The following is a 288358-nucleotide window of genomic DNA, read 5'->3' on the forward strand; positions in this document are numbered from 1 at the left end:
CAAGGTGAGGTGCTTGGTATGATGGTTGCTTTCAAGTTTTGGCAGTAACTGTTGCCCTCCTCACCTTGCCCATGCCCTTCCAAGCAGCAGATCATACTGCTCGAGACCCCCACTTCATCTCAGATCCACTCATCCTTCTCTTGTGGGGACCACCAGCCCAGCCCCAGTCACCGGTCTCACATCCTCCAGGATTCAGGAGAAGGAGTAAATCCTGCTTTTGCTTCTAGGAAGATTTGAGCTGGCCCTGTCTGCAACGCCTGCAATTTCCCATGCCACTTCAGGACCAATATCCAGCAAACAATAAACTTCCCTGCCTGCCATATCGGCAGACAAGTCCCATATCTAGCACAGAATGAGCTTGAATTAGCTGTGTGTTATGGCATCACTGACATTATAGCACAGCTGTGCAGGAGGTCATACTTCTTTGGATCCAAGCTGCACAGCAGCAGAGACGATCATCAGGCAGTTATTCTCAAACTTAGATCCTGTTTTATCCTGTTTTCAGCTATAATTCAATTCTGCATGTAAAGAACTAATACAAAGGCCCATGTCTCTAAACAGTTATTTAATTTCTGAAAGCTGAGTTTTGATGGAACTTCAAACAGGTGTGCATCTTTTGCCCTGCCATACACACCAAAATGGCTTTTAGCTACAAGGGCATAGCATGCACAGCAGCTGGACACTGACAGTAGGTTATCTAGGCAATTCAGATGTGTTTTGAAATAGTTCCATGGAGACTGAAAACATGGATGGCAAGAATTCAACATACTTTTCAGGTGATTTATGAGCTTTATACAATAATCCATGATATTAGAGATATACCATGTTTAAGGTTGTCATCCAAAGGCATGAAAAGAGAATCCATAATACCCACACCACTCACATCACCCGAGAAAACTCATGTTTTATCATAGGATACACAACATAACTATGTTTCAATCACTGTCATTCTCATTTGTATTCATGTTTCAGCCAAGATGACTCTGAAAACAAGTAACTACTACAGCTTTAGATATCCCATTTCAAAGCTCCCAATTAAATAAAAGCAGTTTCAAGTTACCTTAAATGCTATTGTTCATCGCAGAACACGAAATCAAAAAGCTGCACATGGAATCCAAATAACTGCAATGATCTTCTAGGCTGGCAAAGTAACTATTCACTTGTGTTAGTATGATTTGGGTGCTTCAAGAACAGAGGACCCCAAAGGATTCTTGAACAATTCACAGGTGTATGATTTTTGTATATTTTAAACAAAGTTAGATACTGGGTGGTACCCTCAAAGCTAAAGGAGTCTGCTTCCTCCCAGAGCTCAATAGCATCTGGTCAAGTCAGATCAACTTAACTGTCTAAAGGCCATATAAAAGTTCCTTGGAAAAGACTCAGCTTTACAGTTCTTCCCTTTTCCAGTGCCTGTGGAGCCTTTCTGCCTTTTCTTGGGCAAAGTATATGCCAATTTGCAGATTATTCCTAAAATAGCAAGACATTGTCCCCTAGAATTCTCTAAATCAGCTCAGGTTTTACAGCTACAAGCAAATGTGTGGCAGAATACACAGGATGTAGAGAATTACACTCCATCTTGAGATTGAGAGTATTCGGTTGCTTACACCCTTCTCATTTTTTCTTGTAGGCTGAGAAAATTGCATTAACATCAGTAATGTAATTGTTTCAACCGTGCTTCAGAGCAGTACCTGTGGTTATTAGGAATTTTAGTGGAAAACACAATTTTAACTGTAGCAAAGATCTCTTGAACTGCTTATACCCAGGGGAAGGCAAGCGATGTTCGGGAAGCCTTCCTTGCATTCTTGTGTTACTCACGCATTCACACAATTCTCAACATCTGTCACCTGTAATTAAAAATAATGCTATTATCCAATCTCTGTGTGAAAAATGTGACAAGCTGGAATGTTGGCGGGCATCTGGTTTTCCTTAACATTACTCACAAACATTCTGTAGCACTTCAGTGCACAATAGAACGGACAAAGAGGATCAGAAGTTCCCAACTACAGAAGAAATTCGACCTCCAGGAGTTTAAGATTGTTTTGAATCACTGGGTTGGATCAAACTTACATCTCCTAAGATCTTTGTAAGGTGATGTTTTTTACTTGTAGCCAGAAAGGCTGGGTCCTATAGGTTCTGTTTTTTCTCACACTTATCCAGATTTCTTTTACTACCACCACATTATTTTTTTCTTTTTTCCTTCTGTGGTTTTGCGTTCATCATCACTTAAGCAAGATAATCTCAATCTAAAAGCTTTCTGATTTACACCAGAGTTCTTGTCGTCTTACGGCTGACAGACAATCTGACCAAAGGAATGCAGAGATGTATTTTGTTGAATTATTATTCATTTTAAGTATTAGTAGGTAGAATGGATATTCACATCTGCCATGCAAGTAGCCCAGTGCAGTTGTATCCCAACATTTAATCATGTGGGAAAAAGCAATGGAAATCACTTACCTCATCCCAAAGCAAGAGAGTTCTTCAAGGACTGCTTTGAAGGAAAAGAGCAGCAGTTGGAATCAAACACTGATAAGCCATAGATAGGGATTGCATTCATTAGCACCAAATTTTTGAAATACTATGTCTTAAGAAACAGACATCCTGCCAATTCTATATAAAGGCATGGGCCGTTACGTAAAGGGAGAAGAGAACTGGTTCAACTGACACAAGGGAAGTGAGAGCCACACATTCATGGGCTTCATCACTGATAGAAACATTCTTTAAAATGCTATAACAGTTCAACGTTGTGCTCCGCAAAGAGAACACTAATGAAGTATTACAGTTATAAAACATAGTTAGAGAATCATGGAACCATTTGAACTGGAAGGGACCCTTTGAGGCCACGTAGTCCAACACCATGCAATGAACAGGGACACCTACAGCTCCATCAGGTTACTCAGGTAGGAGCCTTTGAAAAAGTCATTGCCACAGTTATAAATTGTGGTACTTTCCAGGTAAACTGGTAATGCAGATACAGGTTTGTAACACGAAACGTGGAAGCTAAGATTTGCAGCTTTAGTATTCATGTGTTTTAAATACATATAACTTGGGAAACCTTATGCTTCCAGAAGTATATATTTGTTCAGACTTGTATCTTCATGCTGCACAGTAACACAGGAGGAACTATCTGTAGCAAACACAATTCCTGATTTTTCAGTTAATTAGCAAACACATTCCAGAGTCTCACATGATCCGTTTTTTCCATAAATAATGTGCTGAACTGATTAACTGATAAATGTCTTCATCTGCTGTCAGCATCTGCAGGCTGGGGGAACAGGTTTCTCTGGCATCCCATACCTCTCTCCAAGTGACAGCGTTTCTACGGCAACATTCACATTTATTAAGGCTGGATATAGGATCACTGCTGAACTTGTATGCCTGAAGTGTAAGTGAGAACAGGCGTAGGAAAAAAACACCTGTTCTGACTTACAGAGTAGGCATACAGACCCTGCAATAATTATATCCCCTGTTAAAGATGGATTAACATAGCATCACACACTAAAATTCAAGCACGGAAGCACTGACAGGCCAAACACCTCAAGGTTTGACTAGCTCATTTTCTAGCATCCTTCCACACTGCTATCAGATCTCCTCATAACACCTCACAAATGAAGTGTGCTGTTCCAAATGGCAGTTTTCAGGTATTTTCTAAGCAAACAAAGGCATTGCTTAAGATCTGCCTGGAAAATAGTTCCCATCTGGCACAACAAGCTGCCTTACATTGAGTAGCATCCTACAGACAGGCCTAAAAGAGTGGGATAACGCCCAGAGCGAGCACTGAACAGGACAGAAATGACACAGTTAGTGTTTAGAATGAAGCTCAGGCACTGACTTGGAGATCCAAAAAGAAAGGACTACTCATTGGTATGCACTTCTGCACACAACAACTCTTCACGTGTTTCAGCACAGCTGAAATTTGGTTCACTAACTCCATGGAACTCAATAGATATTGAGAAGGATGACAGATTTAATCCAAAAAACAATCAAAAGCAGGGATGTAGATGCCCATGCAACACAACATGTTGGTTTCGGATAGCGCATGAGAGCTGCAGACACTGCTGACATTAAATATTTAAATTGAAAAGAGAAAACCATGAAGGTCATGGGGAGTCTCATTTAGAGTGAAGTTTCTTCATGCTATTAAAATATTTATGTATTCTCCTGTAATAAGTGTATGGCTTAAGGACAAGTCTGCAGCCATTGCTCTTTACTCCCATGTCTGAAGATGAGTGGCAGTGAAGTTATCCTGAAGGATCAGAATAAGAACTCATCAATGCGTTCTGAAATTCAAATCATTTCCACATAACAGAATGGCTCTCTAACCTTGCTGAATACACAAAGTAGACAGGATTTGCAAAGCTCAGATACAATTAACAAACATAGTATTCTTGCAACTCTTGCATGGTATTACAAGGCCTTAGGAAAAGAGGGGATTTTTAATGGAAAAATACCAATATGGCCAAGCTGGGTAAAGCACCAGAGCTGTGAGCAGATGCTGTAAGGAGGACCTGAAACATCAAACTGGAACCATAGCGTGAATGAGACGTGGGAGCAGAGAGGCCCACTAACTCTGCTATTGCATTAGGATAGGGACAGCAACACACTGCTGTGCTTCCCCTAAACAAAACTCCAGTGAAAGAAAGAACAAAACAGGGACATGCAAGGTACAGATACTGTGCATCATATACATATGTGAAAAAGTGGATCGTTCTGATGAAACATGCTGCACTAATACAGACCAAAATGATGGGCAGGGTGGAACAGATTAAGATGGCAAGCTGTAAAATATGCTGGGAGAAATGAAAACAGAGCAATATCAGAAATACCTCTTCTTGAACTGCGCTGAATATTTGTGGCCTCAAACAATAAGTTGCCTAGATCAGTATTATAAATGTACGGGCAAAGGCACGGTTAGAATTCTGTGTGTTTTGTCAGTATCCCTCTCCTGATGAACTCATCGCCCTGACTTTCAGACAGGAGACCCTCCCTAGGCCAGCTGTATGCAGCCAATCCGTCCTGTTGTGCTTCAGTAAAGCACAATCTCTAGAGACAAGCCAGCAGTGAAACAGATGCAGCGCGTTAGTAAGAGGAGCTGCCAGCATCAGAGCGCATCGGTTATGCATCGCTAGGCAACCCAAAAACACACACACAAACCCACCCCCTTGGAAGAAACCACGAGGGTAGGCCAAAGCTACAGAACATCTTTTTTTATGACAAAACCTGCACATCTCCATTACTTCCCAAGTCCCTACTAATGATTTTCAACCAACAGTGTTTCTTATCACTTGTGAGACAGCACCCTCTGCTGTAACAACACGTGAAGACCTGGTGAACCATATAAATACCTTACCCGGTGTCTGGGTGCAGCTGACAGCGTCACCCTGGGGATTGCCCAAGCTGCAGACCAACTCACTTTCGACTCAGTGGAGCAAACGACCCCTATGTAAGGACTCTCATTTACCCTACAGTACCCATTCAACAGCAGTAATAAAGTATATTCTCCTATGGCCTATTTCGCTCTATTCTAAATAGAGATGCTCTTTACTTCTGAGGAATATGGTAGGTGAATGGTTGGACTAGATGATCTTAGAGATTTTTTCCAACCTTAATGATTCTATGGACCAAAACCAATCTCTAATTTGAGTAACTGAGTCAAATCTCAGCTGATGCACAATTGGATATATCAAAAAAGGAGTTCCGTTCTAAAGCACAGATGGGAAGCAACCATCTAACTTTAAAAATGGTATTCAAGCTACTGAAAAAAACCATGCACACCACACTGTACAAGACCCATTCTGCGAGGGAGCCACTGAAACACATGACAGAAGGAAAAGGAATCCTGATGTCTCCACAGCTTGTGCTGAACAGGTGTTTTCTTGTCCTTGTGTAAAGTCCTGATGGCACAATACATCCTAATCCAGGTTATATTGTTTGATTCTTTTGGTAGATATGAGTCATATGTAAATATGGTTTTCTGTTCTCCAAACAGGGCTGTGGATTATGAAGCAGGACTTAGATAACAGATACTGGAAATCACTCATCTTCAAAAACATCCTTCTTTGGCTGTGGTCAGCAACCCTATCTCACCACGCCAGGCTAAAGCAGCTGTTATTACCATGCCTGCTATTGTACTGCTCACTGCAACCTTTTGCAGAGATGAAATCATTCCTTACAGTCCCAGGACTTTCTTCTGTTTTGGTTTGGCTTTAAATAGTTGGCAAATAAAATCTTCCTCTTTCCCTGCCGATGAAAAGCAGCTTGCCCACACATGCAGAACTTCCCAGGACAGCACACACAACATACTGCTGTACTTGATTTCCCCCCTCTGTCCCCCTAATAACTAAGCAAGTAAGATCATACTCTGATTATCCCTACTATTTCCTCTTGATTCTGGCACAACATCACAGGAGGCAACACAACCACTCAGAGTTCCCACTACTGTGGGATCATGCAGAGACACAACCTCATTAGCAAGGCAGATCTGCATATTCGAGCTTCAGCTCTTGCTGGTACCACGTGACACATGAGTTGGAGCTTTCATTAAAAAACATAACATCAGAACCAAAAAGGCATTTCAAAACAGGCAAAACTCACCCAGGTCACTCCATTAAACCATACTGTGTAACCTTGCTGACTCACTCACTCACTTTATCTAACATCTACTAGAGCTGGATAGTGCCTGTTAGGGCAGATTAAGTTCTTAGAAGTCACATCACCATGGCAGTCAATGGCAACAGTATCTACTACTTTTATCTGACATATACTACTGCGGTTGTAGGTTTTGTGATGAGCATATTCAGTGCTCACAGAACTGCACAAGGAAGTCAAGAGTCTTCTCAAACGACTTTCAAGTGTTTCCTTTGTTCAGGGATTAAGTCATGGCAACAATCTCTTATCTATACAGATCTTTATCTTACTGCATACACTAAGTGTGCACCCATAAGAAAACAGTAAAATAAGCCATAGCTTCTGGAAGTCACGTATTTCAAAATCAGCCCTAAGAGGTACAGACTTGTTGCTATCATTAGTATGTACACCGTGGTCCACCAATGCAAACTTCAGTACTGACTACTGGACACAGAATTATTTCCACGGCTTGAAAACAACCACTGGCAGCTGACTTCCATTATTTTATGATTTTTAAGTCCTAAGAATCCAGAAGCGTGCAGCTGCGTCAGTGCTTATATGTACAGATGAAAACTAGATGGCAAAAAACACTGTGAAGAGCAAACAATGAATCAGTTATATAAGCATTACTCATTAGCATTTTGGCACTGCACAACAGCACTGAGTATGTTATTTTACTTGTGATGATAATCATTCCAAAGAATTTCAGAAACTAAGCAAGTTGAAGGTTCTACTGCTTGCTGGAAATAGCTACATTTTGACACTGTCCTTTTCTGATGTTATATAAGCTCGTCTGTGCCAAGCGATCACGTTATTAAACCAGCCACCTAGAACATACAGTCAGATGAATATTCTCACAGACACACCAGAGTATTAATTGTCATAATCACATTCACACAATTCAGGCCTACTTGTTATATTAAATACCCACAAAAAGCAAGAAGCACTTTCTTATGGCATTAGAGCACCCGTCAAAAATTAAGCACTAAGCAAATAGAAAATTTATCACTGAGAGGCAAAGCACTAGAGGCGTAATTTCTTTATTGTACTGTGAGCATCGGTTTATATTAGAGACAAAGAAAACACAATTGCCAGGATAAGGAAAAAAAACCTGGAGATTTAAAGTTTTGCTCAGTAACAATCATGGAGAACCTGTAAGTTATCTGCTGGAATGTTTTCAGCTCAAAAGCTTGGCTTCTACAATTACAGAACACTGAAGAATACATGATGTTCTGGATCCCAAAAGCCACTTATCTAAAGTTTAATTGTTAAAGACCTGAAAAGATAGTATGTAAAATTTATAAACTTGTTTTCTTCTGGGACAGATTGATCTTATCTCCAAGACTCAGGGCCATTCCCTGTAAGGAAAAAAAAGAAGACGTTTACAACACTGGTACTTCAATAAAATCACTTCATCCATACTGAAAGGAAATTCCATATACAGGACACTAAGTAGTGGCAAAGGAAACAAAGTACATCCAACTGTTCACCTATTTACATAAACTCTAGAGCACACCAACTTAACTCCAAGTAAAGGCCACATCGATTCATATCACTGAAGCAGTGAAAGTTCCCTGAGCTAGCAGCTAGTAAACCTGTCTTCAAAATAAGAAGGAAAATTAACTGTGAGCTTTTTGACCTTCCACCAATTGGAAGTAGGTGCCCACTAGAGAAATTACATCTGTCAATCCAGTTGCTGAAATCTACCTGTTGAAAACTCAGTGCCAATAGAAGCGCTCAATACATCAAGGCTATGGAAAATGATTTCATCACAGAACTACGTTACTATTGCACGGAAACTGAAGGAGAAATGTCAAAAGAAACTGCTCAAATAAATCCACCTAATGTACAGAATGATCTCAAGGTGAGAACAAGCTGACATATGTAACTGAATGCCATCTATGTCAAAATGTCACTGTAAAGAGTATCAGAAACATTAAATCACTCAAAAATTCTCATAATGACATCACAAACTAAATGCTTTATTTGACTGTAATAACTTCAACACAATTCTTCGTTGCATGCTGTTTAAAATACTTCTATTATTACAGCAGCTGTTTCCTTATTTGCTTTGTTACCAAACTATTGTAAATCTTGTGGTTTTTAGTCAGAAGGTAAAAGTGCTAAAATTCGAAGACGTGGTTATACCTTTAGAAAACTGTTTTACTAAGAGACTTCAGTTTTTGCTTTTTCTTTCTTGTAAAACTGAAGCATCTAATTTGGTAGAAATAAGAACATGAAAGCTCAGGGAGCAGCTGAACTTTATTTAAACACAAATGAAATGTAATATCCTACTACCAGTGCTAAGGTTAAAGACTAAGAAATCTTGTCCCGAACACCTATTTTATGGTAACACACTGGGAGAGGAGATGTTTTAGTGCATCTTACCCTCAAACTTTACCTGATTTAATTAATACCCCCCAAAGCTGCAAGTTTTTAAGGAGTGCCTGTTACATTTCCTTACAAACCAGAAGAAATGATGCTCTGAATGGAAGCTGCATTACCTGGCTCTTTGCACGGATTCGTATGTGACCAGTGACAGGAGCCTCCGGTCCAAGATGAATTGGCTTTTCAATGCTGACATTTGCAAGTGCATCTTCTCCAAATATGGAACGTGCATAAAGATTGGCTGCCATAAAGCCACAATAACCAGAAAGTGCCTACAGAAACAACATGTGAACCCATGAGAAAGGCCAAAACCCTATAAGCACACTCCTGTTCATCTTAGGTATAGTTTTAGCTACAGTTATTAGTTGTAATACATAATACACCTTAATAACTAATAGCTACTTTATATATTTCACTTTACAACAGGAAGGATACATTGCCAAAAGGAAAGTTAATTTTGATACAGAAGAAAGGATCTTTGAGCTACTGCATAAGGAGAGATAGTCCCATCAAAGCTACTACACATTACAACAAACATTATAGTTTTCTTCTCACTGAAGGAGAAATAGCTCAAGAGATGAAGTGACAAGATTTGTTAACAATTAGTTTTTTACTCATTTCAGAGCATTAACAACTTTATATATAATTTTGTACTTTTGACAAGCATATCTAATAACATACATAACAGATGCTGGCCAAATTACACAGAAAGAGCACATGAACAAAAAAGTTTGTCATAAAAGAGTCTACAGGCAAAGAGCTCACCTTCTCTGGAGTGAGGCATTTCATATTGGTTGACTTCAGTATGTGCTGCAAGTATTCATTCAGATCAATGATATTTGTATTCACTGTAACCTGTACAAAGAAAAAAAAGAACAATTACTTTAATTAGCATATCAGGCACTTCCAAAACCAGCCCTTCTGCAGTGCTGTACAAAAAGCATTGCCACCACATTTCTCTTTGAGGAGCAACACACTGGAAGAGCGATCGGCATGCCACATTATGTGCTGGAATAATACATAAGCTACCTTCTGCCATCCACTCACTTGGGGTAGAAACTCCCATTTTATTACTATAGTCCCTAAAACACATATGTATACATATGTACACATGGTACTCAGTTAAGCACACAGACAGGGCCAACATCCAATGCAAACATCTAATCTTTAAAAAACCCAGACCACTAGGTATGTTTGAAGACAACCAGAGGCACCTATTTCTACATAGACACATAGACAAATACAGCTAGTGCTACCTGGTGTTAACGTAAGGAAGAATCACTTGTATCACAGAAGTATCTGGGGTGTGTTAAAAAGAACGCGGCCAGCAGGTTGAGGGAGGTGATCCTCCCCCTCTACTCTGCCCTGGTAAGGCCTCATCTGGAATACTGTGTCCAGTTCTGGGCTCCCCAGTACAAAAAAGACAGGGATCTCTTGGAAAGAGTCCAGCAGACGGCTACAAAAATGGTGAAGGGCCTGGAGCTTCTTCCGTATGAAGAAAGGCTAAGCGAACTGGGTCTGTTTAGCCTTGAGAAAAGAAAAGTGAGAGGAGACTGAGGTGTAGAGGGGCAAAGTGGTGAGGTCGGACTCTTTTCAGCAGTGTGTGGAGATAGGACAAGGGGAAACGGACAGAAACTGGATATAGGAAGTTCCACACGAATGTGCGCAAGAACTTCTTTACGGTGAGGGTGACGGAGCACTGGAACAGGCTGCCGAGGGGGGTTGTGGAGTCTCCTTCTCTGGAGATATTCAAGACCCGCCTGGACGCCCACCTGTGAGACCTGGTGTAGGGAACCTGCTTTGGCAGGGGGGTTGGACTCAATGATCTCTGGAGGTCCCTTCCAACCCCTATGATTCTGTGATCTGAATGTGGTTTGTATCACATGAGATAATGTTGATATAATGAGTTAGTGTGGAATAGGAAAGAGAATGACAAGTCGTCCAACAAGAACCCCAAATAACATACAGAAAGTAAAACTAACTTTGTTTTCCCACTCAAATTCTGCCCACATCTGTCTGAACTCTGCATCCGTACAAGAGGCTGGCTGGATATAATCCATAATGTCAATGTGAATATCACTGAGAACCACACAGTTTCTGTCGCTGGCAGCTCCAGAGACATCATACACTGCAACAAGAAATACAAACCACATGAATGCTTAGAAAAATGACTCTGTAATAAGTAAGAGTATCCAGTTACCATTTGTCAGCTAACAGCTCGGCCCTGTGTTGATCTCTACCCTTTTCATGCTCAAGTTGCCACAGAACTCTGAGACAGGTGTATTGTTTTTTCAGGCCATACTGCCTAAGGTCGTTATCAGTTCAGAGACTTGGGTTTGATTATTAGGCTGACAATCACTCTGAAGGTAGTGTGCTCCACCAGGATTTTTAATTAAAACACAAATTTTCAGAAAGATCATCATTAAATATTCCTACATTGCATATCATTTCATTTCCTTTTCCAGTATAAAGTGTATTATTTATTAATTCCTGAGCCCACTGAGCACTTAAGAAATAACCCGCACAGTAATCTGCAAACACGACTGTCTACTTACCGATATTGCCAAAAATGATTCCATTTTCTGTTGAGGCAACTTTGACGTTAGCTTTAATGTTTGCAAAGTCATGTGGAGCGAGAGTCAAAGGAGATGGTTTTTCTACAAGCTTCAAGTCACCTGTTTAAATAAATTTGGGGAAGGGCATCAGAGAATGTTACCACTACAAAACAGTTCCACTTTTGGAACATTTACTGCCTTGTGATTCAATTACAGTGCCTACAGAGCTGCACTGCATTACTTTGTTAATTTTACATTAAAAACGTCAGTTGAAATACTAGTGTACTCACCCAAAGGATACTGAAAACAAATTGAAACACTGACTTAAATGGGCTTCAGATTGAGTTTGGTATTAATTTTAACAAGCAGAAAACTGTCACTTCTGCCTTGCATTTTAATCACTGCCAACATCATAACACCTAACACTACTGTCCAGTGCCTTAAAAACAAAGTTCAATGTTTGAATTGCATGCACTGAGCTATCTGAGAACAGGTCAAAGTACCATCTTGATTTTGAATCTTATTGCTGCTTTCCCTACTGCACTAGGAAGAAACTGAAAGGGACTGAAATTGACCAATATGGCCAAGCATGCGCGGTCCAGACAATTCTTGCAGTGTATTGAAGATAACTTTCTAATGCAGATGGTCGAGGTACCGACGCGGGGCGGGGTGCTGCTGGACCTTATTCTCACCAACAAGGAAGGACTCGTTAAGGAAGTAAAAGTCGGGGGTAACTTGGGTTGTAGCGACCATGAGATGGTGGAGTTCGAGATCCTGAGCGGAGGAAGCAAAACAAAAAGTAGGATTGCTACCCTGGACTTCAGGAGAGCCAACTTTGATCTCCTCCGGGACTTACTTGGGGCCATCCCGTGGGCCAGGGTGCTAGAAGGCAAGGGGGCCTGTGAGAGCTGGCTAGCATTCAAACGGCTCCTCTTCCAGGTTCAGGATCGGTGCGTCCCTGTAACTAAGAAGTCAGGAAAAGGTGCCAGGAGACCTGCGTGGATGAGTAAGGAACTCATGTGCAAGCTCCGCAGAAAGAAGAAAGTACACGATATGTGGAAAAAGGGTCTGGCCACTTGGGAACAATATAAGAATGTAGTCAGGGACTGCCGAGATGCGACCAGGAAGGCTAAAGCCCACCTGGAGCTGAATCTAGCTAAGGAGATAAAGGATAATAAAAAAGGGTTTTTTAAGTACATTAACAGCAAAAGGAAGGCTAGGGAGAATGTGGGCCCCATACTAAGTGAGGGGGGTGTTCTGGTAACGGGGGATGCTGAGAAGGCGGAAATACTGAACGCCTTCTTTGCCTCTGTCTTTAGTGAAAGGGCTCTCCCCCAGGAATCCCAGTCCCCGGTGGTTGATGAGAGAATCTGGGGAATGGGAGATTTCCCTTTAGTCAGGGAAGAGGTGGTCCGTGAGTGCTTAGGAAACATTAATGTCCATAAATCCATGGGACCTGATGGGGTGCACCCGCGGGTGCTGAGAGAGCTGGCGGAGGTTATTGCTAAGCCGCTCTCTGTAATTTTTCAAAGGTCTTGGAGAACTGGGGAGGTGCCTGAAGACTGGAGGATGGCCAATGTCACCCCAGTCTTCAAAAAGGGCAAGAAGGATGACCCGGGTAATTATAGGCCAGTCAGCCTCACCTCTGTCCCAGGGAAGGTGATGGAACAGCTTGTGCTGGATGCCATCTCCAGACAACTGGGAGAAAAGGAGGTTATCAGGAGTACTCAGCATGGGTTCACCAAGGGGAGGTCGTGCTCGACCAACCTGGTGGCCTTTTATGAAGATGTCACTAGCTGGGTGGACGGGGGGAGAGCGGTAGATGTAGTCTACCTTGATTTCAGTAAGGCTTTTGATACGGTCCCCCATGACATCCTTATAACAAAGCTGAGGAAGTATGGGATAGATGAGTGGACGGTGAAGTGGATCGAGAATTGGCTGACTGGCAGAGTGCAGAGGGTTGTCATTGGCGGTGCGGTGTCTGGCTGGCGGCCTGTGACTAGCGGTGTCCCCCAGGGGTCTGTGCTGGGTCCAGTCTTGTTCAACATCTTCATCAACGACCTTGATGAGGGGATAGTGGCCACCCTCAGCAAGTTTGCTGATGACACGAAGCTGGGAGGATTGGCTGACACGCCTGAAGGCTGTGCAGCCATTCAGAGAGACCTGGACAGACTGGAGAGCTGGGCAGTAAGAAACCGGATGAGGTTTAACATAAGCAAGTGTAGAGTCTTGCATCTCGGTAGAAATAATTGCATACACCAGTACAGGTTGGGGGAAGACCTGCTGGAGAGGAGCTCTGCTGAGAGGGACCTGGGCGTCCTGGTGGACGACAGGTTGGCCATGAGCCAGCAGTGTGCCCTTGTAGCCAAAAAGGCCAATGGCATTCTGGGGTGCATTAAAAAGAGCGTAGCCAGCAGGTCAAGGGAGGTGATCCTCCCCCTCTACTCTGCCCTGGTGAGGCCTCATCTGGAATACTGTGTCCAGTTCTGGGCTCCCCAGTACAAAAAAGACAGGGATCTCTTGGAAAGAGTCCAGCGGAGGGCCACAAAGATGGTGAAGGGCCTGGACCATCTCCCCTACGAGGAGAGACTTAGGGAACTGGGTCTGTTTAGCCTTGAGAAAAGAAGGCTGAGAGGGGACTTGATCCAGGTTTATAAATACCTGAGGTGTGGGAGCTATAGTGGCGAGGCTGGTCTCTTTTCAGTAGTGCGTGGGGACAGGACTAGGGGCAATGGGCTGAAACTCCAGCATAGGAAGTTCCGCACGAATGTGCGCAAGAACTTCTTTACAGTGAGGGTGACGGAGCACTGGAACAGGCTGCCCAGGGAGGTGGTGGAGTCTCCTTCTCTGGAGATATTCAAGACTCGCCTGGACGCCTACCTGTGCGACGTGGTGTAGGGAGCCTGCTTTGGCAGGGGGGTTGGACTCGATGATCTCTAGAGGTCCCTTCCAACCCCTATAATTCTGTGATTCTGTGATTCTGTGATTCTGTGACTCCCTAGTTCTATCAAACCAGTGCCAGTGCCAGTGCCAGTGCCCAGCAGTTCTCCTCACCCAGTGTGGCCAGCTCCAGTGTGCAGTTCTGCAGAGTATCACTGGTCTGGTTTACCACAAGCACATCCAGCACAATGTCATACTGGTTGACGTGGACATAGGCTTCTGCATAAACAGGGTCTGAGAAACCCGTCAGCTGTGTAACCTGCAAAGGAAAAGAATTTAAGGTATTTTTCTCATAAGCCATTTCTAATAGGAAATCACAATAAACAATGCCAAATAATAAACTACAATTGAATTAACTGCCCTTTGATGTGAGCCCTCAAATCAGACAGAAAAGGTGTGTACAGAAGTTTAAACTTCACATAACTACCTTCTCAGAAAGAGAAAAAAAACAAACACTTCAGCCAAATATCACAAACTTAGTCTAGGAAATATTTAAACGACATTCTGGAAAACCAAAGTCTGTACTTCTTGCATAAGCTTTCCAAAATCAACAAGCTCTGATGACTTATAACTAAATTGCAGTGATCCTCTGTGTTATTTACACAAATGCATATTTAAACCCATCCTTTGCTCAGCTGTCCCTTTGCACACATACTACAATTTATAAAATCTTTACAGACAGAATGTTTTCTGAACTGAATTCATCTAAGATTCCAAAACATTAACTAAAATGCTGCATTATACTTAAAAAGATTTGAATGAAAAATAGCGGCTTCAAATTGAAAGGTAACTTTAAACAATAACAAGAATTTACGCAGACTTTGAAAATAAAAGTCTGTTTTCATAACTGGAGTTCAAGAAGTGTTTGGACAACACTCTCAGACAGGGTTTGATTTTGAGGTGCTTCTCTGCAGAGCCAGAGGTTTGGCTCCATGATCTTCATGGGTCCCCTTCCAACTTGGTATATTCTGTGGTTTTATGAAGCTCTTGGGACATTCTCTGCCAGTTTTAATAACAAGCAGAAAAAAAAGACAAATTGAAATAAGATGCACTGCACTTGTCAACAGGATATGGCAGAAAAGAAGAGGTCCTTAACTTGTGACATCCCTGCTCTTCTCATAGAAAACCTTATTGGGCTCTTCAAAGCACCACACAATTTCAATTTCTTTTCTTCATGCCACCAGCTTAGCACTCTCAGTCTCCATACCACTTTTCTTTCCTCATGATAAAGGAATAATAAAGCACAGTAAAGGTTTTTCTCTCTTTCTTTCCCCCGTCAACAAACATATGGGTCCTCTTAATCGACCAGCATAGCCTGATTGATTAGTTCCAGTATGCGTCTCCCATAGTTGATTCAGCACATAAGCAGAATGAAGAGTATATAACTAAAAGACTGTTTGATTACCTTATTAAGTTTGGATGCAAGAGGATCAGCCGCCTCTTTCCTCTGCGTGTTTCCCATTGCTGCGAGAAGGCTGAGCTGAAACTGGTCTTCTTTTGAGCTCATTTCATTTTTAGCAGTAAGCTGCATGAAGGAAATGGGATCATCCGGCTGAACCGTCACGTTCCTTTTCTCTGATTCTTTCTGCAGAAAAAGAAATCACAGTTAATTCTCTCACTTAGCACAGAACACATAATGACCGAATCAGACATAGTCAAATGGAGACATTTCTAGGACCTGCTTGGATGTGAACAACACTAAAAAAATTCCAAGGGTTTATGACTACACATCCATAATATCTCACCTTCTGAGAAAGTTTCTCTTCTTCTAGCTTGGCTGACAGCATATGAGAGAGGGACTGTCTGCATTCTTTGTTGAAAATATCATTCATGAGTGGAGAACATTCTGACAAAACTTTCAGACACAGGGAAATACGATCCACATCGTCATCTGTAATGGGCTTCTTGGGAAGAGAAGACTTTCCCAAATGGAGAATAGTGGCCATCACCAGCATAGCTTCAGCAATAAAGGACTGAGAAGGAAGACAAAGAAACTCAATGAAAGGAGGTTACTGCATTTCTAAAAAGCTTCAAAGAAATGCCTATTACTGGGGCAAATTCATCAAATTCATAGAAATCTCTGGACGTTTTTCTTTTATGTCAAGTAACAAAGAACCAAGAATTAAGAGTGTTCTGATTTGGTGGCTGAAAAGCAGCAAGCCCTATTTGTGACCCAAATTATTATTAAACAGCCCTATAACTGGCATTCGACTCAGGACTGAATCCATTTTGTATCTGCTTAAAAACCCACTGAACAAAGACAAAAGCAAACCCCACTAACAAACAAAAACACACAGCCCACCAACCAGCTCTTCTTCGCAACTACAGTGAAAGCACGGAGATGACTTACGTTTTGCTTCTTCTTTTCCTGAACTAGTGACACATATCGTAAAGCAATCTTTGTTAAAGTGGTAGCAAGGGAAGCTGCGACAAAGAAATCCCCATCAAGCAGGAATCCTCGCAATGGAGGTCTACAAGAACAGACAGTCATCAGAAACCTGGTTCAGAAGATACTTTAAAAACAGTACATTGACCACTCAACTCTCCATGAGAGAGAATGTCACTTCAAAAATAAACATTTACTAGGTCTAGTATGAAATCTTAAATACCTGTCCTCTTCCTTTTTGGTGGGCCGGGAACTACTCAGAGCACTCTGGGTTGCATAAGTACCCATCTCTGTCACCAGTTTCTGGACTGGGCCCACAGTCACCTCTTCTTCAGGTTTTAGCTCACCAGCTTCCTTCTTGATTTCAGATTCTACAATTGGGATCTAAACACAAACACGCGGATGTTCAGGTACATACAGAAACTTCCTACAGCTGGGCATAAAACTCATGACAGTGTCTTAGAGCTCCCAAGACTTAAAGCACTCTTCATTTGTAGCTGATATAGCTATGGTAATCATATGTTCAAGTCGCCACAGTTTTCTGAAACAAGCAATTTTTCACCCACTCTCCTAAATCTGAAGCATTCTAATATTTATTCTCAGTACATGCCACTTTCTACTTAAAAATAATTCAGTACTGAATGCAAAACCTATTTTTTGCTTCTGGCTTCTTGCACACACAACATTACAACTGTTCAAAACTCCATATTGCATTTTAATTGTTTTAAATCCTTTCTTTAGCACAATGTACGTAGTGAGATAAACCAGGAGAAGTTAGAATAACAAAATAAACACACCTCTCCAAGTGATCTGCGAACTTCTGTCATTACACTTTGTATATCCTCCTTTGTGCTGCAGTACTCCCCAAGGATCCATAAAGCTCCTCGATAAATCCTAAAATAAGAAGAGGAATTTAACCATGCTTTAATGATAAACTAGCATTAAGGGTAGCTATTCATGGACAAATTCAATGGGATGTGATGGGCAGGAAGTAGGTTTGATCTAGAACATTTGTCCTTTCAGCCTCAATAAACTAATGAACAAGTATATAAAATAACAATTTTTCCCCAGCTACTGTTTTATTCCACCTGTACTAAGCTTGGTATTTATAAAATTATATTTCATTACCATCACAACCAACACCACTGCATGTTACAAAGACAGCTGTAATTTCCGCAGCTCCCTGAGACAAACTAACTTCTCCTTCATATGGGAGAAATGAAAAAAAAGAAGGCTGAATGAAGATTAAAGGAAAAAAGAATAGCAGTGCTTTTCAGGGTTGGGCTTATTTATCACTTAATGACATACTGACAGAGCCAAGAACTTAGGATATCCAGAAAGAGGCATCTTCAAGCAGAAAATTTCCCCAAATACAACTGATCCATCAGAATGCCAAGCTTTGAGCACTTTGCAAGTACTAAAGATGCTCTACAGATTCTTATTTTAGGACTTTTTTTTTCCTGACAGACGTCTAACTTTTTCCAGTTCCCCAGAACTGCAAATTCCCACTGCAATACTCCCTTAGTAATTCTGTTTTAACAAATGTATCACTTTGGTGTTGGTCTTCAACATCATCCTCTAACAAACAGAAACATAATTAACAATAGCATCAAGAAAACAAATTTGAACTCATCTGTGTTCAACATAAACAGCACCCACTCTATCATATACAAAGAGGAGAGATGGAAACCATCTCCCTGTGATCATCTACCTCCTGTACCTTCTGTGTGCGTGGGCTGCAAGGCTATTGGTTCATACTTAATGACAATACACATTCAATGTAAATGAGCCACACACTGCTCCAGTTCTGATATAATATCGTATCTGAGACTCACTTGACAGATTTAATTGCATGAAAGACTTCAAGCATCTTCTCAACAATAAGAGGTCTGAGGTTATCAAATCGCTGGATTGCTTCCCGCACAAATTCCAGTACGTCAGCAGCAGCAGCTTCATTATTATCACTGAGGAACTCCATCAGCTAGCACAGCGTGGGGAGCATTAACACAAAGAACAAAACAGTTACATTTCTATCACTGTACTATGTTCAGATGCAGATATTTCTTTAGCCATGAGAATTGGTCTGTCTTACTGTAAACCCACTTTTAGAAAAATCTTAGCTTCACTTATTCTTTTACACAGGTGGGTAGTAAGGACTTTGGTACAGCAGGATATAACTGAATGACAATATAATTAAACATTTCCATACCACTGGAATAACATTCGCAGCCATATCTGGAAACCGAACACTACAGGAATGCAATGTACGAACAAGCAGCTGTCTGTATTTGTCAGTATCTTCATGCTCTGTCACATTATTAGTCTTAATCACTTCTTTCTTCAGAACAATCACAAGCTGTAGAAAAGATTAAAAAAAAAATTGAGGAAAGTCACATATTTTTCTGGAGAATAAAAACATGTTATGAGACACGTGTAGTAGATCTTTTACCTCCTCCACATTTCTTGAAGAAACCAGATCCAGAGCCAGCTGAAGGGTTTTTTTGCGCACTTCCAGATCTGGGGTACTCAACACTCTGAGGATGTCCATGACTAGATCCTGAAACAGTTAAAAAATTAATAAATAACTGCTTTGTTGCTTCAAATTACTCCATCCCCATTTCTACTTTTCAGTGCTCAGTAATTTTCAAAGATGTTGTGGACACAGAATATATAATATAATGACAAACATGCAACATATCCTAGAGATTATGAAATTCAGTGCTCATTTCATCCACTCTGACACTTCTCAGGCAAGCTACTAAGCCTTACAATCACGGCAACATTTACCATAGTTACTGCAGGCAATAGATACAGCAAGCCGAAACGTAAAAGACCATTCAGCTGTTTTCAACAGATGTATGAACAGCAGGATTAAATTTCAGAAGGGCATTTTGTACCACAACACCTGAAAATTTATAGGGAAGAAAAAGCATTCAGATGGCTGGCAAGAGAAGAGCTCACATACCTGTAACACTCGCTCATGGGAGGGATGCTCCTTTAACTCAACCAACCGATCCAAAACAATCAATTTCACATTATTATCACTTTCTTTAATAATCAAATCTATGTAGCATTGGGCAGCTGCCTACATTAAAAAGGAACAAAAATATGTAAGTAACAAAGAAGGAAACTGGGCAAATCTTGAAGACAACTTCAGGAAAAGACAGCTTTTACTTAACTACTAGAGCAACAACTCTATGAGTTGTCACTGAAATTAACTTGAGAACTGTTTAAACTTTCTAATGAACCACAAAGATGGTTCCATTAGTTTGTTATAATAATGCCATAGGAAAGGACAGAAAAATGAATTTAAAAGTTGACAGTGTTAGCATATCTAGATATGGTTTTAATGACAACTTCTCCGTATGATACTAGTACTCAAGGAAAATGACCGCATTAAAGCAAGAACGTAAGAATTAATACACCTGATCTTTTGAAGCTACTATTTACAATGTTTTTACTCTTATTCTAGACTGGTATATTCTATTTTTCATTAGAATTTAGAATTCCCTTATGTTCTCAAGTAATCAACGCCACAAAGATAAATAGGAATGTGAGGTCAAGCAGTAATCAATGCAAATCTTCAAAGCTGTGCGTTTCCACTTTGAAAAAGAAAAACATTTCAGAGTAAAGAAAGTAATTCAATCTCTGGAAATCTTCAATACTGGAAAACAGCAGGTTGATACCAACTACTGTGATAAATTGCACAGTTGCACAAGCCTGACCATCAGCAAGTGGCATGAGGTCCACCAGCCACAAATCTGCAACATACAGTCCTAGTCTCTTCTGACCAATTTTAAGAGACGTTTTAAGACAGTTTTACACACAAACTGTCAAAACCGACATTTTCCCGAAGCCTTCAGATTTCAAAAGTACAAGGTATAACACACAGCACTACAGTGCACCAGCAGGTACTGGGATGCCTGGAAATAGCACTTCTATACCTTGATTGCAGTCGGTGCACTGGAGAGCGTAACTAGTGTTCCTGCTGCTTCATATTTCACTGCAGGACTCGATGACTGCAGCAGGTTGTAGATGCAGCGAATAAAGCGAGCTCTCTCCGATGGATTGGCATGACAGACCTACATACAAAGAAAATGAAGCAAAAGGTGACAACCTTTTCTGGGCATAAGAAGCATCACTCACAGTTGCAAAAATCTACTTTAAAAAGCTATTAAAATACTTTAACTGAAAACAGTATGCAATACTGGAATGACATGCACAAGTGGCTAAAATGCCTTTTCCAGCTGTGTTCTAACTGTTCTGCTAAGGGCTCTAATAGAACCTGTATTTTTTAAATATATCACAGTATATTTCCCTTTTACCTTATAAATCAGCTCAACAATAACCAACTGTAGAATGTCACCGAATGTCTGGACTTGGTCAATGCAGGTACTCAAATAGTCCAGCGCTCGATCCTAAACAAATAAAAGGCAAATCATTCTAAGTTATTTCAGAGTTCTCAGCTACATTTTAAAGCAAAGCACATTTTAAAAATCATAGAGTCATAGGATCACCAGGGTTGAAAGAGACCTCTGAGACCTCTCACCCATATCAGCAATCAAAACAAAACTACAGTCAACCTTTCAACCGAAAGCTCAGAAGACTTGATGGAGAAATATTAAATGTGAAGACCAAATTAATAAACTCTGGCTACACATAGCAAAAACTGAGACATGCTTAAAGTGTAATCAGGCACAAGATCAATTGCCAGTATAGCAAATGAACAGAACTTGCCATTTCTTTCTCATAAAACTACAAAAGCTATAAAATGATAGGTAATGGAAGTCTTCTCAGTCCAGTAAGGCTCACATGACAAAACTGATTAGTTTTCAGCAACAACATACATCTTCCTCGAATGCAGCAACTGTCCTTAGGACTGCACTAAAGATCTAAGTTAATTTAACTGAAGTTAATGAATAGCCCACAGCTCATGTACAGCTGTCGCATACATGCTTTTTTTGTTTGTTTTTTTATGAATATGTTCATACTTCTAACAACTTACTGGCTGGTTACCCAGGGCATTTTCGGATACTTACTCAAAATAAATTTGGGGGCAAGTATCCTTACCTGATCTGCATGAATTAACATCATAAATGCATTTCTTTTGCAGCTCGCATCCTTTTCATTCACTAGGAAATCATGGATCAATTCAGGAGCATCAGGTATAAGATGTTCAAAATTTCTTAAAAAAAACCAAACACGCCATAATTCAAAAACTATCGATAAGGGGGAGAACATGCAGCTTAATTGAATATAAAAAGCATGAAACAGCAACGTAAAGCTTTTGTGCAGTCATTCAAAACTAGACAGGCTCAGTGAGCAAAAAAATTGTCTGCTATTATGACAGCTAAAAATATTACTCCATATATAATTTCAGCTTAATAGCAACACTTGGTTATAGTGTTTAGGTAAGGAAAAAAAGCAATAGCATTCAGTATGTAAGTGGAGTAGAGGAAGAATGTCTTACTTCAAATAAATTTATATGCTTATACTCCTGTAAAGATTCTTCTCTGTTTATATTAGTGGATAACAATTACTGTTTATGATAACTAAGAAAGGCATTTGTCCTTACAAATTAGTCTGCAATATAAGAATCTCAGCGACAGCTACAAAAGCAAGAACAGCACCTTCCACTTTTCTAAACTGGTTCTTTACAGAGGAAAAAGTAAACAAAAAAAACCACACCCCATGCCAACCTTCTCTTCCTCCCAGCTCCCAGAAATTAATTAGTGATTGATACATATTTATTAGGTCTCCCAAACCACCCAGGCCACCAAACATAGCCTTGGTCTGCTGCACCCACTTGAAACAGTTTCTGGCATTTACCTATAAATGGTGTAAATTGCAAGGACTGCATTTCTGCGCACATAGCTGTGACGATGCTCTAGGCACGCACGGATGGCTGGCATCAGAGGCTCCAGCAGTTCTGCTTCTTTCAGCTTACAAAGAAAACGAAGAGTAGAGCCTCGGATAAACTCATTTGGATGCTGAAGATCCTACAATCAAGAAGCATATTTGAAATGTCAGACCCTACAGTTTAATTGCTAAGCTCAGGTGAACACACTTGCTAGCCTCTTCCCAAGTTAAGCTTTTCGATGCAGCAAGTTCCAAAAGTCTGAGGATGCTTCATTACTTTTTTATTAAAAGAATATTCTTAAAATACTGAAGTTCGATGAAATTTAAAATGAGCAAATCTGTGTAATAAAACTTGCAAGTCCTAAGCTTTTTCTGCTGCACTGCACATAGTTTGCGACTCCTAAGCCTGTGAAAGCTCACCCTGTAGGCATTCCAGCACAGTGGCTACTAGCCTCTACTGCATATTAGTTCATCTGCTTGCAGTCTATTCCCACAGAAAATGAAGAAATATCTTTGTGAAGGAGTATCCCAAATACACTGCAATGAAAATATGCCAAATACAGCATCTACTCTTATTGATCCACTGTGTGTCCAAGGACACTATGGAGGTGGTAATGAGGTCACCCCCCCATCTTCAAGACTCCGACTTGAAAAGATCAAGCATTTAACCTTTAATTGTAACAGGCAACGTGAAGATTCCTTAGTAGTTGGTTTGCTGGTTACCTACAATTCAGCCAGCTATGAAGCACTAAGGATAAAATGGTTTGCAAGGAAATGCAGAGCATAAGACATTTTCATACATTTTATAACAGAAAATGATACACTTTCTAAAAAGTACAGTATGTGAGCACAGGTAATAAAATAAACAAGGAGCTACCTTTCTGTATGCATCACAGACAAGGATCATTTCCTGCAGAAGCCTGCCATCCGGAGTGGTCTTTGGCACTATCTCCCAGAAGACAAGCAGCAGCTTTTTGATGGTGTGATCTTGGAGAGGCAGCACAAAACGTATAATGGTCATCAGAAGCCCAGGTAGTTTTTCACCATTCAGAATCATAATAATCACTTTCTTCAAGGCCTCTGTCTTCAACTTGACATCTCCTTTTTCTAGAGTGGATAGAAAAGTCAAGAAAGTGAATCACTGTAATTGTATACTTAGGAAGACTAACATGACAGTTTGATAGGACCGGCTGTTTTCTGGTCAGAAGATACAACTTCTCCCTGACGGAGTGCAATTTAACATCTCAATAAAATCCACACCCTCACTTCTAAGAGCATAAAGAGGAAGCAAGAGGTATTTAAAGAATAAGCCTAGAGTTTAGACTTATTTCTGGGATCAATGTATTGGAATTAAATGAATTCAACAGATTGCATCACTGCTTCAATGCTTTCAAACAGCATTTCAAATCAGAATACTCCAATGCACTGTGATGTTATAATCATTTTACTCCTGTTTTACTGCTTTAAGCCATCTTTCTTATACACCAGGATACTATGACTCACTTTGGTGTCATACTAAATACTGACAATGCCACTTCTGCAAGATACAACTGTGTACAGAACAGTGACTGACATACTTTCATTAGCTAAGCCCATCCAGACCTCAACATGTATTGCTTTGCACAAAGACTGAAACAGACGTCAAAGTTCTGCTCAGAATTTGGACAAAAAGTCACATAAGATAAACATCACAAGCTTCTCAAACAGTAAGCAGAAGAATTCACACATTTCAAACATCAACATAACAAAATAAACACTCATTTGCCTGAGTTTATGAAATGCAAACAATGTTGCAGCTGAAGCGTAAGGACACTATGCAAGAGTAATTCAGGAATGATGGATGATCCTCCTAATAATCAGGGTCCATTACTTGCCTAGGTCATTTTTTAAGCTGATTTCAGAAGGTGGTTCCGAATCCATTGGGACATTGATTAACGTGTAGCACACATTCTCAGCAGCAGTCATGGCTCCTGGTTACTAATGTTTTCTCAGCAGGAGATTTATTTTGACACAAGTATCAGACAACCTAAAAAACAAGCAAATAAAGCCGTCCCAAAGTTAACAGATTTTACTAATAAACAACATAAAAATGATCTTCCAGCTGACTTAATCATTTATAGACACTTGGATTTCTTGAGAAGCCACATTTGAAATACCTTTCCATTTTACAAAAAAAAAAAAAACAAAACCAAAAAAACAAAACCCTAAAACCCAAAAGTATGATGTTTCCCTAAGGAAAAAACAACCCAGAAATGAACAATCTTTCCAATACAACAGGGTATGGCTACAGATGATGGAAGTACACAGATATTTGGCTGCCACTGAAAGGATGCAGCAGCTTTTCCCTTGCCTTTTTCGTTCCTCTGATCCCCACTATATTCTCACCATCTTCCTTGTGCTCTTGTGCCTCTCCAGGTGAAATGGCCCAAACTACCAAGCCAGCTGAAAGCATCCAAGCAAAAGAAAAGGGGAAAGGAAGAGTTTTCTTCCAGTTTAACAAGCTGAATCAACCTATGAGGAAGCTATGACAGTGGGCACAAGATCTAAGAGTGGAAACTGAGGATGGCAGAACAGAACAGTGATGTGGAAAGGAAAACAGGACCCCACTCTTTTACATACCAAGAACAACCAGACCTGTTGAACTCTACTTGTTAACTGCCCCTATTGACTTTATGAGGAAAGTCATCATTCACAGAGGAAAAACTACCTGAGAGTTACAGATCCAAAGCTGCAATTCAGATAAAAAAAACCAAGTTCAATCCTAATTTTTCTGTTTGTTTCTTCCTAATGTAATTGATGCCTACAATCAAACCAAACTTACTACTCTGTCTCCTAATGGAAAAATGCTCCAGTTTCAGTTGGCTCAGCTAATGCTATGATACCATACTGACGAGCACAGAAAACTGTTAGCTTCTATGACATGTCCAAAACTGCGTTTTCTGAACGCGTGCAGAAAAATGACTGTGCTCTCACTGCAACGACTTTTCTTGAAGTCTTACACTGAACTTAACCAATCTTTCATAGGAGATGCTTCTTCAAAACACGATGCTATCAGCAGCCTGCTAATACACACTGTAAAAGCATACAGTTGTTTCACGTTCCAACACCCCACCTCCAAGACAATAGTCAGCAACACACCAAGTGAAAAAGTTACTGTCTGGGGATACCAGTTGTGATCTCGCCTCCAGACCTGCACTGACACAGCTTTTGAGATGCAAACCCTGTAAACCCTCCACTCCCAATTTATTTTCAAAGCAGTAATTTGAGCAAACAACATTCAAAAAGAAACAAACATTCATTTCCAGCTCAGTGAGCCTGGGAAGCAGCGCTGCTCCACACAGAGCTCTGACAGGTAACACAGGAAAGAGATAACACAGAGCTGCGGCACTGGAATGAATGAGTGAAACTGTCTGTGGATCCAAAGTCCCTTTTTTTTCAGTCAAACAGGCACCTGAAGAACCTTAGTCTGAGCAGGAAGTAGTGCTGTTTTGGGCTGTATCCTCCTGCTACATAAGAAAACAACAAAACATGAGCAGCACTGGAAAAGACAGTTGAAAGAAAAACTGCAATATAACACCAGTTACTTTTTGTAATTAAATTTCTGTATTTTTATGCCTTCAGTTCTTCAAGTTGACCGTTTGCAGGAAAAAAAAAAGGGAAACAAGACCTGTTCTCTTGCCTTGGAAACAGCTTCTGGGCAAGAGGGTGGGACAGACAGCAGACCTCGATGGCGTGCAGCCAGCACCTTCGGCAACTCTCCGTAACACGGCAATGCGGCCTGAGCTCAAGCAGCAGCGAAGCGCCCCGCCGGCCGCCGCTCCCCGCACAGTCCCCTCCGCCCAGCTACCCCACAGCCCTCGGGCACCATTTTGTCTCTGGGCACTCAGCTAATTTCAGTCCGGCCCGCTACCAGCCGGCCCACAGAGCTTCCCTTCAGCCCGGCGTATAGTTCAGCTGCGGCCGCCAGGCCACGGCCAGGAGGAGGCCGCCGGCGGCCCCACTACGCCCCCCCACTCCCGCTCCCCGCCCCAGGTCCGCCCGGGGTACAGCGGGAAAGCGGGGTCCCCCGCGGGGTGTGGCGGCGCGGAGCTGCGCACCGTGACGCGGCGGTGCTGCGAGCAGCAGCCCGCTCGGGTCGGACGCGGTGGGTCGGGGCCGGGCCCGCTGAGCTCTGCCTGCGGCGCTTCGCTCCCGCTTCGGCGATGGCTGACGTGGAGCCTCTCTCCCTCCCGGCACCTCGGCGCTACGGCGGCCGCGGTGGGACACGCCTCCTCCGTGCAGAAGAACGCGAAAGAGGCGGTGCCCACGAACAGCTCTGCCGCGTGGCCGACAGGGGCGGAGCGCCATGAGGAAGGAGTCACGTGAGCCGCAGAGGCGGGTCTTCCGGCTCGGACGTCATAGCCCCGGTGGTAACCGAAGGGGGGGGTTGTGTTTCTTCCACCACCCCCACCTCGATCCCAAAGCCACAGTAGGTTCCAAAAACGTGATTGACTCCCACTTGTCCTTACACGCTAAAGACGGCAGGCATCCATCAAAAAACAGCATCGTCTGCTATTTAGAAAATGACAACCCCTTCCTTGACAGAAAAAAAACCCACACAGCGCTGCTGAGCTCTTTAAGGATAGGTGAGTTGGTTTATTTCGTTTTTAAAAGCAATCCTCAGAACGTATCAGTGTAAGAGGCATACAGGTGAGGATAAAGTTACCACCGGTGGATAAAAGCTCCGGTACAGCAACACGTATGGTAGTACAGAGGAACCCGTCCACCAACTAGTGCTCCATGGGCTCTTCTGCCTTCTCCGCAGGCTCATCAGCAGGCAGAGCAGGCTTAAAGAGAGGGAAAAGATGCGTTATGGGATTATCCAAAGTAAACACAAAGGACAAAGCTGTTAATTAGAAGATCTGAGGATGCACTTTGCCATGTGCACAAGAAACATGCTGTTAAAGAAAGTGCAAAACACTACCACAGACGAAGAAAGAAGCCTGACAGTAGCAGGAAGGGCCTGCCACTAATTCAGCCTAAATTGACTTAAACAAGCCCATCAGTCTCCAGCTAAGGGTATGGTGGTGTATCCAATTTTCATGTAGTAACTTCTAGCTTTAAAAATCACATTCCTAAAATTATAGTTTACTAGCAGAATTGAATGCCAAACAAAAACAATACATCGTACGGTGCTGTCTTTCAATAAAGCCTGCTTCTCTTTAACACATACCTTTCTCTGTGGTCTCTCCTCAAGGCCTTCTAGGAACGGTGCTACATCATCATCATCATAAATGGTGAACTCCATGTCTTTGCCAACAATCCCAATGGAAACATTCTGTTCAGCAAAGATTTGACAGAAGTGAGAAGCTTTTTTCTGCAAAATCACTTTCACTTGTCAAACAGACAAAAGCTTCCCACTGTACAAGAGAGGGTCACTGTGCTATTTGTGCCCGCTTAAGGAAGAAAGGCAATTGGGACAAACTCCCTTTAGCAGATTGTTCTCAAGAAGGAAAGGGAGGGACATTTATTCCCTACAAAAGGTAGCATGTCTCAAAAATCTTAACAGGAAAACCATTCAAGGGTTTTTGCTTCCTTTCCCCCCTCCCCTTCCTTTCCCCCCCCTTTTTCTTTTTAGTAACAAATACCTGACTTTTCAAAACTGATTTTCATCTGACTTTGCACTGTTGTTATTGTGAGAGTTCTAGAAAACAGCAAGGCAGGCTCAGAACGAAAAATTTAGATCAAACATAGATAAGGGCAAGACCAGCCACAAAGAGAACACCAGAATATGGTAACAAAGCTGCTTAAAAGCTTCTCGCTCAACAGTTGCTCACTTCATTTCCTGTCTAGGGTTTCTGTAACTTTGTGATGCTGGATACTCAAACAGCTTGTGTATTACATTCCCTTACCACCCCAATTAGTGACTGTGCTTACAGTGCAAAGATGACAATTCCAGTTGTTCACTATGCACTTTGAACACTGTTTCAAGTTTAAAATATAATGAAGCAGCTAGGGAAACAATCCCTTAACTAAATAAAGCATCCCTCCCATAAAGAAAAATAAATCTCAGATAGTGAAGGTATGTAAATCAGCAACAAATGAAATGAAATGATACTATCTAGAAAGTTTTTAGCTCCCAAGTTTCAGTGCCAGCCATACTTTACATCAGCTTTGCTGCATTACTGAGAACAATGGCAGTGAAATTTCTCATTAAGAAAAAACTAGCATTTACCTTGGTGGTCAGATCCTGTTCAGCAGGAAGAGTCTCTCTCAGGGCACGCAGTCCATGTTTAACTAGCTCGTTTAGATTACCTTAAAAATGAAGCCAGAAAAGTATTTATGAAATATGGCACTTATCCTCGGACTCATTTTCCCTTTTTCCCATTCTCAGCTGACAACTAGAAAATTAACTTGCACAGCTTGACTTTCATGTCTTCTCCTTCGGTATTTGTGAGACTGAAGACACAGCTGTTAAAAAAGTACATCATCAGGAACCAGCTCTTCCCTACATCTGAGGTTGAAAGCACCTGGTTTGGGCACCTGTACTGTCTTCAGTGCAGCAAAAATCAAGCTATTTTCCCCTTTCACATTGTTGTTTCATATAAATTCACCACCTAAATATTCGCCATGTCATACTGTACCTGCTCTGACACACAAAAAAATCTTCCTGTTCTTTAAATGGAACAGAGGTTTGTTACTTTTCACTTTGCTTTTCTGAGCACAGCTTCTCTTTTGATTAGATCTAATAAACATGCAGATGTTAGACATGAAGATCCGTAATATTTTCTCTATAGTTTTCCCCTTCATGCAGACTTACACTTATGCCAAACTCAGCTCTCAACATTTTCTTGTCTTACTAAATGCAGAATGGAACAGAGGCAGAAAATAAGCTGTGTAAGTGATAAAGATCATTAGATAGCCAGGTTCATTACTCACAATCAGTAAATTCAGTCATGTGTCTTTCCAAGTAAGTTCGTGCTGACTGCGAACGAGCACCAATGGACATGGCTTTACAGTCAAAATAGTTTGCTGAGGGACAAGTTTGGAAGATGTGAGGGCCCATATCCTACAGGAAGAAAAGACATAAAACAAACATATAAACTCTTTCCAAGCTTGCTGTAGGAACACAAGATATTTTATAAAACACAGTTTTGCTCATGATACATTACATAATTTATATGCATGCACATAAGCATCCTATATTGCTTACTATATCACCATTCTTACCCAGCTCTTTCAAAGATATTGTTAAAAAAAAATAAAAACAAATGCAGTGTTTGTAAAGAAAAGTTTCTGGTACTGCATTTTTCATACAAGGAATACAGCTGGCACCAAAACGTTTCCTCCAGTATTCCACAAACTATCTTGTGCTTATGCATGCGTCTCATTTCCTAGCTTGCAAATGATGTTTTACACCCATTTTGAATTACCTGCACAAGCAAGAAAACCTACTGCAGAATTAACCCTGCCATCAATAATTTCAGGCAAGTTGATGATTTCCTTCTACCTTCCTTGTGCCAAAAACCTTCAGGGCAGACATTCTGTGTGTGTTGCAGGAAGCAAATTGTTGTTTCTGAACACGTAAAGCAGAGCCCATTAGTTGGTTTTTTTTCCCACATCCATTTTTTATTTAAAAAAATGTTAAAAAAAAAATAAAATTGTTCATCTCATTGTGTACCTAAAAATAATCAGTTCTTCATTTCTGCCTAAGTACACCTCGTAAGCATAGACTGGATTAGCTGTTACTTCATATTTACAGAAGTTATGTCTCAGTATGATCCAGAAAATGATTGCCTTATTCTGAGAATTTGGATGAGTCTGCCTCCTCCTTCCACCTTCTCCTCTTTAATGTGTACTTGTACAGAATTGCATTTAAGTATGTTCTCTTCTAGACCAATTGCAGTTCACACAGCTTACTTACATCATAACCTGCAATGAGCAGTCCTACGCCATATGGTCTTCTGCCATAGCGCTGCGTTGGTATCTGCGTTTCTAAAGTAAGCTAAAGAAGCAATCTCAAAGGCACGTGTTAATCACACTGAAAACATTTTCCTGAGCAATGCACAAACACTCCAAAATTGTTGCGTAGCCTTTACAAAGCTTTCTGTATTATCAAAGGCTGTGTTTGAAGAAATAGTTCTCAGGACTTATTTGAAACACCAGCACTGGCTCTTTTTCACCAAAACAACATTTAGGAGCTGGCTTTCCCAGAAGAACTGAGGAGCAGTGCATTCAACCAAGTAATACAAACAGTTCAGTTAATGCAGCCTTATTTCATTTCTTAGCCCTTTAACTTTACCTAGGCGCCTGATAACAGAATACAAGGCCTCCTCTGTGCTCCAAGAGCAGAGAACATTAATTACCACAAAAAAAAAAAAAAGTAAGCAAGCAGCTGCAGTCCAGCAAATGATCGTGTTTTGTGCAGTGCAGTCATATTTCCACCTCCAAAAACACGGTGCTATGTGAAATGGTGCATAGCATTTTACTGCTTTTCTACCAGGTCAGAGTTCTGGGATGTCCTCTGAAAGAATGAACACACAATGTGAATAAAGAAAAATCACTTCTGAATTAACTTTGTCAGTTTAGCATTACTTTTAAATTATTATATATATATATATATATATTGTATGTAATATATATATATTAATATATATATATTTCTTTTCAAAGGATACTGCTTCCAATTAGTGACACCAAACGAGATACTGGAAGAGGTCTATCAAACACAAATCTAGAATCCAGACACTCCTGACGCATAAAATTGCTAGAAGGAAAAGGAAGAAAAATCAAATCAGTGCATAGACGAAAGCCACACTGAGTTTTCCTCAGTATTTGTCTGTTAAGTGTATTCTTGTTCTAGCTCCACTTGTTGAGAAAAGCAGCCGAGGGCATTACACAATTTCATTTCATTGTGACTTATAACTGTTATTTAGGAAGTTGACCACAGGCTTGAAAGAGTCTCAGTGCATTTCATCCATACCAACCAAGGGAAGGTGGAAGTGCACCAGGCCACGAGTAACATATCTTTGTAACCTCTTTGTAACCTTACAGCAATTAAATTTTACTTTAAAAATTCTTCCTATACCATCTTTGTGTTTTCCTGAGTAACCAGGGAATCATCCTCTTTTAGTATATATTTCCTTCTTTGATCAAGCCATGTGGTCTGCAGGTAAAAGGGAAATCTGTCTGAAGCTGACATGTTCAGCAGTGTATGTTTTTCATAACAGAAGCAGCTACTAGAGGGAAATAGGTAATGCACTTGTCCAGACTGCTTGGAAACCCCACCACACCAAGGAAACCAGACAGTTACAGTCTCACAAGAAACAAAAGCAAAGAGCAAATTTTGGGGCCAAACAAAGGAGTTTTCTGCCAGCAACTTAAAATCCTTCCAGAATTTCACATTGAGGTCTTTGGCAAAGCACAACAGACCAAGGCCAAACTTTAGATGAACATAAAATTTTGTTTGCAGTAGTCTACATGTGAACTTTCACTTCTTGCAGAACCGTGTGTGTCAACAGCTCAGATACTCACCACAAGAGTCTTGCATCAGCTGTAAGTCCAGCAATTGAGATACCGATATGGTTGTCAACATACAGGATTTTCTTCTGATGAGCTGCCAGCTCAGACTGTGCTCGCTACACATAAAAGGAGAGAGCTATGTGGCAGACTGACCACTTTGCCAAGCACTGTGGAGCAATCTGCTAACATTTATTGCAAGAACTGAATATGATCACAAAACAGTCAAAACAACAGCAATAGACAACAAACAAACAAAGAACAATCTGTAAACTTGCAACAGAAGACAAGAAAAAAAAATAATTCCACTTCAGTGAGAGACTGCCAGGAACAATGATCAGATGCCCAAGGTTTGGAAAAGGAAGTGAATAGTTTTGCTGCTTTATAACAAAAAAATACAAGAACTCCATCTTTTAAAGTGAAAATCTTTCACTCATTTCCTTCACCAATTTGAGAAAATCTGCTTAGCATGGGTACTGAAAATGCTTATATTTCTTTACTGACACTAATGGAAAAGGAAACTGATACTGCGTTTATTTTATATACAGGTAAGAGTTCAGGACTGTGCTGAACTAGTTTGCCAAACTCAAACTTCTCCACTAACATTGGTGTTTGCAGAACAGAGTTTTAACCTTACCTTTAGAGCAACCAGAACAGCATGTGTTTTCGACTTCAGCCCCACAGTGGCTGAGCCTTGCTTCACAGCTTCCATGGCATATTCTATTTGATGAATTCGCCCCTACAGAATAAAATCAAAGGTAGTCATGCTGAAAAATAGTACAAATGATTAATTTCAACAGCTCTTCATGTACAGACTTCTGATTTCCATCACCCTGACAGGCACACTGACTGCCTAACAGAAATAGACTTCCTCTATTATCATTTGCAGACCATAGAATCATAGAATAGCCTTGAAAAAGTTTGAAAAAGGGTTGAAAAGGACCACAATGATCATTCAGTTTCAACCCCCCCCTCTAAGTGCAGGGTCACTAACCACTAGACCAGGCTGCGCAGAGCCACAACTAGCCTGGCCTTCAATGCTTCCAGGGATGGGGCATCCACATCTTCCTTGGGCAACCTGTTCCAATGTGTGACGGCCCTCTGTGTGAAAAACTTCCTCCTAATATCTAAACTAAACATACCCTGTCTCAATTTAAAACCATTCCTCCTTGTCCTATCACTATCCACCCTCATAAACAACCGTTCCCCCTCCTGTTTATATGCTCCCTTCAAGTACTGCAAGGCCACAAGGAGCTCTCCCTGGAGCCTTTTCTCTCCAAGCTAAACAAGCCCAAGTTCCCGCAACCTTTCCTCACAGGAAAGGTGCTCCAGTCCTCTGATCATCTCAGTAGCAATAACTTCAGCAGATCACTGAGATTATTTGTATTGCTGCTCAAAGGAACTTCCAGCTGAAGTTGGATGTGTAACTTTTAATCGAGTTTCCTAAAGAAATGAGTCTTAAGCAATTGTTGTGTCTCATCATCCATCCCCCAATAACTTTTGAACATGTTATTAGTCAACTGCAGTAAAGTCTGAAAGAGAAGTAGAGGTCTTAAAGACAAGCAAGCCCATACAAGTTCTGAAAAGCAAGCCAGCAGCATTGCAGGAAAATAAGACAACATCCTTTCAGTGCTACAGCTGAGGGTAAAGTAGCTAATTTTCTGATCTCTCACTGACCGACCTATTTCAAACAGTCAGTATATTTACTGTTACTTTGCAAAGCTGGAATTACTGAAACTAGCACAGTTGTCTCCTACCAGATGAAATGAATTTAAAACACGACACGTTGCTACAATTATTACAACGGGAACATTCAGGGGATAATCCATAGGAAACCATCTTATATAAGTTTACATATCAATTCCAAGATACATATACACACACATGCTTTGTGTGTAAAGGGTTTTTGATTTCATTTACCTAGAGCAACACAAAGTCTGCTGGATGCCTACTGTGCCCTACACGCAGCTATTTCCTGCCTGAGAGCAGCAAGGAATCATGTATTTATCAACTGCCAAGAACAAGCTGTGAGGCTGTAAAACCATTAAGCCCTTTCAAGCCTTTAAGCTTCAATCTCATTTTATTTACAACAGTATTTGAAAATGTCCTCCCCAGTGGAGTAACTATTCATTGCTCCCACACTGATGCCCAGAGCTTTCATAGAATCATACCAGGGCTACTGTGACCCAACCACCTGTGGGAATGCATGCAGTAGAGATTGCAGCAGATCAGCCATTACATGTCTTCCATGAGTCATCGGTGCTATTCAGATTTTCAAGACAATTTATGAACAATAACTACAACCCAGCATTGTTGATGACTTCATGGTAGCTACTAAAAGTCACAATAAATAACAGCACTGCTGAAGCTTATAAATGTGTGTGACCAGAATGACAATGAACACCAAATGTAAGTTGTTCTCCATAGCCACTGAGGAATTTTCAAAGCTCTGTGATTCTTCGGGCACCAGCACAGCAAGGGAATAAACACGCTGTGTTTACTGCAGACCCAGAGCTTAAAGGCACCAGATTGGCACGGGTTGCCCAGGGGAGTGGTGGGGTCACCATCCCCGGAAGCTGACAACAAACATGTAGCTGTGACACCACCGAGGGATGTGATTAGTGAGAACGGTGGTGGTGCTGGGCTGATGGCTGGACACATACTTATGACCTTCGAGGTAACGATTCGATGATTTCCTAGCCTGCGTCCATGTAAGAGATGAATCGGTGCCCGTGGAGAAACACACAGCATCAGACAGCAAGGAAAGGGCGGCGGACGGGACTTACCTGGGGGCTCCACACCGTCACGTCGTTATCGTACTGGTTGCGGAACTGGAAGAGACGGAGCAACACCCGTAAGCGCGGGGACAGGCCCTGACCGCCTCCCTCATACCCCCCACCCGTGGGGCCGGGGCCGCGGGCAGGCGCGGCTGCTGGGCCCGGGGGTGCTGGTGGAGCTCCCGCCGCGGGCCCCGCCAGGCCCGGCGCCGCCAAGTGCTTACTCACGGCCCCGCTGCTCCTTCCTTTTTTTCCCCTCGTCCCTTCTAACCCTCCTTCCTCCCCTCCCCCCAGCCCGCCCGGCGCCGTGGGCCCGCCGTGCCGCTCACCATGCTTCCTGCCGGCAGCGACGCTTGCTGAGGGGCAACGAGGGGGCCGCGCTCCGGCAGCGCTCGCTCTGGCCTGGAGCGATCAGACAGCGGCAGCCGCAGCCCGAGACATCGAGCGGGCGCGCCCCGGGGATCAGCGCATGCGCAGTCGGGCCGGGCCTCTGCCCGCTGTTCTTTCTTCTCTCCGTTAGTTGTTCTGCTCAGTAAATGCAATTACATTTCCAAATGCGTCTTTTTTACTCTCAAAAGTAGAAAGCTAAAGTAGTTAATATAAATGAAGCGGTCACCAGAGCTCTTATTTTGGATAATTACGAACATTTGTATGTAGCTTTTAATCAGCAAAGCGAATAGAAGACTGCAGTGACTTAGTACAAAAGGCCTGCAGGAGCACATGACTCGAACACGAGAGAATCAGATCATACCGTTTTATTTTTAAACCAGCATTCAGCTGCTGGACTCACAGTCATTCAAATGAGAGCCGTATTCCATCACCCTCCGGGCTGATTACATTTCCCTTAGCACAGGAGAACATCCTCTCGTCCCTCTTTTGTCACCGGAGGGGACTACATTACTGCCTGGAAAACAAAACCCAAACAAACTGATTTCTGTTGTCTGACTTACTGCTTTTCAGCTTGAGCTGAAATAACTTCCTCTCTTCAGCAGTGCTTGACACGCATTGCAACAGGATATATAAACGCTTTATTAAGTGAGCTTGAAGCTGAGCAGCTTTCCAGTTTCAGAGCACTCAGTAAATATTGCTGTAGTCCCTGCTACGAGGCCATTCTGTAATAACTTCCTACAGCAATAAGTGACTCCCTGCAAGTCCATTTACTCCACCTACAGTCAGAACAATAGACAGATATTTCCTCTAGTTTGGAAAAAGTATATTAGGTTTCGTGGGATGCTAAACTGTGCCAAGACTCTGTTGTTGTGCATATACTGATAAGTGGAGGAAGTGATGTTAGGAGGCACTTTTTTGGCCACAAAGAGAGGGGGGATTTCTTTAAAACTCCATGCAAGAAAATTAGATGAAATATATGAACATGAAGAACTTCCAGAAGTTAAATGAATTGTTACATAAGTATATTAAGTGACAAGAAATCTTTTTTTTTCCCTACAATAAAAAACAAAATAACTTGAAGTCTAGCTATTAAATTTCTTCTACACCAAACTGATTTCAAGTAATCATAAAATCATAGAATGGCCAGGGTTGAAAAGGACCACAATGATCATCCAGTTTTGATGCCCCTGCCACATGCAGGGTCGCCAGCCACCAGACCAGGCAGCCCAGAGCCACATCCAGCCTGGCCTTGAATGCCCCCAGGGATGGGGCATCCACAGCCTCCTTGGGCAGCCTGTTCCAATGCGTGACCACACTCTGTGAAAGACTTCCTCCTAACATCTAACATAAATTTCCCATCTTAGTTTAAAACCATTCCCCCTTGTCATATCACTGTCCACCCTCGTAATGCAAAGGGCTGCACAGAAGCTTCTCCCCACCTTTATAGATAAGCTAGGGAAAGCACTGGATGGAGTTTTATCGCTCTCCAAGTGCTTCGGTGTCATTGCTACCATATTCCCAAAGCAGCAGCACAGGAGCATTAGAGACAGGAAAAATCTTTACAAACAAGGAAAAGCTTACAATGGAAGGAAGTCATTCACTTCCTTCTGAATACTCCAGTGTGCTGCCTCTTAGGCTCAGTCTGAGCCCTTTACAGGTAGGGGGTCAACAGTTTCACAATATATTTCTATTCAAATCTTAATGCATCGGTCTTCAAAAGTACCAAACATTGACATATGTGAAACACAATAGTTAAATACAAAATGACAAAGCAAAAAAATCATATAGCTCTTTTTCAGTTTAAAAAGAGGCATTTTCCTTACTGTCAGTTTCACGATTAGCAGCCTGATAATCTGGATCACTTCTGAGAAATACACAATTGACTGTTCTATGAAAATGTATGTTAGATTCTCAGCAGTGGTCAAACCAAATGTGTGGAATTATTAGGAAAGAACAAACTATAAAGTATTATTATGCCACTGTATAAATCCACACTGCTTCTACAGCCACTCAGACTTGAATAGTGGGTGCAGTTCTTGCTTCCCACCTTAAAATTATCTGACATACTGGAGAAGGTACTGGAGAAAGGGAAAGGATGAATCAAATGATGGAAACAGCTTCATGTAAGGAATGGCCATTAAGAACAGGAGTCTTCAGTTTAAATAACAGATAAACAAGGCAAGGTGATCAACACATCTCAAATCACAGCTGGCATTTGGTCACAGATTCAAAGAGAAACTAGGCAAATTCATAGACAGAAAAGACTTTTCAAGCTACCTTACAAAACTACTGATACAACACTTGAATTAAGTGCAGTATTGATAAAACAGGTAACTTAATGTGCATGAAGTCTCAAGAGAAATTAATGATACTGTTTTCTTCTGTTATGTTTCCAGCATAGTTATAAACAGCATCTGACACCTGAGCTATGGCAAGCTTGCTCTGATGAGATTAACATACAGGAACTAAAAGGGAAGGGCATTATGCCTTCTCTTCTGCTGACTCATTAGAGAAAACGACATTCCACCAAGCTCACTTTCAGAATACCACCCATTAAACTACATGAAAGCATTGTGTTCTTGTGTAGTATAATCTGACAGATTTATGTGTTTTTTTCGGTAAAAGACTGGCTTCATTGTGGTGAGTGGTATTACTCTCAGTGACCACATATTCCATGCTACTTAGACATAGCAGACTGCAAAAGAAGAAATAAAACTGTTGTGCCAGCATAAGAGAGAATTAAAGCAGCATCTCCATCCCCTTGGAAAAGCACAAGGACAGCTCCTGTGAAGCTGCCCCCGTCAGATGGGTAAGTTACTACTTGCAAACAGCAGCGCTGTTACTGTTGAGCAAGCTGGAATTGGTGTACCTTTATAATGCTCAAATATGTTGATTTTTTTTTAGCTTGCATTTAATGACTCGTAGTATAGTTTACTCTTAACCATAAGCATACTTTCTGGAGAAAAAGTGTTATTAATTCCAATCTTCCTCAAATAAAAAACAAAAAACAAACAAACAAAACAACAACAACAAAAAAAAAACCAACAACAAAAAAAACCCCAAAACGTTGTTTAATATCTAGTAAGCATTGGGAATTTGACTGCTGGGGGTTCGTTCTCCATACTCTTTAGCCTTGGAAAAGGTTCAGGTTCTCTGCTGCTTAGAAGATATAAAGGCTGAGTAAGATGTTAAAAATAATGACAATCACATTCAGGGAAGCTGATGATATGGTCATTGTCTGGACAGGCTGAAAAAAGTTCCCAGAAATGGAGAGAGAGGTAATGAAAAATTAAGTTCAATGTTTTCCATCCCATAGAATTATTAGCACTCTCTGGAATGTCACCTGTTGGGCTCAAATTAGACACCATCATATCCAGGTATCACCTAGGCACACTTATCAGCAAGCTTAACTTTTTGAATACCCATGCAAACCCAAAAAACATCAAAATTATCTTCAAAAGGAACTAACAGAAAGAAGTGATCAGTAATAGCATCAAGAGACTTGAAAGGTCACAAGCCAGGCAAAGCTGTAGGCTGTTCCTAGGACAGGTAACATAGCCAAGAACATGTAATAGAAAGTGAGCTGAATTAGGCTATGAAATAACATCGATGCTATACAGTAATAATGTTACCTTGCATATCAATAAAAGCTACAAAATACCAGTATTAGAAACGCTGCCTTTCAGTTTTGCCAATGCAAATTTAAATCATAAGGAAGTCATTAAACAACAAAGACAAACACCACCCACACCTACGATTACCAATAAAATAAAAGGGTTTTTTTCTGTGACTTTACATGTCTAGTTTGCTATTTTTGTATCCTAAGGTTAAAGCTCCTTTGATGATCAATCACTGAAGTCAATATGAGAAAGGGAGGATATATTCTTCCTGAAAAAGAATACAAGATTCTCTAAGAAATGATAATTAGGAGAATGAACTACAGAAGACAGGCCTCCAAAAGTAGTTTTTTTTCACTCCCTTTAAGGGAAAAAAAAAAAACAACCACAAAAACACAAAAAAACACAAAAAAACCCACCAAAAACAAACCAAAAACCCAATAACAACAAAATCCCATCCATTGTAGTCTACAAATACTGGCGGGCAGAAATAGCTGTCACATTTGTTCCAGAAGACCCTTCAAGTTACAGGCCCTATTTAGTTAACTCCCTTTAAACCTAATGTAGTCTCAAGTCACCATGGTTGACCATCACTCCACATTAAATGCCCCATATGATTCACCAGGCATCATATTTAAAATAAAGCTGGAATTGATAATCCATATTCAGATCAACACATGAAGCCAACAGTCTGTTTCCATATACACTTTTTATCAAAAAAGCTGTGTAAGTGAATATTGGTCGTTATCATTCAGGATTGCACGTTTGGACTATTGCTGATGTTTTAGGGATTATATGTTTTATTTTTTGAGAACTGTCTTACTTGATGTAAACAGTTGATATTTGGGGGTAACGCAGCTAAACAATTACTCCTTTCTGAGTGGCCATTTTATAATGTAAGCATTTTTAGTAGTTATACGAGTGCTGAAATTTTTCACAATCTCTGCCTGTGAAAGAATTAAACTTAATTGTCAGCAAAGGTTGGAAATTACACACCCAGTGGTAAAGAGACACCGAGAGAAAGCCTTTGCAATCCACCAGACCATTAATGGATCCTACTTCCTTACAGCAGATAATGCTGTCATATTAAATTAAGGGCAAGATGAAGTATTATGTTCTTAGTTTTGTATTTATATTCCATAAATATTTTACAGTGAGTACTTATACATGGATCACACAATAAAAGGCTGGCAGAACGGTTTTGCCCTATCTAGTATTGCCTAATTCCCTTCTTGAAAAATGGAAACACAGCCACATACACAAATTTGCCGGAGTCCATTAAACGAAGGCTCTTGGTTTGTTTTGTTTAAAATAGAAGACCTAGGAACTATTTCACATTCCTAGCATGACACTAAGAATGTGTGACACTTCTATTTACAGGCATATTAAGCGCTATGCGAGTACTGAATTTACTGTACTATTTAATCACTATTTAGGCAATAATTCTGGTATTCCTGAAGCACGCTTTTCAAAAAGTGACCTAAACTATTCATAGCATCAATTCAGTTTGTGATTAGGACAGACTGCAATACAGGATTACTACACAGGAAAAAAATACATGTTTGATTATGCTGTAGTCTGACAGCCTTGCTGTCATCAGCCTTTCCCCCAAGCATTTGCCAAGTCCCTAATTTTGCTACATGGATTTTAACAGCTTTGCTGTCACTCACATCCCTGTTTCCACAGTACGAATTTTATTTGGCACTGCCACCTTTACTGCATATATTCCAGAACTAACAACAACGAAAGTAGAAACCAAGGCCTGTCCTGACAAACGTCAAGAGAGCTTTTGGTAGTGTAAAGTCCATTGTCTGCATTTGGCCTGACACATGACTGAGCTCAGACAGTGCATCATACACACACACTTAAACTGTGAACAAATCCCATTGATGTTAGGCTTTTTCTAAATCTCAAGTATTGGGTGCAGCCTTTGGCTTTTAAGCTCAGTTTATGGAAGGATTCAGTAAAAGGCCTGAAGGGCTCTAAATTAATTCCAGACAGGCCTGTTACAACCCTGCCACAAACCACAGAGTACCTAAAAATCTCTGTAATAGTTATTAGCATATCACTATGCAGTCAACACATCCGCACAGCTGTTTCTTGCTTCATGAAGTATATATAAAATACATATGACTATGTAATTCTTGTGCACGACAGATCCCTTAGCACTAAAACATTTGAGATGTGTTTACTGCACTATTATATCACCAGAAACCATTCTTCAGATGAATATGTGATTGTGTACTTGGAATAGAGAAAATAATTAGAAAAAAATAAAGAGATAATAATCAGAAAATCTTTGCATACGTATAAACAGACAGAACACTTAACTTTGTTATGAACACATGCATTTTTACAAAAAATTTGAACACAACAATGCACAAATGATGCATACAAGCAAAAATGACAGCAGTGCTTCATCATTCAGGAGTGATTTCTCTCTCCCAGAATAGACTTTTGAGCATTGCTAACAAACTGACTGACTTTCTCTGGATACTAGCCTGGGATTAATGCAGTATTCTATCACTTCTACCTAACCTAGTCAGTGTGCATTTATAGAATGTTTCTCAGATCAGAATAGTCATTTTTAAGTAGCGCTGCAGCACATGCATATCTTCATTTTACAGTCTTTTCTTTAAAACGTTCATAATTTTTAATACATCTATCTAGCTTTGTGTATATTCTTCTTCCATACTTACTTTTAATCCCTATCTCTTTCCAAGGTCTCGGTAGCATAAATGGTGTGGGACCTGTGATGAACATTCAACAAGTACATGAAAGCTTAAGTACCATTTCTGACCACTCAAAAAGTGTTCAGAAACAGAGGAAACAGCCATAACATCCAGACTGTACTTGAAAACTACTTCATGAAGGAGACAAAAATATTAACAAGCACTTCAGTATACAATTACTGTAGTATCGACAAAAACAAAGAATCTGTGCAGTGCTGAAACAGCTGTCAAATAGATTGAGCTGCCAGAAGAACCCAGCTCCATCCTGGAAACAAAGCAGAATTCCAGACAATGAGGCCAAGGAAAGGGAAACTGACTTCTCTGTGTATCACTTGGCAAATGAAATATATCTGGACAAATAAATTTGCCTCTTTTTGTTCTATTAATCGGGGTATTTCTCTAAGGAATAATTGAAGAGTCTGTGAGCATTAAAAAAAAAAACAAACAACAATTTCAATAACGAACTTGAATAGAAAATTCAATAGAGCAGTTGAAATCTTGATGTCAAGTCCACCTTACATTAATACTTAAGAGAACTTGATGTAAAAGCAATGGCTTGAGGCACTGTACAAAAAGACCCAGCAGATTTTGGCAAGAATATAGATTCCGAAATAAGTCTTGTTTGAACCAGTCAGCTTTAGCTATTAAAATGATCATAATTATCCTGGTTTATCCTCCAAACAATTCTCAAGATTGGAAAATGCATATATGGTTAAAACATCCCTTTTAATAGCTGATGAAAAGCAGGTCTGGACATTCTGGAATGAAAAGTGTGGCATGTTGTATTCCCAACCAAAGGAAAAGTCCGTGTGGTTAACTGTGTTCTTGAAGACAAATCTTTAGAGAACAGTCTCGGAGTTCCTGCATACAATACGGATGCTTCAAAATACTGAATCTATTATTCAGCTCATGCAAGAACCCAGGCAAACTGCTAGCAGAAACATTTACTGCTCAGAAGGACAGCATAGCCCCACTAATCTCAAGGCACCAAAAGGACAACTTCAAGCCAAGAAATCAAGCACCTGTTTCAACAACCTTAAAGCAAGTGTTATTAGAAAAGCATTCCAGTAATGATATTGCTCACACCCAGTCACAAGCCTGCAGTCTACAACCAGTAGAACAGCTAGCCTTGCTAATTCAGCTTGATACAGGTAAGATATTCCAACCCATACCTTTTTCAGTATGTGATGCCTCTTTGGAACAGATGCTAAACAACCATTCTTTATAGTTGTTTTATTCTCTCTGGAAATGCAGAAGCCAAGAAAATTGCATAAGAAATAAAGAGTAGGTGAGAACACAGACAGCTGTCCCTGCTGCGTCAATTGAGGCTTGCAGGATTGTTCTAGATAACATATCACTCTCAATAATTGGAGTGTCAAGCTTCTGGCAAAAATCTTTAGGCAGTAATCTGATAAAGGTCAACAGATGGTCAAAGATCTTATGAAAATAGCTTGGAAAGAACACGGGGTAGTTCCAAACGTGGAACTGAAGTGAGGCTGAAGGCTTTTATGAAGCACAAGTAACTCAGGAATCCTCAGAAAAGTAGCCTTGCATAGTAGTTCAGCAGTAAAGATTTAGAACGCAGGGAGAACTCTTCCTTAAGGATGAGATAATATGCCTATATTAGAGGTCTGTCTGGGAAATAGGTAGCATGATGCCGCAGGTCTGACAAGCTTCCCTAATTGCTCCAGATGTCACATAGTTGTCTGGCACTGAAATCTTGATTGGGAATTGGAAGGAGAACAGGAAAAAGACATTGCATTTTCTCTTCTGAAAAAATAGGCTTGCTCGTCATGGAACATATTGTTTGCATCTCGTGTCTAAATAATTTAGATTTGTATTTGTGAACTATGTCCAAGGACTAAGTAGTTCCAGTATACAGAATGTACCTGATTCTACATTGACATTACACTTATGTTAAGTTTCCACAGGTTACTTTGTCATAAGACTAAGTTTCCAAGCAAACAGTAAAACACAGTATAACACAGCCTAAATTCAAAAATACCTTGCAAAGACTCCTTAAATAAGTCATGCCCACTTATAAAAGTAGTTTATAAGTCATTCACTTATAAAAATACAGAATTTAATTAGGCAAACTAGTCCAGCAACTGGAATCTTGTTACCTAACATACAAGAAATAAATGATTATACACTCATTTTAGGTCCCACACTAATATATTTTCATATCTTCTATAAAAATGCCTCTATCTAGACCTCTCAGAAGCACAATTTTGCTTAAAGCAGCATTTCTACCTATCCCCTCTGAATCTCTTCTGCTTTGTTGAGCAGTACGAAGAATCAGGCCTCACCCCAACACCTGAGTTGTCTTGGGTATTTTAAGTTGCATGCCAAATTAATGTATTTTACACCAATTAGAAGTCATCGTATTCAGAAATACATTAGTTGCACATTAGATCTGGTGAAAATCCACTTACGTAGGAGGTCTGGCTGGGGAGGTAACTGAAACAAATAAACTAAATCAAATTTTAAAATCATAAATCCAGTCTTTAATGCTACCTGACATTTGATCTTGTAAATGTGAAACTCCTTTTATATAAGCAATCACCACAGGAATCATTATGGAATGACAAACGATACTGCAATAAGAAATCAGTGATATAAACCTAAGCGTTTGAGTTTGGTATATTAAGCATCAATCAGAGCTAACTAGTTACTACTAATTGAACATTAGTGCAAAGCTATCGTAATGTAAACTACTGGATTTCATCGATCAACTCTGGTAAAACTATTGCTGTGTCCAATTCACTCTCTTTCAATGTCTTTTCCTCTCAGATTGTTGTTAATTCAAACAAAAAACCTCTGAGCAACAAAAGGACCATTCTAAATGTGATGCCTTTGTGTTTGCAAGGCAATTATTATTCTTCCATTGCATGAAAGATCAAACAGGTGTACATGACTGATTGCTTCTACATCATTACTTTGTACCCAAGTATGCCAGATACATTTTAGCTATAAATAAGCACATAAAGTCTAATCAACTGGAAGTTAATACACACATATTACCAACTCGTATCAGATACAAAGTTTCTATCATTTCCATAGCATACCTTTATTTTCTTTTTTTACCTAGTGAATTCAGATGTGTTTTTAGAAATAGGAAAGAGCCTCCTTTTTTTTAATATTAAAAGTCTTCATTGTTTGGGTAAACCTCTTAGGGATTTACAGTGTTTCCTTACAGCTTCTATTCACTCTTTCAAACAGTTTCACTGGAGAAAAATGAGCAGCTTGGAAACATTTAAGTACACCTTCCCATCCAGCTGTTCTTCTTCCTCTTAACATAACATCACTCCTAAAGGCAATAAGCACTACTTTTGAGCAATAAAATTGTTGAATTTAATCAAGAGATTCATCTGTTAATGTTGTGAAACTGCTGCCTGCTTTACCTTCGTATGTTCACCCTTGCAAGCTAAACACAATTTGACAATGTTCAGAAATAATCATGATGCACCATTATACTGTATGTGTAGGGAAAAAGCAGCAAGCCCAAAGTTACAGAAGTATTTCAAGTCCTCACCTACAGTTTCTGATGTGGCAAATTTGGACACTGAGTTTTGTCAAGCCCAAGGTAAGTAACAGACACTGTGTTCAACTAAGTGTCAATGCTGAAAAAGGAGCAGGAGCTGAAGTTAAGATACTAAGAACAGGCTGATAAATGATTCTAAGTGTATGCAGTATTGAGTATGAATGTTAAAACAGCCCTATTGGATTAAACAAAGGAGAAAGGTAACTTTGAACTAAATATGGAAGCAAGATTACTAAGACAAGTTGCTCGAAATAAAAGCACTTATACTGAATGTCATCACTTCCTGGACACTGTGTATGTTTCAGGTTATAACTGATAAACAACTTGGTCTTAACCATTAATCAAAATAAAACTAACCTAAGAAATGCTGGTGGCATGCTTACCTTTTCAGGAACAGACAGAAATCACAAATCTATCATTTTAAAACCAGACAATTTACTCCTGTTTGCTGTTTTACATATCCGAATTCCCTCTGAAGCTAGAAGGACAAAATACTTCCACACAGATGAGCTAATGATCTTAATTGCATAATCTTCCTTTTCTTATTTTTCTCTTTATCTCAAATTCAATCTCCATGAACATTTTAAGTTTAATGAAATATAACAGTTTATGATAAGTCCTGAATGCTTAATGTTCTGGTCAATATCTCTTACTGCATTCAAGAAGCAAGATCTGGTACAACTTATTAAATGCTTTCTGTCAGGGCACTATTATACAGGCACCATTCTTCAAGGCAAAGGTTACATTTTTATTTATTTACAAACAAAACAAATACTGAATGTTAGCAACATTGTATTCTTAGTCCAAGCTCTTACAATATATCTGCTGCAAGGTTAGAAGCGTTGAGTATGATGAACTTCTGAGTACATTAATGACTATGAAGGCTTCATAAACTTAACTAAATGGCAAAACACCACCTAACAGTTGAGATGCTACTCAAACACGTGCTGAAACACAGGCCAGACCCTCAAGAGGTGTAAGTCAACACAATCTCTTTATTGGTTTATATTAGGCCTGCTGACAATATGTAATTACAGCAATTTAACAGAACTCAAATGAATGTTAATTAACAAGGACCTGTCTCAGTAATTTAGGGTCAGTAAAATGGCTGTCCAAAAGACATGGAAATGAGCCAAACTAATTAATTCAGCTCCCTAACCCCAACCCCCAACCTCCTCTCCAATAAATGATCACACTTGAACCAATTTTGATCTTTTTGAGAATGCATTTATGCATCTGATGCTCATGTGTTACAACAGAGATCTCTGAAAAACCAAACCAGCTGCCTAGTTAGGTTTTATCTTTAGCAGCATTAACGAGCAGAGTCCAAGAAATGCCTACATTTCAATTTCAGACAGAAATTTCAATTAGCATGTTAGGGAATGAATTGACAAAGAAATATTAGCACGTATTGTTAAGTTTCATGTTATTTCATTGAATGTGCAGATTTTATGATAAAATATGATTTGGTCTAAGTTCTACTTTTTATAGGAATTTTACATAGGAAGAAAGTAATCTTTTCATTATAAGTCTTTAATTATACCATGGGATGAAAAATTGTGCTTAATTAATTTTGAGGAAGTGAAACCTGGCAGAAGTTTCATAATTGAAAAAACTCTGCATTCTTATTATTAAGAAAATTGAACTAACTCACTGTTCTCCAAATAAGCTCATGTAAAAGAGCAATATAGTATAAATTCATGCAGTCCTCTGGTGTCTTAAAGGCAGAGTTTTGACAGCTATTTATTGAATTTGATAGCCCGTTTCTTTATTAAGAAATGATCCCTTCAGGGAGAAAAAAAACAAACAAACAACAAAAAAAAAAACCAACCACATTTGTATGCCACATATTGGCTAGAAATTATGTTCTAAAATGTTACAGAATCTCATGAAGTTTTCTCATAAAGCTAGTGTGAAGTGTTGGACTACTAACGTTATTTGGAGTAATACACAGATTACGTACATTGTGACAGCAATAATTGCAACAACAAAGGATTCTACTTGTAAATACACTTAAATTCATCACCTACTGATAATTTCACCTTTAAAAAGTAGGATTTGGATATTATCAAAATACATTTCAGCTGTAAAGATACACATAAATACATGCTTATCTGGAGATGCATGTGCTGGTTCATATGAGAAGCGTCTATATTTCTTCAGTCAGGAGAGTGCTTAAATTAAAAATCTGAAGAAGTATGAGCATCTGGATATGGTAACAGTAAGCCAGCATGCACAAAACCAGAAACATTGGCACCAGAAAAGTTATTGGCACCAAACAAAGCTTTGTGTTATCCTAGTTTTTATTAAGACTCAGAGCACTGATGTGATATTTTTTCTATTCAATGACTGATCCTCAGGTTTGCCTCTACTGAGCTACAGCTTGGAAGCTGCCATCACCCCGATGTTCTCTCTGATACCTTCCATCTTCAGAAATAGGAAATCTCATCTCACAAATCCATATCATACCACCTCCATGTCTCCAGCACTGTACCCATGCTTGTTAAACTGACTACTGCTATATCCACAACAGACATCTTACAAAAAAGTGTGGTTTTTTTTCCCCCACATATCTCTTTTAAAGAAATTAAACAGTTGTCATTTATTGTAACTTGGTCTTTGCTGTCATACAAAGATCATAATGTTGTGACTTACCTTTGAAACTGCTTTGCTTCACATGGAATGCAATTGGATCTCTTCTCACCCTTGGACTTAACAAATATAATGCCTTCCTGCAGCAAGAACAGTCACACTGTACATAGTAAATCTCCTGAAGAAGACTGTTTTCCCTGTATTTTTTTCCCTTCACTTAGTGCTGCATCTGAGTATCCTTCAATCACTAATTTCCATTATATTGGCTGCCTATGAACCACTGCAGATCTCTCTAGTCCTTTTGCACTCAAGACCATGAGTATCTTAGCAGCTGGTATCATATTCTGTTTTTAAAGACAGGACAAATTATACACAAGTAAGTTAGGGATCATCCAGGCAGCACAGTTGCATCCCTGAGCCTTCAAGTTGTGTGCTTCAGCTTGCTGAGTGCTTGCATCTTTACAGTTTACCAAGCAGAGCATTTTCAGTGCTTGGCTCAGTATAAACTTAGAATGGTAATACCTAATGCTGGCATTTCTCCAAGCATTCATTTAAGTTTGGTTAAGCCTTTAGACGTGCCTAAGAGAACAGCAATTGCATGGGTATACATGTGTCTTCTAAAAGTATAATACTTATTTTGTATATTTTGCTGAATTATTATGGAGGTAATAATATCATTTATTTATTTAAGCATCTAAAGTAAACAGAATCCAGTAATAAAACTGAGGTATCCCCAATTACTGCTTCTACCACCTTACCTGTCTTTATATTGCTTTACAATTTCTTAACAAAACTTCAATATTCAAATAAATAATGAAGCATCTGCATTTCCACAAAGTCTTCCAAGACTACATTTACAAAACAGCAGGAATTCATCCAAATGCTTTGGTTGCTCACAATTTAAAAAGGGTTTTCTAAATGTCCTCTGAGTACTACAACCTACAGGCAGCTGCATACCCATGTATATGAATAAAAAACATCCTATGGAACTTCCTAAACAACTTACTAACTCAGAGCTCCAAAGCAAGAGATCCTCTTTACCCACCTTCTTTTCACCCACGCTCTACATCAGTAGGCAGGTGGTAGAAACTTGTTCCTTGAACAAGACATCAACATCCTCATCAATTGTACACAAAAATTAATAAGCAAATGATGCCAGATTACAGCTAGAAAGGTACACTATTCAGGCCATACAGCTGGTTTAAGTTTTTGTTGTTTCTAGTTTCAAAGCACGTTTTGCCTAAAAACCTTAATACATCTAAGTCTAGCAAAAAAAAAAAAAAAAAAAAAAAGAGCAGTAGAAACAAAAGGGAATGATTACCATTCAGAAACATTCCAGAGGATGCAGCAAGGTTTAGACAAGGTTCTGGACAAATGAATTAAAGAAACAGGTTGCAGTGCTCTAATGAGACAAAAAGTACTGCAATAAGAGCAGGGTAAAAAAGCCTTTGACTAAAGCAAATGAGAAGAAGTCCAAATGCAGCAGAGCCACAGATGTGAAGGAAAAGAGCTGCTTACTTTTAGAAGGCCTCAAGTAGGCAGAGACCTCCATTGAGAGGTCCTCACCTCCACTGCCAAACCCTTAAATGAGGTTTGGGAAGGAGGGCATTTGTTTATATATACATGCTCTAGGATTGATATGCACTATTGCACAGGTGCCAGTATTATGCCATACAATACCTTAACAATAAACCAGCTTCACTAAAGTACCTATTCCATCAGTGAAACTAGAAAATGACAAAGAACAAACAAACAAAAACCAACCAAACTAAAAATTATGAAACTATTGCCTTCAATACAACTTAAATACTTGCTACCATTTACAGTAGTGTGTTCTGTATCAAAGTAATGTTGACTTACCAGTGGCAAATGAAAGGTACTTTCTTAATCCTGTAGCAGAAATGCTGAGTGATGGCTTGAAGCATTGAGCACCTGGTGGGAAAGTAGGGCCAACCCAGGGGAGCTCAGCTGCATGTAATGCACCTAAGTGACTGGATGGGATAGAGCCAGAATCCACCCCTTCCAGACACCATTTAAGGGTTGGCAGTCCTACCTGAGACCTTCTAAAAGTAAGCAGCTCTTTTCCTTCATTTCTATGCTTGTGTCTGCTGCATTTGCGCTTATTCTCATTTGTTGCAGCCAAAGACTTTGCCACCCTACTATTATCATCCTATTATAGTATTACAACTCCTAAAATTATTCTGTCACAATCAATTTAGTTAATGCTCTTAATGGTAGATGTTGTCTTACTGAAATCAAGTTTTCCTTACATTGAAATCCTTCATAATTAGCTTGTAAACTATCCAGGAATCTATTCATAGTTATATCCTTTCACAAAAGAGTATGCTAGGAATAGTACTGTTAGGCAGCAGAGAAGCTGTGAAAGAACTATACTTGCATAGAACGAGCTGTGAATACATTTCTTCAGGGTGTTTTTGCACAGACATACCACTGAATTAAAAGCTAATTATTGAGTGATAAGTGATCTGAAAACAAACAAACAGTAAGGTGGTGAAGTGCATCGCTGATGCAAAGTTATTGAGAGTAGGAAAAAATAAGCTCAGCTGAGCAGATCTGCATACAACCTCACAACCCTGAGGTCATGTGCAGGTTTTGTTTAATGTAAACAACCATAAAATATGCATGGAAAAGAACTCCAAGCCTGAACCTCTGATTAATCAGCTGAGGCAAGTGTCAGGTCAGCTGTGGGAGCACAGGTGAGAGTAATTTAGCTGTGCTCCAGAAGGGGTGGAGCTTGACTCCACCTCCTCTAGATCTCATTTATGGGCTGACCACCACTAAGGCAGCATCTCTTGGAGATTGCTCCCTGGTGGAGATTGCCTCAGCATTTCCCAGTGAAGGCATCCATATTGGTGAGTCTTTCCTTTTAAATAACCTTCTGAATATTTGTTACCATCTTTATATCATTCCACCTAACACCTGTAAAACTATTTAGATGTTAACACTAAAAGGTATTCTGTGATCCATGAAGCTATTGTTATGAAAGCATCTTTCAATGTTTCTTCAGCGCTGAGCTGAACAACATTCAACAGTACTCAGTTTGATGGCTTGCTTTCGTCTCTAACCAAAACAAACAAACAGTAGAAGGTAAACAGGAGATAGGAACTGTAAGGGAAGAATTAGACTGGGACATGGAAACCAATGTTTTTGGCCCAGCATAAATCCATCTGCAATACTTCTGACTCAGAAAGTGTTAATGTCACAGAGAGCTGCACTCAGGGTGAGAAGGGATCATATAATGTCCTGTCTCAGTACTCTTCTTCAGGCACTTTCCTGTATAGGTTTGCACATGATCTTTCTATGCAGATCTCAATGTCTAGTTATTTCTGGAACACGTTTACAGATGAATTCAATGGAACAGAAAAATGAAGAAGCTGTGATAATAGCAAGGTACATCTCAGCAAAGAAAACATTTATATTCATGAGCCCACGTGGTTGTGGATGAAATGATGCCATTAACGTGGGAATAAAAGTAAAGGCAGGACTATCATCACAGAATCACAGAATTATAGGGGTTGGAAGGGACCTCTAGAGATCATCGAGTCCAACCCCCCTGCCAAAGCAGGCTCCCTACACCACGTCGCACAGGTAGGCGTCCAGGCGGGTCTTGAATATCTCCAGAGAAGGAGACTCCACCACCTCCCTGGGCAGCCTGTTCCAGTGCTCCGTCACCCTCACCGTAAAGAAGTTCTTGCGCACATTCGTGCGGAACTTCCTATGCTGGAGTTTCAGCCCATTGCCCCTAGTCCTGTCCCCACGCACTACTGAAAAGAGACCAGCCTCGCCACTATAGCTCCCACACCTCAGGTATTTATAAACCTGGATCAAGTCCCCTCTCAGCCTTCTTTTCTCAAGGCTAAACAGACCCAGTTCCCTAAGTCTCTCCTCGTAGGGGAGATGGTCCAGGCCCTTCACCATCTTTGTGGCCCTCCGCTGGACTCTTTCCAAGAGATCCCTGTCTTTTTTGTACTGGGGAGCCCAGAACTGGACACAGTATTCCAGATGAGGCCTCACCAGGGCAGAGTAGAGGGGGAGGATCACCTCCCTTGACCTGCTGGCTACGCTCTTTTTAATGCACCCCAGAATGCCATTGGCCTTTTTGGCTACAAGGGCACACTGCTGGCTCATGGCCAACCTGTCGTCCACCAGGACGCCCAGGTCCCTCTCAGCAGAGCTCCTCTCCAGCAGGTCTTCCCCCAACCTGTACTGGTGTATGCAATTATTTCTACCAAGATGCAAGACTCTACACTTGCTTATGTTAAACCTCATCCGGTTTCTTACTGCCCAGCTCTCCAGCCTGTCCAGGTCTCTCTGAATGGCCGCACAGCCTTCAGGCGTGTCAGCCAATCCTCCCAGCTTCGTGTCATCAGCAAACTTGCTGAGGGTGGCCACTATCCCCTCATCAAGGTCGTTGATGAAGATGTTGAACAAGACTGGACCCAGCACAGACCCCTGGGGGACACCACTAGTCACAGGCCTCCAGCCAGACACCGCACCGCCAACGACAACCCTCTGCACTCTGCCAGTCAGCCAATTCTCGATCCACTTCACCGTCCACTCATCTATCCCATACTTCCTCAGCTTTGTTATAAGGATGTCATGGGGGACCGTATCAAAAGCCTTACTGAAATCAAGGTAGACTACATCTACCGCTCTCCCCCCGTCCACCCAGCTAGTGACATCTTCATAAAAGGCCACCAGGTTGGTCGAGCACGACCTCCCCTTGGTGAACCCATGCTGAGTACTCCTGATAACCTCCTTTTCTCCCAGTTGTCTGGAGATGGCATCCAGCACAAGCTGTTCCATCACCTTCCCTGGGACAGAGGTGAGGCTGACTGGCCTATAATTACCCGGGTCATCCTTCATCCCCAAAGGAAATCCACGTTCTCTCTTTCAGAATACTGTTCTCTGCCATTTTCTGCACTGGGAGAGACCGAAGCAAAGAGCAAAAACTTATTCTACTCCATACTTCACGTGTTTAAAAACAATGGTTCGTATAACAGCGCTACTCTTTGCAACACGTACAAGCAACTCTCCTTCACTGTCTGAAAGTAAACAAACAAAGGCGAGAAGAAAAGCCCACACGCTCATAGCCCAGCTCCCGTTTCCGCACGGCTCGCCCGCCCCGTCCTACGCCGCGCCCGGGAGACGCGCGGCGCTCTCGCAGCCGCCGAAGCCGCGCGGCGCGCCGCAGCCCCGACGCCGCCGGACCGCACCGCCCGCTCCGAGAGCCGCTACCCGCCCGGCCGGCCCGTCACCTCGCGGCAGACGGACGCCGCCGCACGGCTCGGGGCGGGCACGCGAGAGAGGCTTCCCACCCCCCCAACCCCGCCTCCCCCTCCTTCCCTCCCTCCCCGCTTCCCGCTCGGCCGTTACCGCGTGGCAGTTCGCGCGCAGCCGCTCGCGGGGCGCGTGCCGCCGCAGAAGCTTCCGCGCGCGCCGTGTGCAGCGTGTGAAGGGAGGCGGGCGGGGGCCGCTCCCCGCCGCCCTCCCGCCCCCGCCGCCGGCCGCTCCTCCGGTGAGCGCTGGGAGGCGACAGCGAGCTCCTCCCGCCGGATCCGTTCGGGGCAGAGCGAGCCGAGCGGCGAGACTTTTACCTTTTCTCTTTCTTTTTTTTTTTCCCTCGTCGCTCCCCACCATGCTCCGGACGCCGCCGCCCGCGGGGCAGAAGCCGCGGCTCGGCCCGGCGCCCCTCTCCTGAGGCGATGCGGGAGGCGCCGGCGGGACGGAGTTAGCGAGACCCCCCGACCACCATGCGGGAAGAGAGAGAAGCGGCCGCCTCCGTCTCCCGCCGCGACCCCGTCAAGCCGCCGCCGCACCGACCGCAGCCGGACGGCGCGGGGCCGCCGCCCCCCCCGGCGCTGCCTGAGAGCCTCCGGAACGGCTACGTGCGGGGCTGCGCGACCCCGCTGCGGCGGGATCCCCCGGAGAGCTTCCCGTCCCCGCCGCTCTGCCCCAGCGCCGCCACCGCCGCCTCCTCCCGCCGAGCGCTGCTCAGCCTGGGCGCCCTGGCCGCCGTCGCCCTCTCGCTGCTGGCCTTTCCCGGCCGGGGCAGCGCCGGCCCGCAGGACGGAGGCGGCTGGAGGAGCCCCCGGGCGCTGCACGCCTTGCTGAGCCTCTCCCGCTGCCTCAGCCCGCTCTTCAGCATCGCCTGCGCCTTCTTCTTCCTCACCTGCCGCCTGGCCCGCGGGGAGCGCGGCGCGACGCGCTGGTGGCTGCTGGCGCTGCCCGTCTGCTGCTACTCGGGGGACTTGGTGGCGCTGCGGTGGCTGCCGCCCGCACAGGGGCGCGGAGAGGAGCCCCTCGCCCCCGGCGAGCCGCGGCTGGCGGCGGGCAGACTGCTGGCCGCGCTGGGCTCGGTGGCGGCGCTCACCCTGCTGCAGAGCTCCGCGGGGCTCCGCCGCAGCCTGCTCGTCCTGCTCTTCTCCGGCGCGGCGTGGCTGGTGTCGCTGACCGGTCTCCAGCCGCTGCCCCCGGCCCTCCGGCCGCTGCTGGCGGGCTCGGTGGGGGTGGCGGGTTGCCTGCTGGCTCTCTGCGGCGCCGAGCGCGGCATCTTCCAGGAGCGGGGCCGGGCGGAGCCCCAGCGGCACCACCCGCAGCCCCGGCTGCCCGGCGCGGAGGACAAAGTGCCTGCGATCAGACCCCGGCGGAGGTCGAGCTGCGTGTCCCTGGGGGAAGCTTCGGGCAGCTACTACGGCAGCAGCAAGATGTTCAGGAGACCCTCTTTGCCTTGCATCTCCAGAGAGCAGGTAGGTGGCTCCGGGACTGCGGGGAGAAACTTTGAGAGCGGCGAGCGCTGCTCGCTCTTTCAGCTCCTGTAGGTGTGTGTGCGGGCTGTCTGCTGTCACACTTACGAACAGAGGGAAACGCACGCTCGTTAGCGTCTGTTGACTCCTCAGCTCGGTTCTGCGGGATCGGTGCAATCCTTGCAGTACCGGTGCGTGACACAGGACAGGAGGCTCGCTCGCGTTTCAGACGATTAAATGCTAAAATCTAACCTTTGTTGCTATCAGCTACATTGTTTCTTTCCAAAGCCCATTTCCTCTGCTTCTGGCAAACTTCATGCCACGAAGCCGTGCAGGCTGGCTGTTCTCACCTCTGCTGCTTCTCGCGTTCTATCGACGAAAAGACTGCTAAGTTCTAAAGGAGAACTCGGATTTGGAGGGATATTATTTACCAGTTTGGGGCAGGCTTCTTCAGCCTTGCAGATTACCATCTCTGGTCTCTTCTTCAACCATCTCTCCCTCGCTCCAAATAAATTACCATTAGGTTTGAGCCGATTGAACTTAAGAAACTTCTCTTTTACTGAAGAGAGAGCTGTTCAGTAGAGTCTGGAAAGATGCCCGAAACATTCAGTTTTCTTGAATGGAACTCTGTTGGTTTCTGCCTCCTGGAAAACTTGTCAATGAGTCCCGTTTTGGTTTTTTTTTTGCAGGGCAACCCCCATGGGGGGCAGTTGGTTTATATTTGGTAGGTGACATATGAGCAACAGGAGCTGGGGCTGTGCTGGGTGCAAGTGGCCCAGCTCTGCTGGACTGGACAGTTGACCCTGTGCTGGTAGAGCATGGGGGGGCATTGGCAATGAATGGCAAGTGCCCGGCTACTGTGAAGGGATTGTTGCCGCAGAACCCCCCATCTGTTGCTGTGGTGGCTGAAATTCATGAATGCCAAATGAAATGGTGTAACTTTGCGTTGTCGCTGGTTCCATAATGCTCTTCTTGTGATGTGAAATAGGTCGGAGGAAATAGGAGGCGAATCTGAAACAGTGCAGCGGTTCGCGAGCGTTTCTTTCTCTGCATTTACGCAATAGAATAATACAGCAGTAATTGTTCTGTGCGTGAAAGGTTAAAATGCCAGCCTGCTGGAGCAGGCGTCAGAAGGTTGAAATTATCAAGTGCAGACAATGGGGCAAACGTTAGAATACTGTAACAGCAGTTAAGATACGTGGGGAATGTTGTATAATAGTTTATTTTCTCTGTGCTGCTCCCTTCCAGATAGAAAATGATCTCTGTGTTGAGTTTGTCTGCAATATAAGAAACACAGAAAATGCAGTAACAGCTTTCATTAACTTTTCTAGATGATAAAAGATATTTGTTTTCATTCAGCTGATTGAGTTCTTCCTTTGATATTCAGTTCACTGTCCATAAAATGTGTATGTGTTTCAAGTTAAGACACTTAGTATTCTTTAGGTAACATCGTAAACATCAACCTAACTAAATACTTGGAATTTATTGGCAGTACTTATATCATACGCGCTCATAGTAAAATGCAACTGGTTGGTAGACTTCCAGAATTTGATATCTTCATTATCACTGGAAGTGAACAGAAACAACAAAGAGATCTGAAGCTCTTTATTTTCCTCATAACTTTACAATAAATATTTGTGCTTTATTAGCCATGATTTAAATTGCATTCATAGATACATCTTCTAGGCGGTGCGGTATGAGTGATTTTTATGAGGACAGTGCAGGTGAAATATTCCGCTCTTGTGTTTGACTTGGTGAGATATCAGACATTGCAGAGCTGATAAAGTGTCAGCTGCTGGGGCTGGGGGTGACACGGGGAAGGAAGCCTATGGTCTGTGACTGTATTTGAGCGAACACTGTGAGGTCTTTGTATTGTTTCCTTGAAACACAAGGAATATATGCACTTCATGGTCTTCAGAGGAGCATTTATTATGTGAACGTTCTTGAAAGATTGATTGCGTGCTTTGTAGATGTTTAGACAATATTGCAAGGCTTCTTTTTCAGTGTTAATATTTGAAGATAGTGAATTTAATAAGGACTGCTGGGAAAGTCAGTGGAGTATAAGGAATGTGCTGGTGGAAGTTCGCTGTGTCAGTAATGCTTATAATGACAACATAAGTTTAGCTGTCATTCAGTTTGATGCATTTTATATGGTTATGAATGCACATTGCACCCCTACAAGCAGGTATGTGTAAGAACAAAAAAAGGCAGATGTAGATTTTAGTTTGTGGGGAGAAAAAGGGATTGCTGATATTGACATCAAGTTTTCAGTTACTTGTTGAGTTGAAATTATGCCTGACTCTGTCTAAATACCATGAGAAAAATAGTATAGTGGGTTAACTCATTTTCTTTTTCCACAAATAAGCTTAAGCCAATAATTCTAAGGGATCTTTCTGCATGGAGAATAGAGGGAGAGGGGGGGCAGTTCCAGGTGTGCATGACCAGTAGTGTTCATGCAGTGGTGTCAAGTGGAGCTGTCACTGTTTTCTGAGGGTAGAGGTAGGTAGAGGCCCTGTGAGCATGATCCTACAAGTGCTTTCTGATTTAGGGAATATGATTCTCAAATTTGGATTTCTGCTTTTTGTTTGTCAACAGATAGCAACTATAATACCGAACAGTCGATAATTATCTTTGTTCTTACCTTTACTATGAACATCCATGGCAAAATCAATGCCATGTATACTTCTTTCTGCACTATGTGTGGCTAGTGATGTAGTTTGGTGGGTGGAGGAAAAGTCATGAATAGGTTATATCCTTAAAATTTCATAATAGTATACTTAAATGCCATTTGCAAACATACAGATAGAAATACACATAGTACAAAAGAAAGTAAATTAAGGCTAAAAATTATGCAAGCACAATGTCTTTTTGAGTTATATTAACAAGAAAAGTTAATGAAAATCCATATCATCTTAGCAGTAAACTACTGGCTTTTTGTTTCCCTTTTCCAGTATTTATCTTGGGCCTATTGATGAATCATTTAGCAGTACAATTCCAGTATTGATTGGTATTACAAATGTGTGGACAGTGTTTTGATTATGTATTTAATTACTTGCTAATGTTAGCTGTACATACTGCTAACAAAGAGATTGCCTGCATTGGCTGTTCAATATTTACTATACCAATTCTTAATGTTCTTTTTTGTTGTTGTTGCTTCTTGAAGGCCAGATCAGTATTGATTGGGATTCTAAATGATGTTGGTCAGATCTTATAAATAATCTTTGTCTTGAAAAAGACTGTAGTGTAAAGCATTCTTTTTACATCCTTGTGAATGTGTATATGACAGCATGTATCTGTATGTATGATATGTGATTCTGTGATGTCTGATTGTCTTTACTAAACAAATAGGCCTTTCAAATGATGTGCATGGGACATATGTCCAAAACAGCCTGCAAATAGAGCAAGGTTTTCTGATTGTTTATTTTGTTTTTAAAAATTTCCTAGCTGTCTGATTAGCTTCAAACAAGTAGTAAAGCTGGGGTGTTTAATGGATAAAAACTGCCGCGTTGTGCTCTGCCAGTTAAAGGAAGATTTGTCTTGTATTTAGATTGATAGATTGACCAGCATGTTGTGCCCATTTCCATTTGTAGCTATCTTACACCTTTTATCTTGTACCCCCTGAGGATCAAATCTTATCTTGCAACGTAGGAAGATCGAGACTTGATTTAGAGAGTCTAAAATGTAGATTTAGCTTTAAATTAACACAATTTACTTAGACATAAAAACTGTCTATTTCCTGTTTGTAAAACAAATTATATTTTTCCTTAACTACTGAGACTATTAGTTTTCTAGGTCAGAAGATACCTCCTAGTAGTATTTTACATTGCCTTAAGTTTTTAAGCTCTAGGTTTCCAGCCTAGAAAGGTGAAATGTATCTCTCCTTCTCTGCATTTGAGGTGATGAGCTCTTTGCAGTGTTCATCTTTTCCTGTAGAGGTGGTTGTGGTGACTCTTACCACAAGTGTCTGCAGGCAAAGCTTTGTTTCTGTTGTTCTTTGTATCTCTTGGGTTTTTATTGGTCATCTCTTGGGGTGGGGGGTGGAAATCAAGGTAGAAATGAGTCTGTGTTTAGCTGTGAATGCAGTCAACCTCATTGGGATGCTACCCAGTGTTGGAAATACAATAAGAATGAGTGAACAATGAAGTGACAGTCCTGGGAAGCTATTTTTGCAACTACTATTTTGGATGAGTAAGATTATTTCTGTCTGGCTCTCCTTGGCCTTGACAAAATGTTTTGTGCTGGGCAAAATGAGAAGACTTGATAGGAGTTGCATCCTTTCATCCTTTCCCCCCAACCCCACTCCACCCCCCCTTTTTTTTTTTCTTTCCCTTCTCCATTCTGAAGTTTCTTAGAGTGTCTTCAAGTTTCTTGTAGCATCGTACCAGAAAGAAAGGATGATTTGAGCGCAGTCTGCCTGTAGAGACCTAGAGAGAGACTGGAGCTTAAGATGCCATCCCTTTGGCAGTGATCACCAGAACAGTAATGGGGTTCACAGTGGCTAACAAAGAATGCTGAGAGTGCAGTTGAGGAGCCTGATAGGGCTGTTAAGAGCTCTGTTAGCTAACTGTAGGATGAGCTGGTTTTTAGATATCTGAAATTGAATGGCAGTTTGTTTTGGACAGAAGTAGCGCACTAAAAGCAGGTAAATGTGTTTGTAACTTGTCAGTGTAGTGAATCATGTGGCTGCTTCTGCACGTGTGATTTCCTGTGGACAAGATGTAAAGAGGGAAACAAATGAAGGTGAAGACATCTGCTGAGAAAACACTGGAGAAATTTTGGGGAAGTATTTCAGGTGGTGCGTTATAGGAATGACCAAAATGTAAGTGGGAAAGGAGTTGAAGAAACTGGGAGAGAAGTTCATAAGAACTGAGTGATCAACTGTGTGAGAGGGAACTAACAGGGTACATTGATAAAACACTGGTTTTCAGCTTTGACAAGAAAGCTGTTTTAAACTTCTGCATGAAAATGGTAGAGATGTGCAATAATAAGCTCTCAGAAGAGTCTCTAGAATGGAAAAGGTTAAATATGAATGGAGTGAGAATTACAAGGTGTCAGGTATATTTAACAGAGGAAAAGACAACTTCTGTTGAGTTGCACACTCCTATTTGTGCGTGTATGTGCCTAGCAGTACCATTCTAATGAAGGAGTGTGACCAGTCAAACTGATTAAATGCTATGGCCTTAGAAATTTCAAAGATATGAAATTCCACCAAGCTTCATGAAAAAAGGTGAGTGGGCAGACTCAATGGGATATGCTGTGACATACAGCATGTCTATAGTGTGAGCTGGTGCTCCATGTTAAGATCTCACCTGTTTTTCTAGAATAAAACTGCAGAGAGAACTGAAAGAACATGTTGAGGTGAGAACTGGGGGAAAGAAAGAAAAAGTTGGTAAAGCCAACTCTTAGCAAGATGAAAAAACACATCAGAATAAATTGTAATGGGGGAAAACAGTAATGGGACTTATAATTGCGATTCAGTAGAAGTAATGAAAGTTTGAATGGTAAGTGAGGTATTGGACTGGATAAGGAAGACTTTTCAATAAATGAGTGAAAGATATGGACAATTAAATGCATTGATCGCTTTGAGGATGCATTGGAATTTAAGGAATGCTAGAGTCTTCCAAACAAACAGGAATCAATAATACTAATAGATTAGAAGTGATATGATACCATGATCTATCAATTTGTTATTTGGCAAGGGCAAGAGTGATAAAAACAGATTGGAGAGACCTGTCCTTAAGCAAGAGTGAGTTAAATGAGTGGTCATTGGGTGAGGAAGAGAAAAAAGTGTTCTAGGAACAAGGTGCTCCATAAAACAAATGGCTGCCGATACCAAATTGTAGCTTACAGATTGATAAAAGATCAGTTGTTTTGTGAAAGGATACACAGAAGGTGATCCAAAAGTAATGCTTCCTGCTTATTTCCTTGGAAACTACAACAGCTAAGAAGAGTGCAATAGCACTATATGATAGAGCAGACTCTCTACAAAGCATTAGTTTTTTTTTTTTACATGGTTATCAGCATTAGCTATGCTTATTCACCAGTGATGAACAAGAGCCTTCATGCTGTGCTCATAAAAATCTGCACCAGTGGAAGTGACCCACTGTCATCCCTGCTGAAATGCATCACTCACCACCTCACTGTGCTGGCATCCATTGTTTGGTCTCCATAAACATTCAACAAATCTCAGTGGGTGCGGATTTCTTCTGCATGGAGGAATTCACTGGTATACCTTTGCTTCATTTGTGCTTCCACGACAGATGTCATTTTGTCAGAGTGCCCCTTTGCTGCCATCTGTTATGCAGCAACATGTAACAGAATGTGGGTGGGAAGGTTCAGCCCCTACTGTCATACCACCAACATCTGCCTCTGACAACATAGGCCAACATAATAAAATAGGAGGCATTACTTTCAGAGCAACCCTCATAATTCCAATAGAGGCAGCTGCTGTCTAGAAGTTAGCATTGATATGTCTGGCTTTCTTTTCATTAACTATCCCTACTTTTTGCAGCTTTTCCATGTAGCTTCTTCCTTTGAAATGAGCAAATCCACAGGTGGAGGAACAGCAGAAGGCACAGCCAGCTAAACAATTTTTGTACAAGCTTTCATTTATTTGATACTTCAGCATTTATGAAATGAAGTGCTGCTATGTGGAGCATTTGTGTGTGTGTGTGCCAGTGCTAACCTTGTTTTTTACAAAAGGCGTGGAAAAAACTGACAAACTTCCAATTAAATGACCTTGAATGTTAATCTTGTCAAGTTTAGTTACCCAGTTCTGATCTACCAGCCTTAACATTCCTGTCTTCAAATCTAAATACCTGAATTAAGTTAAAGGATATTGGCAGCAGGTGTTTATTTGTTGTTCACTTGATAAACAGAAGGCTGTTTGATTGATTGTTAAAAGATTCTTTTCCTTACATAGCTTCCTTTAAGATATTCTAGACACCATAGAAAATATACCACGTGAAGCTGTATTAGGGTGCTACAGATTTGTTTTTGAGAGATTGTCCCTATTTTATGAGGAGCGGCATGAATTAGCAAAATAGGTACCTTGCTTTTTTTTATATCCATGTTGGTAATGCTAATTGGAAAAATATGCAGGTGGTTTAATTTGGGTTGAGTACTTTCAGTGTGCCCTGACCACACAGCACCGCTCCCACCCCAGTGGAGTCGTACTGCAATCCTGTGCCACACCTGCCTGTTTACATCTGTTGTCATTATAGTTTCATCTGCAGAAGTGTGCAATATCAGGTCCTCTGAAAGTGAGTGAGATGTCAGTTTGTGGAGAGGATTATTATCAGTTTTACTGAAATAATGGCATCACTGGTTGGATGGGGACCTGGACAACCTGATCTAGTAAATGTGGAAGTTTGGTGGCCCTGTCAGGCAGGGGGATTGGAGCTTCTTGATCCTTGAGGTCCCTTCCAACCTGGGTCATTCTGTGATTCTGTGATCATGGTATTAGAGCATCTCTTTTAACCTTTGTTATTGGTCATGTTATGTTTTCCTTTTGATTAGATTAAATTCTTTTAAAATGATGGCAGGCAAAATAAAGACTTTTAAAAGGCATTTTGCAGTACATTCCCTGGCTGTATCTTTAGTATGATTTTTCTTCCTATGAGGCCTTAAATTATATACATGTTTATATACATATATATTTGTATACAGGCTTATATACATGTTTGGGAATTCTATTTTTCTTAGTTTAAAATTATAAATTAAATTACGTGTTCATTCTTATAATTTTATTTTATTTTTTTCTAAGTACTGGTGGGTGACACCTGGTTACCACATCAGGAATGCAGCTTTTTTCTGTCTGGTGGATGCTTTTAAAGGAATTATACATTTCTGAGTACTCTAGTACTGTGTACTCTAATTTCTGACTAGTTATACTTTTGGCTCTTTGGAAGAGTTTATATCCTTTTTTGTGACTTGCTACTACTGATAAGGTTTTTAAATGTTGGTGATAAGCACTGATCTTATTTCATGCAGGAAATAACCTGTGTGGTGGCCAAGGACCCTCACAATGGGCACACCTTACAGAAGCGGACGGCTTTTGAGCTGAGTCTGTAGCTTGGAGGGGATGTGAACTAAATTCTTGTGAGCTTTCTCTGGGGCAGAGACTAATCTCTGTATTTATAGGACATCATTAGCACCTAATGAAATTCAATGTCATATGTCTAGTTTATAGATTCTAACTTTATAAGAAAAAGAAAGTGTATTTGAGAAATCTTAAGTAACTGTTTTGAACAATGGCCGTAGTGGCCTCTATTTCATTTGGTTTGCCATCTAAGCAGTGCAGTCTACTCACAGTATTTTTGATATCCATTCTTGTAGTTCTGTAACCCTACATGTTACCAGTCCAAAAGAGTTATTCTCATTGCATAGCCTGAACTTCAATTTCAGTTCATTTAGGCTGCTTTGTCTTACATACAAGCAGTTAAGGTCCCATGTGTAAAAGCAGGAAATTTGTGTTAGAACCTGAAGGTGTGACTAGCACGCTAAAAAAAGTTAAAATCCTGCTGTGCCTGTGAAATACTGCCTGCTCTGCGTTGCCCTGCATGCATTGGCTTGGGCTGAAGGAAGTAAAGGCACACGAGCACAGCTTTGCCCTTAATTAGTTGGGACATATGAGAAGCAGTCTTTACTTTCCAGGGAAAGAAACGCATTGATGTGGGTTACATTGCTCCCATTGAGATTGTCCGTACAATAATGCTATGAAACAAAGATGCATCCACTGTGTATTGTTTGTAGCCTGGGGTAAACGCACAAACCTTAATGATTTGAGGGCTTTTGTTCATTCTAACCTATCAATTTAGGATAGAGCTGTGTATTTCATATCCTCACTAGTAAACATGAACAACTTTGTTATTCGTTCCCTGTGCTGCTCTCTTTCTGTCCTTGTACCAGCTAGCTGCATAGCATCCATTTGGGAATTACTGAGGCGTGCTTTGAAAGGAAATTTCAAATGAAAAAATAGAATTGCAATGACAGAGTTTCAATTAATTGTACACAGAGGTGTTTGTCTAGGCATCTTCTAGTAGTTGGATGTTTTTGTAATAATGAAAAAGCTAAGCGATGTTACTTAGGATCTTTCCAGTGATTAAAGAAATGCAGTGTGCGTGTCTATGTGAAGTTAAAATGAGTGATTACCATGATGTTATAATAAGTAACTTTGTGATGCTAAGACAAAACACAGTTGAAGGTATGTTAAAGACAGTTATTTGTGAATGTATTTTATGTAGCTCCTAGAAAAGTATTCAGTAGAATCTACCTATGAGTTTCTTGTTTGTTTGTTTGTTTTATTCATCATAGAAGAATGTTTCCATGCAATGGTAATACTGAAAACCTAATTTTTCTTTCTATTTGGAGCGTCTGGTTGGACAAATTTGGTTAAGTAAGGAGATTTCGGTACAGCTGTTCTGTTAACGACCAATATTTTTGTTGGTTTTAATTTCATTTATTGTATCTGGCAGCACTTTTGCTAGGTGACGAATAACTTTGTGAAGAGCTTGAAAGTAAGAAGTTTGTGTGTAACTTAATGAAATGTATGTAACTTATGGAAATAAGGAGACAGGCACTGGCTATTGCTTGTGAGTGTAGCATAGGTTTTCAGACCCTCTGAGATGAAGGCTTTTGTATCAAAGACATCTGTAGAATAATTTGAAGGAGAAAATAGTACTTCTGTCTCTGTGCAGGGCAAAAATTCTTGTGGGGAGTAAAAAGCAAAGCTAAGATATGTAGGTTTGAAAGCTGTTTTGTTAAAACCAAGTAAAAATCTATTTACATATGAAATTTATTTATGAGTTGTGCCTGTTATTAAGAACATGGAGGATAAAATTTCAAGACAAATTCATTTGGAATCTCGTGTTATATCTGGAAATATGAAATTGGTATCCAGTTTTAATTAGTGCTCAGGAAAGTGTTAGAGCTTTGGAAAATGTTCAAGCTGTGTTTCACATAATAAAGTGATGCAATTTCAGAACTAACTACGAGTCAGTAAAACTTCAAACTTCTTCATTGAATAATAAAGAATATAATATAAATGATAAAGTATATAATTAATAATATATAATGTAATACAGAAAGTTAGCTTTATGTCATTTTCTCGCATGAGACTAGCTGCTGTTAAAATTTCGTTTCTAAAGGTTTCTGAGTCTTTTATACTTGCCTTAGCATTTATTCTGTTAGGAAACTCCCTAGAGTTAGCAGAGCATTTGAGCTTTCAAGTGGAAAAGAACATGTGTTTTACATATATACGTATAGTCTTTACTGGCTAAAAATGCACAGGCTTTAATATAATTTATAACTTTGACTCTCTGGTAGTAGGTGTTAACAATCTCAAATGAATGCATTCTTAAACACTTATGTTTCTTCCACCTGTCTGGTACTGGGCAGGCATAGTGTGCCTTTAGACACTACATCTGTATTTTAAATTCATTTTGCTTGAATATACAAGAAAATTTCCTAGAAAGTAAATGATCAATTGGAAATTGCTTACTTGCTTGTCTCTTTCTCATAATGCCATTTTTCTTCCTGTTTCCCTGTCTGTAACTGTTTTTACTCTTAAAGTCATTTTAACACCTCTTCTTACCAGTGTGTTCTTTGTTCACTTTCTATGTATTACAAGAGCAGTAACATAATTCTATACAAAATTACAGATATCATTCAGCAAAGACAGAAGTATCCTGACTTGAAAATATTTTTACTTCTTTGGAAACCTTTCAACCAAATTATAATATTATTATTATTTTTTATAGTCTAGAACATTTGATAATGCAATTAATTAAACACTATTAAATGTTTATTTGCATTTACAACGGTATTTCCACAATCCCTTATGAGAGTACTATATTAAGTCTATAACTGAAAAATGATGCATGTGTAGGCTGTGTTTAAAAGGGCATGTATGTTTATTTCTGATGTACTCATACCAGCTCTACACTTCATGTTAATATCTTGCAGTATTGAAAAGATATTTGATTTTTTGTTCCTTTGTTTCTGCGAATTAGCTGCAGTGTTTGTTTACCTGCTTCGTTTTCTACAAACATAATTGCAGATTTGCCAGATCTGAGCTGTTCACATGTAGGTTTTTTAAATATGAGCTTATTCTTTTACACTTAAGAAGAATCTGTACATCTTCATCAGTGTAGATAGGGTGGAACGAGGTTCTATAAGTTTCTTTTGGAGAACAGTAAGCATTTAGCCATCTTGCTAATGTTTTGCCTAACTCTACTGTGAGTGAGTGAGGAGAGCAAAGTAGGAGTAGCTTTGGCTCCAGTGCTGTGTCTGTGGCAAGAATAGCTGGCTGATTAGTGACAATAGGGAATGAACTGTGCCTCAACAAATTATTTCTGAACAACCCTTTGTTTTTCTTCCATTCAAAAGCAAGGGGAAAGAATTAGAGGGTTTGTATCCTTCAAACTATCTTCCTGTAATGTTTTCCCTGACCTTTCTAATACTGACGTTTATATATTAATTTGATTTGTTTCATTCAGATTACCATTTGTGTAGAGCTCTATTTGCCATGTATAGAACTCTATGGCAGACTTTGCAGAATATTTTTCTAAAAGGAAATTCTGAACTTTATTTCTTTCTGAGTAACACCTTGGCTCAGCATGTCTTCTAGACTCCCAGCTGTGTCTCAGGTCTGTCTTTTAGTTCCCATCAGCTCTGCTTCATTCTTTGAGATGTTCTGCAGTAGTACCCCTGCAGATTTCAGGAAAAGGGGTAAGCCAAGAAAAGCTGGAGTCAAGAGCTGTGACTTCCCTATGTTTGCCTCTTCTCAAGTGTCATCTGGGAGGTTATTCAGCTCAGTGGACAGAGCTGTATTTTTTTCTTGTGTCTCAGTCAAAGTATAGCAGGAGACAGAGCTGGAGTGTATCTCCATTCTGTATCTACGTTCTGTAGCTGGGAGACTGTTATAAAGCACATAATGGTTCTGACTGTTGCAGAAGTGTGTTTGATCTTTGGTATTTGGATAAACTCCCAAACATATCACAAGGCTCATGGAGGCTAACCGTCCCTGCAGGATGGCCTTGTTATATATCAAATAACTAAATTATTTGGTGCCTGTTTAGGTATGAGTGACTTTTGATGCCTTTTGAGAGAACTTTCTGTGGATGTTTCTTTGCTGTCTAATTCAGATTGCTAAAAATTCACTTTCTCCAAGTTATCCTGAGCAGCCATTAGTTACTTTTGTACAATCTTCTTGAGCCTTGAATCCCATAACCTAAAACCATCGTGTGGCCACCACAAAAACTGTACCTTAAAGGACCAAGGAAAGGAAATTGCTGTCCAGTTCTCAGTCTGGAGATGAGAATTTTTCCAGGTGCCCCTGGTCCATCTTTGAATAGAACTGGAATCTTTTGGATCCCAGGGTAATGTTATTCTCACTGGTAGCAGCTGACCTGTATCCTTCTCTAGCTGCTTTTCTAATCAGTTGAAGAAAACTGTCTCTTGGTGGAAAAAAAAATAAATTTCTTTCCTTATAGTCATAAATTTACTTCTGCCTTCCTTCATACTATAGTGGTGCTGGAAAATCAGAGTGAGGAGGAGTGCAGGAGTATGGGAAGAATCTAAGAAGAGATACAGTGGAAAACTATATTAACACAGCAGAAAATCCTGCTGTCTAAAACATCTCCATTTAGAGAAACACATCACTGAGAGGCTAGAAAGTAGTTAATTGCTAACTAAGAGCACTGATTATATCGTGTAAACATGGTAGCCCTTTTTGCTTCTTGTTTTCTAGGTAAGTATAGTTGCTAGTACTACGTTGGGACACTAGATTTGAGCAAGAAGGCCTCCCAAGAAACTGGAAAAGCCATGATACATTTGAAAGATTTAGACTATCTCCTTTCATTGGAAAACCAGGACTAGAGTTCTTGTTAGAGCAGTGAGCAGTTCTAACTTGATATGAACCTGGCCTTTGTTGGGGGTTAAGGGGGAGGGTAGCAAAATAGTCTCTAGCATTGTCTTCTTCCTGCACCTTCACCTTTTTGATATCTTCCTGACCACTGCAGAGAACTAGATGTTATGATAGGTTATTTTATTGGCTATAATATGTTTCAGAATGTGTTGGGGGATTTCACACTTAAAATTGCACTGGGTAGATCAATTGGTGAAGGTAAGAGACTTTTTAAACAATAAACTTCATGTGCATTTTGCCTTTGTGAAGCACTGCCCAGAGGTTTTTGTTTGTTTGTTTGTGTTTGTTTTTTCTAACAAGATGACCTTTATCTTTCCTTTTTGCTTCCTTTGTGTCCTGTGATTATTCCATACTACTGAAAAACTAGTTCAGTTTTGCACCAGATAAACACTTATGTCAGCACGTAACAGTTCTGTGTTGGAAATAGTCTGTTGTGTGTTTATTCCTGTCACCAAATAGCCAGATCCTAGAATTATCCTTATTAGAATCCAGTTCCTCTGAAAGAGATGATCAGTAAAATTCTGCAGTTGTGAAATTAACATTGGAGGTACAGGTAATTGGATGTTTTATGTAAAATCTGCAGGTGTTTAAGCTTTTTACATTTGAATGGGCAGAGGCTCTCAGTAGTGTTCCTGTATTTTTGTTTTAAATGCAAATTAAAAGATAAATTACAAACTTTTATTTAGGACTGTTCTCTTTTTCATTTTTTTATTTATTTTTTCCTCAATTGAAAAGAGAATGCAGCTTAGGTAGCCTGTGCAAAAGTGTGAGAAAGTTGAGAGTGCATTTATAAAACATTTCTGTACGAGTTGATTTCCAGATACGATAGGTTAACCATAAGGCTGTTAATCAAGGGTTAAGCTCAGTATGTTTCGCTGGCTGCGGACTGAAACAGGATGCAGTGACTACATTGTCAGACTGCTGGTGTGAGTGCAAACAGATGAGGAAATGCTGGATCAGGCACTTCAGCAACTTGGGCTGTTACCGAGGAAACCGTTTGCGTCATACTTGCCAGCAATTAGCTTACAGTTCTTTTATTTTTGATAGTGTTGCAAGCTGAACTTGACTGTTACAAAGGAAAAGGCTGCCTTCATCTCCAACTGTTAGGTTGTGGCTGGGCTGTGGCTGGCGCTTATGAGAATTTGCAAGTGTAACTTGGGATAAATTGCAGTTATTTCAGCTCTCCAGTCTGCTTCTGCAAATAATGCTGAGTTCTGGATGATGTGCAGTCACAGTTTTTTCTTTTCTGAGAGACTGATCATCCCTTGTTAATGAAATCAAGTGCTGCACGAGTTTCACCAATGCTTCAGATTTCCCCACCTTGTCTAGCAATTGTTTCAGAGTATTCTTGCATGTACAGAAATATTATGTATCCATTTTGAAAACTGTTGTTTTCATATTACTTGAGTCTTAACCTCTGAAATAAGACATTCTCTTCCTTATATGTACGTATATATTTTTTACTGTATTGGTTAAACTTTGGCAACTTTCAGTGTTACCTAATCACTGATTTAAACCAGTGAATGTTGAAAACAGTATGTGTTTTGGCTCAGAAAATCATAATTCCTTCTGCATTTTGCTTATACTGTGCGCAGTTACAGCATCTGGTTTAATACTGATGTATGTTGTTAATATGGGAACTGCCTTATGGCTGCCTATGGGAAGTTATTTTTTAGAGGAAAATTGTGCAGTGAAAAGCAGGTTAAACCAATAATATTTGTAGCTGTCTTTACCTTTCTGTTTTTGTGTGAATAAACAAACTGCTGTTAATAGCATGTAGTTGCAGACTAGACCTGTTCAGATGTCTAGTACACACTTTTCTGTGCTTGTATTAAGCTTAATAAGTTATTATCTTTTCCATCTTTGAGTACTAAGATTTTAGATTTACTTTGGAAGAAGCTGTCCAATTTTTTATTATTATTATTATTTTAATAATACTGACAGACGATCACCCAGAGCCGTATCTGAAGTCTATAGGCAAAGCTACTTTAAAAACAAACAAGTAAATGAACTTAAATAAGAGATGTGGAAAGATTGACGTGGGTACCTGTGGTTCTGCACAGTTGTGGTAGGTTCATTTGTCTGCAAAAGTCAAGCAGCCCGTGTTTTGGGGGGCCTTTTTTTACACTGTATACAAATGTTGTCTATACTTAGCTGGCAATTTGGATTGCATTCCACACTGGTACTGCTGTCTACCTGGACTGAGATCTTTCTGTGGGATTATTTTGTTCTTGTTAATAATAAAAAATTAAAATGTTTGGCTTGGGCGGAGTTGGCTGAAGCACTGAGATGCTGTTTCACAGGAAGAATGACTGCTTTTGCTACTAGTTTGAAATGGTTTGACTGACTTGTCCAGCCTCACTAACATATGTCACTGTGTGTGGCCATTGCTTGATATGTGTTTTATTTGGTGTGCAGTCCTCATATCTCCACCTCAAGTTAGAAAGTTTTACCATCCAAGGCAGTGAGTACTGGGGTTTAAATATGTAGTTAACAAATGGTTAATAGAGGTGTTAATAAAACAGGACATGAATATCTGAAGTTTATGTGAATTTTGTTGTTAATTTTATTTATTGCTGACAGTAAAGTGGAAGTTATGGTGCTGACAGATCACAGTTGGATTCTGTGAGTGTATGTCTAGGAACTTTGCCATTTATTTAGGCAAATGCCTGCAAGTTATGCAGTGCATGAAATGTATGGAATATTTTGTTTTATCCTCATTTAGTCATTTTGCCCCATAATCCTTGTCATCATCATCAGTGATGGAGGTGGGAGTTATTACTCAGTTATAATACTCAGTTATTTTCTTTCCAAAATTTCATGTAATCAGCCTGACTGTTCAGTATATACATGTTTCAAAAGATTAATTGGCAGTAGGAGTATCTGGTGTATAATCTTTCACGCAGTATGATAGGGGACCATGTTTTCAGCAAAGTCTGTAAAGTTCCACGTGATTTCTGGAGAAGTATTTGTTGTGTATGGATTATAGATATGTCTGTTGTAGTCTTCTGAGTATGTAAGTCAGCTCATCTTACACTGTGCATTCTGTAACTTTCGGAACCTGTCATATAGGAGAGTGCTATGAAAGAGAAAATGGTCTCTTCCATCTTCCAGTGTTTGTGATTCTTACTGAGGTTAGCAAATCTGTAAATTGTTCTTTGCAACTCTTATACTGTGCAGTACTATATAGAAAACAGCAAGGAAGTGACGGATAGTCCATTGTTTCTTTGGGTGTATAGCTAAAATAGCCAGCAGAAAGATCACCTATTGTAGAAAGTTTTGTGTCAGGAATATTTTCATGTTTTTGAGCATTATTATAGCATTATTATAGTATTTTTCATCCATGCTTTCTTTTCTCATATCGTGGTTATGAGCCTAAATGATCATTAGGATCACCTATGATGGTTTTTAAAATTCTTTTTCCCACTGTCTCATTTGAATAATGTTCTTCCAGACCTTTCTATTTTAAAGCCATCTTTGCTAGCTACCCTTTTGTTCCAATTCAGTCATTAAGAGCAATACAATCAGTGATGTCAGTTTACTTCTGTTCATCAGCTCCTTTCTCCTGATAGTAAAATTTCTCTGTTTACTCTGAGTAGGAAACTTCTCTTCAGCTCCACCCTGAAATCCCAAGTTGAGGCAGTAGTAAACCTGTCAGTGGGCTGCTTTGTTTATTTTGGAGTTTTTGAGAATGAAAGCTATGAAGAATTACTGAGAGACATGACTTAGCTACCACTAAGAACTTCCAGCCATGTCACATGTTTTCCTTTTGTGATTTTCATGTTCATATATTGTCTGTGTCCAAATAAATAGTTATTTTGCAATTTTTTCAGTGTTAATTTTCATCTCTATCAGTTTGGTATCCACACAGAATCTGAGTCCTTTATTCAGTATGATTTAACAGTTTACTTAAATCCTGTGGAATGGAGAGCTCTTTTCTCATTGCCTTAAGTGTCAGTTGCAGGTGATCTTTCTGGGTCATCAAATTTTACTATAATTTTCTCTGGGGATGCTAATTTTAATTAAATAAATTGTTTTAAAATGTCTTCTGTGTGCAGCAGCTGTTTAGAGAAGGTGTTTGCTAAGATGCACTCTGGAGACAGGGACTTCAGAGGTCTCTAAGGTCAAATGATATTAGTAACTCTTCCCTACCTCCCTCTAATTTTGGGATGCAGAACCCTTGGAATATGTCTCTGATATCTTCTACGTATGGTACCCTCCCTACCACCTCTCCAGCCTTACTCATCGTTCCTTCATGCTTTGATTTTAATGAGTACTTGGTGATAATTCTTTTGATGCATAGATCTATGTTCAATTTAGATCAATCCCTATGTAGTCATTACAAATGTTAAAAAGTACTTGTTTGACCTTAAGACATATTCTTTCTAATCTGACCATCTCTTCTTCAGTATTCCAGTTCCCTGAGCACTTTGTGGCACTTGCAGTGATGGAAATGGTCCTTCGCGGTTCCATCTGCTCATTCCTGCTTTGGCTCTGTCCCTCTTTGTGCTGACACAAGCATTCATGAGACTGCGCAGTGATCTTAACTGTGGAACTAATCCATGTTAAATTTAATCATCTCTTTTTTGTAGTTCCTTGCCATGTGTCTGCAGGAATACTTCTGCTGCATAAGGGAAGGAGTGACACAGGGATGGGAATAAGCAGCTGGAGGAGGACAGAACTGCTCCTTTTTTGTGGCAATGCTAACTTGTGCTGGTCTAAGAGAAATAATGGCAGTGCAGTTTAAAGAATGGACATGTTAGAACTTCCCACCAAATCATCTGGAATAGCATCCCCTCAGCCCCCCAAGATCCCTGTGTGTTCTCTGTTTCTTGGGTGTACTTCATGTTCTATGTTTATCGTCTTGAAATACAAGGAACCAAAAATGTACACATTTAGCCTTGTGCACTAAGTGGGGCAGAGAGTTCCTTTGAAAATCAGTTTAGGATTCTGTGGTAATAGATGGTATCCTACTACATTCATACTTAAGGACGGATTGAGCTGATAAAGAACACATGTGGAATCAAATTCTTTCTTATACCTGGGTATTTAACTCTTTTAAAATGGTGCTTTAATGCTATCGTGGTTACGTGAAAGGCCTTCACTATTTCAGAATGAAGTAAATTGAAAACATAAAATCAGAACAATACAGGGTCATCTAATGTGTCACTTAGTCGTTTCATAATAACTATGAATCTATGTTATGTTCACCATAAAGAGTTGTTTGTCCATTTGTTCTTTCTGCCATCCCAGTAAAATATCTAATGTAAAAGCCATCAGCTACTATTGACATTCTTTGGCTCGATGAGTTGGGAATGGAGAAATGCAAATAGGTGCACTATGCTTCTGACTTCACTTTTTGAATAATTCATCTGTTAAGGAGTATATGCAAATGACTCCATCTGGAGTACTCTGTCCAGGCATGGGGTTCCTAGCACAGAAAGGGTACATAGCTGTTGGACTGTGTCCAGAGGAGGGCCATGAAGATGATCAGAGGACTGGAGTACCTCTCTTACCAAGAAAGGCTGAGGGAGTTGGGCTTGTTCAGCCTGAAGAAGAGAAGGCTCTGGGGAGACCTTATTGTGGCCTTCTAGTACTTGAGGGGAGCATGTAGATAGGAGGGGGACCGACTTTATATATAGTTTTGTAGTGATAGGATTAGGAGTAATGGCTTTAAACTAAAAGAGGGGAGATTTAGGTTACTAGTTAGGAAGAAATTCTTTATTCAGAAGGTGGTAAGGTACTGGCACAACTGCCCAGAGAAGCTGTGGATGCCCCATCCTTGGAGGCATTCAAGGCCAGGTTGGATGAAGTCCTGGGCAGCCTGAGCTGATGGGCGGGCAGCCCTGCCTATGTGACACTATGGCAGGTGGATTGGAACTATTTTTGAGGTCCTTTCCTACCTAAATCTTTTTATGTTCTGCTTCTATTGTGAATTTCTTGAGATGAAGATTTATTCTCCAAGAGAAGCAATCGGAGTTCTTCCACTTTGAAATGTTGTATTTTTACATTTTTATGAAGTCTGAAATATTATATCTAGTACTATGCAACTAACAATCATTTTCTAACTCAAGGACTGGTCACCTAATTTAACGTAGGGTGGTTTTCTTGTTTGCTTTTTTTTAAATAATGCTAGGGAAGATAAAGTAGAAATTTGCACTAAAGTTGATATTTAAAAAAAAAAAAAAAGTTGATTAAATCAATGATTGTTGAAGATTAAATTCAAGTATGGGAAAAGTGAGAGGAAAAACATGAAAAGAACAATAACCTGGAGAGAATATGTTAATCGTATAAAGAAGAAATATGATTATAGGTAGAAGAAGAATAAAACTTGCTACTGTTGTTTTATTTGATCAAGTTTTAGTTTAGTTTAATTTGAAATAACAAACTAAAGCTTGATGAGTTTGATAAGTCTTGATAGTTTATCTTCTATGCCGCTTATTCCTAGCCAGGAGATGGATTTAGAATACTTTTAAAAATATTATGTAGCACTAAGGATTTAGCAGTACTTGGGATACTACACAATGCTTTGTGGAGTATGAAGAGCGTGCAAGGTTCTATGTTACTGCTCTGTGAGATTTTGAAATAAATATGCCCAGATGGCAGAAATATACTGGACAATACAAAGATATTTTAACTAAGAATATTGTTAGAAACATTGCAAGAAATAGGTGAGAGCACTTCTTCATTGACTAAGAGTTAGGCAACCACTTTTGAAGAGCGCAGAAGTGTTTATCAGCCATGCATTATGATGACTACAAAAACAGATAATGACACTACAGCATTTTAAGAAAAGAAGTACAGTGACTACAGTTTGTAATATCTGTATCTAATGCTGCTCACAGTACAACCGAGGTAATTTGCAGCATACTCTGAAGCCTTCTGAGAAAAGTGGGTGGATTTTTTGCCTTGAATTCCATTCTGCCATTAATCTTTCTGACTAGTTGAACATTTGGAAACGTAGCCTATAGTGCTTTGCCAGTGCTCCTTTTGAAGTTGACGAACTGTCAGAAGCTAAATATTTTATGAAAATTACTGTGTTTTTGTAAGTGGTTGGTTATGATAGGGATCTAAAATAAGGCCAGAATAGGCAATTCCAGTTTGGTCTCCCTTCCTTATTTTTGGTACTATGTGGCGTCTCCAGTCAAAAATCTCTCTTCCTTGTATCATAAAAGCTTTATTCTACATGAAAATATACTGTGTGTTGATTAAATCTATTAGTTAATTAGCTGAGTTTCAGCCTCGTGTCATTTGAGGAAAATTCTTTCATCTTTTGGTCAGAAACATGCATTGAATAAGTGATTTCACAGTGCTCTTAAGTGTTTTGCTGTATTGGTATTTAATATAGCTTCAATTAACAATAAGGTTATAGATAGATGGTTATAGATATTATTTGTAATAGATTTATACTTATTAGGCTTCATTAAATAAAATTAAGCTTGATTCCTTCTTGTCTTGGGACACGTGTATAGCAAAGGACTCTTACTTTGCCAAAATGCTTCAAGACAACATTTCTGAAAGATAATATTTTGTGAAAAAAACCTTAAAAGTTTCAAAACATTTTGCATTTACAGTAGAAAAAAATGGGAGTATTGAAATTATTATCAATATTGGGTATTGATTGGATGTTTTTTTGTTTTTTTTTACTTCATAACCTTTTAAAGTGGTTTTGTGTAGCTCTTTGGTTTTATTTAATTGAAAGTTTGCTGTGTTTTGCTTCCGTAGTTATTAAAAAATGATTGTTAAAATGCGTACATTGATGTACCCCCAAATTCTAAAACTTATTGAAAGAAAATACCTAGGATTGATAAAGCATTTGTGCTCTTCCCAATCCATTTCTGGATCAATGTATGTAAAATCTGACTTGTTATGTCTAAATATTAAAAAATGTCCCTTAGGTTCACACTGAAGTCTTGTAACTTAAAAAACAAACAAAAAAAAACCAACCAAACATCTTCGCAACCTACTTTTATATTAACAAAGCTATTTTCAGTGTCAAAAATAGTGTCTAAAACCTCGAAGTGAACAGTTTAAACTTAAATTGCACCTTGTTTTTTAAATATTAAAACTCATACTTCATATTCTGGCTAGTCTCAAAACTTACATAAAACTTACAATACGCCTGTTTTATTTAACTAGTTCTTTTTAATTACCAATTTTACACACTGAGCAACTTACTGTTCTAGTTTTAAAGTAGTGGCTCATTTTCCTTTTCCTGAGGCAATTAATTAAAACTGTGTGATAGCAAGAGTTAACATTGTTTAAGTGTAATAGTCTGAGTCAGTCTTATGGTGTTTGTAATAACAAGTTTCCACACCACTTTTTTAAAGCATTGATACAATTTTCTTTTTTTCATTGAAGCATTAATCAATTTAACTGTTCCGTTCTGTAAATTAGTCATCATTTCTTTTCTGTGTAGCTTTTTCTGGTCTTAGCCAGTTCATTTTTTGTAGACTCCAGGCTGATTTTCCTCTAAATAATGCTTTTTCTTCTTGTTAAAGCTTTAATCCTAAGCTTGAAAATACAGTCTTTCCAAGAAGAGAAAACATCTTTAGCTATGATCTCCAGAGTTCATTTTCAAGAAATAATTTCCTGTTTTTTGTTTCGCCTTCCTGTGAAATACAAATAAATGACATTATCCCCATACTGTCTTCTGCATTTGGAAAGAAATGTTTGTTCCCTTCCCACAGGCATTGTCCTTTCTTTTAAGTTGGAGGTGCTTCCACAATTTACAGTTAATATAACCCCGTATTAACTTACAACTTAATATTTTGTAAATGTGAATAGGTATCACTTCAAGAGTTTTATCACCACTAAAATGTATACTAAGTAGCGTATGTGCACATACGTGTGTGCGTGCAGTTCCCTTCATAGGTGGTGTCATCTCAGTACCTTTTTTCATGCTCGTACATCCCTGGTACCTTTGCATCAGTTAAATTTGACAGAGAAGAATCAACTTGAATAATAGAATTCCTGTATATTTCCTGATAATCAGTAGCCAGCAAGTACTCTTGGTAGCCTACTAATACTTTAATTACAAAGAATACTGAATTTGGAGTAAGTACTCTAAGTAAGGGAAAACAAGGCATTTAAGTCTTGCAACTCCAAGGTGCCAAGTCATCTAGTCATAATGCAAAAGTTCTTAGGAGTTCATCACTTCTGTTCGTCACAGAACTACTTACTCCTTTTTCTGGAACAAAGTGTGCTTATTGTTGAGTTGTTCTATTCAAGTTGTGGGAAGATGATATTCTATGTACTGCAACACAACAGTGTATTTTTTGTCACATTATAGGATTTTTACTATTCTTCAGTCATTACCTGTTGCTGAAACAAGCTGTCTAGTGATGGCAACTTAACAATAAATTAAATACTGTCTTATTTATCGGTCAGTTTACTTATGCTCCGAGCCTTTCTCATAGTAGACTGCAGCTTGTTTGTTTGTAACTGTTAGACTGCAGGATGGCAATGACAATGGCTGCTCTTCAAAGGAAGTACTTGAACAGTTTTGCTACAGCATGAGGTATGCTTTACCACTGTTGCTGGAATGTGAAAGCAAACTGTTGCACTGGTATTCTCTCATTTAGAAGCTGGAGAGTACGCCACAACTTATTTTTGTGCAGCCCTTAATTGTGAAATGGAGAACAGGTATGTTTCACATTGATAGCAGCTAGGATTATATGTATGTTTAGATTCAGAATGTCTATTTCAGCAGGGAGGTGATTTCTGGGAAGAGAAGGATGAAGAAGGGAAGAGAGTGTCATTATTTAAATCTTGACTGTTGCCTAAGATCAACAACAAAACTGACCTTCTAGTAAGTCTTACCTCTATTGGATATGAAGTTGGGACTGTGGGAGCACACTTCTAACTTTAGGATTCTGCAAGTGTGAGCTTAATGCATTGGCTTCATTTTCAGTAACAATCTAGAACTTTGCTTCTGGGTCTTTGCTTCCTATTGCAAGTCACATTTAAAATGTTATCTGAGTATGTTCTGAATGTTTATGTATGAGAAGCTTACAAGCAATGAGTCTTAGACAACAGAGTCTCCTGCTGGTGCTGTCTGTTGAAGCACTGTTAAACTGTCTTGTAGCCCCTTGAAGTAGAGAACAGTTGGAACAGCTGGCTGCTCCCTTGATTGTTTCCAGACACAGCAACAGAAAAACGATGCTTTGTTTCCCGAGGGTGTTTGAAAGCTGGCAACTCAGTTCTCAGCTGTCATGGTGGGAGATGCCATGGAAAGTGAATTTAGAATCCTGGAAAAGCAAGTTGAAGCAATTTCTGAACTATCACAGAGTAAATGAAGAGGGCTTATGTGAAGTTAGTAGAGCTGATTTTTGTCCATAAGTTTGCTTGACTTTCAGATAAACTGCTTTTGGGCCAAATGATCTTTGAGGATCCCTTTCACTGAACTATTCTGTTTGCTTAGACCTTTGGCTAGTGTCAGAACATTTCGGTTTGGGATCAAAAAGCTACTGTTGGCCCACATTACTTCTGGACATCATCCAGTTACAGTACTGCTTAGAGATGAGTTGAATTTGCAGGTACAGCTTTGTTCCAGTTTGACAAAAACTGAAACAGAACAGGAAAAAACCTGAGATGAATGAAAGAACAAGTTATTTTCTTCAGATCAATTTGATCGCACTTGCTGCTTTTCTTAGTCTTTGTTTAAGAGAATTTGGGGATAAATTGAGACTCTCTGCATGTCTTGAAATTAATATCTCAAAAATGGGGTTTATTCCCATTTGCAGTCCTTTACGTAGTTTTTCCACTTTGTCTATGAATGGTGAATTTCTGTTGGTGGGAAATAAGCAGGAAGTATTTCTAATTTTGACTACTTTTGTTTGAAGTAGTGTCTGTTCTAGTAATGCTTTCCAAATTCATAATATTTCTTATGTTAGCTTGAAGGAAGAGGGCGATTGCATTCTCTTTCTGTGCATTTTTTTCAGCTGGAGGTGTGTATGACAAAAGCTGATTACACAAGATTAGGCCCAGCTCTTATGAGAACTCCTTAAATTCCATAACCTAAAACTGGAGAATACCTGTTAGGTGTGTAATACAGGGATTTAGCATTTCAATAGTATTTTTTAAGACTGTGCAAACCACACATTTTTTTTCTTTTTTTTTTCTTCAATAGATTTCAACAAGTATCACAAAAACACAAAACATGCTTCATATATGTACCTTAGTATCAGTTTTCAAGATGGTGTGACAAAGCACGATGCCACAGTATACATTTTGTAAAATTTAATTCCTTTTAAAAGAATTGTTTTTAAAAAGGCACTTCTTTTTGTGGAAATTAAAAAGAAATTGGTGGGGACAGAGATTAAAAACGATGCTGAGCACCTTGCACTTAAAATTAAGTGTTTTACTATGTGGACATTTAACAATTTAGTAATGGCTCATAACCATTCAGCAGTAGTTTCAAATTCTACAATCTATTGTTATAGAATTGAAAGTGTCAGGCTGTTCAGAACTGCTCATTGTAAGTTGCAATGGACTGATAAATGAAACTGCATATACAGCTTTCACACACATTCTTTCTAAGTTAAAATTCTATAACTGTAAAATTAAGTTAGGGAAGCTGTCCCAGTTCACTTTTTCAGCTCTACGGTTTTATGGTTTTATTCTTCAAAGCCTTGAAAACAATTTTCCTGTGATGTGATTTAAAGTACAGCACTTCTAAATTCCTTAAATGTCAGGCTTTGTAAACTTTTCTACAATAATGGTAGGCCGATTATTTCTATTGCTGCAGGTTGTTCTATGAGATCTTCTGGGTTGTTTTTTTTTTTTTTGCTGCGGGAACAACGGGTCTTTGTCCCTGTAAACAGTTACCCAATGAAGTCGTTACTGGATTTGAATTTTTGTTTACAGATTAAACAGAAGCGAAAGAAGCTGAAAGCTTGCATTCCAAAACCGGTGACTTCTGGGGAAGGGGGGAATTATACCATGTAAAATATGAAAAAATAAATCTATTACTCTTAGTGAGGTTACACTCACTGTAAAGTATTTATGCAGATCGCTGTTCTTGGAAATTACAATGAAGCTTTTAGAAATTTTTGCACAGTTTTAAATGATCTGTAAGCCTTTTCCTGAAACTATGGTGAGTCCTGCATACTGTCATTCTCTTTTCAATTGTAAACATAGTTTCAGTACTACCACTTTTGCACCAAACGCTGTTCCTAAGCGACTGCTGACGTCAGTTGGTGCTGCACAAGAAGGTTTGTGTGTTTATCTGCTGTGGGCAGACTCTTAGAAAATACGAAAGTATGTAACTAGATTAGGCCAAAGAGGTTGCCGCTTTAAATAAGCGTACGTTCTGTTTGCGGTGTCATACTTCATTTTTTCTCTATTTTATTTTGATTAGCAATTTTATCTTCTTTTACATATGCATGGTATCTACTTTGCGGGAGACAATCAGGAGGGGTGTATGTTCCCTTTGCAGTTGCTTTAAAGGGGCAGCCTTTTAAATTTTTTCTGTAGTATAGCTAGAATAATTTAAAAGGAGCATAAAGCTTTTGCGTATTTGATTGCAATGCTAGAAGTGAAAGCAGGCATACAATTTCCAGTTCAGATGAAACGTATTTACTTAGTGATTTTTGGCTAGAGCCTATACGTTTGGAATGATACTCTTGGAGTACTTTGCTGCCTGCTTTTGTATTAAACAAAATCTGTGTGTAACTGGTTTAGTTATGAATTTTAATTTCTTTTTGGTTATAATTGCAATGCACCCACACTAAATAAAAATTACCTGTAGGAAAAAGTCCTCATCATTATATGAAAGTAAAGGACATAGTAGTGAGACTGCAGTTACAACAGTACAAAGAAGAGTTTATAGGAAGTAGTATTACCAGATGATTTATTATGGCAGGAAGAAAAATGGCAATTTTTTTCTTCAGTTTGAAGACTAGAAGCAGTGTTTTTCAGAACTAGGTTGAAGTTGAGAACAGTTGTTCCAAATTAATTTAAATTGGATGCCAGATTACCCTGAATTAGACAAAAAAATCTGAAAATGCCTATAGGACTTAGGAATTCATTGGCAAGCATAAAAGTGAAAAGCTAAGCAAGGTTCAGACTGAATATAGCTGTTACTGTGGCCTCACTGATCTTGAAGTCAATTTAAGTATTTTATCATTTCCTGCACTGGTGTAATGTGTTATCCAATATCGATTTAAAAATCTGAGGATGAAGGCTGCATAGCCTCTTCAGCCACTTTGCTTCACCGTGTCCCACTGCTTGTCTGTCCTCACAGTGAGAAACTTTTTCCTTATGTCTAGTCTGAACCTATCTTGGTTCAGTGTTGGCTCTTCTCCTCCCACTACGTACAGTTAACTGGGTACCATCATTTTCTATGTGAATATGCCCTTATTCCCCAATCTCTCCTCCCAGAGAATGGCTCCAGTCCTCTGGTCATCTCAGTGGATCTCTGCGGAAATCACTTCATTGCAGTAATGACAGTATTTGAGAGCCCAAAACTGGATCTAGCCTTCTAGGTATGGTCTCGCGCTAAGAAGAATTGGCTGTGCTCCTGTTAATACAATGCAGGACACTGTTGTCTGCCTTTGCTGCTAGGGAGTACTGCTGGGTTATGTTTAATCCCTAGCTCCCCTACTTTTATCTTTCCAGGTGCAGATCTTCATGCCTGTCCCCACTGAATTCCATGGCTGCTGTTGACTCATTCCTCCAGCCTGTCTAGGTCCCTCTGTGTGGCAGCCTTTTACATATAGGTCAATTCTCCCAGTCTGATATCATCTGTAAGCATATTTTGTAAACTATTATTTAACAGAAGAACATAGTTCTTCTCTTGCATTTAAGAAAAAATAGATAAACAGCTGCCAAGTGCTATTACTTGTTTACCTGTAGAGATGCTTTTTCTAGGTCTTCATTGAATGTTCATCCTTCTTAGCCATATTTCCTGATTTAAAAATCTCTTCTCTATCTTCGTATAGCAAAGGATGAGTTTGAGAATGATATCTAATTCAGTAAGTTGTTCCCAAACAAATACTGAAATTGTGTGTTTTCTTACTATCAAAGTGTAAAATTCACTCAGACCAAGAGTCTGTTTAGTGTAATATTTTATCCTTTTGTCTGAGATGAGATTTAGAATTCAACTAGTTAAGTTGAATTGTTTACTTGAAGATTTAGACTAAACTGGCTTTTAGGACTGAAATGTGAGTTAGCACTTTTTTCAGTCTTCTTGTGCATCTGTCTATTATTGCAGCATCTCCAGGAGCAAGCACAGCAATGGAAAATCAATACGAACAGTAATCTTAAGTAGCTGCTTATCATCTTCCCACCTATTACAAGAGCTAATGTGCAATTAAGTACATTAAAGATCACGGAGGAAAAAAGAAATAAAAATCAGCCTCTGATTATGGCTTTTAGGAGATATGAAATGTGATTCTTTTCCTTTTGTACAATCGTCCTATGCTTCCATCTGTTCTCAGTTCAGGGAACTTGCTGGTTTTAGCTAGTTAGTGACAAGTCCCTCCCTTTCAACTTATAAGAACTTCCAGTTTTGCCTGGACGGCCCTGTTTTGGATGTGGCTTATTCTAGCCCTTTCTGATGGCCTTTGATTCTTGTGCTATGAATTAGTAGTCTTTTTGTTCAACTTGTTACTGATCAGTTCCTCGGATGGAGTTTGCAACAATCATGTGTTCAGCATAGCAATAAGCTTGACATATAGCAGTGAAAATGACTAGTTGGATTAAGAGATTTCAATGTTACTTAGACACCAGTTTATGTGGAACTTAATCACCTTTGTATACTTCATGAATGAATGTATTGCAGTACTACGTAACTATCCTGTTTCCTGGCAATAACTGCCTGCTAGGAATTTTTGCTGCAGGATGTGCCACTGAAAGTTCTGCCCAGTGATGTCAGATGGACTTATGCAAAACACCTGGAGATGAATGAATAGCAGAAAAATATGTTCACTGAGAAACTGCACCATTCTATTATGTTGATTTCCTTTTGCAGGAAAGAAATTTGTTGGTTCTGCATTGTGTGAGATCAGCTGCAATTAGTCTAACAGTCTTTGCATGACCATGGAGAAATGGCTGCATCGTGAATGTAAGGTTTGGGCCTTTTGCAAATATTCACACTGCAGGTTCTGCTCTTGTTCAGAGAGCAAACTTGGTACATTTTTGTAAATAACTAAATTATGCCAAAAATAATCCACTCGTTGTCACTGACTTCAAAAGGCAGCCACAGCAGAGATCCCAAAATATGGCTGTATAAACTGACAAGAGGTCACTCTTTCCTTGTCAGATCATGTTAAGAGTATAAACAAGTAAGCAAACAAAACAAGAACAGTGAAGAAACTCCTTGTTTTATGATATATGATCTTATAACAATTCTATTTCAATTTTTAAAAGCATTTACTCTGAAATACCAGTAAAAATATATTCAGTGTCTAAAACTTTTTAAAATAAGCATTTCTGACCTGCTAGACACTTTAAAGTTATTGTAATCTCTCCTTGAATTAAGTGAATAAAATACTGAAATGATTTTTACTTTAAGAACACCTGTGGTATTAACTATAATTAACTTAAATTGAGATAAATCAAAAAGGCCTTTATTATTGTTCCTAATTGTAGTGTGACCTATAGTAACCATTCTGGTCTCAGGTTTCTTAGTTACCATCCTGTATGTTCTGCTAGTTTGTGAAACTATAACTGGGCTCAAATCCAAAACCTTCTCTCTGGAAATTTATAGTAGTCAAAGTAAGATGCATTTCTCCATAGACTTACAAAGAATCAGGATATTTTTTATAACTTAGGAAAAAGTAGTGTATTGTATTATTGTTTTTAATGCTCCACAGTTAGTTTTCAAAAAGTGATATCTCCAGTGCATCTGAATTTTCTTAGCTAGGCATTTTTCTTTGGTTTTCAATACATCTTAAGCTGGCAACTGCAGTTCTAAAACCATGAAACACAGCTTAGAGTCAACAGAACCATAATTACGTGTGAATAGTAAATTTTAATAATGAAATGGAATTAACTGAGGAAATGTGTTATGCTAATATGAGATATACTGGAAATAGAATAGTCCTTCATTGATGATTTACTGATAACAGGCTTTTGTTGTTCTTCCCATTGCTCTTACAGAGCTTGAAAAAATACATATTTGACTTGATTTTGGACCTGTAAAATTTCTTCTTCCCACTTCTCCTTTTGATTTTTGCTTTTATTCTAGATATGTAGTTAAAAAAGAATAAAGACCGTTTCTTCAGAAAAGTCCAGAAAAGCCAGATTTGTTCAACAGGTATAGATTAATTTTGTTTAATGTGTTACAACAATTGACAGGACAGTTGGCCAATTAGATGCGTTTACAAAGTCACAGGTGAGGTGTGCTTGGATGTAAGTGGTGAAGATGCTTTTTGTGTCTGTAGGTCAGAGTAGACAATTCAGTGAGGTAATGTTCACATATGTCTGTCAAGAAAATAGAGATCTATAGATAAACTAGGGACGAAATCTGAAAGAATTAGTTTTAGCTCAAATTTAGTAGTTCTTAACATAATCTTTTGTGGATATAAGTTGAACACATTAGCTTTATTTTATGATTTGTTCAGTTGTTCTCTATTGGAGGCAACCACTTTGGCGTGTGGTACCTAGATTGGATTCACAGCGTATTTTGCACAGGAATCCTAGTCATTCTTTGTTTGCTTTAGGTAGCATTGTCTCTTTGCCTTATTTCAGAAACTTGCCATTGTTTTTGGACAAAACCTAACTCCTTGTTAGCATCTGGAGTTTTCATCCTGGCAGGATTATCACAACATGCGAAATAAAATTGCCAACTACTGCTTTTGGTATAAAGGTAAGGTGGGGGCACAGGATATTTATTCTTCAGAAAACATTTATTGATCTCTTAAGGTTCCTTTCAAATTGAGTTATCCTGGAAGACTTCGTACCAGTTAGTGTAAAATTTTGTGAAGGCATACCTAGCTAGTTCAGGCACTGCTGAGGGCATGTTTGCAGTAGCATGTAGTTCTTCTCAGGCTGTGAATTATGGGAAAGGAACTGAGCAAATATTTAAGTATTGAGTTGATGTTGAACTCCGGCCATTGTGGGTACTGAGCTAGTACTAACTAAGCTATCTAGCTTGTAGTTTGCTAGAATTTTTCTAACATAATTCTTGTTAGTTTGTATGAATGAATTAGAAGCATCTCAGTACCTTCAGCTATTATTCATAGCTCTTGTGTAGTAGTCAAAATAGGCCCTACAACTTTACATATTCTGTCATTGTTTTCTTGGGTTTTAAACTTGGAAAAATACACTTCAAGATCTACCTGACTGAATTTATCTGGTACTTCAAACAATCTGTTAGCTTACTGAGTTAATATAAGCTTATCAATGTCTATTAAATCTACATTTCAAAAGTGGTGGGAGTGGATGAAATATTTACTGTTCTTAAATATGCTTTCTAGACTGCCTTTAATATGCTCAGTGTATAGCACAGGAGTCATGTATGTTAGTATTTTTATGTATGTTAGTAGCACTGAAATTCCGCTGTGTTATACATCTGAACTTACAGTGATGTTTTAAGTAGTACTCTGCTTATATTTTATGAACTTGGGAGGATAGCATTCACATACTTTAACAATATCCTGCAATCTCTGATTGCAGCTTTATGACTTTTAAAGTCAGTGACCCATCTCTTTAATATCATTTGTTTACTTCTCTTGTCCTTACGCTGGCCTTAAAACTTATGCTGATTTTGGATGTTATTCTTTAACGCTGCTGAAGTAATTTGTGATAGAATTAATATTCAAATGTATTTTGCTTAAAAGAATGAATCCATCTCATCTTTTAAATAAGTGTGTTCTACACAGGAGAATCATTAGGAATTTTTACCTCTTAAATTGAGGAAAGAAGTGGTATAATATAGTTCTTGGACTTTAATAGATTGCATCAGCAAAGTATGTGTAGTAAAAAATGTGCAAAATACATCTATGATTAACATCATAGTAATACATTATTTTACTCTAATTCTCAGTTTCTGAATCCTACCTATGATTTGTTTTCCATAAGCAGATTAAAGGTAGGTTTGAACCCATTTTTATTTAGTACCATTGCTATTACTTGAGCTAAAGAAATAATGCTGATATTCCTCTGTAGACCTGTTCCTGAAGAAAAATCTGATGCTTTTTTTACTCAGTTATTACTGAAACTTTGTCAATGTAGAGGTTTTCTTGTTTGCTTTTTTATTTGTGTGTTTCATGAGTCAAGAGCCATGCAGCACCTGGTATAAGAAAGGTGCTGGATCACATTGCAGGCTGAGCTTTCAGTGCTTAATCAAGTCAGCATCTGACAGGGCCTTGCTAGATGCCACTCTGTTCTGTTGGATTAAAATCCTACAATAACTTTTGAGATTGATTTTTAAACCTTGCTAATAGCTTCAAAAACTATTAAAAGTGTTAAAGCTACAAGTCCTTAGTAAATAAGGTAAATACAGCATCAGCTGTTGTTAGGAATTCATAGTGGAACAATGAAAGTGAGAAGGTCTGCTGCAGTTGTGCTTAGATCTCAATTGCATCAGTTAGGATAAAACTGTTAAACTTTTTAGTTTAACAATTGAAAGTAAATAAAGTAAAATCCCTGCAGATAGCCTAGAAAATCTTCAAAGACATCATACTGGAAACTGAAGGCAAATGCATGTCATTTATCATTAAAGAGATGAAGATGAAAAGAAACATTATCATGATAAAACAAGATTGTAAAGGAGGCTTATTGGAAAAATAATCATTCTTCAGAAAAGTTGAGCTCGTCTCTAGATAAGACATTAAATGTAATAGTTCAAGACTTGGAGAGCAAATTGTAGAAAACGCAAAAATCAGTGGTAATATTTCTTCAAATTCATTAGAAGATTGAAGTCTCAAAGACTAACTCTTGAACTTATAGGCTCTCGGAAATAGAGGGAGAGTCTTTATAAGATGAGGCTGTAGCAGGAAAAAAAAGGGTTATTCATATGTTCGCTGCTGGAGAACCTGCAGAAAATTCCTGAGCTGGAAGTTTACTGGCAGTTTTTCAGAGGATATTAACAAAAACAGTAAAATGTCAAGACGAGGTAGTGCATGCCCAAGGTACTCAAGATGCTTGAGAAGGAGCTAACGCAATTGCTGATGGTAATGTGCATTTTTTTTTACTTAGCTTTTTACTTAAAACTGGTAAGGGCTGCAAATGGAAGATGGCTGAAGTCAGGCTAAGTGACAGATTTTGCTCTACCTTCATTCTTAAAATGTCATTTCTCCCTGGAATGCAATCGGGTTTGATGGGTATGGCCAGATATTGCTTATTCTTTGTATTCATTGGCTTTGTCTTTCATGTGTCTGGAAATTTCTTCCAGGCGGACTTACTCTTAAGTTGTCCCAGAGTCTGAACATCATCCAATAGCCTGTAGTTCCCTATTTCCTTCTGCTTGATTTTAAAATTTGGGTAATGATCCTCTGCCTGCTCTGAGCTTTCTAAGGCACTACCCATCCCATGGAGACATCCCACCTAGTCAAGTCCAGCATGGTCTGTCTCTGCTGTGAATTGTATTTGGGTAGTACTCTAAGCTCTGTAAGCAGGCAGTACTTGAGAGCTCGCTTTGGTGGTAAAAGCTGATGGTAAGAAAACAGAGCGTGTTGACCTTCTCCTTTGTCACTTGGTCATCCTCTCTGTTCTTTGGAATTCTGAGGTTGTCTTATGCTCTTTTTCTGTAGGATAGGACTTGAAGTTGAAGAGGAATGGCCTTTGTGCCAAGGAGGTTAGTAATATTGTGAAGATCTGCCCATTCAACTATGTTTTTAAAATGGTATATGCTCAATAGAACTTTTTTGTTGTTGTTGTTTATGTCTGTTGTCTTTTTTTGTTTGTCTGTTGCACTGTACCTGAAAATTTCAGCATAATGTGTACGATCCGATCTGTAGTGGTCTTGGCCTGTAACTTGAGCTTGGGCTGTGTCACAGGACTGAACAGGAGGATGATTTCTTCTGTGCTTTGTCTCTCCCTTGTCTTGTCTTGCCTGATACAGTTGGAGAAGGGATAAGAACTGGAGAGAAAATAAGATAAAATGTTTTGGTAAGCACAAGGGAAGAAGCTGCAGTTGAAGGAGAGCAGTTCCAAGTGGTGGTTTGAACTTGAATGAGATAGCAGTAGTGAGACTGACATGTCAGACAAGAATGTTTTATGAGAAGGTTGAGAAGTAAGCATAGCTGGAGGAAGATGAAGAATGAATCTGGAAAAAGGGGGTAAGAGATGAGTCTGCTTTAATGCTGGGATGAGAAAGGCTGTATGTCTTGTTTTCAAGAGAACACACAGATGTGAAAGTTTGTAAATATTCATCTGTTATCATGGTAAGCAGTATACTAAAGCCAGAGGAAGTAAATTTGCTGAGTGGTTTTGAACTGCATTCAGCAAGGATGGGGCTATACAGTGAATAAAGAAGCACTGTGCTCATTCTGTGGACCTGTTGGGTTTTTTTCAGCGTCGCAACTCACATTTTGCCGTGTTCCTAGTTGACAGGCAAAGTTCCTATTTCAATAACCCATCTGTAAATCCCTCCTAATTAAATCCTCTTAGTATTTTGAAATACCATGCCAATGTCTAAAAAACATAATAATTACGTTAGATGAGGCTGACTTATGAGATGGAGGATTTCACAGGCATGTTTTCTACACTGAACTTTGAGAAGTGTATTCCATTTGATTGATTCAGTGATTGTGAACACAGAAAGTAATGTGACAGCTAATTAAACGATTGTTATTCTACAGTAGAACAAGTTCTGTCATTCAATAATTGATATTATCGTTTCAAATACATCAGCATGTGGCAGTAGTGTTGTAATTCTAAAACATTAACTGCAGTATTTTTAATGCCTAGAACAACGTAAGCATTGCTTGTTTATTATACATCTCTGTTACAAATATGTAAATTATACATTACATATGTTTCAGTTTGAATGTCAGAAAGCACTATAGTGCTTTCAAAAAACTGCATTTATGCTTTGCAGTTTCACTAGAACAATTACAATACTAATGTCTGTGAAGTGACCTTAAATGTACAGGCTGCCCAGGGAAGGTAGTTGTATCGCCATCCCTGGAGGTGTTCAAGAAACATTTAGATGTTGTGCTGAAGGACATGGTTTAGTGGGAAATATTGGTGCTAGGTTGACAATTGGACTGGATGATCTTGGAGGTCTTTACCAGCCTTGGTGGTTCTGTGAATCTATAATTATGGTGAAGCCTTTCTTTTTCCAGCATTTATCTTTTCTCCTTGTGCAGGCTGGATGTATTTGGAAAAGTTAATCAGTGTAGAGGATATGAAACATGCAATTAATTACATAGTTAATAAGAGTTTAAGGGCAATATTTTATCTCAGGGTTGAAAGTATGATGAGAAAGTATTATTTTGTTGTAATACCTGAATGACAAAGCATCTTTGTCTGCTATAATGCTGTTATGCTGATTATCAGTCCATTCCAGTTGTCTTTCTAACTTGGTCTCTAAAAAATTTATCATGGCAGCCCTAACCAATTTGGGAGGTGTTTTTTATTGTTGTCAAAAATTCATCTTTATTCCATTCACAATTTGGAAGTTTTACATTGAGGAACGTATGAGATCGCACTAAATATGGGGAAAAGGAATACAGAATCGATTCCTTACGGTGCTCTAAGATAACTTCTTATGCCATAATCATTTAGACCTGTGGGTATGCTGCCGTGCCATGGATAGCTTATGATACATCAGCTATTCTGCAGTAATTGCTGATAGATTTCCTTTTATTCCCTGTATAATAATTCATTTCCAGTGTTTTTCTCTGGGGAGTGATAACTTGAAGTATTTTAGGTTTTTTTGTTGTTGTTGTTTTGTTTTTTTTTTTTAAACAGTGATTTCACATACAGCAGCTGACAAGGAACAGCTTGCACCACGTTGATTTACTAATGGATGGCTCTGAGAGGGCCTAATGCTAACAGAAACATCTCACTTTTCTAGGATGCATTGAGCTCTATGTGAAACTGCAGCAATTCTCATGTCTTGAGTCATGATTATCAGCTGATCTCAGCCTGTTGAGAAAACAGGTAATTGACATTTCCTAGAGTTACGAAGCATCCATATTGAGAATTTAGAATTTATCAGATTTTCAAAAGATGCTAATTGTAGTGCTTGCATTATTTTATTCATTACATATAGAAGGTTTCATTGTAGCGCTTTAAAGGAAGTACGAAGTAGTTTGGGCTGCTGCTTGCACAGAAGAGAGAATAAGGTTAGAATAATGTTAAATGACTTAATTTTATTACAAAAGTAATATTAGGGATCTCAGTGTTTATTGTTGATTTGAGTATGGGTTTAGTTAAAATAATTCTACTGTCTTGATTTGACCCTATAGTTTTGTAGGCTGACCTACAGTTTTAAACTCATGGTGAAACTCTCTTGAGCTGTTAATCCAACCCATTTCTTATTGGAGACTTCTCTCCAATGCTCTGGCAGGCAACTTCTGTCCAGTGTCATCCAAGTTATTCTAAACTGAGCTGGAGAACAAGTCTCCCAGACTTTCATTGTCTATACTGTTACATAAAAGTGCTGTTCAGTATGACAGATTTTGTCTTCATATTTTATAGTATACTGATTTCTCGGCAGTTTAACTTCTTTTTATTTCCCACCAGCATTTGCATGTTAATAGTATAAAAAAAAAAGTCACATTTGCATCTTTTACCACCAGTAGTCTTTAAACAGATTGATGATGCAGTAATGAACCAGTTATGAGGGCAACTCATGAATATAAATAGTCCCATTTAACAAGTATTTTGCCGAGGTCAGTGGGAGAGAGGAGGGAGGTCAGAAGCAGCTCCTTAGTCACAATCACCTCTGGAGCTGAAACAATCTCCTTCTTTGTCTGTAGAAATTTGGCAGCATTTTAGGGTTGCCAGAGTTTAGATGCTGAAATCTGGGACAATGGCAGAGAACTAAACTGTGCGTACAAAGATTAACTGTGCATGGGAACTACAGTTTATCTGCATAATAACCACTTTTCCAGATGCCCATAGCCTAGATTTTTGCATGTTTGGAAAAAAAGCTGATTCCACAGAAATACTGGAAAAGCTGTATTCTGTGTGCCGTACATAAAGCGGCACATTTGATCATTAGATCACACTGTCTTGACTACACAGGATACCTGGCAATCCTCTGGGGCTCAGACTGTGTTTTCCCCTAATCACAGAAGAAATATTAGTGCATCAGCAGAAGCATTCTTAGATACAGTGATTATTGTTCAAGATGGCACTGCTGGCACTTGTTTTTGACCCCTCAACTTGTTTCTGCCTGGCAGTGGCTTTCAGTATTGTTCAAGTGCAGACTGGTGTCTTCTCAAAGTAAAAATATTTTTATTTTCTCTTGTCTGTCAATCTGTCCACTTAAGCTGCCTCTAATCATAATTTAACAAAATAAACCTCAGAAATTGCCTTTGAGTGGGGGGAAAATGCATGTTCTGAAAAAAATAGTGCTTGTGTGATTCTTTTCAGTTTAATGTTGGAGTTTAAGTGAACTGCCTTGGTAGTTTAAGATTTTCAGGAAAAAGATGACAAATGCTATTATAAAATTAATTACATAAATAGTAACTCAAGGACAAAATGTTTGTATTATTGCCATAAGGTATTCAAGAGCCAAGGAAACGTGGTGGCAGGTGCTTTCTAGAAGTATTTTCCAGCTAAAGTAGTCACCTTCTTTTGTATACAGCAGTTATTTTTCCTTTGTATCAGTCGTGATGAACTGATGGGGGAATGCATGAACCTTCTCTATAATTACTGACCAATGTTGTAGTTTCACTGAATGAATACTTTCTGTTTGACAATCACTGTGCTTCTTCAGTCTAGATTTGTGGTAAACACAAATCACTGAATATAAGCTTCTGGAATGAGATCATAGACTCTTAGCTGTCAGCTGATGATGCACCAAGCCTTGTATCCTTGTTTCCCCAAAAACACCCCTGGAGGTTCACAACACTGTTTGAAGATGATTTTTACAGTCAAAGCCTTTTAAGTTACAAATCTGTGTTGCCAGACAGATTTAGAAATCTTGAAAAAGTACTTTTAAATTACCCTTTGAGAGACTGCATTCACCTTCTTCTGACTGTTTTTTAAAATATATCTGTGACACTGATAACATCAGTTCTACTGATTTGTGTAGAAGCGTGATAGAGAGGCTTAAAGTGTGCCACTGTGAAATGTATTTCTGTTGCAGTACTTTTGTCCTTCCTCAGTTCTGCCTTGCAGGTAGAAAGGTTCAGGACAGTGTGCTATCTTTATCTACCTGTACATCTCTCACCTCTTGCCTGCTACCTTTTGAACCTGTTGCATCACTTTAAAACAAACAAACAAAACAAACAAAACCAACAACAAAAGCACAATGTTTGATACAGGAGTTGTTATTTTAATTACAATCCAGTTTCCTAAAGGTTTGTGATTCTAGTTATGAAAGATTTAACTGTAGGCTTCTGTGTGAGCTCTGCTACTTGGTAGAGATAGTGAGATCTCTCCCACAGGTTATTTTAAGTGCATGGCAATTCCTTTCACTTCTAAATGTTTATTTTCTTTTGTTGTTCCTTTCTTTTTATTTATTTTTTTCTCCATACAGTATTTTATTAAATGAGGTTTTAGGACTTTTTTTTTTTTTTTTTTTTTTTTTTTTTTTTTTTTTTTAAATCTTTCTCATTTAATCTTTCCAAAAGATCTACTTAAATTATTAGGAGTGGGTTTCCCTTCTGTAAATCTTTACCTGTGTAACCAGAAACCACTAATCAAGCAGGAGTTTCCCTTCTGCCTTGTTATAATGGACTTTCCAAAGACGTGTACTTCTTCATGGTTCTATCTTACTCCAGTGGCTCCTTCTCTATTCTAAGCTTGTCTTGTTGAGCCATACAGCTTGTCTAAATATGTGTATGAGAGTTATGTAACTCTTCAAAATTGTTCACGTTTTTTTTTAAATCAAAATTTATCAAGGTAATTTTGTTCTTATGATTTCTAATGTGCCATTATGTAACGTACCAGTTTATTAAGCTGTAATAAACTGTTTTTATTCACTGTAAGTGACAAGAAATTAGAATTTTGGCAGAGAGGGAGAAAGGAATAGAGATGACTGAGTTAGGAATCTCCTTAGTTTTATTAGCTTTGAAGCCAAATTTATTGTCAACTTAATGCCTCTTATTTATTTCCATGGAAACTACAAAAGATACAGGGAGCACACTGTGACGCCATTTGAAGTAGCAAATTCTCAGCTACAGAACACTATTTTTCAACATGAAAATTGGCTAATAGCAGTGACTATGTATGAGCTGATCAAGAAGCTGCTCATTTTGTGGTGTGACAGCTGTGCATGACCATCCAGCACTGGACTCGTCTCTCATGTTGTGTTGCAACCGCTGAAACACAGAACTCACCATCTCCTTATGCTCACATCCACTGTTTGGTCCTCAGAAACATTCAGCAATCATCAATCAGTGTCAGCGCTTGCCATTTTTCTTCTGCAAGGAGAAATTCAGTGACACACCTGTACTTCATTTGCATTTCCATATCAGACACCATTTTGTCAGACTGCTGCTCTGCAGCCATCTGTTTCACGGCAACAACATGTAACAGGATAGTGGTAGCAAGGCTCAACCTGTACTGCCCTACCACCAACATCCACCTCTGATGTCATGGACCATAATAATAAAATAGGAGGCATTACTTTCAGAGCAGCCTTTTTACTTGAGGCAGTAGTGTTGGGTTGGGGACTGTAACCGAAGTCTTCTTGCCAGGTGGTGATACTGTGGAATCATTTTGGCAAACAACTTATATTTCTATTTTATAAGATAAGACAAAATTTACTACTAAAAAGGCTTACTCACATGTTTAATAACTATTCAGATTTGATTTTTTATGCATGTGGATTACTGTTCAGTTTCTTTATAAAGCTACAGATGGTCTCGTAAAGTCCAGTTCTTGTTAATGTCAGAATACAAAATGTGAGCTAATGTATTGTGTGTACTAATGTTTTAAGTTCTAGCATAACTTGCCTTTCATAAAGATAGAAGCAGATGCAGACCTTAGTTCCCATGTATTTTGACAATTAATGAAAAACTTGCTGTGAACAAAATTATTGGAAACAATCAATTTGGTATGATACAACTATCAGAACTTACTCAGATGTGCTCACCTTCAATCTTGTTACTTACCATAAAACCAACCATAGCTGCTTTGAATTAACTGATAGAAGATTTCGGATTTCCTTATTACCTTCTTTTTTATAAGACTAAAATATATGAAACCTAGATGGTAATACTTGAAAAAAGACCATAGAAATAACGTTTGGTTTAATTTTCTTAAATAAGTAGGGCAAGATAATGCCACCAGTGTAAATATTCAGCTTTTTTTTTCTTGAATCAAATACACCCTACATTTTGAATGAAAGGTAGCATTGCACGAGTCTTGGGACCAGTTTATATAAGCTATCTTCCTACAATTTAATAATTGGTTTAATATTTTTAATGCATCTTTCCAGCTTTTAGTTGAAAGTTAATTTCCCGCTTGGTCTTGTGCAAAAGCTGCTAGAAAGGAAAAATCAGGTGGTAAAGCAGCATCTGTACACTGTAGCTGAGTGCTTAGAGTTCCTTCAGGCTCTCTTACTCTCTCAGCCCTGTTCTGAGCCCCAAGATTCAAAAATGCTTGCATAATTGGGTACTGTTTTGTGACTTATTAATTGCTCTCTTGGGTATATATAGTTGCATGTGAGCCAGCTTGGCTACTTTCCCAGCTTGCATCACTAGCAGCTGTTTTGCTTGAGGCAGATGGCTTGTAAGAGAAGCACCCATAAATTAGGGCATTGCTGCTTTTCTCAAACCATTCTGTGAGGGAGAACCTAATAAGATGATGTTTCACAGTGTTTTCTTGTATAGTCTTCTAGACTTCATGTCTAAACAGTATCTGTTACAGTTTACTTTGATTACTTCTTAATAATTTTAGAGAAATATTGATACTCCATTGGAGTCAATATGAAAATGCTAAGTTGAGAGTCACTGGTGATGTTTTCTACGTAAAAGATAATTCTGAAAAAAGAAATGAATTAATGTTAGAAAGAGGGAAACCTTTATACTGAAAGCAAGAACTTTTCTAAGGGCAGTAGCTAGAAAAGAAGTGGAACTGCGTGTGTTAGGAAATCTATATCCTCTACAAATACATGTAAAACCCTTGAGTAGAGTGTTATTTTTCTGAAATAAATACTGACATTTCTCTTATACTTCACATACTCATGTTCATACATCTGATGTACAGTAATAGCTGTATTTCTACAGAACTGTCCCTGAGGATTGGTATACGATTTGAGTATTCCTTGCAGTCTAGCCTTAAAATGCTTTTCCATCCATACATTCATTCTGTAGTTGTACACATCACTGCTCTAGAAGCTGTGAAGCATGTTGCATGAATATCATCCATGAGCATGCACATAAACCTTGTCTTTCTTTATATCTCCAGACTAGCGTAAGTAGAAACTCTTATGTTCTCCATTTCATAAAATTACATAGCAAATTTAATCTTTGTTTTCTGCCTCTGTATGGGACTGCTGTTAAGTCTCTGTGCTTTGTTGCCTTGCCTTAGCTTGAAGAAGTACTTGGAACCACCCCTGCTCACAAACTGGCCGTGTAACTGATCTCTGTCTTTATCATGTTGTTTATAAATCACTTTTTAATCACAGAACCATAGAAGGGCTTGGGTTGCTAGGGAACTTAAAGATCATCTAATTCCAACACCCTGCCATGGGCAAGGCTGCCACCCTCTAGACCAGGCTGCCAAGATTCCTATCCAACCTGGCCTTGAACGCCTCCAGGGATGGGGCATCCACAGCTTCTCTGGGCAGCTGTGCCAGTGCTTCACTGCCCTCTGAGTAAAAAAAATTCTTCTTAACATCTAATCTAAATCTCCTTTGTTCAGTATAAAACCATTCTCCTTTGCCCTATTACTATCAGACCATGCAAAAAGTCAGGCTCCAGTCTCCCTCTTGGTTATAAGTTCCCTTTGAGGTACTGGAAGGCTGCAATAAGATCTCTCCAGAGTCTTCCCTTCTGTATACTGAAAAAGCCCAGCTCCCTCAGCCTTTCCTCATAGGACAGATGCTCCACTGCTCTGGTCATCTTTGTGGTTTCTGGACTCACTCCAACAGTTCCACATCGTTCTTGTGCTGTGGGCTCCAGACCTGGATGCTGAAGTTCTCACAAGGGCGAAGCAGAGTGGGATGATCCCCTTTCTCTCCCTGCTGGCCATCCCACTTTCACTGCAGCTCAGGATACTGTTGGCCTTCTGGGTTGCAAGTGCACACTGTTGGCTCATACGGGCCAGCTTTTTGTCTAGCAGAATCCCCAAGTTTTTCTTTGCAGGGCTGCTCTCAATGAATTCTTCAGATCTGTTCACACATTTCAGTTGTTTAAACGTCTAAGTGGTTCAGGTTTTGTGGTCATGACAAGTGTTTGGTTTTTTATATTTTTGATTTTCACTAGATGCCAGACTTTCTCATTTCACATCTCAGAGTGAAATGAAATGTGATGGTGGTCTTTCTGCTATACTAAACTTGTTACATAAGTCTTCTTTGTATGTGTAAAAGACATCAGAGTTGTTTATATATTCTTTTGGAGGTGAGAAGGAAGTTGGAATCTGGAGAATAGGTATAAATTATCTCTTGCTTTCAGTGTTCAAATCATTTATGTATATATTTATGTATATTTCAAATTGCAGTAATTTGAGGAGGCTGGCTTTCACTGTTTGCATAGTGTGTAGAGGTTGGGTGATTTACAACCCTCAAATTAGGCTATGTATGACATAATGTAGTGGAAATATTTCAAATGTTCATTCACACATACTCTTGCAACTGGAATTAGCTTATGTGAAAAGACCCAGCCTAAAAAATAGGCTCTAAATAAACCTGTCAGCTGGGTTAGAAGTTACTACAATCTATGTCATATGTAAGAAAGGAATAAAAACAGTCGCTTTGGGCCCAATATTTCATAGCTTCAAATGTCTCCACTCTTTTTTATCTTACTCTCTTAAAGCTTGACTACATTTGCTTCTTCAGTGTTAAAAGATACTATTCATCATTTGGTGGCATAATTGAAACATGGGCTACTGTGACTGTAGAGGTCAAAACAGGAATATTCCTCATATTTATATTAAACTGGAGTCAGTAACAGGTCTTTAAGGAGTGTCATTTCTCATACCTACACACCTGTCTTCACTAAACAGGAGAGCACCACTGTGCACTCCTACTGCACAGTGCTGTATAGCTGCATTAAAGAGCTTTGAAACAGATACAAGGTTTGTTTTTGTTTTGTTTTTTTCCATCCCCCCCCCCCTTTTTTTTTTCCCCTTGTAAAATGTGGCAGCAGGAAAAAAGGAAGCCAACAACAAAGGCTATTATCACTTTTCAGGGTCTTTTTATAGTTTCTCTCCCTCAATTTGAGAGATTTATGGCTTGTTTATTTGTTTTTCCTACCATCTACTTCCTACTGACTGATCTCTAGGTCACAATCTCTCGTAATACTTATGGCAATTAGCCTATGTCTTACTGATCTAATTGACCTTATAGGCCAGCTGACTATCCTTGGCAGAAATAAGCACAACAAAGTTAGACAGTACGAACAGACAGACTGGGAAGTGATGAGAAGAGGAGAAAAAAATGAATAGTTATGAAAAGCAAGATAAGATCAATACAATCAGCATTATCTTATCTTGTTTTTCTTAACTATTTACTTTTTCTTCTTTCCATATATTTCAGGCATGGATCTGTAAACATATTTTTTTAATTCAGAGTTTGTGGCTTACTTTAATCTCATGCTTTTGTTTGAAATGTTTGGTCTGTCAAGCATCTTCATGTTCAATAATCTTTATTTCCAATAGAATCCATTATATGTAAGGATATGTGTCAGCAATTTCCAATTCCACTGGAAAATCTAAAACAGCAACAGTGGAAGTTCTTCCTATAAGGTTTGTTTCCTTTTGTCTTAAATACAGTTTATTTACTGTTATCAAGTTGGAGAGAAGAGGGAATTACTTTCTGTCTAGTCAACACTGCTTTTTATGCAAGTATGATATTGATTGTTTTGGTTATAGTTACTTCAAAACATTGCTGCTTAAATGTGAGTACTGAAGTAGTTTTACCTTGAATTATGGTGTTTGCAGTGGACAAAAGTAAATTCATAGAACAGAACCATTAAGATTGGAGAGACAAGTAAGATCATCAAGTCCAACCCACAGTGCATGTCTGTGACTGCTCTAGACCATGTCACCTAGTGTAACTGTTATGTAGTGACAGTGACTTTTCTGTATCATTTGATGTTTTTTTTGTTTTTTTGTTTTGTTTTTTGTTTTTTTTTTTTTTTCAAACATTTGAGCAGAGTGCTGATGCAAATTACTTCAAGATCTCTTTCCTGGCTGATATTCTTGATATTTCCTGGCAATAAGAACCTAGTTTTCTATCTAAATATGTTTGAAGAAGTGTCTTTCTGGTCATTTTTTTCTTCTGTATGAAATCCCTGAAGTTATTCTTTATTTGTTATGTTTTAACAAATCATCAACCCAGAAGAGACCTATCCCTTTCTTTCCATGTAAGTGTGATTTCTACTATGACAGTAATGGGAAATCATATCATAGTTTCTTTTTGGAAATCAAAGTACGTTGGCTGATTCATTTATAATCAGTGTGCTCTATTTCAGGGTACAGTAGGTTTCTTGAATATGATATCCATGTAAGAAAGTTCTATTGATTTATATATATATATATATATATATTTGTAGTGTTTACATATTTCAACGATTCACCTCTGAATTCATTTTGGGGCAAATTGTTTTTCTTCCAATTTTTGTCCATTTCCTCTGACAGCTTCCCCACATTTTTCTGCATCTCTCAAAGGTGGTATAATTTCTGCTTTCTCTTCCTATGATGCAAGACACAACATGTGATGTACTTCACTGTACAGAGTTTACTCATTTGGTGGTTACTATAATTAAATCTTATCTTTCATGTGTTGGACCAAGTATGAATAAATATTTGTTTATTTATTTTGGCTAGTCTCCCTCCTGGTTTAATATGTATTTATTTCACAAGGGTATTTGATTAATATATGCATTTTGAATGATAGAAGTTAATTGATACATTTAAAACATTCGGAGAATAAGTTCTAATGGCCACTTTACAATTTAAAAAATTAGTGCCATGGAAAATGTTATTATTGATTTCAGAACTCTGTATTTAAGTAGTTTAACAAGAACAAAAAGAAAAATCGTTTTCATAAAGCTCAATTTGGATAGCTTCCACGTTTTAAAAGAAACGAATAATTCTACAACTATTTGTCTTTTTCATAAAGATCATGAGGGCATTTTAATTACTTAATGGAATAACCATTTGTAATGCTCTGATATGTAAACTTCTGTAAAAGCTTTTCTTTGCAACTCATTGAAGCAGTATTTTTCTAGTCAGATAGTGCTTTGAACCTTGGCATCCCATAGTTTTTCTGTGGTTAGCGTTAGTTGAAAATTCTATGTTTCTTTTCTGCTTTAAGAAAAAAACCTGAAAGCATGAAATTCTAGGAGAGGTGGATTCTAATCAAGAGGTGAATTTGTTGAAAAAGGGGGTAGAGGTGATCACAGATCAGTTCTTGTTGTTGGATTCATCTTATTAATAGCTATTCTGAAAAATTTAGTCTGGATGAGACTTCATAGCAAATACACAAAAGGCTGTAGAAGAAGAGAAATGGAAGAATTAGTGGTGATCCCCAGGGAATAGTTACTTAGCATGTCTTTGTAATGTTTGATGGATTTATTGGGTATGCTGTACTGCCAGTGTATTGTAAATAATACTTGTTCCAAATGGCTAATGTTGTTCTTACTGTAAAATTTGTACTTCATAGGTTTTTATGTGATTTTTTTACAGTTCTGATGATTTTCCTAAGTGTCTTGCAGTTTAAAAGAATGTCCTAATACTTTTCTGTTTGTGTCTAATAAGCTGGGTAACTGTTTTTATTGTACAGTCACTGGAAGGTACTTGACCTCTCTTGACCTCTTCCTTTTTATTAGTTTCTCCATGTGAGTCATGCTACCAAAATGAAAAATAAGTTTTTTGTTAACTGAGTATTTTTGAGATCAATTCAGCTTGATACATTTCAAGCCTTTTTTCTTTTTTTTTTTTTTTTTCTTTTTTTTTCTTTTTTTTCAGGAAAGGGGCAGGCTTATCAATTTCACTCATAAAAATCATCATGAGTTTATCACGAGGCAAGGTGGAATTAGGCACACTGCACTCCCATTGCACTGACTTTTCTTTATTAGTGTTGCACTTGGAAAATGTGTGTGGCATAAACAGTTATCTGTGTTGGGCACAACATTTGAGGGATATAGTGAACCTCACAAAGTGATTTTGAGTAAGTCTTTTTCTAATGCTTTAAAATAATGATGTCTTCCTCCATCTTCTTAGGGGAGAGTTTGACTTAAGTACTGCTTAGCATGAATTCAGTGCAGAGAAATAAATTGGCACTTTCTATAAAGTGTTGCAACTTGCATTCCCTCATTTTTCTCTGTTTCTATCAGTAATCTGTATTACCTTGTTCAGAATTTCTGTATTTTTTCCAAGAGATCTCATATTTCCTGGCACTGCAACCAGAAACTTGTCCGTAAAAGTATTTTTTTAATGCTAATTTAACATTTACTGACCCAAGTACTACTGTAATCAGGCTTATAATTACAGTCTCTCATCTGTTTTAAAACTATTAATTCCTTAGCTTGAGCAACAGAGAATTCTGTTAATTCAATCCCCATGTATAATTTCCAACCTCAGCATTACACCGATGTGTATGTGTATATATATATGTTTATGAAGATGCTGTGTCTCAGTAGTAGCTTGGGAGTTTTGAAAATAGAGCCTCATGTTCCTCATGTGCCTCATGTTCCAAAACGTACTGCCTTGTAACCAAAGTTAGCTGGACAAGAACTATCATATTTTACAAAAACAGATCTTTTAGTGAATTGTCTCCCTGAATGCTGTGCTGATTGTTTGCTTTCCCTCATTTTTTGCATTCCCTCATTCCTATAGGAATCTGGGGGCATTGAATGAAGCAGGCTGACAGATTTGAAATGAAAGGGAACTTTGCATAATCTATAATTAGACATTGGAACAAGTTGCCCAGAGAAGTTGTATATAAGAACTGTAGAGCTTAATTTTTACCCTGCTTGTTTTGGAGAGGGATTTGGGGTTAGAGTTGGAGAAATGTAAGTATTTTTATGAGATTTTCAAATACAAAGTTTTGATAAAACATCTTTGTGAAAAAATCCGTAACTCTGCACTCAGTGCTTAAGAAACACCACCAGCGTCATCAAGTAGTGGCCGTATGAAATAATTTCTTGCTGTTTCCTGCCAAGATACAGATCAGAGTTTCATTAATATATCCCAAGGTTAATAGGTGGAAAAAACACTTGATTAAAAAAAAAAAAAAGAAAAGGTAACAGAGGAAATCAGTTCATCTCTGGTAAATGTTCTTCGTTACTGTGTTAAGAATATATCAGCACACAGTAGAATGTTTCAACATTAGATTTGTGCACATTCATCTACAGCAGAAAGATGAAATTTAAAGTTGCTGTCTTGATCTGTTGCAGCACATATAGCAGCAGTGTGTTAATACACCACTGAAGGCTTTAGATTTTACTGTGCATCATTTTAACACAGTATCAATACTTGAAAAGGGAAAGACGTGAAAAGTGCAGACATGAAAAGGATGTTTTGGGAACAGTTTCTAGATTTTGCTTTTCATAAAATTAAACACAACTTGAACAATGGCTTTAGGTTTTGCACGACAGTGAGAGGGGCACAGAATGCGAGAACGCTGGAGCAACTACTGGATCAGAGCAGTAATCCACCTAGCACTATTTCTTCCTTTGATGGTGATTAGAACCACATGCTCCAAAGGAAAATGCTTGTAACTGGCACTTAAAGGATCTGCACATAGCAGGCTTTTTTTCCTCTGCCCTCCCTCCCCCTGTTCCCATAAATTACTGGTTGGCCTTTACTCTGACGTACAAGTCTGACAAAACCTAGAAGGAACAGGAAATGACATAAGTGTGGTTTTAGCCTTTTTTTTTTTTCTTTTTTTTTTTTCTTTTTTTTTTTTTTTTTTTTTTCTACATACAGCCACATAAAGAGGGGGGGAAAAGCCCCACACATGCACAAAAAAAAAAAAAAAACAAAAAAAAACCAACACTTTATCTTAATAGGCAAAACACCTTTTAAAACTTCCTGAAGTATTTGAAAAATATCGAAAGGAAGATCTGAGCAAATAAAAGGGAGGAAAAATAAAAAAGGAGAAGTGTAAACTTTCTAGAGCAAGCAAAGTGGAGGCTGACCTGCTGATACTCCTGGTTAGAAAAGCAGAAGTACCATCTTGTTTAAAAATAAGAAGAAAACAAAAGAAAAAAAAAAAAAAAAACACCCAAAACAGCCAATCAAAAAAGTATTTTTCCATGCACCTGCAGGCATTATTATTAACAGTTCAAATAAGCCTGCTGAAGACTTACTTGAAACTTTATTGTTACAGAGGAGCATTTTGGATCTGGTACCTTGGAGTGTAGTCAAAGCGTTTTAGTAGGCAGAACCTGTATGTTTCCATGTTGTTCTTATCTGCCCAGGCTAATCCGTTGCACACATATTTGATGTATCAAATGGGAATTTAATGAACTAACTGAATATGATTGAGGCTCTTGGTAATGAAAGTATATATAAGGTTTCTTACAAAAGTGAAAATAATTCTTTGAAAGAATTCAGCTTAGTTTAGGATGGAGGCATGGCCATCTCCCATCAGTACACACATCCAGACCTCAGAACTGGGAAAGCATAGTCTATTTCTCTACAAAGACTGTGTCTATCTCCATACTTCACAACCTATTCAACATTTTTCAGGCTTGGATAAATAAATTGTGTAGAGACAAGAATTGATAAGTGTTAGGATTGCAAAAATATTCTACTTATACCCTCTCCCATTTATTTTTGTGGAAAGGTTAGTGGCTTCTGAAATATCATCATGCTCTAAGTATCATATATATTTTGCTTTTGAATGAAGTGATTTTTTTACAGAGTTGATTTCTGAATCAAGTTGCTATGGTGTTGGTTTCATTGCTTATTTAATTCTATGCTTAGTTCCTATGGAAATACTTATGGAGCTCATGCCTTGTGGTGTCAACCAGATGGTACTGGCAACTAGGAGTCTTATATTTGATCAATGAAAGACTTGGTCGGAAGTCATTCTTCTACTCACTTTGTCTCTGCTAACATATTCAGAGCATGGAATGCGAACAAGTGGTGTCAAACTGGACAAGTTTTCTTTTCCTAATGAGCATTAAAAATCATGCCAAGACTTCACTGAAACTGCAGCTTCCTGGTTCGCCAGTTTAGGCAATCAAACAGCAGTGTTACAAATCTTAATGCTATGGATGGACTTGTGTGGATTGTACAGTTCAGCATTTCAATGGTTCTATGTTGAGAAAAGTAAAACTCATAGGCATTTCTTGTGCTTAAAGTTTTGGAAGTTTAAAATATTCCTGCAGTATGACTTTAGCCTAATAGAGCTGTGGCTCTCATGCAAAGAAGATCCAAAGAAAATCCAACTTTTGGACCCTCAGCTCTTGTGAAACACGTCTGGTCGGGCCCTGCAAATATTGGATGCAACCTGATGGGAAAGATGATTTTCTATGAAAAAATCATTTAATAAGCAGTCTACAAACTGACATTTTTCATTGATTGTGTTCTTTGACTTTTCATCTGCTTTTAGTTTATTTAGACTACAATCCTTTAAGGTGATATTTTTCCTTACCTCTTCATAAAATTAATGTTGTTTGTTCGTGTGGCTGTGTGTGCTATAAATTGTATTAGGAGGGACCTTTCCTGCTCTTACTTTGTGTACATTTTTTTAACAGATGTGTCTGGTGTTGCTCACCTGTGCTTAGTCAAAGTGCTATACTTAAGTTTTGATAACTCCTGGGTTCCTATTCAACAGTCAGGGTTTTTTCTGTTCTACTTGCATCCCTCTGTTCTGCTTCCCATCCCTCTTCCTCCCTCTCTAGTCCTAAATGTCCCCATAAATCGATGGATTATGAATAGTTTGAGATAAGTTGAATCTAAAATTCTTTGGTTCAAATTATATGGCATTCGTCAGGAGTATAAACAAAGGGTAATACCTGATGCACAGTGACCATTTTGCTGCGTGTTTCCAGTAAGTTTAAGGTTTCCCTAGATGCAACTTAACATCTGTAGATCTGAACGTTGCAATTAATTCTTCTAAGTAGTTACTCTGTTGTTAAGGACTAACAATTATTTTTTAGCTTTTTAACTTCATTTTCAGTGTTAAAAATTCCCTCAGTGGGACTCCTAGCTTGATTTGAGCGACACGTTTCAGTTTGAGCTAAACCCATCTCAGCCGTTGGTGCCCAAATCCGAAACAGCCACTTGTACTTAAAGCATTTTTGTATGCGGCTTCATTACATTTTAACTGTATTGAAATAAATTATATAGACAACGTAGATTTCAATTATTTTATTTAAGCCTAGTACAGACCCTGACTGTTAATGAACAAGTAGTACTGTTGTAAATTTGTACTTTTTTTCATTGTTGTTTGTATTTGTTTTGTTGTTGTAGTAACTTTCCTTCAAAATCCCACCAGCCTGACAAAGCAGTTATATAAAAACAGGGCAGTGTGATCATTGCTCTTTGGATGAACTGGGAGTCTGTGGGAGTAGACAGGCTGACATGAGAACTCATCTGGTGTATGTGCTCACAGAGAGTGGAAAAGCCATACTTTTATCACCTCACCTGAAATTCATAGCATTTTCAGAGTCCACAGAAAGCTTATTAGGTTCCAGTGGTGTGGCTTCTGTAGTGTTGGCATTGCAAATTGATGCTCATAAGCTCATGTATGTGATCTGTAACTTGGAACTTCTGTGACTCAAATTTCTCCTAGGTCAGGTGTTTCTTCTTAGAGGAGACAAAGAATGTTACATGCAAGTGGGTTACAAAATCTTAGTATTTCAGAATATGGATCTTTCTGCAACGAGTCCAAGAGTTGCAAAATCAAATATTGCTGAGGTTTTGCCAGAGACATGTTTTTGAAGATCTGTTCACATTAAGTTAAAACAAACCATTTCCCTTTTACTTTCATTCTGCTCAAAGGTTAGTGCAATTCTTTGTGACTTATGTTGGCAATCTTCAGTAATTAATTAAATTTCTGACTCTCAAAAATAGTAATTCCCAAGATACTGCCTTTTTACTATTTCAAAGTGCAGTTGCAATGCATGGCCTTAAGCTAATTGAGCTGAGTGTGGTGCACAGTGAAAAAGTAATTGTAGCTGATAGGTAGTTTCTAACTTGAATGGGAAATAGTAGATTCTTCCTTAGGCAGAGAAGTGTTTGTGGAGAAGCAAGATTTGTTAGCTGTGGTAACCTCTAAAACTGCCCCCTCCCTCCCCCCTTTGTCCGTAAAAAAACTTCAGTTCTGCAGAGCACAAACTCTTCTAGTTTCTGTTCCTTTCTCTCAAAGATTTTTTGGGGGGAGGCTTTCTGGATGTGAGTGCCACCTTGTGGCCTATTTTCAGCATTTAAGCTATGGTGATAATCCCCCTTCATTATTAACTAGGAAGAATTTGGGTAGAACAGAATTTTACCAAGTTGTATTTGCCTGGAAGAGTATTAATTGTTTGAGCAACTGCAGTTTTTCACTGTGCTTATTGGAAGAGGTTGTGCATATAGTTTTAATAAGGTTATTTTAATTACTTCAATATGTGCCAGATGGAAGTTTTACAGTTAACATGCACGATGGTAGTCTGGTAGCTGTGGTAAAACAATACACCTGTCTTCTCTCAGGAGATTAGGCTTTCAATTCACCAGGATGTATAGTGAACAAAACCAAATAGTATTAACTTGTTGGTATCACACAGATGAAGCTGTCTTTTGTTACTTCAAAAAGTTTTGGTTCATTTGCTGAGAAAACTGAAATCAGTGGCAAAGCTTGAATCTTCTGGTTTAAATGAAAATGGAAAGTTTTCAATCGTGAATCTGAGCTGTGAAGATTTTCATTTGATGAAACAGTGTATGAAGTGATGCCATCCCATTTAAAATATCAAACCATAATTTGCACTGGGAGTAGGTTTTGAGTGAACAGTGCACATTGTTGTTGCTTGTGCACACTGGGTGGGTATAGGGCAGAAGTTTTAGTGGTAGCAATGAAGAGTTTATGCCTCTCAGATTCTGAGGTTGTTTCTCTACGAAGGTGGTGCTAAAGAAGAAAGGAAGTCTTTGAACTTCTAGTTCTCTAGAGCTTAATAGGAGAGCTTATAGAGGTGTGTATACTTAAAGGTATGTACACATTTATGCACAAACGCAGAAGAAAGCTGTTATAACAGTAAAAACATCTGCAGTTAAAGATTTGATACAGAAATGTTCTAGTATGAATAAAAGACATAAGTATGGCGAGACAGTGTTTGTCAGTGCTGTACTGCTCATCAGTAACAGGCTAATAGTCACCTTGTATGTTTTGGTTTTTAGAAAGGGTTTGATTAACGAGGCCATGGTAGCTAGACTAATCATTTTAAAAACCTCAAATCCTTAAAATCTTAATTTTGGGGTCAGTGTTACGTCATGTAATATGGCTGTTCTCAGTCTGTGCACATGCTTAAGCAGTTGGCCATCTTCAGTTATCATAGCAAGTGGATGTTATAATAACTTGAAACATGGTGCTAAATAGTGTCCGTGTGAAGATGACAAAAGAGGAGTCTGTAGGTGTTGCCTTTGCCTGGGTACTGCTGCTGTGCAGCCTGCATTTCTTCACTGACACTTTCTACACCTTCTGCTGGGCACGAGCCAGTATGGAATATTGTGTTTGCCCCAGGAAAGAGCTGTTAGTCTTGGAGGAACAAAATCAAACATAGCTCTCACCTATAAAAATAAGCAGAAAAATGTCCAGGACTGCGAAATATGAACTAGGAGGCGAGGGCATTTTTACCTTATTTGTGCTCTGTAATGATAGGTGGAAGAAAGGGGAAAAAGAGTTGTCTTTGTTTTTGCTTGTGAGTGCTTGTTTTGTTGTACAAATGAATTGATTTATCAGAGAATAGTTAGAACATTGATCTGTCATGAGAATTTAGTGACTGTCAAGAAGTCAGAAAAACTGATCACTTTTGGAATGTAGCAGACATCCAAATTTCATTCCTTGTATGTTGTTATTTTTTGCTCACTGAAAATTTAAGCGAGCACTGTTGACGTACTTGAAGCTGATAGTATCTTCAGATTGTGTTGCTGACGTTCTTTTGTGGTTTTGGTGGGTTTTGTGAAGCTGTTTGGCTGATAGATTCATAATCATACTCAAGCAGAAAGTAACAAAACACTCTTTCTGCAAGAGAATGCTTTTTGAAATACAGATAATGTTTTTAACCTGAGGTATTGAGGAGCTGGGTTTTTTTGTTTGTTTGTTTTTAATGAATGATGATAGTACAGTGCTTTCTACACAGAGCTCACAAAAGAAGAAAAAGAAGTTCTAAGCTGGATTCTCTATCAGATTTTTAAGAGAATGAAATATTAATACAGCTGGTCTAGACTGCCATGAGCTGTGAAATCCATGCAGTTTTATTAGACAAGACCAAATAGAAAAATAAAGATTTTATTTACATTTCCTAAAGTAAGCAAATCAATCAATTAAATTAACTCTTAGACATTGTCATTACAGATGCTCTATTTCCTCATGGTGACATAGTAGAGAAAAACAGTAGTCAAAAAACCCAACGATTTTAGGTTGCCTGTTGTAATTTAATGTGACTACTGATGCTGAATGCATATGATGGACATTTCTTTTCACAGAGTTACTACCACATTCTGAATGGTGTGCACACAGTTGATGTAATGTATTTGATTTCAACAAAAAGATTAGCAATTGTTATTGTGAAAATAGGACCTGGAAAATGCATACGAATCAGTGTAGTTAAAGCCAATGTCATTCAGTATGGACCTTTGATCAGTTTGCATGTACATTTGGAAAGTACATGTAGGGCAATGCCTGTACTACTAAGACATGTCTGTTGATCTAATATCAGTGTGTATCAGTATATTTGTGTTCTTTACTTAAATATCTTAATATTGGAGAAAAAGCACATAAAAATGAGCCAGTATTAAGTCTCAGTAATGAGATGTGGTTCTGGGAGAGCGTGTGGACAAGATGGCAAAGATGTCTTTATTTCTCAGCTGTAGGGTGTTTTTTGCTGATAGCTCTCATTTCACAGTTTAGTGTGGTAGTCAGTTTTACTCCTGAGAGGCTAATAGCAGTGGTATTAGTACATACACTGATGTCGTTAGCTGTGTTACACAACTTCTCCTGTTTATGGACCCAGTTGTACGTAAGCATATCCCAGATAACTATTCTCCCTTTTACTTCTCTTTTTAGGAATTATAAAGTCAAGAGGCTTTTCCTAGATTGTCCACCTTTCATCCTGCATCTCTGCCACAGTACCCCAGATTCCTTACCTTCACGATTCTGTCTGACTCTCCTTTAACAAAAATGAACGAAATATTTCCAAGTAATGAACCATCTACAGTATTTTGTAAATATGATCTACAACAGAAATAACATTTATGAGTATGACTCATAAGATTGTAGACTCCCATCATTGACTCTAATTGGCCAGTTGAGTCCAAATGTATTGGGCAAGAAGATAGAGAAAATGGAGAGGCAGTTTTTTTTTGCTAGATTATGATAAATATTTTATGTGTGTCTGTATGTGTGTGTGTGTCATATATATATATAGGAAAGCTTGTCTAAATACATATCCCACTGCAGAACTCTTGGTTTGCATCCATCAACTGTTGCAAAGTCCTTTCTCATGTGTGGTAACAAATTGCATAATGATTATAGAACTGAAATAATAAAAGGAGCATAAATGAAGACAGTAGGTTCGGTCTTTACCCAACCATAATTCTGTGTATACAAAACTACTTGAAATCTTTTGGTGGCTTCCTTTTGAACATTTTCTTGACAAATTCTCATGTGATTTTTTTTTATTTTTTTTTTTCCCTCCTTCTCTCCATGGATCTTTATTGGATGTTAAAGCAGCAATAAGTATTAGTTTAAGGAAAATCTTTTCCCTTATTCCTAACTTTTTAAACAGTTTTAAATATTTTACAAAATATATGAATTTGTAAATTACCCAGTACAAAATATACACAGTACTGTGTTTTTCAGTTTTGGACTTATTGCAGCAATTTATTTGATTAGACACAAGCTTTAGCTGTAAATTCACTTTGACATTGAGATTTGCTTACTGTATTGATTTTTACTTTTTACTCTGTGCTTCTGCTATTCATGTAGAAAGTTCCATCATGAGATTTGCCAAGCCTAGTATAGCCCATATCCTGAAGGACAGGGGTGTATTTTATTGTGTGAGGAAGAACTGTGTATTTCTCATTTCCTGATTTTAGTAGCTGGACACTTGTTCTATATTGTTCTATATTGGATTTTAGAATAAATTGACTTTTACTAGTCTGGATGAATAGATTTAGATGCTTTATCTTAGAACTTAATGTTTTATCAAAAACCTAGAAATATTGAAGTAAACCTATGTAGTTTTGCCCATCATCAAAAGATCCCTGTTGCATAGGAATTTATTCAGACATTTCTTTAGGATTTTAGTTGTTGTAGCATTGACAGAGAAAATAGTTTCATATGGAAAAAAATAAAATAGTACACCACATAATCAATTTTTATTCTATTTTTATTTTTAAGCATTAATGTATTGACCGTTGTTCTTCTTTATTACAGATGATTCTTTGGGATTGGGATTTGAAGCAATGGTACAAGCCCTACTACCAGGTCAGTGTGTTATGAATCTAATTATTATCTGATGAAATTTCACTGAGCACAGAAGCTTTAGTTACCTAAGTTGTTCTAATGCACTCTAGTTTATTGTATCTACATAGCAGTGATTTAATATGTAGCAGTCAGACAGAGTTGGCCCTGTCTTTCTGTGGTCTACATGACAATAGTATCAAACCCAGCTAAGATGGGAGCAATTTTGCTTGCTTATTGATTGATTGATCGTCCTTTAAATGCTCATTAGCATAAGATTAGGGACTGATTCCCCACAGATGTTAGAAAACTTAGACCTTAGATCTGACCTTTTTTTTCCTGAATGTCTGTCTCTGGTGTTAATGTTGGCATCTAATCAGCTATTCCTGCTCCTGTTCAGGGAGCTGCACCAAATAAAAACTAATGACACTAATGATATTTTTGAGGCAATTTTTAGGATTTGTTTCAGTATAAATAGAAGTAACACTGATAGTGAGGCTGTGGAAATTTTACCTCTGCAAGAGTCTTAAACAGTTTGGCCACCAGAGCTTCTGTTGCCATTATTGGAGGATGTAGAGTACTAATTTTGCTTCTAAGAAAAAGTAATAAAAAAATTGAAGTAAGAAGAACTGGGATAGGATCTTTATTTTTTAAAGAGAAAAAATAGCTTAGTAGCTAGTATTGAATTTTGAGAATTTTTTTTTGCATGAGGAAATACCAGTAAAAATTGCTTTGTTAGTATGTCTACATATATTTTTTCTTTAAAAGAAAAATATTTTGCAGTATATATTTTGCAGTAGATAGGATGCTTACTTAACTATTCTAAAGTTAAATGTTTTGACATGTTAATAGTTTGCAACGATTCCATCCTTTTTAGAATGCTGGCAGTGGAACTGGAGTTGATCTTTCTGTACTAAATGAGGCTCGGAGCATGCTAACAGACCTCCTGACTGACCCATCCCTTCCACCGCAAGTGATTTCTTCCCTTCGAAGCATTAATAGTTTGATTGGTGCTTTCTCAGGCACATGCAGGCCAAAGGCTAATCCATTCACACCATTTCCCGGTTTCTTCCCCTGTCCTGAAGTAGATGATCCTGCTGAAAAAGGAGATCGAAAGCCACTCAAGGTCAAATTACTTTTTCATTGTCACTGTGTGTGTGTTGCTATTTAAATATATCTATATATCTAGAAAAAATAATCCCTACACTGTGTTACTTCCATTTCCAGACAGTTGACAGGTTGTCCAAAAATGGTCAGACAGCTAGCTTAGTATCTTGGAGTCGGATAAACTGGATCACAAGCCAGATTCAGTACATGTGCTGAAGCCTTCTTTAGGTATTATGCTAACACGTGTGCTTGTTTGAGGGAGTAGACTTCTCTACTGTCAGGGATTTTCAGCTGTGCTCCCCATGTTGCAAGAGAGTCCACTGGACACAGGAGTCCATTCTAAGCCTGACAGTGCATAGTGCTCAATGTTGCGTTGTGACCAAAGTCTGGGCTCAGACAACTTGCTGCCTTTTCTGGGCTAAATGCCCAACCTGCAAGAATTTTTGAGTCTTGCTTTACAGTTTCAGCTATTTTCTCTATTTTCTTGCAGATTATCTCGAGGCACGAGTCCATTGTATTTTGTTAGACAGTTTACAGGTGCTGCGTACCCTTGCTGCCTACTTAACTGCTCCCAGCATGTACTTTTCCAGCTTGTATTTGACTGATTTCAGACCTGCCTTTGATTTTGTTTGTTTAACTTCTGTATAGTAAATCACTCTGCAAGAGTGGCTTAATTAACACCTTCATTGCCTGTCCATCTGAATATTTGGTTGCTCTAGTGCAGCATTGGCCTAACTGGTTTGTCTAATTTGGAGAAAATATATTCCTCTGGTTCTAGTAGGGCTGCTTAGGGACTACTACAGGTTTCTGTGTAGATAGTGGTCTTGTTCTGCTTATACAGTTTCACCTTTCTGGCTGTGACTATTGCTTTTTGCAGCAAAGCAAACAGGATCAAGGTACATCTTATAGCAAGGTCTCACCGCAGTCTGACATTTCGGGGTCAGAAACTAATTTTTTTTGTGTTAACACTTTTCCATTATTTGAAGTCTATGGTAGTGAGTGAAGTAAGATCTTTGACCACTCAATGAAACTTAAAAGTGTGAAGTCATAATTTCTGCTAGACCTTTTGAAGTTAATATCCGAGGGTGACTTTTCCTCATATGTGATCTTGCAGACCTTACTCAATACTGCAAATATTCCTTTTAAATTCTTTGTTCAAAACATTCTTTTTCCTGACAGAGGGTTTTGATTTATTTTTTTCCTTAGCAAGGTCTGATTCCATTTATCTGAGTTATGTGGAGCGGTACCTTCCTCCCCAGGTTGAATGGACTTATCAAAGGTTGAGTTAAACAAGTGGATTGTGGACTGACGGGAGTCAGATTTCTTAAATGTGGTTAGAATACAATATATAGGTTTTATGTGCAATAAATGCAGATAAACCAGAGCTAGTTTTGCAGTTTGAGTTCAATGATCCTATTACATCTATTACTTAGGCTATCTTAATTACCATTTAGATGTTGCACACATTTCTGAGTGTAGCTCAGTAAGATAGAGCAAATAAGTCCTGAGTTATATCTATATAGGACCATTTGAGAATCACAACAGTGATCCTATGTTTATGGGCTACAACATATCTAAAATAACAGCTTCAAGGCTGGGAGTGGAGAGGTATCTGGGAAACCTCTTTGATGCTATGAAAGTGGTGTGGGAACAGAGAAGAAGCCTTCATGTACCAGGGCTGGCCCTGTGTCAACTTTTCTTTATTTTCCACAATAGTTCTCAATTTTTGTTATCTGAGTTCCTGAAATCTGAAGTTATTCTTGGTGCTGGAAAGCTGATTATGTAGCTGTGTGATTGAGCTGAGTGGAAAAAATTATCCATAGCCCCACAGCAATTGGCTGTTTCTGCAAGATCTCAATTTCTGGAAGCGATTGAAGAGTAATAGTTGTACCATGTGGATTTCAAAGCACAAGTACCTTCACTTACATTAATTTCAAGCAAATAAAAGAACAAAAATTAAATAACAAAACCACCATCACCAATGAAACATAACTCTTTGCAATAAGCTGAATAATTTTTAAATGCATCTTTTTAATTTTCTTGATCAGTAAAAATAAAGATGAAATACTGTGCTTCTTATTTTACCATCAACAACAGTAGTGTCATATCCTATCTTCAGTAAGAAAAAAATGAAGTCTTAGTATCTAATTTCAATTACATCAATTTCAACTCTAATGAAATTATTCAACAGGGATTAATTAGCAGGAATAGCCTGCCAACACCACAGCTGAGACGATCTTCAGGAGTTTCTGGTATTCCACCTATAGAGTCACAGTATTCTAAATGGGAACGGAGTAACAGTAAGAGATCTCATCAGGACTATAGTGTGTCAAGGTAAGCACCTAACAGGATTTTAAGGGTAGAATAATAAACGCTGCCTTTCAGAAATGTTCATATCTGTAATGGTGTAAGTGTCTAAGGTAGAATCTTATACTTAAATTGTGTCTTCAAATTCTGACAGTTTAAATTCGAAAACATATCAAGTTAATAATGCACTGTACTTTCGTAACTCCGGCCTCAAGGAGAAATTCAGTCATTTTGAGGCTGAATGGCTTGCACCATCATGGTGACTGGGACTGAATATTGGTTTTGGTAGGAAACAACAACAACAAAAAAGTAGTCAAAATAAATTACTTTGTTTTGCAGTTGTATAACCCGTTAATGATTACTGACTTCCTCTTTCTCCTTTCAGTTGAAATTTAAAATTATACATGTTTTAAACGTATTGGAAACTTGTTTCCGAATTAAAAGGATTATGTGACATTCTTGTGTTTGGTAGCCACTGCTGCATGCATGTATAGCAGCGTTTATTATTCATACGCTTATTGAGCAAGCATTAAGGTATGATAAGAAAGCTTTCTCATCAGTATAATGCATAAAAATATTTATATATATAATTTTCCCATTCTAAAAGAAAATAATTAGATTCATAGAAATTATTTCCATTGGAGATTTCGTGCATGCAGTTGCTTTTAATTGCACATTACATCTTTGTTTAGTGCAGGAAATGTTTAATTGGAATTTAGGAGTGTAATTCCAGGCCTACAACAGCAGATGGCATAATTTATCAATCAAGTTAACAATATAAGTATTGGAGTTGGCAGTTAAAAGCAGCTTTATTTCTAAAGATATTTAATGATTTCATTTATTATGTAAGACTGATTTGGGAAGCATGCTGTAGCTGCATAAGATTGTATTTGCAATGTAAACAGTATTTTAAAAGCTTTTAGACCTATTAGAATTTAGCTGGCTTTGTTAAAGCATATGCTGTTATATCAGATATTATCACTAATGAATAAATTTACACATCGTTGTGTAGTATTTAGCAGTGAGATTTATAGGAGTTATGCAAAGCAATGATTCAACAAGTTCCAATTACTTTTCATAGTATTCCTTAAAAAACAAATGGTCGTGAAAGCATTATTCAGTGTCCTGCAGAGAAGCCTAACTGATAAACCAATACAATTGCTCAGATAGATACATTGGACTCTTTCTAGACAATGTTCAAAAAAAGTAAATATAATTTTAGGAAATAAATGATATGGCACGTTGTCTGAATGCCTTCAGTGTGCCTTTTTAGTACTACATAATATTTTCTGTTGCTTTTGCACAGTATTTGTAAGTTTTGTAGAGGTTCATTGTCTATCTGATCTTGAACTTGATTTCTTTCTAGTATTTGTTTTTTATTCGAATGGTAGTTGAACCCTATCAGAGCAGTCTAGACATCTTGCGAGCATTTTATTTGATAATAGTGGAATACAAGGTAGGAAAGAAGGAAAATTCTTTCTAGTTGAACTTCTGGTTTTGATTTCCTTGTTTGTTTGTAATTCAGCCAAGGATCTCATTCAAATGGGTCTTTTGGTGCAAACTTGCTGACGATACCAAAACAGAGATCATCATCTTTGACATTGGCTCACCATATAGGTTCCAGACGAGCAGGTAAGATTGACATTCTGCCATCAGGCTGTGTAAATTGCACAAGGTAGTAAGTATTTATTTTATTTTATTTTATTTTATTTTATTTTATTTTATTTTATTTTATTTTATTTTATTTTATTTTATTTTATTTTATTCTTTTCATGCAAATGTAACACTAATGTAACATCAGCATTTTCTGTATCTTATAAGAATATACTTCATATATTATTTTATATTGCCTTCTAAGAATACTCAACATTACAGCTAACATCAACTTTGTATAAAGTTCAGATATTTGTCTAACACTATGAATCTGCACAATGTTGTGTTTGACCTGGTTGGTAATTGCCAAAAATTGCAAAGTTCACATTCCTTAATAAGGAACCCTTTTCTTTTTTTTTTTTTTCCTGTTAGTACTACAGCTTTTTGTAACAGAACGATGTTATTCAGACACTGTGGACTTAAAAATAGTCCTTTAGAGCACTTGATTTCTATTCTTTAGGCTTGTGAGGCAATTCAGGGTTGCCTGAGATACTGTTTGAGATGTATAACATACGTATCCCGTATTTAAGGGCAGTCGGTGCCTACTGCACGTCCTTTTAGTCGTTTGTTAACATGCAGTGCATAATCATAACAATTAAAATTGAATTTTGTTTTGTTGTTTGCAGGAGAATAAGTAATTCAGCTATGGGGCACCCACAGCACACTTACATTATTCTGCTCTTTGAGCCTTTGGCAAAGGGCACTATTTTTCCTCTTTGATAAGAGTTTGTTTACAATGGCTATGAGGCACTTTGTGCACTCATAGATGACCCATCTTTTGTAAGTTTTTGCAAAGGAGAGAGCTGATATTTTGGCTTAACGCAAAAATTTGTTTAAAATTCATATCAGGTACATAGTAATCACAGCATGATTTTATGAGCTTTCTTTCCTGGATTTCCTGAAGTAAGCTCAGGAATGGGGAGTTATGTGTATGTAAGCAAGACTGGTTTTGTTGTTTTTTGTTTTTTAAATGTTGAATTACCCATGAACAAGCTTTAGGGTTGTGTTTTATTTTTGTTGTGTTTCATTTTTGTTTGTTTGGAGTGCATTATTAGGCAGATTTGAATGGATTGGTATAGCATTAATGAAAAGGCCCATCACTATTATTAATATCTGCCCACTTTAATCACTAGCTTCAAAGGCATGATTACAACTTTTTTTTTCTTGCTTTGTTTTTAAAAGTGTCTCAAGCATTTTTTTTCCCTTATCACAAAACAATGAAGAAAAAGATCTTCCTCAGGCCAGCTACCAAAAATGAAATGGTTTTGCTCATTTGTTCTGGAAAATTTAAATACAAAAATCTGAATCAGAAGAGGAAATGGAAAGCTTCAGCAATTGCTTAAAGCTTGCCAGATGTTGTACCACCTTATGTAGACTACTGCTTCATTTGTGTGATCTAGACTGTGTGGAATATTTGTAGCTCTCAAAACTTGGAATAAATCTTGCTGATCTGTGTGTATTTACTTCCACGTTCTTTACTATATATAAATGTTCTTGTTTAATTCCAGTCTTTTTGAACAGAAGTGGTTTTACTGTAATATGTTCACAATGCCATATTTGTTTTGGAAGGTGCTTCTCCCAGCCTGAGTCCCGTGGGTTCACCTACTCATGGATCTGTCTCCAGTGGCAGCTGGTCACCAGTAGAATTTCCTGATACTGCTGATTTTCTTACAAAACCGAGCATTAACATCAATAAGCCTCCGGCATACACATATACTTCTGCAGATTATCAGCAGCAAGTTAAAACACCTGTGGGTTATGTGTGTAGCAGGTACTGTAAACTATTACATTTTCACTAACTCAGTGTGTTGAAAATACTGACAATTTTTTTAGAAAAAAAGAAAAAAGAAAAACAATCTATTATTTATTAGGATGGAAGAAAAGGCATGTCATAAAAAATTCAGAATGCTGCATGTGTGCAATTGAATTGAAATGGGAGGAAGAGCAGCAGTTACTGCGGAGTAACAGTATTTTACAGACTTTAGATAATAATTTCCTGCTCGGGATCTTAATTCTGTATGTCTAAACACTTTCTAAATAATTAGCCTTACTTTGTTAATTTGTGTATGTGAGTCCAGAGGAGGTGGTAGCTGATTATTTTCAAAGTACAAGTTAAATCTGTGTGTGTCTAAATAGAGAAAGTACTCATGGTCATGTGGTGAAGGAACCTTGAAAAGCATTCCTTTTAAAGGAAAGTAATTTGCAGATCTATTTCAATAGAACATAGCAATAGCAAAAGAAGAAAAATACTGAATGTTTTAAATATATCTCATGTATTCTGTAAGCTGTGGACGTCAGATATTCAAGCCTATTCCATCACTAGAGGAAGAATTTGTGGAATATAAAGGCCAAAAATCAGGTGGGATTTTGAAAATACATAAATACTTGTGTTTGTTTTTTTTTTCCCCTAAATCCAATTAAATTCAGATTTTCCTGTTTCTTCATTAAATTGTACTATAATTTTTAAGCAATGTCTATCCATATATTTTATTTCACTTGATACGGTTGATATAATCTAAAATATTGACTATTTCAGAGTAAGAATAACAGGGTACCAGCTGTACCTTCATAGACCCACAGGTCTATCAAGTATTTCAGTATTTCAGAATGTTGCTACCATCTCAGCTAAACTTAAAACTGCAACCATTTGTGCAAGTAAAAAGTCATGCTACCTTTTCTATGTCTTGAAATATGTTTTGTAATATATTTCCGCCTTTACAAATTTATTGTTTTCAAATTCTTAAATAATTGGTTTAGAAACAAGCTATTTCTTTTGTGAAGAGATCTGTACAAGTTAAAGAATTATTAGGCATGAGTGTACAAATAAATTATTGATACAGTAATTATCTATTTATTTTAAGGTGAAGTTGGAAGCGCTGGTCTCTCAAAAGAGTCTTTCCACCATACAGAGGAGACAAAAGATGAAAAGAAAGAAATAATTACTCAAACACAAAATAATTCACCTGTAAGCACACAATTACAAAAGAACTTGCAGTAACTTATGTCAGTAGAGTATTTATTTATCAGTTGTAACATGCTGTAAAGAGGTTTTTGCATCGCTAACAGTTGTCATCTCTGAAAGGAAATGGGGTGGCACCGGTTTGTTTTATAAATATAAATATATAAATAAATAAATAAATATATATATTTACAATTAATAATAGGATATTTCTATGTTCCATAAATGTCACTAGCAAATGACAAGAAAATGAACAAAAAATCATGCAGTTCCCTAAAATTAATTTTTGTGGAATTAATATAGATAACGTGTAAATGCTAATTGAATAGTATTTTCTCCTGGAAGTTCATGAAGTATGTGGCAGTTTCAGTGAAACTACTAATGTTCACGCAGTGCAGTATATTGGATGTGCAAGAAGACAAAGTGCTTCTTAAGCTTTACTGATATTTTGAGTCTTCACAACACTTTTTTTTAAAGCTAGTTCAGCTAAGGAATTCTCAAAGCTCAGTATGTGTTTTGGTACCTTATACCTTTTTGCTTTGTTTTATTAACTCAGTTTGCTTTAAAGATTATGATAAAATAATTATCACCATCTCAGGAAGCTTCCCCTAAATATGAAAAGTGCAGTGTTATTTGTAGTGTTGAAATATTATTTTCTCATTGCCACAGATATGGTATCATTCAACAAATTCAATAATGGTTTACAATTCTTGTAGGGTTTTTTGGTTGTTACTGTTGGCAAATTAGTTTTCATTCTTATTTTAGAGCTGATTAAGTCTCTTACTCTTTTGCAGATGGTGCAGAGTCCTAAACTAGAAACGATGATAGCAGAACACGATTCACTGATGGAGAAAATGAACAATTGGAATTTCCAAATTTTTGACCTTGTGCAAGAAATGGGAGACCAGTCTGGAAGGATCCTTAGCCGGGTTTGTTGTCTTCTGTTACACGAGGGATAGGGAGGGTGCCTGAAGATGCTATGCCTTTATATTAATTTAAACCATGAAGAAATTTTGCATTCAGCATATATTTGAAAACGAAGTTGTGAAGTAGTAATTTCATTTCTCATGTACTCCATCTTACTGTAAACCATAAAAAGTGCTTTGTTTATAGGCAAATTGTTCCAAATTGGCTGAATTTTGTTTTCAGTGTAAAATACTTTCAATTTATGGTTACTGGAAGAGGTTTGTAGTAATGTGCTATTTCCTACAAAAATTCCTGCTTTTAGGATTGCTACCTTGTTTGTCAACCATTTCTTTTTTTCTTTATTTCAGTAAAATATTTCTGCCAGAGCTGCACCTGTGGGGGAAGAGAAGTAATTTTTTAGGCAGTCTTTTGCCTCTTGATCCTAGAAACAATGGGGATTTTTTTTTCCATTCTGCTTTCTGCATGTAGTATCCCTTTTATCTCTGTCTGACTTAATAGCAAGCTCTTTGGTGCAGTTTAATGTTGTGCTGAAGCCAATCTAATGGCAAGTGCATAAGAATGAGCCTGTTTGCTCTTCCCCAGACTTTCTCATTTATCAGTGTCACCTGTAAAATTCTTCCTCTTTCTTTATACTGGATTTAGGAATTGTGGGGTTATAGTATGAGCTGGATTAGGTTCTGATCCAAAGATTAAATGCTTTTTACTTGTTGATATCTTAATTTTCTAAGTATTCTATCCTGACTTAGAATGCATGTTTCTCTTGGTTTAGAGGTAGTGTTATGAGCAAACACCTGGAGGGAAGGAAACAGGTTAGAAGTAGTCAGGTGCAGGTGGAAAAACAAACTGGCACCTATGTGGAATTCAGGAAAAAACAATGGTGACAATTTGATTTTTTTCATTAGGTGCTATCTTTTCTTTCGCAATCCACAAACATTCTGGCTGTTACTTTTAAGTCTTCAAATAGATGTTTTTTTTCTTGTTTTTGTTTTGTTTTGTTTTTTACTTGATCAAAGTTGACAAGGCTTTTATCACCTCAGTTATTGGTTGCTTTTAATGTGCAGTATAGCATGTCACGATCCATTTTTGAGTGGTATTTTTGCAGTTGTATTTGATCCATACTAGCTGGCATTTCGTTTTTGTGCAACCTATAAGATAGTTCAAACCTGTAAGTATTTCAGTGTGCAGGTTTCTATTTAACCAGAATTTATGTATCAGTTCTTCCTGGATTTATGAACTTTCATGAACTGAGTTAATAAAACATGAACTTTCAGGCAAACTTTAATTAATATCAGCAATTTTCAGCTCTGTCAGCAAGCAAAATTTTTAAAGACGAGGATATTTTTAGAATTGAAAAAGCTCAAGGTGCTCAGCTATTGTGATGTTTTCCAGGCTAAAATTCATTTTAATATATGTTTAGGTAACTTACACCTTGTTTGAAGACACTGGTTTGTTTGAGATTTTCAAAATCCCAATTAAAGAATTCATGAATTACTTCTGTGCACTGGAAAATGGCTACCGAGATATTCCCTGTAAGTAAATATCCAATTATATATGCTTTTTTCTTTTATATTTATGTATTTCCTTGAGGTATAATATTAATATTCAGTATGAAGGTATACAGCATATTTTTATATGATATATTTGTATGATATATCTGTCAAAATTTAGCAAAAAAACAAAAAAGCAAAAACCACAACCAAAATACCAATAAACAAATACCCTCCAAAACTAGGCTTGTTAATTTATAGGTTGAATATAGTCTTAAAGATTTTGAATGAGTCATTCAATCAAAAGTACTGAAGTCAGTAGGAGAACCTCAGCTGATTGAACAGAAAATTGGACTTGGGCTGTAATTGAAGAATGAGAAAGAACTTCGACTTTAATCATTCATCAATATGTTTAGGGCTGCCAGCTTTAAAATAAATAAATAAATAAAATCATGTCGCAGATATGAATGCCTTATAGCCATCATTGATTAGAAGGTTACTTAATCCATTCCAGATTTTCAGGCAGGATGAAGTGTGCTTAGAGCTTGTTTGATTTTTTTCTCTCGCTTTTTTCTTAAAAGCATTCAATGACAGTGTCTACTACCAGTTAAAATGCAATCTTTTCCTGAATGTTTGAGATTTCCTTTATAGTAAATATGGTCCATTAGATATTTCACTGTTATTGATCCTTTGTGGGAGATAGATAGAACATTTGTCCACTTGTATTTAGGGAATTTTCTTTCGTTTTGAAGGTCTGTCAAGTCCCTTCTTATATACAGAGTTCTAATTTTCTGTAGTAAATCCTTTTTCTCAATGCTTACCATTTCTTCCAGATCTTCACTGGAGAAGGCAGATCCAAAAGTGGCAGAATAAATACTATCAGATTTTCATATGGTGCATCTTTTAATAGTATGTTTCATTTTATAGACAGTCAGTGATCCTCCTTAGATCCATTCTGCAGCATACAACAAGCAGTACTAGAGTCTATTACTAGTATAATTTTAACAAAAACAGTTAGATTATATATCAAAGATAGTTATAATTATTTAGATATTAGATAGAAAGGTTCAGTTCTGTCTTGGATTCTTACTAATTTGATTGATTAGTCCTTTTAATTACTTTTCTATACTGCTTTTTCCCTGGGTCCTTCTGCAAAAAATAGAACACTGAAAAACGTTAATGAAGTGTTTAATAAAAGATGATAGAGGTGCTGTTTTTATATGAATAAAATTATTATCATGTACCATGTCAACAAGTTGCTCAGTTGAGTTAGTTCCAATTTTTCTGTATGTAATTCCTTTTTCTGGTCTTGTTTCTCCACATTTTAATGTAAGTTAAAATGTTAAGTTAAATGTAGATATTTGTTTTGGTATTTTCATGTCTTACTGCATTTTTAATTTAACGTTCTTCTTTTATAAGATGTATAGGCGTTATGTCTTATACAAAGTGTAAACACACTTAAGTGTTAGCTGACTTTTTGTGTGTGTTTGTGGAAACTGTTTACAGTAAGTTTACAACTCAGGTCGAGAAGAAGAAAGAATGAGAAAATGGCATTGAATAAAGAGTCATGAAGATTGAAAGGCAAATATAGAGTATTATGTCAGAGTAAAGATTGAAAAATGCTACAAATGTTTTTGTGTTGGTTCTTTTCTTTTTCTTCTAAGGAAAAAAAATATTTATGTGTGTTTTAAAACAATTTTAGTGCAAAAACTTCAGTAACAGGTGTGTAGAGAAACTCACCTACCGAATTTATTTTTTAATTTTCAGATCACAATCGTATACATGCCACAGATGTTCTTCATGCGGTGTGGTATCTGACCACACGGCCCATTCCTGGATTTCAGCAGATTCATAATGAACACGTACTGGCTGCTGATATGGGTATGTATCCACAGAGTTTATTTCTATTCTTTTGCCATAAGAATGTTTTAATGAAATCACAGTACGCTGAACAAAACCACTAATTATCCTTATCACTCAAGTGTTGTTTATATTTTAATATGAGGCAGTAGCGATATGACAGTACTAGTGCATACTATTCAGAAGTAAAATGCAATTGATTTTAGTATAGTTATTAGAAGAATTGGCTTGTTAGCAATCTAAACTGTTTCACTCAAGTTTTCTACGCTAAATGAAACTTCTGTATGCTGCTATAGTCAGCACATTTTTAGCACTTAAAATATGTGTAATGTCTTGAAGTAGCAAGAGCATTCCATGAACTTGTAAGATTTTGGCAACCCTGTTGGACAACACATGGTCATGTTGAATTTACTTCCTACTGGCCTTTTCAGTTGTGCTTCAGAATTGCTGGTTTACATAAAAACAGTAATACGATTTTTTCTTAGATGAAGCTGGTGGTGGTGTTCCTGATCAAGTCAGCTATATTTCTTCAAAAAGCTGTGCTGTTACTGATGACAGTTACGGGTGCCTGGCATCAAACATTCCTGCCTTGGAATTGATGGCTTTATATGTGGCAGCTGCCATGCACGATTACGATCATCCTGGTCGTACAAATGCTTTTTTAGTAGCTACAAATGCACCACAGGTAAGACATTATTTAATCAGAAAACTGTTTCTATCTGCAAGTGTCATGGTTTTGTGCTGTCAATATTCTACATCATGACATCATGTGCGGTATGAATCATTAACTGAGGGTAGTAAAAATTATTTTCTTCTGTGTCCCTAATATTGCCTGTTTAACAATCATTTGCCCAATTTAAGTCTCAGAGAAATGAATTTGAATTTACTTGCGTAAGTTTTCCCTGATAAATTCTCATGTATTTTGTGTGCATTGATTGTACATGTATGAAAATCATTCTCAATTTAAAAAGCTATAAATAACTTAAATCCACGTAGATTATAGTAAAAGATAATTCAAAGAGAGCTGGTTCTAGGACGGTCTAAGCAGATAAATTAATGGACATAACACATTTTGCAAGTCCTACAAAATCATACCAATCTCTGCAATTACATTAAAAATGTGAGTTTTTCTTGTAACTTAATGAATTGCATTGCCTAATCTCTGTACTTTGTATTTATCTGTTGTGGGATGCAGCCATTATTTTTAAGGGTGGATGAGTAAATTAAGAGAAAATCAGCAAGAAATCCTTGTTTACATCTCCTATAACCATCTTTATTAGAAAAGGGAATAGAAAGAAAGGACGTTTTCTTCAGGTTCTAAAAGCTAAAGCTAATGTAGATTTCAAAGACATTTAGAGAATTTGAAGAAAGAAAAGCTTTTACTACTTGGCTTTTTTCCCCCTCTCATCTGCCATTTCTTTCCCCTATAACCCTCAAAACTAGAAGGCAAAACATCAGAAAAACATCTTGTTAGCAACTAATCCTTAAGCTTCAGAATATTAAGTTCTAAATCTTAAGTGTTATTTATGATCTGTTCTTTTGTAGGCTGTTCTTTACAATGACAGATCAGTCTTAGAAAATCACCATGCTGCTTCTGCCTGGAATCTTTTCTTATCACGACCAGAATACAACTTTTTATCAAATCTTGATCACGTAGAGTTCAAGCGTTTTCGTTTCTTAGTGATTGAAGCAATCCTTGCCACAGATCTCAAGAAGCATTTTGATTTCCTTGCAGAATTTAATTCCAAGGTTAGTTACAATTTACTGCCTGCTCTGAGCTGGTTGTGGTATACCGATGTTTGTGTTGCCAATGAATATTTGTTGATACCAGATAATTGTACTTAAAACTTTAACCTATTGAGTTGTTTTAAAAAATGCAAATGTGCTATTTTCTTCAAACAAAACATTTTATGTTGGTTTGTAGATTGCCTGGCTGGCCTTGCAGACCCACAGTAGACCCCAGTCTTATTTTCAAGATAGAAAATGACTTTTTTGGCTATATTAAGATTAAAAAGAAAAAAAAAAAAAAAAAAAGGTCTATACAAAAAATGATGAAAGTGTCTTGGTGCAGAGCCTAAAAATATAATACCCATAAATAGTTTTAACTTAATTTTTCAAAATATATATGCTCAACCCAGGTCAATGATATCGACAGTCATGGTATAGAATGGAGCAATGAAAATGATCGCCTGCTTGTCTGTCAAATATGCATCAAACTGGCAGATATCAATGGCCCAGCAAAAGTTAGAGAGTTGCATCTGAAATGGACAGAAGGCATTGTTAATGAATTTTATGAACAGGTAGGTGTTGAAAGTATGCATACTTTTAATTAGAGGCAGATGATCAATTCTTGATGCTATTAAATGTATATCTAATATAAACATTATTCCTTGTCAGGATAAAGTCAAACTATTTCCATCTTCTTTTTCTGAATGCTGACAAGTTATTTTTATGTGAATCATACTAATGTAATCTTTCACTTTCTATTAGTTCTGTTAGAAGACGAGCTCTCCGCAGATGTTGTCAATTTTTGAGATATTGTGAAGATGAAGAGAGGATTGTGAGATGTGCAATCTTAAAATATCTTTTCATGATTGTTCTAACTACATTTTCATTAGTTTAGTCTATATTACCATTGCCTTTGGTAAAAAGATGCAGTCAGCTTTGTTTACTTATCTCCTCAAAATTAATCTCTAAAATCAAAATTTAAAGTTAATATTTTGAGAAGTTCTGTTTTTTGTAATCTCTCTTTCAGGGTGATGAAGAGGCAAGTCTTGGATTACCTATAAGTCCTTTCATGGATCGTTCTTCTCCACAGCTTGCAAAACTGCAAGAATCTTTCATCACTCACATAGTTGGCCCTCTCTGTAATTCCTATAATGCAGCGGGGCTGCTTCCAGGGCAGTGGGTTGATGAAGAGGAGGATGCAGAAAGTAATGAAGATGATGATGGAGCTCAGTTGGAGAGTGATGATGAAGAAATAGAAGATGATCCCATTTCAAGTAAGATTTTATACTTGAGTTGGTACCTGGTTTTCTTGTACTAGATTCAGGCATAACAATGGTGATTGAAATCACGCTGCTCAAATATTGTAGCTATGTTGATTATCCTTATAAAATTAATCGCTATCCTTATCCATGTTGCTATTCAAATATTGTGAGTAAGCTCTTGTGGGTTTTGCCTCAAATTTACATCTCCTTTTCAACACAGCATTATTTTGTGTGTGGGTAAAATGCCATCTCTTTGAATCTCAAAAGAATAAAATATGATGCTTTAAATTTTACAGAAGCTCAAAGAATAAAAGGTAGAAGAATATTTTGTCAGCTAATACACCATCTCAGCGAAAATCACAAAATATGGAAGAAAGCGATTGAAGAAGAGGAGAAAGCAGAGGAAGCTAAACTGCTCACAGAGATCACATCTTTACCTCAAGCAGACGAAATTCAGGTTATTGAGGAAGCTGATGAAGAGGATGAGCGGCAGCTAGGAGAAGAAAAGACATGCTGAGTAAACTCCAGTTGTGTTCAGTACGATGATAGGAAGTCCTATTTTTTTTTCACTGTGCAGACTTTAGCCTGATGCATTTCACTTAAAATGGAAAGGCCTTAATACTGTGAGAGGATTCTTTCTGCTTCAGTGGAATCCCACTCCTATGCACTTTCACCGCACAGAATACAAAACTTTATTCTAAAATTAAGTATTGTATACCCAGATGCAAAGTTCTTTATGCCTTAGTTGGTATAACATATCCTGATACAATGCTGCCTTGCTAAATATGGAACTCTTATTTTCCTAAAGGTACCTACGATTTTTAGATACATTCAATGACTTCAGTTACCAAAGTGGCAAAAACTTTTTGCTAACAAGGATGTTTGATGAATTCTGATATTGTCTTCAGTTGTGTATTTCATGTTGTTTTTGAACATGAATAAGGAAAATCTGTGCCTATGTGAAAACCATATTCCTGTTGCAGTGCAAGCCTGTTGTGGGGTGTCTACTTTATTGCAATCGCGTGCTTAACGTAGTCATCTCAGAGCAACTGTTCAAGGACTGTGACAGAAATGCTAAATTTTGATACTTGTGGTTTAAAAAAAAAAAAAAAGGAAAAAAAATCAGGTGCATCTATTTATGATGCTTTTTATTCTTGTGCATAATCTGATGGTTTGGGTTTTTTTTTATTTTGCAGAAAATATTCAGGTTTGCAGTGGGTGTTCATTGAATATGAGGCCATTCTCATCTGTTGCCTTGCTGTTTTGTGGTAAAACATTAAAAATCTGTTCAGCTACTTAAATTATTAAGGGATTTTATTCTTCTAGTGATAATGCTCTATTTCCTGCCCTTACTCAGGTTCCTGTTTAAAAAAAAACCAAGTCAACGACACAATAGATTTTATCTTGCACCAATTTCTGGTATTAAATTGTAAAGAAATAAGATCATATTTCATTTATTCTTTGTATGTAAAACTTTAGGAGAATTAAAGATTTTCTTTTTTTAACAAAAGATAGAAACTACTGTTTCAAAGTGGCTAGTGTATTTTAATGTGCCTTACATCTTTTCTTCCATCACAGACATAGCTTATGTTGCCTACAAGTTTGATCTGCGTCCAGAAATATACATATGGAAAGCAGAATGTGAAAGCTTCGGGTAAAGGCTCAGAGTAAGATCGGCATCACTGTATATAGTAGATTTTAGATCATTTAGTAATAAAGAAACTTAATCCACAGACCACACAACTATATATTATAGGATCACTGCAATTGTAGTGCTAGTGGCAAAATAAAAATGTATAAATTAAACTGCAATTAAATAATCACCTTATGCAAGCCACAGAGAAGGCTAGTTTTAAAGTGCACTTTTTAATAGTATGCATTTATATGCTCCGTTCAGATGAATGGCATTAAAAGAATGCCCATGTTGCTAATGTATGTTGCCATATTTTTGTTTACATTTACATTACTTAGCTTGAAAAAGACATTTCTAAGGTAATCTTGTCTAAATTATTTTGTGCTGTTTCACGCAGTCTAATATCTATTCTGCTCTTTGGCCAGTTCAAATAACTGAGAAGGATTTCCCCACCCCTCCCCCCTTCTACTGATCAGCTGTTTGTGGATTCACTTTCAAAGACTACTGAGGTGTGCTTTTTTTTTTTTCTTTTACCTTATCAGTGCCAAATTCCCCTTTGCTGTCATTATTACTATCAGTTTTATATTTTAATTTTACTTATTTTATTCCTTTCCTTTTATTTGTTTTTCGTAGCATGTGAGCAGTGTTAAAACCAGATATTTCTGTCATCAATAAAATGTGGCACTACTGAAGCTGGAAATTACTGATCGTTCACATGTATCTGATGTTTGCTGTTCATATATTTCCTTAACAAATAATTCTAAGTTCCCATAAATTATGCTTGTTCCAATATGCTGCTTTCTTAGCATTTTGTGTTTAGTCTGTGTACTTGCATGTTAAAAAAGGCACTTTAATACTACTTAAATTCTTGCATTACTGACGAAAAGATGCGGATGTACTTGTCTAATGTTACTCTTGGTCTTTTGCATGACAAGTTTCCAGTTAGTTATCTTTTAAAAAGAGTGTCATTAAAAAAATATTATAAAGAGACAATAAGAAGGCAAAAATAGCACTTTATCTTTTACTGAAGCATTGACAGCAGTTATATCTGGTGACAACATTGCCAACAACTTTCTTATTCCACTTTTCTCCGATATTCTTTAGAAATACTGAAGTAATTTTTAAATTCAGAAAAAAGAGACAAGCCTCAGTGTTTGTGAATGTACACTTCTAATATATACTTCCAGTTAGATATTTTCAAATTACAATATCTTGCTTTGATGCTTAGTTGTGAATGTGTTCAAAAGCATCTTAGAACATCTGCTTTTTATGCATACATAATATGTGACTTACTGTTTCCCTAGGAGTTAATGTCATCAAAGGGCATGTTTGCAGAAGTGGAGGTAACTTTAACAAAAGTGCTCTAATCTTTCAAAAATATTGATGGGGAGTTATTTGAATGTTGTTTGAGCTGTTCTCAGCAACACCTATCCTTATGAAGCAGGTTACACTCATTATAGTGGCAAGCTACTGGGAAGTTACAACTAATTTTGATCCGTGATCACACTTCTATTCCATATCTACCAGGGTACACTAAGGAGCACAGGGAAGCACACAGAACACCTTTTAAATGTTTTCTAAAGCAACACTTGTTTCTTGTTTGATCAAGAAGCACGCTAAATTAGCTTACTCTGAACTTTATTGTTACAGTAGATATCCTGATAATATTTTCAGTTTTAAGTAAAGCCTTCACAGCACCTTTCCAGTCAAAACAGTCTACCACCTCATCATTGCCCTTGTCTACAGCATAGGTTGGATTATTTGCTCCCATGCATACGGTACATACAGTACTATACTATGAAGTTAGTTTCCAGTAAGGAGCCAATTCCCTCTACATCTCTGGAGACCTCTGGATGTCATGGTGGTACTAAACAGTCAAAAACAACTCCCTGCTTCCTCTTCCTGTGAGTTATTCCTTCACAGCAAAGTGAGATGGTGAGTTGAAGACTCAAGATGGAAAGACTGGTGTAACATTACTTCAGGTGAGTTCAAGTTTACAGTGTTTGAGTCAGATCTTTTTTGTTATAGACATAAAACAATTTTTTACTCTGAATGTCTTTCATTCAACTTGCTAATAAAAGGTTCTGCTAGAGGAGAGAAAATCTTCACTCTGCTTTCAAACCACCGTTTTCAAGTGAAAAGGAATGGAGTGCATTTTCATGGGCATCAAGACTGGATGTCAAACTCAACCCAGTGGCAGGTGAACCACCACTAGCAGTTAGAATTGAGGAGCTCACTTAGACCTCTGGTATGTTCTCCTGGGCACTGGTAGTTAAAGCCTTGCTTCTGATTCTTCCAGAATATACGAAGAATTTGAAGTAATACAGCCTGAAACTAACAAGGCAGAAGTTTCCCTTTTATCCAGAAACTTTGCAGGAGATGTGAGGGGTGCAGAACTGAAGTATCATATGCTGCTAGTGATTGTGAGATCGAAAATTGTAGTAGAAGGATAGAATCATTGTAGGTTAAAGGAGGCATTTATTTATATAAATATAAAATATTTAATTTTATATACATGCAAAGATATTTACTTATACAGAAGAGAGACTTAAGTTTTATCATTTAACACCAGATCGTTGTTTTTTAAAGAGTGTGGAAACACGACTGCCATTATGCTTGTATTGTTTAATGCAATACATTTATGTTTTAATAGAAATGAAAATTAAGTCATACTGCTAATAACAGTACAGCTATTATGGATGAAGTAGTGATGCAAGTTTAAGAAAATTAATTTTTTTGTGGCTTATAAATGTTATTATGGTTAAAAAACATGGACAAAATAAATGTGAAGCGGACTAAAAGATATAGCAAGTGTGATCAAAGCGGAGTCTTTCCTTTCTCCAGATTTCCTCAGAACTGTGTGTTTCTGAACAATTAGCTTTCTTACTTCTGTGTAAATGCAAATGAGGTGATCAATTGCTTTCATTTTTGCAATGAGGAATTTTCTTTCTGATATCTCCAGAATTAAGCCTTCAACTTGCTGTAATAATGATACTGTTACTTTTCAGAGATGATGATAGCAAAAGAACACATCTTTTAACTGGTCTTAACTGATCTATATAATCTTAGTTTAATGACATCACAAGCAATTAGTATTCTGTCTTCTGCTTAATGAAAAAGAATAATAACTGATATTCCTGAGGTAAGAAGATGGAAAGCTAATGAACTAAGCCACTATAGGATAAACGTTTCAGTGCAGTTAAGCTGCCAGTGATGCTCCTGGATGTTGGAATGTGTATGAATCCAGCAGATATACAATTCCTAACTCAAGACATGTATGCATATATACATATTAGTCTTAACAATTAAGACAGATTGCTCAGTTTTATTGTCCATTATTACTCTTTTTGAGAAACTTCTGGCTCGGGCTTTAAATAATACATCTGGTTAGTTTCACCTCTGTTATCTTCAATACTCTAAAACAACAGAGTAAAAAGCAATTGCTTGTTTTGCTAATAATAGCATTCAGCTAAAGAAAATGGTTTCAGTAAAGTAAGGCTGCTTTTCTTTGGCACTGAGATGGAAATGTCTGTCCAGAAATTGCCAGACTTAAAATGCTATGTTGTGATTCATTCAGGATACTGAATAATGGATGTTTAATGCACCTAAGGGATTGACACACAGTTCTACGTGACACAGCAGACACCCTTTAAAAAGTGCACTGCACAATCAGAAATGTTTTTGACTTGGAAGGGCTTCTTCTGGGATCTGTACACTGTGAGTCATCTTTTGGTTTCTGCACTGCAAGAGAGCACAGATGTTAGCATCTGGTGTCTATGGTAGGTTCTAATGCATGGTCTGTATTACCTGGCAGAACATTAATCTATCCAAAATCAAGGAGACTAAAAGGCCTACATAGAACAGAATCTTTCTATCATGTGGTTTGTCTGTGAGTTTTCAGAAAAATAGAAACATAACTGCTTTAACAATAAACCAGTGGAGTATTTACATAATGATGAGATAGCATAGTGTTTCAGTTGATTCTTATCATTCACCTTGTGATTTGTCCATGTTCTAAATATTTTGCCAAAAAAACAGGTGATGATTCACTTCTGACTCATTGCTACAGATCAGCAATCCCTCTGCACCTTGGATGAGATCAAAGTTCTTCCATTTTACTTGTGTATAAAACAAAGACTAATGCTTGGCTTAAGAGCTATTACACAAAAAGTCCAAAGACTTGACATTGCTTATTGGAAGTACCAGGTAGGCATGAAATCTTTCTTTTATGCCTGGTCATTCAAATGGACTTTCTTGTTGATTAATCTCTGTGGTATTGCTAATCTATCTGATGCATATTTTATCTAAGCTTCTTCTCAGTCAGAGAAGTGAATGAAGAAACATTTGAGAATGAATTTGTAATCATTTTGTTTTATTTAGTGTAAATAAACAGTTACCAATATACTGTTTTTTATTTCAAATGCCACACTCCAGGAAAAGTATCTGTCTGTTAGATAGATGATTAAATTCCTATACAGATTAGCAAAATAATCAGAATAATCTTTTCAGTGTTCGTAATGTTTAAGACAATAATTGTCTAAGGATTGAGAAAGTTGTGACTCACTGAAAGAGATTATCTTTAAAGCAGGGAGTAAGTTTTATGAAGTATGACGAATGGTTCTGGGAAAATGTATTGCTGGGTAAGATAAGTGAACAGCATAACATACCAACCTCCTTGCTGGATCTGTATTTTAAGTGTTAGCACTAGAGATGGGATTTCATATGGTTCATTTTAAATATCTATAAGAAAATGCACACAATGATAGAAAATAATCTTAAAGCTTTTCATTTACTGTGCGTTTAAGTTGTAATGCATCTCACGTTAGAAACAGTCTTTTAATTTGGTGAGTGAGAAATTTGGAATCCCTTGGAGGAGAAGGGGGATCTCCAATAAATGTCTGAAGCACAGATGGACTTCAGACTCTGTGTTCTTCTCATCGTGTGAATAAATGGAAAGACAGTCACCAAACGTTTAAAGAATCCAAGCTTTGGTTGTTAAAACGTATTACATTTTAAATATTTCTTATGCTATATGGTTCCATAGAGTGCATAGTGAGGGCCCTGTAACAGATAGAATGCTTTTGAAGATAATGCAATTTATATACTCACAAAGAAAATTAACTGATTTTTAGATAAAGTTTAACTTCAGCGCTGAGGTTTTTTGCAGTCAACAAGGGATTGTTCTTTTCAAATATGCAGTGGCCTTTTCTAGCATGAAGAACTCAGCTATTCTGTAGGCTATATCTGTTATTTGTGATGCAGCAAATGCATTGATGAGATTTGTTGCATATCTCCCCATTGTGATGATTCTCATGGTAGGTTACTTGAGAGAGAAACAATATGGCTTTATGTAATGTAAAAGACATTAGGAAGTGATTTGAAGATGCCTTCAAGGAACTTTGAAGATCAGTTTTACTGGTCCCATGAAGAGCAATTAAATGAACTTCCTAACCTATATAGACACAAGAAAGCTCATATGTATCTAGCCTTTTTCCTGGAAAAATTAGTCCTATGCAGTAATGCTATGGTGCATGCTCACCACCAGTGCTATTATTTTAACTGAGTTTATTGTGCAAGCTAAAGACAACCAGAGTGCATTCGGGCTGATTAATCTTGGGTGTGTTTAGAGAGAAATTGGATTATCTTAGAGTAACAAAAATTCTTTAAGGTGTTTTATCCACAGTCATTCTTCTACCTAACGTGCATTCCTTCCTTGTATGAAATTTTATCTGCATTACCTAATCTGTGAAGGATCTAAACAATAACTGAGCCATCTTGTTTTCCCTCACTTTAGTGGGAGAATAAGCTTATTTGATGTAGAACTTCTTGTTTAGATACTAGCAGTGGGATTAATTTGATTAAGCATCCTATCAAATTAATTGTAATGTAAAAAGCTTTTGCATGTATAATATGAATACATGGTATATAAGTATATATAATGTACTCTCTTTTTGTGCTTTTGATAAGTCAGTTTACACAACTTAAAATATTTTTTTTTTTAAGGGTTTTTGTACTAGTCTAGACAAGCAAGTCAGGAGGTGAAAACAGCAAGGGAAAAAATGTACTCTGTTTTCTGTTACATTACCATAGGCTGTTATAAATAACATGTAAAGTTTTGGGCAAGCAGCCATGTGCTGCAGTAATAGTAAGCTATTGGATTAGATTGCACATTCCTGATTTGCTCCATTATTTTAATGGATTTAATCTATTTGGAATGTTACTCATTCAGGAGAATGTAGCAAACATAATGTCCCTTGAATTCTGGCAGTCTTCCTAAGAAATGACCACTCTGAGTATGGGTTCTGCCTAATTCTAATCACATTGACATCGAGATAGTTGACAGTCTTCAGAAATATCTAAAGGGATAATCTAGAAATGGAAGAATCTGCTGATCCTCAAATTGTATGAAGGACAGAATGAGGCAAAATGTTTCCAGAACGGAAACTTAATTTGATCTTGATTATGCAAAGGCTTTATCTAATACCAGATACCAAAATAAGGCCCAATACTAAAACAATACTTCAGCTGCTATGAAAAACCATTTCTGTACCTTCACAGACTAATTTACACTGAGAATTTACCCTCTCAAGCTCGTATTTAATAATGCATTGCACTTGACTAGTGTCTTGTTTTCATTTTCCATTTGTCTTACCCAAAGATAAATTCTGACATGGCACTCAAACAACTATGGTTATTTTTCAGTTTATCCTTAGTCCTCATGTATTCCAATTCAGTGCATTTTTTTGCAAACTCATTTTTCTCTCCCCTTTTCCTAAGTGATTTGATTGTCTTACTGTTGTTTTTCTGAACTTGTTACTTCTTCAAGTGAACATGCTATCTTAATTGGAAGCATAATCTCCCTCCTCTACTCACTAGTATTTGAGATGGTACAAACCTTTAAGCTAAAAATACGCACATTAGTGGCATATTTTCACTATACAGACAAACACAGATTGAATTGTGTAGTACAATTGCACACCAAATCAAGACAGAGATTGCTTGCTATGCCAGCTCAAGCTACTTGAACTCTTGAATAGCTAGCAGACATTTGGAATTCAGAGAGAAAAGTGTGTTTTTAAAAAGTGATGATTGAGATTGATGTGGGAGAATACTATGACCTTGTGTCACAGTGCATGTTACGTGTCACACTGAAGGCAATGCAAATTAGAAGTAGAGCATGGGAGAAATATTTATTAGCTGATTTTAAAATTTCTTAATGATCCTGGGTAACCATTCTCACTGTCAGTTATATACATCATTCCTCATCTACAACAGTTTCAAGGTATTCACATGATTCCTAGTTTAAAGATATTTTATCTTGACTGCTACTGTTCTTTTCTGCTAACTGAAGAGACCAGCTTTTTGTTCTCTGTATAGACAGCTGTACATTATAATTAAGTCATTTAAATTATATTTTGTAAACAAAGTGAATGAATGAATTGCCTTGAATGTGTGATTAGCCAGTATGTTCTTCAGTACATTTTTGTGATGCACCTTCTGGAAACAGTCTTGGGTCTCCAACTTAACAAAACTAACAGTGCCAGTGTACAACCAAGTCTGAAATAATAAGTTATGTTGACAGGAAAGCATATGAGCTTGGACATGGTTCTGCCCTGGTATGATCATATAATAAATGCTCAGTTCATAAATCAGTAGAAGTAGATTGCAGCAAGCCAGAACACGTGTTGTAAACATATTCTTAGTTACTCTTACAGCTCTACAGAAACACAACCAAATTTTAAGTGCTCCCATAGTTATAGACAATGTATCAGGACACTGTATTCAAGGAACGCTTGTGCCAGCAACAAATACACATGTAGATTTTGTATATTCATTCTATCTTCTGTCACATAAGATCTTTTGGCTGCAGAGTTAAAGCTCATGTTTAACAATTCACCATAAATCCCAACTACTTTTAAGAATTTCAGCTTTTCAGAAAGGATTTCCTTCATCCTTTTCCTTTATTTTGTGTCACTGGCTCATTGAGATACTAATTTATACTTGGATACATCCAAAAAGACCAGAGTCCAAAAGGGAAGACCTTCTACTAATTTTGAATCTGACTCATAAAAACATACACCTGCAAGGGAGAGAGATTGTAACAGGTATGTATGAAATAAATGTAAATCAACTGAATTCTTTGCATGGTTAGATTTGTAACTTCTGGAACATAAATATGAAATAGTGATCTTGTACTGGGAACCTACCTGCACAAAAATAGTACCAAGGAGGGATCACCAGAACAAATGTAGAAAGATACACTACTTCACCTTCAATGTGCATGTTATGGTTGAGTATAGTTAGTGGCAAGGTACTTGGATAATTCTAAGTCAGATTTCTGGGGAAAAATAATGAAGAGGCTAACAAGAAATGATATAAAATATAAGTGATGTAGGCATACATTTATAGAAAAGTCTGTCAGAGGTATTTGATTGTTTGAATGAGATTGTAAATTGGCAGACAACGGTAAAAGTTTGAATTGATATTTTAAGGCTTTTTATGATGTATTTTGATTTGGAAATCAGAATAACATATAATCGATGCAGGTCTCATTAAATGGAGTGAAGTCTAGCCAAGAGTTATTTCTAAAAATAAGGGAAAAGGGAATTATCACTGACCAGTTGTATTTTGAGAGTAATACCATGATATATCTTGATATTTTTAAATCATTTTCCTCCTTCAATTAAGATTTATTTGAAACATGTTTTAACTAAACAATGTTTTGAAGTTCTTGGTGTTTGGATGGCAAACCTAAATGGTTACAAAACTCTGGCAAATAGTACAAGTGGGGACTTGGGAAGAATTACCATTAGCTTAGAAATGTAGCTCTGCAAACTCTTCTTCCATTTTGTTTCTTCATACTGAAAAGACCTAAATCTGGTAGATTTGACAGTTCTTGCACAAACATTTCACAAGTACCCAGCAGAAAGGGGAAAAAAAAAAAAAAAAAAAAAAAAAAAAAAAAAAAAAAAAAAGGAAAAAAAGCCTCAGTCAGTCTGGACAATGCTGAGAAGCTCAGCAGCTGCCTCTTCTGTACTCACTGTATATGCGGAAATCTTAGGAACAGATTATTTGCAGCTTTCATGCTGTGTCAAATACACAGGAAGGTTTATAACCATCTTATCCTTTTGAAATCTCAAATCTCTACAGAAATGTAGTTTAGCAAGAAGAGTACTAGGAACATGCTTTTGAGATGTTCTCTGTTGGACGTGTGGATCTTATCCCATCCTTAGACACGGAAAGTAATTTAATTTGGATCTGCTGCATCTTAAGTCCATAGTAGTCTATGTAAATGGACTAATACTAGCTGTATTTTACACGTTTCAGTTGTTATTTCAAAAGAAAAGAAGTATTCCTGCTCAGTTTGAGCTGAAAACCTCACGAGAAGAAAAATGTCAAATTTCTGCCTTTGAGCTTTCCTGCAGCTCCAAGTGAAAGCAAAAGGTGTGAAAACAGCAAGACTCAATATTAAGCATTGTCTGTAATTAGCTGTTCCCTCAGCATGTGTTTTTCTGAACCCTATTTTGATGCCCCACTACTACCCGCATAATGTAGACTTGTGCATTCAATGTATTTGGATCACTGGGTTCTCCCATAGGGCCCTGCACACATAGGTCACATTTTCCCAATAACCATAAAGCAATAGCAGTCAAGCAGAATAAAAAATAGGCTTACCATAAGTCAAATAGCTTTTATGCCTAGAACCTGTGCTTAAGATCCTAGAATCCAGTTAAAATTTGTTTCTCCCTACCCTACTCTCTCCTCCCTTCCAACAAGATCTCTTCTCCTTTCAGACTCACAAGCAAACTCTTAGTGTAGCTGCACTTGCCTCTCATAACACAAACACTTTTTTTTTAAGAGTACTGAAGCAAAGCTTAAATGTTATGTAATGCTTTGTGTTGGGAGGAAATGGAGGATGTGTCTGGAAATGCAATTAATCAGCAAAGTGCCTTTCTGTAATTGTCAAGAGCATGGGAATAATGGAACACGTTGCGTATGTTTCTAAACAAAAAGCGAGCCATAAAATACATCAAAAATGAATCATACAGTTATCTGACTTACTAGAAAATGAAGACCATACAGGAATACTGGGAATGATGAAGGAAGGATTGAAATGCTTTAATTATAGATTTGTTTGTTAAGGCTGCAAATGATAATTTCTCAGTTACAGAAAGTGTAAAACTTAAAGATAAAACTTATCTTTAAAATCATTTTAGCTATGTGAATTTAGTAGAGAATTATATACTCCAGCTTTGCTGGCATAAGGTATACAGGATTTCTACATATAAATCTGACTATCAAAATTTAAGCCATATCATCTACATTATAAAAATATTCTCTCAAAGTAAAACAGCTTGCTAAGAAATTAAAAGCTGAATCAGAAGTTAGATTCAAAACAAATTTATGGAGTGGAAGCATCAACTTTAAACACAGGATTTGTTTTATATCCTTGGTTAAGAGGCCTTTTTTTTCTTTTTCTTTTTTTTTCCTTTTTTTTTTTTTTTTTTTTTTTTTTGTGAAAACCAAGTAAAAAGAAACCATGAACTTGTGCACAAATAACCATAGTTTAAGTCATAAACGTTTTTCTTCTTCCAACTTGAATACATTTAGAAATAGAAGGCAAGTGACTTCTTGGCAGCAGCTTGGACCATTTCACTCCAACTGACAGTCTAAGACTCCTTTCTTCATCGTCTTTCCGCACAAATGAGGTATGGCTGTGGTTGTAATGTCATGCCTAATCTTGGTTTGAGATCTGGAATCCCACCATGAGGAAAACACAGGTGAAATCGTTGTAGCAACGAAGTGAAAAACAAAAACAGTTCCATTCGAGCTAGCTGTTCTCCAAGACAATGTCTTCTTCCTGGATTAGAAAAAAAAAGTTTTTGAAAGGACTTGTAAAATTATTTACATTACATTTGCACTCTCATGAATAAGAAATTGTGGTTTCGTGAGACAGATGGATTACAAATGTTAGAAGTTATAAAATCAAATAAGTACAGAGAAATATAACAGGCAATAAAGATGGAATTCATCACATCTAACTTAGGCCACTTAGAAGTTGTGCATCTAGTCCAAGAAAACTGTCTTGGCTCCTTTTATTTTTTTTGAAGAAAGAGTATCTCAAGGTGCGTCTTTCCATGGACTGAAGGAGTCAGTTAGTTTATACTGAACATCTAATTTTTAGGTTGCTATTAATATATGAGTTAAATTACCCTTAATTATAGGCATTAAAAATGCCTGTAAGTTAGGACTTCCAGGATAGTTTCTTGGCACATAATGTAGTGCCGTATGCTGACCTCCCTTGAAAAAATACCTGCAATTTCTGATGCTGACTGAAGTGCCGAAATATGCTGAAATATCACCTGGTTGTGACAACTTCAGCAGCAAATGACTCTGCATGTTAATTCTGAAACAAGTAGCACTTAGGTGCCACAATGATCTGATATGTATAGATTCTGCATATAAGGTGATACTATACGGGTGGGATGTTTTGCTTGGTTTGTATAATAATGAGTTTATTTTTACATAGGAAATTATCCTGAAATGTGTTATACTGAAAAAAAAATAATTTATAAATATGTATATAAAGAATATATCTTTAAAATAGCTGTTTCATCAGAACCATGGATTTAAATCATGCTGCTCATTTCTGATTTATTGCCATCACTTTTATGTTGTATGTTTGTAGATTTATGGGAAGGAACAGTGGAAGGAATCGTTTTTACCTAATGAAAAAGGAATAAATGCATCTTTCTTGACAAACTGTCCACTGCTGTCCAAAAATCTCTCAGGAAAGAACACTTCTGGATTGTTCCAGTATTTTTCATCAAAATGTACAGAGTAGAGGTTTGTAATAACTGTAGTGCCTTCAGGAATAGAGTAACCACGTACAACAGTATCTTTGGAGGTTGCGTGAAAAATACCTAGTGGAACTATGTTACAGAATCTTAGAACTTCATGGAGAACAGCCTCAGTATATGGCATTTTGCATTTCTCTTCCAAAGTAGGCATTTTGTTTGGGCCGATGACTAAATCGATCTCTTTTTGAACATGTCCTGTTATGAAAAGGAATAAGTGAAAAATCATTATATTTTTATCGCTTAAAAATGTACTTATAAAATAATATTGAAACATGACATATCATACCAAAAATATAGTAGCTTATACGTTTTTAAGTTTAGACCTTTGTCTTCTTCTTGCTAGTAGAAATTCTTGTAAGCATATATAACAATAATATTTATTTCAAGATTTCAATATTTTTGTTTTTCCCTCATAAGCTTTCTTTGTTGAAACAGTCAAACAGCCCCTAATTGATTAAAACGATTTTTTATGCATTTTTATATTTCATGTGCAAATAATGAAAATCTGGGCAATGACAGAAAAATTCTACCAAGAATCACCAGGCTCTTCAATGTGAACTGACAATATTTCAGAGCAAAAAAAAGAGATGGGAAACAGCTTAGTGAAAGCAGTATGTAATGTAATGATTTCTTGGCGTATACTGTTAAATAAATAAAAATAACAGCATTTTTTATTTTTATCTAGATGAACTGATACTGAATTCTGATTCAGGAACGTATTGTACTGCAGCATCCAGGATCAGAAGATTATTTTAGGTGAGTGGATTTCTACAAAACTGGTCAATATATAGGAGACAAGATAATGTTTTTCTTGATCTCTATTGAATAACAATATCTTGGTCAGATCTGAATTTTTAGCCTTTTTGACTATTTATGGTACTTAAAATACCTCTTTTCAACACAAATATACATCCTAAAATGTAAGTACCTATCATTATTTTCTATCATTTTTTAATTTCTATTTTTGATAGGCTTTCTAACTGCATTACATCAAGCACGATGATGAATTAACAGAATGCAGAAACATAAAAGCAGTATGTAATTTTTTTACAACTGTTTCTTTTAAATCATCTGAAATGTGCTGACTGCTTAAAAATAGCAACCTCGGTTTTAAGCTTCCACAAAAGAAGTATACGTTGTGTTCAGTGAAGCCTAGGTATTTCTCCTTAGTGAAGCATCTATTGCCATAAAAATAAACCACAACCTTTAATATAGAAAGATATCTGATTTCTAGATAGAATTGAAGAGCCTTACAGTCATAACTACTGTTGTTCTCCCTGACCTAAAATAATATTCAAATCAAACTGATTTTACAACAATATTATTTGGTCAAAGTATAAATAGTAGCTTTACAAGTTTGAGTCATTCACGCTGCTTTTTCTCCAAACACTGAAAATTTCTATTTGATGTAAGTGCTGCTAAGATTTTAATAGGAGAAATAAATCTGTAGGCAGTGAAACAAGATGACTGGTTATCTCTGAAATCCAAATTTCTACACAGTGTCTGGGCTGACATTCCAACACCTAGTGCTGCCTTACTTCCTGATGGCTGTAACCCATCTTTTTGTTTTCAAATGGTTTTCCCTTCTACCAGAAATATAAATGTCTGTGATACTTTAATCTATTTTGAATTGAGGTGCTTAAGGAAAATAGAAACTGCAACTAAGATACCCAGAACATTTTTGCTGATGTTTTTACATTTTGTTATTATAATTAATTGCATGTATTTATTTTAATATGTAGATTTAGTGCATCCGCCAACCAACATTAAGCAACACAAAATTTCAATATATTAGGAATATGAAAAAAATCACACCTCCTTAATAAGTTGTAAAACAATTTAATAACATGCTAAAATGTTACTATCATACTTCATTTTACAATGTCAAAGATCTTACCTTGGATGTTTGGATAAAGAGCCATAAATAACACTGCCCATCTTAAAACATTTGTTGTAGTTTCAGTCCCAGCTATGATGAGTTCTCCAACAGAGAAAATTAAGTTCTCTCTTGAATATGTAGATTCTGGATCATTTTTGTTGCAATCCATCTCATCTAAATATGCATCTATAAAATGTCGAGGTGACTGGGGCTTCCTGTTTTCAGAGACCCGTTCTATAAGCTTATGAAGGAAGTCATAGACTTCAGCTGCATTTTTGAACAGCTGCTGGTGTTTCCCAAATGGCAAGATACCAATCCAAGGAAAAGCATTATATAAAAATACAGAGGCACTAGCAGCTAATTCAATATTTTCACTGAAAATCTCAATCATGTGCTGAAATTCAGTATCTTCATATGTAAAACGTTCTCCAAAAATAATCAAATTAGTAATGTTTGAAACAGCATTTGTTATCAAGTGCTTAAGATCAAATGGTCTGCCTTTGTACGTATCAATGGCGTCAAGGAAAAACACAGATTCTTCTGAAATTTTGTGTTCAAAGGACCTTTGACCATATCCAAAAGTTCGAAAGGTATTTACAGCTAATTTGCGATGTTCTGTCCATCCTCTGCCGTATTTACTGTTCAGCAAACCTGAAAAAAATGTTTTGACACAGCATTTTATGCAGTGCTTCATTTGTCCTCAATAAGACAATAAATTTATTTAACTATTCAGTCCACTCTAAAAGTGTATTACTGTTAATAGAATAAGCTATTGGAAGATTACCTAAACAACCCCTCTGCCTCAAAGCTGAATTAGATATACCTATGTGTCATGGTTTTGCAATTTTGTAATTTTGCTATCAGTATTCCACATCATAACATCATGTTAAGCATAGATAATTTTGACGAATCTGCTGCTCACAGAAAGAAGACTACATGTCCCAGGGAGCACCACGGTCAGTCATATGACCAGGACTTTATAATCTCACCTCAGTGCTGGACTCGTTCTCTCGGATCCTGCCAGCCATGGGGGAGTGTGTGGAAGTGTTCCAGCCGTTTCGCCTAGAGTTACAGTAGGCCTCTCGGCTTCGGGACTCACTCTCTCTTATTTTACTTGATTTGTTAGCCTTAATTCCAATTATATTGCATTATATTGTGTTATTCTGTATTCCAATATAGTATTTAGTAAAATAGTGTGCCTCCTTAGATCATTGCTGCTGTATTTATTTTCTCTTTCTCTGTTTTTTTTTCCTTTTGGGATAGCGGCCCTGCAGGCCGTCTATACCCCTGTCATGGGTGCTGGTAGATTTTAGGGTAACCTGTGACATAATTGGTGGAGAATGCGGGCAGGTTGCCAAGAAATTTGGGCAAAAAGGGGCAAAAGTAGGCAAAAACTGCAAAAGCTGCTGTTTTTCCTGCTGTTCTTTTAGCTTTTACAGAGCTACAAGTTTTTTTTTCGTTAAGGAGCTATCTGAAGTTTACGTTTCTGCACCTGGGAGCTTGACCTTGAAAGTCCAGGCGGACGGCCAATACCCCAGAATATTTTGTAAACTTCTAGCTCTGCTATCTCGTTATTGAAGAGAGGAAAAAAAATGTGTGCTCTGTTAAAACTGCTTGTAAAACTGCTTTTCAGGGGACTGCATGCTCCTTGTCCCTTCCCTGAATCCATTATGCAGTTTTTGAATGCCCATTTGACCACACTGTTAATTTCCCTGAACATACTGTTGGTTATTTTATTAATCTCACTCAGTATCTGGATTTATAACATTCTTAGGATGTCTTCCCCAGAACCAGAGAATACTGAGTGGCAGGGAGTGTGGAGAGGCTTTGAGGAGACTTTAAAAAGGCAGACATCTTCAGCGTCATGGAGCTTTACTCCTGAACACTTGAAGAATCCTGAGAGCTTGATCGCATATTTGAGGCAGGAATGTTGCGGCACAGGCAGATCTCAGGAGGCACAAATGATTTGGGGCCTGGCTAATGCCTATTGGGCCTTATTCAATTTTGAAGCTGAGAGAGAGAGTCTCAGAGCTGAAAAGGCAGAGAGGGAAAAAGTTTCTGAAGCTGAGATAGAGCGTCTCAGAACTGAGATGGAGAGTCTCAGAGCTGAGAGAAATGACCTCCTATATCAGCGTGACACCCTCCGGTCCGAACTTGATGCCCTCTGGTCCAGGCAAGACACACCCCAGTCTGAGCGAGACGCCCTTCGGTCTGAGCGAGATGCCCTTCGGTCCGAGCGTGACACTCTCCAGTCCGAGCGTGACACTCTCCAGTCCAAGCGCAACGCCCTCCAGTCTGAGCACGACGCCCTCCAGTCTGAGTGTAACAACCTCCGGTCAGAGCAACGCTCCTTCCCGAGCCCAGACGAGGCAGCCTGTAGCGGAGCAGCGCAACCCCAAGCGGACAACACCGGTCTCGGCTTCCCCGGTGGGTCTGTTCCATATCTGGAAGGGGTTGGTGCGCTTCCAGGCTGAGCAGGCACCCGCCATTATGGCCATGGGGCAGGAGGCCCCCTGTCCAGCCTGCTGGACACCCAGCCGTCCGGCATGAGGGGTGGCCTTAGATGTGGCTGAACGGGAGAGGTGGCCAGTGCTTCATCTTTATACTGATTCATGGACGGTGGCAAATGCCTTATGGGAGTGGTTGCAGCAGTGGGAACAAAACAACTGGCAACGACGAAGAGGTAAACCTATTTGGGCTGCTGAACTGTGGAAAAACATTGCTGCCCAAATAAGAAACATTGTTGTAAAGGTGCACCATGTAGATGCTCACGTGCCTAAGAGTAAGGCTACTGAAGAACATTAAAATAACCATCAGGTTGATCGAGCTGCCAAAACTGAGGTGGCTCAAATAGACTTAGACTGGCAGAACAAGGCCGAATTATTCCTAGCTTGATGGGCCCATGAGACTTCAGGTCATCAAGCAAGAGATGCAACATATAAGTGGTCCAGAGACCGAGGGGTGGACTTAATTATGCATGCTATTGCTCAGGTCATTCATGACTGTGAAATATGCGCCATAATTAAACAAGCCAAGAGGATGAAAACTTTTTGGGGGGAAGGGCGATGGCAAAAATATAAATATGGGGAGGCATGGTAGATTGATTATATCACCTTGCCATGATCTCGCAATGGTAAGCGTTATGTGCTCACCATGGTGGAGGCAACCACTGGGTGGCTTGAAACATACCAGTACCCCATGCTATCGCCCGAAATACCATATTAGGGCTGGAGAAGCAAGTTCTATGGAGGCATGGTACTCCAGACATTGCCCCAGCAGTTCCACTCCTATCCCTGTCACCTGGGCAAGAAGCAGAAGCCCATGGTGAGGATGGTGTGGATGTGCCAAGCTAGCCACCCCGCAGTGAGGGGGGTCATCCTGCAGCCACGAGGCCTGAGTTCGCTGTTCCCCTACGAGGGTTTGGAGCTGGACTCTCCAGGCCAGGATGTGAAGCTGCTGGCACCATCGTGTGCCCCGGTGGCGCGGTGGTAGAACTGCCACTTGCAACGCCGGAGGCCCGGGTTCAAATTCCCTGTGGCGCAAGTGGTAGAAGTGCCGCTCTGCTACACAGAGGGCTCGAATCCCGGGAGTTGGACTCGATGACCTCTAAGGTCCCTTCCAACTCGCACAATACTGTGATACTGTGATCACCTGCTGGGGAGTTTCTTGCTGAGCCTCTCCTTGATGCTTCTGTTCCACTGAAGGGAATGGATGACTTGGAGGATGGCCATACCACCAGCAGTGATGCTGGTCTGCTTCTCCCCTCTGCTTATGCTCTGGGCTCCTGCCCTGACATCCAGTGATGGAGACAGAGGAGGACAGTCCCAAGAAGTCCTCCGTGCAGTGGCCCTGTAGCTTAGGGAAAGGATGAGTGCACCTTGATGTGGGGGACACCCCACTAGTGCTGCCTTTCCCCTTTTTCTCCCTCCACCGTTATCATGTTCCTCTTTCTGGCAGTTTTGTCATTTTCTCAAGTTAGCAAATACTGGTGTGTTAAGTTACGGAGTTTTATTTTCAGCTTAAGGATTTGCATGAAATAGATATAAGTTGTTAAGAAAATAAGGTTGCTGATTACTCACAACTATATATGTGTGTGTGTGTGTGTGTAATAAGCATAATGTAATGATGTAGAATAAGGGGTGGAATGTCATGGTTTTGCAATTTTGTAATTTTGCTATCAGTATTCCACATCATAACATCATGTTAAGCATAGATAATTTTGACGAATCTGCTGCTCACAGAAAGAAGACTACATGTCCCAGGGAGCACCACGGTCAGTCATATGACCAGGACTTTATAATCTCACCTCAGTGCTGGACTCGTTCTCTCGGATCCTGCCAGCCATGGGGGAGTGTGTGGAAGTGTTCCAGCCGTTTCGCCTAGAGTTACAGTAGGCCTCTCGGCTTCGGGACTCACTCTCTCTTATTTTACTTGATTTGTTAGCCTTAATTCCAATTATATTGCATTATATTGTGTTATTCTGTATTCCAATATAGTATTTAGTAAAATAGTGTGCCTCCTTAGATCATTGCTGCTGTATTTATTTTCTCTTTCTCTGTTTTTTTTTCCTTTTGGGATAGCGGCCCTGCAGGCCGTCTATACCCCTGTCATGGGTGCTGGTAGATTTTAGGGTAACCTGTGACACTATGCTACTGCAGGCAAGCAGACTTCATACCTTAGGTAAAAGTATGTCAGATCTATCTGGAAACATGTTGCATTTAGTGAAAATCTCATCTAAGAGCAATTGCTATGAGTTACTTCCACTATAACATAAGCAGGTACACCAAGTGTATTTTGATATCAAAACGCAAGCCTTCTGAGTCATAAGACATATACTAACCAGTGGTAATGCCCACATTTTCCTTTTGCACTGAAGTTTAACTCAGTTTTTACTAAAAGTAGTATATTCTATAAACAATAGTTGGAGTGAAGTCTGCCTATAACTGATTTAAAAATAAATAAATAAATAAATATCTTTTAAGCTTGGATTCAAAGAATTCAAATCATAGAATCACAGAATGGCTGGGTTGAAAAGGACCACAATGATCATCTAGTCTCAACCTCCTGCTTATGTGCAGCGTCACCAACCACCAGACCAGGCTGCCCAGAGCCACATCCAGCCTGGCCTTGAATGCCTCCAGGGATGGGGCATCCACAACCTCCTTGGGCAACCTGTTCCAGTGCGTCACCACCCTGTGTGAAAAACATGTTTCTCAGAGTTCATGCTAAACAACTGGAAGAGTTACAGCAATAGATAAGTATAGCTATTTCAGAAGACTCTTGCACTGCTCATAGCTAAAAGCTAAGAGATGCTTCAAAGCTAATTTGATTCCCAGAAACAAAGAAAATAGCTTTCCAAGTGACATTAATTGACTGAGGAGGGAAGAGCATGGAGATAAAAAATTATGTGTATCTTGCTGTGGAATTTAGCTCAGGAATGACAGTCCTTTATGGATAGCTTTAAAGAAGCATCGAGTATTTCATGAAGAGATAAGAATCACAGAATCATAGGGGTTGGAAGGGATCTTCAGAGATCATCAAGTCCAACCCCCCTGCCAAAGCAGGTTCCCTACACCAGGTCGCACAGTTAGGCATCCAGGCAGGTCATGAATATCTCCAGAGAAGGAGACTCCACCACCTCCCTGGGCAGCCTGTTCCACTGCTCTGTCACTCTCACCATAAAGAAGTTCTTGAGCACATTCGTGCAGAACTTCCTATGCTCCAGTTTCTGGCCGTTTCCCCTTGTCCTGTCACCTCCACACACTGCTGAAAAGACCCTGGCCTTGCCACTTTGCCCCCCACACCTCAGGTATTTATAGACCTGGATCAGGTCCCCTCTCAGTCTTCTTTTCTCAAGGCTAAACAGACTCAGGTAGAGAAACCAACTAGAGCAAATGTTTCATGTGATCGTACAGCCTAATAAAATCTTATGGACAAAAATGAATTTCCATTTGATGACACTAGCACTTACCTCCCATGTTTGTCAGCTTCTTAAACAAAGGAAGAGATGGTCTGTCTGCAAAAATTTCACTCTGGTGAACAAGGCATTCTTTCACTGCATCATAGCCATTCAGCACAATAGCAGATATACCTCCCAAATCAAGGCTGAAAATCTTTAAGGGAAAAAACAAATTATAAAATGCCATTACAACTAAATCTTGCAAAGAAATAATGAAAACAAGCAAATACAACTAGTGGAAAGGTGACATAACACTGAACTTCAATGCAAAATGTGGATTTCATAAATATAGCAAAAAACTTCAATAGAGCATGCAAGAAACAGGAGGATTCTAGTATTGATACAACTGTGGCATCATAGAGTTTGTTGTGAGCTACATTAATCTCTCTCAAATGAAACAGTAATTTAGCCTATGCTACATTCTGCTTTGCAGTGGACCTAATGTGACCAAACCTCTAAAGTAAGGATAGGGATGCTTTCGTAGAGTCATTAAAATAAAAAAGTGAATCTAAACATATTTCAGAGAATGTTTTTTCTCCTAATGCAGATAGATGGAAGGTATGTTATTTATAGAATTAAAGTACTTGTATGGTCTACTTTCATGGTCTACTTTCATATTGAAACAAAGACATGAGGGAAGTTTCACTGCCCTCTGTATTTCCTTTCCTCTTTAGTAGAAAGAATCCAGTAGTTGAATTTGGTTATTGTGATCGAAACTACAAGTTCTTCTGACAAAACCTTCCATCACTTAGTGATGGCAGACATTGAAGTGGTGTCAGTGTTGGAAAAAAACCAAGCTCCCCTTTATCCGTCCTCTTTCTGGAACTGGGCACCAGCTAACTTTGCACAGACTCCCAAAGACCCATAAGATGACAGATGTGAGAGCCACGATGACTGGCAACAAACAATAGCATAGCCCAGCTAGTCCCATCTCCTGTTTCCAGAGGTGCTCAGCACTATATGCTTTAGAGAAAGATGCAAGGTATACATACGGGATAAACACAACAAAAATCTTCTCCTAAGCTTAACAAAATAAAAATGAGGCTAAATTCTCAAGACTGAAATTCTATATCCCTTTTCATACTTTTGTTAGTGTGATAAATCTGGTATTTTTCACTTACACAAATGTTTATTTTTTCTTCATTGCAGCATTGCTGACCATCACTATATGAAGAAGTAATGGGCAGTAGTTTAGTTATGCATTCTATGAAGTCTATTTCCTTAAAGCAAGCCTAAATTTTTCACTATTGCAATGAGAAAAAAGTACTGTTGTACCCCTTGGAAGCATTTATTTTTGTGTACTTCAATCACAGCCTACTTATCATTCTTTGTACATTGTGAAATACTTTTGTCATTCCCTTGATCTCTTCCAGAGCTCCCAATATCCTGGTCTGCCTCCTGATCTACCCCAGATTCTGCAGAATCCTTGATGACAGCAGGTGAAGAGAACTACAGTCAGCATTCAGGCAAGTATAAAGCTTAATTTTTGCATGATTCATTTGCCTTCCTATTTCCATTCAGTTCATCTCAGTATTTTCCTTGAAACACCTTTTTTCTACTGCCAAAATACAGGGAGAGAGATGAAGAGATAACCCTACCCTTTCACTTCTGCCATCGAGCATGCTTTTCATTCATATACTTTGCTTCTCATTCTTAAGACTGACTGTTAAGTTTCTTCTGTAGCTTTCATAACGATCTTTACAAAACTTATGTGCCATCATCAGTGTTCTTTCATTTGCTTGGCAAGGGTGTTATTTAAACACCGCTTAAACAGCTCTTAACAGTTTAGGGACGTGATTTTTTAGCCAGTGTTTGTTGGTCTTTCCATCGACCGAGAATCCTTCTAAAGAAAAGCCCGCTGGCGTTTTGGGGGGGCGGAGGGGGTTGGTAGGAACAGGCGCACACCTACACGTGCTGCGTCTGCTCTGCCTGCCTTTCCGAGCCACCACTGATAGCTTGGGCTTCACTTTTTTGAAGCATGTAAGAATAGACAGCTTCCATGAAACGGGGTAATGAAAAGAAACCGTCGAGAAACAAGAAAACATGAAAAGGCAAAAAGCCATCAAAACGTTCCCATATACGTATAGAAATAGACTGTCAGTAACTACTCAAATATCACTTTGAAGGCACTTTAAAGTTCTTCCCAAGCTGCACTATGCCCAACCTTGCATTTTGGTTTCCCGTGCGCTCCGCTCCAGGCAAAGCCCGACGAATGCGAGGCAGAAGGATGCTGGGGCACATCGCTGCCCCGAAGCGGAGCCCCGGCATGCACGGGAGCGGATCCGCTCTCCGCCCCGTGCCGGACCGCCCGCAGCGCGCGTTTCGCCCGACGTTCAGCGCCGGAGCTGCGGCACCCCCGGCGGGGCCCCCAGCGCCGTCCCGCCCGATAGCGGCCGGGCCGTCACCCTGCTCTGCCCGCCGCCTGCCCCGGCTCGGCGTCCGAGCCGGCGCCCGCCCGGTACCTGCCCGTGGATCTGGCTCTGGCGCCGCATGTAGACGTGCGGCTGCTCCGCGCCCAGGGAGTGGATGTTGCCGATGAGGGGCAGCCCCGCGGGGCCGGGCGGGAAGCCGGGCGGCCGCCGCTGCTTCAATAGCTGCCGAACCACCAGTGCGAACGGCAGCAGAAGCAGCAGCAGCGCCAGCAGCAGCCAGGGACCGCCCCCCGCCGCCGCCGCCGCCGCCGGCTCCGCGTCCCCCGCCGCCGGCCCCATCGCGCCGCTTCCTCCTGCCGCCCGGCCCCGGCCCGCTGTCCCTCGTTGGGCGCTGGCAGAGCGTCTCTGCGTCGATCGGCCCACGGGAGCGCCGCCCCTCGCGTCAGCGGGCCGGGGCGGGACGGGGCTGCGCTGGTGAAGCGGTGAGAAGCTTGTGCGAGCTGGTTAGAAATACTGTCGTAGAGCTGGTAAAATAGAAAAACAGAAATACGCGCTTTGGGGATGTCTTTCCCGGGGCCTCCTCGGGTCTGGGAGACTTCAGACAGACAGCCCCGCCGTGTTTCCTTCTCCCCCTCCTGTATGGCCACGAGACAGAGAATGTGCCAGCCCGACGGGGCTCCGCTGGTGGGTGCGGAGCAGGCAGGGACCTGATGCATTTGCTGAAGGACGTCTCTGCGTAACTCGTTATTGCCACTGTTAGCTAGTGGGGTGGCACCTCGGCAAGTAGCTGCAGCTGCTGGAGAAACAGAGATTGCTTCCTGCTGAGCTAAGAAAGCGATCCCGCTATGAAGCATAACATCCCGTTGAAAAAGTTCATAAAAAATCTTCACTCTGTTTCTGCTCATGTTTTACTTTTCTATCACTGCTGCCGTACAAGTAGATCTTTGCAGACCAGGAATACTGGTGCCCTACTAAAATTAAAGTGCTGTGTCCAAATCAGTCTTTCTTTCTGTTGAGTTTAGCTCAGTACCTCCAGTAGATCAGTAAGAAGATTAAGATCTACGCTGATACGGAGTTTGTACTGATGAACTTCATAAATAACCTGTCAGATCAAAGTGCATCATGTTCTCAGTCATCTAACTATCTAATGCTTAATCCCCAGTACGTTCCTGAGTTGAGATGTTCTGCTTCTGATGTGGAGGTACTAACTTAAGAGTGCATGGCCCAGAGTCTGAGGATGGCCCCTGATGCTGTTCAGAAGGCAGATGAAGACAAAATCAAGCACAGCGAAGGCATCGCTTTGGGAGCACAGAGTGGAGGTAGTGTGACTGGGATGGGAGAGGGAGGGGGACTGGGAAGTGGTAAAGTGTGGCTTGTTGCCTGGCATTTTGGCTGCAAATTATCTCAGAACCATAGAATTACCTGAGTTGAAAGGGACCCATAAGAATAATCAACTCCAGCTCCTGACTGTACATAGAATCATGCAAAATCAGACCCTATGAGAGTGCTGTCTTAACGCTCCTTGAACTCCAGCAGCTTGCTGTGATCACTGCTGCCCTGGGCAGCCCGTTCCATGCCCACCGCCCCTCTGGTGCAGACCCTGTCCCCAGCCCCCACCCTCCCCTCTCCTGGCACAGCTCCATGCCGTTCCCTCGGGCCCTGTCGCTGTCACACAGAGCAGAGCTCAGCGCTGCCCCTCCACTCCCTGTGAGGAGCTGCAGCCACCATGAGGCCTCCCATCAGCTACTCTGCTCTAAGCTTAACAACCCAAGAGACCCCAGATACCTCTCATTCATCCTGCCCTCTAAATCCTTCACCATCTTTCTTGTCACCTTTCAACACTCTTTTAATAGTTTCATGTCCTTGTTGTACTGTGGTACCCAAACCTGCCTGTGGTATTTAAGGTGAGGTTGCACCTCAGTGCAGTCCCACATTTGCTCAGGATGAGCAGACTGAGAAGATAAATGTCATGTGTTACAGAAAGGTATGACAGTAATTTTTAATAAAGGTAAGTGTAGCTACTCTAACTCAGTTTTCTCCTGAGTTGCTGACACCTGTTGTCACATGCTAAGGGCTGGTTGAATGCTGAACCAAGGTCTGTGCTAGTTTCCATGAGTCAGTGCAGTGAGAGACTATAATTTTGGGGTAAATCTTCATGTAATGAGTAGTTGGTTGTAGAGACCTCAGCATCTCCTCCAGTTTGTAAAATGATTGCCAAACAGGAGCTAATGCCAGTATCCCAGAAGAAAACCTTAGCCATGTTCTCAGTTTGAAGAATTGAATTGAACACTGCTGGAGATTTATTTCTTCATTTGTTTCAATATAAAACTTTCTGTCATCTTGACTGAATTACTTTGGCCATGCATGCAGAAGGATCAGTGTATGAGTGCCCTAAGATTTCTCACCAGTGGACAACAGATTTGGGACTGAAGTTTGGCTCCAGTCAGATGCAGAATGATGCAGATGCAGAGGGGAAGCGACCAAGGATTAAAAAAAGGTCTGCAATTTGCTTGAGCAGCTGTGCTGAAACATGCAAACTCAAATGGATAGATTCAAACTAAGGAAGAAGGGGTTTACAAACAGCAAATACAGGTAAATGGAGGTACACAGATAAGCTGATCAATATACACCTGCCTCAGATAAGACGACACATGAGCAGTTCTCAGAGTGTCTGAGGAAATGTAGCCTAGCTACTATTGCTTTGATTTTCACTTTCAAGTGTGTAATACATCACTTGCACTCAGAGGACTGTGATTTCCAGTGAGTCTGTGTAAGAAAAGAAAGCAAAGGTGATTGACTTGTTGGCAGCAAGCATTCTGGTGAGGAAAAACAGAAAACAAACACAGCATAGGAAAACCCAAAGAAAAAATAAATAAGTAAATACATAAAAAGGAGGTACAGAAAAGTCCATCATTTTCAATCAGGGGAGAAAACAATCAAAACTGACTTTACTGTAGCATTTGGACCCTGGTGATGGAGGAAAGAAGACAGTGCTATTCGCTGTAATAAAGGATGAGAAACTGAAGCACATGATTGCAAAGCTGTCATATCAGATTTGGTCAAGCCAAAAGGTGATGAATCTACCAAGGTTAAAAATCCAACAGCCTCTAAAGGACAAATGATTGAATGGAGGAAAAGTATGACTGAAAGCCATGGATAAGTATGACTGAAAGTTGTCAAAAGTGATAAATGAAGCTTTGCAGACAGATGACATCACATAAGACCAGAGGTGTAGGGATTCAAGAGCCCAATGGACTATCCAAGGATGGATTCCTTGCCAGTTCCTCACTGGTCTTTTTATATTTCTTTCATTCTTTCGGGAGTGCGGGGGCAGCTTGTGCTGAGTTGCTACTTTGGGAAGGTTTTACTCATTTTAATCACAGATGATCAAATGAGCAAACTCATGGGATGAGTAAAGGTTTTGTGATTTCAATTATAAAAAATGATGGCTGAGTAAGGAAACCCATTAAAGTGTGTATCTTTATTAAATTCTAAAACATCCTGGTCATCACAATTCACAATTACTTTGCACCATAAATCCTGCAAGGAAAAGTTGGACACAATCAAGTTACAGCAAACAATTACATTCTTGTCTTCTCCAGAAAAGCAATAGGCGGTTCTTTGACAGGAAGTGACTGTGCAAATACACAGTTTTGACTTCAGAAGGAATTTGAAAAAATCTACTCACAGATGGGATTGTTCTTTCAGCAACAATATCAAGAGTCCAATGATAACTCTGTTACATTCTTGGGAGGAAGATGAAGTTGCTTCCCAGCTCCATGAAGAACCTCACCAACTTGTATTCAGCTAGAGTTCAAAGCAGGCTTCTTTCATTGTCAAGCACAAGTGGCTTTTGTGAAGTCAAAGAGTTTAACAGCCAGCTGAAAAACTATTGCACCTGGTCCTCCCCACACTGATGGCACTGCTGGCATCAACAGGGACCTATCACTGTAGCAGCCCACTACGCAGGGTCAACAGAATGGTCCTGGCTGATCAAACGGTTAAATTACACTGTGGCTTAATCAGGCTACTCTACTATAAGGATAAAGAATGAAATGCTGACATGAGCTCTCGCAGGCTCCTAGTATCTTGTGAAGAACAAACACAGGGTTAACTTCAGGTTTTATGGGACAGTCTTTTACTAGATTTTTGCTGACATGCTCTGATGACGTATAAGATAGTAGCATAGCACTTGTGCAAGCGATCGAAACAAGGTTTTATAACTATGCTATTGCCTAACAAGGTTTGTTTTCAGTTCTGAGGCTGCTTTCCAAATAAGGAGTTTGTTCATCTCCAGTCTCAGCTGAAGCATGTGTAAAACTGAAGTGGAAATAGGTGCTAATTTTGAAAGCGTTTCAGGGTGAGATCCTCCCGTGCAGTTTGTCCCCTTTGTGTTAGCCTGGCCATGCTGTGAGTCTGCCCTGGCTGAATTTGGTGAGCTGAAAGCTCCCCTTCAGGGATTCCCCTTGTCAGAGACCTGGAGGTGCAGCCTGGGACAGAACTGGGTCTGGCTGGAGTGCAGTAGAGATTTGCCAGTTCTTAAGGGTGGAAGTGTTGCCAGGTGGCATGAGCTGGGGCTGCAGCCTCTGTGAGCCTGCCCACAGGCTGAGCTGTGCTTCTGCAGGATGGAAGATGACAGAGCCATAGCCAGCTTCCTTATTGTCTTCGCCATCTCCCCTGCCATAGAACCCTCAGTGCCGCACAGTGTGACCCACTTTGTTGTAAAAGATTATTCTGCAACAGGTTTTTGAATATATACAGGGAAAGTGCTTCAAAGCCAAAGCTCATTAGGAGTGTTTCAGTGAGATTAAAACAATCCAGCATCGATCTTCTGTTTAAAATGTCTTCCATATTTCAGTCTGGAAGCTTTTCTAAGGCATTTTGGAAGATCTGAATTTGCTTCCAGACTGATTCATAGATTTCCCAGTAATTAGCTCAATAGCAGTTCCTTTCTTGAGAAACGTGTCACTGAAGCTGATGTCATTAAAAAGGGAACCCTCTAGTGTTGGGATCTGTATCCATGTTCTGGTTTTCACTGAAATACTGCATTTTTCTGAAGATTTTTTGGCTAAATTTAAATGAAGATACAGGATGGATGTGTAAAATATTATTTGGGTAAGCCTGGTGTGAGCTTAGTCTACGAATATCGCCTTCTGAAGGCTGTGGTTGGGAAAAGGATCAGTTGATTTAAGGAGGTAAGATCTGCAAAACCCAGTGCTAGTAAAACTTCTGATGATAGGTGAGGTGTTTTGTTTCAGGGTTTAAGTAAGTCTCCAGATGTTAAAATTACTATTAAAAAATTAAAAACACAGAATCTCGGAAACTGGAGATGTAAGAGATGAAGAAAGCTTGTTTAGTTGATGATGTTCCTTTTCCAGAGTGAGTATTAGCTACATGATGTCATTCCTGACAGATGTTAGATCACCATGCCATACAGTGGCATAAAGACTGCTAGTATAGTGCAATGGAAATTGTTCTTATATGACATTAATTTCAAATGTAGGAAGCTCTTTCTAATGTGCTGCATCTCTACTGTTGTTTTTTAAGTTCATATATTTTTGCTTTCTTAGCACGTTATTACTTCTCTGTAGCAAGTCTTTATGCTTTTATCTTTCTCCATGATCTTTCCTTCTATTAACTCTTTCTCCAGTCTTCATGTCTGATTTGGTTTGTCTTTTTGTTTCTTTAATAACTGTTACTGTTGTTTGGTTTTTTTGTTGTTTTTGTTTTGTTTTTTGTTTTTTCTGGACTTCCTCCAAGTTCTCCAAGTTGCCCTTTCTGAGGTATCTCATGTTACCCTGAGCAGAGTACAGTGAGACCTACATCTTACCATCAGCAAGTAGAGTGTAAGGATTACCTCTGGGGCCTCAAACTGCTAACAGACAGCTTTCTTTTACAATAGCATTATGTCTGACTCAGGTCCAGATTAACCTGTGAGGTCCAGATTAATCTGTGGAGCAGATTGGGATCACACATTAGAAAGATGCCTTCATGGGTGTTCAAGTACTGCTCACTGTCCCCTGCATATGTTGTAGTCTTCTTCATTGGAAGTGTTTCCAGCCATTCATGGAGATAGAAACTGAATTAGGTGTCCACCTGGAACATTAGGTGTCCACCTGGAACATGGACAGGTAGAGACACAGAGACAGAAAGGCTGTGTAGCTTTTATAACCCATTTTAATGTGAATCGACCTGCTCTGCAAATCAGGCGATGTTTAAGAGCCTCACTGCGATGACAGTGGCTTGTTGGTGTAATGGTGGCATCTATAGTAGGAATACAAATGGTTGTGCTTCAAGATGCATAGTTAAATAACATACAATTGGATATTGGAAGAAATTCAAGTGTAGAGAAAGAAAGTCAATTGACAATAGGCAGCCTTTTCTGTTTCCCTACAAGCTTTAATTAAATAGGAAATTCTTATTTGGAGCTGGAGGTTGTATTAGATCATATAATTTCTTATTAAAAAAATCAGGTCATTCTTTAGTTCTTCAGTTTATCTCCTTTGAACCTGTACAAACATCATTTTACCCAAAATCAGGCACTGAAGGAAGCAGAACCAGATCCTTGTTTCTGTAAACCCCATGGTTCCTTAGTGCAGTGCTCACAGGTATCCCACCGCACTAGTTTTCCCACAAATACTTAACCTCTGGTTTTAGATTTATCTAGCATAGATTTATCCCATAACAACCCTGTGTCTTTTTGACAGCTTCTAAAACTAGACAATCCCATCTTTGGAGTTCTTTCATAGGCTGTTTCTTCTCCATCTTATGTATAAGAGAAGAGAGGAAGAAAATCTTTCTGATGAGACCAGCTGATGTATAATTGTAGGGAAAAAAAAACACAGAGCTAGGAGTCCCTCCATTAGTGCTGGCAATGAGCAGCCAAAGCGCTTGCCAACATCCAAATACTATTTCATCTTTACGCTCACAAAAGTTTATCTATTAGCACTAATACCTGTTGCTTTAAATTTATGTTTCTTCCTGTGAAAGCCTAAAGTAGAAATGCTGGCATCTGAAATCTGTAATCAGTACATCCTGCGGGCTCCAGCCCGGAGCTGAGTTACATTGGCAAGAGAAGTACTCAGTGACTGGAGCTGGCTGTAAGATGGAATACAGCTTTCTATCCCCCCGAAGAACTGAGAAACACTATTCCTACATGGTTGTCTGGACTTTTTAAGGTTAAAAGATAAATATTCTTTGCCGAGTAAATAAATCCCCAAAGGAGATGAGAGCGATTAATTGTTAACAGAGAAAGGGGAAAGGAATGGTGAAGGCAAGGGAACGTTTGACTGAGAGTTCAGTCGGTGGAGCTCCCACACCTTTCATCTGCTGATGGAACTGCACGAGTCATGCTGAAACAGCAAAAGCGACGTCGACCTGTTCCTTTGGGTGCTACCTCACGTTTGTAAACGCAGCCTCAGAAAGACCAGCTGAGAAATCAGAATAGAAGTGTCGGAAAGATATTTAAAATTAAATACTTTAATTCTTTCTCTCTGGAGACCGAAGGTTCCCTTGGCACGTAGCCGTACCACAGACGTGCATCACAAACTAACTTCCCACGTGTACGTGCGGGAGCAGCAGGAGTGCTCCGGGGCGAGCCCAGCCGGGAGAGAGCCGTAGCGGGAAGCCCCGGGCTTAGTTCGCCTTTAACGGTTTTGCAGTCATCGTTCTGCAGAACGAGTGGAAAAGCGGCAGCAGAGCCCGGCTGTAGCGCGGTGCCCCGCTGCGGTGAAGGACGGGAATGGGGAAGAAGCCCCTACCGGATGAGCAGCGCGCCCCGTCCATGCTCCTCTTTCAACTTCCAAGCCAGCATCGGGTCAGCGGAGAAATACCTGTTCTCGCTTCTCCCTACCTTCGTTCATCTCCAGGTGAAACGCGCTGCTTCTGCCTTCAGGAGCCGTCTGTAAAACAAACAAACAAACAAGTAAACAATAATACAAGAGGATGGGCCAGCAATGCCCAGCTCAGGTCGACCGCCCGCACGGAACCCGGAACGAGCGCACCAGCCGTCCCGCGCCGCGCTCGCAGCCTCGGGGCCGATAGCGACAGCTCAGAGCGGGGCTCGTCCCCGTACCGCAGGCGGGGCCCGGCAGCGCCGCAGGGAGGGGGCCCGGAGCCAGCGGGGCCGGGGGCTGCCGGTTCCCCCCTAGCCTCCACCCCGCCTCACCGGCGGCTGCGGAGTCAGGGGTGTGGGGTTCCTCTCCTCCCCGCTTCTGCCCGGGCCGGAGGCAGCTTTCCGGTCCTCGAGACCCCTCGGCAAACACTCCTCCGCCCGTGCAAACATCCTGGCGGCAGGTGCAGAGGGTCCTCCGCGGTGATGCACGGGGCTGCGGCAGCTGCCGGTAATCCGCAACCACCTGCGAGTCCCGAGAACCCCCGCGCCTCTTCCGCGCGCCGGAAGGCGCTGCACCTGCCCGTGCCGGTGATAGAGATGACGGTGGTAGATGACGGCGATGATTTCCTCGAGGGCTGCGGGATCCCACCGTGGAGCGAGCCCGTGGGAGGCGGCAGGAGATGCTGCTCCGTACCGCCCGGGGCTACTCGCTCCGGCCGGCAAAGACCCCTCATGCATTGCTCAGCACCGCGTATGCGACGCGCCTCCACCCCGGCTTCGCGGCCGCAACTCCTCCCGACCGAACGCAGCCGTCGGGGAGCTGAGAGAGCTGCGCCGCTCTGCGGCAGAGGCCGCCCCGAGCGAGCCCCGCGGCGGGGACGTGGGGAGCGTGCGGCCGGGCGCCGCGAGTAACAAACACTTCCTCTCGCCGCCCCCCCCGCGGCCGCCGCCGGCTTTTTTGTGAATGGGACGGTGGCTCCGAGCGGGGCATGACGTCACCGCCGGGCCGGACGGCCGAGGAGGCGATTGGCTGGCGGGGCCCCTCGGGCGCCCACGCAGGCTGCCGCGGCGGCAGGTATAAAGGGCGGCCGGCGGGCAGCGCGCGGCACCGCGGCTCGGCGGCAGCACTCGGCTTCCGCTTAGCGCGGCTCCGCAGCTGAGACCCGCACCGCCGGTAAGCTCCGTGCGCCGCTGCGCTCCTGCCTCTCGTGCCCTTACGCTGTCTGTCGTGCGGGGCGCTTAACGCGTTAGTTCTCGTGTCTGTGCGGGTGTGTGTGTGTTGAAAAGGAAAGCGAGCAAAGCAGGTGGGTAGGTGGGAGCCAGGCCGCGGTCCCTCACTCGCTCTTCCCATCCCTTTGGTGCTGGTAGAGCTGAGAGGTGTGGGGCGGCCGCTGTGCTGCTGGTGGCCCCGGGGTCTCCGAAGTCTGAGCTGGGCCGGGAGAGAGTGGCTCGGAGACCTGCGGATGGTGAGGCAGCTATCTGCTGTGGCCGTGTGAGCCTGGGGAGCCGATGCTGTGAGGAGCTGAGCTGTAGCTCAAAGTCAATCGATTATGGTGCCTTTTACAGGGTTTGTTCTTGTGGCAGGTTCTTTTTCTTTTTGCTTGACTTCTCCTTCTGGTTTTCAAGTACTTACCAAAATGAAGTTATTTCATTCTTAAAGCATAATCTGAGCTGGGACACTAGTGTGCTAACTGCCAAGAAGCAAGCGGCTTTAGGTGCAGTGCCAGCAGTGGCACTTCATTCTTAACAGCATTAAACTGTAAGCGTTTTCTTCTCTCTCCCCTTATTAGTTTTTATTTTCTCATGACTCTTCTTGCACGGCTGCCTCTTTACATCACATACACTGAATGACATTGCGTAGCAGACGGAGGAATGTGTTTTCACCCAGCTTAGGGGGTAAGGCTGCATTAAGCTGAATGCAGCTGGACAGAACTGCAATTCAGAATGGTTGCATTTGTATCCCCTGTAATAGTATTCAGTTATCTTAAATTTCCAAGAAAACCAAAGCAAAATGGAGTGATTAAAGGCAATGTTAGGGGGAAAGAAAACAATGAAACACAACCGGGAGCACTTGTGCAACTTGTGGCTAGAAAAGGATGACCTCTTTAATAGGTCTTACAGGATTGAGGTGATTGGAAAACAGCCATTGCTTGATATTCCTCTTTGTTGTAGAGAGGAAATCATGGTTATGCTGAAGATTTCATCTTTCCTTGCTGTTTATGCCTTGGTTGTGTGCCAGATGGACAGCTTCCAGGCAGCCCCAGTCAGGTAAGAAGCTGGTCATATTGCTGAGTGCTTTGTCTGAATGGTATGGAAACACTTAATTTTTATTTTTTAAGAGCTCTAAGAGAGAAAAGACTACAGAAAGCTGGCTTCTTCTAGGGCTATTTATGATGCTGACGGTTTTCTAACTACATATATATAACACATAATGCTATGCATGTGCGTGGTTTACATTTTCACACCCATAAAATACACTGCCGATGACTTACAGCAGGGCAGGACACGCTCCTCTCTCCTTTACGTGGCTCTCTGTATTCATCCTGTTTTCTTGCCTCTGCGTAGACCTGGCTTGGAGTCCATAACAGATCGAGTGACGCTCAGTGATTACGAAGCTCGGAGATTATTAAATGCACTGGTGAAAGAGTTCATACAGATGACAGCAGAAGAGCTGGAGCAAGCCTCTGAGGGGAACAGGTAAGGACAACCATTGTGGGGGTGGGAAAAGGACAAGTTGGATGTCAAACGTTTCACAAAGAGCCACCTGAGCAGACCCTCTCTCTTCTCTTTCGTTTTTGTTTTCATGGGGTTATGGCTAACTGATCACCTACTCTATAAAGGAGGATAACATAGAGACATCCTAATGTTTGTGTCAGGAGAATGGCTTCCACTTAGTTAACCTGCTTCTATCTGTCTCTTACCACCAAAAGTGGAGGGTGATTTCAGCTTGAATGAGGGGGTTATGGGGGAAAAAAAAAGTACAGCAAAAGGTACGTTTTCCTGGTGGAAATGTTAGGGATCCTTCAATCACTCTTGGATTCTCTGTCATGAAAGTGCATGCTGTTGTAAGGCATGGAAAGCCCCTGGCAGAGGGGAAGTGTCCTCCCAGTGCACGCAGCGCCATCTCCCCCCTGGAGCAAAGGCATGCAAGAACGTTTGCATTATCCTAATAGGATTTGTATTGCAAAGCATGGTGATGATGTATGACAGACTGAAAAGCATGCTGAATACACAGAGAGTAAAACTTGCTGTCTCCTAACTGAGAGCCTCTTAAAGGCTAAGGAACTTGCTTTTTCAACTAAATGAATTCATTGGAAATAGTGGTTTCCTTTCTAAGTGCACTTGTCTGAACCTTCCTTGCATGGAACGTGATGTGGAGGGATTATTTTTACATTACTGTATCTATTATTTATTGCATTATTTTGATTTTCCTAATGGCAGATATTTGCATAAGGAAGAAATGCATGACCATGCATGTTTGAGATTATTCTTCTTTTGGGCATGTTGTTTTTTTTCCCCCTGCAGCCTGGATAGACCTATTTCCAAACGCTGTGCCAGTCTGAGTACTTGTGTGCTGGGCAAACTGTCTCAAGAATTGCACAAATTGCAAACTTACCCTCGTACTGACGTCGGGGCTGGAACTCCTGGCAAGAAAAGAAATGTGCTGAATGACCTGGAACATGAACGCTATGCAAACTATGGGGAAACCCTAGGAAACAACTAGACGTGCTTAATTCTGCCCTTCCCCCCCCTCCTTATTTTATTTTATTAATTTTTTTAACCCGATGCATGTGGATTTAACTTTGATTGCTAACTCTGCTATCTTCATCTGATTCTGTTTTTGACAGAGAATGTTTGAGGTGGACCTAATGTTAGGAAGACAGAACATAACACACGCATCAAGCTAAGGGAAAAGTAAATAAAAATAGACAGCGCTGCCTTGATTTCAAATGATTTTCTTAGACATTGATTTTTTTAAAATCAAATCTAGACAAGGCTCTTCATTTCTGGCTACTAAATGTACAAGTAGACTCTTATTTCATTTTTTTGTGCCTGCCCATGCACTTGTTCAATAAACCTATTTTTCTATAAGGATTAGATCTGTTTGGTTTACTTGTTTTAGAATGTGAGACTTCTAGGTAGGGCTAGAGAGGCTTTACACACTTTTGTCGTGTTCAAGAGAGGCAATGCAAGAAATTCTAGAGGACCTTAATAAGCCAAGAAAGTGCAGAGGTGTCTTAGAAGTTATGCATGTACGTGGAAATCATACAGTGATGTAACCAAGCATGCATGGAAACGTGTTAGTAAATAGCCTGAAATGCAAAGGAATCAGGAAAGGCTCATATAGAGCTGTTCAAACTAGAAATGTAATCCTGTCTAGAACTGTGTACGGAACACTTAAAGGTAAGGATTTAATGTTTTCTCTTTTTTTGGTTTTTTTTTCCTTCTCATTTAATGATAAGTCTTCACACTACCATAGTTGAAACCTGAGTGTTTTAAGTAAAGAGGCTGTTTTCTTATTGCTTAATGTTTAGATAGTTTTGCTTGTATTTTAGAAGAAACACTTTCTTTAGCTCTTTCTTACAGTATGTTCCATACCTTTATTTCCAATTCTTCTGTTGCAACACCACATCTATCCTGTAAGCAGAAGCCTGACCTGAATCATGGCATCAGTGTTACAAGCAATATTATTTATTAGCATTAATGAACTGTCCTGCAATGCTTTTCTCAGCAAAATTGCTCTTCTTTTAGACAAGTGTCCTTGCTTTAGTAGACAGTTTTCAAGCAAGCTCTGAGTGTGTATTCAACAAAGTACTGTCTAGTGAAAAATGAATAAATAAAATAACTAGCTGTAGGCTTACCTGAGCCCAGAAGATATTCTGATGTCAGTGTAGTATTTACATAGCAATGTGCTGTACTGAACTGGGGCCTAATGGCCGGAAAGAGATGTTTCCATATTCCCATTGGATATGCAGAAGCAGTGTGCTTATGGGTGGTTCAGCTCTGAAAGCATGTGAGTGGCTGCTGGGCAGGTGCAGCCTTGCCAGAGTGTCTGACAAAACTGGTGCAAGGATTCTGTGTGTTTTCCAGATTTTTATGGTGCTGAGCTGAGAAGTTATGAGCGGCTTTTTCTGCCATGCTTCAGAAGGACCACAAACAAAACAGAAGATCTAAATTTTGTGAGGAAAGAGGGATCGGTTAAATATCCCAGATCTGCACCTCACCAGCCTCTCTGTGCTAGCTGTGGTGCCTTGGAGACTAGAAACAGCTCATATGTCCCTGAAAGTCTGGTTTGGTCTTCATTCCAATTGCCTAAGAAGGGCTTGTCTGTCTTTCACTAACTGTGTCTGGTACTTAGAAGAAAGAGTTTGTTGGTGGAGCAAATGAAATGCCTGTTACATGGCAAGCCTGCCCTTACTGACATCTCATTGCAAGCAGGGTGGATACTTTGGAAACTTGGAAACTAACTTTCTTCTCCTTTCAAAAAGCAGTGTAACAGCACAGAAAAGGGCATGCAACACTGCTACCTGTGTGACCCATCGTCTGGCAGACTTCCTGAGCAGGTCAGGAGGAGTGGGCAAGAACAACTTTGTCCCAACCAACGTGGGCTCTAAGGCTTTTGGCAGGCGAAGAAGAAGTGTTCAAATATGAAAAGCTGAATGATAGTATGCATATGGTAAGTATATTGCAATAAACAATCTTCAGTGCAGGCAACCCTTAAGTAACCTGAGTTTGCAGAACTTTAGTATAGCTGGATGAGTAACAGGCTTACAGTAAAAGAATCCCAGGTAAACAGGATAAGTAAGAGTATAAAAAGCTGTTAGAAATGTTATTGAAGCTTGTGAAGAAGAGCTTTCAGAGGTGTTCTTCTAAGATAACTAACTTCATACTGCATTATCTAAATGCAACTGTACTGTTGGAATTGCTTATTTTCTCATTTTGCTGGTAATGTTTGATTATCAACATATGGATAACTCTGAGTTTGTTTCTTTCAGGTTGACGTGAGACTGAAGACTCAACTTTAATTTCTAATGAATGAAACTCTTCTCCACAAATCGAGACAGCCAAAAAGAAGATTAATTTTGCATCCTGATATTGAAAGCATTTTGTTTAAGACAAACAATGAGAACTCTTCTGTTATGTATAGTACAAGGGGCTCCAGTTATTCGAGTTAAATTATTGTATATTCTTTTTATATGCAACTCTATTTCAAATAAAATGTGACAGCATCTATTATTTATTTATCTTCTAGCATATATGTGATCCATGCTATTTATCCTGGCACTGCTGCCAAAACTCGGGGAGTTATACTGAACTGCTGCCTAGCAAGGCGTGTGTGTATAACATGGTGTGCTGTGCCTTGGTGTTAAAACACTTAACTAACCTGATTGTACAGTATGTTTAAAACAAAAAAAGAAAAAAACAAAAGCAGAAAACAACCTCTTAAATATTGTAACATTTGTGAATTTACGCAAAATTAAAAATAAGTATTTTTAGATACACTTGCATTGAGAAACTGATTTTTTTTCTTTCTCTGTTTGAACACACTTACAGAAATGTTTGGCAGTAGCCCAAATCACTGCAAATCAGATGGCCTGGTGGGCTCCTACAGCCCTATTTGCTGTAGGTGTAGGCTTTTTGAGTCAAGTGGTCTGAACTGGATGAAAAGCAGCCTTAGAGGATGCATTTAGAAACCGGTAACCGGGGAGGCTGGTGCTTAATGACACTTGTGTTAAATTCTGTCTAATAAAACTCCAGTGGCAACATTTATCTTGTGGAAGTCAAAATAGACAAAATGTTTTCCTGTGGGCTGCAGTTGGTCTGTAACAGCCTAAGGTACCTTGTAGGTTTAAGGTTAAAAAAGTAAATTAGAAAGGAATCTTTAAAAGTACTCCGGAAATTTAGATTTCTTTTAAGCAATCCTGAAGCTGAATCTACTTTGGGATCAGGGACAAATAATTAGAGTAAGTGGAGAAGAGGGTAGCTGGAAGCAATCCATGGCTCTTTAAGTGATGCTGCCAGCTCATTCCACGCAGCTGCTGCTTTTTCAGTTTAGTAGCTGAGTCAGATATTTGTTTAGATTTGTTTTGTGCTCTACAGTTAGATTCCAAGCTCTGCTTCATCAGTTCAGATGAAGATCATCTCACTGTAAAGTAGAGATTAAGCCCCTCACCGTATCTCTGTCTCTCTTTGCTGCAGGTGTAATAGAAAAAAGAGAAGCGAGGTCAACCAGATGTAGATATAGTCAGTAAGGCTGCCCAGTGATGATGCTTCTGTAGTTCATTCGTGGCCATGATTTTACTACTTGAAGGACATTTCAGCTATGGTAAGTCAGTGTACAAAGGAGACCTTGTAGGTATAACTTGTATAAGATATGTCAGTTTAGAGAGAAAAGTTCTAGTGTTTAAGTGGGTAAGGAAGGGATGCAGATGGATTGGCTTCTCCTTAGCTTAGAAATCTTATACTGAGTCAGTTCAGTACTTTTTTTCTGTGTGCTTCTGAAGTAGCTTAGATTTACCACATCTGTATTAGCTAGAACTGCAAGGTGAAGCCCTGTTCTGCAAGACCCTGTTTGGGTCATGTGTGGAAGACCCAAGTTTGCAGTCAGGAAGCATTTTTTCTCTAGATTTCAGATATTTTTCTTATTTTTTCTTTGCACAAAGCACGGAAGTTTTGGAATTAGAGTTAAGTAAAGGAAAGTATGTTTTCTATTGTACTTTCCCATTTTAATAGCATTGCTGTTCTAAGCATGCTGAAATCTGGTGACAAATATCGTGTTGGTGAAGTATGTGGGAGTGGTATCAAACCCAAGTTATTCAGTATTCAGTCAGCTACGACAGTATGAGTTGGCCATGCACAGGTCTTTGTATTCTTGTTTATAAGGCAGTATCATCATGGCTATAGATCGGTTCTGATGTTCTTAGATGTTTGTCAGTGTGCACTTTTCTTGACAAACGCGTTTCTTTTTTAATCTGTGTGCAAGTAAAGTCTTTGGGATGGAGACTTTGCAAGTAAAGGCAAAGAAGGAAGAAATTTCTGAGTAATAACTGCCTGAGGGTAATTTCTCTTCCCATCACTGTAGATTTTGGGGGGGGGGTTATTTTGCAGAATGTGTAGGGTTTTTGTTTGTTTGTTTGTTTGTTTTAAGAGTACAAATAAAGACAAAGCATGATGTTGAGCCTAAGGCAGGTCCTGAGTTCCACCTGGTCTTCTCCCTGAGCTGATGGGAGGTAGAAAGGCACCATCTTGTGGCCAGTGAACAAGCACAGTGAGGACCTGCAGGAGCCCTCTCCTGAAATACACACATGCTTCTACTTTTGTCTTTGTGGTGAGTGCAGCTTCCAGTGGGATGTGGGCCAGGTGAGCAGGGGTGGCCTTGGGCTGGTGCCATGAAGCAGCCTGCTTGCTCACCTCCTAGAGCCCTGTGGGAAAGGGGACAGCAGTAGGGTGCTGTAAGCTCCCAGGGTATCACTGGTCCTCAGGGCCACTGTGCAGGGCCGTGGCACCATGCAGGGGGTCAGGGAGGTGAGGGTGAGCTGCTACAGGGTCCAGCTGTGTGAGGTCCAAATGATAACAGAAGCTCTAACATCAGTATGTGTCCTGATGGACCTTTTCAGCTGCCAAAATGGATGCAGGAGCTATAGCTGTTCAGCCATGTGCTCTTTGCCAAGTGGCAGATGTCCTCCTGTTCCTAGATCCAGCTGAGATTTTGGTTCATGATCATGCACCAGGACATATCTGCACGCACTAATAGAGCATCATTTTGAAAGAACCCAAGTGAATTTACTGTGGCTCTTTCCATATATTTAGATCTATTTTTTCCTCCTCTTAGTGGAATTCATCTTCCTGAAAGCTTTCATCATCTGCAGTGTGAGAAGGGAGAAAAGCTAATGCTATTGCTTCCAATACCAAGCACTGCCAAAAGCAACTATTAGTAAGCAGTAGTAAATTTTGGTATCTACTATCTAAACCAGCACTGCCTTGTATAATTAGCAGATTGAATGTTCCTCCAAGGTGGGTAGTTTAACTGTGCTAGAGAATTTGGGCCTTGATTTTGTCTGTATTGAACAATGTCCGAGCTATCTCAGAACCTGAGCACTTCAAGCATTTCAAGCTTGTTTTCACATATGTTGAGCAGTGGCAATTGTGGTCCAAGTTGGTTTTGCTCACTACTTGTGACAATTAATTGAATCCTTCCCATCTGCCGGGTGGGGTCTACATGGCACATAAATTTTCTTCCTCTATACTGTTCTAATAGACACCACATCCTTCCTTTAGTCTGCACAGAATTGACCTTTACTTAGGATGTTCCTTTTCAAATTCTCTTTTGCAGAAAATGCCCACAGATCATAGTACTTTTTTTTTCCCAGCAAGTATTAATTCCGGTTTCTAAATTTTGCCAAACTTTGCAGTACATCTTCTAGGAGCTTTCAGTCCATCCTTAGAGTTATAAAATGGCTTGCAACAATTCTCCTTTCCTTTCTTGGCTTTATCACAATTCTTGTTTTGCACCAATTACCTCTTTGGCTGGGGCTGAGCTGTGGTCCCAGCTAACTCATTAGCGTCACCTCCAGAGAGGCAAATGTTGCCTTTAAATATCTGAATGTGTACCTTTGGGCAAGCGTTTTTCCTTTGTATCTGAGAAAATACTCTTAGATCCCACACAGTATTTCGTTACAAAGATGTTGGCTGTCCACCAAAGAAGATTACACTTGTAGTAGTCTGGCTTTTCTATTTACTTCTGTTGTGTCACAATTCTTCTTTTCAATGGCTTTTCCTAATAGTATCTTGTCACATTAGCATATGAAGCAATTTGGCGTTGCATTCACCTATTCAGTCTTCTCCAAGGAGACTAAATGACAGGGAGTGTGGCTGTCTGGAGGTGATGAGCACTTGTGGTGGAGTCATGGGTACAACATTCTTGAGTAGCTGCCAGCAAGGTTGTCTTGGGTGACTGCTCCCAGGATTACAATCTGAGTGCTTGAGAAGCCAGGGTGTCTCCACCTCCTCCTCCTCCTCCTCCCCTCCCTGGACCTCGACTGTCTTCATCTCAGTAGGCCCCACTGACCTCTATTCACTGCACAATTATCTGCCCTAAGTATGGCTTTGCTAAGCTCACACATCATGATTGCAAGCAGCCTTTTTGTTATTGTTTTTTTTTAAAAAAACACAGTCATTTGCTTAATTTTTGTTCGCTGTCTCTCAGGCCTCTTCTGCTCCATAGAAGAATGTTCACCTTATGGCTATTTATACACTCTAGCATCTTCATAGCTTTGCAAACAATTTGGAACTCCAAATCAACAATATGGGCAGCATTAATTTGCCCATTACTCTGCTGACATGCTTGAAAGGCTGTTATAGGTCTCCACTGTCATAGAGGGAGCCAATTATTCTAATTAGCATGTCCCTAAATAGTTACATAGATAGTTTGTAATTCCATTTTTAGCTCATGATATAACCGTGTTTTTGAATTGAGCAAACATCATAGTTATAAGTATTAGTGGGTAGAACTGGCTTGCTTTTACAAATGAATCCCAAGCAAGCACATCACGGTGTTGGTGTAATGACTTTTCTTTGTAAATACTGGTTTTTAATCTATGGAAAAGTCCCAGTGGCTTTTCAGTACTTTGTCAGTGCTCCAAGACACTTCTGAGTAAGTTTCTAAGCAAGGTTTGTGCTCTTAGTTAACACAGATCATTTCCTCCAAGGCTGGAAAGTTCTTCCATATCATTTTATAGTTAAATATACAAAGTGTTAAATCAGTTATAAAAATACATATGGAATTATGTTCCTAATATAATGCAAGCAGAGAATCAAATGGAAAACAGAAACAGATCTCAGTGCTGGAATTGAAGAGTTTAAATGAAAACCATCCACTTACGGAATTGACTTCTGAAAGATGATGGAATACCACCTTACAATAACAGCACTGATACCTGCAGCATGGGTAACTAAAGCCCCTCATGCTGCACTGTCTCTTGGTAGCACAAGTAGCCAGAGGGGCCCACCCACAGAAAGAGCAGCCCAGGCAGCCACAAGTGTACCGAGACCTTTCTCATACCAGTATCCCTCCTCTGTTAAAGTGTTACTATCTGAGTGTTCCCTATGTTTGCCAAAAATATGTTTTACATGAGCCGCTGTAATGATACAGCAGGTGGGATCCGAAGTAGAGCCCCTCTAAACTGTGCAAAGAAAACTCCTTTCTCCCGGAGGCTGCAGGATCTCTATCTATGGACATCAGCCTTATTTTTTTTTTCATGCTCACATTCCCCCCTCCCATGTTTTAATGTCCTCTAATCAGAAATCCAGCCTCTCATTTTGTGTGCTCGGTGCTTTTTGCTGCATACAATTTCATGATCTTCTTTAACATTGTAATTAGGTCACATCCTACATGTCTCACAGTTCAGTTCTTCCTGCAGATAGGAATACCCATTTCCTATAATTTAAGTGACATTTCCCAACTGATAACAGTATTCACAGAGGACCCCAAATTGATGAGAATATTCTCTGCATCTATAAGGCCCACACACGCTGCCAGGGAAGTATAAAGCACCTGTAATGTCTATGAGAATTCACCCTAACATTGTCATGTTTTTGCTCCAGCAAAAAATATATCTGGCAAGAAGAGAGGAGAAGGCTTCCCACTTTCTGTTTTAGTAAGTTTTTATTAACTGTGTGGAAATTCTAACTATAAATATGCTCAAGGAAGGGAGAGGTTTGTAAATGCAACTTCCAGATGCTAGAGGGCGTAGGAGACACAGAAAGGCTCCGGAGTAGCAGTTAAAAGAGGTTCGGGTGAGACATTTGCAGCAACGTTCTGTTCTTGTAAAAGGATGTCTGCTAATGTTCACGCTGATTCTGCTCTCTTTCTGAAGAGAACAAGCCAGAAAGCAGAAGTAGCTTTCTAGATTTTTGTTAGTTTTGCAGATAGTCTAAAAAACCCAACAATTATTTATAGGGCTGTTGGTCTAAATGAAGATATTAATACATGCTCCCAATTTTTACTCCAGAGCAGTTTAGTAATGAGGGTATGTTCTGAAGGAGCTCCTGTCAGTAACCATCAGAACAGAGAGCTACTACTAACATTTAATGAAAAAGGTGAAAGGTAAGTTCCTGGTCATAGTGGTATTTTCAGTGAGGAGAAGAACTAAAGGCTTCAGACTTGTCTGTCTGGTTTAGTCAAAATATTCAGTAATGTTTCTTCATCTCTACACAGAATTTCTGTGCTAGTGAAAATCCTGCTATGTTTTGTGTTGCAGTCTACAAACCTACTAGTATAATGTCTGCGTGAGGGGGGGTTCTGGTAGATGCTGTGCAGAACAGACCAAGATTTTTTCTGTTAGCATCTTGACAGTCGAGTTCACAGGGCTTACCCTAAATGTGTCAGAGGAACAGGGCCACCACAGTTGCTCCTTGGAAGACCTCTACAAATAGCAGAATGTTTTGTTATCAGTTCAAAGTAATACAGCAAGAGACCTGAGCTTTCCCAGACCTGTAAAGGAGAGATGTACATATTGATAAGTGCATGTTGGGTTTCTCTAGTCGGTAGATGCCCCTCAAACCAAATGTACTGTCAGTTCATAGGACTCCAATATTAAAGGGAAGGATTCCCCTCAGCCACTGTGGACTCCTTTTTCTCCAGATTTTATGCTTGAGGCCAGGTATGGATGCTGAATGACAGAAAGATATTCTAGTAAACAAAACAGGACAGGTGGAGTAATGAAACTCTACTGAATTATTCATTGGGTGCTGAATGATGCAGAGAGAATTATTACGGTGAACAAACACCCCTGATGAGAGGAGCAGCACAAGGAACAGCCCTGCAGTACAACTAGCTTGTTTTCCCAGGTAGGTGTCTGCAGAGTGAATACCTTGTATAAATGAACTGGAACAGCCATACTTGGTAGCTGTCCATTACTTGTCTAGAAATGATCAATATAATTCCAAAATCAGTTTAGTTTGTGCTACTGAGCCACAGACGCCAAACTAAAAGCACATTCAAGTGCTTTTCTAAAAAGCAATTGACTTCTATGCATATTTATAGAGAAGCACACCTTCAGGATCGCTGGCTCAAACCTGATGATGCCTTCTAATAAATGTCACAGGTAAGGAAAGGAACCAAAAAATACATTCAAGAACCAGTGCATTCCAATATGTAATTTTGACCTCTGAAGCATTTTCCCAGCTTGCCTTTGGAAGTTGAGAAACTGTACAACCTCACCACAACGGTAGGTATCTGGAGGTACAGTGCTCCTACTGCTGTTACGATTTTACTAATGATTAGTAGTGTACTGATGTACAGTGTAGGGAAGTTAAAGAAGGGTTCCCAGTACAGGCAGAGAAGCGGGGGTAGACAAAGTTATGATGGTTAGGCCAGCCATATCAATAGAACTAGACTCACCTTGGAAGCAGTGCTCTCATTTCATATTTGTTCTGGGCCTGGATGTGGTGGTGGTGAGTGCTATAAAGTTAAAGATCAGAACAGTGTGAGAGAGCACAGGGTTTGAGAAATACACAATACAGTGAGGGAGAAGGAGTCATAAAACAGTGTTCCTTGTGTGCCACGTGGGTATTCAATATGGCAAACAATAGAAGTGGGTAAGTCGGGGTAGCATTTGAATTGTGCAATATCAAGACAGGGGAAAACTTGAGTGTTCCAGCTTCCCTGCCATGACTTTGTATCTTAAGGGATGTTGTGGGTTTGTTGTTTTTCCTCCACATTGCATTAATATTAAATACAAGTATATAGTAACATCCAGATTAATTCAACCTGACTGGAATTCCATTTTAGATGCCTGGCTTCCTTCTGATGGTTGTAACTGCTGAGAGCTGTCATACTACATGAAATTCCCTGAGAACAAGGTACAGATGTCACTGCCATAAAATGCCCCAGAAAGTTAGATTTATTAACCTTTTGTGCTTTTAAAAATATTATTTACAATTTTTTTTTCCATATTTTTAAATGGAAAGAAAACCTATTAGGAAGCCTTGTAACCCTACATGAAAATTTAACAAAATAATCTGATACTTTGGCGTAAGAAGCTAAAAGGCTATTTGCTTTGCAACTGGATACTAAGCACATAGCCATCAGAGAAAGTGACTCTTTGCTTTAAAGCATTTTTCTTCCTGGTAGTCATTTCCAGAAAGGCTGATAGATGGTTAGTCCTAGAAATGCAGGGTTTAGTTTAGTACACTAGCATTAACTTCATGTGGTAGGAGACTGCTGTCTTTGCATTTTCTGCAGCAGATGTGCACACCACCTTTGATGTCTCCTTTTGATGAGACTATTGCTATGCAGAGCCATGGGAAATTTCTAGTGTTGTTTCCTTGGAATGTATGTGCTTGTGGATTGCCACTGCCACAGACCTCCTTCTTGAATGCGGATATCTGCAGTATCCAAGTTTGGCACCTTATTCTCTGAACTAGGCTTCTAAGAGATCATTTCTAGGGAGCTTCACTGAGAGCAGCTATGGAAAACTATTTATTCTAAATAGTTACTTACTTGTGACTTCTTCTGCCCAACAGGCTTGCTATTTTTGACTTGATTTTCTGTCTCATCTATGTCTATATGGCTGAAATAGGATGATTACTTACTGCTTCTCTGAACTTTTGACACTTGCTGGCTGTTTTCTGTGCGTTATTCCCTATCCAGCAGATGTTTCTGCACATGAGCAGCCCAGCCATTCAGCTTATTTTATTTGGATGACAAAGCTTTAATTTTGTCTTCTGGTGGAAGGCTTTTGAGAGTGGAGACAGCCTGGTTTTTTTATGTGTGTGGAAGGACTCCAGTGGTTTCGGCATTCTTGTATGATTGGATGCATGACATTCAAGTGCTGCATTACCACTGACCTCACTAGAGGCTGTGTGACTCTTTTAGCATTTCTCCAGCCTGCTTTGGGTGCACTGTGTTCTCAGAAGGCCGTGACTCAAGTTCATGGAAGTCCCATGTGAGCAGACTTTGAGGTTACTGACATTCTTGAGCCTGGGTTTGAAAAACGCTGCTTGGTGTTTTAAGCTCAAATTCAGATCTGTTCTTCCCTGTGAGATATATATGGAGAATATTACGCTCTGCTTAAGTCTGGCTGGTGGTATTTCCAAAGAAAAACCCAACCCCCCAAACTGACTATCCTGGTAAAACCTTGTTTAAACTCTGTCTGGGGCCACAGTTCTTGTAAGAGTGGGAAGAACATGTAGAAACCTGGCCTTGTCCTCCATGCTGTTGGTAGGTCAGGGTGTCATGAGAGAAGTGAAAAGCTGGGTTTCCCCTCACAGCAGTGACTTTCTCCATTGCTTGTACAAGAAATGTGACATTACTAAGTTGCTGGAATAAGTACATACTGAAGGTAGAAAAGGAGAAAAGAATTTTTCTTTCTGTTTTCTTGTTAGAAGTTGAGCAAACTAGTGCTTCAGTCATGTAGGGACTTTCCTGTGTACTTTACCTTAGGCACTGTCAATAGCTCCATTGCTGTACAACAGAGCAAGGCTAGGCAGGGAGAGTGAACACATGTAAATGAGAATATATCAAGCAAAAAATGGGAAGAAATAATCCAGAATGGACTCAAACACAAACTTTAAATTAAAAGGAGGAAGATTATTCTACTTATTCTTCCTTTAAGTTTTTGGGAGGCCAGTTCTGGCTATGTATTGGATGAAGCAAGAAATGTGCCCTGATGTTAACAGAATTTATGCTTTTTATTTTGAACTTAAGGATGAAATCAGAGGGGGGGGGGGGGGGGGGGGGGGGGGGGTGGAAAGAAGAAAGAAATAGAAGCGCAGCAGAAAAGATTTTTTTTTGCTGTGTGAATGCAATTGCAGGATGCAACCGCATCCGGTAGACAGGGAAAAAACAATGTGATGGTACCATTAGCAGTGCTAAGGAGTGCTGGTGCAGATGCCAGTGCACACTGACCAGTCTGAGTGCTTACAATGAGCACAATTAATACTGTAGTCTTAGGAAGGTAGTGGAATTTGCAATGCTTCCAAAAAACAACTAGACCATTTTTCAGGTCCTGATTATTTCCTAATGAACTGCTTGACCTCGAGGCCTCTAGCAGGCATGAAATTCTGCTTTTGCAGAGCCTCTTAGAATAGTTCCATTCAAATTCAGACATAATTACACCTCTCCTCACAATATCACATTTCAAATATCCTCCCAGTAATCAGAATTACTGCAGTGTGTGAGGAGTGAAGAGCTCCTTTATCCATACAGCAGAAAGCATTTGAGCTGTTATGAGCTAAAGGAGGTTTATAATGGGACAGACTAATAGAAAAGGCTTTGAGGCATCATCACATTCACAGAAAGGCACGAGCAAATTTGAGTCTGTCAGAGAGCTACAATGCTGTGCCCTTACCAGGAAAAGCTCAGATGGAGATTGAGCAAGAAACAGCAAGAATCCCCTGCCTCTCCCTCAGTAAATTACACTGCAGTAAAGTTGTATGTATTAGTTGGTTCCTGTGGTTTTAATCTTCTAACTTGCTCTGTTTTTTCCTATTCAAGGCTGATTTCTTTTGGCAATTTTGCATTTCAGAGAGTTCCCACCAGTAGGACTGCAAAAGTGTAGCAGACAGAATGACTCTCATACTCACAGGTAGGATGGGGAATACAATTTGTTTGGATACAGTGTGAACTGGTCAGGTAGCAACACTGTCCATGGAAATCTCTCTGGTTCTGGCTGTGACTGTTAATAAGTTTTCCTTATTGGCAGCAGCCCCTCAGTTTTGTGTCTCCCCTTGATGAGGAGGAGAAATACTGACCTCTTCCAGTTTGAATTTTGTGCCAGTACATAGTTTATTACCTACAGAATGCTTTTTTTCACCTGGGCAGTATGTAACACAGGAGTAAGCCTGTAGGAAGTTTCAGTCTGCAATACTATGTTATTCTGCAGCATTCAGAGCTCTGCCTTCCAGAATGGAATAGGAGGGCTTGTCAGCCATAGTCTTATAGACTGTTATAGGGATGTTCACTTCACAATTACGAGTAAGACTTATTCAACAGCTGTGTAAATAGGAAAGGCTACAAAATTGTGGTGTTTCATGGATACCGAGTTCCTACAAGTTTTATCAGAATTGCATCTAGTGGAGGGAGACTGCTAAATCTAGAGGAAAAATGAGCTTTGTTAGTTCTGCTGCTCATATAATTTTTTCCAATTAAAAGCAGCTAGTTGTGGTGATTTGATTGTGGAACAGAAATTGAGTGCACAGAAAGAAACCAATAGCTGAGCTAGAAGCAGAGCCTGAGGTCATAGTCAAGTGGCACATTGTTGCATTGCATTCACCTTTGTGCATCCCAGCCCAGTTTAGGGAAAGGTGACTTATGTGCCTGTTGCCATCAACACAAAGAAAGATACCCACACAGTGAGTGTATAGTCTTGAAAATGGAGGAAGAAACTGCTGAAATAGCCTGCAAAGTCTGAGGTCTGTAACCATACGCAGAAACAGAATGAGCTGACTTGACTGAAACCCTGTAATTTCCTAGATTACTAGTTCGCAAAGATACAGTTTAGTACAAAATGAGGGCTGCTAACTGTAAAAAGTAGAATGTCATGCAACACATATTGATTTGTCTAATAACACATCGAATTTATTTAAAGCAGAGACCAGTCTGCTTCAAAGCTTAGAAGAAAAAAAAAGGTAGTAGGTGTGTGTCTGCCTGCCTGCGTTTACTGTTGGAAACACTGAATTCCCACATGTGGGATCATTTAGTATGTTTTAAAATGATTAAGAAGAAATGCACTTCCAGATACTAAATCTTTTTAACTTTGATAAAGTGCAGGTGATCCCAGGTCATGTCTGTGGTGGTATCAAAGTAGCGTTTGACATAATGGGCAGTTTTTTATATCACTAGTATCAGTAGTAGTTCAAGGAGAATAATGGGGATGTGCTGAACACCAAGGACTTTGGCTGATAGCTACTCTGTGGAAAGGGCTCTAAAGGGTGAAGTGGGTAAGATGGAGCTGTTGTGCCATGGAAGCTGGTCATGGGCATTTTTCCCATCTCAGTCTCTGCAAGTCATGGGGTCTGGAGAAATTTGGTTTCTTACAAACCCACTAATGGGAAACAGTGAATGACATGCTCCTGGTGCAGTTTTTCCCCAGCTTTCATTAACCTCTGAATAGATATTATTTTAATTAAAATAATCTTGACAGCACCTATGAAAAAGCAGTGGGGGCTGCAATGGCAATTAAATGTGTTGTCAAAAATGACAAGTGGCCCGGTATGACTGGTAGGAAATTAATGCTCTGACCAATAATGGAACAGTAATCTTAATCCAGAGCTTTTTGCCTCTTAGGAACTCCTTGAAATGGATGGATTTTGGAGATCAGGCATTTTTAGAACAAGGCAGTAAAGCAATAGGTACCATAAAGCATCTCTGTTTCAAAAGACAATGTCATGCTGGTGTAATGGTGGCTGATAGCCAGCCAGAATGAAATGTGGTGCTAATTGGACATTAATAATGCTGTATGTGCAAAAGCCCTGACTTTTACTAAACTTAAATATCAGAAAAATGGGAAGATATATTCAATATTAGGTTTTGGAAGTGGAGCTTAACAATGATCTGCCTATTGTCTATTTTGGATTGTCTGCTGTAGAGACAAGGCATGGAAATTCACTTGAGTGGAATTAGCTTGGCCCACTGTCAGAAACCATGAGAATTAAAGGGTGGGATCAGAAAATCATAGAATCACAGAATGGCACATGTTGGAGGGGACCTTAAACACATCCTGTTCCAACCAAAGGCAGGGTTAACACCAACTAGATCAAGCTGCCTGGGCCCCATCCCTGGCCTCGAGTGCCTCCAGCGATGGGGCATTCACAGCTTCTCTGAGCTGCAGCACCAGTGCCTCTGAGTAAAGAACTTGTGTCTAACAGCTAACAATCTCCCCTCTTTTAGTTTAAAGCTATTATTCCTCTTTGTCCTATCACTAGAAGACTGTAAAAAGCCAGTCCCTTTCCTGCTTCTAAAGCTTCCTTCAGGCTTGGAGGGTAAGCTGCAATGAGGTCTCCCTGGAGCCTTCTCTTCTCCAAACAAAACAATCCCAACTCCCTCAGCCTTTCTTCATAGGAAAGCTTCTCCAGCCCTCTGATCTTCATGGCCCTTCTATTGCCGGCTAGGGAAACCTACATCATAACATGCTCAAGGTGCTTCAAAGGGGTAGTCCTGTCCAGCCTTTCCTTGCCCTGCTGAAGCACTGATTGCCTGTCATCTTTGCTGGCAGTGTGCGTAGGATTACAGTGTTCCCCCAGCTACACAGTTTCTTTCTCTCTCTATTTAATCCCTAAAATTAAAACATATCACTTCATTCAGTCACAGCTACATCTCTCAAGAGCTGTGATTTGAAGGAGATAATAAGTAGCAAGATGTTCAAGAAATATCTTATTTCTCACTTGTTTTGCCATAATGCCCAGCAGCGTAAAAAGACTGGATCCTGTTATGCCAGACTGTTACAGAATGCAGTGTGAGAGATTTTCTGTCCCAAGGCCATTCGCACCATGAAGAAACTAGAAACATCAGAGCCAAAAAGCAACAAGTAAGTAAGGAGAACAAGGGGAATAGAGGGACAGGGAGTGCTTCTTTTCTTCTCTGTTAGAAAGGCACTGTTCGTTCCTCACAGCTCCCAGACTTACTGTTACAGTTAACTAATGTCTTCCAGTGAATCCAAATGAAGGTTTTGAGATTAAGAATGGTGGCTAGCAGGGCCAACTTACTTTATGGGCTAACTCAAAAAGAGCTTTCTACGCCTAGAAAGTAGCATGGGAGATAGATTGGTAGTCAGCAGTGGCTGGAAGAGCCCTAAGAGTGACCAGAGGGACAGAGCATTGACTTGGTAAGCAGGAACAGGAGACAGGGACTTAGAGCTATGAGGAGGACTAAAAAGGGGTGTCAGTATGAAATGCAGTGGGACAGCAAGTGAAAGACATCAAAGAGATGGTGATGGGGGCAGAATAAAAGGGAATAACAGAATTAAAAGGCAAAAGGAGCAATGGGTGAGGAAGCTGAGTGCAGAGAGAAGAAGCAGCGGGGACAAAAGTTCTGGGCTATCAAACTGGATGCAGCTGCTTCTCTTTGCGAGCAAGATCTCATGTTTGGGGAGCTGAAGGGGTCAGTAAAGTTGTACGCTGTTTCTGTGTCAGCTTCCAGTCTGAATGTACACAGGAAATGGCCATACTTTCTTATTGATATCATAAGAGAAAAAGTTAAATGCAAGAGAAGGGAAACGTATCATTTCCAAGGTCTTTCCATACTTTAGAGAATAAGAGGTTTATAGGGTTTGTTTTGTCAGCAATGGGCAAGATGTGAAGTACTTCTAAGGAAACACCTGTGCTGAATAAAATGAGCAATGCATCAGGCATAGCATGGGTGGTAAAATAAAAGTTTAGCTTCCTCTGTAAAATCATTAACCTTTTAAAACTCAAATAAAAAAAAAGCAAGCCTATGTGTTTAACCACAAATCTGTTGTTGTTTCACTGACAACAGTGCTAATGAAAACAAAGTTTTTCACAACTTTGTTCCAGTAAACCACATCTGGATTTTTAACCTCACTGGAAGTTTTTATTGTGCTTCAGACTGTAATGTAATGCAATTGTTATTTATCTCCACATTTTCCAGTTCCTCTTTTGTGGGCAGTTTTCTGCTTAACGGAGTCTTTAATTAAATTCCTCCTCCAGTTTACCACTACAAAAATTGAAATCCTCACCACAGATCTGTAGAAATGTTTCCACTTGCATTGGGAGACAAAAATAGAAGAATTCCATGTCTTTTTGGACAGATGCCTAGCTGAAACTATGCAGGGTTTGACTGACAAGAGGATGTAGTCTGTGCTGAGAGCACTTTCTTTAAGGTCCCTTTTAGTCTTCAGGAACACTTAAGTAGATGAATGAAGAGAGCGTTTATGTGAGTTTCCCTTCGTTCTTGTTAACTTTGCCTGTTTTCTTCGGTGACTTTTGTCTCCTGCAACAAAATCTTTTCAGCTCTTCGGGCTTACTGAATATGTAATCACGAACTGGTAAGTAGTAACTTCAGGAGTTTTGTATTGAAATGGCACTCTGTTCTTTTGTGTACAGCTGTGGTAGAGGAATAAAACCCCTTTGTGTAGCTGAGTATAAGAATTATTAAATGCACAGTATTTGCCAGGGCTATAACTGTAGAGTATAGTCTTTTGGTGGTGAATAAATGCGTTTAACACACAGCTCAGCCTGTGAATGCAGCGGAGAGACTTTACATGAGTAAGTTCTGAATTATTCTGCATCTGAGTGAGCTCTCCCCACTGTGCTGCACAGCACATTATCCGTTTCCTGGGGAGTGTGGACGGGAGCTGACAAAGCACAGAAGGTAATTGGCTGCTTCAGCTGAAAAAGGAGAAAAAGCATATTTGTTGGTATCTACAGAAGGAAAATGAGAACAGTACTAATCATTGTCAGGTGACAGCTTTCGTTCATAGTCTCCAAGTTGTCTGTGGGATTAGATCCGTACTGACACCCTGCACAGGCAATGAGTGTGTTAATGTGGCATTTGAGCAGCAGAGTAACTTTTTTTTTCTGACAATGCATTTTGAAACGAGAATTTTTGTGTGCTTTGAATGTAAAAAAGGAGGTGAATGTGTAAATGGTAACATACTTTTTCATAATGCTTCTTTCTGCTGTTTGAGGCTCGTGTTTCTGTACATCTCTATTTTATTTGGAAGCCTATCTTCACCATATGTAAGCTGTCCTGTCTCTGAAGTTGGTGGGAAGCAAACAACTCAACCGTAGGCACTTATTTCTGTATTTCTGAAATTTGCTTTTACTGATGCAAATATTTCCTCTTGGAAAGGAAAAGCTGTTACTGGGATAGATGCTTTCTCTCTGTTGTACATGTGGCAGTTTCTACAGACTGACTGAAAAAAGCTGTAACTGTATATCTGTGCTTTTTGTTTAAAGTGGTTGACATCCAGATGAGGCGTGGAAGTGTGCTAGCACTGTACAGGCAGTTGTAAAAGGCTTCTCCTAAAATAGGTCCATTTTCATCAAAATATTTTTGTGCTGCCTTTACTTTCCTTTGGCTCTTTAACTAAATGCAGCGTGTGGTTTAGAGTCAAACCTGTCACGTGCTTGAGTAAGATAAAATTTCTTTTATTTTTCGTAATATAAATACAGTGGGTACCAATAGTCATATCTGGGGTAATATATTCTGAAGATGCATCGTATGATTAAATTGTATGATGAGTCCCACTGGAACTGATTGACACAGCAGTATAATATTCACAGGAAGCATCCGTGCAGTTTCACGTTGCAATATTCGAGTCCTTTGTGACTTCGCTTTTAAGTTCTCTTCTGAAATTCTACCAAAAAACCTATGCAAGTGTTGGAGTTGAAATTGTGCTGCACTGGTAGGGGGTGACAAAAATGGCATATTTTATGGATTTGGAAGGTCTGCATGATGGTATCTACAGAGAATGTTTATAAGGACGAAGAACATTTTAAATTTTGGATGCTTTAATATCCTCACTAGTTTTTTTTTCTTTCTCTTCTTTGGCAAAGGTGAAATAAAAATATGTTTCTCCTTTTATACGCTCTTGTAGTCTCTGAGGTCACTTTAAGTCTCTGTTCATGTCATATGAGGTCAAATACATAAAAAAAAACACTGAAGGAAATGGGGTTAAGATATGAAATGTCTAATGAAGAATATTAGTACTTACAAGCAATCAACTTTTGGGTCATAATTTTTTTCCCCAAAAGCTACAGACTTTGTTCTTTGCTGTCATTACAACCATCACTTCATGTGCTGATTTTTATTCCCATTCACTGTTTTTAGTTTTTTCTGTGCCAAATACATAATGTGTCATTTCTGACTGAAAGCTGTGGTGATGAAAGAGGAAATACAGTAGGCTTGAACGAAATTGCTGGGGAGGACTGTACAGGATGGTACTGCCGAGGAAAACTTATTTCTGGTTCTGTGTACAAGTCTTCATATTGACTTAAGGAACACAGGAGAAAACACATATTTCTTGAGCTCAGAAAGCAAATGTGGTCTAGAAAGTCAAGGTTTACTACAAGTGTAATCAACTAGAGTAGTGTGAGCAGTTGTGTGCCAACTTTCTTTCGCCTCCTGTGTACCTGGCCTAATTAACTCCATTCTTCACTCTTCAATCATCTCCACATGTGGCAATTTGGTCTTAATGGGCTATAGAAGGGGTGGCACTGGTCCATTTGGAAATGCCTTGTGCTGCAGAGCAGCATGTGTAGCCCTGCATAGGGGTCTCTGACAGCCTAGTTGGTGGCAGTGCTATCTAAAAGGAAACACATCTAGTGAGTATCTGTTCTCTCTTTGTGATTTCTGAAAGGGTCTCTTTGAATTACATAGGTGATCAGGTAAAAGCTAGATTGCTTTGAGACAGCTGTATGGAGCACCTGACTTGATGAACTTCTGTTAGGCATTAAGGAAAACACAGTGGAATAACCTCAGCTGAGCTTAGATACTGTTGTCCTCTTAACCCTTAAGAAAGATTTCTTCTGCACCTGTTCCTTCCTCCTTCACCTCCAAGTAGTGATTAATCATAACTTTGGTTAATTGGATTTCTAAACTGAAGCTGCAAATCGAGTGGTTCAGCTGTTTCCCTGATGTTCTGCCTTGTATTTTCTGAACACTTAGTCTAGATCTGTCAAGTCTGATGCGGTGGAGAAGTAGGATGTAGGTGGGCTGCTGAAAGGTGCCACTCTGCAAATGCCAGAGTGAAAAAAACCAAACAAACCACCACCACAACAAAAAGCCCCAGAAAGGCCTGAGCTTCTGCACATGAATCTCTACAGGAAGGAAGAGCACCTTGTTCTGTGTACCTAGCTTATGAGAGTGAGACCTGCAGGCTTGAGGTAAGCTAATTCTTGAAAATGTATTGAAAACCGTTTTGTAGGCTTATGACCTTTAAAAGAGATTAGAGCCGGTTATTTGTGTGTTTATATCTCTGCCTGTTTACTTGAATAGGTGATCTGTATTAAGTAAGAATAGCATGCAATTAGCTTTTCTCTCCAGGATTTCATAAGAATTGTTGAGAGGCAAGTCATGTGTTTGATCACACCTACTGTTCCTTGGAGTACTAGATGGAGCTGTGCTGAAGCTCAGGATATTATCCAGAGTGTTGCGATTGAAAATGAAGTAGAAATTATAAGAAGACCTGGCACTGTGCAAAACTTCATGGCTAAGCCAAACCTCTCAGATCTCATCTTTGTCATCTTATGATGTTTTTTCTGAGTGTACCTTTGACACCCGGGTATCCCTGTATTGGTCTCGTTAGCATAACAAAGTGGCGTTGCTAAACAAAGAAGTGATAGTTTGGTAAATCATCTTTGAACTGCTAGGAGTGGTTTGAAGAGCAGGCGTTCATCTCTCTTCAGTTAATCATGCATAGGGAGAGTTAAAACTTTTTGAGAATGCAAGGCTGTGTTTTTCTTATTGTTTACTTTAAAAAGTAAAGGATCATCCCTTGTTAACTCTCCTCCCCATATATGTAAAAAGCAATGCATGATGCCTCAATATGAATATTACATGAGTTGCTTTTGATGCTGTGTAAGTCAAGCAGAGACATGGCACAAAACCATGTATTCACAGTGTCCTTCCTGCAGGTGAGAAATGATGGCCAGGAGGGAGCCAGGTCTAAAACAAACTGAAATTCAGAAAGTAGCCTGGAAATATTTTCACATTTTGCAGGTGCTCTATTTCCAATCAGCAAGGGCCGTGTAAGTAACAACTTTCTGTTAGCTGATTTCTGTCCTTAAGGGAAAGCTGCTTGCTTCCTCTCTTCATTTAATTCCTTTGCTTCTTTGACCTTCAACTCTGTGACTTGCTCACTGAAATCCTCTTGGGAGGATCAGTGTCAGCTCTAATAAGCCAGCTGTCACTTTACACCAAACAGAAAGTAAATGTTTCATTTGTTAAATGGGCTGGTGGAAAACACTGCCTTTTTCTACCATCTTTGGTTTCCTTCTGCGAAAAAAGGTTTTACCTTTATGTGACTGAAAGTGAGTAAAATGGATTTGACGCTGCAGATTTAAGTGTCTTGAATGAAGACTGTTATGTAAGGCTTTTCTCTTTCTTATTTATCGTGCTAAAATATGATGGGAGTTACAGCACAGAGCCTGATGGCTAGGAATTTTCTTGCTTTTCCAGTAAGATAAAGGACAGCCTATGTAAGAAGTACACTGGGAATTCCTTTTCTTTAGGAAGCTGTATAGGAAAGCATGGGGGAAAGTAAGGTCATCGCATAGAGTTTTGTTTACTGATACAGGGCACAGCACTGCCTCTTGTTAGGAGCTTTGCAGTCAACTCAACTGCAAGCAGGACAGCTTTTCTCTGCTATGGCTTGTGTGTTAGGCTTATTCATTGCTCCCCTTATACTGCTCTTTGTACTGATGAGCATAACCTGTGCCTCTCTACCAACTCATGCAGGTGGGTTAGTTCTATACTAATTAGCTTGGAAAGTATTTGAGAGTGAGTGTTTGTGTAGAAGCTGCTACTGGGGGGAGAAATGAGGTAGGTGGGGGGTGGGCGTTATTTCAGCAGCTTTTGGAGCACTGTTTTCAAACAGTGTTCAAAAGGAGTGAAATTGATACACAGTCCTGACCAGCTGTCTTCTGTGGAGAGCAGTCTTAAAGAGGAAAATAAGATGCTGGCTTTTCTCTGTGAACCTGAAGAATGTGTAAGTACTATTGCTTCTGTTGTTTTGACTCTATTTCTTTTAGACGAAACCAACCGAATAGAGTTAAAACAGAAGAGTGTCTGTGAGCCCTGTGTGCTCCAACACCATCTGGCTCTGATGTTGCACCCACCTCACTTGTACAGTAAGGCCCCTTGGTGATGCTTTTGGGGGTACTGGGCTCCAGTCTCAGGGCAGCAGAGGCATTTCTGGTTCAGTGTGCTTTGGAAGTGTCTCTGCAGTAGTACATCATTCTCTCCTCCTCATGCATAATCCCCTGTGAACTCTTCTTACCTCTCCTCAGCCTTTACTGTACTGGAGGAACCTTTTCCAGCAAAGGCTAAGGAATGGCAGGCTGCTTACTGTCATCTACGTGTAGCAGCTTCAGCTTTACACTGAGGATCAGTCTTCTCACTGGTTGCAGTACTAGGGGGAGCAGTTTATATGAGAAGGTAAAAAAAAAACAAAACAAAACACCACAGGCCACAACAAACCTTCCCCCCCAAACAAATATCAGCATTTCTGCCTATAGCTGAACTGCACTCTAGGCCAGTACTCTGTGGCTGCTAAGCCATGCAGCTTTGAGTACGTGACATTCTCAACAGCAGCTCAGCTCTGTGTCTTGTCAGGTAAGCGCAGACCTGTAGTCCACGGAGTAATTTGCCCATTTAACCCAGTGCCCACATAGGAAGCATCTATTTGAGGTTTTGAATACAGTTTATTCTGTGTGCTCCAAGGATATGGAAAACCAGTGGAACGCTTCTTGTTTATGCCAGTTATTGTTTGCACGCTGTTTTGCAGCAATTTGTCTGAGATAAAAGGATTTTATTTATATCTTCCTACATAAAATACTCAATTTCTCACCACCTTTTAAAAATTATTATTATTATTATTTTTTTTTTTAAATAAAATCCTCTTGGCACTTCTTTATTAGATCTGGGCTTAGGGCCTTATTTTGGACATTACTAAAATGTACTGGAGGAGCAGATATAAAACATCAGCATCCTTTACCACCTTACTCTCATCACTCATTCTAAGCTTTGTATAATATGTTGTGAGAAAGCTTTCCTGGCTGGAGAGGTGCTTTGCTCTGCTCTAGTGTTGAGGAATAACTTGTTTAGGAACTTTGACTGTGTTTCTTCCTCTTCCTGTATTCCTTGGGAGTAAAATGCTGTTAAGCACCCAGAGCAGCCTCTAAATATGGTATACTGACTGAACAGCTGTGGTGGTACCACCTGCACAAAGAGGTAGGATTGCTGAGGGACAAGTTACTGCAAATGAAAAAGAAAACCTGTCTGAACAGGTCTCAGAAATGAAGTTTCAAACACATTCTGTTTAACTTTCAAAGTTCAACTCAGTAGGTGGTTGTGATTTTGCCTTATCGTAAAGAATTAGGGTTAGACCTTTGTGCTGTGCATTCTTTTCTATACTTTGGAAGACGAGGAATTGCCATGTGTGTGAAAATTGTGTTTTCAAGAATTTGCTGGGGTTTATACAGCCAACAGTTGTTAATGCTTGCACTGTCTCCTGTTAAAAAGCAGGCCTTATAAATTCCTTGATGAGCACTTTGGAGATGGTACTCTACTCTGAGTATATACATTCCTCCTCTCCCACTGAATTTCCAGGTCTGAAGAACCATTTCATGTTGGGTCTTTTTACTTCTAGTAAAAGTAAGGATTTTTACAGTTATTTTTGTAACCACATAATAGAATTATAGCATCATTTAGATTAGAAGAGACTTTCAAATCCAGCCCTCAATCTGAACTACTGAGTCCCATTGATAAATTTAACATCGTGTCCACCGGGGATGCAGACTCAAACACTTCCCTGGGTAATGTTTCAGTGCTTGATGACTCTGTTCATGGAAATAATTCTCCCTGATATCCCATTTAAACTGTTACTCGCACAAATTGAGACTGTTAATAATAATTTGTGGTACCTACTGCACCTTGCAGAAACACTGACAGTGAAACAGGCCCCCATGTATTAAGAATGGGTCCGAAATGATGTAATAGTAAATTGTAGTGCTGATAAGTGCATTGATGGTACTGATGGGTATCAGTGTTACCCCAAACAAATGGTTTAGAGTTGGAGTGTCATGGTAATAGTTTTGTACTGATATGCAAACAAAGAGGGTATATGCTGTGAATTACCTGGACAATTAATTAGCTCTTTGCTAACATATTAGTTATCCTGCTGAAATGAGTAGGGTAAGGATCCAGATTGGGCCCAATTAAGTAGAACAGAAAGAAGCATGCTGGTTATTGTATTGGAGACATGAAGTACAGCAGAATTCCTTGTCCAAACTACTGCCGAAGTTGAAAGGATGTTCCCTCTGTGTAAAGGATTTTGTGCTTTGATATAATGCAACTGGACAGAAGAGAGGAGTTTGTGTTTTTTGTTGAACATAGTTTAGTTGTCTTTCAGTAATTAGTTTTAAAAGCAAACAAGTGGTTTTTTAGAGATGGAAAATAATACTGTGATTTCAGACTCTTATAAATCTAGTTATAAAAATGATCCTACTCATAAACTTCTTGAGGTACATAGTTTTTTTGTCTTTTTTTCCTGTTGTTGTTTTTATGGGATAAGCAGACGCCCACCCTGAAGTGTTCAAGAGCAGCACCAGATTTCATGGACAAGTGCTCTGCTGTTCTTTCATTAATAGCAAAAATGTGCTGAGAAACAACCTTGTGATGGGATGTGATCTAGATAATATTGTTCAACTTAAGAATGTTCTTTTTTCTCTCGGCTTCTTGAGAGTTCCCATGGATAAACATGCTGTCTAGACCAAGTATTTGTAGAATGTGCATTTTCCTAAGCTGAAGTTATTTCACAGACACCTACCTGGTGAAGGTTCTGGGAACTATTTCTGCAGAGAAGTTGGCAGGTCTGCCTAAACGAGCGACAGGATAATAGTTTCTGATTAATCAGACTCTGTACTTCCCATTCAGCTCGTAGCCTTTGCCTTTCTGCTCTTGGTTGGCAGCTCTTGTGCCTACTGGTGATATGAGATAATTTCAGTTTTGCTCTCAAATCTTGCAGTTGATTCTTCTTATTTTATTTTTGGATATGGAGAGATGAAATTATTCATCTCAGGTTAGTTGTTGGCTTCTATTTTCAACAGAATTTCATTTATGGTTGTCAAAAGCTGAACACAAAAACTACGTCACAAAATAATAGTAATCAAACCTATTAGAAACAAAGCAAAAACACTGTTTAACATTGTGAATTGGTGTACAGTTTGCCAAAGGCAGACTGTGCTTTAATGGGCTTTGAAAATAGTAACACTAATCAGATCTATTTCTATGGAAAATAAATGAGGCAACGCTTATCGCATGAATAAATTGTTAGTTTAAAGTATCTTTTCTGTACCATGATTACTTCAAGTACCATTTATGTAATCTCCTAAGGCCTTTGTAACAGCCTGCACACCAGGTATGCAATGCCTCAAAATTCCCAGTTCCTTTTAAAATCAAATGAAGCACCTCAGAAAGGAAAGGAGAAGGAAGGGAATAGAAAGGAGCTGGAATTCATTTCTTTGAATAATAAGAGTGAACTAGCCAGGGGAGAGAAGCCTTTCATAAGAGTAATATGTACAGAGTTTATCACATTGCCTCAAGTTTTCTTTGTTGAAAATATATTAAGTAACTTGGAGGATTTTTTCCAATTTAAAATACTTTCTCTTGTTCTCTCTCCCTTCCAGCAGCTCTGACACCTCCAAACTGAATCTGCAGGAATAGGTACAGGGGAATAGTCTTGAAGAAAATGAGATATAGATGCTAAAGAGAGAATAAAGCAGCTCAAAGGGTGGAACTGACACATTGCACTGCTGTGGAAGTATTCTTGTAGCTTTTGGATTTTATTAACTTGCATGCCTTACTAGTTATTAAATGTACTAAATATAAGCAAGTGTAACTCAAGATTTTGGAGATATAATGTAGAGTAACTTTGTGCCAGATCAATCATTAAGGACTGGTTCATTGCTTGCTCTGGATTTGGTTTCACAAACAAAATGCCCATCAGTGCAGATGATATCATATCTTCAGTTCCAGACAATGTCTATAATTTATCCAGATCTGCACCATAGTTCCTCCTTTCCTCTGACCTAGCTGCAGGCCTGCTGGTTTTGCAAAGAAAATCTCAGGTCAATGCCTGATTCTCTTTCTTTCTTCAGGAAGTGCCACCTGTCCAGAGAGCATGCAGAATGTAGACTAGAGTCTATGTATAAGGGAGGTCTATATTTTGGCTCAATTAATCTGATTCATTGAGGCTAAGCTTTTCTACAATTTCCAGTAAAAACAAAGCAGTAATAATTTGTTAATAATATTATTTCTTCAAATTTTGTTTGCTGTGGAATTTACTTGCCTCAGACTAGGAACAGCAACTGTTCTGTCCTGTGGTTATTTGAGTGCCCCAGGTCTGGGACCCCCAACTCAGAAAAGATGTGGAGTGGATCCAGAGAAGGGAAATGGAGATGACCAGATGGCTAGAGCACCTCTCCTGTGAAGACAGGCTGAGGGAGCGGGGCTTGTTCAGCCTGGAGAAGATAAGGCTCTGGGGAGACCTCACTATGGCCTTCCACTACTTAAAGGGAGGTGATAAACAGGAAGGTAATAAACTTTTTACACAAGTAGATAATGATTTGGCAAATAGGAATGTTTTTCAACTTATGAAGGGAAGATTATCACTAGGTGTTAAGGGGAATTTTTCTGCAGTGGGGATGGCGAAGTGCTGGCATGGGCTGCCTGGGGAAGCTGAGGAAGCCCCATCCCAAGGAGGCGTTCAAGACCAGGATGGATGGGGCTGTGGACAGTCTGAGCTGGTGTTTGATCTAGAAGTTGGCAACCCTCTTGCAGCAGAGGTTTGGAACTAGGTGATCTTTTAAGTCTCTTCCAGTTCAAGCTATTCTGTGATTCTATGAACAAGCATTTAGAGTAGTTGGCAGATGCTGCAAACTATCATTTTACCAAGTCTAATGTTGCTGTTTCTCAGGCCTTGCTGTTATCTGAGATACCACAACCAGGTCTGTACTGAGAAAGAGGAAATACCTGCAGTGTATCGTGTGAGGAATGTCATCTGAATTTGTGAAGCCAAATAATCATAAGTGACTAAGAGCAGAATTTCTTTCATTGCACACTTTACATCAACGTGTTAATTTTTAAATGCCTTACACATGTGGGAGTGTAAATGTCAGGTGAACTGCAGCAAAAATAACCTATGGAATATCTAGGTTCGTTCTTATTAGTCAAAGGGCACACATGAGGATGGTCCAGATGTCAAGAAGGGTGGATATCTTATTTTAAGTAAGCTATAGTCTCAAACACTGAAGTTAAAGCAGGTATGCCATGAGAGCACGTCCGATAGGAAGCAGCAAATTGCCAGTGCCAGACCTGGAGAAGCTGTGCTCTGTTGATATTTGTTTGTTCTAGTTTTTCCTTCAGCCTCCTGGAATTTGTAGAGATCAGACTAAAGTATGTGGTACCTAAAAGCAAAGCAAAAGTAAATCCCTGCTTTACGTTTTTATCAGGGGCTTGCTATTTATTCTTTCAGGCAATATGCAATCTGCATATGACACATTGCAAGTGGGAAGACAGAGATTTCGTCATTGCCTGATCTCTGATATGCTCAGTTCCTGATGGCTTCAGTGTTGTGGAAACTGAGATATTTACAGATGGATTTGGATGTGTAAGATGTGCGGCAAATATAGATGCAGTTTTAACATTACGCAAGAGGTTTATAAACTCTTCTACCTTGTGCCCATGAATAACTAGGAGTGTTGAAAAGCTGTGTCAGTCTCTGTTGCCAGAAGCTATAGGGGAAAAGTATGGCACAGCCTCTTAAGTCTCACAGTTCTCTACTCTTGCAGAGCTAATCTGTCGAGCTCATTTCTTTTGTGAGAGATGACCTTTGCATAAGGATGTTGATTAATAGATTGTTATGCAAACGTAGTTCATTGCTTTATTTAACAGATGCACAGGATTATGACAGTTGTGTACAAGCTCTTTGATAGTTTGATGCATTGGAGTGGCCAAAGACTTCTGCTTTTTTTTTTTCCTTGCTCTATCATGAGAGAGTCTTTCATGGCTTCGGGGCAGCTAATAAAAACTTGCTCAATTTTCTGTAAAGGGTGGAATTGGTTGTGCTAATTGTTAAATAATGTGGTATTGATTTGGGGTAAGAAGTGTCTAAGGGCAGCAAGGAATCAAACTCCAAAGCCCAGCTGTGAACATTGTTTGGCAGCCAGTCTAATGCGAGGAATCTCATCTTGTCCTTGAAGTCCTTTGCAGTTCAAAATGTCTGTCTTAGGTTCAGTATGCTTACCTGTGTCTGTGATGTTTTCTTGATCCATTCACATTTTTCCTGGTCTGTTCTATGGCTTTGCTGGCAGTTGCATCCCTCTGTGTGACGGAGAGGCTGTGAGTCCCTCTTGCAGCAGCACCACTGCTGAGAACTTTCTTTCCCAAGGGCCACACACAGGGTTTTACATTGATTCTGATGGCATAAATCAAATAAATCAGCCACCCCCGATGAACTTGTAAGAGCTGACAAGATATTTTGTCTTGCTGGCTATGTTAGCAGCATGTTGTTACTGCGTGCCTGCCTAATATTAATGTGAGTAGAGCAGGACTTGGTTTAAAACTTATATTTTATAATAATGTATTGCTCCTTTGAGAGATGGGGAAGATTTGAATGAATTGCTGTGCTAATTCTTTTATACAGTTAATCATGTTTATATGAGAAATATTTCAGTTTTAAGTAGTTTCTTCGTATGTTGATGAAAATTCAGTGAGTGAGCTGCTAATAGACAAATTACTGATAGAATGATGTAAAGGCTGAATGGTAGGAATCTGTTACTTCTAAGTGAAGGGATATTTAGTTGTGTAGAAATGTCTGTGATTTCTTTAATTCTCTTGGATGCCTAAAGCCTCTGTTAGAGCTATCTGAAATCTTTCATAGATTGCCAGCTTCAAGAGGGTAGGAGGTCCCTCTCCTGGTGTATCAGTTATACAGTAAGGTTGCTTTTCTTGACAGGAGATTGTAGTACCAGATACCTCCAAAATGTTGCTAATTTAGTTACTACCTCTTAGCACAAGTGTGCAGTGTGCATGGAACAGGTAAAGCCTCCTCTGCCTTCTGTTCTCCTTGTGAAGTCTGCTGAGCAAGGTGGGGAACTACTTGTACTTAGAAGTACTTGTACTTGTACTTAGAAGAAGTAGCTTTGCCCATTCTCATACCACTTCCCCAAATCAATGAAGTACTATTCTGGAGTAACAAAAATCAAAAGTGATGGAGAAGGCTGTGAGGCTGTTCAAAGGTTGAGCTGTTGACAGAACTTGAATGTGTCAGCTCTGTCAACAAGAACTCTATAATTTTCTTCAGTTAGTGCTGATCAAAATTCATATTTGTGTTCTGTGGTCTTTGCTTACAGCATGGAAATAAAAGGTAGCGTCAAAAGGAAACTAAAGATATTGCTATAAATACTGCTAGGCCTTGCTGAAAGTAGATGTACATTATTAAAGCTCTAGTGCAGAAAAGTCTAGAGTCCAAATTGCTGCTAGAAACTGTAGGCGATAATAAAATTAGAGCAAATGTAAGGTATGGTTTTCTTGTATTGCAGTATCAAAATAATATTCTCTGGTCCTATGAACCTTTGGTGATGGAAAACAAGTGCTTATGCTGGTGAGAATTCAGTAGGTCACTTGATTAAATAAGGCTCACAGAAGTGGACTGTTGTATTTATTCTGGAGAGCTCTTATCACCCCTTTGGGATGAGAGCGTGGGATGAAGTTCTCTTTGAGCGCTGTTACGCTGGTTGCTGCAGTGGAAATGCCACCCTTTGTTCAAGGATCTGTGCTTTCTAGTGACATGAAAGATGTTTCTTTTCAGGTGGATAAATGAATCATAGAATATCCTCAGTTGAATGTGACCCACAAGGACCGCTGAGCCTCACTTTGAATGAGATTAATATATGCCAGTTTAGGACTTCTTGATCATCACATACCCATGCTGTTCTGTTCAGGAAGCTTGAAGCTCACAGAGTAAAGTCTGCAGCATTTAACTGTTGTGACAATCTCTGCAGCAAGTCCAGTTCACTTACAGAGTGCTTGAGTTATTGTATGTATGATACAGTTGTGCTAAAATTGTTTCCTTATGTGGCACGTGAGCAACAATGTTGGATTGCCTCATATATGAATAGACTCGCTATGTTTTGTGATTTGATTGCATCTCCAGATTAATGAGAGGAATCATCAGAAGTTCTATGCAGAGAACTATTCTGAAGATTTCTGAAACAACATTTGAAAGAGGTATTTCTGCTTTATATGTGGGGGATATAATGCAGAGGTTTTTCTTTCCTCCTGCAAAGTGATGAGGAGTAGGTACGATAGTTTTGATTCTAGAACCAGAAGTTTCTGATGGTCAACTTCAGTAAGCCAGTGTCTCAGAGCTATACTGTGCATGCTGGTAAGGTGTATGCTAAACTGTTTTTATTTCAATTATATAAATGGTTGGGGATGGTCTTAAATACTTCCATATTTTTTCCTTATGTTGCTTTCTGCTTACAGTAGGAGTTATTTTTGGTGTTTGGTATATCCATGTTTGTGCAAATTATTCCTGTGCAGAACAGTATTTCTAGGGATCAGAAGGCTGAATGATGAGGAGCAGATGCTTGTCAGTGCTTGTGCTTTGTCACCCTGGTGTGCTGACACCTGCATCATGTGTTAGGACATTATCCTCCTGACAGCCCTATCAGTGTTACTGCTCCTCCCTACCAAAGGAGACACAGGCCCTGGGGTATTGGGAAACAAGCTGTAATTTTGCTATCCCCTTTTTCTCATAAGTGTTTAATTAGTTTTCATTTGAGATTGAGTTGTAATATTATTGTCCCATGCTCAGCTTCTCATACACAAGATCATCACCACGTGTGCTCTTTTTAATGTTCTTATTCTCAGACCACTGTTTACCTGCAACTATGTATTTTGGGTGTTACTCCCTCACCTCAATGCACATCTAAAGACTTGGTCATCATGTGCTGTGATTCTAGCATGAAGGCAGTGCAAGTCTGTACAACACGTTGATGTCTCATATTTTATCATTTGAAACAGATTGCCAGCTACATTCTGCGTATTTAATTTGCCTAAAAAATTGCTTTGGCCAAATTTTCACATCTTAGAGTTATTCAATTTACTCTAATGGTCTTTAAGTGAGAGTTATGTTCACACAATGAAGGTTAAAATGGACGGTTTTTCATTTCTCTATGGTTTACTGACTAAATAAGCAAGAGAAAGGCAGCTGAAAGGGAAGAATAGCCCTTTGCTATTTTTTTTCCTCTTGTAGAAGATAAAGGATGTAGTCTAGTGTAGCAGACATTCTTCCTCAAAGGGCATGCACAAGTCTCAATGAAATAAACTGGCCTGAAGTTTATTTCATTTATTTATTCTCTATAAATTCCAGGCTGGCCATGCATTTTGCTGAGTCAAAGAAGGATGTAAGTGACTCACTGGCTGTGTGGGAACCAGGACCAGAATCTGATTGTTGCACTAACCAGACAAACACATCAGCCCAGAGAAATGCCTCAGTTCCAAATGGGCCACCAGGAGTAGCTGCTGCCTAATGGCACTTCAGGCAGGCATGCTGTGCAGCTATTTCAATGAGGTGTTACAAGGGGGACTATTCTTTTCCCTATGGTCTTCGTGAAAGTTTCTATACTACGTTTCTCTGTAGTTTCATCAAGCTATGTCAGAAGCATAGTAACCACTTTTTGCACTGTGCATTTTAATGGAAAAAGCAGCTGTGCCAAGTCTTGCGTGGAGCGGCCTATGCTCTGAGCCGCAGGGTGGTTGGCAAGGTTATGAGCAAGCAGTGAAGATCAATGCAACTAATTTCAGTGAAGTGTGACAAGAAATGTCGAGGTTGCTGGCCCTGAAGTAGCAAAGCAGGTGTCAGGTTTTAAGCTTTTTCATTATTCTTCCTATGAGTGTCCTTAAGTACTTCGCTGGGCTGGGATCCTGCAAAAACTGAAGCCTTGGGTGTTTTTTGCATATGAAGTAGTGTAAGTTACTTTGGATTTACAACTTTTCATTAGGTTATCTAGTACAGGTGTATAACCTGTTTTGTTTGGTTGCTTTTACTTCTTTATGTCCTTGTGTGTTGGTTCTCATATTTCAGATTCTGCTATTAGATTGCGCTAGATATGCAAATGTGTCTAAAGGGATTTGGGGGGGGGAGGGGGGGTGAGGGGAGGAAACGGGGAAGGACCAACAGCAACCAAACGGAAACACTATAAAAACTAGAAAACACCCTTTCAGAGCTTTGTAGTTCTCTTTATGAACATCCTATATCTTGACGAATAAGTCAGAATAGAGAAGGAATCATTTGTATTCTGATCTGCAAGAGAGATGAGCCTGAGGCCTGCTGTATTTGCACTTAGGCTTTATCTGTGGCTTCGTGCTATCTAGCAACAACTGATCTTCTTACATTTCCTTCAAAAAAATAAAAAATTGTGCAGGTAAAAACTTGTAGCTAAGAGCAAACTGCCATAACGATGAATTAGTTATACTTGAAACCAAGCACTGTAGAGCTTTATTCTGCTTCCATTTCATGATTGCATTAAGAACTCCTCTATCTTGGGTGATGATCCCTTTCCATTTTGTCAAGTTTCTTAATGCTGTTTTTAAGCATTATTGAAGAAACTGGGGGGCTGGATGGCAAATCCTGTATGCAGTGAATTTTTTTTAAAGGTGTTGTTAGCGTAAACTAGTTGGATAAAGTGCAAATGATCGTTCAGAGTAAAACAGCATATAGTCCTGGATGATGAGAAGAAAAGTGAATCAAAATGGGGAGCTGTAATAAGTCAGGCAGTGGGATATGAACTGTGCTTGTGCTGTTGTAGCTGTTCTTCTGGAAAAAGATTCTTACAAGTTCATTGAGAGGCTGAGAATGCAGCCATTCTTTCTTGGAGGAGCAAACTTAAGGCAGAGGAGTTTTGTTCCAGCTTTAGAAAGTCTGTCCTCCCCAGCTAATGAGTTCGTCTGACTTAGATGGGCTTCAGCTTCCAGCACCAAAAACTGGGCCAAGGAAAAAACCAGAGAGGATATGATTGTAGAAAGAATTGTAATTATACTTTAAATAAATAAGCAACTAAATGCTGATCTTCTGGAAATGATCACCAGATGGACCTGACTATTTGAACATATTTTCAAAGGGGCTGAATTGGCCACTTCACATCTCCTCTAAAAACTTTTTGGTAACAAAACAAGAGCTCAGCTTTCATTGCTTGCTCCAGCATAAGTAAGGGGAATTGAGTCTGCTTTCAACATTATGCTAACTGCTGACTGCGACTTTGGATTAATATCTGTCTTCCAGTGGGGCCCAGACTAGTAGGCAGGGCAGTGTTAACATACACACACACACACAAAGAATAATACAGCTAGTAGAGCTTTACACACTGTGAAATTTACAAATGGTTTCCTTGATTTATCCAAAGTCAGGTACCGAATGAATAATTACAGCCACTTAGACAGCCATTGTGAAGGCTGCACAGGCAGCTGCTCTTTGCTGTTGGTTTTGGGAGGAGCCACAGGGGAGAGACAAGCTGGAAGGAAGCATGTTGCTGAAGATGCTGCGTTATTCTTGTTCTTCAGATCACTGTCTCCCCAGATGTTTCAAGAGAAGTGGAAGGAAGCTACAGCAGATGTGGCTACATGCTGCCAGCACTAGGGACCAGGTAGACTACTAGCTTGAAATCCTCTGCCAGAATGTAGCTGAGCATTAGAGCCAGTCTGTGAATATAAGGCTAATGCTTTTCCATTTCGGGGCAGAAATGAGGCCTTGTTAGTTGACTGTTAGAGTCATCATCTTTTTAAATTTTTGTTTAGTAACTTTCCATTTCCATCAACAACATGAAATCCACCTAAACGACCCCTTTTCATTTGCCACCCAATTGAGCCTATATAAATGAAGTGACTGAATAATAGCAAAGTGACACAAAAATAAATCATTACCTTACACGTCCTGTGACGTCATATAACTGCAGTGTGTGCATGGAATTTACACCTAATGCCTTTCCTCAGACTTATAAAGCACAGGAAGAAACTGGATGTTGTTTTTATTTTTGAATGTATTTTTAAACAAAATGTAACAGCATTCACCCCCTTCCTGATAAACCTATTAATTAACTATTTTCGGTGTCTCTTGGAGCAATTTGACCTTAGGTCTGCTGGGATGTTTACCTTTCCTTTCTTGTTCCTCACTCTGCAGTAGGCAGATATGCACTCAGAATTCCTTTGCTTTGAGAAAGTTGCTCATAGAATTAATATCTGCTTATGTCTGATAAATTTTGTAGGTGAAAACATGCTTATAGCTGCTGCAAGATGAACATCTGACCCAAAATCTCAGTTCCTCGCTGGAACTTAGTATTGCCTTCCTTTGTAGTGACAAGAATACCTGTTTCATTTTCTTCAGATTATTCTAGCTGTGATACTAATTAATGGGATATTTTTTCTAATAATGATTTATCGGTTGAATGCCTTGAGTGATCAAAGTTCTTTGTCATATGTAACTTAACAGTAACTAGTTCCTAAATGTGATAAGTAGAGTGGCAAAACTTTAGGAAGAGCAACTGAATGTGCTTCTGATTATGCAACATCCCTCCAGATTCCTTTGCTCTTTAAATTACTCTCCAATGCCCTTCAGCTAATTGTGAGAGCAAGTGATTTTTATTTATTGTTTTTCCTGGCTGATTGTTTCTGTTGTGTTAAAAAGTAAATCCTGAATAGAACTTCAGAAATGATGACTTTGGCCTGTATTCTGATTCTTCAGAAGTCAACTTTCTAGTTACTGGCCCTAGGCTGCCAGATAAGATGTGAATATATAGGCAGAAAGAAGCATAGCATTTGCAACTTGGGTTGAATTTTCTGTGTGCGGGGGTGGTGCTCAGAGAGGCTGTTTTCTGCAGAGATGGCTCATTGTATCACATATCCCAAATTTCTATTAGGTCAGTGCCTACTTCAGGACAGAGCAAGAGAAGTTCAGAAGTGCACATTGGTAAACCTGGGTTATTGCATGCTGTTCTTAGATAGTAGCTCTCTATGGCAAGGTGAGACATATTTTCAGGTAGTGTAAACCAGCTCTACTCCATGATTGCCATCTCTCGTTGGGATCCATGCTGTCCTCTGGCAAAACAGCAGCTGTTGTTTGCTTTAAGTTATGTTCCCAATGGACTTGTATTAAAACATTACGTAATCAGAGAGATGTACTTTCTGTTATCCTGGAAATCATTTTATTTGACCCAGAACATTGATGCACTTCGAAATTAGAGTTTCTGATGCCTTTTGCTTTGTTTTCTTTGTTTGGAAATCTGATCTGATTCCTTGAAATGGTTTTTAAATATGTGTTTCACAAGATCTACTTTCATTTGGAGAAAGAACTAATATGAAAACTAGTTTGCTTGGAACGGAAAGACCTGCTGATCTTTAGCTGTGTTAAGATTGCAGCTGGAGTCCCAGAGGAAAATTTAACAGGTATAAATACATATATCAGAACTTTTTTGAGTTATCAGAAAGCAGCCAGTAGAAAATGTAAAAGTACTGTTGGGAGCAATCTTCCAAGGCTGGCTGGGCGCTCTCTTTTCCCAGGCGCTGCAGCTGACAAAGCCAACCTATTCAGAGAGGCAAGCACAGGAAGAATTTAAACTAGGTCAACTTGTTCTCAAAGATCAGGATCTGAGTAACTTGAAAATGTTGATGGTTTTTTTGTTTGTTTGTTTTTTCCCCTCCGCCTCCACATAATGAAACCATACTGCCAAGCTTATGGGTTTTAGACATGTCTGTCCTAAATGCAATGGTGTTTGAATGCATTGATTGCGCCAATAGTGGACTGATCTTCAGGTTTTCCATTTGTTCCAACTTTGTTTGTTACAGGCCATGTGAAATGTGTCAGGATGGCTGGTTTATTCTGTAGGCAGTATTTATTATGTGTCAAAAAGCATCACTCTTACTGTGCAATGGAGCAAGCTGCTGTAATGGTTGACGTCAGTCCATGTGAGACGTCAGTAGCTGACTGAAACTTTTGCGCCTGTTCCTTAGACTTCTCTTTTTCAATTTAGTGTATCAATCTGCATACTATTAGGGTAGGCAAAGGCATGCTCCTGAGACACTGTAGCCTCACTACCAGAAATAATTGTTACTGCTTGCATGAAGTCCCACCAGGGAAGATCTGAATGGTGGAGAATCTCTATAGTGAGAGAAGACAGAGAGAAAGCAAGCTTGGAAAAATATCCCACTGCTTTTTGCATATTCAATTTCCTGTGTCTTAAGAAACATGCTTACCTTTGATTTATTTTGGTCTGATATCTATCCCTTGTGGTTTTTCCTCCCGCTCTCCCCACTCATACAAATACTCTGCCAAATCCAGAATAATGTGAAAGAAGAAATATACTAGCTGTGTCTACACTGAGGAAGTGGTTTCCTTAGAAATGGTAACCATATGAAAGCCATAAATGCTGATACTAAAGCTATAGTTGAATATATGGATGTGGACTCTGAAAAAAGGGAAATGGGATGTTTGCTAGCTAAAAGGAAAATCTTGTTGCTGCCTAGGATTTTTGCCAAAGCACAGTGAAGTAAGGTTACTTTTGGTGTGTTGTGTGGCAGCATTTTTTTTTCTCTTGCTTTCTGTATAAGGCGCTCTTAGAAACCTGAGTATGGGTGAAGAAGTCTGAGACTTCATATTTTCAAGGATTCGCTACAAGAGAGGTGGTTGTATGCTTTAGAAACATAAGAGTATGGCTGCGCTGCATGGAATTGTTAAGGCACTACTTTATAGCCAGTGAGGGGCACAGATTTACCCTCCTTTCAGGTAGTACAGCCCCCATGGCTTGGCTAAAGCCCCACATTAATTAGTCTTGCACCTCAGCTAAGTGATTCAGAATGGTATCTGTAGGCGTATGCTGGCTGATGTTTGGAAGGTATGTTGGTCACTGCCAGTTTGGAACTTCCACATGCATCGCTTTGTATTAGATTCTTCCACTGGTAGAAGGCTTTTGGAATAAACATCTGTGTTTCGGTTGACTTTGACCAAAAGAGGGATTTCCGTTTAAAAGATCTTCTATTCTTCAACCTTATGAAGTATAAACATTTTGTCTTGTTCATTCTGCTGGGATTCCCACTTTGATGCAAGTTACAAAATGGGTTAATAGATTTATTTTAAAGATATATGTCTTAAAGCAATAAGGAGGAATGAATATACAGCAGTCACAGAAATGGAGGGATGGCACAGAATGCAGAACTAATTAGAACTACAGAAAATGGGACATTTACTTATAGGAAATTGAGCCTTTATGCAAGATTTTGTAACTTCTCAAAATGTTTGATTTTAAGCACTTCTGGAAAAATCATTAAATGAAGGGAAAGTGAAGAGATTTAAAAAACAAACAAACAAACAACTGAACAAATTATCACATTGTTTTTCAAGAGAAAAATGGATTTTCCTTGTTTAAGGATGAGTAATATAATGTACTACATAGTACTGCCTGAAATGTGCTCTTACCATTGCTGAAGCACTGCTCTGTACCACAGACTTACTGTCTCCAACAGGCTGACACCTAAATCTGGAAGTTTAGGCTGTGAGGAGACTTACGTGTCACTTTTTCTTTTCTTTTTTCTTTTTTTCTTTTTCTTTTATTTTTTTTTCTTTTTTCCTTTTTTTTTTTTTTCAATACAAATAAATCCCCACAGCAGTTTTTTCTCATATTTGCTTTCTTGCATCATTTTGTTTGATCATTCTTGCTTCTCTTCCCATTCCTAGCTCCTAAGGTATGACAGAGGTGAGTGCTTTTGATAGGGCTTTTGAGAAGGTGACCTCTGGCTGATGGAGAAGAAAGAATTGTCTGTTTTCTTCTTTTTAAATTAAAAAAAAAATAAAAATCCCCAAGCTAGCTTTCTCCTTTCACAGATGTATTAAGTATTAAGATGTATTAAGCAGCTCCTGACATTGTGGGAGACCTGGAAGACCTCATGCTACTTCATGCTTGGTGCTATTAAAAATGCTGTGCGTATACTTTAGGTAAACCTGTATGAATTATGAAATGAGGGAGAGGGACTGTTATGGGATGGCATGCCCAATGCCTTGTGGAAGCATTGCCTGTTCCTTTATTTAGCTAAGTGTTCCTCTAGCTAGAAAACAATGTCAATTAGTTTGAGAAAAACCTCTCAAAGCTTGATGTTATGGGAGCTGGTTTAGGCTCACTAAGCATCATGTCATTTTCTGGCTGATATGTGTGCCTGACCTTTAATGTCTGTTAATTGTAATATGAATGAGAATGCAGGGTGCCTGCATAAGATAGAAACTGCACTCTGTTTTTCTATAATTGTACTCTGTTCTGCCTCTTAGCAAGGGGTGTCCAAGTGTTTTGGAAATGCTGCTTGTGAATAAAATCTTTTTGGAGCAGTTAACATGTTAGTTTCAGAGAAACTGCTGTATGACTGAGACAGCAGAGAATGGCAGCAAAAGAGATGGGGACACAGGAGCTGCAAGTCCCCGTGTCTCTATTTTCCTCTCTGTGCCATCTGAAAGGCTGAAGTCAAGTGACTAGTTCTTGGCTAAGTTGTACCTTATGCAAGTTACACCTAAACTTTCTTGGCAATCATACCAGCTTTATTCTTGGGTCACACTCCCTCCAACTGCATGGGACCTCTGCACCCCATAACAGCCTGCTTCTAGGGAAGGGCCTGTCTACAAAGAGCCAGGGAAAAAACTGTCTCCTCCAGCCTCCTCCATCTCATTCTTCTGGCTGTGGTCACTCAAAGCAGCCTATGCTGAACAACTGTTCAGAAATATGCATGCTATTTTGTATACTCAATATTTCATTTTTTAATCCTGCTCAGCATAGCTATGATGGGTAGCAGCTTTATTGGCAACGTACCTTGAATGTCTCAGTTGCTCTGGGCTTGCTATTTGGCTGTCCAGGGGATTTCAGAATTATAGAAATGTTTATTATTAGGTGAAGAGAAGTTATCTGTTTTAGTGAATTAAATTATTAAAAATGTGGGTCCATGTTCACATTATTCCTGTTTGTTTTTAATTTATATATATACACACACACACACACACACATATATATACGTACATATATTTCTGGGTGATTTCAAGGGCTATGCTATCTTTTTACTACTCTGAATTTCTTAGTAAATGAAGAATTTGGCTTGCAATGTGGCTTAACTCAGTGCCTTTCGGACAGGTAATTTTTCAGCCAAAAGTAACAGTGGAACTTTTCAGAGGATCATCACATACTTAAAGAATGCAAGCCTGGCCACTTGTGCAGTGGAGGAATGTCAGCAGATATAATTCTGTTTAGTCTGAGAGCAGGAGGGGAAGCAGGGAAGATGTGTAGGTAAAGCAGAGTTGTCCACTCTGGAGGGCGAAGAACCAGAGTACAACTTGCTGAGGCCTGGAATTGTTACTAATATAATTTGTATTACAACATTCCCTGAAAAGTACTTCAGATAGAGAGGATTTCTGGGTTTCTGTGAGTGCTGGAATGGGTGTGCTTGGTATGAATTTGCACAGCACCTGTTGGTTAAAGCCACTGAAGATTTCAGCTAATATTTGATTGAAATATACTTTGCTCGGAAGGAGCTAGGACTTAAAAGGTGATAAATACTTCATAAGGGGAAACTAGCTAGCAAAATAAGTATAAAATTGCAGACAATAGCCCCTGGGGCCATTGAAAAGCAGTCCTTCCTTAGGAATTCAAGAATGGTGTATAAGAGGTCTTCTGAGAAATCTGACCAGTGTTTTTACATAGGTGTAAGTTAAGTTCCTAGTAGTCCAGTTACAGCGAACTGATTCTGTGCCTAAGCCCATTGTCCTTGACAGGCTGACACCCTTTGCTCATGGAGAAGTGTGTAAATACATATGAAGAACAGGAGACATTAGATTGTGCCAGTAGCATTAGAAGAGATGAAGCAAAGGAAAGCTAAGTAGTCAATTCTGTAGCCATTCAAACATGTACTTTGAATATAAAAGCTGGCTACAGTTGTAGTTACTGTAGTGTGGTGCTCACAGTCCCTGGAGCAAACTTCACTTGCTGGCATAGACAAGTGCGACTTCCATTAAAATTAGTAGGATCTGTGTCTGCTGAACTTGGCCCTCTGCCTAGGGAAAATTAAATGCACTGGCAAGTGAGACAATGATCTTCTATTTGGGGTGCCTGGTACTTGTTCTGCAGTGATCCAGATTCACACAAGATAAACTCCAAAAATCGGTGAGCTGGGAGGGCTCAGGCACTATGCCCGTTCGTTTCTCCCCTCTCTTTTAAATGCTAGCAACGTAGGAGCTGTGAGAAGACGGTCACTGCCAGCCTTGAGCTTTACTTATGCCTTGGACTTTGTGCTCATACCCATGATAAGGAGAATTCCTCCTTTAACAAGCTTGTCCTTTATCTGATTAATTTTCTGAATCCCTTTTCTTATTTTGTAGGGCAGCTGAGCTGTCCTTTCCCTGTAATCCAGGAAGAAAAAAATATCCTTCAGCCCAAATGTCTTGGGAGATTCAGTCCTCTCTTTGAAAGTGAGGTAAGCACTTAGTAGTATAAATGCCATTACAATCAATTGAGAGTCAGGACTGCAGATTCCCCAGATCTTTTTTTAAGAAATTTGGTTTCCAAGGCGCCAGGGGGCACGTGTCTAAAGAAGGAAAAATCTCATTGTGCACAACTGGAATTTATAATCAAAGAGAAAACAGTTGTACAAGATGCTGCCTAATGGCATTCCTTGCGTTGCGTGATGACTGACTTCTGAAGTAGACAGAATTGTATTATCCGGAGTTGCAACATCAGTATCTCTTAGAATGTTTACAACAACATTGTGACGGTGATGAGTATTGCAGAGTGCATTTTCTTGCTGTGGATTAAACAATTGATTCTGAAAGATTAAAATGCCCCACCTGCCTTCTTGCACACTTCTGTTTTGCCATGTCAAACAATATAAAATGAATGCTGCACTTCCCTCTATCTAATTGAATAATTTACTGTAAATAGCTGTCATTTACTTTAGAGCAGTAGGGGATCATTAGCCAAATGGATGTGAGTAAGTCATGCCTTTAATGCGTTAGAGGGGCCTAAAATGGAATCATCTAAATGGGACCATCAATACAGCATGCTGAATTAAGTCAGAGGCACTTAAAGCTTTAAGTCCTCTTTCTTGTAAATTACATGCTCCCTCGGCAGAAAGGTAATCAAGAACTTGCATAAAATATGGCATCTTTGTTTCTAAGCTTTATTTTTAGCGAAGAAAATAGTACAATTTAGATGACATGATTGGTAGGTATAACTGTTTTGGATTTCCCTCATTTTAATTACGTTCCTTCCTCACTGATTGAAGACTTCTTGCTCACGAATAGCTAATTGTGCTGACTAATATTGTCTCTATTCTGTGAATAAGATGAACAAGTAATAAAATAGCTTCTCTTGACTTCTATGAGTATATGACCTGGTAATTATTTGCAGAATTTTGTGCTTTGTACACACAATTTTAGCAAGATCTTAACCCCTAAATATACCATGTGCTTTGGATTTATTTCACCACCGAAATCACCATCAGGGCTATTGGGTATTTCAGTGTATGTGCCTTTCTTATTGATTTCTCCTGGCCTCAAGCTTACTTCTGGTTCTCCTGGTCTGTTCTTTGACATCCTGAAAGATATTGGTCTTTAGAATGGAAACCTCTAATTTCAATCTTATTTGAAGAAGAGGAAGCAAGACGAGTAGCAACTGTTGTGAGGTACCAGTTCTAATTATGATGATTTTTTGTTTTTAGATTAGGGATAAGTTTAACTTCTGTTACTAAGGAGCGTGTTCCTTTATGAAGTTTACTAACGTGTCTTCTGCCATTAGCTGTTCTGTACATACTGCCCTCTGAGTTCCAAGGAAAGCATGGGAACAAATGATACTTCCCTTCTGAGATTTAACTTTTCTCTCTTTTATTGTCATATTTTAGGGGTTCTAAGTTAAACAGCCTGACTTCTCCTTCCCCTGTTCTACTAAAGAAGATCCCTTCAGTCATCTCCTGTCAGTGGTAAACCATCCCACATCTAAAAATCTCCTTTTTTGTACACTAGATATTCTAGTCTCATGTATGTGAAATACTGTTCTCAGAATTAGCTTTAGTTAGATATTTCAGAATCAGCTCAAGGCTTGCGTGCTGTAAATAAAGCAACAACAAAATCCCAACACCCAAATGAACAGCAACAGAAAAACCTACTCCAAAAACATTGTAAATATAGTTGGTCATGAAGGCATTGGAAAGAAAAGAAGCATTAGATACAGCATCACTGCAGAATGTGAAGTTAAGTAACTTGCTCTGTAACTTGGAGAAAGTTGGTGACAAACCTTATTGTAGAAAGTAGGATGACTTCCTTATTTTCATTCTTTAGCTGTAACCGCTGTCCTCTGCTTCCTGTAAATGATTTTTTCTTTATCCTTTTTACTGAAATGGTTTATTTAAAGGTATATTCATCTGCTTTGAAACTTTTCAGATTCTGCTTATGAACTGCTTTCACTTATACTGGATGAGTCATGAGTCGAAAGCTCCATCCTATAGATCCACCATGAGTAATGCTCAGCTTTTCCTTGGGTTTCCTTTTAGAAGACTATAAAATTAAAAGAAGCATCTGTTTTGATATCTTAATGGACAGTTAGGTGGCTGGGTCTCAGAGCTGATTTACATTTTACACATTTACATTTTACATTTATTTTTTCCTCCATTTCATTGATGTCCCTTTTCTTGCTTATATGTACATGGTGCTGGTCATAGCTGTTGATCTTAATATAAAGAAATGATTTTCAGTATTTGGGACTGCTATGTGGGCATTGGTTGAACTTCCGGAGGAAGTTTTTCACTGAGGTCTGTGATGACAGGAGCTATCAAAGCTGGTCCATCTGCACAAGTTTCAAATGGGTATGTGACATAGTAGTGAATGTCAAAAGCACAGTTTCAAGAATCTTCTTTCATATAGGCCTTGACTGAAACATGTTACATACAGTGCCTCTGAAGCTCCTGTCTCGGGTCTTGCTGGATAACTTGTATTTAAATGTGAACTGATATATTCAGTATCTACTGCTGGTGGGGACTGAATTGTCTCCTAGACTATTCAGATAGCAGACCCTCCTTCTTCTTGGATGCCAAGACATCAGCCCGTGCCTATTGATAATATTCAGCAAGTTACTTCATGTGCCAGGCCCTCAGGTGTTTACTGGCATAACTTAAGAATAATTTGGTGCAGGAAATTTTGAAGTCCAGATGATGTAAATGTGGAATTGTTGTTAGATTCTTTAAGCTTTATGAACCCTGGAAAACAAAAAAATGAGGGGGGAGCTTATCATGAAAAAGGGCGACATAAAACTTATAAACTTTCTATAGTTGGTGAACAGGGTAGTATTGGTGAAATGACCTCTATGGAGAGATTTTGGAGTTGCTTTGCAATGGTTGTCCTCTTCTTGTAAATGGGAAATAGTCTGCTCCCAGATATTGCATGTAGCAATAGAAACAAGACTTAAGACTGAAGTTTTAGATCCATGGATTAGCCTCAGCTAAGTTTTGGTGTGCTTCCACTGAAACAGTCAACACCAAACTTCTGGAAATGGAAATTCAGGAAGAATTTTCTTGCTTAAAAATGTTCTTGGTCTTTTAGCTCCTCTCCATAGAGGATTAGTAGTGTACAGACTCCCAGTGGAAGGGAGTGACCAGACTGTTTTGAAGATGATGCTACTATGTGTCTGTTTGACTTTGGTGAAGTATTAGCAAGGAAGTTCTGTGGAATAGCCATAAGTAAGAGCAAGGCTCAAGCCAAAATTGTGGATATAAGTTCAAGGTCATGGCAAAGTTTTTCTGTGAGAAGGAAAAACAGTCTGAGATCTGAACACTTTTAAGCTTAATAATTAGGCATTCCTTGAATTTGGCTGCTTACAGAAGAAGCTTGGCTCTGAAACCTTTACTTCCAGCTAATTCTGGTGCATGATTCTCTACTTGTGCCATCACAAGCTATTAAAAACGCATGATAATAAAGAGACTTTTATCAAACTATTAGCTATTGTTTGCAATGAGACTTGTACAACTTGAAAGAAAAAAAAAAAATCTTTTAATAACTTTTTAGAAAATTGTGATATAACATATAATACAGCCATCCTGGAACAGTCAATTAAGTATTTCATCTTGTACTCAAAACTTACTTGCTAGTTTCTTTGTGTAATAAGCTACCAAACATCAACTGAGCAGTGCTGTCAGTTTCTGTAGTTCTGCTGACATGTAAGATGCTGGAGTCTAGCAACTTGCTATGTATTTGGGAGTTACAAATGAGAGAGAAGGATATAGGCCATAGTTTGTATGTCTTCCAAATTTAAAGCAGTGCTTCTACACAATCACTTTTAAAATCAAAGCATACAGAACTCTACTAACACTTCCTTGGCCCTTCTCTTTAGAGGCTCAGTTTAGTACATGAGGAGAAAAGCAAAACAAAACAAAAAAACAAAAAACAAAAATAACAGACAACACCATCTGAACTCTGATTGGTCCTCTGGAACTCAACAGTTTTTGAGTTTGATGGAGTCTGAGTGCAGCACGTTGCTTTGAAGTAGGTTTTGCACTTTTCTCTCCAAGCTATTCCCAAAATAAGGCTTGACCCCTGAGCCTTTAGATCTGCTAGGATCTTCCTGATGTGGTCTGGCCATGTTATACCTGTCCCTGAGACAGTGAATATGGGAATGATCCCACAGAGCAATTTGTTCTACTTCTAGTACTTCTGGGGTTTCCCTATCTGCATTTTTATTGTAAGTTTTTGTCCCCTTCACATCACTCTTTGTGAAGGATGTAGGGAGAAAATGTCTAACTGGATACTCCTGATAGTGGTTCAGTAATATAAATGCAGCAGTTTCTAATTTAGTAAAAGAAGTAAAATCCCGCTGCTGCCTTATTGCTTGACTCTGTGTAGAATTCTAATGGATGGGCTTACAGACTTCTGTTGACATACTGTCTGGGGGAGTTAATTGGGGTTATTGGAGGAAAAAAAGCAAATAACAGTATTCAATATTCAATTCTTGCTGTGGTTTTTTTTTTTGTGTGTGTGTTTTTTTGTTTGTTTGTTTTGTTTCTTTGTTTGTTTTGTTCTGTTTTTTTGTTTACAGGCACAAGCTTACTGCTTCTTTTTCAGCTTGTGGGAAGTTTGTGTTACTCTAGCGGATTTGTCTCCTTCTAGAAAAGAGATTCTGTAAGGCAATTAGCATGAAGATAGCCTGGTACAGGTTCACAAACTTGCTGATAAGTGGGCTTCGTGTTTCTGTGTTCTGTTAAAGTAACTGATTATTTTTCTTCCATGTTAGCTTTTCCATAGATCTTTAATGTCCTCTTGTTTCTCTTACCCAATATGTAGAAGGAAACAGGATGGTAAATTTTAGTGATAGAAGTAAGAAGTTCACTGATAATTAAAATAGAGACTGTTCAATTACTAGAGAGAGGTGCTATTAGATTTCTGCATTTAACTTATAGATAAATGTGCATTTATCAGGCTAAAGTTGGTTTTAAGATTTTCAGAGTTGTGTCAAAAAAAACCAACGGATATTAACTCCACAAAATGGAAAAACTTAATGATTGCTAGCAAATATTGTGAAAATACCACCATTGATTACCATGTAATGCCTTGTAATACTTCCAATAAACACTCTGGAAGTGTGGGCTGTGACCTGAATTAATACTATTGTTTTCCTCATCTCTGTTTAAAATGTCATATATATATATATATATATATTTTTTTTTTTTTTCTGTAAGGGAATATTGATATAACCAAAAATGTCTTTCATACTTCCTGTCTGACTAACTCAAATGGATATTAAAAAAGATGAAATCCTTTTGTTACAGAAAATGGATTGTAGACAGGGATGTGCAGATGTAACAGTCCTCTCTCCTTGCAGCAGGCAAGTTACTTTTACACTTTTCCCTTTATTGAAGCTGTTAAGTACTAGGTTATCATGTTCTCCTGGAACAAAACTACAGGATTGGGTTGTGTACTGTTTGGCTTCAATTAAGTCACTTAATTTCTGTTTCTTCGTTTCCTACCTGAAGAAAGAGATGGCTTTATTTTCTCTCTTCTCATTTCAAGCTTAACTGGGACTCTTTTAGTGTTTGTAGGGGGAATAGCTGTAGTTATAACACCTTTGTACCTAAAAGGCCATGCTTACAAATAACAGAAAAACTGTTGTCGTCAGTGGCCATTTCTTTTGAGCAGCAAAACCAACACAAGGAAGTGGGACTTTGCTTGAGTGAGGTGAGGCTATGGAGTTAGTAGAGTTGTTATCCAAGTCTGACACATCCAGTAGGAGAATCAAAGGAACTTGATGAAAAAACATCAGTTTAAAGGAGGGAAAAAAAAAGTAAAAAAAAAAAAAAAAAAGTTTACATACTAGAGGTTCAATTTTAGAGTAACTTAAAAGAGGTGTAAGAAAGAAGGAGTGATTAAATGCCCTTCCCACCTAAAGCAACATCTAACAACTTCCTTGCCTGAGCATCTATTGAAAAATCATGGAGGAAACGTGCAAGTAAATCTTTCATTGTGGCTTTCTTTAGATGTTAGTGCTTTTGCAGCTTTTGCTTGTCTTGCACGTACCTGCATCACAAGCCTGCCTGACGTTTAGTTCTACACTCCGTGTTGCTGGCAGGTGTCTTGCAGAGCACTGAGCCCAGCTGCAGGCCACTTGCTCAACGTCATGTACAGATCCCCCTTTGAAATTTGTTTGCAGCCTGCTGCTCTAATGACACATTGCTCTTCTCTTGCCACAGATTAGGCTGTGCAAAAATCCCCTTTGATTGCAATCTGTGCTCTATACGGTGGTGTGCTTACATTTCAGCCCTTTTATTCTTGCCCTTTCCATGAGAATAGACTGGGGAGGAGACAAGACCCTGTCTCCAGCAGCATGGGAGAGATGAGATGAGCAGGCTTTTATGCTGGAATGCATTTGCAAATGACTACTATCAAGGGTAAAAACGAGGGAATTCCACTTGTTTATACTGGCAATGCAAATCCCTCAGGCCTGTAAATCAGGTGTTAGAAAAAGGGCGGGAACTGCCTGACCATCACTCAGGCCTGTGATGATGCAGCCTCCATGCTGCGTGCATCCACGAGCTACGGAATTTACAGCTGGTGACTCTACTGCTCATGTCTAGTCATGGAAGAGGGAAAAGAAAACAAGTTATTCTTTGTCTGATGACAGCTGGACACCTGAGGGAAAACCCTCACATGGTGGCTGGAGGGGAGGCAGCCGTTGCCATGGTGATCCACTGAGGAGACAAACTGGGCCACCAAACGGAGCTTCTATTTTCAGAAAAAACTTGGAAGCCAAGAGGCTGTTGCCAAGCGGGGATGCCTCTACTGTGAGTGCTTGGATTGAGATTTGCTTTGGTGTAGGTGATGTCAAGCTGGTTTTTCCTTTGGTTAAAACAAGAGGGGAAAATCACAGTCTGCTAGAAAGCAAAGAAAGTGTGAATGCAGAGGAGCTGTACCTCTCAGCATTTTATAGCGTTTTATGGCAGTAAGCAGCATTAATGCTGCCTTTAGAACCAATAAACATTTTTATGTGGTGATTATTCTATAAGAGATAAAATATAGCTCTGGAGTGCATCAACTTGCCACCTATTATTCAGTTTCTGAACCTCAAAAGCAAATTCTTTTCCAGCCAAACTGCCTCTAAAATGCAAATTGCTAGGAATGTGACCGCTAATCAGCTTGCTCCCATAATACTGCCATCTATGTAAATTGGTGTGTCCCTTACAGAATGGGAGACTTTAAAGACTTTCACTGAGAACATTAAAAAAAACCACAAAGCCAACTAAGTGATTAGCTCAGTGGCTTTTTGTCCAAAATAACTTTTGATGGAGAGGGGCAGGTGGGAAAGCAATTGAAAGTCAGTTCCACCCTTCTCTATCTCCTTATTTTAAATATTCTATAATACAGGACTCAGTGATGTAAGCTCCATCTTTCTTGAGATTTTTATATCTAAGTGGGAAAATCTGTGAAAGATATGTTGTAAGAAAGAATATGCTTTGGTGAAAGACCCACCTGTATTGGAGATCTCACTAATTCCTGATCTCTGGTTATATGAATACTTGGTAATGGATAGTGCTGGATTACTAGGGTAACATGGGACTCTGTTTCTCCTCCCAGTGCAATCAGACCTTCTGGTTGTACTGCAGGTATCCCACTTAGTGAATTTCCACATTCTACTTGCTAAAATATAGATATTGAATGAATGAGCTCGTATCTTTTGCTTTGAAAGCAGATCTTTGCATTGTGGTAATCCCAAAAATTCTTGTATGTGCAAGGAAAACATTCTGAAGTTTCTAAAACCAGGATGTGAATGAGGAAATCTCAAACTTTATATGAAGACGAATGAGAGTCAATCATAGGAGACACGCTTAAGTATTTTTGTTTGTTTGTTTGTCTTCTCTCCTTTGATTCTTGACTGCTGGCAGTGTTGCATGTGGGCTAACTTATGATCTCCAGAATGAGGTAATCTTTTGGTTTTCAGGATGATCTTTAACATGAGATTTGGTTCACGTCTCTTCTCTTTTTCTGTTTTGATGTTATAGCTGTGTACAGTAAAGCTGAGATGAGTAATCCAAAACAGAAAACCCACACTGATTTCAGTTTGAGTTACTATTTAGATATGTATGCACTGTGGATTCTGTCAAGGATGAACATAATTGCATGAAATGAGATCTTCCCTGCAAAACACTAGGAAGATGGGAAACATAATACATCAATTAACTACTCAGCGCTGCTTCACATTTGATTATTGGTTTTGCAAGAACAGTTAATGTGAATGAATGCTGCAGGTAGCACCTGTTTCCCTCTCTTTTACTTTTCTGCTTTGAATTCTGCACTCTGGAAGTGTTGTATGAACATTTGTATACATGATCCCATGCTAATAGAACCCAATTTAATGCATAGTTAAAAGGACTCTTCTTTACTTCTTGATTTTGGTTTTATGGCTTCTTAAATTTGTGACACCCGGCTTAATATTGAGTTGACTTCTACTATTATAATTCATGCCTGCAAAAATATGTTATAATGCAAAATGACCACAGTATCCTGACACCTCAAATGGCTTGTACGAAAAGCTTCAGATGGGCTAGGCATGTTGCTGAAGGGCACGGTGTATGTGTTTACTTTCCAGCTGATCACATAAATACTGGCAGAATTATGTTCTTAATTTGATTTGTGACATTCCATTAACAGTTACTCCATGTACCAGAATAATAATAATAATAACTAATGATTCCCAGACTCTCAGAGTTATAAAATTCAGGCTCTGTTTGGCAGAACAGATACCATGCTCTTAATATGGACAGGAACTGTTAATATTAATCAAATGAGATATAGTCTAAAATGACTTCTGGCTAATGTCTTATTCTCAGGCTGACAGTGCTACTTGTGGGTAACATGCTGTTCTAATTCTGATGATTACTAATAATTGCATGCTAGATACATGGTTTTCTGTCACTCAGAAAGACAAATGATGTTCTTCATTGACCTTACTTTAAGATGTTACTGTTGAAATTGTGATGTTAGGGTGCTAAGTGTGGGATGGCAGAAGTTCATACATTTGCCTTTTGATTTGAGCTTTTACAAGGATGGGGAGTGAGTGGTGAATGAGTTCAAAATGAGAATTTGTGTGACAGCCAGAACTTAATTATTCAGAGCATTGTTCTGTGATGAAGAGCTTCATTAAGGCCACCAGTAGTAGGAGTTAATAAGTTGCACCTATTTCACCTTGAATGTTTGCTGTTACTGTGTTGTTTTCAGATAAATTTAAGAGAAACAGAACTGAGGTCCTTCTTATTTCTAAATTAATTCCATAAGTTACATTGAAAGACGGAGAAATAAGTTAAACTGGGAGGTATGACAAAGTTGATTCTGTTTTCCCAGCAGAAATAAGATCTTTCTTATGGTGCTAAAAGCCATCTTGTGCTTCAGAAGCTGCTCTCATACTAAAACTGCCTTGAGGGAGAAGAGGCTCCCAGCAGGGAATTCCTGTAATACAGAAGGAATCTGCTCTTCTGGAACCAGCAGCTCAATGCCTCCCAGATACACTGCTGTGCTAGGAAGGCCTGATTTCTGTTGGGTTGAGTCTCTTCCTTCTTTAACTTTTAGGTAGGCTAGACAGTGAGCTTTCAGTTGTAGCATCAAGGTATGATGCATATGTATGAGCAAGTTACCTCTTAGTAATTTTTTTTTCTGCCATGAATGCAGTTTTCTACTCTCACTGCTCTTTCTGTGAGCAGTCCTTACATGCTGATGCAGGGTGAGGTTTTGTTTTCACTTTGTGTGGTATTTTTCTGAAAGAAGCTTTTGGCTGTCTTTGGTGGGAATAAAATGTGGTTTGTGGTCTTCTTATCTACGTCTAGTTAAATGTAAGGGAATAACATAATCTAATTCCGTGTTGATAGGACAAAGAGAAAGATGAAGGACATGAGGACAGACTGCCTTGAATACATCTACTTCTCTGTGCACACACTGCTATCTACCAGGAGAATTAAACATGATCATAACTTATTTATGATGATGATGCAAGCGTATATAGAGACATTTATGTAAAATCCTATGGAAGTTATTAAAAGTTGGCCTTATTTAAGTCCAAGAATAAGTTCTTTTTATTATTTCAGCACAAGGGTGCTACTCAAATTTGTACCAAAATGACCAGTATTGCAAATCAGAGGCAGTGTTATTTTTGGTACATTTGCCTAGGCAGCATGTCTGGCCACCTGCGGGCCTGATCCAGCTTTCACTGAAAGCTGATGAAAAAAGATATAGTTTCTGCTAATGTTTCCTATGAGTATCTATAGAGTTGAAAAAATTATTATTGTGTGTATACATTATACACATATGCAGTGTGTGTAGCATTTATGTGCACACCAGCTTGGGCTGAAAATCTTGAGTTGAATTCTAATTGTAGTTTTGAGACTGGTTAAGATATGGGTGAGGTATCTTGTTGTTCCTGAAACATGAGTGACTCTAAGTAGGAGTTGGTTATGTTTTTAAAGTCTCTTAGCCATAATGTGTATGTATGTTTTGTAGGAAGACAACATTTAAAAACTAAAAAAAGCTGTATTTTTGTCATGTTTCTAATTTACAGTGAACAATGAGATGCAATAATCTAATTAATCTGCATATGTTGTCACTGTTAATAAGTAATGGAATACATCAGATACTCTGATGTGTATACTGCTAGTGGGCTGAGCTAATGGTGAAACAGCTTCAGCTTGTTGAGGAGCTGTTCCTTTAGTAGAAGATGGCGAGTATGCTGAACAGGAGATGATCAGAGTCCATCAAGTCTGTATTTCTGCAGACTGAAAGAACACTTCCTGTTTCTTTACATGCTAGGGAAGTTCATCCTGGAGATTAAGATTTTATACAGATACATTTATCTTTGATTGTCTTGTTCCCAAGTGGAGATAGCATCTATCAGCTATTTTCAGTAAAGCTAATTCTATGGCTATTTGTATTTGATATTCTTAAGTCTATTTGACAAAGGAAAAAAAAAGAAAATCTACTAATAGAGGAAAAAAAAAAAAAAGTTCTTCCAATTGCTAGAGCTGTCTGTACATCATATGAAAAATGATTTATTTTTTTTTTTTTTAAAAAAAGCAAGGACTGACAAACAAGCCTGGTTTTCTGATTGTGGAATGTCATGGGAGCAGGAAAATGTGTACTAATATTTTCATAATTGAAGATGTAATAATTCAGGTATATTTTATTAAATATTGTACACTTGTAATTTTTTTAAGGGTTAGTTTTTCATTATTGAAATTGCCCTTTGAAAAAGAAAAAGCACATTTATCTCACATGCACCTAATTACAGGAGTATACTGAAATATGAGCTAAAATTTTTTTTGTACTTCTGGGTAGATTTGAGGTGGTAGGGTACAGGCAACTTTACTCAAGTAATTTGGAGCTAGTAGTCAGCTGAGCATGTAGCATGTAGAACACATTATTTTGATTCTAATAACCCTATGTATGAGGGACAGGCATTAGCAATAAGATCAAGTGGATAGGAAGGATGCTGAGGTAAGTCCTCAGCATCCATTAGGAGCAATTTGAAGTGGCAAATTTGTTGAATAGTGACTGACTCAGCTTTCAGGAAGTAGGCAATACAAGATGGCAGAATTTCACAAGTGGTTGCATAAGAAAAAACCCATCATTTTCCCTTAGCTGGTGACAGACAGAGCATTGAATTCCCATGTCAACTATTTTCTCTAAGTGAGATCCAATCATCTCAGGCTTTTCTTCACATGTAAGAAAGCAGTGTTTTCTCCAGTCCTCCTGCCTCCTCAAAGTTCTCTTATCTCCTCATTCTTGAGTCATGGCTTAATTTCTTCCTTAAAATATTTTTTGTTAGCTCTTCCTCCATCCATGCGGATAAGTTGGAATTGATTAACTATTTCTGTAGACTAAAGCATCTGGTTTCTGTTCAGAATATTCATTGATTTATAAGGGATAATGCCCTAGTGTAAGATGAGTGGTTTTGTTTTGTTTTTTTTTTTTCCTCTTAGAAGAGGATTGTGGGAGGGAGATGGTTCCCACTTCTTTGGTACTTTCTTACTTTTTCCTGTCCAATGATATTTGGAGGATTCTTCTCAGGTAAAATATGGAGAAAGATGTGTACAGCATTTTGAGCTAATAGGAAAATGAAATTACTTAATGTAGAAGGATCTGCAGTTGGACTTGATGATCTTGAAGGTCATTTCCAACCTGGGCAATTCTATGATTCTATGATCTAATACTTGAATTACTTGGACAACAATAATCTTTCTGTAATTGTAACATTATTAGATTTCAAAGTCATGTGACAATGCACTTGCTTTAACTTTTATGCTTTCTTTCTCATGATAACCTGAAGAATTAGTCTTGCACTGAGAAGAAATTTGTTTAGTTAATGCAACATGGCTTAAAAACAAGGCTAAATAATAGCTGTGTTGACTCAGCAATATGTTCAGCCCAGGTGCCTGCGACCTGCATAGTAATCCAATAAGTTTGTTAATATACAGAACCCTGTATTTCTTGTGCTGTGAAATCACTGAATGACTTGGGTTGGGTTGGAAAGATCATCTAGTTCCCAACGCCCTGCTGCAGGTAGGATTACCACCCACTAGGTCAGGCACTATATCAGGAAGCCTAGTGTTAGTTACTGGCTTTGATTACTTGCTGAAATTGTGTGGTATCCTTTAGAAAAAAGTCTTTTGAATTGTTTCTAATGAGTTAATTCTTCAAATTAGTGGAGAATAACATACCACACTGGACTGAAGAGGCCTGAGTTTTCTGAGGTTTACTGAAAGACATTTTTCTTTCTAGATTGTGACCTATGGAGAAGAGTTCACAAGGGGATAAATATGGCTTTTAAGGGTGAGGACCACTTGGATTCCCTTCCTTTACCTGTTCAGCGGTAAGTCGTACTCTTTTTCATGCAGATTTAAGTGACTAAATGCTGCCAAAGCTACTTTGTTGTTTAGGATCCAATGCTACATAAAAAAGTCATTTTAAACACATTTTTTGAATGTGTTTACATTCTCCCTGGTAAATCATGACAGTAAACATGCAGCTACTGTTTTAAATGGGTGAGCTTGCTTGTGGTCTAGCAATGACAGTTTACTGGATTGGCTCTTTGTCTTGACGAAAATCTCTAGCACTCCCTCTACTCTGAAGACTACTAGAAACTATAAATATAAATTTACTGAACCTCATTTACTTCCTCTAGTTGTAGCTGTGGTACTAATATTAAAGGTTCAGTAGAATCTTGCTTGTCCCCATGCATGACTGGAAGTACTGGTGATTACATTAATCAATTGGTTTTTAGAATCTGACTCCAGGTTGGCACCTAGTATCTGTCATAGTTTCACATCTATGATAATGGAGGCTTCGTGGAAAGGGAAAAAATGGATAATGAATACAATCATTCGTTTTCATTGAGCTACAGTCTTGATATGTAGCATAATTGATTTCTGGGGGCTGCTGAATACAGGGGTAAAATCAGAAGCAGGAAGGATTGAAATTTCATTATTTTTCTTAGTTGTCGTCAGGCCAGATTTTCTTTCCTGCAGTCAACTGGCTGCTGACATGCATTCTCAGAATATGAATTTTCTTTTCTTCTCAATGAATTTTGATATTTCTCTGTTTTTCACTATCTGAATCTTCCAGTAGATATTTTGATAACGCGACTGGGCTTTCAGTTGCAGAAAGACAATTTGTGTACACTGTCTTCTGGAGTAAATGTTAGGTGGAGGAAAACAACCTGGGGATTCCTGATAGAAAGTAAATGAGTACCATATGTTGGATTCTGTGTACTGGGAACCAGTGAGAGTCCTACAGATCTTGGGTAACCAGGTGTGAATTGGTCTTGTATAAACAGCAGTGAGGTATACTGTCTTTCATTAGTTTTTATCAGTGATGCATAGCAGTGTTGTCAGATTAATTACTTGCATTTGGAAATGCTCAGATCAGATTAGGTGCTTGATATCTGGTTTAATTTCTTAGTAATAACTAATTGCTTCTGGAAATAGAATTGTAGTTTAATAGTAGACCAACTGCTGTGCAGAATCTTCCACTGCAACATGGGTCAGTGAAGCCTCTTGCAGAAAACTAGATGCAAGCAGGACTAAAAGCAGTAAGACTTGTGGATGGTGAGGGCTGATCCAAGTTGATGGTAGGAAACTTTTTTGCAAGTAAATGAAGATATTAGCTGCAGACTGCCCATGTTAAGTGACTGGAAATGTGGAGAAGTAACAGTGCGTATGGTGCTCAGATGTAACAGCACAGAACTGAAAAGTTCTGAATGTTATGAATCTGTAGGCTGGAAACTGCTGAAAAGGAAACCTGTCTGAAAGCCAGTTCTGCTGTGTGCAGGGAGGAAAGAGGACTCTACAACAGTACGTTAACAAAAGTATGCACCTTGCGTTGACTTTTCACTGTATCTTTTTGTAAGTTATGTGGGAAAAGTCTCATACAGCAGAAAGTGTTACGCTCTGATGAAGTGCATGGCCTAGCAGGACAACTGTATATAGTGAGATTGTAAAATAAGTAAATACTCTCTCTTGTCCCCATGTGTTTCAGTATAGCTTCTGAAAACTGACTCTTTACCCATGTCTTTCTACTGGAACTGTTTTTCTCATATTTCTGGTGAGTTTTCCAGATGGGAAAGCTAATGCAAAAAAGATGGTCTTTCTATTAGGTCCCTTTCCTCTGTTCCTTTGTAATAAAAGTTCATCAGCCTTTTTGTTTGCTTTAAATTAAAACAATGTACCCATTTCTTAATGGTAGTCGTGGTTTCTTGCTCTTTCCATACTGCACAGTAAACAAAAATTAGCAGTTAGAATACTGAATCTGAAGTCATTCAGCTAAACAAAGGTACTCATAATAAAGAGCAAAATAGAATGCTGGTTTTGTTTTCCTGGATTATATGTTCTGTTCACTCTTGTAACTGAGAGAAATTCATTACAATTAGTACTTAAGCTACAAAAACAACAAAACCCTATAAATACACAACTTCTTAAATATAGGAGGATTCTTCATGGAAATTAGGAATTTAAAAAATGGAACAGAGATAAAGTTATCTTGCTGAAAAATGTTGAAATCTGCAGGATAAAACTGGGAAGTACTCTTGAAAATGAAGTGATAGCAGTGGCAGAGCGAGTCTGTCTTCTCGAGCCTCAGAAATACAATACTGCTGGATTGTTCAATACATACTCTGAACATCCTTACTGTTTTAAAGAAGAAAGATAATCCGCTGGGTTATAACTTCAGCTTGCATTGGAGCAAAGGTAATGTTGAATATTTAAAAGCTTGTTTTTTGTTAAAAGTGAATGCTCTGAAGACCAAAAAGATGAGCCCTACGAGGTGATATTTTTAGAAATTTTTTAATACTATTATTTTTTCTTACTGAGTTTTGTGCCATTGATATAGATGAGAGTATTTTTTTTCTTAATCACTGTGGTTCAGATGAAGAAGGTGAGGCAGAGAAACCAGACAAGGCTTTGAACTCTAGGTACATGTAGTTAAGATCTCTGAAAATCACTTCCTTGACTTGATCCACCTGAAATCAGAACAATTTGCCATAAAGGACTTCTGTGGCAGAGCCAAAATTAGAATTCAGGTTTCCTGTCTCCCAGTTCTTAACCAAAAGTCAGTTCTTCCTCCTTTTGTTACATTCTTCCTTTTTCTGTTCTCTGAGGACCCGAGACCTATGAAAGAACAATATGAATGAGGTCACTCGATGCATATTTATAGCCTTGCTCTGCTCTTTAAACTGCCATGTATCTGCAGGTGTTCTGATAACTTCTCTAAAGTATCTGCTTAGGTATCCCGTTACATAAATTAAGAGTTTCATGCTCTCGGCTATTAAGCAATTGTTAAAGTGGCAATCAGCTCTGGAGAGATCTGGATTTTTTTCAGTATGCATTCTGGTGGTGGTGATTGTTGTTTCTTTGTTTGTTTTACCTTGAATATATATATATATATATATATATATATATATTTCCTTTAACTTCTTTAATTTCTTGCAATGTTATTTTCTGTTTCTGCATGGTAGGTAATGGTGGCTGGAGATCTGCTCTCTGCATATGCATGCTTACTCTCTGATGAAAGAAAATATACAAGCCATACTGACTACATCTAATCTGTACATTGTATCAGATATTGTGGAAATTACTGGATAAGTGAGGTTCATGCAAGGACTTAGAAAATAAATCCTACTATAGGGATAACTTTAAAGTTGAACAAAGAATGTATTCAATATATATTAAAAAACTATGCATGCCTTGTAAATCAATGCAGAGTTGTAATCATAGGAGAACTCAAACCTTTATTTTCTCAGTGGATCTCATGGACAGGAATATTTTACAAGGATGGATTGTGACAGTACAAGGGTTTTAAATTGAGACACAGGAGAGGTTTAGGTTAGATATTAGGAGGAAGTTTTTCACTCAGAGGGTGGTGATACACTGGAGCAGGTTGCCCAAGGAGGTTGTGGTTGCCCCATCCCTGAAGGAATTCAAGGCCAGGCTGGATGTGGCTCTGGGCAACCTGGTCTGCTGGTTGATGACCCCACACATAGCAAGGGGGTTGAAACTAGGTGATCATTGTACTCCTTTTCAACCCAGGCCGTTCTATGATTCTTGTTACAGGCTGCAGGATATTCTAGATTATTTGTTCACAGACTTTCAGTAACCAAGTGGAAAACAAACACTTCTAAGGCTATCTTCAAAGTTCTAGTACCAAAGCATTCCATCCATGAAGTGGTAGGGACCATGTCTTTCACAACTCTAGTTACTATGCTGTTTGCCCAATAAGCAAAGAGGTATTGATAGAAACAATGCTAAAAAATTCTGGATACTGGAAGAAAGAAATAGTTAGGACTAAATTGCTATATTAACAGAGAATATTGGTCAGAAGTTGAAAACTGAAACTTGCAGCAAGAGAGATATTTTATTTATTTATTTATTTATTAAACTACAGAAACTGCAGTGATTCTACTTGTTTTTCCTCCTCAATCAAGATAACAATCATACAGGCTTTCATGGAATATAGAGGCATCTTAGGATGAAAAATATGGAAGTTTATAATGGAATTTTTTTAAATGGAAGTTACAGTCTCACATGGAAAACACATTTGGCAATATGTTTCTTGTAAAGAAGATAGTGTAATGGTCTTTGTGAAGCAGGATGCATTTTTACCTGCTCGGGGACTGAATTATTTTAAGATCTACATCTTGGATTTTACTTCTTGAACTTCATGTGACCTCTATACAACTGAAAAGAGTTGTTCTGATAACGCTGCATTTGAGGTGCAAGACACAATGATGAGTCTTTCAACATGTGTTTAATATTGCATTCACAGGTTGTGTTTTTAATAAATACAATCTCAAATATGACTTTGAGGAAAAGATTATATCAGCTTGTTGAACTTCTACCACAAGTATCTAAAATTACCCCGGTACTGTTTGATTTAGTCCTTGGAGCTGAAGGCAGAGAAATAGTTCTATCTAGTCATATAAATAAATAATAATAATAATAAAACAGTTGGGCAAAATTACACAGGTGTATTCCTTCTCATTCAGTTACCTAAGTACCTCTTGCCAGTTGTATTCTGTATGCAATGAAGGTCTGTACATCTTGTTGTGATCTGTTGATGTGGCTTTAAGCTCGTATTTTTTTAGTGAATTTGGGGCAGCAACTAGTTTTGGTTGCACGTTAACTTATTGAAATATCTCCTGTTTCATCAATCTTCTTAAATATGAAATGCCCAAGTGAATGAGTCCTAGGGATGTGATTTCAGTGAATTAGCCTGTGTAAAACTATTCCCTTTTTATTTCGTTCTAGTCTATTTTTCTAACACTGTCAATTCTTGTTAGCTGTCTATAAGCCACCTTTCTACTTACTCTGTATCTACGTGCTATGTAGCCATTTCTTTTATTAGTGCTGATCCTCACAAGACTCATCTCTGTTTTTAATAGTATTTGGACTCTTCAAGAATCAACACATTTGTAAGCATGCACAACTTCAAGACTGTGCTCAAGTTCATCATTAAAAATCTTGCTTAAATACAAATGCTTTAAATGTTTTGTCTAATCAGTGGTTTTACATGTCCTCGTGCTACTTAGATACCTTCTGTAAGTACTGAGTTCTTTTTGTTTGATGGCTTCCTATAGTATCTGCTGCTAATAACGAAAGGCTTGTTTTGAATTTCTGGCTTTTCCCACCTACATCATGCAAAGTGTACTTCCTGCCTGATAAGCACTCCTTGTCAAGTGAAAAACAACATCTGTATTTCCTATTTGTATTTTACAGACTACTTATTGTTGCAGATCTTGTCCTTCTAATTTACATTCTCGATAATTGGTTTTATTGGGATGATGTCAGGAACTCGCATGTCAAGGCTAAGAAACTCTAGAGAACAAATGCACGTTATCTGTGATATAGGATCCGAGAGCTGAATATTTTTTGATTGTTGTGCTTCCACAGCTCTATGAATTCCTGCTTTGTGAATTCTGGAAAACCACTCGAGAATATAATGCTTTCTATAGAGTTGAAAACAGGTTTGGAAAACTTTTATTTGTAGTAGTAAGACTCATGAACAGCATGTTACAGAAGAGAGAAGAGTGCTCTGCCAATAAAGCTATGCATAGTGAGCTTAGCTGTAGCATAGTTTGTGGCATCAGTGATACCTCACATAAAGACCTTGTGTTCTTTTCATTTCACTTGATTATCCCATAGCAATTCAGTAAAGAATCATAGCTTAAGGAAGGGGGGTCTATTTTATCACAACGTATTTTTTTTTGTTTTAGTGATTTGTATTCCACCTGTAGTGAAACTTAGAGTAAATTTGTTTGCTTTGTTGCTACAATTTGTGTGATTTGTTGGTAGAAGCTAAATCACAGCTACATTTGTGTATCCATGTGCTGTTTCTAGGGAGGATTTTCAAATGTTGCTAGTTGACTGGATCCAAAGGATGATGTTAGCAAAGTAGTGCCTATTGATTTGCCATCATTTTGTAGCACTCAGGAGGAATATGAACTCAACAGGTTTTTTCTTTGAATACAAGGGTAAAATATCTTTGTTCCTATATTCAGGATGTTAAAGTGTAGGTCAGCAGTTTAGCTCAGAGGCAATAAAAATAATTGCATTTCACTTGTTCTTTATGTATTTTGGGGGAGTGCAAGTCTGCCAGAATTCAAGATTTTTCCTAACCTTTTCATTCTGATAGTTTTATCGCTATAGCTTTACATTAGTTGTATATTACGCTGCAGAAACATGTTATATTACTTCCCAGAGATATGCTGCATAATATTTTATGTTGAACTCTAGAAGTCACAAAAGAATTCTGGCTTTTAACCTGAAGTAAGTTTGAGTATGTCCATTACAGTAATTGAGAAGTTAGAGTGACTTTAAAGTGTGAACAAATAGACAAATTTAAACAATCTATTCAACTTGCCTCACAAGACCTTTCATTAAATGTTGGTATTTGTGGCTTGGTGTTAGATAGGAACAGGTTTTTTATTAAATGATGAAGCATCTTTCATCTTTAATGACTAAGAATTCACCCTGAATCTTATCAGGGTCAGGGACATATTTCAGAGTATGTGATACATAGTATGTGGAGATCAAAATGCTGGTATAGCCTTTATCATATAAGAAGCTTAATCATTTTCAGAATGCATATTTTGAAATGTGGAATTCAGTAGAAAATACACTTTTTTTTTTTTTTTTTTTTTTTTTTTTTTTTTAAATATTAAGAAAGAAGACCCTATCTGCCTGATACCCTATCTGCCTGATATCTTAAGATAACAAGTGTTGCACTTGGAATCTTTTCTGGATAGGACCCTTTCTAACTCAATCTTATTTCAGCAATTTCTGCCTATGAGGTAGCTGATTTGCTTTATTCCAGCTGTAGCACTAAAGCTCTTTTTTGCAGTTTGCTGGCAGTGTGCCATGTGTATCCCCCATGAACCCCACAGAAAAAAAAGACAAAAATGAAGTCCTGAAAAGGTTTAGTTTTGGTACCATCTTAACATACATAGGCATCTTACTTGCTTGACCTATCTTATTTATTTACTGTAGAGGCTTGAGAAAAGCCTTCCTCGTTAAATACCATAGTCAAATTAAATAGCTCCTTTGAGATGTCGTTAAGCAATAATGTTATGTTATATTATATTACAGACATGAATAGCTCAAGAACCCCACTCTTGGCTTTGTGTTTTCTCTGAGCTTTCTGGCACCAAGAAATGCTAAGTCTGAACTGCATCTGAACCTAGTACATTAGCAGTGGGGAAGGAACCTGTCCCAGCAATTGTATGGCTAAGGAAGAGAAAGGAACACTAGAGCACTGCAGATTCCAGACCAGTGTGATAACTTGGTGCCTTGTGACATGCAAGATGAGGAAGAGTGGAGGAACTGAGAGAGCCATGCATGTCCCAGAGCATTCAGTCCTGCAGCTCATAGTCAGCCTGGTGCAGCCACTGAGCAGTGCTGTGTACCTGGTGGCAGTCCTGTACTTGAGGGCTGAGGCTGATCTCAAGCTTGTTTTCCTGAATCTAGGAAGGAGAGAGTCTGAAGTGGTAATGCTGGCACTGGCAGGTCATCCTGAAGCTGTCCCTGAAGGGTTCTTGTCCCTGCCCTGCTCCACAGGAACAAAGGAATGCTTCACAACCTGCCTGCAAACTACACCAAGGGATTTTTCTGACTATAGTTCTTGGTGTGTATCTTTAAAAAATTTGCTTTGCATTTGTTAGTCAGCATGTCTCATCACGTATGGAAGAGCTTGCCAGTTATAAAAGTCTTCAGGGAAGCAAAGCTATGTAGCATTAGCTATAAGCAATACAGCTTAAAAGGAAAATGGACCCTGTGGTATCTACTCTTTGATTACTTTCCAGGTTTTTCTAAACTTGACAGATTACAGTAAAGACTGTATATTTGTTTTCCCATTTACAGAGTGATATTGGAAGTCAGCTATTTTGCAAAACAGTTGTGGGGCTTGGACTTTCTAGGCAATTTTATGCATATAATGCAATCTGAAATTACTGTTCTTCTGGCAAGAAGAAAGACCCATGTTTTTGCCTCTCATTTTAACAGTCAAACCATATTGGTTTTGTTATCATATATGATTTAGTTGGATTTTTATTTTTTTTTTCCTCAGTGCTGGATGGCAATTAAGGATGCGATCCTGGACATTGACCTCAGCATATCTGAGACATCTTTCTCCTGTAAAATGCAAGCTTTGAAGCATTTCTAGAGATAGTCACTGAGCTTATCAACTGGGGGAAAAGTGACTGGAAAAGAATGTAGTAATCCTCTTTATAGCAATACACATTTTTATGCAACTCCAAAACAGCTCAAAATACTGAAGGCTTCCCAAAGCTCAAAAAGCTCATTGCATTTGCTATTGTTTTATTTTAAGTAAGTGTTACCATTGGTCTCCAGAAGGACAGTAAGGTTTGTTGGAACTTTAGTTTTGGACTGAGCATTGCATGTCACTGTTCTTGGTTATACCTCTGATTAATTCCTTGACCTAAGGCAAATAGTTCACCTTTCTGTATCTTTCCTTCCTCCACCTAAGCTGGTGAATTGCAATGGAAGTCCTTATTAACAGATTCCTGCAAGCTGCTATTTTAATGATCCTTATGTAGAGCTCTGTATGGTATGACCTCATGCACCTTGTTGTGCTTGATACTGTGTCTGCATCATCCTATTGCACTGTTTCAGGTTTGATAATGCCGAATGCTATCTAGCAAATACTTCTACTAAATGTTAAAACGTTTCTATTCACAAAAACTGGCTTGTTCTTTGTGCTGTATCTTGCTGTCACTTTTATAGAGTTGTTGCCTGGCATGTAAGTTCACTGAACTCTCTTTTCATCAGCAGCTATAAAAGAGGATGGTGATTAATCACCTGTACCATGACACTTCTGAGGTGTTTTGTTCCAGTCTGATTTTTAATAACTCCATTAAGGATATTTTAATGGTCTTATTATGACAAGCTGAGACTTGACTTCTGAGCTATTTGCTGAAAATACTGGTACCGTATTGTGCTAAATACAATATTTGTTGCTTCAGTTCATGCTTCCTAGGAATTTCTTCCTTACTTAATTGCCTAGTCTCTCTCAGTCTGGTTCGCTGCTGCCTAGGGATGGTGGGAGGATCTTGTAATCACTTGTTCTCTAACCTGTAATGAGCAAATTTAAGAAGGGTAGCAGAACAATGCTACAACTTTGTAAATGGTCTCTTGCTTTTTTTCCTTTCTGACAAATAGTGTAGTGATCTTAAGAAATATGCTGGCATGACCCCGTTTCTAGTCTCATTAAATTTGCTAGAGGCTGTGAATGGCTGGATTTCTGAGTTTGCATTAACCCTGAGGGACTTGGAGTGATGGAGTGAGATGCATACAAGAGTTTAATATTAAACTGAAAGGTGATTGTTAGCAGTGGTGGTTAATTCTTTTTGCCTCTTACAGTATTTCAATAGGTGTGATGAAATATATGTATGTTATTTAAGGCAATAAGCCTGAAGGACTATAGGTATGCAATTTTTTCTTTGCTTTTTTTAAAGAAAAATCTTTTTATTAAGTTGCTTGTGTAGAGACTGTGCTTCAGGTGTATGACTTCTACATCATTCTTTTTCTGGATACTATATTGTGGAAGCTATTCCAGGAATGCAATAGAAACAGAAAACATTCATGTCAGGGAAATATATTCTGCTCAATTAAAGATAATGGAAATATTTTTCCACTATCATATATGGAAGTGGGATTTGAGCTCAAAATAAAGATTAGGTAGGGGTAAAACAAGGGAAGGCTGAGAACATAAAATATGAAAGAAAAGAAGAAAACCAGAAATGGTATAAGGGTAGACTGGGGGTATTAAGTGGTTGGTGAGATGGTTAAAAGCACCATTTTGGGAAGTGCTGTAGAGCAAAAGTGCCCTGTTCAGTAACAACTGTAATCTCAAATTATTGTGAATGTTATTAGCTTTGCATTTTGAAATGAATTTTGTAGATGAAATCCAAAATGCACGTGAAGGAAGTAAGTGAACTTGTTTCTGTAGCAGTGACAATGTTGATCGTCCATATTCAGGCAGGTCAAGTTCACTTGTCTTATCTGTAGTTTAAGAAATAAATGGATTAAAAGGTAGTGGACATTATATAGTTATGAATCCATGTTTTCTAGCTAGTCAGGAAACAAATGTTTCCAGTAGAAAATTATTATTCATTCTTCCATTTATTTTAAATATATATTTAATATATAAATATAAAATATATAAATTTAATATATATATTAATATATATATAAATATATATAGAAATATATATAAATATATATTTAAATATATATACTCGGAGTTCAGAACACAAAGTGTATCACTAACTGGGACAACTAGCTAGTAAATTTTTTTTTTTCCACTATGTCTGTTTTCTCCCAGCCCTGCTGGCAGAAATTACTGTTTGAGTTTCTTGTTTGCTAGTTCACCTTTGATTTCACTCTTGAATAATTTTAGAATTAAGGAATAATTCCTTTGGAAGGAATCTCTTGGAAATGTGATTCCATCTCCTGCTTGGAGTAGGCTCTTTCCTTTTGCTTATACTGATATCTTTCATGTATTTGTAGACTGTTTTTTCCCAACTTTGGTAAATCTTAATTTTGATGTAGCACAAATTATCCAATTCATTTTGAGGAATAAATGTGGAAAGAAAACAGAAAAGACTGTGGAAGCAGTAAATTCAGCTAATGGTTGATTACCTGTTCAGATTGTTTTTTCTGTATTTCAAGTATGGCAATTGTGGCTCTGTGCACTGACGTATGCACCAGGCTTGGATTGTAGGTCAGTGATTTCAGAAAGATCATAAGATTAGAGATTTGGTTTTTGCTATATATGAAAAATGAAATTTCTTCCTTTTTTTTTTCTTTTAACTTCCTTTTTTTTTTTTTTTTTTTTTTTTTTTTTTTTTTAGCCACTTTTAAAATTAATTTACTTAAAACCAATTACCAAATATAACATTTTCATTGAAATGTGAAGGCTGTTGTACTGACCTCCTAGGCTTAGAGGATTGGATTGTGGCAGAGTAAATGGTATCTAGTCTGCAGTAAACAGGAGTTCCCTACTCACAGATATTGGGCTGAGTATTTCACTGAAATTTTCAGGCTCCCACATTTCTAATGTCAATACTGGTATGCTACTATTCTTTATCATTTTATTGTAGTCCAGTGTACCTATCAGGAGGGAGAAATATGGATAGGCAATATCTTTTCATGTCTGGTTTTTTAATGTTTCCTTAATAGAAATTTCCAACACTAATAGTTGAGTTCAATTTCACCTCTTACAGACCCTCTATCATTTAAAAACAAATGAATTTGTCTGCCAGAAATTCCTGTGGCACAGTCCTATTGTGCAAGGAGAAGGGATTGTGTTTATGTTGTGAGCGGTTAGAGAACCTAATGTTGTATTGCTCTTGGCTAAGCTACCAGGAATACCATGGCTAAAAGGCAGTGTGCAGCTGCCAGGGAAAACAAGAATTTTTTTCCCCTGCAAAGCACGGTGCTCTGTTCAAGGCTGGAGTTGCACTGAATGTTCTCTGTTGCTCAGCTGATTGGAGAGTGGCTGACCTCAGCCATTCTGAAAACGTGTCTTATGGGCAAGTGTGAATACAGTCTGACTGAGCTGCTGTGCAGCTGCCTTGTTGTAAAAAGGGTGGTGGTGGTGATGAGAAAGGATTGTACATTGTGTGCATTGGATTCAAAATTGCTTCAGTGTAGGTCAGGCTGTTGCAAAGGCAGCTTCAGTGTAGGTCGGGTTGTTGCAAAGGCATGTCCCTTAGCAAATGCCCAAATTAAACAATTTTTTAATGTCAATTTACATGGCTCATCAGTCAATCAACCCAAAAATTTGAATTTGGGTCCTTATTTTAAATAACTGCAGCTCCCTAGTTTGGGTGGCATGAGCCAATCCTTCCCAGTGCATACAGCAGGCCTTTAAATCAGCTGGACAGTAGCCTTGAAAGACTGTGAAGAGCAGGGAAACATCTGAGAGATGTGCCAGCAGACCATGCGTGGAGGAAACTTGCAAAAGCACCAGTACTTTGTGTGTGCTACCAAGGACTTGTGGTAGTAGGGGTAAAAACTGAGGCTGGCTCACAACTACTTTAGGGTCTCAGCCTTTACTTGTACCAGATAGGATGCATCAGGCCCTGTCTTCCTCTGAGGTGAGAAACAGGAATCATAAAGCTTTCTTGTTGTCTTTGTAATGGTAGGAGCGTGTTCAAGACATTTCTCCTGTTAAATTTGTGAACTTCCCAGCAGCTGAAATACTACTCTGCTTACAAATGAAATTGGAATGTTTGTGTGCATGCAACAAGTCTCTTTAGAAAGATCTATTTTTTTTTCTATTTTTTTTTTTTTTTTTTTTTCCTCCCCAGTAGATATTTAGGAGAGTGTTTAGCTCTCCGTGCTTCTTAATTCAATGCTATGTAGGGGTATGTGTGAGTTAGTAGCACAGGAAACTTGATTTCAGCTTATTTTTCTAGCTAATCCTTGCAGGATCTTGTTTGCTTGCACCCAAATGTAGAAGAAATAAAAGTGAACTTTATGTTCTAATACTTTGTCACTACTCTGTTTATCCTCTTTTATCTTTTGTGGGCATTTGAGTGATTAATTCCCCTTTAGGGTTAAGACTTCTTTTTACACATAACTATCTCCCCTGCTCTCTCCCTGGTGTTTCAAGGCAAGATTTTACCTTGCAGCTATTTTCAATTTGTGCACCTGATGCTTTTGCCACTGACACCTGAGCTGAGAATTTTCTGAGTTGCTCACTGAGGTTACAAAGTAAAACCAGAACTATGAGGGGAGGTTGCCCATCTGATTGTATTAGCTTGGTATAAACCTGCTGTCACGAGTCTTCTCTTCTCCTACTCTGTTTCAGCCAGACCCACCTCAATGTATGTTTGTAAATGAGCCCTTGACCATGTTACTGTCTATGTAAGATGTTAAGGTTGACTTCACGTGGTTACCTGTTTCATGTGCCTTTGAAAACATGTCACTTGGGTGTTAGATAATTCAGGAAAGATTGAAGTGATAGATTGGAACATGAATATTGTTCCACAAACATAATACAGGAATCATACATGCTTTCTTCAGGTACAGTAGGATTAGTTGTACCTATATATATTTTTCAGTCATTCTTGTGCTGGAGTATAGCAGTGCTGCTGCTCAAATTAGATCCTTAAGTCATTTGTAACCAGAAGTGAGCTTAGTTATGTTTTATGTCTCAAAGAGCTTTAACAGTGAAAACAGCCTATTATCATCAGAGGTCTGTGTACATCCCTGCAGCTTGTTAGGACAAGTTTTCCTACTTCAGATAAATTTGGTACTGATTAAGCTAATTTACTGTGGTTACATAAGACATGTTAGGATTTCGGGCATTCTTTTATGTCAGAAATAGTCTAACTTTTTGCTAATAGGCAGCAAAGTCCTGCTGATATTTGTTGTCGTGCTGTTCTGGGTGCCTGTGAAGCTGGGGTGCCAAGTATTCTGTCACTTTTGGGTACCTCTGCAAGCAGCAGGCAGGTGCTTCATGTGCTTAAATGCTTAAAGAGTATTTGAGTATTTTAGCTGCTAATGGTATAAGCTTTTTTTTTTTTTTACTCTTTTTGGATAATTTAATTGAAGTGAAATGAGATGCTGTAAGACCTTATCAAATCTTCATTAGCTCTTCTGAGCTCAGATTGTGTATTGAATTAACAAGAGTTCTGAATGTGGTTGGGTAAGAACTGTATCTTCTACTTGAGTATTTGAGGTTTCAAATGTATTTATTTTACTTCTGTATATAGATAACACTTGTCTATTCTGCCTAAATATTTAAAGCAGTAGAAGCTATCCTTTCTCCTAGATATTGTTTTTTAAATGGAAAATATAAGCCACTGAAATGGAAACTTCAGCCTAAGTTTGTGATAAGTACCTAAGTGTTTCTCTGGATAAATATTTATATATATACATATATATAAATAGACAAAAACCAAATTAAGAAAGCAAACCCAGGAAAACAAAAGCAAGCACCACCAAAAGCAAAACTTGAACCCAGCCAATCGAAACACAGGACCCTCAGAAAATGATTGGGGGGTGATGAAAAACCTAGCCACATTTAATAGAACAGGAGAGCAGTGAGACAAAAATGATATTCCCCAAATACAGGTAGACAATGTTGTCCCATCCTTCCCCAGACTCTGGGCAGCCAATGACACTTGTGTCAGTATTGTTCTTCAAAGACCTGTTCTGTTGCATGTTTGCCTAGATTATTTCAAGTCCTCAAAACTTGTGAGAACTTGTCAGATGTCTGGAGGGTCTGGGTGATGGGAAAAGGTGGGGAGGGAAGAGAGAAAAGCCAAGAAACAAGTCAGCTATGTTTGTTGTCAGTACACATCTGGTGAAATACAGACAGAAGAAATTTAATGCTGTTTTTGCAGATTAAGTATAGAGTATAATTGCTATATGTAATATTTATTTATTTCTTTAAAGTCCTCCTGCAATAGAAATAGAATATAACTTAAGTCTTGGTGAACAACTAGTGTTTTGTATGGGATTTCTATTACACTGTTACTTTTTTTTTCTTTTTTTTTTTTTTTTTTTTTTTAAATTGGCCATTAGTATCTTCATTGACACTTGGTTTCTGTTGCCCAGTAGAACTTGATTTCTTTACTTATTTTACATAGTAGTAAGAAGGAGGGAGGTCGAGTCTCCTTATTGGTTGTTTAGTTTTTTTAATGGCTGAGTTATTGGTAACAGAACACAGGTATCTGTCTATGCCTTTTGAAAACTGTGTCTGTTTAAATGATTAATTCCTGGAGTATTTCTAAGTAAAATGTCATGTTTTCCAAAATGGGGATTGTGTAATTTCTTCACTGCTTTTAATTAAAGAATAAAGGTTCAATTTATTTATTTATTAAATGGATAATTTTTCATTCTATGAATAGTTTTTCATTATAGCCCAGGTTAGTAATGAGTTTAGAGAAATGGAACTTATTTGGGAAGGGGATGATGTAGAGAGGAAAAAAAATCTCCATTAAAATTGTGCCCCAAGTGCAAAGTTCTGATCAAATGGTTTCAAATTTAGGATCTGGATATGAGGCCTTTGAGTCCTTCCAGGTGCAGGAGTCAGAGTGAAAGCTGGAACCTGAATTCCACATCCTTTTCTTTGCACTTACTGATGTGCCAAGTTATCTCAGCAATTCCAGCCTGATTTGTCTCAATAGTAGTTACAGAAAAGCATACCCAACTTGACAACTGATGGGCTTTGAGAAACCATTTAGCAGATGCTGTGAAAATTTTATGAAGTGTTGGAAGTAATTTAATGAATCAATTTAGATTTAGTCTTGCACTCTGGAAAACAGTAAAACAAAGATATATCACAGAACACTGCATCTATTTGCCTTTGCTTCTCTCTACAGTGAAGTCAGTAACCTTATTATCTGTATGTGTTCTGGCAGCATGAAGGTTTGTTAATAAGGCATTTGACAAATACACGATTACTTCCTTCCACTGAAAACCCTGCTCTTATAGTAGGAATGGCAAAGAGAAAGTGAAAGAGAATATTGAATGAATAACCCATTTATTTTTTTGGCACATATCAGTCATGAAGTTCTGTTAACACAGTAATTTATGTGAAGAAAATTTTAGCCAGGTCTGATGTCTGTAACAAACTTCATAGTATGGAATATTTCCTTGCTTGCAGTTTTGGTATGTTTTCACATTAAATTTTCTTGCTCCACTACAAGGAAGTATAAGATATATTATAAAGCTTATATAAAGAAATACATTATAAAGCATTACAGTTGACAATAACTTGGTTAAACTTACCCTTCCACTGTTTTTAATGCAAAATAATTTTCTTGCATAAAAAATCAATTTATACTTGATGTGAGGGGATAATTCATTGAACCAGGGATATATTACTTCAAGACACTGATATCAAACCCATGTTCACATTTAGTACACTTTTTTCCTCTTGTTAGCTTTTTCCTATGCTCCTTTTGTGGTCAATTAGAGTTTATTAATGCTAAATAAATAATTAAGAAGGGATAATTGACTTACTTGTGCACAGTAATAATGTAATGATGCTTTTTTTCCTAGAAAATATCATTGTTCTGTCTTAATGCACTGCAGAACATAAAGCCTGTATGAATCAAGGGTAACCTCATTTGTGCCAGAGATTCACTGTCAGTGACCCAAAGTCCATTGTCACTAGATGAAGAAGAACAAATGGAATCGATGCTTCATCCTACTCACTAAGAGAGGGGTGAGAAATCACTTTTTCAGCCTTTCTGTTTGTCAATATTTGTAACATTCTCTCCTGCCCTCTAAAAGTCACCTGGCTCTATCCTCAGTGCAGTGCCTTTCCTTTCATCTGCTTCCTTCTGGAGATGATTGACATCTGTGTGGTGGTACTCTTGTCAGCACATCTTGAGCATCTGAGATTATTAGAGCTGCTGTGAACAGCAGCTAGGTGAAAAGTCCTCACTAATGAATTACTTCCAAGGAATGAACAATCTACAGGACTCTCACCCTTCTCATCTATACTTTTACCAGGAAATCAGTCTGTGGCTTCTTCCTTATCTCATTCAGCATTTTTAGGAACCCTCTGGAACTCTTGTCTTTTTAGGATCCAGTTGCTTTGTATTTTAGAATTTAATGAGACTGTTCCAGCTCAGGCATTCTTTTCTCTTTGGCTATTGTCCCTCATTCAGAAGTCCCACTCTGATAGTAAAAAATAATCATAATAATCACTCATTTCCTTTCTCCTTTTGCCATGTAGCCTTCAGAACTCCTCTCAGGATTGCTTTGTAAATCTTAGTTTTTCACTGCTTATCATAAGTGTTGTGGTAGTACCTGTACACTGCAGCCAAGATCCGAATGCTAGGCACAACTTTCAAGTATTAAAGCAAGGAAATGTTTCATCCTCTATAAGCTCTGCAGTGGAGAGCCAGTCTGGCAAATGTGGAAGAAGGTGACAGAAATGGTTGGGGTGTTAGTAGAAAAGCAAAGAGTGGAACCCAACTTTTGCAATTTCTATTCAACCAGCTTATCCAGGTCACTCTGTTCTTCTGATTGTTGTTGGAGGGTGACACAGGCTTTAAGTAAGTTAAAAAAACCACAAATCTGGCCTTGTACAGAAAATGGGGTGCAGATATCTCATTCTTTTGCTTGGCTCAGTGGTCTCTCTCTGACAAGTGGGCAGCACATGTAAGCAGAAAGAGGATGGGCAGAGTAGAGTAGGCAAGGGGGAAAGAAGTCAGAATCTGAAACACATTTAAAAAACAAAAGTGGAACAGGGTCTTTTAGCATTATGCCAGAGCCTAAAACAATCTATTTTTGGGGGAGGAGGCAATGTGTACAGAAGGAAAGTATGCCATGTCAACTCCTGTGCTTACATGTGCAGTTGTTGGTTATATTGTAGCCTAGCCTTGAGCAGTAAGCTGGGTCCTTGTGGGAAGGCTCATGCAGAAATTCTAGATTTGCTAAATAACTTCTTAAGAGGAAATTTGACAGTCTAAGATGCCAGTATATACTGTCTGTTATGTGTTCTCCAATGAGATTTCTGAGAAAAGCCATTTAATATATATATGGATTAGATGGATTCAATAAACTGAGATTAAAAGGGAAAAAGGTAAGGAATGTTTATTTCATACGCATAACTAGTAAGTATTAGGTACAAAAATGTGGGAAAAGTACCCTGACTAAATGAAGATGCAATTATAGGTACCAACAGGAACAGTAACCATCTAGCTTCAATTGTCAGAGGAATAGAAAGCAAAGAAGCATATCTGGGAAAGGGAAAACACAACTCAATCCATTAAAAGTGGGAGAAGAACTTTGTAGGTGCTGAAGTAGCTAGCAAGATTTTGTATTGTCTCCAAGAGGAAAGCAGAAGGAAATGGTGTTTATCTCTAGTGAACATGGGAGGTTAGGACAAGAGGCAACTGGAATGAAAAAGAGGAGAAATTCAGGAAAGGAGCTCTAAGAGAGTAGCTAAAAATTTGAGATTAAAAAGGAAACAGGTGAATGTGAACCTGCTGAAAATGGAATGTACTGAATAACCTCTTGATCTGTCATGAGGTAACTTTGTTTTCCTGTTTTCCCTCATAAAAAATAAATAAATCAGTGGAGATTGCACAATAATTTAGTGGTAAATACAGCAAGACATAACTGTCAGGCAAAGGGTGAAACGGGAAGGGACAGTCAAAAGGGTTGTTTTTGAAAGAAGATAATTAAAAGCAGACTTCAGCTATTTCTCTCTGTACTTGTTTTTATTAAAATGTTTCATTTTGTGAGTGGCACAACTCGCTATGACTTAAATTTTGGAGTATTGCTAACAAGATAATCTTGAGGCAATGAGTAATAGGGGAAAAGAAAAGTCTAGTTGAAATCTCAAGGTTTTGTGTTTAGGGACTCAACAAGAAGGTCTGCAATGATTTGTAGCTCATTCAGTGCAGAGGAAAAAAATGGCCTGTATATACTAGCTCATAATGTGATGACTGTGATGGCATGTAACAGTAAGATTAGGCCAAGGCTGTGAGAAAAAGATATTTCTAGTAGAAATGTGGATGTACTAATTCCACTATGCAAGTTTGTTTGAGGCTTGATTTGATATCAAACATGATATCAGATATCTAAGAAATGGGTTTTGCAGCAGCCACCAGAATATTTGGAGCACGGGGAGTAAAGAGGAGAAGAGCAGTAAAAGCAACCCAAAGAGTTTTGCTTGATAATTTTGTTTTTTATTATAAATCAGAAGCTGAGAAGAATGCATTCTCTTTCTAAAAATGTTTTAAAAGATTAATTCTTACGTAACGTGGAACTTGAAAACAAATGGCAATGAAACAACTATTAAGAAATTTAGATGAGAAATAAGATGTTACCAACAGAGCACTGAGGTTCTAGTCTAGCACTTATGAGCCCATAATGAACTATTTTGAGTTCATTTTTAAGCAATTTTTGAACACATTATCTGGTGCTATCAGATGAGTGCATTTGGTGACTTAAGGTTTAATTTTAATTTCTCTGCTCCATGGAAGCATGCTTAAATGTTGGATTCCTTTGTTATAAAAATAAATAAATAAATAAAGCTTTCTTTGAATGAGAAGGTTTAATTAAGGCATTTCTAACAACTTATTCCATTATTTGTGACACTGATGCTAGTTTTTATCTTTTTTCAGTTCTCTGCTGAAGGGTTAATGTCCTAATGCAGTTCTCGGATAGCCTGCTGTTGTTTTTTTTAGTTAGAGTTGCTGTGAAAAGATCTGACTGTGTGTCCCCAAATTACTGTCCTGAATGATACTGATCTCATAAGCCCCTGTAAAATGATTGTTGCTTTCTTCATTAAGTAAAACAGGCTTTATTTAATCAGTAGGGTTAGGACCTTAAGTGAGTAAATGGCAAAAGGTGAAAAGCTAATGGTGATGCTCATAATGCATGTCATAATTCCTTCGAAAAAGCCGTACTGTTTGTTATTAAGCTACAAATTAAGGCAGACTTGGAGAAAAAATAAATGTTCAGTGAGGTGCTGGCCCTTTTTTCCTGAACTCTCATGTTAGTCTCCAAATTAGTCCTTTCTTGCAATTGCATCTGAGCATTTCTGTGATCTTTGACCCTAGATTATTTCCTGTGTTGTTTCTCTCCTTCATTTTTCAATTTCTCTATCCCTGCTGGGTGTTTAGAAATGTTTCCTTTTAGGCCATGTCGTTCTTAAAAAGTAGTGAGGAACACTGCCCTCTGTGATGACAAGTTTAGATTGAGCATTAGGGAACCATGAACTAGGATGAGCAACCTGAACATACTTTCTGCTGCTTTTGGCCTTGTTGACATTTCTCCCTTCATTCATTCCCCTTTTCAGGAACCTCTGAGCCATTTATGGGAGCTAGAACTCTGGTATTTGGACAATAAGTAGCAATTTAAATCTATGCTGACAACAATGTCCCTTTGAGATCATCAGCACACTTCAGTCACCTGATCAGACTTAATGTCCCAAACCAAGATGTAGGCATGTTTTGAGTACAGCCATCTTGTGATATTCCATCAGGTTATGCTGTTCTGTGTTTATTGGGCTACATACAGTCCAAAGTCATGGACTCAGGTATTTCATACAAGGTGAAGACCCCTCAGCTCTGGTATCACATTTCTTCTGGAAAAATATAACGTATGATTTTTCAAGGCAGAGTGTTATATGTACAAGAATGAAAGTGCCAGAATCTTGCCACATCAGTACTGCCTCTTCCATGCAGTAAGAGAATAGCTCCTTATTTCAGGAGCTTGCCTCAAGATAGAAGGGATAACTATTTCATCCAGCTCATCAAAGAGCAATTTGCTTGTGAATGAAGGGAATCTGTTTAAGGCAGGACAAGTAATCGAGTAGCATGCTGAACAAAAGACACAGATCTTGGTCAGATGAATGTTTTATTAATTTAATGCTGTGAGATAGCCAGAATTATACATATTTTGTAAATATTAAAAATTGAGACAAGCTGATCCAAGAATGACATCAGAAATCATTGCAAATATCGATGATATTGCAGATGGAAATTCAACAGTTATCTGTTTAGTTGGCAATCATTGTGATAACACTGGCATTACTGTTTGTTCAGCTTTGTCTGCAAGCAAGGCAAATAGGGCCTTATGCTATCATTAATTTGCTGTTAGCAGAGTTTATTTAGCATTTCTATCCATATTCCGCTAGGAAATGTTTTTCTCTTTTATGGTTGTCTTTACACTCTGTGAACTCAGTGACTTATGTGCTTCTGGAGATATCTGCTGTCTTAACAATGAAATGTACCAGGCACGAAGTGAAAATCCACAAAACTAGGCTGAACTAGTTCTTTTGTCTTCTGCCTATCTCTTCAGATGACAGAGGCTGGAAAGGACCTGGCCCTACTTAAGAAAATTAATATCTGTGAAGTTTAACCTAAATTTTACATAAGCTAATTGCCAAACTGAATTGGTCTGTGATTTTATATTATGTCTTATGTTCCACAATATGCCAGTAATTCTGGGACAGTATAATATTTTTCAGACATTTTTAGGGGGACAACTTACAGTGAGGATTTCTCAGAAAAGCATAAAGATCTGAGAAGAACACTGGTGTAGCACTTAATGCTAAATGATTTATGTGGCCTTTTAATTAGGTGCAATGAAGCTATAGTTAATTTACATACTGTACCTTATCTATTAGAAATGTTTACTGTTGTTTAGTGCTTTTACTTTCTTTAGAGACATTTCCCCTCTATTAGTAAATGCACACAATTTCACAGAATGCAGCAGACTGACTACAGTTCTAAGATTCAAAGTCTTGTCTGCATTAGATCTCCCTGCAGAAACAGGATGGGTGCCTAACGAGATTCAAACTCTTTGTGTTTTTAACACATTTTCTCTGTAGTAGTGCTGACTTGATGGAAGGGCAGGTGGCTTCAGTAATTGCATTCTGCCCAGTTCAGTGGCACTGAAGTTTCAGCAAGTGGTAAGGGGGTCACTGCTGGTTTCTAGCCAGGTGAAGATGATCATGGATATTAGTTACCAAAAAAAAAGTAGCAATATTTTGGTGTCATCGATCAATTGCCACCACGATTAAAAAACACAACCCGTGTTTTACATATGTTCTTTAAGTAATTATGGTTTTGTTACCGATATTTCTGCTTATTGACATCTTGCTTCTTGAAATTAGTGGTAATAATTCCATTACTTCTGCTGCATCTCTTTGTAGTTTAAAGCTACTCCTAAATTAAACAAGCATTGAAAAGTGGAAGGGTGATCAGTGCTGACTAATGTTCCTGTTTTCTAGGATAAGCTTTGAAGTACTTGGTTGGCTACAGTGTATACAGTTTCCTTGTGCTCTTCTGCTTTGAGGGCTGTGGTTCATATTACCTTTTTAAATAACTTTATTTGGAAGAATTAATGTAATGATGGTTGAAGTGTTGACATTAAAATTCAGGCTTTAATATAACCTGTTAGTTTTTTTGAAGACTTGGAATTACTTTGCTTTTCATTAATGTTAGCTGAAGGCTTAATTCATAGAAATGGCTTGGGCTATAAGGGGCCCAAGTTCCATCATCAAGTTCCAACCTCTCAGCCACAGGCAGGGCTACAAACCTCCAGATCAGGGACTAGACCAGGTTGTCCAGGGTCCCGTCCAATCTGGCTGTGAACACCGCCTGTGAGGAGCTTCCACAACCTTTCTGAGCAGCCTGTTAAATATTAAATTCTTCTGCCTGTGAATTTGGGTTGCTGATATACTAGCAAAAAAAGTGAAATCTAGAAGAAAAGTGAACACTGTCCAAATAATTGGACTAATCCTTTAACTTGCCACATCAACTATAATGCTAAATATTCACAGACCCCAATTACTCCGAGTGATCTTCAAAGTAAGTGTGTTCACTTAAAAATCAGCTACCCTACAGGTATTCTGTATCACTTAACTGTCTCCCTAAATATGTTAAATTTTTGCTAAAATTAGCACAAGTGTATCACAGATCCACAAGGCTCTTACAAGCAATTAATAGTGTTAAGTGACTTGAGTATAAATAAGAGCCTTCTCTAAGGCTCTTCACTAAATCCTTCCACTGATAGTTGAGTTCTGCTGTCTATTATATTAATGTAGAAACTGGCCCTGGGAATATTGGGTACCTATGAATAATTTTGAATAGATGCATTAGAAAAAAATTAGAGATGAGTTATGTTCAAAGAGGGGGCTAAATCCATTCAAGAAGTTGTTTGTTGCCAATTAATTACCTGCAGCTAATTAGAATAATAAATTTGAGCAGAGTTGTAAGTCTTGGCAATAACTTTCACTGTAGACTTATCTGGAAGCTGCATTAATGCTATCATTAGGATCTGTGATAAATCTGTCATAATAGGTGAAAATGGATAAAAAGACTAAGAAGCCTCAAGAAAACATAATTCTACGCAGCAGAAGTCTTTACACTTTATAAATGTGATGGCCCCTGGGAATATTCACATGAATTGATTAGCTCAGCCTTCCACATACAAAGCACAAAACTTCTGTACTTATTGAAATTCAGCATAAAAAATGGAGGCATAATTCTTTTTTATGATAACACTTGCAATTTAAAAAAGTATGTGTTTCTGCCAGTAAAACTATGGTAAAGAGGTCCAAGCTGGAAGCTGTAAATATTATCTAGTTATTATTTCTTTACTCTTGTGCTTCTGTATTTGTATCACACCAATGTGAGACAGAGAGAGGACTGCCCTGTAAGGGGTTTCTGGGTCTGTCTTAAGGATCGTGTGATTCATGAGCATACTACTTATTACTTAAAGAAAGAAGTGCTGGTAACTCTGAAAACAACATATGTATTAGAAATGTAAGATGATAATGATTTTCCCATGAGTCCTTCTCAATGATGAAATTGACCATCAAAGCATTATATAGCGTGGAAATATCTGTGTGGAACGAGGTTGAAACATCTGTTGAAACATACTTCCAACATGCTTTGCTCTAAGTTGGTTTCAGTCAGATGACTTTGTCAGAATACAATCTTTAAACAGACGTTTGACAGGCACACTAGAATTCAGGGTATTCAAATCACTAGTTACTGAAATTCAATTGAATGATCTTGAAAACTTCATTTGTTTTACAGCCTTAATTAAAATAGGATGACATCAAATAAATGCTTTCTTTTGAACTTTTATTTTGTACTGAATTACTTCTATTTTTACATGAAATACTGCTTTTTTTTGGTGCGCAGTATCATAAATTGCTGTCTTGTCAGTATGCCAAGGCATACTAAATTAAAAAAAATTAAACTAGTGGAGAGCTAACTTTATACACGAAGGTCTCTGCCAGTTAACCACCTAATGGTTTTTAATGAAACAGAACTGAGCAAAATCACACCATTAAGGTCCCTTGAACCAATAATGCTCAGTGTATTTGTTAACTGCCTGAAAATAGTTATTATAGCAGGATAACAGCACTTTCGGATGATGTGAAACTGATCAGGTTCGTTCAAATTAACTGCAGCCACACAATCACTGAAGTACCTGTCAATACTGAGTCGCTAAAAAAGTAAGATATCTGATTCAATTAATTGTTAATGAACATAGTAGGAAATGTGAGGAGGAGTCAGAAACTGAAGAACCATCTTACACCATAGGGCAACTAACTCTAAACTATATTATCACTTTTATTTTCATTCTGAAATAGTCATGCTTTGTGGAAGATAAACATGAAATAGTTCCTTTCAAAGCACTTACGTAAAGAAAAGTAATTTGGGGAATTCTTGGAAAATGGAGATGTACAGGAAATACAATCCAAATATGTAATTATATGATGCACGTGAATTTTGGATGTTGTATGCTGTTCCTGCATCTCATCTTGGAAGGCCAGAGTATAACTAGAATTGTTTTTAGGAAAAGTGGGGAAGGGTAAGCAGATGATCAGAGGTGAGAGATCACTTCTGTACGCTGACAGATTGGTTAAGCACAGTTTTGATGTATTGAAAATGAGCTAAATCAAAGAAAATCAGTCACAGCGAATAAACTAGTGAGTGTACAAAGAGGGTTTCTGTGAAGCTCTCCAATTTCTCTTATCATACAAGAACTGCTGAGCTTGTATTAATATCTCAAGGCAGCAAGTTTAAAATAATCAATAAGAAATAGTTGTTCATACAAACCACAATCAAAGCATAAGCTGTTGTCACTAGATGTTGTAAAGGCCAAAAGTTTAACTGAGTTCCAAAAGGGATTAATGGCTACTTTTGTTTCATGAATTGTGAAAACTTTCTGCACAGACATGTATTTTGGCTTAGGAAGTTCATAAACCACTAATTGCCAGAAGATGGGAAGGAGGGGTTGCTTGGCTCCTGCATTACCTCTTGCAATTGTTCCTTAAGCATCTGCTAATGGCTGTGTTGAGAGCAGGATAATGGGCTAGACAGGTTTTTAATCTGTCCCATTATGTGGTGTTTTTATTGTGTAGGTGTGGTAATTTATTTATTTTTTCAGTAATGGGTGACAAGATGGAAATTTTCAACTTGTTTTGAGACATCATTAAATGCTGTCTGGAATATGGTTTTTAAAAGTTAATAAGGAATGATTCTACTTGGCTTTCCTTCTTTTAATATGCAAAAGATAATCTGCAAATTCATGGGTTGAACGTTCAGAAGATTTTGTCTAAGTATGTGGAGAAGTGAATGAAAGCGAACAACTCCTATTTCACTTGACAGATCATGAGATTAGTTTAAAGCATAATGTATGAGAAATGTTGATGTAGTGAACAAAGAGAATTTTCAGTAGTCCTTTGGTCTCAAAGAAGGCAAATGGTATTATTTCAGCCAGTGGAGTTAAAGGATGTTAAATTTCAGATGACAAAAATTTTTATGTTACACAACTGTACTTTGGTCAATTACTTTAGTGGGAACTGAGACAAATGAGAATTTCTTTAAAATCATTTCTGTACAATTTTATAAACCTTTTTTCTTTTTGAAGTGAAGTTTTCTATTTGAGAATAAAGGAAACATTGAGTTATTTCTTTTTTAAGCCAACTAGCCTTATATTTGAGTTTTTCTCTCCATGTGAATGTATAATATAAGAGTTAATTTGTACTTACTAAACAGAGATTTAATCAATTATCATAGTGCACTTTGGAAATGAAAAATACATTACTCTGTCAAATGAGTTTATCCTTTACTGCACACAAACTGTGCATGTCATTATAAATCATGATCTCAAACTTCTGGAGTTGTTATTTTTGTCTATTAGGAAACCTTGTTTCACATCCAAGAAGGCAATAAGGAGACTACATATAGTGAGAAGAAAGTGAGCCACAATCAATCATAAAATACAATTACACAGTGCTCAGTGCTGAGTAAAGAACTTAAATAGCAGCAGCTTGTGATGTTTAAAATTAAAAGAAGTTTCACTGTATTTGGTGAAAAGGGAAATTGGATCAATGAAACTGATCCCTTGTATCTTGTCTGCTGTTGATTTATGTAAAATTATATCTGAGGTTAGCCTCCTGCATACATGTTTATAGCCAAAATTTGGTAATTTGTGCAGCACCTCAGTGGTCTGAAAGGGGATCTTCTGAATCCAACTGGTTCTGAGCTCAAGAATTGAAAGGACCTTCCCCATTATCGTCTAATAATTGGCTAATGCAATTTCAGAGTCAGCTCTAACAGGAAGGCTTTTATGTAACAGCTCAGGACATTGGACTGGATGATCTTAGAAGTCTTTTCCAACCTTGGTGATTCTATGTGTTAAAAGCTGTGCCTCTGTCAGAGGGTGCAAGGGCTCAAAATGCAGGCTAATTGCCCCTGTGCCCTTACTGATCAAGGAGTTACTTACAGCCTCACTTGTTTACAGTATGGTTACTGTTGTGCAAAAATGTGCTCTGGAAGTCAGATACACATATTTTACAGACAACAGTGAGAAAAATGAGAGAAGGTAAAGTTCTCATCTGAAAGAAGAATACAGCTGAAGTTTATGGAGATTATAATGTGTGAGAAATTGATATTGCTGACAGTACCATTAGTTGTCTTGGTTTGGCTGTCCCAGAGTCAATGTAAGGGCTTCAGAGAGATATTGCAAGGTAGAACTTGTCCTGTGCAGAGAATGATGGGTGAAGTGTATAAAAAAACTTAAAGTGTTGTCCTATAAAGAGCAACCAAGCACATAACTTTGTTACTTCACCATATCAAACACTACATTTGCCAAGGACTGCAGGACTGTTTTCCTCCTAAAATTCTGTTTAGTCATCCCCAATCTCTGCTGATTTTTGTAGTATGCTATGTAGTGTGAAAGTGATCAGAAACCCAAAGCTTGTCACTGAAATAGAAGGGAAAGTGTGGTTTTGCCAATGAATTCCAACTTGGTAGTTATATCTAACAGCATTTTATTGCTGATGGTTACACCAAGACCTCTTTGCCTCACCTTGTTCTTCCTTCTTTCTCTGTCTCCTAGCATGCATTTAATTCAGGTGGACTCTGTTCAGCGGTGGATGGAAGACTTGAAGTTGATGACAGACTGTGAATGCATGTGCATTCTCCAGTCCAAGCCGATCAGCGCTGAGAAGGATGACCAAAATGAACTTATCCTTTCCTCACAGTATAGCACAAGTGATAACTTACAGCTGCTATTAAAAAGAGCTTGGATAATAAGCACAGAGCTGACCAGGATTGCTCAAAAGTTGGAAAAGAGTAGATGGCAAAGAGTCCACAGCATGACAGTAAGAGTCAATTGCCACGTACGTTCCATGATAAATGAATATAATGCATTTACCAGGAGTTTGTCAGAAGAAATGAATGAGGTAAGAATGCTTCATCTGATGTCTTTTCTCTTTTGTTTTTTGGTAATAGCTGCAACTTTGCATAATCTTGTTTTGTCTTTTTTTCTTTATATAATTTCTTTTTAGTTGTAAAAAACATTTTCGATTCAATATAGATCCTTTTTATCCTAGGCTTGATTGTCAAAGGTGGTCATGCTGACAAGTTAGGTTGTAAAAAATTTAGTTTTTGTTGCCCACTGGGCTGAAATATTTCAATGCACCATCTGTGAGCTTCTTTGCATTTAGGACCTAGTTGTTTTTATTAACCTTATTTTTATCTCTACTTCTTTTATTTAGAAGAGAAGGGAAAAAAAGGGGGTCTTATATGACATAATAGTTCTGGAGGGTTCACCTGATTAACATGGGCAAACATTATCTGTATTTTAAAAAGCAAACATACATGGATACTAAAAACCACTTTCTCTTTCTATCCCTCCAGCTGGAAAAACTCTTAATAGACAAGTGTTCAGAATTTACAGCATTTACAGAAAGGTAATTAAAATTTTTTGATTGAAATATTTATTTTGCTGGTTTATTATGTTGTAGATGTTGTGATGAAAAGTGCAAATCCACTGCCATTCCCAAATATTTGAACTAGGCCCCTGCAGCTCTGAAAGGCCTTCTGAATGTTAGCCCCGTGGATGAAGTGAATTGCTTTTATCTAAACTGTATCTTAATGAAAGATGGGATCTGCTGCTGCACAAAGCCTGGCATAGAAATGGAAGATGATTTTTCATAGCTTTTAGGTATCAAGGGAGAAAGTCTGATTCTAATGGTATACGTGACAAAACTCCCACAGAGTTTTCTGGAGCCAAGATTTCAGCTTCTCTGGATAATTTTCATATTGTTTCTTAACAGATGTCATAGTTGGTGTTCCTCTCAGTATCCACATATTAGAAAACTAAACCCAAATAAATAGGTACTCTTTTAATTGCATGTGTATGTTTAATTAGTTCTGTACACTCTAGAATGCTGAGAATATAAAATAAGAATTTCTATATAATCATTCTTATTATATTTACCCTACCTTATGTACATTTTTCTGTTTCTTCCATTGCATTTCAATTGGTCTTTTTCTACTTACTTTAAACACCATGCCAGTCATTCTTCTCAGGGAATCATCGGGGAAAAGACAGCAGGTAATGATCAGGAAGGAATACCCCTTGAGCACTACTGCTTTTTGCCAAAGTTGCACAACTCAAGCTTTACTTGTATATTCTACTATGGGACATCCTGATTTAATAAGATCCTGTAGTGACTCTCTCCCTCTTTTTCTGTTTGACAAAAAGTTGTTAGGTGAAAGACAGGTAGTACTGAAAAGGGAACCTACTATGTAGGTGGAAACACTGATCAACAAAACCATATCTTCAATTACAGCATCTTTCTGAGGTGAAATAATTTTTAACAACTTAAAATAATGCGTTTCTGTGCAGCAGTACCCATTATTTCATTTGAATTATTCATCTGTAGAATGTTATACATCTTTATCTTGTTTCGTCAGTTGCACCAAGTATCACTGGTTACAGAATGGTTACACCAACTCTGTAAAGCTGCTTTGTGTAATCATTCTTGACAGAGGGCCTTATTTTACTTTTGAGTATGTTGCTTAAATGATCTTTATTCGTTTGAACACATTCAGATTGTTCTCTTGTCCTGCTTTTATTAAACTATGACAAAGAAAAGAAATGAAAATATTGAGAGCACTTCTTAGTATATATCTCTGTGTTTCACAACCAGAGCTGCAGATGAAATGCAGGCATCCCTGAGTAACTGTAACTATAAGCATAAGGGGAAAATAGAGTTCAGCTGGTACAAACACGACATCTGCATCAAAATTAGGCCTGTAGTATATGAAGTAGATTGTGATCCCCAAAGTATTCATTAATGTCTACTGTTGTTCTTTGGTGTTATGCTTACTATGTGCAGACAAAGCTTTGATATTGTGGTGTAGATCTCACCTGTGGCAATCAGGTTTATAAACAACTGGAGTCTATTGCATCTTGTTTTCCTTCATTGCTTCTCTCTTTTGTTTTAGGTGCATACAAATAGAGGATGAACAGATGCTGAGGTCTATGAAATCTTGTATTAATGAAACGCTCACTACCGTTGCTCAGTATTTTGGACAGTTGATAGAGCTGGTTTTAACACATGAGGCACAGGTTAGTCTGCAGTATAAAATAGCATTTGTGAAGATGTTTGTCATTAAATCTTGAAGGAGAATGTTGATTAAGAGGAGGATGATAATATCTGTTTTCAGCAAATTGATGATCAGCCATTCAAATATCTTGCAGAGAGGTCTAAATGTGTTTTTTCACCAAATTTTTTTCCTAAGCAAAATGATCTTGTGTATTACAGTGTAAATTACCACTCCTGATACATATCTTTTCAGTATAAGGAAGTCAATCACTGGATAATGTCCTCTTAACAAGACCATTGTACATATTTTCTCTCCCTGTACAGGCACTGCTTTGGTTTAGAAACTTCAAAGTTTCTCCTGCTCTCAACAGTTCCTATTGAAAGCTAAAACTTATAGAAGACATAAATATATAATATTACAGCACACATTTTAACTAGAGCATATCTTACACTGTGGGAAGTAGTGATTAAAATAACAACATGTGTACAGGCTGTGTGTGACTATTGGGATTCTTTTATCAAGGATTTTTATCAAGAAAATAATCCCTTGCATGGGGTTATCATAACCATTACTGGTTTTGGAATACTTCCTTCCGCCATAGTATGAAGACTCATATGAGCAAAGCTTCTCTGTGTGTGCACAGAACATTCCAGAAATACTGCTGTATCACTGTAGGCATGATGTGTAATTTCCAGTGATGATTAAAAGCAGATAAAACACAGAGTAATCTGGGATTATAGATGCATTGCACTTCTTCCATTAGACCATTCTTGAGGTAATAACATGCAAGTGTAAGCAATCCATCTTTCGCTAGTTTCTTTCTTGAGATCTCATTAAGTATCCCTTTGCACACTTTAATCTTGCTCAAAAAACAAAACAAAACCCAACAAATGTAAATATGCCTAATTAATTTGTCCATATTTTAGAAGTGATGTTTTATTGATTTTTTTTTTTTTTTATCCAATCAGGAGAATGAGAAGCTTGATGAAGAAGTAATGGTTAAACAGTATTTACTACTGTGCTAAAACAAAATACCAAATGGTTTTGGTTAAATTCTATTGTACCTCGATGCTTTAAGTTAGCAAAAGTTGAAGTATGCTCTGTAGTAGCTAGAAAGTATCCAGAATATATTTTTAGAATTTTAGTCAAGCTAACAACCTACTTACTAATGCACTTTGGTTAGAATTTATAAGAACAACATGAAAGGTGGTGTGTGAACTTTACTGCATAAATAACTGCATATTGCAAATTCAGTGAGTAGGCAGTCATTATTTTGATGCTTGTTCTCTTTAATATGAGAAGAAGTCCTCTATATTGTCTCTGGACACTTTGATATTTACTGACATGTTAAATTCTAGTCTCTATATGTTTTAAGAAAGTGGGACTAATTACTCTGAAATATCCCACAAACATTTGCATTGCCAATGACTTGGAGGAGAGGTTGCTAATAAAAACAAGCAAACTAATAGTTCTCAGAACCAACTAGCCAGGTTGTGCACCCATTTCTGCCCTACAACCACATTGTGGGTAGTTTGTCCTGGAGCAGACAAAGAGTCTGCAGGAGAGGCCATGACAGTTGGTTACCAAGGAGCTTTCTTTTCAAATTGGCATCGGGATTTATTGATGAAAAAGATTAATATTAAAGTGGGGAATGATTAGGGGAGACATTAACAGTGGGAGGATGCAACCTTTCAAAGGGAAGATAACTGAATTTTTTGCCAGTAACACTGTAAAATATAATAAGGGATATTTCTTTCAGAGCTGTATTAAATACATAAACACTTGCCTTCCTCCTTCTAATAAATACAATCAGTTCTTCCTCTTGTGATTGTATGAACTTTCAAAGAATAAAATTAAGCTTTGTACTTTCTAACAGCTGTGTTTCTGTGCAACTGCAATGGTACACATGAAAAAGCAAGATAACTACTTACAAATATAAAAATATTTAACCAATTTAATATATTTGAGAAACAAACTATATTTCTCAAATATTTCCTGTTATTAGTATCACCTTTCAGTTTTATGCATAAACTCATAATAATGATGATCCTAGAGAAATAGGAAGTTATATTAGAAAAGGTGCAGCAATGTTATAAATGAATAATGCAGAATATTTACACCACCCTGTGATACAGTTTCTGCATGGAGACAGTTTCCTTCTTAAGTTCATAGTTCAATTCTAGGTCAAATACGAGAATAGTTTACTAAATAATTTCAGAACTCTTTTTTTAACGTGTTTTCAAACACATTTCTCTTTTCTATTTGTGCTTATTTTTATATGTTGCTATTCTTAATATAACATTTGAATAGATATAACTGTGTTATAATATTACTGTTTTGACTTTTGCTCTTGTTTCTTTTTTCCTTTGTCTCAGTGAGAAGGAAAATTATCATACAGATTTAATGGATGTGACTTCCCACTCTGTCATTCTAAATACTATAGTCATGTTTATCATTGGAAGTAACTGTTTTTAATTACCTTATGTCACACAGAACCTGCTGAGACAAATAGAATCGTCTGATAGTGTGTACATCACTGAATCAGCAATTAATAGCTTATTCGGCCTCACCCAGGAAGGTACTCATCTGTGCCGTATCATAGCTAAGGTAAGGGGATAACTATATGGATTAATTCAAAGTAAAATTGGTAATCTGCATGGGTTATTTTACTCTGTACCCTAGTGGTGGTAAGTTTTGAAAGGTACAGTAGTACAACATGAAATTGCGCATTTCAGGAGATGCAATCTATGTTGAAGAATGCTAGAAACTTATTCTAAGGAACTTTTTCCTTTTGTTGCTTTCGAAATAAATTGAAGGTGTGAAAGAGGAAAGGTAGCAGACAAGACTCATGTCAGTTGTTTCTTCATGATGTAGCTATTTCACAGCATCAGTTTCAATTTGTGTCCATTTTAAAAAATTTCTTTCAGCCAGTTATTGCTATATAAGACCCTGACTATTTTGTCTTGACAACATCCTCTTAACTGGAAAGCTGCTGTTATTTTGTTCTGTCTATGGTCCTTTTATCAATAATCTCATCCTCAGTGTACATAGGGGGAAATATATGTTCCCAAACTTCTTAAGTTTCTGTTTGCAGAGTGAATGTGCCAACCTCTTGTTCTTCTCAGAGATGAAGTTAAATAGCACTATCTAATTAGTTTTATTTCTGTCTATATTTATTGATGTTTGCACCGTAAAAGGTACCACTGAAGGCTCTGAATGAAGCAGGCTCAAATGTGTAGTGTATTCTGGCAACAGCATGAGGGGTTTAATTTTTTCTGAATTGGTATTTGAGCTCCACTCAGTGGTATCCAAAACAATTTTAAAATGCTGATTACTGAGGAAGTGCAGAACTAACAAATTGAGGAAAATTGTCTTGTGCTTTGTATCATTGTAAGAATTCCACAGGCAGTTCCACTTAGCAGAAGTGAAGTCTGACCTTCAATAAAATCACTAAATTAATTTATTACTAATACTACATGGATGTGTCACAGGATGCACTAAATGATTTCCAAGTGAGGAAATGCGTGCCCTTATGCAAAGAACCCTAAGTGGTGCTTGGTTGCCAAACTACAATGGTGATTGTATCACTTGTCATGCACATCTGTTTCCTCTATGCACTGAAATGTCATTGTCCAGACTCACCTTCATCCTTTATCTTCAGTTACCTGCACCACTGAGCATGGTGGCGGAGGAAATATGATTGCCTAGAATCTGGTATTCCTTCATTTGAATGGGTTGCTATGACAGGGAAAGTGCAAGGCAATTTAAAAAATAAAAAATAAAAAAATACATTAATCTGGCACTGCACCAGCTCATTACAAGTGCAAGAATGGATAGATTTTGCAAAGATCTTAAAACTTCTCATAGACACAGAAGTTCCCTTGAGTGTGCTCTTGTTGAAAAAACTAGACAGGGAAGTGGAATAATTCAGAGAACTATGTGAAACGTTGTGCTTAGTGTTTTTTGTCTGCTATCAAAATCTAAGTCTTCGAAAGGCAAGAATCTACTACAAAGCCACCTACAATTTTATACCATCTGAAAATTGTTTTGAGTGTTACAGTTAAAGTAAAAATGAGTTCTTTTTTCTTTTTTAATTTTTAGAAATCCAACTGTTATATTCTGTAAAAGTCATGTTTCTGTTTTACCCATTGCTGCTCAGTGCTCATCAAAGCATAAAGGCTAAGATCTCTAAAATAAATCTGTAGCAGTAAACACAAGATAAGAAATGGAGAAACCCTAAAAATAAATAATAGTAGTGATCATAATGATCCTTGAATTTTGAGCTAACAGAGAAATAAAGACTGTGCTGTAGGTTTTGAACTAGAGGTCATGTTCATCTGCAGTCAATGTGGAAGGTGCCAGAATGGAAACTCCACCAGTGAGCTTAAAAGCAAAAAGAGAAAATGAGGACAGGAAGAGCCAGGTGCAGAATCTATTGCAGAAATCTGTTTTAGTCAGACTTTTGTCAGTGGATCAGCTTCTTACCTTTGGATCTGAATGTTGCTAAAATCCTCTTCCTCTGTCATATCTCATGACATGTACTTAAACATAAGATATGACTTAATTATATCATTGTCTGAGGCTGCATCCACTGCAGGAGTGTATTCACAAAATCTATTTCATAATATTGTCTATTAGATTTTGATCTTTGAATCTTTCTTATTAAAATGCACAAATTAGTATCTTGGTTGTTAAACCTCTACCATCATATTCAAGATCACAAGGAGCTTTTAAAAAATGGAAGTTAAATGCTTTGAGTGAATTTGAGCAACTGTCACAAACTCTAGCATTGCTTAAGTAGTCTGTCTCTGAATTGATTCAGCTTTGTGGCAAGCAGAAGAATCCATATCAACCAGTTCCAGAGTTAATATAAATACATAGTGGGACATCAAGTAACACAGAAAATGTTTTAAAAGAAATCCATGTCACTGATCAATTAGGATGTAATACTATCTATACTGGGTTGAATGCTATAGTAATAGTTTCCTAAAATGAGAGAGGCAAAACTCAAGACAACTTTCTCTGGAGATTCTGAGCCTGAATGAGATGTGCAGCATCTCACTTCCTCTCAGAAAAGTACATCTTGGTCTTATCTTCTTTGTAAACTAGTTCAATTTCTAGCAATTATTTACTACAGAGATTTCTTCAGAGATCGTCATTCAAGCTAATTATAAATGTTGTCTTCCATCATGAGGAAACGACCTGATGGAATTTGCTGCACTTCAAATAATTTGAGGCCAAACCTGCAAAACACTGCTCATTAAGGGTGTATGCCTTCTCTCCCTGCACTTCACTGAGCTCCTTCATCACGTACTTGTGACTGTATTTCAGCTGATTTTGTTATCTAGTGTTAGCCCTTCTGAACATTATATCAGGGAATTATCTGGGAAATTGAATTCCTGCTAATCCAGTACAGGAGAGAAGCAGATCATCAAGCATTAAAGAAAGCTGCCCTATCATTGCAGAGAGTATGTGAAGCCTGTCCTAAATGCAACTTGAATTACAGCAGGAGCAGTGCTTCTTGTGGTGTTCTTTTGGTTCCAGTTATCAACCAGAAGTCTGCAGAAAATAAACAGAAAGGTGAAAGCGTGGTTAGATATATCTGGAGTTTTAGGAAAGGTGTGCAGCTAGCTGATTTCCAAAGCAAGAGAAATTTTGTGCTGCTAGGATTCTTTGAATAAGTACAAATAAGTATAAAGTACATGAATAAATGTTACCAGTTTTTACTTAGCCCTGTGAGATGGAGCAGCTCAGTTATCATGTCATCATCAGAGAGAGACTCAGAAATAGGTGAACTACCTCTAGATGATGCTGAGATGCCAGTAAAACTTTGGGTGCCCGAGTGCTTTTGACAAGCCATAGAATCAGGCTCACTGTTTCCTACTCACTCTATATTTCACTTACGTCTCTCTAGATTCATTACTTATGGTCAACGTTTTACAACTTGGTAATAGTATGTGGTGCACATAATAAACAATTTGGATCTTCTCCCAACAAACAGTGATAAATCACTTCCTGTCCCTCAGAGACAAGAGCAAGGCACCCATTTGTCAGAAAGAAAGCTTGAAGCCAATGTGCAATTGTCATTATTGTCATTCACAAAGTTCTGCTTATTATAATCAAATTAGAGAATGACATTTTTCTGATCTCACAGAACTCTGAGTATATAGTGACAATAGAACCAAAGAAATCCCAGTTACCTCAGATCTGGGGACAGCACTGTACTCACTCATTTCTATGCTTATTAATAGATACTTCAATTATTACAAGGGGGAATACCAATATCCTTTTATGGATGGAAGAATCACTGTAAGAATTTTTCCCGTTAGTGTTCTGCCTTTCACTTTAAAGGCTCTGAAATGTCTTTGTGCAGTAAGCTGAATATAGCTACCCTAGATATAAAATAGCTCAAAGATATACATGCACTTCTTAAAATTTCACAAATAAATTCTACTCTTAAGAAAACTTATAAAGCCTTCTCTTCTCATTGATTTCATTGAAATGGCACAAATGTCTGTAAAGATAATATAAAAAAAATTGAATCCTTAAATTATATTGCAATGTTAATTTTGTCTAATTCTAATTTAATTTTAAGTTAGTAACTATTTTTTGCTAGGCTGAATGAGCATATTATCTTACTCTATTCTTCTCTGCTAAATTCTAGCAGAACTAGTACAAAAATGTGGAAAAATTCTGAATTGTATTCTGGAGGTTTTTTGTCAGAACAACCTGTTGAGATCTCAAATGGTATAACTGGCTGAAGAAAAGATGATGTTGAGTAAATCTAAAAGATCTTTTTTTATAGAAGCAACTTAAGTAGGCTTAGTCTGAACAATCTGTATTAAACCTGGTCCATGATTCCAATTAATTTTAACTCATACCTGTAGTATCAGTACTTTAGACCAAGGTTTTTCATTTGTGAATAATGTCTTAAACGCTTTCTTCATTGTGTGGCTACTTTTAAATGGAAAAAAAAAAAAAAAAAGATAAAGCTTCCATAGTCTACCTGGTAATCATAACATTTAGAGACAACACAATCCAACAAAAATCCTGCAGTGCATATATCGTTTGTATCTGAGTCTTTCCATTTATTATGTGACCTTTCCTAGTATTTATGTCTTTGCACTGTGTAGGAAATGAAGGACAGCTACTGTAGGCATTTATATATACTCAATTATTTTTCATTATATCTGAAGAAAAATGTGTAGGAATGCAAATTTTATGTGCTGGGAGAGGAATGTATGGATTGTGTCACTGTAGAACTTGTCAACTTTGACATTTTCAATAGCTCTTCAACCTGGGACCTTCTCTTTCATATTTTATTAATGTAAAAATATGGTATGGATATCAGAAACAGAGGAATGTGAAACATTTGCTAACAAATCTGTTTTTAACTAATAGCATGTGGTTGAACTATCAATTAAATATCACCCCAGTTGCAGCCTATTGATGATTCTTTCTCATTTTCATTTGGATGTCAAGGTAATAATTGGTAAAAGTCAGTTGCTTAAGCACACCTCCTACTGATGCTATATTACTTTTTCATCCCTTACCATATAAGCATTAATCAACTTGAGTTCTCTGTACAAGTTTAACATCTTTGTTGTTGTTTTCATGATAGCTAACTTGGATACATTAATAAAGGACTCTGCCCTTCCCTCTGTCACAATCTCAATTATGTTGTAGAGAAATGTTTAGTGCTTTTTTACTGATTTCTGCTTTTCATCTGCAGGAAGGAGGTGTTGTTGCTCTCTTTAAGATCTGTCGCCAGGATTATTTCAGGCGCCTTTATCCCCAGACACTGAGAACATTGGCATCCATTTGTTGTGTAGAGGAAGGGATGCACCAGCTGGAAAAGGTAGGCATTTTGGTGCTTTTTATTGATTGCATCATAAAAAGAGAAATCCTGTGTTTAATCTCTTCTAGAAACTGATAATTTTATGGCATTTGATACTGTGGTCTGTTCAATGCTTCCTTTTTCTGTGTTGGACGCATCTTCTATCTTTACAAAAGTGGTTGTAACAAAAAAACATCCTATTAGTTATTTACACAAGTAAGCTTCCTAAATAGGGATTATGTTCATAAAGCAACCAAATACATTAGTGACTACGTCAAAAAAAAAAAAAACAAACAAACAAACAAAAAAAAAGATAATTTCTGGACTCTTTAAAGTGCATATTTAAAAACTCTAATACTTCAAATAACTTTTAGGATATAGAAAGCTTTAAACCGCTTTAAATCTTTTTCCTGACACTCAGGTAGGGCATCTACTTGAGGTAACTTGTGAGAGTTGTAATTGCTCAGAAAGAAGTGCAACAGATATAGCAGACAACCAGTAAAACGTGTCTGCTAATCAGCAACAAGTTTTTTAAAAGCCAATTTTGACTAAGATGGAAAACATCAAAACATTATGCGTATCAACTGTTTAGGCTTCATTCCTTTTTCACCCTTGCTATGTACTGCTGTTTTGGAAAATGAACACTTCTCCTAGTCACTAAATCATGATCTCATCCTTTTGTATTTCATAAAACAGTCATCTTCCAGAGCTGAATAATGGCCTCTTCAAGTTAATGATAAATGATTTCACTGCCACTTTACATTGACGTATCTTGTAATTTACTGCCACAGAATTCAAGCAAACTGTGACAGAACATCTGCAGCTAAAATCAAGTCTCTGAGCTTACAGTAAATGAAGATGTCTTTTTTTTTTTTTTTTTTTTTTTTTTTTTTTTTTGTCGCAATGCTAGTTCAGACTGACACCAAAATCAGTCTAAAAAGATCTTTCATTACACCCATAAGAACAGCAGAATTAGTAAAGTTAGAGATGGAAAGGACTGATTAAACTCGCCTGGTCCAGTAGCACTTAATAGATTTTTAATAGAAATTCTTAACACTGATTTCAGTAGTTCATTTTAATCTGGGCCTTCAACTCTCCAACTCACAACTTGGTGAAAATGAAAGGCTAGACATTAATTCTACTTTTCTGAACAGGAGAAAGTTTGTAACTGAACTGTTTGAATAATCACTTTGTCAACTTTTTTGCCTAAAATTATGTCACTGAGGATCTATGTGTTACGTAGGTCCTGTACATTTTTGGATTTCTCAGGAGGAGAATAGGATATTTCATCAAAGCAAGCGAAGATCTTTTCCCTGAAAGAGGTTAATGTCTCTCTATGAGTACCTCTGGAGGCTGAACATGAAAGGCATTTTTGTATGACAGTGCTATGTCATGCATAAATATATTTCAGCTGGTGATGGCCCAGCTTTGTGGTTGTAGAGAAGAAGGGAGAGGAGATTTTACCACCATGTATTCTTTTACATCTATTTGAAGGCAGAACAATGTTCTCATCACATGGAAGGTGCACTAGATCAGAAGACCAATATTTTGATATAAACACCACACACATTTTTAATATTGTTGTCTTTGAGTAAGGATGATTTTTTTTTTCCCCTTTTAAAATTTGAAATAATCTTGCAAAGAAATAAAAAGAGGGTTAATCATAATAATAACATTTCTGAAATTACCATGGGACTCCTATCTGGCAGAAGGAGCTGTTTCTATTGCCCAGCTAAGCACCTGGGTGGTTGTGGAGCATTTAATTTGCTCTGATGTGAATATCATTATGATTCACTTGCTACAGAAATCATCTACTATTTTGTCTATTTTAAGCAGGTATATTTTCCCTAAGTTTTAGATAATAATTACTTTTCTTTCCAGTCACGCATCTTTAAATATGTATATCTGCACTCTGTTCTCTTAGAGCACACTTGAAAAAGTCATTGTTACTTTTATATAATCTTGATGAACATGCCTGTCTTTAATTACAGTTACCACAACCACATTGTTGTTGCAGTGATTAGCTTTACTCCTTCAGGTGAATCCAATCAGCTATATTTACAACAATAAAAAATCAGTTGCTTAGAATACCAATTTATTATAGTTATTTAACTTGCAAATACTTTCCTGATTTTTAAAAATATGCTGTTACTTTGTTGTATGCTCAGGTTCTGGGTTCCAGGAACTCAGCAATATCAAATTAAGCTTTTAATGTAGGGAGTGAAGAACTCACCTCGTTTTAACTGAGGTCTGCATGTAAATAAATTGAGCTCTGTGTAACTTGCGCTTCACAAGTGGGTAGTTAGTGCTTCAGGCTGCTTACGGATGTACGCTTGTTCAGCACACTTTAGCTTCATAATCCACTGTGACACCAGTGCACCTATTCAGAGGAGAGGAGAGGTCCTGGAAACATGTTCAGAGTTTCCACTCTTTGTGTTATTCCTGTAGCTGCCTATCCCTGTACCCAAGAGAGCTTTGTCATTTGTCTTGTGGTCCTTGAGCATGCAAACTTGTTAGGAGAGAGCAATAAAAGTATGATTATTTTTAGTCTAGGCATTCTGGAATTTAAGCAAATACACAGTACAGATAATGGATGCTACAGGCAGATGTTCTACAGATAATGATGACATATACTATAGATAATCTTAATAAATAATACAGAAAACTTCTAAAAACAGAATAACTGAGAGGAATTTGAGTGAGGTGAGTATGAGCAGAAATTGAAGAACGGTTTTACTTTTATACATGAAGGCCTATTTGTGCATACAGCCTCAGGGATGCTTTGGACAAAAATAGAATTATTTAGTGGCAGATCTGACAAATGTCTCTAATGTGAAGTAGCCTTGTGTGGTAAAGGGGTTTCTATTTGAATACAAGCCGACATGAGTCTTCTGTGTGTGTACTGACATGCAGCCTTATTACAACCTGAAGTCTTTGGTAGTTTCTCTGCTTCTGTCATGGGTTAACTGAAAAACTACTTGCGCCCGTGACGTCTGTCCATACAGTGCTTCTACCTGACTGATGTTAGAAGGCACGGCTTTCCAATTTTTGCTCTATGATGGAGCGCAGTCAAGTGATTTTTACTAACTTTCCCGCTGCAATAAAAGAACTGCAGAGTCACTGCAGAAATAAATATCAAACAGAGAAGTGTACTGCCATTTTTTTTTTTTTTCATGTGTGTTGTATTAGACTTGGATGGTCACTCAAGATGTAATGCGACAGGCCCTCCCCTGCTCGGTCATGCATATGTAGATTGGCTCATGTATATGTAGAAGGGGTCATGCATATGTATAAGGTGTAAATGAAATAGGAAACCTATATAAGGGACTCACACAATCTAATAAATGCCATTTTACCACTCACCATATTGGTGTAAGGACCAGTGTGTAATTTGGCCAGAGACCGTCAAAAGCACATTACTGAGGGACGCGACTCTTAAGGTTACCTGATTAAGGTAAGGCATGTGGAACATTATTTTGTTAAAAACCTGCAACTCAGCTGAGACTTAGATCAAGGCCCAACTGCCATCAAAGTAATGATTTGTGCAAACAGTAAGCAGCTGTCTAAATATCAACATTGTGCATTATGCATTTGTTTGCAGAATATATAAACTAGTTCAATAACTAGTAACAGTTGTTACATTAATAAAACCTTCTTTTTTAATAAATGACATGACAGCAAGTTTGCCTAAATATACATTATAAATTCTTTTCTGAGCACATTAAATCAAGATTAAAATTTTTGTGGCTGGGAAACTAAACATTTCTTGAAGATTTCTTACATAGAAATTGTCTAAAATATATTGTTTGATGTGAACCCAGCCTGCTTTTTAAGAACCACGATCTTACAGTAAATAATTTCCATCCATCTGTCACAAAAAACAAGTTTTTCTCAGTGAGCTTTTATTGGGAGTTAAGTGAAATGCTTATTGCAGAACTTCTACAACAGATAAAAAGTTGTCCGTAGCTTTTCATCGAATGTGGGCTGCTGAATTGAGTTTGAAACTGAGTTACGCTTGTTTTGACAGAAGTTAACATCTGAAACTGAAAACTCAGGGTGGCGGGAGCTGAACATAGTAGTATGTTGTATTAATTTTCAGCTGCTAAATTCACTGAGGCTTGTGTAGCCAGAGGCTGAGGTAGATGGGCTCGAATCCCGGGAGCTGGACTCGATGATCTCTAAGGTCCCTTCCAACTCGCACGATACTATGATACTATGATAGATGTGAGAGTCATGGAGAGCACCTGAGTTATGAGAGCATAAGTAACTTTGGTAGGACAGTACAATAACAGCTTAAAAATTAGCCTTGTGTTAGAAATTTATTTATCTCTGATTAATGTATATTAAAAAAACCTCCTATGATCTCTCTTGGTGTTTTTGTAGCTTGTTAGTTTCAGGACAAGGAATTAGATAGTCCCATAAAATGATAGAAATTACATAAATGCTGCATTCTCAAAGAAGCTGAATTCAGGAATTTAAAAGATCAAGGTGTCTTTTATCATTCTTGGTTTTTCCCCAGGGCAGTGCTTTGTTTACAGGAAATGTGTGGGTCTTCCTGGATGGGAAGAGACTTTCTGCATGGTTAAAATCACAACACTGGCTTACATGCTAAGAGCATGTGAGATGATTTAGATGAAAAGAGTTCAAGTGATGCATTCCTCTTTCATCTCTTTGGCTGAAAAGTCACTTCTTCTCTTTTGCATAACGTATTTTTTTGTGTCCAACAGCATTGTTTTGGCTCACCTTCTTTGGCCATTTGTAGCTTGGCTTTGGAGTTTGTGAAATTGCTTGTGAAATTGCAAATGAAAACCAGGAATGGATAAAGTGTTCTCTTGTGATTCTTTACAGAGGAGTATAACCTTCTAAAGACTAATACAAGCAACTTTTGACACATGGTGCAGAGCATGGTGAAACTTCGTGTTAGTGTTAAAGCTGGGGACTTTATCTAAATGTTGTTGCTGGGTAATTGTGTAGATTGTGGGAGAATCAGGAGCTACAGTGAGAAAGAAACATGTCAGCCTTAAGGAATAGAGTGGGGAACAACATTTTCAGAAGCTGCTTTTCACATAGATTTGCCTGGTTATCAGAAAGGCTATTCCAGTATCTGAGTTAGTGGCACAATTAGATAATGTGAAGTTCTAGGCTTGCAGCTCCTTAATTTACTGGACACTTCTGAGTAAAGCTGTTTAATTAATTGGCAGTGAAAAATGTGCTGGGTTTGGCAAATTACATTTCTGTCAAAGCCCCTGCAAGATTCATTAAATCATATCTGGGAGTGCAGGAACTGCCCTTTCTCACTGCTGGTTTTATATACATATATATATATGTATATATATATATTAGGTGGTGTTTGCAAGTGTAGCAAGTCTTAGGTCTTTACAGAATCTGACCATTCCTGAAAAACCTGATGGTGGGGTGAACTGTCAGATGCAAAAGCAGCCTCTTGCACTTCTAGGGCAAAGCAGTCTGGAAGTCACGGAAAGGACAGGTTTCTGTATATTGAAAAACAGTGTGAAGATATGATGCTCAAAAAATACTTGCAGATTTCTCTTCAGTATCTTTTATTCTGTTCAAAACCTGCCAGTCACACAGCAAATTAAAATTTGTTTGCTTTATGGTAATACCCATTTTGTCAGGTAGAGAGAAAATCAGAAAAGCAAGGTGGTTTTTACTTCTGACAGTCTAATTCAAGAGATGTGGAATTGAATCAAGACAGGCATGTTAGTGCAGGATTATGGGCACTGGCAGTTCTCTCTAGGAAAAATATATACACAAAATGCTTTGGCTGAGGTCACTGCCATTATTCCAATTCTGTTAGAATGGCAAATTAAATTATAGTAGTTGTGTTGCTGTAGCCCCGATGGTCTGAGGAGATATGTATCTGTTGCTCTAATAAAAGATGTTACCTCTCCTTACAAACCTTGCCTCGCTTTAATTGTGTTATGGGTTTCAGAAGATGGAGTGAGGAGCCAGCAAGCATACCATGGGAGATAAACATTTTGATAATACTGCTGAAGTTGGGCAGTGTGAGACTCAGAGAAGGAGTTGGTGAATAGATGTTGTTCAGAGGATAGATTCTGTTCTTTGGTAGATCCTCATTTAGATATCAGGTGTGGTGCAGACTGCAAGCATTTACATGTAAAATTAGCTTTCTGCATGTAATTTCACCAAAAGCAAGGAGACTACTATCCGTTTAAATTATCAAGAGCTACGCATCTGCTGGTGTGTTCAGACTTAAATAAATTTTGCAGGATAAATATTCTTTTGTTATGCTAAGGAGCAAAGTAAGACTTTGAGTCAGATCAAATAGGTGCAAGAGCTTTTTGAAATACCTTCTTTGCCTTTTCAGGTGCAACTGGCAGGCTGTGAATTTATATATAGAGTCACATATGAATTAAAAAATATATACTGGCAAGATGTCTTCTAACCAAACAATGAATATTTTAAGGTTGTTTTTTGTTTTGTTTTGTTTTTTTGGTTTTTTTGTTTGTTTTTTGTTTTTTATTTTCTTCTTTCATGTGAGTTGTCACCCACAAACTTACATTTTCTTTTCTTCCAGTGGAATATTTCTTAAGGACATATGTTTGATAACATGTCCGCATGCAAAAATTTCATTGTAGTCAAGCAGCCCTGTTAGATTCAGCTTTTGTGTTGTCTTTGGTAAGAACTGCTAAGGAGAAGGCGTTGTAGTGATATTAGTGATATTCAAGTACTAGGAGTGATGGGCTCAGAACAAATGTGATGTGCTCTGTTTTATCTTGTCCCTGTTCTGGAGCAGCGCTCATGCAAAGTGTGAGCTGATAAAATCAGATGTGCTCTAGCTTTTGGAGGACAATCTCTCTTCTCATCTACACCTCAGTTCATCTGTTTATATACCTGTAATGGTTTAGCTCTGGTACTGAAGAGTAAGTTGTTTGTTTTTTTTCTTTGTGTGTTAAAAAGATACGTTTCATTGAAATAGATTCTGAAAATTGAAAAGGAAAATTCCCAGACTATGCCAATTTACTGAGGTGTATTCTTCACTGTGAGAGATTAAATTGGATTAGTGCCTGTAGATTGCCATCCCCTCCAACTTTGTTTTGAAGATTTGAGCTGGTGCCAAGTTCTCACTCTGCACTTGTTTGGCTTCCATATAATTTACACATCATTTTTGCAGTCAGTTATGTTAGTATTTTATGCTATCTATTGATTTTATATTTCGCTAAGTATTTTATTTAAAGCGCTCCAAATAGCTCTGGATTTATGTTTCAAAAGTCACAGTGTTAAGAGAATTTTATAAATGAAAAATAATTTGGAAATTACCAGATGATGGTTTTTTTCTGCAAGAATTTAAAATAATCCTTAAAGCAGTGACAATGACAAGAGCAGCAAATGATCCATGAATGACGTCTGAAGAAACAGAAGCCAACACATCTAATGACAGGTGGGTTTTCCCTACCTAATAATAATAATAATAATCTATCAAGCAAATTTAATTTTAAGATGAAAGAAGCTGCTTACTCAGCTCCTAAACTGAAGGCAGAGATTAATGAGAATCAATTGAGGCATTTTAAAAAAGTGGAAGGAGAGAGCTATTTTGGACCTCAAATGTTCCTCCTGTTCCTGACAGAGGCAGAAAAGAAACCAGAAAGATACAGCCTTACAGAGTGACCCATCAGAGGAGCAGCTTTCTCAGTCTTTCTTTTCCCACTCAGCAGGAAATTGTTGCATTGCATATCTGCATTTGTGATAACGCATGTGTAAACGCATACTGAATGTGCTTACGTTGCACATGTTAAATAGTTTAAATGGAGCCACAAGAAAGTGTGAGGCAGGAGAGATAGGGGTGAAAATACTTATTTAAGAAGACAAACACAGTAGATGGCTCTTCTCTCACAAAATCTCTCCTGAAATTATACATATGAGTCGAACTGACCCATCCTTGCTGTAGGCTTCATGACTCAGCATTGCTCATGATTTTTGTGACTCATTAGAAAAGTCTAGAGAGAGCTTACTGCTCAGAGCCTCTTCATTTGGTTTGGCTGACTTCTGAGCTTGCCTAAAACTTCAGTGATTTCAGAAGACTCTATACTGTAGAAAAATGTACTGATGCGTATTTGGTTACAGAACAGGGTGTCTCTGGATCCTGCAAATTCATTGCTTTTTCTGCCTTCTAAGGCTTTTTCCACATCTATTTTCCTGCCTGAACTTAACAATGTTTCTTGGAGTTTTCTAGTGCTCTACCTTGTTTCTTGGTCATCTATCCTTGCTTGTGTAATACTGACTTTCACTTTTTTTTTCCACACAATTTTGAAGCATAGAACATTCATAGATGAACATTACTAAAAAGCAAAAAGGGAAGAAAATAATTTCCTCATTCTTCTAACTACAGCTTCACTGAACTATGCAGAATTCCTTACATTTCTCTGTACGCTACAGAAATCTTGAATGACCAACCCCACGCCCTCATCCAGATAACCAATTTCACCTGGTTCCAGCTGACTTACATTTCTTCTCTGTGGGCCATGCCAGCGGGAATGTACAGAGCTATCTGTTACCGTCTGCAGGAGTTAATTACTTGTTTGTAGATGAACTGGTTGTCATACATGAGGATAACATGATGGAGGCTGCCAGACAAAGTGTCTGGCTTATCCTGATATGATAACAAATATTGATCTTCTATTGGGATGAGTCAGGGTGTGAAAACACTGCAGAAGGTTGTTGAACCTCAGTAGAGCACTCAAATTCTGAGTTCACTTCTCAGCTTCACTACTTCCTTGGTTTGTTTTTTAGTAGTAGCTGAAGCTAACAAAGAATAGCAACTTCAGCTCATGCTCAGCTTAGAATTTTTTCTTTTTTCTTTTTTCTTTTTCCATGAGCTTTTCCACAGCTCCTTGAGCTCCAAATGGAGTTAAGAGTCCTGCTGTAACACAGCACTCACCAGTGAGGGGCCCTCCTGTGGCATTGGGTTCAGGGCATGTGTAAACTAGGGAGCTTTTGTAGCTCTTGAGTTCCAGCTTGATCCTTTGCAAATCAGGCCCCAGTAGCATGCCCAAAATGGAAACTCTGGATCTTTATATTTAGAGAAAAACTTGGAAATTCTCCTTTTGAAATCTTATTTTATACATGCCCATTTGCTTGTGTGTTGGTTTTTGTTTTTGTTTTTTTTTTTTCCCTGTATTTATCCAATAATTTGCAAAATTATTTTGAAAATGGGTGGTTAAAAATATCTCCTTTCTCTCTCTCTCTCTCTCTCTCTTTTTTTTTTTTTTTTTCCCCTCTTCTATTTCTATTAAAGCAATAATGTGAGAAAGTACCTCACATGATGTAATAATAGAATAGAAATACAGGACATACAGGAAACTTTTTATGATAACAACTTCAACCTGTTATGGCCAGAAGATTTTCTCAGCTTAAATAGCATTTTAGTTTTCTCACTGAAATGTTATTATATAAATGCATTCTGACCTCATGGTTTATCTGTCAGTATCACTATATTCTGACTCTGTCTTGTTAACTCTTACTGCAAGCTAAGATTTTTTCTGGAGATAGTTTGATTTGCTCCAGTACTCTTTTACAACTCAGCCTAGATTAATTTGCTAATTAACTGAAACTCAGCAAACATTCTTAGTGACGTGCATTTGAAGTCAAGGCTGGAAGTATTGAATTATTTAGGTAAAGTAACCTGCATATGTGCTCCCAACAATAACAACATAAAGTACGTGTATCAGCTATTTCTTACCTCATACTTCCAGTGAGCTAAGAGCTACCATGTGGCTTAGCTGAAGCTCACTCGTGATACGTATGAGTCTCCTCATATTTCTTAAAACAGTGAAGGTTAAATAATAATTAATGGCAGGTGATGTAGAGGCCTGTTTGTGCGTCAGTGCAATTTTTTCTTTTTTACTTAGGCTTGTTTGCAGGAAACCACTTACATCTGGCATTCTGCCTGATTTATACTAAAACCTTCATGTTTCCTAAAGCATCTTCAAAAACATTTAATGAGCTGTTGGAAAAACAATCTCATCTCTTTAAGATAATAATCATGTTTTTGAAAAGCTAAGCACCAAACTGCATTGTTCATATGTTGACTGATTCCTATCTCATCTGTTGTTTCAGTCTCAGACAGTAGCTCTTCCACTGATGGTTTCTTCCCTTTCCAGTACTGTTCAGAGCTGTTCAGAGGACTGTAGAATTTGTTCATTTACTGCTGCTTGTAATAGATGAGCAAGCTTTTTATTGATCAGGCCATACTGTTGTACTAAATCACTCTTGATTTTCAGAGATACATTGCTGCGCATTGTATAGTGTCAGGCTTCCTTCTCCAACCAACATTTTGGTGAGTAGAGGCAGTCCATAATTTCATCAGGGCTGATGCAAGCCTGAGCTGGTGTCTTGAACTATGTGTTTACTAGTCTGAAGTAATCTGGAATGCTGAAGATTGTCTCTTATGCACTTTCATGTTTTGCTGATTTGGTTTAACTCTATCAGCTTTTAGACTTTGACATGACAATGATCTTCAGCTGAGATAAGTCTTAGGAGGAAAGAATCTCCATCAGACCAGCAGATGGAAGTAGGAAGAATCATAGAATGTCTCGGGTTGGAGGGGACCTAGAGATCATAGAAACATAGAATCCTAACCTCTAAACCAGAAGGGATGTATAAATGTCATTGAATCCAACTCTCCTGCAATTAAACAGGGACATTCACAGCTAAATCAGGTTGTCCAGGGCTTGATCCAGCCTTGAGGGACAGGGAATCAACTGCATCTCAAGGCAACGTGTTTCAGTGCCTCACCACCCTTGCTGTAAAGACTTCTTCCTGATAGCCAAGCTAAATCTTCTCTCTTTGAGATTGAAGCCATTTCCCTTTGTTCTGTCACCATAGACCCTTCTAAAGAGGCTGTCTTCTTCTTTCCTGTAGCTCCCCTTTAAATATTGAAAGGTTGCTATGAAGTCATCTCAGAGGCTTCTCCAGGCTCAGCTCTTTCAGCCTGTGCTGAAAGATCATGCAGGTCCTATATGACCCTGCCATAAACAGGGTTGCCAACTATCAGATCAGACTGCCTAGGATCCCATCCAACCTGGCCTTGAATGTCTCTGGGGATGGGCATCTGCAGTTTCTCTGGGCAACAACTTCCAGTGTCTCACCACCCTCTAAGTAAAAAATTTCTTCCTAATGTCTAACCTAAATTTCCCCTCTTTTAGTTCAAAGCCATTCTTTCTTGTCCTGTCACTATCAGACAATGTAGAAAGTTGATCCTCATCCTGTTTGTAAGCTCTCTTCAATAACTGGAAGTCCACAATGAGGTTTTCCCAGAGCCTTCTCTTCTCCAAGCTAAACAAGCCTGGCTCCCTCAGCCTTTCTTCACAGAAGGCATGAAATCCCACTCCAACATTTCCACATCCTTCCTGTACTGGGGGCCCCAGGTTTTGATGCAGCCACACAAGAACAGAGTAGAGGGGGACAATCACATCCCTCTCCCTGCTGGCCACCCCTCTTTTGGTGCAGCCCTGGATACTCTTGGCCCTCCGGGCTGCAAGTGCACACTGCTGGATCACATCCAGATTTTTGTCTGTGAGGGCCCCCAAGACCTTCTCTTTAGAACTGCACTCAAGTAGTTCTTCTCTCAGTCAGTACTCATACTGAGCCTGATTGCCTCGACCAAAGTGCAACACCTTGCACTTGGCCTTGTTAAACCTCTTTAGATTCTTGTGTCTCCACTTTTCTAGCCTTTCCGGGTCTCTCTGGATGGCATCCTTCTATTGTCTCAGCTGCACCATTCAGCTTAATGTCACCAGCAAACTTGAGAGGATGCTCTCAATACCACTATGTTGTTGATGTAGATGCTCAAGGGCACTGTTCCCAAGACAGACCTCTGGAAGACATAGTTCATGACCAGCCTCCACCTAAACATAAAGCCATTGACCACAGCTCTCTGGTTGCAACCATTCAACCAATTATTTATCCACTAACTAATCTAGACTTCATATCCATGTTTTTACCATTTAGAGAGAAGAATGTGGGGTGGGACCATGACAAAGGCCTTGTACAAACCCAGGTAGATTACATCAGTTGCCCTTCCTTTGTCTACGGATGCTATCACTAAGAAGGCAGAAGTCTTGCAAGTGTTTGAAGGTTCATCTTGTTACTTTGTTCTCCTAGAGAAGGTGTGAGAAAAGGTTGCCCCATAACGTTTTCTGTAACCTCGTTAAAGACGAGAGCAATTACTGCCACAGCCAAGTTGCCCTAAAACAAGATAGCTACTACTAACATGCAGAGAAGGGGAGCTTGTTGACTTCATGGGCTGTAAATGGTGATGTTTTTGTAAAGCAGAAGCTGTTTTACTATACCCTACGCTATTGTTGTTGGTTAATAAGATACCAGCTATAAGTGTTGCCTCTGTTCCTTGTGGAATGTATTTTAGGTAGCTTGGTATTAGCAGTTTCTCTAGACCTTGAAAGGCAGAAAAGAATACATATATTCTAGATCTGTGGAATTAGAACTGTAATGTTCTACTGCAATGAGGAGGCCATTTCAGGTAAGCTGTTAATGGAAAGACAGGGATTTTCCAGCTTTGTTATGGCACAAATTGATTGATAAAGCTGATCTTCCTATCTGTGACGTTTTCTTTATGTCCACACGTGTGTGATAACCACATATCAATACAAAGAGCAGGTAGAAATTGTTTCATCTTATTGCTGTTTTTAATGTGATCTGATAAGTAGGCATAATAGGAACTGATATGCGGGTGATAGTTATTCAGATTATTAGAGTTTGGATATCTGATGAATCACAGCCTGCATGCTGACAAGAGAACACTAGCAAGACTAGGATTTGCAGCTACTTCTTTTTCTTACTGTGTGAATGTTTTGAACTGAATTTTCCTTTCTAAATTTACTACTGTTTTTCTGTGAGCTAAACTAGATGCTTGTGAGTTTCTCAGTGCAGGAACGGCCAAGCTTCAGTCCACTGGGCTTGTCCATTACCTCCAGAACTGCATCACAGGTCAGTTTACAGGAAAACTTCTCAGAATCTGGCAGAATTCTAGAAATCCTTTTGGATTTCTGCTGGAAGAAGACTGAGACCTTTTCAAATATCAAACAGTCATAGAAAATTCTGTACTTGTCAATATCACCAACTATCTGTCTATCAGAAAAGGCTGCTGAGAGGAAAGATCAGAAGTTTATGAAGCAGGCTTCATAAACAGAGATGTTGCTTTCCAGGTCTTCAGCAACTTGAAACAGTTGTGATTATATCATTTCAACCTAATGGTTAGAGTGAGAAATGATTCTACTATGAAAGGACAGCATAACATTTCCTCATAACTGTCTTCCACCTTTAAGAATTTTTTATTTTAGTGTAATTTCTCAGTGTCTTCCATTAAGAAAAGCAAAAAACTAAGTCTCACTATTTGTTTATCAGAGGTCTGGGGAAAAGAAACAGCAAAATCCGAGAGCAGGGATGTTGTCAAGCAGACAACTTGAAGGTGACTATGGTGATTCAGAATAAACTTTTCAGTATTTTTGATTCCAGTTTAGCTGAAAGGAAATTGTTATCTAGAAAGTGATCAGTATCCACAAACCATCAAACAGAAATTATAACCATTCCATAAATTTGATACCTAATTGTCATTAAATTTTCAGCTGTATTTTCAGCAGTACCATCATCTCATTGTGTGTTCACAGTTGGAGAACACTTGCTAAGCAGGTGTTGTCAAGGTCACCTATAGATTTTGGTAAAGATTTACTTTTGTGATAGTGATGCATGCAAGCACTTTAGAAGGCAACAGGTGGTTATCAGCTAACTTTCAGAGACAAAAAAATAGTTCAACATAAGGCACTAGGCTGATTATCAGTCAGCATGGAGGAGCAGTTCTGGTTGCAGAGCTGGGAGGCTTTTTAACGTATAAATCGGGAAAGAATCTGAGCTATTATGCATTTGAGCATGGTACCTGCAGAGTTCTATGAGTAATGAAACCTTACCTGAATTTCTTTCTTAAAGGCTTATTCTGCGGAATTTTGGGGACATAAAAAAAGTAATAACTGAATATATCTCAAAAACATCACACACGACTCAGGCAGCGTAATCTGCACACTGTGTTATACAACAGTGGCACCCAGTGGAGACAGGAATTATGGCAATGTTTCCGTTGCTGGGTTCCTGGTAAGGGTTGTGCAGATCTACCTCGAGTTTAAGGCTGAGGGCACTGATTTGGTAAGGTAGGTCTGTGTGGACCAAAGCTAGCTGCAACCCAAGTGATCTCCTAAATTAAACACTCTTACCTACAAGCTGGACTTCACGTTTGAAATATTTATACTACCAGAGCATTATATATCAACTCACAGCACACTCTAATAGCTTCACTGAAGGCAAAACTAACACTGTTAACAAACCCTGGACTCCCAAAAGTGAAGTGCTAATGTACTCAAAATATTGCGGGTAGAATCAATTTTAAATTAAAATCAATGTAATGTAGATTTTTTTGTTTCTGTTAAGTTACCAGCACTTACTACTGATTTGTGTAAGTGTAAGATACACTCTCCTAATTTCTGGAAAAAATGACTGCTTATTTTAATAATAATTGGTAGCATTGTTGCAGTGGCATTTATCCTAGCAATATGTAGAGGCAGATAAGAAGATTTTATCTTTATTTTATAGTATTGGGTGCAAGAGCAAAACTAAATTGCTTAGGAATAAATTGCCTCAAATGTATGAAATGAACTTCATGACAGATCCATTATTTTGCACCACCCTCTAGATTGAGGAAAGAGTTATGTATGCTCTATGCCTTTACTGTGCTGCTTTTGCCTTCTTGACTGTACTGCAAAAGATGCTGCTATGACTCTGTGAGCGGTTTCCTTTCAGTTCATCTTTCCTCACAATGGGGAAGCCTCGAGCACCTTTAAACGTGAAATGATGCACTTCTATGTCAATTAAACAGGTGAAGACTTTTATCCTAAATATGGGCCAGTAATTGAAACATACAATTACTATATACACTATATATATATATTATTTTTTTTCTCAGAAAAAGAAAGAATGAAACAAAATATGGCAGTTTCTAAAAGTGGTAACAGGAAAAGTGGAGATGACACTGCCTCTCTTCTTATGCTCTTAAGTACAAGCCAATCAGGGTAAGCTTATCCTAATAGAAGGTATTTCAGTGAACCAGAAGAGAGACATAGATAGGAAAGGATGCAACAATCAAATACCTTTTCAGTAAAGTGGATTAAGTTTTAAAATTGAATTAAGAAAGATCAGTTGTTCAAGCTCATTGAAAGATGTCTGATTAGACAGGATTTTTAAGCTGATTGGTTTATGGTCAGCTGTTCTGAACAGAAAAATGATTGCACTTTGCCTTAAACCCCCCCGGCTTGGCACAGGTACTGTCTTGTGTTTGCCTTGTCTGTTCAACTTGGTTTGTAATGGCTTTTGTATTTTAATGCTGGTTAATGGTGCTCTTCAGTAAGATAACCAAGGATCTAAGCCATAAATGTCAATCTATCTATTAAACTGTAGCACATCTAGTACATACCTCCTGAGCTTTTGGAGTTTTAATAGATCTTGCTTTCTGTTAACTAAACTTCATGTTGTTGTGACAAACTTATGCTCACAGTTTTTCAGAAAGAATTCTTTCAGAAAGAAATAACTGCAGAATGTCCTAGGTTATTAAACCTGGACTCTGCTCACTCAGTAATTCAGTCAAAGAATGTACACCCTGTCATGGTTTTCTAATAGAATAGAAGAGTTCAGTTGGAGGAAACCCATAAAGAACACAAATTCTAACTACCTGACCACATAAGGCCAACTAAAAACTTCAAGCATATTAAGCGCATTATCCAAATGCCTCCTGAACGCTCCTGCTGCGCTGTATTTGGAAGCCTCTCACAGAGTCTGACTACCCTGAAGGCAAAGAACTTCCTTATATCCAGTCTGAGTCTTCCCTGACACAACTATGTGCCATTCCCGTGCTTCCTGTTGTTGCTTACTGACAGGAGAGGACAGGCACTTCCATCTTTGCTCAGGGAAGGTGTGAGAATGGGCTATGAAAATAAGCCCGACTTGCAAGTATGATTTTGAATGCAGATTGTAACTGTCCCAATGTCCAAGCGCTCTATTGTAGTTATCTTTGCTTGCTCAAAAAATAATCTCCATTAGAAATCTAACAAAATTTGTGCATTTCTTCTTCAGTGCAGCACACAGACACTACCGTAGCTTTAATTATGTTTGCTCTCCTTGATGAGTATTCTCCTTTGTGTCGAGACCAGGTAGAAGAGAAACCAGCGTTCTGGTGGTAAAAAGATTCAGTTTTGTCAGCCCTTCAGCATTGTCCCAGTTTCTGCTATTAAGGAATCAATACAGCAGCAATATTTGACTGTGCTGGGAGATGTTAGTGAAGGGAAAAATGCTGAGATCATTTCATCTGATGGTTCATTGTAGACCTCTGACTGCTCATAAAGATTCCATGCAAACAGCTGATCCTAAACCCGAATTCCTTATACTTAAAGCAATTCTGAAATTACTTTATTGACACTGCTGCCATAGAAATAAATCAGTATTTGTATGAGACCCAAGGAGATTTTCATGTCCAGAGAGAAATCTCAGGATGAAATAGTTTGAGTCTGCTGCAACCAGGAAAGTTCCATCAATTTTCACCAGATGAAAACTGCTACATTTTTAGTTGTGTTTTTTTTTTCTCTCTTTTTTAAATTCTCGTCCAAATAAATATAGCAATTTCTTCCGTTGTTATTACAACCCAAATGGACTCTTATTGAGTTGCTCGCTAGAAGTTTTATTGCTAAAGTGCTGAGAGTGTTTTCATTATAAATGGCTATCATAAAGCTCTATAACTTGCCTGTAAAATTTCTCTGCCAGTGAAGATCTTGCACATACAAGGTCAGTTCTAGAGCTAATTTATTTAAATTAATTTATTAAGAAATCTGAACAGCCATCGTGAAGTAATGAATGTAGCAAACAATTTTATTAACACTTGGTACCTCACAGCACTTTTCTTAAAAACAGTAAATAGTTTTAGAGAGGGCTATGTGAATAAAGCATTGTCCTTTATGGAAGTTACTTGTATTTAGATGCTTTTAATTTTTAACAGGCTGCTGTATATATTCAGTACATTCTATTAGGTAAGTGTCTCATAGCTACGGTGTATTTAATCAGTATACATGTGATTCGAAAGCTGTGAAGACCTTGAATCCTGTGGAGATTGGATATTTCTTAGGCTAGATTGAGGGACACCCTTGAAGTGAGTGATAATTGCAGAGAAAATCGTTTGTATAAGGATCTCTGTTTCTGAATGAATTTGCAGCATCTCATGTTTAAATTAGCAGTACAGAAAAAAGCACCCTGTGCTATTGTAGTTGCCCATTCACTCTCTGCTCAGTCTAATAGAGGCCTCTGCTCTCTGCCATGGTTTTTCATTACCATATCTGAGCATGGGGATAGGTTTATGTTTCTTTCTAACTTCTTGGGACAGTATTCTGCTGACCTGTTTGAGAATGTTAGTCTAATGGAGGAAATAGTATGTCAGTTTACAGCAATAGTTATGTTATTTTGTTAAGGTGTAGGCATATCATGTTAAGATTTAAAGTTTGGACTTGGATTCTAGCAAAAATATTGTCAAGAACTTTTTGCTGAGAGAAGAAAGACAGTGCAGAGTTAGATTAGCTGATAATGACAGATTTTCTGGCTGTGACCTCCATGCTGCACTTTTTGGATAGCAGCACTTCCTCATTATTGTAATAGATGAAGAGAGTCCTCTAAAAAACATGGCTTGCGTGTGGTTTGTTTTTTTGCTCATGAAGAGGTGTACTAACAAACACTTCTTAAAATGAAATTCACAGTGTCACCAAAAATAAACAATGCAATGTAATCAAATGCGTTGAAAGAGCATTCTTGTTTTCAAATGCCAGACACCGGCTGTTTGAGAATATGTCCTCATGCCATGCAGTGTCTGTGACATTATTTATTTAAAACCAGATGGTCCAAGTATGTTTTTTTCAGTGAGCGTATCTCATTTTCTGGAGTGCCTTCCTATGCAAAACCCCGGAGCCTCTCTTTGCGTATAGGAATAGGATGTTTTTTTGTTTTTGTGGTTTTTTACTTTTTGTTTTTCCTACTAGTACAGACTGTGATCCCCCAGGGTAAATAAAAATGAGGGCTATGTTAACACTACTTACATATGGTCCTTCCCTAATTCAGACTTCAGGTCCCAGAATCTTGTTCAGCATTATTATATAACTCATGACACTTCCTCTCATCTTCTTGCTGAGTTCTTTTTGTGTTCATGTTGCTTCATTTTAATGAAATTCAGACCCCAAAGTATAATACATAAAGCCTTATCCATTATTTAAAAGAAGCAAACTTATGCTTTCTGGAATTTATGAAGCAGATATCAAGAAATTCCTACAAATAGGAATAGATTCTTGCAACTTTAAAACAAGCCAGCATATCCAACCCACCAAAATGCAGTGCAAGAAAATGATGAGACCCTTGGCTTCTGTCATGTGTCACGGAACTTGCAGAATTTCATCTCTGTCTTATGTAAACAGAAATAGTTCTCCCCTGTTCTTGTAAACTCCTGAGATTTCAGATAAGTAATTATTGTGATTCTTTCAGCTATGACAGAAAAGAAGAAATAATTTAACAAATGCTGAGTACTAAAACCATTATAAATCCCTTTCTTTGTCATGTCACTTTAGTAATTTATGTTCAGTAGTTTCTCCTCTGCTGTATTAGGGTATACTAATTCTACACAGATAAACATTAGTGTTGATAGAAGGATCTGTACTGTAGATAGCACCTACATAATTGAGAGTGAATTCCTTCTCAGTCTCTTCTCCTTCTGCACTTTGTAGCCACTCAGCAGCTATCCTACAGAACTCAAGGCATAGGAGGAGTAGATTGGGAAAGTTGGTTGTATCTTTGGGGGGCAGGTGGTAGTTTGAAGCAGTGTAAACTGTGATTTATGGGACTGGGCAGATATGGTATATATATATTTTTTAATGCATCTGATAATACTTCCTGTATAGATCAGATCATCTTCACATTGATCCTTGATCACTAAACACCAGGAAAAGCAAATACTTTTCCAACAATACGACCACATTCTGAAGGATGGAAGTTTAATGTTAGTTGAAGTTGCCATGAACCAAAGCGTCTACTCAAAGCCACTTTATATATGTAACTAAGGTAAATGTCAGTAGTTTTACAGCTACCGAGTTGATAACCATTCAGCTGTTACTCAGCTCTGTACAATTCTATTGAGTATAAAAGAAGGGCTTATATTTGTAAGGTCCCATGGCCCATGTACAGCAATCATTACAAAAATCCTTTGTGTTTTGTTCATTGGTCAGTGCTGTTGCTTTGGAAATTCTGCAGTAGCCTTGATTACCTGAAACGTTTCTGGACATTTTAATGGCATCACTCTACTGATATATCATCTCACTTTAAAAAAAGCTGAATGTATCTTCATCTGGTATAAATCGGCATATTTCTCAAGCAGTTTTTATCTGTAGAGCACTTTACAGGGGCATTGAACCTTTACAGGTTCAAGTTTGCCTCGCTGTGGAAAGCAGAGAGTTAAGACTTGAGTGTAATATTTCAAACTGGGAAGTCAATAATGCAATTCATTGCAAATTCTGTATTGATATTTTTATGAATTGCCAGCATTTAACTCAAGGCAGTTGAACCATGTTTACGGATGTCTAGCTTTAGTTAATATTTTCAGGAGAAAGAACTTAAGAAGGAAGAGGACTGCCCTGGAATTCATTCCTGTTGCAGAGAGAATAAGTGATTTCCTTTCAGATGACTTTATCTACAGAGTAAAGCAGTTAAGTATTTATTTTTGTCACTTGGATGAAGTTTATGTAACAGAGCAATGCTTATGAGGATGTAAGTTCCTGGCATTTTTCCATTTATCAATTTTGAAACATTAGTGATCAAGTATTTACTGAACGCCATTCCTCAAATGCAGGGTCTCCACAGCATCTTATTGCATTCATGGAATTCATTTGTTTGCGTTATCTGGCTAACTGGTCCTTTTGTATTGCCAGGGTGATGAACAGATTTGACATTTAGCTGATTACTCCACCAAAATTAAAAGGAAAACAGGGCAGTCATCCAAAGTTCCTTTCAGTGTGAAAGCTAATTATAAAAATGCTTTGAGAAGCAATTTCTTTTTGGATGTTAAAGTGCTTTTATTAGATTGTTCCCCTGTCATTTTAAAATTTATTGCTAGACACTTATAAATGGGGTTGCCTGCTGGGGCAGAATTATTTTATTTTAACTTCTGTAGTTAAGGTGGGAGCCAAGAGGGTACAGAATGTATTTTAGGCAGAATTTGTAAGTTTTTATAGTATTTTTAATTGAAAGGTGGAAAAGTAACCAGTGCTGGCTTTATTTATTATTAAGAAAGTAATAAATCCACTTATATTTACAATTAAGCAACTTCCCATTTCCATTAACGGCTTGTATTTTGTAGTGTATATATAAGCAATCAGTGCTGTTGGAATAATCTAACCCTGTGCTCGTACCTCTTTCAATAGCCAGTACTTGTTCTGAAATAACGTGAAACTTCTCCAAAGTCATTTTGCTGAAGTCATTGAAAAAAAGATGGCCAAGTGAATTTCAACCAGTAAATTTAGGGCTACACAGTGCTTTATCCTGTTATCAGATCTTGTAAGAAGCTTCTTTTGAAATATATATATATATATATGTATATGTATATGTATGTATATTTCCTTGAAATATCTTTAAATTTTCATACTGACTGTTGTTATTAGTATCCTTCGGGTCCCAGACAAGATGTGACCTGGGGACTTTTCAAGGTGACAAAATTGGGTGTTTTTGCATATGATATTGTCTAGCACACACTGGCTACTAAATCATCTTGTGAGGACATATATTAATTCTTGACACTGAGATCTATTAATATACTGTGAAGCCAAGAGAATGATGTGAATCTGCTGTTTCAAACTGTAGAATTCTGCCATAACTAGGAGGAAATATTTTGCTATAGGTAGATTAATGTTGAAAGCTTGTCAAGGAAAACTTTAATGTTGAAAATTTATTCTTCCTCTTCTTGCCAGTGCTTCAGGTTCTCTACTGAAACTCATTTGTAATCTAGAAGAAAAAATAGTTGGTTTTGTTTGTTTGTTTGTTTGTTTCTATCTGTGTTTTTAGAGTTCCAGTGATACAGTTGATTGTCTATTAAAAAGTGCATCCCAGTGAGATCTTCCAGAGGGTGATCTTTGCTCCCATCAATTTGAGATCTTTTCTTGTAGAATACATCTATTGTTTGTGCTTTAAGAAATAATTTAATTCATGCTGATTGCAGGATACAACATTATGTATTAATATTTAATAAAAATGTGAGTTGGAAATTTGCTAAATACCCTTTGTGGAGAAAATAGGACTTAAGATATTTGTTTTGAGGGTGCTCTGAATAGACAGAGAATGCAGTCGGGACCCGCAGAAGACTATTAGTGAGTTTTTTGTTTTGTTTGACTGCTAAAGTATATTTCAATGGTAAGCCTTGATAATTTCTCTTGGTATCTATGAAGTCCAAGCAGCTTATAAGGCAATTGACTCCATGCTTTTTCAGAACTTCATATAAGTAAAAGATCAGTTTTTAAAACAGTTACTCAGTGAAGCTTGTAAACTGTCCCTATAGCTCACCCATATAAAGATTTTAGTTGGTGAATTTCTGCAGATTTGACATTATGTGCGTCTTTGGGGCTGGACTTGATGATCTGTAGATGTTCCTTCCAGCCCCAATGATTCTGTGATTCATACTCTGTTTGTTCCCTTCACACATTTACCTACCTCCTTGATAGTATGATGGATGATTCAGGAATACATTAAAGTGGGGTAGAAGCAACATCCTCTTACTTTGAAAGTTCTTAGATTATGTCCTTGTCTACAGAGGACCTTCCTTTTCTGGCTTTGGATGTTAACATTTGCATAGTTTAAGCATCCTGTTGGCTCCACTCTTTCATTGTGTCAATGAATCTCCTATAATCTAGAGCAAAATGTGCATATATGATGTATTCGGCTAAACTGCATAAAGAATAAGTTTAGAATGCTTCAGATGTTTTAAAAGCATAAATATATGTAGCTTTCAGTCATGTTTCTGTTCCTCTTCTGAATAAACAAAGAATAAACTGAATAAATAACCTAGCTCTAATACAAAACTCATGCATACTCATCTGTCACGGTTTACGGATCTGTCTGTAGTGGTACTTTCTGAACCTGCATTGGCTTTGCAACATGTTCAGAAAGCATTTGGCAAAAAATCTGCCCATGAAGAACTTACTGCACACTTGAGAGCTCAGGTCTCACAGTGGGACACATCCAAAAGATTTTAAACAAATCTGAGCATAACAGCAGTAAATATGTGCTCATCTGGGCTTATTTTTGGAGGAGTGCTTTATTGAGACTTCTGTCACAGAATAATTTCTTTCTGTCAGAGAATGATTTCTGTTTTCTTTTGACAAAGATTATTTCAGCAGAATGAGGGAAAATAGCTTTAAACTGGAAGAGGGAAGGTTCAGACTAGATATTAGGAAGAAATTCTTTACTCTGAGCATGGTGAGACATTGGAATGGGTTGTCTGGGGAAACTGAGTAGCCCCTTCCCTGGGGGCATTCAAGGCCTGGCTGGATGGGGCCATGAGCAACTTGGTCAAGTGGGAGGCATTCATGCCTATAGCAGGGGGTTGGAACTACATGGTCTTAAAGGTCCCTTCTGATCCAAATCATTCTATGATTAAAGGAGAAGTAAATTTAAGACTTCTTGTTGGTCAGCAAGCGTTTGTGCTGAATTTAATTTATTTTCTGAATCAAAACTTCTTCTTTCTAAATGCCACCAAATTTAAGTCATTCAAAATAAACTGAGTAGTCAATCCACAGCCTAGAAAAGAAGATTGCAAACCCCTCTATGTTTTCAAAGATATTTATTGGTGTATTTCCAACCTATTTGTATTGTTTTTCCATAGGTAGACGGAATACTGTGCCTGGCTGACATTCTTACTGATAACACCCATTCAGAAGCCACTCATGCAGAAGCAGCGGCAGTAATTGCACAGATCACATCTCCACATCTCACATTCACTCAACATCTCAGCAGCTTTCTGGAAAATATGGAAGAAATTGTAACAGCACTTGTTAGTAAGTTGTTCGGAGTCTTTCCAGTTAAAATGACTGTTTGAGGGTAGGATCTTTCACTAACCACATTCCATAAAGAATGTTTGCTATTCTTTGCTTACCAGAAAAAAGAACTCAGCCATTTTTTAACCCTGAAGCTGGACATTCTGCAGTTACATAATATTTTTACCTCCTGTCCATTTCTGAGTGAAATTTATGTGTATTTATCATAATAGTATCCAGATGCTGTAGTACCTTTCGAACCTCAAAATGAACTGAGCCAAGCATCCTCCTGTCTCATGTTTGTCTCTAAAAGGCACTTTCTAATCATTCCTGTACGGCTGTTGTGTTTACTAAATTTGCTGTAAGTAGACTGCTAGAGGCATCTGAACAGACTTTAAATGTATTTATCAGTTATTACAATGTACCACAGTCAAATGACAACCTTAATAGCCCATCCAGAAGGGATTAGCAGGTGGAGAATTTCCCTGATTGTCAGTGCTCCAGTTTCACCTGAATTTTAGTAATATAAACTCTGCTCAGGAAATGTGAGCATTGAAAATAAACCACGTGTAACTTTGGGAGAGCTCTTTCAATAATCACACACCAGTGTCCTTTCAATATTTATAGCTCAGTAATCAAATTTCTGTAATATATTTAATTTTTAAAACAGGCTGGAGTGTTATTGCCAGGTGATTCGAATCTTACTTAGAATGTGTGTGTGCGAGGAATGAAAGGATAACCATGAATTCAGCTCTTCTTATCGAAAATGGAAAATTTATAGAATGACTACAAAGGAATAGGCTTAGAAATGGGCAAAATATGTGCAGTTTGTTCTAAAGGAGATATGTGGATGACATATTATCTTACGGATCAATTACTGCCAGCCTTCTGCTTGTAGTATTTCATTTTATTTCATGTCCAGGTATTGAACAACATTCACTGGAATATTCTCTGTAGAATGATATACTAGATAGATACTCTCATTAATTAGATGAATGCTTAGGAAACAATTGCTTTTAGTATTCAGAAGCGCAAACAAAGGTGCCTAATGTTAAATCTTATAAAGCACCCTAAAAATGTGATGTAGTATATAATTGCCAACTTAAGATTATTTTTTTGTTTTGTTTCTGCTTTTGTCTTGAGTATTACAAACTTGGCCATAGATTACTAACGCCAACTGCAGATGGTTAAATACTGCTTTGAAACAAATGTGTTTTTGCACTGAGAGGATGATTTTTATTCAGTTTATTCTCTGCATTCCTAGAACTGTGCCAAGAAGCCTCATCTGGTGAAGTTTTCCTGCTGGCTTCAGCAGCTCTTGCCAATATTACTTTCTTTGATACCATGGCTTGTGAAATGTTGCTTCAGCTAAATGCTATGAAGATTCTTCTAGCAGCATGTTCAGACAAACACATAGTGGATACTCCATATTCCCGAGATCAGGTGAGTGACTTCTCAGCAAGATATTATGAGCATATTTATGCAAAAATCAGCCGGTTTATGCAAAAATCAGCTCCTTGTCTGTTTTGATGTAGGCAAACCTAATTTGATTTCCTGTCTTCACTTTTGTTCATGTGGCTTTTTCTTTATCTGTTTGCGTCCGTTCTTGTGCACTCTGAAATCGGAATGTGGTTCTATGGGGAAAAATAGCCACTTCCCATATTTGTAAGATACAGGGATTTACTTTTTTTCCACTGTGAAGCTGGTCAAGCACTGACACAGAGAACCAGAGAGGCTGTGGAATCTCTCTCTTTGAAGGTATTCAAGACTTGGCTGGACAGAGCTCTGACACTGTTAAAATATATAGAGACACCAAGGCCTAAATAAACAATTTTAAGTTCAAAGATGAATTAGCCCAAAGAGCTGAATAAGGATCTGATCCTCAGCCCATTGACGTTAGTGGGCTTTGGATCAAGTCCTAACTGCATAGTATATGGCTTGCAAGTTCCACTGTCAGACACCACTCATATAGGTATGCATTTCCCTTTCATTTTCACTTTTTTTTTTTTTTTTTTTTTTCTCCTGTTCAGTAAAGAAAAAGAAAATTAAAGGTCTGTGCTAATGCATAAGTGAAGTCAGAATTCTTTTGCTCCTCTCAGCTCCTTCCATCTAAATCAGGTGCTTTGGAGAAGCACTGCTTATTTGGCATCTCAGTGATGAATTTTGCCTCAGTAGAGCAACGAATACAGGGACTTCAGTAACTGCTGCTATAGGATAGAGGTTGCTAGTCAGCTCTGTTAACCTACTTATAAGACATTGAGAATATGACTAAAAGCCCAGAATTCTGGACTCACAAGTACACCCCCTTCCCACCTCTGGAAATTATTTATGGCAGTCTTGGGATCTGCATTGCCATGAAAAACCCTTCTGTGTATCCTACAAGGCACAAGAGACCTTAGGAGCATAGGATGACTAGTGCTGCTCTAATTTGGATTAAGAGAACTTGGTAATTTTCTAGCTCAGAGGTGTCTGAAAAAAATGAGTAATCTGTAATTAGTGTGCTACTGTTTTGGTGCAAACAAGACCTCAGTTGTGGTATGGTTCTAGACCAGGCTATATACTGTTATTTCATAAATACAATTCTTGACTTTTTTTGTGTTTGTTCCTCCTGTGTTCCCACAATTTGAATTCCTTATTTCATTATGCCGTCACCTTTGTTATGAGTGAGATTGCCATTTACACTGTGGTGAGCCCTTTCTTCGAATGAGGAAGGCAGACATCTAAAGAAATGTTTATGACTTTATTAGATAACAGACTGGTTAGAGGCCTTCTGAAACCTTGCTGGTTGCAAGACATCTTATTATCTATCTAGATTAACAGAAAACTTTGGAATGGCTTGTGATTTCATCTCCAGCAACACCTTCCATTCCCTCCTGGAATAAAAAATTAGATAAAAAAGTTGTGATCTCCCAGATCTCATTTAAAGGCTGACTACCACTAAGGCAGGATCTCTCTCTGGATATTGCTCCTGTGTGGAGTTTACAGTGAGCCTTTAACATTCACAAGCATTTCCCATTTATCATTGATTATAATATTTATTATCTTATAATCTTTCATATCTTTCTTATCATGATAATCTTTCATACAAAACATCTGGTTTAACCTCTGTTTACCTGTCAACTGTGCACCTCTCAACTGTACAGTACTATAAAGACACATCTTTCAGACAGGTTCCTGCCTAAATTCATGGAACATGTGTGTGTTTAATGTGTGTGTATACACACATATATAAATAACGTCACATGTCGTAATGGAGAGAAAGCATTGTCAGAAGAATGCTTCTAACAAAAATCTTTGTCACGTAGGGCCCCTTTCATTTCAACCATCATCTTAGACTCTACATAGAAAAATATGAAATATGTATGTTTGTGCAAGGCATGTTTATGTATAATAATTTTTTTCTCTCTGCGTTCCCACTTGTCTCTTCAGTGTAGCATTCTCACCTCACCTGTGAAGCTGTGGAGGTAAAGTCTAACATCTTCTGATATTCTGTTATTCAGGCAGATAAAGAATTAATGTGCAGTGAACACACTGATTTTATAGTGCTTACTTCTAGGTCTAAAATCAGTGTTACTTTTTGAAAAAGTTTTAGGTGAAGAAAAGCTTTTAACTGGAAGGTGGAAATTGAAATAGTTACTGCTTTGTTTTTGCTCTCTTTTTTCCCCCTTCCTGAATTCTTTCCATTTTCCTTGGCTTTTGGGAGATGCTGCAGGCTCTGAAGCTGAGACCTTCTCTTTCAGTTAAGATTGGAATCCCTTAATGTTTTTTTCCTTTGCACAGATGATTGCAGGGTCAAAAAGTGAGCAGAGACAGATATTATTTGAAGATCAAGAAGTTTAGATGTTTAAATGTTGCTTAGCTCTCAGTGGAAGACTTTGGAATCATTATTTTTAAAGAGAAGAATATTGACAGAACCTTTAGACTTCTTATGAAGTTGCAGTACTCAGTTTGGGCTCCATTTTGTTAAATGGCTGTCCAGATTTTCCCTTATTGTTTGGCAGTCAACATGGTCTGAGGAGAACTTGAGGTTCAGAATGGAGTTTCAGCAACAAAGACTGTATAAGATGCCCATCCTTCCCTACACCTGACAGAAGTAGGATACAAAATCATTGCTGATGAGGAAGGCAGTTGGTGGAGTCTTTCTTGCTTAGGGTTTCTAAATTCTAAGAGCAAAAGGGCAGTGCAGGAGGCTGCCTCTCCTGGTTGGTCAGGAGAGGAATATCACTTCCACTGCTGAACCATCAGCTGTTCTTTCCTAGGGAATAAATGCATGTGATACTAGGACTTTGTGGCCTATGGCACGTTATATGAGCAGCCAGAGCAAAGGTTGGTGGTCTGGCTGTGAACTGTGCTTGGTAAACTGTACACTAAAATTGTGCAATCTATTCTAATGTTTACTGGTTCGTGCTGACAAAACATGTTTTCAGCTAATACAGTTTGAAATGGAGGTGATGCGTTACATAATTAAGTTGTTAAATAGTGTATTTAAGAAATTAAGCAAGAAACAAGACAACCACTAAGATGCAGAAATGAAAACTAGGCCCAAAGTCACATGACTTTATGTGAGCTTTAACCATGCCATTACTAATTTTCTGTTTTAAGAAAATTTTCTTTTTAAGAAAAGTAATCTCTTAAACACAAAATCTTTTGGGGACAAAATGTCTGTTTAGTCATAATTCTGCCATGCACTTTCAGATTAGATGCAGTAAAATGCAACATGCGGCAATATGCAAAACAACAGACACAGTTGAAAGAATGAAGTCCTCATGTCAGCTGAAGAATTCTTTGCTAGTGGCTATGGTTTTATTCCTGGGATCAATTCCCAACATTGTTCCTGCTCTGATTTTGAAGTAGTAATTTAACTTCTCAGCACTTCTGTTTAATCATCTGTAAAGTTGGGCAGACAGCGCGCTTACTCAGTGTAAAGCCTCTCTGGAGGAAACATGTTGTGTCAGCACAATTCATTGCAGTTTTTATTCTCAACCCTTGCCTGCCAGGTTCACAGTACAGTCAGGCTGGTGCTGGAGTAGAGTTATTTCCTGCAGTATCTAAACAGGATTCTGTAACAGTCATAAAGCTGCAAGCCTGAAATGGCTGTGTATGTGTTTTGCGGCTTTTGTCTTCTTGGCTTCATCACAGAATGTGACAATAGACCTCTAAAAGTCTCTGTCTTTGTCCAAAAGAGTATTACTACTCAAGTGAAGGCTGAAATTTCAGTCTCAGTTCTAATCAGGTGAGCTCATAAGGACATTTCCACATATTACGATTCCTTTCCTTCTGTTTGCTTCTCAGGTAGCTAACATGTCTAGCTAACTGATACTTTCTAGGATAGACACCAGAAATGACTTCCCAACCGCTGTGCTTGAGTTAGTGGCAGCTGAACTAGTTCCTGTGCTCTTCCCCTCTTCTGAAGAGGGAATGATTAACTTTTCTCTCACAAACTCAAATCATGACTCCAAGTAGACCAAATAAACTCGTTTCCTACTACTGTGCATAAGCTTAGGCCAAATTATGCTCTGCTATAGGGAGACGAGGTGCCTTGCATTAACTGAATTGGTTCCACAGTCTAAGAAACTTTCTGCTAACACAAAAAGTGTCTTAGGGATGATCTTTTTTTCTCCAGCATTTCTTCTGAAATAAAGGAAACTGTGGCCCCAGAAGCAAGAGAAGAGACAGTGTCAATCTCCTCCACTAGCTCAGACCTATAATGCCTGGTTTATGGATTCCTGTTCACCGTGTGAGTCATGCAAGATCCATTTCCCATACACTTCTTTAAATCAAAAAAGTGAGAATTTTGCCCACTCCTTGGCTACCTTAGTTAGCACTATGAAATAAAACAGATAAAAGGGTATTAGAGACACCCTTCCTACCACAGGGGAAGACTCATTTAGTTTTAGCCTCTGATGCTCTGCCTTAACATTCCAAAATTGCAGTTCCCACATGCAGTCTCAGAGTAGACATGAAGTTCACAGGAGATCCTGTCTGTTATTTTTCCATGGGAATATTTTCCTCTTCCAGTGAGATGGCAGAAAGACCCTATTTGTGTATATTTTCTTCTTTGTTTTCAGGAAGAAAACTGAATTCCCAGTCACAGAAATGGGTACCTATCCACTAGGAGCTAAGTTTTTCACTTCAAGTGTTATCATGTCCCAGAGAAAATTTCTAGAACTTTCTTAACAATGTTTTTTCTCCCAATAGCATCGTGAAAGGTCCTTCTACTTCAACATAACGTAATGCCTGTACCTGAACCCTGCTGTATATGTTCTTTTGCTGTCTCCCTATGGGCTGGTCTCAAATTGTGAATATTAACTATTTTTAATTTGCATTCAGAGTCCCTCTTCCTTCTGATTAGTTATCACGTGTCTTTCTTTCTGAAGATGGTTATTCGGGACTTTGTAGAAACAATCTGATTTCTCCTTATATCATTAATTTGAATTAATTACCAAATACAATATGTAGTGAAAATTAATTTTACTTAGTGATGAATCAGCCTTAAAGGAGTAATTATCTAAGGAGATTAGGAGTTCTATATTGATCTATTTTGCCACTCAATTAAATTATTCAGTAATTCTTATTTTGAGCTTGTGACTTTCTGTTTAAGTTGGGACTATTGATAAACGCTTACCGGACATTCTATCTTTACTATCAACAGCAGTATATTAGCATCACTTTCCACCTCTGTAGATCTTTTCCCACAAATAAGGTAAGTGACCCTCAAATGTGGAAGATATTGGCCCTTTAACTAGCTGAAATGTGTGCTTTCATCCTCCAAATCCTGCTGCATTTTTCATCCTGAGGAGCTAGTTTCACACTAAAGAGAAACACTTTAAGATCATCTCATATCTCCCATTAAGGGTGAGTTATCTCAAGCAGTAAAGAAGCCTTCTGTTTTCTGTGTGTTCTTTAGGTTTAAACCTCTTTGTCACTTAAAGCATGTGAGTTTCACACTCACAAGCATATGCATCTGTGTTTATAGAAAACATTTTCAGCTAGTTTTCATTTTTGTTACTACTGGCCAGTATCTTTATTCACCAGTTAATGAACACTAGTCACCATTACTTCTTTAGAAAGAGAAGTGTTATGATGTTACATGGTTTTAGTGAGAAACTCTCCAGGTTGACTGATGCCTCCAGAGTTTTTTAACATTTTAAAGATTCTTAACCTTAGCTTCCCAAATTTGTATTACTCTTGACAACTGTGGTTCCTAAAGTTCAGTGTAAAGTAAACCACAGAAATGAAAAGAAAGGCTTGTTGTATCAGTATGTGTGAAAGGCTGGGTGAGGGGAAGGAAACTGTGCAACTTCAAATGTTTTAATTTTTTAAATTTAATTTATTAAACAACGATATAAAACACTGCCAATTATAAGTTACATTGTCACTAGAGAGGGATGTATCTGTGTTTACTATTCATTCTGCTCATAGAAGTATACTGATATTTACTCATATTTTTAATTAATTTCCAGAGCAACAGTAAAAACAATAATACGGTGCTGTACTGATTTCTGAAAAGCCTGAAATGTCTCTATTATTTTTAAGTGTATTTGTTAAATAGGGAACATTTGCACGGATCTAAACTGGCTATTAAGCTCAGAGAACAAACCCTTTAGTCTCATTTTAGCCTTGTAATAAATCATATTAGTGGGACTGTCTGCATGTTAATCTTTTTATTAATTGCCGCATTTTCACAGGGTGCTAAAATAGAAGCATATCTGACAGTTCTCTTGCTGGCATTTTGTGTTTTACTGTTTCACTACCTGGCACCTGTAAGTGAGCAGTGCATAGCACGTACTAGCAATTGGGTGGTGAATGCAGCGACAAACCCCCGAGACCTATTTCACTGGTTACTTTTAGTAGTGCAATTCATGCAATGCTGACTGGAATTATTCAGCTTTCATCCAGAGGCACACAAATGTCTTAGTTTTATGTTTGTTTACCACGTCCATTTTTTCCATGGTGTTCATTACTTCAGCATTTGAGAATTAGAATTCTTCAGTGTTCCCTTGTGAGTTAGGACTGGTATTGCAAATTCTTTTGGACTAACAATTTGTCAAAATAGATACAAGCTAACTGAGAAACTAGCAATAAAGTGTCTCAGAAATAATTATGCTGAAATGCTTGAATTTTATAGAACTAAAGAGCTTAGGCAGCTTAAATTTCCTAAAACATTGAGAGGTAACTCTCTAAACACCAAACTGGTGAATAAGACAAGTTTTTGACTGGACATAGAAGGACTGAAAAAGAGCTATGAAACCAAGACCAAAAAAACCCCCCACAAAACACTACTTATTTTGCTCTAACCACTTTTGCAATTGGGATCTACAGCTAGGAATTCTATCAACGTGCAAAGTTACACTTTTACTTTTCAACTGGTCCAAAGCTGTCGTAAATGTTTGCTTTACCTTGAAATATAGCACATTATTCTCTTCTGAGAGGGAGAGAATCAGTCATGTGGTTTCAACCACAGTCTGACAGATATGGCTTTAGACTAGTGACTGAACATGGAAAGATCTGAATTGTATGGACAGTCATTTTAGCTTCTCTGAACAGGGCTCAAAAAAATATGTCTGTCCTTATAAAAGAAGGACAAGCACGCTTTACAAAAAGTATCTCCTTCTCTTCCTTTACTTCATGTTGCCCTGTTGACAGCTCATCTAACAGAGTTTATGGATTTTTATTTTTTTAGTACCTATAAAGTCATTTTGTACAATTCTCATTCAGTACAGTCTATGAATTGGAAATTTCAGTTCCAAATTCTGCAGCCTTCCCTGCTGTGTCCAAGAGATCTAGATTCTGAGACCCCCTGCTCTGCAACTAGCCTCTGCCTATGTTCTCAGTTCCCACAGAGAAAGCTGTAGCCACCAGATTTATCTAAGTCCTTCTATCAGAGATGGGCACCTGAAAGTTTTGGTTGGTCTGGACAAGTGAGTTCACAGTGGACTTAGCTTGGATTAGTCTATTGGAGGGATCTGCTGGAGTAGAGATACAAGAGACAGAAGGGTCAGGATCCAGCTCCAGAACAGGTCTGCTTAGTACACATAGAGAAACCAAGACAGTGAACTGCTGCTGGCTGGGATTAGTGTTTGCAGTGTATGGTTTCTTAAAGCAGTACATTAAGGACCTTGCCTCAGGTTTGGCAGCAGATTCTGAGATCAGATATTATGTCAAGGATTCTTTACATGGTGAAACAATTGCATGTTTTCGGTTTGTTGCTTTGTTGCTTTCTCCTCTGGAAAATAAAGTCAGATAATATTTGCTTAATAGCATGTGTGCTAACTCCACACTTCAATAAATCACAAAGGTTGGTGGAATTTGCAGGCCTCAGCATAGGCTTTCTAGATGCTTCTGTAAAGTTCTTACTGGTTTGCAATCAACTATAAATCCTAAGGAAATCTTGCTACATTAATACCAGTGCTCAGATGAGTGTTCTTCAAAGCAATTTGAGTCTACTTATATGTCTATTTTCCTCTAAAGACTTTATCCTTAGAATTATACACCCTTGAACTTTGGTCAGTATTACAGAGGGAGATTTTATGTAGGTTGCATGTATAGTGAATTCTAAAAGAGGCAAATTTAGCAGAAATACAAAATTTTATGTCAACTCCTTATTCAGCTTGCCTGTTATGTGTTCATGTATGTTATGATGCTTCTGGGAAAGAAAATCTATCCACGTGGCATGAGTTAATAGTTTAACTGCCTTTAGAGTCCTAAGATATTAAAAGACAGCTTAAGTAGAACCTGATATTTATTAATGGGAAGACTTAAATGGTTTGCACAGGGTTATGTATAAAATCTTTTGGCACTAAATATATAGCAAAATAAAGGGGCTATGTAATCAATACGAAGGAGACTGAAGTATAGATGTAACCACCATGAAAATAGTTTTTGGTGTCAAAAGAAATACACAAAATATTTTTACATATGAAAATACTTATTAGACAAAATAACTTGCAGCAGTGGAATAATTGGCACATATTCAAATTATGGTTAATTGAATTCTTCATCTGTGGCTTAGAGAGCCACATGGGGTACAGACTGTGCATAGAGGAAGTAATTTTCATTAACAGGATATAATTTAGAATGAGAAAACATATACACTCTGCCTGAAACACTGTTAATAATTAATATGGAATAAATACATAGACATATACCGAGTTACCATATTTCTACCTGTCACTCTAGAGTTTCAGCAACTCATTTGCATCCTAAGTAAGTATATTTATTCAGAGAGATGACACTGTAACACTACCTTTGAAAGTGGAAGACCTTTATGTCACAGCATTGAAAATGACTCATCCTTTTTACTGAGATGGCAAAGTGAGATCAGAATCATGATCTGATCTACTTCCATCTCTCTAAGAAGTTTGCTTGCCCCTGAACTGTGTACAGGTACAAAGCTGATAAGCAGTTCTCAAAATGATCATTAAATTGGAGGCTGATCAGTATCTCTCAACTACAATAGAGACAAAAGGAACCTTTTAAGAAAATATGCTTCCTTGATTTTGTATTTTACATATATATAATATTTATTATTTTCTCTCTTACAAATTTTGTTAATGTTGAGATATATTGGCATATAGGAAGCAAGTTATTTGAAGACTAAAGTATAAAAAAAAAACAACAACTATTTTGCATGATGAATGAAAGTATATGGTATCAGTGAAAGGAATGGATGAATGAAAGCCAAAAAATCTATTTGATTCAATCTCTGTCAATGGCTCAATGCATAAATTCTAAGCAAGCTGCGTTGCACCTAATCCTAAAAATGATTAATATTATTTTGGATAAAAAATTCTGTAAATCAGAATCTCACATGGGCTTCTCTTAGTACAATGCTTGATTTTGGTCTTAGCTAAGGGAAAGCGTAAACATGCTTAAGACAAGCTTCATTTGGGACAGAGCTGTAACCTGCACATAATCTATGGCTTCAATAAAACTGAAAAGTGTTCCTTCGACAATCCTTTGAATCATGTTGGAGACTCCTCAATGTTTCAGCTGAACCTCGAAGCAGAAGGGTAATGAGTGCACATCTTAAAAGTATGTGATACAATAGACCTTAACCTGCCCTGTGGACTCTGCCTGATCAGGAATGTGATGGCAGATATCTGAGGGAGGGCAGCTACTGGAGGAGTCTTTGTAGGGCCTTCAGGTATTTTTGTCGGTAGTTGTTCCAAATGCTTCTTTCTCTTTTTTGTAATTTGAGCAAGCAGTTGTTCTTCTGCATGGATTTCCATGACATGCTTTTATGCATGAGTGCAGTAAGTAGTGCAAGAAAAACATACTTCATTTCTCTTTTTGTCCAGGTTTCAGTTATCAGCCATATGTGAGATAAAGAACATTGAGAGACGAGAAGTGGGAACAGACTGTTAATCTATATGAATGCTTTTTAATTCTACACATTTTGTCATATTTCTGCCATACTTATTTTATACACAACAGTCCTATTTAGTCTTTCTGAATTGTAATGCCACACTTAGTATTTCCTGTTCTTTTTAACAACAGGTGGTAACGATATTGGCAAACATGTCTGTCTTGGACCAATGTGCTTCAGAAATCATTCAAGGAAATGGTATGTATTTTAACTGAATTACATTCTGCCTGTGTATGTGAAGAATATTTGAAAGGAAAGGAAAATTTATTAGTTAAAGGTGAAAGGCTTCACAACTAATATTTCACTTTGCATCCTGTCTCTGCTGGATATTGCATGTTGCTGCAGGGTGCAAAGTCTGTCTTGAACTTTTTCTTTGATAGGGAATTCATGTTTTGCCATTGTATGGGCTGCTGTTTTGACTCTGGCTTGTAGGGGTGATACCAGGTTTCATCACCACTAACAATATATTCCAGGAAACTCTCACCACTGATCTTGTATTGATTTAGTATGTCCTGATGAACTTGCATATGGCGTTCTTTCTGCAAGCATCTGCGGGACCTACCTAGTGCAAACTTCATGACATTCCAACATTGCCACAGTCATTTCCAGTGCATCAAAGCCAACACTCAACTTCATACAGAGTTCCCTGGTTGTAATTGACAGATTTGCACAGATGAGCTGACTGAGATGCTTTTCACTTTGTGATGTGACAGCTGTGCAAGGCCATTTGCCACATGGCTTGTGTTTCACATTACTGTCACCATTGCTGAAAAGCATCACCCACAGCCTCACTGTGCCAGTATCCATTGTTTGGTCTCATGCTCAGCCAGTGTCAGCATGGAGGAATTCAATTCCACACCTTTGTTTCATCTGGACTTCAGTGTCAGATGACATTTTGTCAGACTGCCCCTCTGCTGCCATCTGTCACATGGCAACAAAATGGTGGGAAGGTTCAACCTCTACAGCCATACCACCAGCATTCATCTCTGATGTTGTGGGCCAACATAATAAAATAGGAGGCATCGCTTTCAGCAGCCCTTGTAATACTGGATTTAGTTGTTTCTTGTATTTCAGTGGAAAATATGAGTTTCGAGCACGTAAATATGACTGACAAGGTTCAGACACAACTAATTTGCATGTTGAGATCCACATTTACAGAGAGGTAGCATGCATGGAAAATTTTACATGCCCTGGACATAAGCAGGTTGATTATTTAGTTTGGGTATCTGTTTCCTAGTGCACGCCAGAAGCTGTTTAGTTGTTGGGAAAGGTGTTTGATCATGTTTCCACAAGAGAAGAAAGATCATAAAAAGGCAGGCAAGCATGAAGTGCTTTGTAGCACAGGAATGTTGCTGTGAAAGAACTCCAGCAAGTTGTTGCATACTCATTATAGACTATACTGGATCTGTGTATGTTCACGCTACTGGTGAACTGTGACTAGAAGTAATAAAAAATAAACATACAATACAAATAGCGCCTTCTCCTTCCTAAAAGAATAAAGAAGTGTTTTTTCTAATCCTCCCTCAGTGAAACATGTAATTAATGAAAGTGCGTATGTGATAAAGTTTGTGTATACACTCCTTAATGGAAGTTCATGCAGAAGCATTTGCCTCCTGGCTTTTCAGAAGGGCTGGCAATCATCTTGTGTGTGAAAGCTTCTTGTGTTTGCCAAATACTGTGATAATTAGATGCTGGTCAGAAGCCAGACTTACACGTGTACTACTGAGAAGGACTTTAAAATCTTATAGAGGATGGGTGGATTTTCTTCCCAACTTTGGCTTATTTTGTATGTCAATTGATCATTATCTCGTTGTGTGATTCTGGTGCTAATTCTCCTAATTATTTATGCAAATGTTCTAATGGTTAAAATCCTCTGATGCTACCTAAAGTAATCTGAATTTCCTAATGGCATATGGAGTCTAATAGCACATAATTGTCCTTACAGTTAAAATAACTTAGAAAATATAAATCAGCACAGTCTCTGGTTTTCTCCTGCTACAATATGAGTATCTACTCCTATGGGTAAAAAATAGTTGATAGAACCATTTCACATTGTTTCTTCTGAAATGAAGTGTTGTCACACACTAAAGTTCACAAGGTAGAACTTCATGATTTCCCTCATTAAGGGGATGGAAGCTTTTAAAGGCTCACTTAAAATTACGTAAACTTGGAAAAAAAAACAAAAAACAACCACCACCACTTTTACCTTCTTTTTAATTAGAAGGAAAACTTCATTTAGAAACCAGAAATATATTCCTACTGTTTTTGAGGTTAGTGACAACCTTTAGGCTAGTTTAAATGCAATTAAAGACTATGCATCTAGTTTTCACAGTTTTATTTGAGTCAGTATGAATTCGGGCTGTTTCCAAGCAGCCTGAATGGAAGAGGAGTTAGTGCATTTTCTAACTACAAAATTTCTGTGGTTTCCTGGTGAAAACAAATATTTGCATATCAGATGGGCCTAAATACTGATGGCAAAATTGCAGCTCACAGTTATGGATTTTTCATGCCCTAATCCAGTAGTGACTGCATTTACCTAACTTTCTATTTCCCTTTACTATTATGAAGTGATTTTTCTTGGAGATAAGCTAACAATGGCTCTTATATCCTTGTAGGTATTCAGCTTTTAATGGAAATGCTCTTTGAAAGGTCATCTTCAGGAAATTCAGCAGAAGTTGCTGCTTGTGAGCGAGTTCAACAGAAATCTGCAGTTACGCTGGCACGGCTCAGCCGGGATCCTGAAGTGGCAGATGCAGCTGTAAAACTCAGCTGTAAGGACATGTTACAGCTAGGACATTTAATGGAAAACTGAAAAAGAGGGAGGAACTGCCAGTCAAGGAGAAGCTCTTTCCATTTTTTAGCTTCATTTGGTACAGTTTGCGGAGTAGGTTCCCTATAAAATCTCTTCAGAAAGTGAGGAGGTTGTACTAAATGAACCTCTGGCTCAATTCCCAGAGGAACCTGAGGAGCAGCTTTCACTCAGTGCATAGCTGTGGCAGACTGTGACAACTTGGGACTATCTCCCACGCTCCTTTATTT

The 288358-nt window shown here is 38.5% G+C and overlaps 6 protein-coding genes across 14 annotated transcripts in view; 3 read left to right on the plus strand and 3 right to left on the minus strand.

The window, feature by feature from the left end:
* Positions 1-7648: 7648 nt before the first annotated feature.
* COPB1 (COPI coat complex subunit beta 1) lies at positions 7649-26999 on the minus strand. The gene is made up of 22 exons (XM_072338595.1): positions 26850-26999; positions 24627-24778; positions 23630-23859; positions 22723-22892; positions 21964-22078; positions 21219-21311; positions 20838-20975; positions 19859-19978; positions 19343-19450; positions 19103-19249; positions 18729-18874; positions 17691-17787; positions 17117-17277; positions 16858-16978; positions 16253-16480; positions 15913-16092; positions 14622-14766; positions 11568-11687; positions 10995-11140; positions 9778-9867; positions 9129-9284; positions 7649-7982 (listed from the first exon to the last, which is right to left on the minus strand). The coding sequence occupies exons 2-22, from the start codon at positions 24715-24717 to the stop codon at positions 7923-7925; spliced, it is 2862 nt and encodes a 953-aa protein (XP_072194696.1). The 5' UTR covers positions 24718-24778; positions 26850-26999; the 3' UTR covers positions 7649-7922.
* Positions 27000-27366: 367 nt separating this feature from the next.
* PSMA1 (proteasome 20S subunit alpha 1) lies at positions 27367-53352 on the minus strand. 2 transcript variants are annotated; one of them, XM_072338175.1, is made up of 13 exons: positions 53300-53352; positions 47966-48042; positions 35779-35931; positions 35357-35552; positions 35037-35081; positions 32888-32989; positions 32266-32369; positions 31410-31498; positions 30656-30726; positions 29671-29800; positions 28967-29046; positions 27965-28069; positions 27367-27578 (listed from the first exon to the last, which is right to left on the minus strand). In XM_072338175.1, the coding sequence occupies exons 4-13, from the start codon at positions 35357-35359 to the stop codon at positions 27522-27524; spliced, it is 786 nt and encodes a 261-aa protein (XP_072194276.1). In that variant the 5' UTR covers positions 35360-35552; positions 35779-35931; positions 47966-48042; positions 53300-53352; the 3' UTR covers positions 27367-27521. The 2 variants fall into 2 exon arrangements, with proteins under 2 accessions (XP_072194276.1, XP_072194277.1); XM_072338176.1 differs by lacking the exons at positions 35779-35931; positions 47966-48042 and having other exon boundaries at positions 53300-53338.
* A 186-nt stretch (positions 53353-53538) lies between these two features.
* Positions 53539-126743, plus strand: PDE3B (phosphodiesterase 3B). 2 transcript variants are annotated; one of them, XM_072338173.1, is made up of 16 exons: positions 53539-54672; positions 109425-109475; positions 110329-110577; positions 112750-112892; positions 114391-114497; positions 116088-116289; positions 116804-116877; positions 117380-117483; positions 118272-118406; positions 119822-119933; positions 121659-121772; positions 122237-122436; positions 123297-123500; positions 123890-124051; positions 124507-124753; positions 125038-126743. In XM_072338173.1, the coding sequence occupies exons 1-16, from the start codon at positions 53677-53679 to the stop codon at positions 125256-125258; spliced, it is 3321 nt and encodes a 1106-aa protein (XP_072194274.1). In that variant the 5' UTR covers positions 53539-53676; the 3' UTR covers positions 125259-126743. The 2 variants fall into 2 exon arrangements, with proteins under 2 accessions (XP_072194274.1, XP_072194275.1); XM_072338174.1 differs by lacking the exon at positions 110329-110577.
* Positions 126744-135330: 8587 nt separating this feature from the next.
* On the minus strand, positions 135331-148712 carry CYP2R1 (cytochrome P450 family 2 subfamily R member 1). Of its 3 annotated transcripts, XM_072338371.1 has the most exons (5): positions 148536-148712; positions 146086-146227; positions 140133-140765; positions 138101-138430; positions 135331-137235 (listed from the first exon to the last, which is right to left on the minus strand). In XM_072338371.1, the coding sequence occupies exons 1-5, from the start codon at positions 148563-148565 to the stop codon at positions 137060-137062; spliced, it is 1311 nt and encodes a 436-aa protein (XP_072194472.1). In that variant the 5' UTR covers positions 148566-148712; the 3' UTR covers positions 135331-137059. The 3 variants fall into 3 exon arrangements, with proteins under 3 accessions (XP_072194472.1, XP_072194473.1, XP_072194471.1); XM_072338372.1 differs by lacking the exon at positions 148536-148712 and having other exon boundaries at positions 138299-138430; positions 146086-146351; XM_072338370.1 differs by lacking the exon at positions 148536-148712 and having other exon boundaries at positions 146086-146351.
* CALCB (calcitonin related polypeptide beta) lies at positions 138075-163042 on the plus strand. Of its 4 annotated transcripts, XM_072338374.1 has the most exons (7): positions 138075-138221; positions 138921-138991; positions 147447-147539; positions 149608-149764; positions 158452-158547; positions 158845-158976; positions 159805-160374. In XM_072338374.1, exons 5-7 carry the CDS (start codon positions 158462-158464, stop codon positions 160001-160003), a joined length of 417 nt encoding a protein of 138 aa, XP_072194475.1. In that variant the 5' UTR covers positions 138075-138221; positions 138921-138991; positions 147447-147539; positions 149608-149764; positions 158452-158461; the 3' UTR covers positions 160004-160374. The 4 variants fall into 4 exon arrangements, with proteins under 4 accessions (XP_072194475.1, XP_072194476.1, XP_072194477.1 ...); XM_072338375.1 differs by lacking the exons at positions 138075-138221; positions 138921-138991; positions 147447-147539; positions 149608-149764; positions 159805-160374 and adding exons at positions 157346-157453; positions 161769-161956; positions 162276-163042; XM_072338376.1 differs by lacking the exons at positions 138075-138221; positions 138921-138991; positions 147447-147539; positions 149608-149764; positions 159805-160374 and adding exons at positions 157346-157453; positions 161772-161956; positions 162276-162777.
* Positions 163043-177091: 14049 nt separating this feature from the next.
* Positions 177092-288358, plus strand: part of INSC (INSC spindle orientation adaptor protein) — a 115616-nt gene continuing 4349 nt past the window's right edge. The window contains exons 1-12 of one of the 2 annotated variants that reach the window (XM_072338348.1): positions 177512-177610; positions 179914-180126; positions 213339-213429; positions 240473-240818; positions 241276-241328; positions 242872-242995; positions 245467-245580; positions 250706-250831; positions 273801-273972; positions 275216-275394; positions 285451-285517; positions 287935-288090. In XM_072338348.1, the coding sequence (XP_072194449.1) occupies positions 213377-213429; positions 240473-240818; positions 241276-241328; positions 242872-242995; positions 245467-245580; positions 250706-250831; positions 273801-273972; positions 275216-275394; positions 285451-285517; positions 287935-288090 (1390 nt within the window). In that variant the 5' untranslated portion in view covers positions 177512-177610; positions 179914-180126; positions 213339-213376. Of the gene's footprint in view, positions 177285-177511; positions 177611-179913; positions 180127-213338; positions 213430-240472; positions 240819-241275; positions 241329-242871; positions 242996-245466; positions 245581-250705; positions 250832-273800; positions 273973-275215; positions 275395-285450; positions 285518-287934; positions 288091-288358 lie in introns of those variants that run through there. The other variant, XM_072338347.1, reaches the window with a different exon arrangement.

This window comes from Excalfactoria chinensis, chromosome 5, assembly GCF_039878825.1.
Source record: "Excalfactoria chinensis isolate bCotChi1 chromosome 5, bCotChi1.hap2, whole genome shotgun sequence".
In the NCBI taxonomy this organism is placed as follows: Eukaryota; Metazoa; Chordata; class Aves; order Galliformes; family Phasianidae; genus Excalfactoria; species Excalfactoria chinensis.

Bases quoted from the DNA above. Each gene is read 5' to 3' on its own strand.
- COPB1 (XM_072338595.1), bottom strand. From the start codon at position 24,717: ATGACTGCTGCTGAGAATGTGTGCTACACGTTAATCAATGTCCCAATG. The intron at 20,976-21,218 runs GTAAAAGGGAAA...CTTTGTATGTAG, and splicing joins TTGTTGAGCTGATTTATAAG to GTCTGTCATGCCAATCCATC. The intron at 18,875-19,102 runs GTATGGAAATGT...ACGCTGTGCTAG, and splicing joins CTGCGAATGTTATTCCAGTG to CTGATGGAGTTCCTCAGTGA.
- PSMA1 (XM_072338175.1), bottom strand. The intron at 30,727-31,409 runs GTATCCTTTGAA...AGCTTACTTTAG, and splicing joins GGTGTCACTAATTGGAAGCA to AAACGCAGATACCAACGCAG. The intron at 28,070-28,966 runs GTAAATGCTAGT...TTTGCTGAACAG, and splicing joins AACAGGATCTGACCACCAAG to AATGTTTCCATTGGGATTGT.
- PDE3B (XM_072338173.1), top strand. From the start codon at position 53,677: ATGCGGGAAGAGAGAGAAGCGGCCGCCTCCGTCTCCCGCCGCGACCCC. The intron at 117,484-118,271 runs GTAAGCACACAA...ACTCTTTTGCAG, and splicing joins AAACACAAAATAATTCACCT to ATGGTGCAGAGTCCTAAACT. The intron at 123,501-123,889 runs GTTAGTTACAAT...TGCTCAACCCAG, and splicing joins TTGCAGAATTTAATTCCAAG to GTCAATGATATCGACAGTCA.
- CYP2R1 (XM_072338370.1), bottom strand. From the start codon at position 146,260: ATGGCATTTTATAATTTGTTTTTTCCCTTAAAGATTTTCAGCCTTGAT. The intron at 138,431-140,132 runs GTAAGATCTTTG...TTTTCATAACAG, and splicing joins TCTTTATCCAAACATCCAAG to GACATGTTCAAAAAGAGATC. The intron at 137,236-138,100 runs GTAAAAACGATT...TTTCTAATCCAG, and splicing joins ATTTATTCCTTTTTCATTAG to GAAGAAGACATTGTCTTGGA.
- CALCB (XM_072338374.1), top strand. From the start codon at position 158,462: ATGGTTATGCTGAAGATTTCATCTTTCCTTGCTGTTTATGCCTTGGTT. The intron at 158,548-158,844 runs GTAAGAAGCTGG...GCCTCTGCGTAG, and splicing joins TTCCAGGCAGCCCCAGTCAG to ACCTGGCTTGGAGTCCATAA. The intron at 158,977-159,804 runs GTAAGGACAACC...TTCCCCCTGCAG, and splicing joins CAAGCCTCTGAGGGGAACAG to CCTGGATAGACCTATTTCCA.